Source organism: Pagrus pagrus (assembly GCF_965226575.1).
Source record: "Pagrus pagrus genome assembly, chromosome: 17".
In the NCBI taxonomy this organism is placed as follows: domain Eukaryota; kingdom Metazoa; phylum Chordata; class Actinopteri; order Spariformes; family Sparidae; genus Pagrus; species Pagrus pagrus.
This window is the reverse complement of record NC_140201.1, coordinates 9,168,290-9,456,647: the sequence shown is the minus strand read 5'-3', so window position 1 is coordinate 9,456,647 and position 288,358 is coordinate 9,168,290. Positions and strand designations below refer to the sequence as shown.

Below are 288,358 nucleotides of genomic sequence, written 5' to 3'. Positions count from 1 at the left end.
AAACTTGACAGGTGGCCTGTTCTTGCATATTGCACCTTTAAAAAAAAATGAGCTGCAATTCAACGAACAAAACTGGCAGACAGCAAAAGTGGAAGAAGCAGGCAGGGGCAAATCTGAGAAACTAACAAAGTACCAAAATACATAAACTCAAATAAAGAACAAACCAATGAAGCGCTGGAAACACAGGCGGAAAAACTGACAAAGAGTGAGGGGAAAATACAGCACTATAACAAATTAAACACGGGTGTACACAGAAAAAGGGCAGGAAAAAGACAAACACAGGACGTGGAAAGTCACAACAAAACGCGCAATGCTAACACTACAAAATAAAACAGGAAATAACTAAACCAAAAACCCAAACCATGACAGCAACAGGCTGAGCAAGGTAGTCCAGATGTCCCTCTCCTCAGCAACGTTTTTCCAGCTTCTCCTGGGGCATCCTGAGGCCTTCCTGAGCCAAATGAGATATGTATCTTTACAGCGTGATCTTGGTGCACCCTGGGATGTCAGATTAGTCTAATGATCAGTTAGACATTCAACTGTAAACTGTCATGAGGAGAGGAAGGCAAAAAGACACAAATATTAGGATGAAATCTAACCCGAATAGACAAAACAGTCTAAGCTATTCCAGCGTCTCATGAGTAACACGTGAAGGGTATTTTAGGGTTGTTTTTTATCCCTTGTGTTTTGTTGACATTGGCTTTGCGTCTTCATTGTTTGGGGTTGTATGTGTAAACATGGTAATGATAACCGTAAAATCCTTCTGTTTTTCTTCAAATATATATTGTCTTTTTTTCTGACCTTATTTAAACTCAACATTTAGAATTGAAGTGGTGAGGCTTTTCTTTGCCACAGACTGAGCTTGCACATTTCATGAAGGTAACAAAATATGGAAATTACCATAAAACATTAAGTTGGCAGACATAGTGACTTTACTCATGTTTAAGGTCCCCAAACAGAGCGAAATGCATTTTCTGTAGCGAGTTTAGTTCAGAGTCCTGTTTATATGCAGTTATCAAAAAAGTGGTCCTGAAGTATAAAGCTGAGAAAACAAAGTATGTTTTCTTTTAACTGTTATACCTTTAGTGTGAACCTTTAATTTAAAAAGATTCAAGGTGCACTACGTAGTTTTGGGGAAGAAATTTTAATCAAATTTTTTTTTTTTTTATGCGTAAACAAACTAAATAAATAAACTCTCTTTGTTTTCATGAATGAATAAACTAAATAAGCAAACTGACCTTAAAGGACAACACAATTTCATACTTTGTTTATATTTGGTGGACACTGCCACCTCTCCTAGCTTCAGACAGTTTTCTGGAGACCTTAACAGCTTTTTTATTCAGTTATAGAAGAAAAAAAATATTTCCGAGTTTGTATTATTAACTCATTAATTTTGTGAATATAAAAATTCTGAGTTTGAATTCCTTCTCCACGACTACATAGTGCCCTTTTAAAATACTACTCTCGAACACAACATGAAGAGGAGATGCAGTATCCTAAAGTAGAGTGTGGCGTCGTCAAACCTTGTACTCAACTTGTCTAATAACCTCGGCCAGTAATATGATCCTCAGCTCAGGTGACAGAGACTATTGGACGTTCCACTTAGTCGCCCAGGGGATCACGGTAACATTCGGTGGCTATAAACCCTTCAGCAATGAGATAAAGTAGCCTAGTCGCCGACCACCTCGCTTCTCCACGGCTCATGTCAAACCTTAGCTTCTTGAAATGCATTGAGTTTTCTCTCGCCTCAGCATGCGAGCGTGCTACTTAAGCCAGCCAGCACGGTACAGTGTAGCCTTAATACTAGAGTCCACATTTTTTTTTAAAAGTACAGACAACCTCCTACTTTATACGATGACAAAACTCAATTTGATGTGATAAAACCCGACTTTTCAATTGAGAACGCTATAAGCCACTTCATGAAACTTTTATGTGGTGTTTGAAATACAATATATGTGTTTGCCCTGAACAAGCTACGAGATAAATCCTCAGTGTGTGTGTGTGTGTGTGTGTGTGTGTGTGTGTGTGTGTGTGTGTCTGTTCCAGTGTGGTTTTTCTCTCTCATATAGACAGAGAAACCGTTGTGTATAGACAAAGATTAGTTTTATATTAGAGTAAAAGAATTTCATATTAACATAATGTTCAATAAACCAAATATGAATATGACAAATTAATTCTGCTATGTCCTCTCTTCTTCTGTTCCCTCCTCTCTCCACCATCCTTCCCCTCTTTCTCCCGTCTCAGGTTCTACTCCTCGCCTTACAGCATCGCCACCAACCGCATGATTGCACAGACCTCCATCACGCCCTTCATCGCTGCTTCCCCCGTTTCCACATATCAGGTGGGCCATAATGCACTGCATTATGGGCAGATTGCTGTCTGTGTGTGTGTAATACGAGGGTTTGCTTTGTGTAGCGGGATTGAAGAGAGGGGGCGGGCTGCGAAACAGCGTGAGGTTCTCTCTCCTTCTCTCATCGTTTCTTCGCCGCTCCAGCTGTGCGAGATGACATCTGTTTCGTAGGCGGCAAACACAACAGGCATCAGAAAACAAGCAACGGGCAAAAAAAAGGGATTAAAAAAAGGCTGACAGAGTAGAAAAAATAAAATTACCCATCAAGAATGAAAGTGTCTAGGAAAAACAAACACTTTCCTCCTGCCTAGTTTCCTGACCTCTTTTGTGCTCCCTCAGCTGCTGAAGCAACGATGGCGTGTTTTTATTTGTTTGTTTTATTTATTTTTACTAACTTCGATGCGATCGCTTCCTCTTCCAAAGTGAATTTCCACATTCCTCACGGCTGTGATCTGTGGAGTAATGAAACAGAACAGAACAGTAACGTGAAAATTGGCTGTGTGAGATGTCAAGAGCGTTAACCGCTTCCCGTCACCGCGCATTTCACGCGGCGCCCTTTTGCCGAATCCAAACATCAAGAGGCGCTGCCATCGTGCCCTCTCGCTCAGACACTATCGTTTAACATCGGCTGTGTTTGGTATGCGGAGACAGACAGACGAGGACAGCGAGCAAGAGAAAGGAGATGAAGGATAGATGGGAAAATAGAGGGGACAGATGGAGAGAAAGACAACCAGGGAGAGGAGGAAGGATCGTAGGGGTGGTGGTGATGGCGACGGCTCAGGTGGGGGGATCAGGATAGAGGAGGGGTGTTGCTGAAGGTTGCTGTGCCCGTCTTTGAGGCACGCTTGATTAAAACTCTGGTCCAGTACCTGCGGTGGAGGGGTAGCGGAGAGAGGAGGGGGGAGAAAAGTGGGACAGGGCGCGTCTCTAATCCGCTCTCGGAAGGCTTCCCAAATTGATTTATCAAAAACAATGGCCAGGCTTTTGAGGAATATTAATCCTCACAGTTTCAATATCGGGCAGCTCTGCCACCGCTTCCTGTAATATTGCCCTTCAGCCAGTCACGGCAGGAAGGTGAGTCCTTCATCTTCTGTTCAAGTACAAAGAGACAGAGGGAAAAGAAAAGAGAAGACAAGCCAGGCAGCCACATATGCCGGACGAAAGCAAATCACTTCCTTTTATATTGGAAACTATCGCCTTTGTAATAAAAATCCATACGCCATTCCTTCTTTTATGTTTATGTTAAGTGGATATTTTTGGAGCTACTAGTTCGATTGCATTGATTTATCAAATCTGCAAATGACCCATGCCAACAGCAGTGTTCTGGTATTCTTTTGGGCCTGGCTCCGGTGAGCTTGAACAGTGATTGGCTTTGTTTCCTGGAAAAGAACAGCTTTGATGATTCACATGACAGGAGCCAGTCCAGGCCAGATCACTACCAAGATCTCAGCTGGTGCCGCCAGCCAGCTGCAGCCTGGTTTACATCACTGGCTGTACAGGCCGGCTCACTGGCTGACTAAATATGTGGCTGACTGGTTGATTGTGTGGCTGGCTGGCTCACTAATCAGCTAACTGGCTGGCTGTTTGGCTTTACATGTGATCGGTTGAATATTGGGCCAACTGGCTGACCGAGCAGCTGAATGACCGTCTTTTTGGCTTATTGGCTGGCAGGCTGTTTTAAATGGTAACACAAGCTCTTAGGTTCAGCCAGAGGTAGAGATCTTCTTGTGTCATAAACATTAATAACTGTTGTAATGTCGAATGAGCAAAACCACCTGATGAGAGAACTTAAGTCAGTCGAGACGAGTCCAACTGAAGTCCTCAGGGAAAGTCTTTGGGGTCTCTGAATGCTGAAAGCTGCTCAAAACTGTTTTGATAGTACTTTCTCACATAAATAATGAGTTATCACCTCCGCAAAGGAGGTTATGATTTCATTCGTTTTTTAGTTGGTTTGTCAGCAGGATTACACAAAAACTACTGGACGGATGTCCACAAACATTGGATGGAGGAAGGGTCTCAGCCCAGAAAAGACTCCGTTAACTTTTAGCGTGGACGGATCCAAGGATTTACTCCCACTTTCTTTAACTTTGTGAGGCATTTTTTGCCATTTTTGTTAATTTCTCAGGGAATAATGCATGGATCTTGATGAAAAAAACAGGCGTAATAGGTGGCTGGATCCTATGAGTGAGTACAAAAGGGGTCTATTGGGCCTTGGTGTAGGTATGCACTCCACTGAGTGCCCTTCTAGTGTTTTTCTGTCTTGTATTTGAGAAATTAACCTTGAACCCAAATACACGCCATATATTTTCCACACCACATGTCCAGTTGAATTCTGGCATTGGGTAAGGCAGAGGTAATGACGAAGAAAGCTGAAAATTTGATTAATTCCCAGAGCTCTGTTACTCTACTCTCTAACCCTACTGGGACTCAGGCCTGGCAGGAGACAGGAATACACAGTGCCAGGAAACTGGCATCCTAGCTGGCCGTTTTGTGCTGCCCTCCATTCTAATCAAACAGTCAAACTGATCTGAAGCTGACACATTATCAACTCATATATCTGCGCTGCTCTTATTGTTCGAAAAATAAGCAAAACATTGAACAAGCTTTCCCCATGGACTGCCAATGAACAGTGAAAAAAACTATATAAAATAGTGATTTCTGAACATTTCTTTCATAATCGTGAATTTTCGTCTGGAACAGCCCAGTGACACATATCGTAAAGGGGCCTACTACGACTACAGTCCAAGTCTGAAGGCTACAGCTCTGCTCTCTATTTAATAACTCACACGATGGTCATGCTGTATCTTAGTTAGGAGATGCCGAAGAGAAGTGATTAAAGATAAGCTTTCTGTGTGTCTATCTGCTGTCCCGTTCAGCTGGGCAGAACAAATACGGCCATGTATAAACAAACAGACTTGGCTTCATGTTATAGAATATCAAGCTTGTTTAGGTGTGCATCCAAATCACGCATTTGGGTTGGCTCAGAGGATTGATTGCTCTTATAGCAGATTATTCCATGTTTGTCTTTGTTTAATCTAATCATTTTACCAGGATCAGTGGCCAGCCTGCGTGTTTGTCTGCTACAAGCTGTCTAATTCCTCTCTCCAGCACATCCAAAAGCTGTGTTTGTTCCTCCATTTTCCCAGTCTCTTGATTATTGTCTCTGTCACTGTTTCACCATCTTTTTAACTTTCTCGTCCACGTTTGTAAATATGCATGTCCGTGTATGTTTTCCCCTGGTAACAGGTTGGCATACCTCTGAAATCTGGTCCACGATAAAGAAGAGTTCTGTCTGGCCCATTTTACATTCCTTCTCTTTCTGTTTAATTTTATTTTTACTTTTAAATAATAAGCTGCCTGTCCCTTAATTTCCCCTGATTATAGAGAAGGAACCTAATGTAAGGTCTCCGTGCACAAGTCATACTGTTGGCAATAATGAGAAGGCAGAGGGAGATTTGCTGCCTCCAGACTTTCAGATTCTTCTCGTAATTCTTTGGCACAGCTTAATCTTTGTAAAGTTCAGCCATTTCGGTGCATTAAAACCAGCCCAATCATTTTAAAACCTCCAGACTTTGAGAGTATTTGAACATATTGTGAATATTTGATCAGCGTTTAATGCTTCGTGCGGGATACTACTTGGATCTGACTAAGCTTCATGAAAATGTGTTTTGTCACCATCATTTTAAATTTCATGTGTTTCTCCTCAGGTCCAGAGTACGTCATGGATGCCTCATCAACAATATGTTATGCAACCTACAGTAAGTACTCTACCATTCACCTGCAGTAGCTGCCCAGGAGTCCCCACTGGGGCCCACTGTTAGTTAAAAACCTATGGGTTGTCTCCAGTTTCTCCTGTCTGCACAGTGTTTAACCGGAGTTGTTGAAAGGTTTTAGGAGGAACTCGTTACAAGAAGTTTATTTGAGATGAAAATAGTTCATAACACGGAGGATTTTTGCTACGTTTAGAGCAATACAAATGATCAGGAAAAATAGACTGTTTGGAAAAACGTTTTCCTCCTCCGTCGGAGGTGAAATGTTAAACCAACTTAACTTCATTCGTACCATTACAGTCCCACATAAAAACTTCTGATAGCGAAATGATTGCACCGCTTTTGTCTGCAGTTACTATATGCAGCTCTATAAAGGCATATTACCCCCATTCTGATAGCCACATGTCTCCATCTTTCCTAAGTATACGAACACATTTAGTTATTTTTTTGGTCGGGAGTTTATAGGTGTTGAATGTGCCAGGAAGCAATTCAACATAATTTACCAGACCACAGCAAAAATACAGACAGGCTGTAGTCTGTTGCTCTGGGTTACCAGCCCAGACAGCAGACAGGGAAATATTAATATTAATTACATTTTTTCACAAATAACACAGGCTGCCACAGTGCCACTGACACAGTCACATGGCATCCAATGTTTTTCAGTCGTCCTGGTTGGAGAGTACAGAACATTTGTCTTCTACGACTCCAACATTTTTATTTTATGTCACTCGGTGAAAGAGTATCCACACAATATGTTCTTCACTGGTGAAATCGCAGTTTACTTCTAGGGAAGTTTTCACAAGTCAGACAACAAATGTTAATGTTTCTAGGATGTTTTCAGAGACTTAAATAACCCAGTGTTCCTAATCACTCTTTAGATTTAAGTTTTCTGTAACGTACCATCGGTGTTGTTTTGGAAAACATCCCAGATTTGCCTCCTGAATGTTTTGCCAACATTAGCAGTTCAGTAAATTGTTATAGGGTTCAGCTTTAATTGATCCTAGCACCATGAGCGTTCTCGTTTTGTTGCTTAGAGGTTTTAAAACATTCTGCCAGAGGCTTTTATGTTTGCTTGAGGCTTTTTGTGGCCCCTGAAGCACATTCAGTGTACGTTGTGCTTCATTGTTCTAAACGAGTCTGGGGCACATGTGATAGATTCTTTACAATCATTAAAAGGTTGCTCTGTGCCGTAGACACAAATTAGTCGATGTTTTTACTTAAAATCTGCTATAATACAGTGCCCTGCAGTACAATAGTGCACTTGAGTATTTCACACAGCAGAGTGAAGCATATTATTGTAAAATTGTGCAATATGACTGTGAAATGCTCTTCAGTATAATACGTAACAATTGTATCATGTTTTATGAATTATAATCTCCGGAAAACATTATCATCGCAGTGTGTTTCTTCAGCATTTGGTCAGTTTTGTTGTTGTTTTTAACAGTCAAATTGGAAAATTATGTTTGCCACTGTTCCATGACAGTGTCAATAGCATTGTTAGCCTGAGTCAAAAAAAGACAACTGCTTGCGAGTCTCTGCGTCTGAACAAATTGGGAAACACTGGACTCTCCAGCTGGTGGTCAAGCACTCACTCACTGGAGGGAGTGCTCAACCAGCCGCGTGGCTCCCCGCCGTGGCCATTTACCACTCAGTCCTTCCCATCTCACTTCCACTCCCGCTGTGGGACAGTGAACATGTAATCTGGTCGCAGCAGGCCACCAGCCAGGCAGAGTCACACAAACACACACTACGCCCAGCTGCAGCTGCCCTCCAAGCCACTCAGTTTGCCTTTCAGCCACAGCCACCTCCTGTCTCCCCTATGAGTATCTTCACTCACCCAGCCTTCACTTCCCTGCTGTAGCCTGCTACCTTTCGCAGTCGGGGCTGCACTTTTTGGTGACACCTTCACACAAGATTAAAGCTAGCTCACTAACAAGCTAACTATTTTTGCTGCTGAGTCTGCCTGTTGTGAGAGTGAAGATGTCGTGTGGGTTGCAGACAGTTTTACAAGGTGAATGACAAGAATGAGGTATCTGAAGGTGTAACTGCTCAGCATGTGCCGTGCGGTCTGTTTGTGTGTGGGTGTGTATGCGTCTGCTCCCGCATACACGGCACATGTGTCCGGTCGTCTAAAGTATATCAACCCATGTGTTTATTTGAATGTGCGTGCCATTATTTCTTCATCCTTTGCCAGTTTAATCACATGTTGTTATGGTCTGTCTGTCAGTACGCAGACAGAACATACACAGCTTCATCTGCAGTGTTTGTGTAACTGCTCATGTTTGTATGCACCGTATGTGTTATGTAGTGCCATATGTGTGGTCCATACTGGTGTTTCCTGTCAAGCCTTTGCGGCTGCCTGACGGACCTCCATCTTCCAGCCTTATGTCACGAGGCTTCTTGGAGCCATTGGCAGTAGCCAGTGGCTGCATTGTGCTGTTGGTGTACATCTCATCATGCCTTCATGCCAGCAGTAACCATGTGGCCATATCCGTCCCCGTGGCCCCATCCCCATTGTGTTCCAGTGGCTCTCTGTCACCAAACGGCTGCTAGGTGCTAACCCCAGCTGTCACTCCCGTCAGTGGATAGCTACCAGTCTGTCTCCCTTTATGACCCACGCTCCTATCCGCCAACCAGCTACATACACAGCAGACCGCCCCTCACACACACACAGCCTGCCACCGGCTCAGTAAATCACATCAAATTAGCCAAGCATGCTAGCTTCAAGAGCTCAGGGGCCCACTCAAAGCATTAAAAACCAATTGATTGTGCTGCAATTCGGTGGCTCCCTCCTCGTGTCATGCGTTAAACCAATGGAGCGTTGTGCAACGGCGCTCCTGGTGTCCAGGCAATATGGAGGCGGCCAGGCATGGAAGGGGAAGGGGTCCCAGCTAGCCAGTCAGACTGTGTAGGGTATAGCAGTATAGAGTAGAAACGGCCTACGTGTGTGTATTATAAAAATGTATTGGCACATGGAAAGGAAATGATTCACAGAAGAAATGACAAGCTATCAAATTAGTCTCCAGTTTCCAGTCTCCTGGTGTCACCAGAGACAGGTTTGTATTAAGTCTCCGTAGTACAATATTACTTGTACAACACAGTTAATTAAACTAGAAAACCTATTCCACAAGAGTAATCGTAAAAACAGTTAAACACATAACAATTAGCCCAGCAGTAAATTAACATTTAGGCTAACTGGAGTGTCTCATTAGCAACACAGAGGCGACGTCGGTTCAACTGCATTTGAGCACAATTTTGATGTACTTTTACTTTAATTAAGTACACTCAAAAAATATAAATATCAATGACCAGTCCAAAGCACACCTGTGCACTAACCGTGTTGTTTAATCAGCATCTTGACATGCCGCACCTGTCAAGTGGATGAATTATCTCGGCTAAGGAGAAGTGCCCATTGTTATTTTTTTTCCTAATGTGTTTCCATTTTCTGCTACTCCGCTGCATTTAATTGGGAAATATTGTACTCTTATGTTGCTATTCATATTAATAATACAAAATGTAATCATTTAATGAATAGATCATGATGTAATATTATAGATTATGATAAAACTTTATTGATCCTGAGGGATGAATTCACAATATAATTAGTTAAAATTAGCTCCACTTCTACACGCTGACACATCATTCATTATTACAGTTGCAACACAGCAGCCTCAGTGATATTATCTCATTAATATCTTGCTTGGTTACCAGCAAACATCAGAACAAAACATTTTTCAGGTCCACTTGAAGTGGGACTTTACATTTTGTAAATGACTGTAAATATATATAATAGGTAAGACGTATCTAAAAGTTAAATACAAACTATAAACTGTAAATCTTCTTGTACAGATATAAAATATAACATGACATATGAGCCTAAACCGTTCCAAATGCAAAATTATATAAAGAGCAGGTTACTTCATGATTCTCTGGCGAGATAAATGATTTGTTTTGTTATATATTCCTGTGAAAGCTACGGCATTACTCTCCCACTTGAGCCTTAAAAATATCACTCACCCTGTATTTATGCCTGGCATGAGAGCAATCATGATAAATAATCTGGGTGAGGAGCTTCGACTGAGAAAAAGGAACCTGCTAAGACACTATTTTCTGACCTGAACAGTGTTACGTACAGCAGCTCTCAGTGGGACAAATTCAGCTTGTTTGAAAAATGGTGTCGGCAGAGCTATAGTTAAAAACCTTGTTAATTAGCTGCATTGATTTGTTTACTTATTTTGATGTTTTTTCTTGCCTTTGTAAACAGCGTTAAACAATACCGGTAATTTGTTGGGAATAACAGATGATGTATTGAATGGCAGTAAATTACACTTAGCTGAAGTTGAGAACAAGTTGACCGTGAGTTTGCTCGTTGCGCAGTAAACAGAGAGAGTTGCAGCATGTACCGCTTCGGCAAAGGTGTTTGTTTTTATCAGACTAGATTAAGTTTGACAGGTCCATCCATACGAAACTGGACTTCATCCCGCGGAGGAGCCGGCACTTTGTTAGCAGTAAGAGAGAGAGGGTGAGGAGAGAACGGTTTTCAAAATTTGTTTATCCCCAATTAATGGGCGAGATTCACCCGCTGTGGAACTTGATAGAAAGTGACAGTGTTTTTTAAAGTGGACAGCTAAATGAGTTTGCAGCTTGTTCTTCCAGACGCCGTTCTTCTTTCTGTTTATCATCCGTCTTCCCTTTTTTTTTTTTCTTCTCTCTTCGTCTCTCGTACTGTCTCTCAGATCCTCTAATGCCGTGCTCTGTTTGTCAGTTAGGCGTGGCATGTCAGACCAGCGTGACTGCTTCGCCTTTGGTGCTCTGCTCTTTTGGTCAGCGCTGTACAAGTCAGCAGACCTTGTAGAGAAGGGAGAGAAGAACTGAAGGCCTCAAAAGACAAACAAAGCAAAGCAGCTCACACGCAGATGCACAAACACACATATTGTTTCAGTTCAGACACACTTTCTTAATGGTAAATCTCACTTGCGTACAGATCATCAATCACACACACACCAGACTCTCAAATTCATTTCGCGCCGAGTGTCGGAGTAACTGCAGTGCCAGCCCAAGCGCAGCATTGCTGTCTTTCCCCATGACTTATCCATCCCCTCTTTTTTTTCCTTTCTCCTCACTGTGAACTGTATGTGCTTCGAGTGTGTATTTGCCAGAGTGCATTGGCCCTTACATCCTGGAGGTGAATTATTGAATTCCTCTCCATTGCACCCCAGCCAGTTCTCCCTGGCTTCGGCTTTGAATAGACGCTTGCGGGGCCTTTTAGAATTGAACCATAACTATCTGCCCTCATCGGATGGAGGTGAATCTGTGCACTGTGTGATACCCATCTCCCTCGCTTGACATGAAAAACGCTCGGCGGATTCAGAAGGGGGAACATTATGTCGGCCTCATGGATTTGACTGGCGAGGCAGAATTTGAGACGGGGCCACGGTCGTCCTTGAGTTGCTCTCGCTGCTCTTTCTCCCCCCTTTCGATCTCTTCATCCCTCTCTTTCTATACATCTCCCTCTCATTCCTCCCTGTTTTTGCCTCTAGAGTCTCTCTGTTCTCTGCTGCCCTTTCAGAGTACAACTGCAGCTACTGTGCCGGTGCCAGCAAAAAATCGTCTGTTCAGGGTTAAAGTTTCATTCATATAAGAGAGATATTGTTGCGGTGCCACAGGGTGACTGATAGAGAGATTGAGCTGCTGCATTTTCGCTATAAGCTTTTGGATATTACCTCGGAAAAAATCTTGCGATGGAAGCAAAAATACATTTTGAGACTAAAGCTGATATGCTTTGGTGGACAGGCTGTATTAGCTGGCTCTGTTTTTTTTAATTGGATTTCTGATCTTTTTTTTTCTTTTGGAAATAGAGTAAATATTCTGGAGAGATCCTCGTGTGTGAAATGATCCATTTGTCTACCAAAGGCAGTCAGAGAACGGTTGATCTGAGCGTGGAGAGGAATGGACCTCCCATGAAGACATGACAAATACTGTTACATGCTTCATCTAGCACCCTTATCCTCTCTCAAAGACGCACAATGCACACACACACACGCACACACACACACACACTTCAAAAGTCATCCAGATATCTTGTCCTCTTTAATGAGGACAAGTTAATTGTTTCTTTTTGGTAATAACCTCATTAGTATGAGCATTTTTAATCATGAGCAGCATTAATAGGGATCAAAATAATAGTTTGGATCTCTCTTGTACTCACAGACACATATACATGTTATTCATGCACAACAAAGCAACATGACCAGCAAGCAGGGATGAACAATGGTGACTTTTTTTCAGACAATACTTGGGGCTGGGTGTCATTTAAAAATGTTCAGTGCTGGTACCAGCACCAAGAGACCCTTTTTCACGGCAGCCATATTAACATGAAATAGAAGGTACACACCGGTTTAATTAATGACTTCCGTTCCATTCGGTGTAGTGGAGACTTTCTAGTGAGCCAACATGCACAATAGCAGCACCTTGACTCTGTTTGACCTGAATGGGACAGAATCTTAATTAGTACCACTGGTAACACCTGTGTTTACCCTCCTGTGTAATGTCAAAGTGACTGCTGTGAAAAAAGGCCATACCTTGACTTCGATACCAGTCCCTGAGAGGCTCAAAGCAGTTTCACAACACAAAAAATATACCTGTTTACCGCAGTGTGGTGAGCCCCGTCTCTGAGCGTGGCCGAGTGTTTTTCCTGCAGCCAATCAACAGCCCTATCAGGTCTCAGCCTAACAAGCATGCTGCTTGCTTGTTGGCTCAGTGACGCGGTGAGAATAACTCCCGAGGTATCAAAATTTGGTATTGAATGACAAGATGTTTATTGATACTCGATGGAGTCGAGGCTTTTCAGTTGGTGTCATAAAAGTATCGAAATTCGGTCCCCAGCCCGACCAATATCAATAACCGATAGTTACCTGCTTCTCATGGCCGATACAGATAAGGTAACTGATGTTTTCACATTTTTGTATCTTAAAAAGAAGGTATTTTTTTATTTCTCAGGGAGTAATGCATTGATCTAGGTAAAAGAAAAAAATCAGGCGTAATTAGGTGACTGGTATCTGGGACTTTTGGGTCATTCTAGCTTGATCTATAATTGTAGCCTACAGCACCTCACATTTCAACTGCTTTATTATTTAAGATCCAGGTTTCAGCGCTCAAACATTTTTTGACTGTTGACATAATCTGCATCCTCTGAGATATTGCACCTGATTGACAGACAAATGAATCAATAAGTGGAAGGAGACTGATCAATCATCACTCTTGTTTTCATTTCATTGTGGAGGATAAACAGATAGCATAGATAAACATCTGTGCAGGAGGTGAACAATCTGTCATCGATGTCTGTCTCCACATGTTAATCTGTTAACATACATCCTTGTGGCCCCTCAGCTGCTTCATTTCCACAGTAACAATCCCCTCCCTGTAGATTCTTGTCAAGTTTGCAGTGAAGCTTTTCAAAACCTTTTAAAAAATGAGATTTCTAAATTTAAAAAATGACTGCGAAGGCCACGATAAGCCGCTATCTGCATCAATGTCAACTTATGAAGCTTCATTCATTGCTATTCATCAGTGTGCATTTCTGTGCTTCTTAAAGTTGTGTAAAATGAGCAGTTCTCTTCCCTGGCTTAGTCTATGATACGCTTTGTGTTGTCGACAGTCTGTGTCGGTAAGAGCAGGGCAGCCCTGGTAGTCTCTTAGCCCCGAGGAGGGATTCGTGCTTTGGATTAGCGTGAAAGACCCTGGATGCTGCCTCCCTTTTTTGGGCTTACACGAACAAAAAGGTGCCTGAGGGTATCGGGGAAACTGTGGTCACAGCCGAGGTAGGTGAAGGCAAAGTTATGGGCGGCTTTTGTAACAAACACAGAATAATAATTAAAAGCACACGCATTCAGATCGTGCTGGAACATTTAAATGTAGATGAAAGAAAAAGGCATATACACACACTACGCTGATATTAAAAAATTCCATAATTCCTTGTGTAAGTTTGTGGTTTCTGCGGCCGCGGTTTCATTGCCTACAGTTTATAAGCTTCAGGTGTGCAGGCCTGGAGTATTAGGGGTCCCTGGCATTCTGTACTGTATACGGTTACCAGTCAATCACCAGCAGATGTGCTATAACACCAGGCTTTCCAAACCAATAACGACTGAGTGAATAAGCTCAGTCTGTGTGCGTCTCGCTGGAGATGAAGAAATGTATATGTATTACTCTGCAGTGCGTGTGTCTCATATTTACCTCGACACAAAACACACTAACACATGCACACACACACACACCCAGCATCGGTATCCAAACCACTAAACCTCACATGGAGAAACCGACTGTCAAACACGGCGAGGAATGTGTTGAGTCGAACGCGGGTCCTCTTTCATGTGGACGACACAAGTGATGCTTTGTTTGAGTGGAAGACGGAGGAACACAGCCTCTGTCATTGTTTCACGTTCTCGAGGCTTTTAATGTGCCTCTTTGGTCTTTTTTTCCCTCCAAGTTTTCATACTTCACCTGTCGGGAAAGCTACACTCACTTTGAAAAATGTTGTTCACGCCCCGTTCTTATTTCTTACCAGGCTTTTACTGATTCGGTGGACAATGTCTGAGCAGTACTCTTCGCTAGTTTCAATAATCACATGCCTTCTTGCCAGCAGTGAGATATCAGGGCCTACGAGGTCAGGATCGGTGTGCGAGCTTCTCTTTGTGGCCTCAGGCTGCTTTCAGTTAGAGCGAGGGCATCGCCACCGCCTGAAGGTAGTGATATCTCGGCACCGGTTTGAAGCAACAGTGTAGATAGGCAATAATGTTGGATATTATAACCTGCAGCAGCAATAGAGGTGAGCGAAATGGCTCGCTGTAGGGATGCTTTCATCAGGGGTTTTAGGGCTGATGCTGATCAGTTTTGAAGTCGATATGTTTTACAGGTATTTAATAGGAAGCTTCTTGCTGCCATCCTGTAAAAATGTTTTCCTCATGCTCCTTTCCTCATTAATGATTTTTTCACTCTACATATGATCCAGATTACTGTCTTTTCACTTTGAGCAGAGATGTAAGTGCATATCCTAATACTCTATGGTTGCACGTTCCATATTTAGCAGTTTTGTTTCTTGCCGTGTCTTTCCCCCCTCTTGTGAAAACTGTGTATTTCTTCTCGTTCTTACAGTTGAGCTTAAGCAGAAGGCTGTTTTCACATTCATTGTTGAAAATTTTAAGAGGCAGGCTTTTAATTTTGATGTGTGTACAGTTTTGTGCAGGAATGAGCGAAATATTCACCAGGGAATGTTTAAAAGTTCACAGTATGCAGTTTAAGAATACTTGAAATTTGCAAGATAGAAATCCAAAAAAGGTTACGCTGTTGTAACGTGTGTCTGTCTTTTTCCTGCTCGCCTCGTAGTCAGATGGATGTAAACAGAAAAGCCACATTTTAAATTTGCATTCTGAAAACTGGATAAAATTCTGTGCAGCAAGAAACCAAATACTGAATTCCATAAGCGTGACGCTATCAACTGAACACACTGCCTTTCCCGACTGCATCTTGAGTCTGTGTAGGACTCGACAGGAATGTAAAACACTTCACGTGGTGGAGATCTTTTAGTCGTAATGGATCCGGCAGTAAAAACACTCGCTATCTGTGTGACTTTTATGTATTCTCCTTACACATTTTACAATAGTTACTTCTGATCAGCAACTCGAAAGACAAAGTGATGATTATGAGCTGATACCGATCAGCACTCCATCAGTTAGAGTGTTTCTGTTTACTCGTAATGAGCGGCCATTAAAAAACACGGCTGGTTGTAAGATTTTTTACAAGTTTTCTTATTTACTGTACGTCGTCTGCAGTCGTTGAGTGTATATCAGCCTATTTAACAACCAGGGGGATGATGTCGTCTGTCTCCTGTCTGGACCAGGATCAATACCATCTTAAGCAAGATGGGGTTTTCACACACACACACACACACACACACACCAAAACATATGCATGCATTGAGGAGATCTGTAAACATCATCTCATACATTTGTATCAGATTCGTCTGTAGCATCCATTATCTTGCTCTTTCTCTGTCTCTCTCGGGGGACAAATCAAAAACACATATTGTCTATTTGTGCCAGTCTCTTTCTCATTTTCTGTCCTCTCTAGTCGGACAGACACACGACGCGACAGACACCCACGCACACACACACACACACTAAAACCCCCTCTCTCACAGACACTCAGTCTCACAAACACAGAAAATCGAAATCACAAATCGGCTTAACTCTCCCTGACACGTCTGTGAATTAAGCCTTTCCGTTGCTCTCCCTTTCCCATTATAAAGGCATTGTCAGAGGCTGAATCGGTAACAGGTAGCCCACAGCTCCTGCTACCTCCCTCTCGCTCCTCTCTTTCTCTTTCCTTCTCTCCTCCTTGCCTTCTCTTCTTCTTCTTTGTCATCTCTGCCTTTCTCCCCATGCGTTCCTCAGCCTCCTCTCTCTAATTCTCTCTCCTCCCTCTCCCTGTCCGTCTCCTCTCCCTCCTGTCTTCCTCATGACCTCCATCAGCTCTCTCCTTAATCATCCCTCTCCTGTCCTCACGCAGTCTTTCTGTCCGTCTCCTCGTTTCCCCTCTCCTTTCTTTTCTCGTCCGTCACAGCCGGCGGTGAAACGGAACTAAGCACTAGGCATTTTCATTTTTCGCTACTTTAAACTTCAGCTCCACTACATTTCAGAGAAAAATGTTGTCCTTATTACTCCACTGCATTTACGTGACAGCTATAGATACACATTACTTTGCAGGTTCAGATTTTCCACACAAATTGAATAAGAGATGAGTTTTACATTGGGGTATCGTTAAAGTAATGGATCTGCATTGCTTGAGTAAAGTATGCCATGTCCTTCCTACGTTCTTAGTAATTAGTAGATTTCATTTCATTTTCATTTGTTTATTTCTTAGGGACAGTACATATTAATATAACATATAATATTAGTATGACTGTAAATATGTCAGAATTAGCCAAGAGGCTAGTTTTCATCCGTAGTCCCTGCTCAGATGTATAGTTGGCAACCTAAAATCGAGAAACAAGTTTTAAAACAACAATCATGATGTAAAGTATGTCAAAAAAAACAGTGCAAATGAGAGTGTAACAAAGCAACGACTGTGTGTAGGTCTCTACGGAGCATGTGCAAATGTTCGAAAACACAGTGAGGGCAGATTGACCACTAGTTAGCTGTTTGTGGATGGTGTCATTCTCACTGAAGATAGAAAGAATAAAAGTAAAAGATGCTAAAATGGATCGCCAAATATACTTAGGCTGCTGTTGATAAACCTGGGTGGCCTGCCCAAGTAAAGTCTATGTGTGGGAAACACTACAGTACATTCAGTTGACCAGAAAGCCATTTGATCTTAATATTTTAGTTTATTTGGACATGCAGGAAAGGAGGAAGTCAGGTAACCTTTGTGGCCATGGTAACAGTAATACAGCCATCCATGTTTTGTTGTTGTTGTTTTTGAAACGATGACAATAAAAATCTATTATATAAACTCTTGATTACCTTTGTGAAACAGAAGGAGTTTGACTGGGTTTAGGCAACAAAACTACTTGGATAAGTTAAGGAAAAGATGATGATTTGGGTTCACATAAGCACAGTAGTTAAATTTATTGAAGTGAAGTACATAAGTTGTTGATACCAGAGTGTGGGCCGTTAATAATATGCATCAATTAATCTGATTATGCAATTCTAACAACGTCATATTGTTGTTCAGGCTGATGTTATAAGCATAATTTGTTTGTCAAGTCCAGACTAATTTCAGGCACATTATGTTAAATCTTCCCAGTTTACATTATTTATCGTACAACATTTTGATCGAGTGTCGTGTCAGCCTGAGAGGCAAAAATGGTCTGTGAATGAAAGCCTCAAGTTTGTGTGGTGCAACCTCTTTTAATTTAATGATGCATAAATAATTAAGTCAACTCTAACTATGTTATAACGAGGTTAAGTTTCAACTGCCAAAGATTTGGGTTCACTTGGAGTTCCTCTTCCGACGCCGATCTCGGCTTTCCACTCGGCGCCTTTCTTTTTGTGCTGAGCTGAAACTCAGGGAAGGATCACATGAAGCTTGCACGTCGAGCGAGCGAGTGAGGGAGGAGAGAGGGAGTTAGCTGTGTTGAGAATGCAGGGAGTAGACAAGCAGAGCGATTCTGACAGGCTGTGTCTGCACAGTTTGTTCTCCAATAGGCCCACACAGAGTCACCAGTGGGGTGCGCACATGCACGCGCGCACTCGCAAACACACTTTATTGGAGTCGCACGCTCATACACACACACACAGATGCTGTCAGTCTCTTTCACACTTGTGCACGGATGCTGTTAGACACAGTGTGTTGCAGGCTTACCTACAAACCCACATAAACACTCTTACAACACAAAGTGAAAAGGGAGGCGAGCGGAGGAAAAGGGCTTGGTTTTGAACGCGTTCCTCCCGAGGCTTCAGTGCTGGGGAAATGGAGCTATCATGACAAGGGATGAAAGAGCAACAATGGTTTCATCACTTTCCCTCATGTTCCACTGCACCGTGAAAAAAGAAGCTCCTAGCGTTCTCATCCGCCTGTTAGGGAAAACATGCCGCGCATTATACCAGGAGGGGAGTGAGTGAGGGAGAGAGGGAGAGACGGGGAGGGAGAAAGCATCCTCTCCCATCAATCAATGAACCGCACAAACCCATATTGTTGATACATCAGCAGCCGATATTGATGATTTTGATGGAGCAAAGACAATAGTGTGTATCGATCTTGAAAAAGTCCCTGTGTTTTGTTCCCGTTTATCGACACTGTGCCTCTCCCTTTCTTCTTCTCTGGCTGCATTGTCCCTGTGTCACCCTCGCCTGGGCCCCATGCTTCTGTCTTCCTCTGTTATTATTGCTTTTATGTTTTTGGCGATATGATCTCCTCCCCCAACTCTTCTCCTTCCCGTCCTCCTGCTTACTTTTGTCACATTTCTTCTCCTCTCTAATCCTGACTTCCTGCCTTTCCACCTTTAGCCACCTCAACTCCAAAGTCTCCATCCTCCCTCACACTTTATCCACCTTTATACCTCCTTTCCCTTGCAAAATCAGTCAGCCTACTCTCTCATATTCATGTTTGCTTTGCTGTTTTCTTTGATATGTTTTTAAAATATTTCACATTGACTCATGGAGCACCATCAGCCACTTTGTGCAAGCTAATGGGAATCAGAATAAAGACTAAAAGTCATCAGTCATCTCACCTTCTCCTTGTCTTTTCCTCTCGTTCCACCAGGGTGCAGTGATCACGCCAGCCATGGACCACACTATGTCCATGCAGCCTGCCAGCATGATGGGCCCTATCACCCAGCAGATGAACCATCTGTCCCTGGGCACTACAGGAAGTGTGAGTACTCCCTCGCTGCGCTCCAATGAACCACCCACATTACACAAACACCCAAACACAAGCTTGTCTAGCCGCCATAAACCAGATGAGAGAAGCTCCCAAGTTGATTAAAAAATGATACACTCGTCTAGATGGTCTTGCGACCACGGCAGTAAGCTTTATGAGCAGCAAAGGCGGTGGTGCCTTCAGTAGTCAGGGGGGAAAACAACAAAACAAAAAACATCTTCACCTTACTATGCATGTTTTTTAGGGGTAACTTAAACAAATTCATAAACATGTAAACGATTCAACCTGAACGATAACCGTCTGGCTGCGGCCTCTCTTTGCATTTTCATACTCGTCGTAAATGCACAGTGACGCACGTTTCTCCTCTCCACCACGCCGACCTGGACCTTTGCGGATAGACTGAAGCACTGAAGGCGAATGCATGATGTTTTCATCCCTTTTAAGTGGAAATAACAGAACGTATTAGCGAACAGCTGACCCAAAACAGATGCAAAATGATTTAATCAGAAAAGAAAACAGTGTGCATTTAGCTACAGCTGCACAGTATTTTCCTAAAACAGACTTGTTCTGCCAGCAGCAGTTAGTTTCAGCTGATCGTTCTGTTGACAGTCGTAGTAGCAGTTAAACTTATATTTGTTACAACCACCGTTTTGTCATAACTGTGACCAAGCAAATATTAACAGGCGTTTTTTTTATTAGATACCCTGTCTCATCTATAGCCACTCTCTGATTTGTGATTTGTTAATGCAGTTTTTATGTGATCAGTTAACTGCTAATAACGGGAGCCGTTATACTAGCTGTCCGAGACAGAAGACATTTATGGTACCCGTTAATTTACTGTTGGGCTAACTGTTGTGTACTTTACCCTTTTCACTTTCACTCTGTGTGTTTACTAAATGGATTACAGTGTTGTACTTCCTGTGAGGACATCATGTTGTTTCTTCCTGAAATGAGGGACAGTTACACAGCATATCTGAATCTTTCAGAAAATACCATTAATAAGTAAAGCATTAGTTCGATTAATGAAGGAATATAAATGCAGGATGTAGCATTTCCAGTTTTTTTTGTGGTGGTCAATGAATCCAAAGCTTTATTGTGCTTCCAATGAATGCCCAGGTGCACTTTGAATGTATTTGTGGCTGTTTTGCTGTGACTCCTTTTCATCATACCAGTCCAGCTATGCAAAACATCTAAAAGTCAACATCTGCTCTTAAGAGTTGAGACAGAATATTAAACAAAGAAAACAGTATGTGTCCATTAAGCAGTTGGTACAAGGACTAAGTAGAGGCCTTTTATCTTTCCAGAACATTGTTCATGTAGCTCAAAAACAAAGTGCACATTGTGTAAGAGATGAATTTTACATTTCCTGTCAAGAAAGCCAAACCTTCTTAGGCTGTCGCCACATGTGCTCTGCCATGGAGCTGCCGTATCATTTGTTTGACACTGCATGCATTCGTGGCCAGATATTGAGAGAGCATATTTCCTCCCTGATCTTCCACATTAAACAGATTTCCTGTGAAGCTTAACAGTGTGACAGAGCTCTCTATTCTCCACCTTCCTCACTTTCACCCTCTAATTTCTGTCTCTCTCTTACGCTTTCTGTCTCACTCACTCTCTAAATCAAACATCAAGTCTATCACTCCATCAGTTTACTTTATTCCACGCACACACACTCGCTTGCAGACGCCGGCCCCTACACCAGGAACTCCCCCCTGTTTCAGGATCAAGTCGACTTAGAGGTGTCACACAGCTCTGAAGCCTGACTTCCTGCCCTAACCCTGCTGCCCCGGGGGCAGGCAAGCAGGCAGCTTTGCTGTGGGACTACGTTTGATCTCTCTGTGTGTGTTTGTGTGTGTGTGTATGATTGAAACAGTGCTGTATTGTACAGTTATCCATGTGTTTCCAGGTGAGCTGTCAGCGACTGTGACGCCATGTTGGCTCTGTCAGGAATGCCCCCACCCTAATCTGCCCCAGCTGTGCTAACAGCCAGGATTAGAGACAGGCTAATCTATGATGATGGCTTCTGATGTTTGATGGGTTGAATTATAGTAGAAAGTGGGTTAAGGCACTCTCTCTCCTTTTTTCATTTCTGGTTTACTCTGTCTGCCTCTCCCCTTTCTGCCTGCTTAGCCTTCCTGAGGCGATGTGCTGTGTAGCATAACGTCTCCACGGCTGAGCTGCACACAAGGCATGCCACACTTTATCATCTATCGGAATTGAGACATGTTTCCTTTAACTCTCATTCTTAAGCCAGATGTGGAAGCCCTTTTCTACTGGCCAATTGAGAAAGACTGTTAAAAGAGGGGTTATGAACTGAAATCTGTACCTATCCGTGTAGTAAACTGGACTTGACACCACATACTCTCCGAGCACATTCCTCATGTGTGCACACATGTGGCGAGGTTGTTTTGATTACCCCCGCCGGCCACGTGACTCCGCTTTCACCGCAGAAGAGCACCTGCCATAAGTAACATCTCCAAAGTCAACAACTTATCACGACAGCCTCTGGCCGCTGAAGGAGGAGCCACACCTCAGAATACTCTTGGCTGTTCCAGGGCTCTCTGCGGCTGTTTGTGTATGGCTGTGGCTTTCTTCTTCTCTCCAAGAAAAGAACCAAATGTTCCCGGTCCGCCCAGGCTGTGACACTGGTGTGGTGACCGTAGCTTTCCGAGAAGGCAGTGTTATTTTGCAGCGAGGATCGGCACGGAGGGTTAAAGGAAAACCTCGCCTAGTAATGAGGAAGCATGGAGCGCTGCCTGTGCGTGATGGTCACTGCTTTGGAATTCAGCTGCTTCACCAGAAAAACAACTTCTGTAGTCACCCAGCTGAGTTTGGCGACTGTCTATCTTGAACAACTTGATTACAGAATGCTAAAGAACCTCAGGCCTGCTGTTTATGGATGGCACACATAAACATGCCATCCGTGCCCCCTCGCTGATTAAATTTACCGCGTTTGGTGCCTATCGCCTTGTTACTGATTTATTTACCATCTTCGAGCTCTCGCCACTCAACACGAGTCTATCTGTGACACTTTGTGTTAGTTGCAGTTGGTGTGCATGTGTGGATGTGCACACGCTGTCATTTCTAGTATCTGCGTGTGTGTCGGTGTCTGCGTTTGTGCGCGAGCGACACAGTGTTTGACATGACAAGAGGTGACCTTCCCTCTGTGTTCTCCATCCTACTCCTGTCATTGCATGTAGAACCCAGGTCTCTGTTGTCATGGTGATTGACAGCCTCTCTGTCCCTGGAAGACAGATTTGTGTGAAGCGCTTTCCTCTATTATCTGGGCTGTTTCCCTTGCTTTTCTATGACAAAGTCTAAGTACAGTGAGTTATTCTGCATTTCCATAAACAATGCATGGCTATATTTAACCTTTACTCACCCGGGGTAAGTTAACTGAGCGTGCACGCTCTTCTCGTGTAGCGTAGTAACACATGTTGACATGGTGGGTCCCTCCAACACTGCGCAGTTAGGCCCTTTTATGGCATTGTTTTTGTTTTGTTTTTTTTCCACAATGCATTCTGAATGTGTTTCAGGGCTCTTAGCCAAGAAATGTGAGTGTGGTGCATGAGTTGTGCCACTTTTAAATGAATTTTAATGTTTTGTATTTGAAGTTTGTTCTCTAACTTTTCATGTTCCTTATAAATGTATTCTGAATCTAAATTGTGCTCTGAATATGACCTTTACTCTGAATTTAAATTATATGTTGTCAATTTGTATGCACATTAAATGCATAAACTTACAGTAAGCAACAGACGCCGCAGTGCAGTCAGATTTGGGCCTGATACTCTGAATCTTGATTACAGATAACAGCAGTCATTTTGTGGGACAGAGTTAACTGTTTACTGCATATTTTGGAGTCCGTCTAGCATTTTAACTTAAAGATGTGCCGATCATCTTTGCTCATTGTTTTTACAGCCTTCAGCTGTAGTGTAGTAGAGGGAGAATACAGTGCTGTAGCACTGGACAGCACTAAAGCATGTAAACCTATTCTAGTACTAACCCAAAATAAAATGATGAACCTGAAAATGAGCATAATATGTCTCCTTTAACAGAAGTGCTCCAGAGCGCTACGAGGGTTCAAAAACTCCACAGGGTACCTTTAATGCTGAAATAGTAATATGATATACTGTAAAAGCCTGCTGATAAGAATGTGCTTAAGGAGGTGATTAAAAAGATGACAGTGATTTTGCCAATATACATTACTGCAGGCGGGTGGTTAACAAAGCCTGAGGGCCGAGATATGGAGGGCTTTTCATGGTGAAGTGGTACAGCACTGTGATTCACAGCCGCTGGTGTGCAACTCCAATAGCTTCCATCGTGTTGGAGCCCCACAGCTAAGATCAATAGTCATCAGAGCCCATCCCCTCGCTGCTCTGCCATTAATAACCCAGACTGAGTGGCTGGATGCTCTTGCCTTGACCAACTGTTATCCTCTAGCTTGGACACGATGCAACAGAACAGCATGTCAACACGGAGGGGATGGATGGATGTGGAGTGACAGACATAGAGGCGGATGATTTATTTAAACGTGCTAACGTGCCGCGCTTCATTCCACCAGTGCCAGAACAACACATTTCTGGAGAAATAGAAAACTTAAAGCAGAAAAGTAAACTTTCCTATCATGTACCCGTCAAACAGAAATTGCAGTGCCTTAAAAGATGCAGAGGCCCAAACCACTGTGGTACCAGAGTGGTTCTGTCTATGGTATGGATTTTTGTCCTTGTGTTGCTGCATTGCGGTCTGACTTCACACTGTAGTTCTAGCTGTATGTCATGGAGAGTGATGGTGGAGAAGAGACTTAAGGAGTCCATTCACACCAGCCTCGTTAAGGAACTATTCAGGCCTCCTGTTCATCAAACATACGCACACGCCATCTGTTCCAGGCGCAGGTGTGCGCGTGCATGTGCATAGACACGGTGGCTACGTGTGTGACTGCAAGAGCGAAACACCATTTATTGCCAATTAGGGATGCTTTATATCGCCCAAACCTGTCCCCTGACTATGGACAGGGAAGTATTAAAAGAGTTGAAATTGGACAAAAATCATCTTTATCACCATAGCAACCCAATTCACTGTAGCCAGGCTTGACATCCCCCTGACTTTCCACAGCAGCGACTGCAGAAATATGCCCTGCTCAACCTGCCACATTAAATAGGTTAACTAATGGTTATGGTAGAAGAAGAAATCTTATCTTATTAAATTTTCTTGTTAAATCTAATTTAAATTCCTCTCAGAGTCCTGCAGAGAAATATAACATTTCAAATGGACATTCTCCCTTTGACAGGGAGATTTTGATATTGCTAATTATCTCCCGCTTCCCTTCATTTGCTTTCATGCAGCCCTCACAGGTGAGTAGGCTGAATAAGTTAATGGGAAGGAGAAGGCGAAGGCAAAAAAAAAAAGTCCAGAGGAAAATTGGTATGCATGGTTTGGATTCACCAGGGAGAAGGTCACTTCAACAATCTGATAGGCCCTTTTAGACGATAGCAGGTTGAGAGAGAGCGGGAGGGAGAGAGAGAGCGAGTGACAGGAAGGTGAGAGGGAAGGAGCGATGACACAGAGAGGTAATGTGGTAATGTGTCAGGAAGTCTGGATATGCCACCTCACCCCGTCCTGAGTGTGACAGCCCTGGAGGTGTGATAACCTTAAATTCACATGCACGGACCCACACAGTCATACGAACGCACACTAACATCCATCCCAGGGCATCCTCCTGGCCATGTGCAGCGACGGTGGGGGAGTTAATCACCCATGTCCATGGCCTTTAGCTGCTCTCATTAGCGGTGAGCGGTGGAGCCGTACCCGATCCATTAGCAACGCTGCCGGTAATGACACTTCACCAGCACCGCCGGGCCCACGGCCAAGAAAGGCTCCGCAGCCCGGCACAGCCCCTCCATTACTGCCTCCTACTGCATACTGCCGCCACGCTTTTTAGCACTGGTGAGGGGGACTGAGAGGCGAAGGGGAAAAAATAAGACAGGCAGAAAGGGGATTGTACTTCCCTTTTTTCCTTGGTCCGGAAAAGCAGCAGGAAGGCGAGGAGAGGCAGAGAGGCAGCCTGGTGGCTTTTATCTGGGATCACATCCGCTGGCGCTGTACTGCAGCATTATCGTTCCAAGCCTCTTTGTCTTTGTCTGTCTCTCACAGGCTCACACAGAGATACACACACACACACACACACATGCATGTATGTTCCCGGACACCCAGGAGAGCGCATGCATGCAGTACATCCACATGCACAGCCGGACAGGCAAATACTGATAACTCATCTTTTTATGCACAGGCATGTGTTAATTAAAAAGAAGCCCACACACACACGCACACACTGGTAAATCAGGCTTACACTGGCACGCAAGTTCACTACACACACACACACACACACACATTCACACACACACAACATTCATTCACAGCAAGTCCCAGAGAAAGCCTCACACAAAGTGCTGTGTCCTCATTCATATTGCATGTGAAAGCCCCTCGGCTGTCATGTTACCGAACTTGTGTCACGTCTGTAAAATGGCCATCACGGAGAGAGCGAGCACCCAGTTAAAAGCCAGGGCAGGCATGACTAAAGGAATATAGGCCACAGGCAACATACCTCCTGCTTTCTCCTTCCTCTCTCTCTCCTTCACTTCATTTCTTTCAGCTTTTTATGATTTTCTTTTTTTTTTTCATCTTCTCAGCTGTGGTCTGGTGCATTCGCTTGCCTGTGAAGTTTTGGTGGAACAGCAGGACATCTCCTCTTCCTCCTACTCCTCTGTCTACCTCTCATACATCTCTTCTACTCTCCTCTGCTCGGTTGAGAGCGCACACACATTCTCTTAGCGCCCTCCAAAGGACGCTGAGGGCACTGCAAGCTCTCATTCGGGGGATAATTGCAGTGAATGAAGCTTTCCAGGGAATTGTGAATTTGTCTCCCTCGCCCCATCTTGTTTGGGGATCGCAAATTTTACGAACCTGTGTGTTGCATGTCGTATCTCTGTCACGGGATTTTGATATATGTGTGTGTTTTGTTTGTGTTTCAGTACATGACTGCTGCAGCTGCCGCAGCGCCTATGCAAGGGACCTACATTCCCCAGTACACTCCTGTGCCTCCAACAGCCGTCCCTGTCGAAGTAAGACCCACAAACATGCACGCGTTACCTACCAATAAATAATAATTGGTCTGTGTTTACCCAAAGGAGGACATCATTACTCCTGACAGCCCACTCACTTAAGCCCACAAGCGCTCCCTTCGTCCATTCCCGAACCTGCTCACCACATCAACACATCCAAACAATCATTAAATAGACAGATTACATTTGAAACACGCTGTGAATTGCCCTTATTCTCTCTAAACTAATGGCCTTGCACCGCGAAGCAAACAGCCCCGGATGAAAACTGCAAGCAAAGCAGGATGAGTCAGAAGTTTTATAGTATTTGGGAAAGACATTTGAAGTCAGACTTTGTCACTTCTTCGGCGGCTGTCTGAGCTCCTGGCAGGTTCGTGCAGTCCAGTCTGAGAAATGATGAGCGTGGAAAGCGGGCGGGCCGGCGAGGCGAACGGGCCGGCTGTCTGGCGGCTGACAGTGCAGTCGTATTCAGATGGACTATCAGTCGTGTATCAAATGACAGCAGCTGAAGTGAGACACAGTGCCGGCGGTGCTATCTCTCTCTCTCTCTCTCTCTCTCTTTCCCTCTCCCCTCTCACAGCCGGTCCGGGCTGGTAGGTAGCTGCAACACACACACATCCGTCAGCCACGGAGGTATGGTTAGCCCACCAGCCACGGACAATGACAGCTCCCCCTGACAGAACCATTAGTCGCTCCTCCCCACCTCTTACGTCCCCCTCCTCAGAAAGTTCCTCATGAAGGGAGGAGAGAGATGTAGTTGTAGTGTAGCCCCTGGCGCCTCTTACCTATTTCATCCTCGGCGTCGTCCTCTCAATGCCAGCGTCAGCAGCGGGGTGTACATCACTGTATCAGCCAGTGTCTGGAGGGCTGATGTATGGACAGGACGCAGTATCCTTGAGAGCTTGTTAAAGGTGATTGAGGCGACTCAGTGATGGGGACAATCGGTAACGCCAGACACATAAAAAGGCTCAGAGGTTGTTGTGATGAATTCAATGCACAAGGCCGTCTTTAAAGACTTTTTCAAACACATCTGCAGGCAGTTTGGCACATTTTGTACTTTTTTGTTTTATTATGCGTGTATTTTTGACTCACATGCGCTGATCACTATGCAATGTTCAAATCACAGTAAGGTGATTTCACTTCTGCATTGTTCGTTGTGTATTTTATTTAACCACCTAAGTTTTATTTTTCTTACAGTGCTTTGCTGATGCTGTTCCTGAAAAGTTCAAATGCAAAACATTTATTGTTATATGGCTGCACCCAGTGTTGTTTAAAGTGTCCAAAAGTCATACTTGAGTAAAAAGTAACAATATCAATGTTAAAATGCTACTTTGGACAAAATGAAAGTCACCCATACGAATACAACCTACTCTACCCTAGTCTTAAAGTGTTTGCTCTTATATGTGTAAAAACAATATTTTAGTAAATTGGCTTATAAATGTGTTACTTTGGTTCTGATGTAACATGATATCTGCAAAGTAATAAGTAACTAGAGTTTTCAATAAATGTAGTGGAGTAAAAAGTCATATTTGCCTGTATAAAGTAGCAGAAAATGGAAATACTCAAATAAAGTAAAAAATACCATAGAGTATCGTACTTGAGTAAATGTACTACAAAACGACTTGGCATACTTTTATATCATCTGTTGTAGCCTTATTATTGATATGATATGAATAAAAAAGCTCCTTCATAGGGATAAATATAACAGCATTAGAGGACAACTGTCTCCTCCAGGACAGGAAGGACGTGCACCAGTACAGGTGTATCCACAGTTTTATTCGCCGTCAGTCACATACTTTTGGACAGAAGGTACTAACCGTTGCAGAGAGACGCTTGTTAGAGTTCAGAGCTGACACGTCTCCTCTCCTGTGTGTCCTCAGGGAGTGGTGACGGACGCCTCCCCCCAGACAGTGGCTCCCTCGTCACAGGAGGTGGCTGGCCAGCAGCAACAGATCCAGGTGGACAGCGCTGCCGACCATGTTCCTGCTTACTCATACCAGTCCAAGTAAGTTGGAGCTGCTGTCAGCCATTTTAACATCGTATTCCCACCTTACAGGGCAGTTTTTATTATTATAAATCAATATTTTTTTGATTCATCATTATTTTTTTACTTTTATTTGCTTTTTACTTTATTTATATTTTATTTTATTGCATATATTAAGTGCTTTGATTTTCTTCAGGCACTGTTTACTTATATCAGGTCATTTCGTGTCACATAAATTCACAGACAGGTTTATTACTCACTCAGTAAATCTAACTTGTGCAGACAAGCTTCCAAACTTAGATATTTATACGAGCTTGTTTATCAAACTGGTAGTGATGTTGTGTTTATTTAATACTGTGAATCAGCAGAAAAGAGATTTGTTTTGAACATTTTGAGAGTTCAAAAAAACAAACAAATACTTTGAGTTGATACAAATCACAGAAAGAGAAAGCAGAATATAAGAAAATAAATGTATTTTTGTTATTCCTTTTACTTGGTTGTCCTTTTCAAAAGATTTACTGCCATTTTGATTTACTTAACATTGTTTCTTTACATTCTAGCCTGTCAGGATAACATCTAATGGCAAAGGGAGGTTTAGACAGCTCAGCATCCACCGTTCCTACTCAGGAACCTGCTCAGTAAAATTTAAATAGCAGCCCGGTCTAATATCAAACACATCAGCGGCAAAAACAAAATCAGTCAAATTGCGGGGTATCTCTCTTTGACGAGTACGCTCACTTCAGCAGCACAGTACAAAATACTGATCTGGAAATAAAATGAAATGAGAGGACATAGTGGTGCCATTATAAAATGACTCAAATTATTCCTGACTGCTGTTGTCGTTCTGGCAGCTCCTCTGACCTGATCAGAACGGCGTAACGCGCTTCATTTCGCTTCAGTCTTCTGACTTTGCTGTCAGCTGTCAGCGCTGTTGCTTTCTCTGTGTTTGTAATATTGTGCTTTGATTACAACCGCACCAACCCCCCCTCTCCTCTCTCTTTCTCTCCGTCTTTCTCTCTCTGTTTTCTCCTCTTTCATCAGATAGCAACGGCCTGAGCGAATGTTCCTGTGACAGCGTTGCCTTGAGACAGAAGGTGGCTGCACTGTGAATGTGAGGGAAAGAGAAAAGAAAGAGATTGCTTCCAGATTGCCCAGGCACCAAAAAAGAGACACTTTTTTCATTTCCTACCTGGCCTACGAGAAAAAAAAAAAAAAAAAACTCAAGACGGAGGTAAAGAGTGCTGAGGAAGGGGATGGGGAAATTGCTGGGCACAGTGCAAAGAAGTGAAATTGTTTAGTCTGGGAACCTGCCTGAAGGGCTGGGCTGAAGCTTGAAAAGTTTCTCTAAGAAATATCTCAACCAGTAAAGAAAAAAAAGACAAAAAAAAACAAAGAAGAAAATGACAAAAAAAAAAAAAGGTTGAATGCGCAGGTAGGTGATGAAGTTTATTTTGTAATTAGAAAAGAGGAGTCAAGTTTGAGATACACACAGAGATTGTCTTCCTCAGATATTAAGCTACAATTTCTTTTCACTCTTTTTTATGTTCTAGTGTTAAATTTTAGTTTTCTAGATATATTCGAAAACAAAGTGTTTTTTTCTTTCTTGAATCTTCATGGCCTTAATTTGAAGGGCGCCAGAAACTTTTTACAGAGTTCAAGTCTGACGTCTGGTTAGGAGAAAAAAAAAAAAAAAACAACAAGCAAAACGAAATCAGTCTCTTGGACCACTCGGAGGGTACAAGACACTGGATGAGTTGTTCTAAAGAGGAAAAAAGAATCTATCACATAAGCTGTACAGATTTAATAGAGAAGAGCTTTTTTTCGTTTCTTCGTTAGAAGAAAACTTTGATAATTATTATGTCAGAGGTAACTAAGTGTCAGAAGAAAACAAAATGTCTGTTGGGGAAAAAGACTCGGGGGAGGGCGGTGTCGGGGGGGGAGAAGATGCTTTGAAGAGATTTTTCACAGTGAGGAAAAAATGAAAACATAAGAAAAACATGCTGCATTGTAGATGCAGTCTGTTGCAAAATGCTGAACTTGTTTTTTATTATCATAATTATTATTTTACATGGCAAAAGTTGCTGTCAATGACATTAGTGCTTTTTATCTGCCACATTTTACCTTTTTTATGAGCTTTAAGATGTTTTTAGCCCGCTTTGCTTGTCACACTGCAAAAAGAAAAAAAAAAGAAAAAAACAAACAAAAAAAAAAAAGACGAAGAAAAAAAATTATAAAATGAACCAAAAAAAAAAAATTACGGAAAAAAAAAAAATTCTGGCAGTGAAATAAAAATTCTGTAGATTCAGTAGGAGCTTACGGTTTAAACCAATCAGTGCAAAAGCAATAGAAGAAATTGTTGACAATTTCTGTAGTCTTTCCTAGTTGTGGATCAAATGCAGCCCATGGATGGCCATTTTTATACCAAAGATGAAGAGACACTCTGAACCAGAGTTTTTTTGTTTTGGGTTTTGTTTTTGTTTTCCTTTTCAGTTTTCGGTTTGATTTTGTTGTTGTTGATGTTGTTGTTGTTGATGATGTTAATGTTGATATCGTTGTTGTTGTTGTTGCTGTTGTCGTTGTTTTTTATTTGACCTTGATGGCCGGACCAGTCCTTACTATCCTTCTTGACATCTTCTTTTCACCGGGTTTAAGCTACTTTTCCACGGTTGTCCAAGCTGTTACACATACACACACACACACACACACACACACACGCACACACACACACATCTAAACATACACACACTTACTGTACAACCTCACACACACATCAAACAGTATTTAATGTGTGATGCAACCAGTGGCAGTCCTACCAAAAGTCCTTCTTCTTCTTCTTCTTCTTCTCTTCTTGTCTTTTCATTTCTTTTTACGTCTCGTCACTTTTGCGATGCTTTCACACACCGTGGGTGCATTCCACCTCTCAGATCCTGCAGGGAAAACTTTAGGAAACAGATTCAGTGGTCGTCGACACATTGCCTCCAGCTTTGTCCTCTTAGTGATTTCTGTCCTTTTGTCTCTTTATCTCTTCAATTCAACCATAACTAACTCAAACATTTCTCAGCATACTGAGCTTCAGAGTTGAACTGGGAATCTCCCTGCTGCTGTTTGAACTCATGTTAATCTCTGTCATGTAGAATCACCAAACCCAGGTCACTTTCTTTTGAGTATTTATCTGCCCAGAATACCAGATGAGTGGTGTTTTGCCGCGTATTGTACATCAGGTAAGTGAAGAAAAAGCTCTATAAATCTGACTTTGAAGTCTTTAGCAATGATTGCATAAACTTGAATAGTACTGGCTCAATCTATTTGGCAGCCAACGCATTCTCAAACAGCCGGGGGCTTTCTTCGATTTCGCCCTCTTGTTTTTAGGGTAGATATAAAGCTACTGCCAGCATCTGGTTAGCTTAGCTTAGCACAAAGACTGGAAACAGGGGGAAACAGCTAGCCTGGCTCTGTCCGGTAACAAAATCCGTCCACCAGCACCTCTTAACCTGACTAATTAGCTCGTTATATCTCGTTTGTTTAATCCGTACAAAAACATGAAAGTGTGAATGGGGAAAAAAACCAAAAACGTACTCGTCTTCAGTCAAGTAAGGCTACCAGCAGAGATTTTAGGAAGTTACTGTGAAGAAATGTCACACAGGTCCTTTAAAACACCTGAACAGAAGCTTAATTGACTCTTTTTAAACCAGGGAACTTCGCTTTTGTAAGACCTGTTTACATTGTAAGACTACCATCACTCTGTGACACTAACGAGGCATGGCAGCAGTGTGTTTAAAGGCTAGGAAAGGACCGTCTGTCTTGAACATCCCCCCGATCATTTGCCCAACCCAAGCAGGGGAGGTCAGCACACCTGTGGGAACTAACTACACCCCTCACCAGCCATAACAAGACGTTGATGGCAGCTCCTTCCTCGACCCCGCCGCTGAGTGTCAGTTACACCCCTGTTTGTCCCAATTTGTTGCACAAACAACCCCGTCTCATCCTATCCTGTCTTTCCATCCCAGAGCTGTGTGAGGTTTCCAATGATTTCATCTCCGAGGATTGTCCCCTGAAGAAATTGCCTGTGGGACAGCAGCCATTACAGCAGCCTTTTGTGTGTCAGGAGCGCTGTGTGTCTTCTCTGTTCGCCCATGTCCGCCTGCACTGCCCCACTGTGGTTCTACAGCACTAAAAAAAAAAGATTTTTTTCCCTGCTTCACTGGCACCATTAATGTGCCATGGCCAAGCCGGGCTCCTTTTGCTCTCATTTTCCCTCATTCTCTCCCTCTTCCCCCTCTCTCTCTGAGGTTTCTTCTCTTTATTGGATGGTGCAGAAGCAGAACCACAAACCAATTTCAGTCACTCTCGCAATGAGGCTTGACGGGCCCAATTTGTCTCCCTCCGGGGCAATAGGATCCACTCCAGTGTCCCTCAAAAGACCCCTTTCTTCCAGACAGAGAGGGAGCTTTTTGTTTGGTGACAATTGCAATTGAGCTCTTGCAGTTCATGTGACTCACTCCAAGTCCAGCGCTGCACTTCGGGACGCGATGGCATGTTGTGTGCACATTACAGGCGAGCTATGTCATCACGCGTGGCGATGTTTGTAACGAACAATCAAATTGTACATCGAGTGCCTTTTAAAATGAAGCTTCCAGATGATTCCAAATGTGAAAGCAAAAGCACACGGGAGAGCTTGTTTGATTCAGCTGTGCTAAATAAATGCTACACAATATCGAAGCCACTCTATGGTGCTAAAGAGGAAGCGGTCTCCGGGCTGGTGCCTTCGTTGTGTTCAGACGGCCACTGTTGTTCATTTTGGCCATGAACTCACACTTAACAGGCCACCTGTCCGCTCGACGACACACAAAAAGAAACAGGCACACAGGTTCCCGAAGTGAACTATCGTCAGAGTCATACGTACGTTATCTTTTTCCTCAGTCACAATGTAAATACCTGCTGTGTATTCTTTTCCTCTCCACCAGCGGAGGTCAAAAGCCAAATGCGTCATTCAGACTGTCTCTAAATGACCGTTCAGCTGTTTATTGTCCAATCAAATCAACACCTGCCCTTTTCCTTTCATCCGGTCTGACACTCTACATCTGCTTCCACTTGCCTCGAGGCTGTGATTTGCTCTTATCACCCAACGAACAAGTCTCTGCCACATAACAGTCTTTAACAGCTAATAACTGACAGACGAGCTCCCCGGACTCGCCCTCATCACTCATCTGTTTCGCGTGAACTCATTGTATTCCACTTTTAAGTGTTCCTGATTAAACAACGGAGCTGCTAAACTAAAACGCCACCAGTTTTAAGCTAGTATGTGTGTGTCTGTGAGCGCGTGTGAGGAGCTGCTTTATCCGACAGCTCAACTTTTAGCGAGGTGAAGAATACAGCATAGCTATAACCAAGTTCTCTAGACGTATACAGCTGCTGTTTTATAGAGTACAGAAGACATTTTTGAAGCTTAATAGGACTCATAATGCAGGAGTTGCACATCAGAGAGCAGAGCGTCCTACAAAATGGCCTGAGATTCAATAGTAATGGCATTACGGGAGATAGGATTACAAATAGCCAAGAGATTATGGAAAAACTGCACAACAAAGAATATCAGCTCTATTTTGCTAATGGAGATTCAAGACAGAAAAAGACGTTAAGGCATGTGTTTGCTTTTGGTGTACGCTACCAATATATAACAGATCTGAAAGATTACCCGGCTGAAAAAAAAAAACAGAAATGGCTTTTTCTTAATAGCACAAGGGCATAATGTACCTTTTCAGAATACCAATACCTTTGTGGAAGTGTACAGAAGGCATGCCTGCAATTTTAAGGAGGCTGTAGCAGAAACGCTCTGCTCAGCCCATGTGTCAGCACAAACCAGGAGCCGGCTATACCAAGAGACAAAGTCTATGTGTGTGAGAAAGAAAGAAGTAAGAAAGAAAGCAAGAGAGAGGGATCATTAGCTACTGTTGCCGGGCAGGAGTGGTCATAGCGTGGAGTTTCTTTCAACGTCCCCTGTACAGGACTCCAAGAGAGCTGACAGGGTTGACCTAACTTAATAACAAACCCTCCACCCGTCCGTTAAAGTCAATTCCGTTCCCTTCGTTCCCTTTCTTCAAGTCCACATCAGCATCTTTTTCAGCTTTAGAAAAAAATTTAAAAAGACTCTGCTGCTCTCTAGTCGTCCTATGATCTCACTTACTCTCAGAGAGGATTGTCCAAAAATCCAGGGGCCTGTTTCGCAAAATTCGCAAAGTACGAGCTGCATTTTGCAGCGTGACATCATGACCTCTTGTATGAGCTTCGACACTTTTCACTAATCCAAACAAACGCCACACTCTTCTGCTGCTGCAGTTTCAATCGTTTTTGTGAAACGGGCTCATGGATTGTGGGAAAAGTTGCAGCTATCACGTTCATTATTTTCAGCTAGCAAGACAGCATGTCAGCATGTCATTCATATTTCGGAGTAAAGGTCGCATTGATATTGTTTGCTGCCATAGTGCTAAAAAAGTTTATGCAATCATATAATAAACATTTAAAATGAAGTACATTGGTAACACTTGATAATAACTACCATTAAAGGTGCAGTGTGTGAGAATTTTGGTTGGAAAAGTGTTGACGTATGTCGAAGACATCTGTGTATTGTGTCGCAGAGATATCTATCAAGTGAGCATACTAACAAGCTAGCCCCAGGTCTGTCCTGTCTCGTAATATCCATAGAGCTCCTAGTCCAGACTGCTAGCTGCGAAGCTAACTGAGCTAACTAGCTAACGGCAGCTTCAGTTACTCTGGTGATCTGCTGCCCCCTATTTGTTTGGATGATAAATTTGAGAGGCGGCTACTTCTTACGTACCGCACCTTTAACAAATGATACATTCAAAGCAATTCATAGCAATTGTTTGCTAACAGTGAAATAACTATTAACAAACGGTAAATTAACTATAAATTTACTATTTATTAATAATGGTTATTATAAAGTGTTACCAGTGTATGTTTCCTGAGCTTAACTGTGTATCAATGACAATATTTAAATGACTACAATGCAGTAACTCTCACTCACCTGGTACCCCAAGAAAAAAAAATCTGATGCTCTAAACTGTTTTCCACCCACTGTTTGATGCAGGAATCCGTTATAATACTGTACATCTGGAGCGAATGATTTTCACAGTCCTGTTTGGATAACACACACACTCTCTCAACAAGGAAAATCTTCTCTTCTGTGAGCTTACACTTCTCCCAGATACCTGATAAATACAGATCTTGAGACGTTATCTACATAGTAGCTTTCTCCGAGGCGAGGTACTTCACTGCCTTTTAAATAAACAGTCCTCTCAATCCGTCCCTAACTCACCGACCCTCACAATCACTGCCGCCATCACTAAATGTGGCATGCTCCAGAGAGTCATTAATTCCCCACTGTCGTGGGAGTAAACTCATAAAATGTATCACATGTCATACTCGCGGATTCATCCTTCCGAAACGGAGTCGTAGCCATTCCACATTGATCCTCCCGTGTTAGGAAAACAGTAGTTCAGAGTTACTCTCACAGCCCATCTCCCACAGAGTGTAAAGGAGAACCGTGGCTCAATAACTCATCACAGACCACCACATACACACTCACACACACGCACACACACTCTCTCCACACACATAATGCAGTGGGAAAATTGCTCAAACTACCCCCCACAAGAGCGAGGCCCTGTGCTTTTTAATTGATGCTTCGGTCCACCTTTGATGAGAGCTATCGATTGGCCACACAACCCCAGGAGCTCAGCCAGTCAGCCAGCCAGCAAGCAACCTCCCCATCCCCCCCACCCCCACCCCTCGTGGAGTTCAAACAGCTCCCGGAGAAATACAAAATCCAACAATGACTAGGAAATGGCCGACCAAATTGTTTAGAGATAGCCAGCGCAGAAAGTGCGTCAGGCGTGGGATTCGTTTAAAAAAAAAAAGAGGAACTATTTATTAGGACAGCAGAGCGGTTTTTGATTTTGGCGTTTGTTTTTTTTTTTGTTGGGTTTTTTTTTTGTTAGTTTTTCTCTTTTTGTTTGTTTTTCACTTTTCTTTGTTTCAGCGCCGAGGAGGACATGGTCACGCCTCGCACACGCTGCTCAGTGTGTGTGATCTTTGAGAAAACTATCTGTACATCTGTGGATGTTAGGATTTGACTTGGGTTTTATGAGTTGTTTTTTTCTCTCTGATGAAGCTTTCAATAAAAAAATGTGGAAAAAAGCACCAAGGAGCGCTGTATTTCTTTTCATCTGCTTCGCAAATGATTGTGTTTTTCATCACAGCTGGCTGTTTTTCCTGTCCTCAAGCCATTATTATGGAAACTTCTATTATGCGCCGAGCATCCTCCGAGGAAAAAGCACACACACACACACCGAACACACCATCTTCCACATAGCCTATTATCTATATGACTAAATTGCAGTGGGAAGCAAGAGGAAGCCCTATTATTATTATCATCCAGCCTGATGGCACATGCTGCACATTGACCTTGGTCCCTCACTTCCTCTCATAATTACAGCCTTCGCAAATGGAGCTAATACCTCTCGATGGGATTTCCCCCATCACAGCTCGCACGCACTTGATTGGGCGTAAAGTGGTCATAATCAAAGATGGAGGAGCCTGCTGGAGGAAGAAGTGGATCGATGGCAATCAATCTTCCTCTTCACTCTCATTTAGGCCCAATCAATTGCTGTCCTTGTCACCTCCTAGGGACGCCTGTTCTGTCAATACCGAGGCTGCACAGTAGCCAAGTTTCCACTGCCTGAGACGTCTCGGCGAAGATCAAGGCAACAAGGCCGGCGCTCCAAGACAAAAGACATCTTAATAGAGAACAATTGACCGCTCGGATCAGACCGAGTGTGTGTGCATGTGCGCTCGAATGTGCATGATTGGGTCACAGCTTCCTTTTTTTTTTATGCATCTGAGAATACACAGAAGCCCCTCAGTGCTTGACAGAGATAACTGCCGGTGTAGTACATTTACAGCAATTTAAAACATTTTACTGCTCTGAGAGACTCCTCCAGGGTGCCATGGTTTTCTCCACTGCACACTCACATGGCTGTTAAATCTGGGGAAATGCAGTGGGATCCTTTATCGAGTGAAATGCCACAGATTCAATCTCACTCCCTCGGAGCCAGGCAGCCTCCTTATCTGGACTTATAGAGATGTAGCAGCTGAGCACCACAAGGGTGCAGCATACCAACACAGATGTTATCTGCTGTGTTTATTTCACAGAGGAGTGAGAACCCCTCCACACACACACACACACATATACACAGCACCATCACCACCACTGGATACAGATCAAGGACATCTCCACTGGGTAAAACACGACAGCACCACCAGCCATCCCATCAAGCGTTTGCCATCTGCTGAATACATACGACGATTAAGAAGGAAAAGCCCGGACGAGCATTAAAATATATCTGTCCTACTTGCAATACAAATTGTGTGATTGATGTGTATTTATATAGGATAAGCGTGCTCTTTGAGGGGTCCCTGGAAGCAGCATTTGGTGTTGATAAGGGAGCTGATGGCAAATCCTGGCGGCAGCTTCACTGTGAAAACTGAATTATATGGAAACAGATAAATCCCATGTGCGTTTAAAGGTGCGGACTGAACAGAGATTGTAAATTATGACTTTCTTTAAACTGTGTGTACAGGACAATAAATGTTAAAACGACAGTACAGATTATTCTGATGTTTTAGCAACAATCCTAATGCAAGTTTACTGTATATATATAATAATGTACTTGCAAAATACTTGAATATATTAAATGATATATATTTTCTGCATGCTGAGGAATACACCAATTATTACTGTTTTCATGCGGTGTAAAAAAAATTCCAATATTTTTTTCTGGAAATATATTTTCTAGTAAAACATGCAAGATATGTTTTAAGTAATATATTTTTTAATACATATCATATATCAAAATATTACAAAATGACAATATATTGGCACGTATTGTCAAATATCTGTGGATTCCTGTTATTAGTGGTGTTCGGATCAGTCTGGAGTCTGAGTCCAACAACAACACTTTATTTGGAGGGCTGTGAGGTACTGTGGCGACACCTCAAGTCTTGTTAAGCATCAGAGATTTAATCCCGATCCAGAATATGATGAGGTAATGCAGTGGTGGTCTAAAGAAGAGGAGAAGAAAGGTGCTGACAGACTTCAATCACTGGGTTCTTTGACACTGGCGTGAGAGAGAGAGAGCAGCTACATGCAACTTTTATTGCTATCACTGACCGCGGGAAAGTGAAATCACGTCCATCCAGGCTTCAGTTTGTGTGTTGATGTTCAAACAACAGGAGTTCAGAGCTTTCTAGAAACTACAGAGTGACTTTTTTTTAGGCTTTTGTGCAAATTAGTATCTTGTTGGTATCGGTGATACCAGCCTGGGCTTTACTTGGTATCAGATCGGAAAAGAAATCAGTAGTATCACACTACTACCTTCTATGTATTAAAAACTGTTTCTCATATATATATATTACGTTATAATTTGCAGATTATGTCCATATGATCTTTCTGCTCGAGGAAAATGATGAAAAACTGCTGCATACTTTGATTCATGAGCTTCTTGTTTCTGTTGTCATCAGGGTGTCATCCCTGCAACCCCAGCACTCTCTTACTTGTCCTGATCTAATAAGCGTGACCCATGTGGTACGAAACAAGCTCCAGGATGTCTATTTGCCTCAGACAAATGATCTGTGCAGACCTCTGGGGCGACAAGGCTTCAGGTTCCAGCCAGTTGAACACAATTGATTTTATTCCAGACCAATCTAAACAGAGGATTTAGTGAAATTGGGTTTATTGGGCCGGGGACCTCTAACGACCCAGAGCTTCCAGGTGCAGTCCGAGCTGTTTTTTTGTATCCAATCAAGAATCTGTGATCGTCAGCAACCACAAACACACCTGGTGCTCCCTTATTAGCTTACACTCCACTAAGAGAGACGTAATTAACCAAAGGAGGGATCTGCACTGCTGAGCTAAAATATAAATAATGCCCAAGAGGGGTTCGGTGTGTTTTGAGGGGGAATTCATTATTCGCTTAATCTAGTAATATGTGAATGCAACATTAGGCCAGTAAACCTCATTACAGGAAGCTCAATGTGGATATCTCATTAGTGGGGAAATGCACGATTCATATTTATACATCATCGAGGTCTATTCGATTGAAGAAGAAGTCATGTAGTGACACGTCTGTAATCTCGCCACAAATCTGCATTTGTTTAAGTGTGATTCGAGTTAATTCCAAGTGAGATCTAATTTTTGCCATTATTCCTGTCAGTAGAAATAAGATGTATTATCCTAATGAAATGCTGAGACTGTGGGATTGTAGTGATCACTAATAAATAGTCAAATGGGCCAAGAGGCGCAAGCAGTCAGATCATGATTTAGGTTGAAACCAGCCAAACTTATGTGGAAGAGACGGTTGAAGTTCTGCCCCCACCTGGTCAACTACACTAAATAACTCGGCTTTAAATCTCTCCAGTTATTGGTCCGCCTGCACGAAGAGCTTGATCAGCTGTAGCCCCTTCAGCACGCACCGATAAACAAAGTGCGAACATCTTCACCAGCTGTGCTCCTCAAGCCGACAGGAGAACAGAATGAAAAACACGGATGTCTTGCCCCACATCTACAATAGGATCCCTGTGGCAACACGCTCAGTCAGACAGCAGCTCCATTTCAATATTCCCATGATGAATTACTATCATTGTGTTGCCGGCATCGGGAGCGCAGCCAAAGCCTATTGAAGTTTACAATGACATTAGTGGAACAATTGTATCCCAGGAGATCCTGGGGGCTGCACAGAAGACATTGTTCCCCAGGTGGCACAGCAGTGGGTCTGTGCCAAGGGCCCTGCTCTGTTCACAACATGCCCATGACAATAGGTGTTAATTGAGGATGTGAAGAAAGCCTGTACCACATGACTTTTTACATTAATGCACCACTTCCTGTCAGGAACCCTTATGTAACCAATCAGTTTGACTCACAACAGGTTGTTTCTAATGGGAACAGCCTGATCGCACATCTGCCTGCCTGTTAACCAGATTTAGGTATTGGCTTGGTATTGGCTTGTTTACCGCCTGTCTGATCATATGACCGATTGTGTGTATAACTGGTGCTTCGGTGAGGTACAATGACTGATTGTAATAATGACCAAATGTGTTCCCAGAATTATTCTTAAGGGCAGCTTAAAGGAAAACAGCTGTTTCCTCAGACAGCAATAACCAGCAAAATCAACCATCCAGTGGAAAGGAAGGACTTTTCATTCATTTCTAATGAGCTAATGATTTTTTAAAATCATTTTTCATATGCTACATCCTCTTAAGTGTGGAAACTGATCAAGTAATTTGCCCCCAAAATCTACGATTTATTACAGCCGCACTTATCAGAGCTCCTCAATGTGAAGATTTGATTTTACTAACTGAGCACACTTTGCTGTTCAAAAAGCTATGAGCGGTTCTGCTGCTCCCATTTGTATGATTTGGATCTGGCTTGTTCCAGTAGGAGGACTTGGTGCCAGTATAATCTGGCACTGATACCATTATCAGGCTGGGAGAGCTCAGACCAGAACATCCAGCCAACACATAGACGCAAGAGCGGCAGCACTTAGAGGAACAAAACAACAACAAGAAACTAGTTTCAACCGTGGAAATAATACGAGTTTGAAAACTCAGTCGTGTGTGTGTGCGTGCGTGTGCGTGTGTGTGTGCACATGTTTGGACAGGAGCTTCCCAGCAGGCCGGACACAGAGCTGACCTTTACTCTCTTTCCCACTGATGCTGAACTCGCAACAGAAAACAATAAGAATGGTTTTAACTTTGCATTCGTGTGTCAGTGTGTGAGACACAGAGAGCGAGAGAGAAGAGACTGAAGTGTGCAGAAGCCACAAATAAGTTATATGCGCAGCAGACACAGTGAATAATTAATTCATTGTTAATGTAAAGAGACTAAGAATAACACCACTTCTCCCTGATGTTCTTATGAAACAAGCACACGCTCACTGACTCACACCTGCGAGAGGCCAATATAAATAGATCTGTACATACTGTATGACTCTGTGTCGTATATGATCCAAAACATGGGGGGGAAAATCAGACAGCTGAGATATTTTTGGAGGGAATATTGTAAATAGATCACACTAGAGACCATCTTGTGATGGGATCACACCAGCGATGTTGATGATCTCCAGGACCACATTTTGTCAAGATGTCACAAACACACACTCACAAGCTGAAAACATTAGCAGCTGACAGCTTATCTGATACATTAAATATACTGTATGTTGAGAATATGGATCCAGGAGGACGACTGAGCAAGTAGTGCCAAGTACACGAGTACTAAGTCGGCCATCTTGGAACTCGACCTACATTTTGATTTCCGCTTCACACCTGTAAAGTTTAGTGACTGCGTCGTCTAGCTCGACTGACAGACACTTGAGAACAATACCAGCTCGCGAGAGTGGACGGGAATGATTACCTAAGCGATTACCATGTGTATGTGTGTCGCCGTGGCAAAATGTGGTCCTGGAAACACCTAGAGGGGACAAGCACAGAAGCAATTTTTAGTATTTTGCCAGGTGTTTATATGTCTGTCTGTCTTTCTGTCCACAAGCTTGCCACCTGACAGGTATTTAAGTTGAGATCAAAATAAAGGCCGAGTTGAGCGGCCTCCTCACACTTTGGTTTTGATGCAGTCATGAAACTTCAGTTGTGTGTAGTTGAGATCAACTATGGATTTGTGTTCAAAGATGGGGTGTGATCCGACCCATGAGTATTAAGTACTCATGTAGTAATGACTAAGTGCTCATACTGTAGGTCAGAACATGACCATGTTGACAGGCGCGCCTATCTTAGCACTCGGCCTTTCTCTGGTCTCCTACACCTGACAGGTTTCATGACTGCATCTTGCACGGTTGTGTTGCCATCGTGCCGACAAAAATCTGTCCACAGACAGACGACTGGCAAAGTACTCAAAACTGCTTTTGTGTTAGTTCCCATGACAAAAGTTTTCTCCGGGAACAAATTCTGCCATCACACACACACACACACACACACACACACACACACACACACACACACACACACACACACACACACAAAGACTCTGTGAAAACATTACCAGCTGGCAGGTAATTAACTGTCCAAACAGCCATTTTCAGTCATGAATTTTACCTTGGAGAGAGTATTGCTAATCATCATCATTGTGTGAATGTGCAGTTTTGAGTGTGGTGTGCATTCAATAAATCTGTGTTCATGTGAGCGAAGACGACAAAGGGTTGAGGTGAAGTTGATGAAAACAATGAGAAAGCGACAGAGTAGAGACAGTTTGTGTAAAAACAAATGGGAGAAAAGAAAAGGTGAAGAGTCACAATATAAAAACAAAGATGGAGGATAGAAATGAGCATAAAGAGGCAGTGAAACGCCGTATGAGAAATGGGAAGAGGCAAAGATGATGGGGAGTGACAGTAAAGAGTGAAATGGAGAGAACAAGAAATGGAAGATTCATTGCTCACCACCTCTCCTCCCCGGGCTGCCCATCGGACCTCGAGGGCTGCAGGACGAGTTTCCCTAATAGCTCACTATCACCTCCAGGCCAAGTGATGTGATCTACAGCAACAGTGTGCAGGTGGATAAACAGCCCTCCTGGTAACAAGACGAGGACCACACATGCTCCAGGGGCCGACCCGGGGCCCCGGGGCCGCAGAATTCGTTAGACTGTAATGGGAACACGTGTAAGCTACTGACATGTGGGGCCATAAAAAAAAACCCAGCTCCAGCTCCAAAACGCCTCGGTCCCTCCAGATGTGACCCTGACGTCTTCGCAAATATATGATGGGGAGGGACGTGAGGTTTTTTTTGTTTTTCTCAGCAACACACTGCAAAACATCCCTGTCAGCAAACAAGCTACACGTTAACTGATTAAGTTCATTTTTGACCTTGGAATTAGTCATTTTACCAAAAATAATAAAATCTTGAATATTTTATATGAACTGAAGTCTAAAACTCAGTTAGTGTTGTTTTTCTCCGGCCCAGTTCTACTCTTTTTTTCTCTTCATAGATGTTTTCGCATTTTACCCTTTTCACGGCAGACATTTTGACCTGTTAGAGCAGCAAAAGCACAGGTGTGACCAATAACATTAACAAAAGCTCCGTTCTATTAAGAGTCCCAGTAAGCCATGCCAGTGAGTGAGCGTGCATGAATACCAGAGCCCTGGAACTAGCTCACCGAAATGGAATGCAGCCATCATTTTTTATGCTTGAAATTTCACCTGCTTTGACCCGTCAAAATGTCTGCCGTGAAAAGGGTCTATTGCTGTGACGACCATGCGAAACACTCAGACTGTTTCACACAGTTTCTTGTCATCTGTGACCAAACGGCACCCTCGTAAAAAAGTTAGTAAGATGTGGCCAGAATTTTAATTAAAAACATTCAACAGCTGATACGTAGCTAAAATATTTTGTCTCTATGCGCTCCTGTCCCCACCTGCTGAGTCTGCTCATCCCAGGTGTCATAGATCTGGTCAGAGCTGCTGTAAATCGCCTCCATACTGTATCTCCTGTCTTCAAACTGACCTCTGTCGATCTTGGAGGCTGTGTTCAGTCCCAGTTCACTCTCAGGCTGTTGAGCTGCTACTACATGACTAACTGAGCCAACAGCTGAGCTAACAAGCTAATGGTAGCTAGCTGAAGCCAAGGATAGCAAAGAACAGCAGTTATTGGTTAATCTGCTGATATGCTCAAATTCTCATTATCTTAGCTTCAAATTCTGGTCATATTTTACAAATTACACCCTTAAACTGTTTTTGTGTTGCATTATGGGAATTGTAGGATCATTAAAACTGATCCCTGCTGCTTTAATTTTGATCCATCTCTTCTGCTTCCACTTTATGGAAGCACAATTAATGAAAACTGCTGTTAAGAGGAGTTAAGATTTAATATTTTTCTCATACTAAACTAAGATATTATAACTTTCTTAATGGTCAATTTGTGTCAAAAACACAAGCATCAAAATGTCCAAAATGAATAATTATGGTTTTCTTTTAATCTTGTTCTCTACTTTATGTTTCCTAATACACTTCAAGTCTTCTGGTGACATTGTTCCTCCTCCTGTTTTCAAACCGCTGGGTGTTCGGTTCGTCTGTCAACTGGATAACCCTTTGCCCTCATCAGGCTGCGTGTTGTGAGAGCGTAGTGAAAGAATGGTGCATATACCACAAATGTCATGCCCTCTCCCGAAGGAATAACAATGGAAGGTGGACTTGGTTAAGGGCAACAAGCGGGGGAAATACCACTCTATAAATACGTTGGAAGTGCTGCGTCTGAGCCTGTGAAAGGTCGGCGTTGAGTGACCGCCGTTCTGGATTTAAGACGCTGCAGAGGGGCGTCGACTGTAAGCAGAGGGGAGAAACGAGCGCTGCTTATTCTGGGTCAGTGGCCCAAACACCATGCATCCGTACACCTCACTCAGCTTAAGATGATATACAGCAAAGGCTTACATTTTTTTCTCTCTCGCTTTCACACACGTACTCACTGTTCACCAAGTTCAGTCCTGTGTTTCCTGAGTCCAGCAGAATGTTTTCTAATCTCTGCAGAGTTACGGTACATTACACTTGTTATGGCTGTGGCAGACTAACCCTCTGCTGAACTACAAAGAAATTCAACATACGTAGGTGAGAAGTCAGGAGGGGGGCCCCGAACTTTTAACTACTTCCATATGTGGTGTGCTTTACTCTGTGTGTGTGTGTGTGTCTGTGTGTGTGTGCCAACTATTGTTCACGAATGTGTGTCTACATTTTACGGTGCAATCAATTCTCAGGAATTTAGTCATCGCACCCACGTGGCTGCACGTATAGAATCATTCCTGCATTAGTAGCTGTCTGCTCTGCGTGTCTGTCTAGGTTAATGTGTGAGTCACGGATCAGGCCAGAGGACAAACTACAGCAAAAACAGCCACCAGGAGATTCAATGTCTCAAAATCTTGGCCCCAGAACTGTCTGGTCTGGTTTTCCTTCTTAATAAAAAAATCCAACTGTTCCAAGGCAAACCTGTGAGGCACAGCTCCTAACTTGCTCCCTCTCCTTTTGAGTAGTCTAGTTCAAGTCAGTCTCTTTTTTTTACTGGGAATCAAAAAAGACCATTTTAAAAGTACAGTTTGAAAAGAATATTGAGTTTGAGGTGTAAGTAAAAAATCTGCCAATGGACTAAAAGTCAAGTATATCTCAATGAAATGTGTTTCTAGGTGACTGTGTCTCACATTAGAGCAACATTATGTAACTTAAAAGGCCAGCTTTAAAAGTCTCACTTGTTTCTGCACTATGTAACCTCAGTGAGGGGGTTGGATCACAGTTTTACAGACATGTTACATACAAAAAATGACTTTTAATGGTTAAGTAGCTTTCATATCAAATACTTAAAGAGTTTTACTTTTATCAAGGAATATTTAAGCATGAAAGTTTCACTTTTACTCAAGTATGACTTTTGGGTACTTTTGACAACACTACCAAAAACAGAAAGAAACAACTCTTTGCTAACTCAAGCACCAAAGAAAGCCAACTTTAAAGACAAGAAACTACCACTTTAAGCTGACTTTAAGAATCTAGCACAGTTATTAAAATGTAAAAACAGTTTGTTTGACCTGAAATGACTTTTTTGTTGCTGTAAGATCTACTGGAAGTCTGGGTCATAACTTTCTCAACTTTCGCACTTTGTCATTTTCACTTTCTAACAGTTTAGATAATGTTGTCGAACTGGTGACCTTTTGATGGTTTGTATCATTGTCCCTGGCCCGTTGCAAAGAAAAGTCATTTCCCGAAAGCGTTGCAACAAAACTGAAGTGACGAAGTCCAAAACCTTGGAAATGAGACCCAGATTTTTTCTTTTTCCCGACATTGACATCACACTTCTTCCATTTTATCTGTGATTCAGTAGGACTTGTGAAAAACATATTTTTTTCTTCCATGTGTCCTTGCATTACAAACTAGTCCAGTACAGTGCATGGCTTCACTTTCCATAGGGACAACTTTAAAGGACAAACTCCTGCCTCCACTTTAATAAGAACTGGAGCTTTGCCAAGGGCTTGGCTCCATTCATTTAAAGCAGGAAGAAGCTGCATGTTCTTGAGGTCCTGACGTGTTTGCAGAGGCCAGATAAATAATGAATGAGCTGCATGGGTGTGAAGGTTAAACCTCATCTCACTCTGTCACTGACCACACAATCATCATAGGAATGAGCTTAAAAACAACTGATGGCCTCTCGAAATCAGCTCATCATGAGCAAAAACATGCTGTGTGGTCAGTTTATTCCATGTGTTTGGACATCTGCCTGTCCGTGTTGCTGCGGTTGCACTATATTGCACATATTTCATTATGTAAGCGGGTCCAGGCCCATTTTCTGACATGTGGTACATCCCCTTGTTAAGTTAGTAAATGGCTAATAATGAGAGATGAAGGGCGGCCATCAGAGAAGAAGAACGCTGGCCAACACTAACAGAGCAGAAGTGCCTCACCTTCCCTCCTCCAGTATTTCACTGCTCTGCTGGCATTTTAATACTCACTCTTTATTGCTTTTCCTCCTGTTGGTCCGTCTTTCTGGCCAACTTGTGTGTGCGCGCGTGTGTGTGTGCATGTGCGTCTTTTTAACTCCAGATATCATAGCAGAGGTCCAGCAGAACCGTTGCCATAGCTCCAGCTGGACAACAAGTGTACACAGTCGTGAAGATTGAGACGTGCAGGCCGGAGCTGGAGCTGGCAGCGAGCAGGCGACGGGCTCGGCTGCGGCTAATCATGCTGCATTAGAGAGCCAGGGCATTCCTTGCTGCTTTTCCACGAATGTACAGAAGGATTTCCGGAGGAATTAAAAGACAGAAAAGAGTGAGTGATGGGAAGACTGTGTAAATAATATCCCTGATGGTTGAGCTGTTCCAGTCGGAACATCTGGAGTTAGATGAAAGATGAGTGCTGGATGAGTTTCAGCGTCTATAAAAGTTAAAATATATCGTCTTTCTGGATTTGTGTGCCACTGCTGGAGGAAAAAGACACGGAAAAAACAAGGAGAGATTATAAACATCTGTAACATAATCTAATCTCTGACGGTGATGGTTTATGTATTCCTGAAAAGAACATGTGGAAAAAAGACAGTCGTGTATGAACACATGTCATTCACATTACTGATGGGATTTTTCCTTCATATGTGAAAAAGCCAATCACTTGTGAAAATGTCCCACTCAAATGTAGCATTGTTATATTTTCACATGATCAAACTTTAGTTCATGTGTATAAAAAAAGCCAATTGCGGCGGGAAAATGAGAAGATCGATACCACTCTCATGTCTGCTCGTTAAATATAAAGCTACACTCAACAGTTAGCTTAGCTTCGCATAAAGACTTGAAACAGCGTCTAAAGCTCGCTAATTAAAACTCTATAGCTTGTTCGTTTAATCTTAACAACAAACTGTGGTTTCAACACAGTTATGAGCCAGATTATTATTCCTACAGTATATGCTGTATATGCTATATGCTGTAGTTTCCTATTTAATGATCAGACATGAGAGCTTTAAACAGTTTCTTCTCAAAGGCATTCAAAGTGCTGCACTCGATTTAAGAAATGACAAGTAAATGAGCAAAGATCAAAGAAAATAGTTCCTCGGAGAAAAGGTTCAAATCCCGTCAAGCCTCTTACCTCCACCTGCCTGGCTGATCTTTTTTTCATCAAGTGGACGTGAATGTCAAATTCTGTTTTCCCAAAGTTACAACCATTGTGAGATTGTCAGTTTCCTTATTTTTTTCAACAAGAATTTCTTCTTCTTCTTCTGCACTATTGCACCTCTGATCTTGAGCGGAGGGCGTTTAAGATGACGTCCGACCAAAATGCACCACTACAAATGTTATTTTCTGTCTAAATGTCATCTGAAAGAAGATTCCCTGTTTGAAGTGAATCCCAGCGAGTGGTTTAAAAGGTGAGGCCATGGTAATGTTAAAGCGAGTTTATCATTTATTGATATTTATCTGGAGACCTTGTATGTGGAAGTGTTGGACTCACCCCAGCCATGTCTGTTTATATGTAGCTGTCTGGCTCTAAATCAGGAGATTATGATTTACAGTCATGCAAACTATTCTTTCGAAATATTTTACATACTTTGTCGCTAAACTTTCCTTTTCCAGCACACCACAAATTGTCTCAGACACAATAGGCCCATTGAAAAGTCCGGTCATTGAAACTGAGCTGTAATTTTGTGGCTGATTTCAGGTGACCACACTCTTTCCTCTGTACGGCAACGGCCTACAGTAGCAGCAGCGGTTTTCCTGTGAGCACAATGCAGCAATCCTGCAACACACAGCCACCACTATCATTGTTCTTGTAGTCTGGCCAGTGGTCAGATAAAGCAGACGTGTTCACACACACACACTCTCCCTTTCTCTCTCTCGCCCTTATCAGATTAGAAACGTTTGACCTTTTCACCTCATGTGCCTGTAAATGTGCTGAGGTTACCACCATCCCGCAGCGAGGGGGAAAATTCCCCCTCACCTGGCAGCTGCACTTAAAACAAAGAGCTTAGGCAGCAACTTGAGGTATAAGTTGAGCCATAACGGCAATGCATTTTAATGAGGCTGCGCCGCGGAGGCTGTCCTGGAAATAGACGCAGTGTGGTCCATTTCCGCTGCAGATTTTTAGGACAGGGCCGCCGTGCATGAAAATGGGCTGCTGTGGAGAAAATGGGCTGTGATGTAGAGCACATTATGCCAGAATATATAGTCCTGAATGCATCGCCGTGGACGGCTCTGCCTACTCCCACTCAGGATTTAATCTTAGCACACTGAAAGCACATTTACGGCAACCCTCCTTTGCTAATCTATTATGGCTGAGAGCTGGTCTGCTCTGAGGTCTGACAGAGACATGTAAATGTTGCAACTGCAATGTAATACATGGACAGTTTGAATTCCTCCAATCGAGCCGTGGATTTCTTAATCTTGCGTCTAAAAAGAAAAAAAAAAAAAGAGGTCATGAATACTCTTTCTTGATATCTCAGCACCCATCTGAAAGATTTAAAACACCCCAAGTTCTTATCTTTAAAGGCGATGTGACAGAAAACGGCTTGAGAGAGAGAAGAGACCAGCTCTGTTATCCGCACCAACAAAGGCCAACACATCTCTGACAGTGTTGGTACTGTGCGTTCAGCAGCTGATTATGCTGTAAGACGCGGTTTTTTACAATGTGGTAAACACTCTTGTCTTTTTCTCTCCTCTGTGTTCCTCGTTCACAGATGTGACCAGATGCAAAAGTAAACAGAGAAAGATGGCGTTTTGAAGCTAGAATCTGGTAAGTTTCGTTGATTTCTACTTTGGCTTTGAGCTGGCGTCCGGCCTCTCGAGAAACTGTTGCTCAACGTTGTTCTTGGACGAGTGAGATTTTGATTGGAACAACATAATCACTTGGCCAAATTGCCGGGGAGGAGAAACATATTTCAGTTTGGAAATTCAAATGAATCAGTAAATAAAAACCCTAGCTCTAAAGTCTGATTTCCTGAGACATCTAAATCTTCTCCATGTCAGGGGAGGTGGTGGGAGCGCTCTGTAAGGAAATTCCTCGCAGCGAGAAAGCTGGCAGTCGCTCTGTTTGGATAAGCACACTGGGATCTGGCAAAGAGTAAGAGGTGTTCGGGCTCCAGCAGCCAGAATGAACTTCATTAGATCTGATGAGTACATGTGAAATCGACGCCTTAGTCTAAACGTTACAATCATTTTATCTGGGTGCATTCAACAGACATCAGTATTCAGGCTCGACATCTGTATATCTGCGCGGCTTGTGTTCGCTGGAGAATATTTTATGATATCCCATCAGCAGCCTGTTCTGAGCCTCATTAGCTGCACTGTATGCTGCAGCAATACAGTGGATGTTGTGAAGAAAGCCCGCGATGGCTTCAGTAGAAGAGGGCTGTAATTTTCTTGTCATTTGCATGCTGTGTTGACGCACAGGCTACGAGGCAACATACAGAGATTCAAACTCACTCTGTGTTGTGCACACTTTGCTCAATGGGAGGAAATTGCGAGCAGGTTTTCCATGATCAAAGTCATCCACAAGAGCTGAGCAGAGCCTCGCTTTCCATGGAGGGGCTGAAAATAAAAGCATGTTCACAGTCACGGTAAATGTACAAACCGGCGAGGGAGAAATGAGTGTTTTTGGCCGAGGAAGAGCTCGTGGAACGAGGCGTTAAATTAAATCCATTTGTGTTGACGTCACCGTTATGCATTTCGACTGCATCTGAAAAATGTTTGACATACTTCTCGCCAGGCCAAGAGCATGACTTAGTTAATGTCGGTGATGTTAAACACATGTGGACAAGGGTCTGAATGTATTGTGTGTTAATATTGGGACATGAAGGGTTTCAGTGACACTTTATCGTTACGCCCACTATATTCATACAGCACGTGTTTAATGCTTGACAAACAACAAATGCTTTATAACACACAATAATGTTCTTGTAAGCAGATTAAGTGTATATTAATGTATTTGTCAATAACCAATGCTCTGATATAAAACAGTCGTAATGAATATATTTACTTTTTTAATAAATGCTGCTTCACCCTCTTTGACAAACTATCAGCAGATGAAAGCCACAAGATGGCGCTGAAAGTTCTGAAAAACATCTAATCCATGAAAATGTTTTGTTTAACTGCGAAAGTCAGTAATGAACCTTAAAGATTAAAGGATAACTCCACCAATTTTACACAGTAACGTCTTGGAGAGTACTACTGCATATGTGAAAAAAGTAGTGTAGAGCCTTTTGTGGCTCCAGAGGAAGCTGCAAGTAATCTGATTGAATGCCGCCAAAGATGTCACTTAGTGGCTAAGTTGCATTGTGGGTAACGTAGGCGCTAGTTTTTGAATAAAAAACTGTTGGAAAACCAGTTTTCAAAATCAGTACAGCAGAACCAGACATATCGCCTTTTTATTCCACACATTCCTCTTTCTTTCTTTCCAAAACCTGCCGCCTACATCACCCACAATGCAACTTAGCCACTGAATGACATCAATGGAAGCAATTTAGGCTTCATGCTACTTTTTCACATATGCAGTAAACCTGTAAACACAATTTAACGTGTAAAATAGGTGGAGTTACCCTTTAACATGTCCTCTATGAGTTTTTAAAACACATTTAAAAACTATTTTAAACCTGATTTTGGTTTATTTTGCATACGTTGTGTTAAACATATTGCATATGTATATTGCATCCTGTAATCAACGTCTCCACCTACTACGCAAGCTCAACTCCTTTAGAGTGAGCAAGCATATTATGGAAACAGTTTATAAGAACCTGATAGAGGGCATCTTAACTTTTAACATGGCAATGTGGTACGGTAATCTAAACATAAAAGGAAGAAGCAAGCTTCAGAGAATAGTAAACCTAGCCTCAAAATTATAGGGAAGAGACAGAAACAATTAAGTTGTATGTACTGTATGAGGAAGTGCTTAGGAAAAAAGCTGTCAAAATAGCAAACGATCCCTCTCACCCACTCAATAGGGAGTTTGAACTTCTTCCCTCTGGTAGACGATACAAAGTACCAAGGGCAAATCGTAATATTTTTAAAAATTCCTTCATCCCTAATGCCATTTGAACACCATGTCCCGTTGATGCGTTTCTAATGTAACTGCCACTGTTGTCCTGCTTTTTGCCCTGAAGATGTTTGTGTGTAAGTGTTGTTGTTGTTGTCGTCCTGCTTGTTGTTTTCTTATGAGACCAAAGACAAATTTCCACATTGTGGACAATAAATGAAACTAACTAACTAACATATATGTTGTGATATATTACAATAAAACGGCAAAATATTTAAGGCTAGCTGTTTCCACTTGTTTCCAGTCTTTGTGCTAAGCTAAGCTAACTGCCTGCTCCCTGTACCTTAGGTTAAAAATCCAGCGTGTAGGATTTAGGGACAGATATAGAATATACTATTCATAACTATGTTTTCATTAGCGTATAATCATCTGAAACTATGACTTGTTGTGTTTTCATTACCTTAGATTGAGCCCTTTATATCTACAGAGGGAGCGGGGTCTTCTTCTAAGCAGGCAGCCATGTTGCACCACCATGTTTTTTTACAGTAGCCCTAAACAAACCAAACACCAGAGAGAAAAGGGCTGTGCAGTTGGTTGCAATCTGCAGCCTCACCAGTAGATGTCACTAAATCCTCCACATTGGGCCTTTGGAGTAAAGTGTTACTATATTATAAAAAAAAACAAATCTCCTTTTCTTTATTTTCCCGTTACAACCAATCTCCCTTTCCCATCCTCTCTCCCACACATACATAAACACAGAGTATATGGTTCCTCTATTGTCTGGCATGGTTTACCGCGTGGCCGTGGTTCAGCTCCTTGTCCTTATCAGTGTCGGGTCATGGTGGTATTTCCTGCCTGGAACAAGAGCAGAAGGTGGCACAGGATGAGTGCTGCTTCCTGTGCTGGCACACCCAACATGTACCCACTGGCCTCAACCCACTCTGCACTGCAGTCAGAGGAAGCGTTGAGCTGGGGGCTCGTCGAGTTGCCCCCAATCTACAGCTCATGCTTTCAGCTTATAGCTCACACAGCTGCATGATGCTGACTGGTGGATCGCTCAGAGCAGATCATTTGTAATTCATGTGATCTTTACTGGGTTAATGGGTTATTTTACTGGACAATACGCAGTGGAGTGACCAAAAAGTTCGGGGAGGAGCCTGGAGGTGGACTCAAGCCCACAGCAGTGCTGGGAACTGGTTCTCAGTGAGGCTGCAGGCTGCATCAGTCATTACTGGATTGGTTTTTGGAGGATTTCTGCTGATATTTATCAAGCAAACATACTTAAATCCCTTGGAAGTTACGTTAACGCTGGTAGGGTTAAAAAAAAAAAAAGAGTTACTCAAACAGCATCTGAAACGTTAGATCACAGGATGTTAAAACTTTCCTTCAATCTATAATTATTCAGACGCAGCTGTCATCATTGGATTAAGATTGAGAGAATGAGAAAAATAGTTAAAATATCAGTGTTGAGTGCCTTCAGATGCATTCATTATCTGTGTGATAAACTCCCTAAATAACAGGACATACGTCACATCAAGCTAATTCTTTACTCCAACTTTGCCTTTGATATCTTCTAACTGTTGTTTTAATACTCTCTAATTAAGTCCCTGCTCTTTTAAGAGAATCCCCTTGGCTCCATAGGGGCCCCTGTGGGTACAGGGGGCTCTTTGTGCGACATTAATATATTGTCTGCTACCATTTTTTTTTTTTTTTTTTTTTACTGTGGAATGTTGTTTAATCCCCATCTCCGCGCAGCCTTTCCCATGGGAAGTACAAAGCAGGATCTCTGGTCTCATCAGGGGGAATCTGCAGATGTTTGTAAATACGCATGCGGCTGCTGAGACCAGGGAGGACTTACCCTTCAAACGCTCTGATGTTGAATGTTTATCAGAAGTGGGTTTCTTGGGAAACCATGATCACTGGGCTCGCTCGCTCAGCGTATTTGGAGTGCGGCCTCTTGCATGTCGTTGCGAGTCGAGTTTTCTTTGCATTGCGCCCGTCTCCTCCGTCACCAGGCTGCACCCCCCACAATGAGCCAACTGTAAACGAGTGGATGCTGTTTGCGTATTACAACCTTCAGTGAGCCGCATTTTCACTTCTAAAGCTTGATATTGGCAGCCCCTCGCATTTACCAATTAGAGGGCGGCAGTAGGTAAAGAAGCGTGATATTATTAGAGAGAGATTTAAAAAATTCAACAGTTTTTAATGCGCACGTACAAACATGTTACTCTCTAAACATGTAAACCGTTCTTGGCAGGTGACCTGGGAAAAGGTGAAGGCCCTTTTCCCCAGCAGATATTCTGACTTGTCACAGCAGGAACACGCAGGTGTCGCCAGCAACATTAACAATGTGTTTGTTCTGTTCAAGTGTCCCAGTAAATCATGACGGCGTTACGGTGAGCTAACGTGCACAACAGCAGGGCCCTGAAGCTGAGGAAGCTAAAAGAACAATGTAAACTGTATGTAGTGAGGTAGATCTATAACGTTACATAATAAAGAAAATACCCAAATAAAGGACAGGTACCTCAGATTTGTACTCAAGTAAAGTAGTTAAGTAAATGTACTTGTAATTATAGTCCACTATGCAGCAAGATATGATATAATAAACATTTATGAATCCCCACAAGGGAAATTCAAACTGTAAACCGCAACACTGACACATTATCAAATCAAACAGTTGCTTCTTTACTCGCTCAGCAGTTAGAGTTGTGTTTGTGTCCACCTGATGAACCTCAAGTCCAACATTCAGTCTATTCATGGCTTCGCTTTGGTCTCCACGAAACCCTGAATGAAGTACATATACGACAGAGCTTCCACAACAACCAGAAATCGCACAAATTCAACAGCCTTGTAAAGTTAAAGGGTGAGTTCGCCCCAAAAATGAAAATTCAGTGATCATCTAATCACCACCGTGCTGACGGAGAACATTGCGAAACATTTCCCGGAGCTTCACATTGTTGCACCATTCTTTTAAACAACTGAAGTAGATGGGACAGCCAAAAAAAAGGGGGGGTGTAAACGTCTTTTGAAATTATTTAGGATCTCATGGTGTGGAGCTACAGAGGTCAGCATTCAACAGAATGTAGCCCAATATCCACTGTTCTTACGTAAATATCTGGCTGTTTATATAAATATCTGGCTCTGACAGCTCCACTATGTCCTCCAGCTAGTTCCTAACTTCCTGCTGTTTGGTGCTGCAAAGGCAACATCCACTCTTTTTATCTGAGGTAGAGGGGGGGCTGCGGCCACAAACAATGCTGACGAGAGCCAAGAGAGTAAACCTAAATAGTTAAGTAGCAGCTGTTAAACCTAAACAATGAAAGACTGGTCATGCTCTGTGGGTTTGTCAAGACAAGTTTCACAATATGTAGTGATTGTACTCATTGTTCATATTATAGAAGGACTGATACTGTGAGTGCAGCTTTGGGTATGAAACATAAATGTATTTATTATGCAGAAGGACCCCAATGACAGCAATATATACAGATATATATATTATTTTACCAATAAAACATGTACAGTAAGCAGGACTTCAATGTTACAGTTGGAATGAACTAAAACGCCTTATAATTACGGCTGTCAGCTAAAAGTATGAAAGCATAAAAGTAGATTCCCCCCCGAATATAGTTAGCTACAACAATAAGCATATAAATCAAAACTATTCTGCTCAGATGCATCATGATGAAGTGACTGCTGATTGCACAATGCAATGGCAATCAACATGCAGGCTATAATGACAGCATCGGTGTCTACACACCACGCTCTTACTGTGCAATTTTGTGTGAAATCTCTGTGGAAATTGAAGGCCGACCGGCATCCCGGGAGCGTTTCTATCTGCTTACACGTCTCTATTATCGACCAAATGAAAGAGCGAGCTCGTGTTTTGCCCTGTGTTGTTTCGTGGTTCCTACACTGAGGAAAAAATTAAGCAATCCAGTTGTCTTTGCAACAATAAGACTGCATGGAAACACCAGGGGGGCAGATGATTTCTGTTTCCACTTTAAGTACTTTCCACCACTAGTCATCACTTCATGACTGTCTGACTGTGAGCAGGTCTGAATGCAGTCTCGCAATTCACATGGCTTTCATTAATACACATGTTTCCTTTTTAGTATGCATGAAATTCTTTTGATATTCTCTCAAAAAAACACAGCACACTTTGATTGGGTTTGTGTGTAACTGTATCCTCGGCCACATTAGGGACTCATATTGAAACATTTTATTGGCGGCAGGGCAACTAACTCTTCCCCCCTCTTTGCTTAAATAGTCCGCTCCCTGTAATCTGGGTTTGGTGAATGGCATGACCATCATATCTTCAGCGCGATCCCCCTCGGAGCAATTAGATACTTTGGATGAATCTGTGGTTTGAAGCCACTGAAAATGGTTGTTGTGTGGCATTATGCTCTAAGGAAAGAGATGGTTAACATTAGCAGGAGAGGAAGGAAGATGTGGGTTTTTGTTTTATTCTTTCTTCCTGTTCCATCTGTTTTTGCCCGGTAGTTTTAGTTTTCTGTTAGTTTCCGCTCGTCTTTTTGATGCTTTGTGATCTTTTAAAATTAGCATGAGGGGGTCACTTGTAAGTTCATGATGTAATTCAATTAATAGCACTGCCTTGAAATTGTTTCCCAGGTGATAAGATTGTATAATCGGGCCCACAGAATGATTGAATATTTGTTTTTATGCAAGAGTTTGGCATTTTGTGAGACAGCGTACATAAACACAAGTGTTTCTCATCTGACCTCACTTCTGTCCCTCACATCTCCGCACATGAACCACACCAAGAAACAGGATGTTCCCCGTCACACAGAGATGGGAGTCACATGCTGCAGTGTTTGCTCACATGTTAGCTTCTCTTTTCTAAAACAGACTCTGGCACCGTTTTAGACACCTATCGATGTTCTGCCAGAGAACAATGGCCCTAAAAGCGTGCTGATACCAAAGGTTGTAACCTTTGGCGCTTTAAAGATAAACTCTCCCTTCCTTCACAGCGTCTGAGCAATGCTGCAGGACAAAGCCCGTTCACAGCGGTAGCAGAGGACAGAGAGAGGCTGTTGTTGTCAGAATGGGCCATTTTGACTTCCTTAGGTTTACCAATGGCACCAAGAAAACTGTGCCAATTCATTGTGTGGGAGTGTGGGAGGTTATTGTGTGTGACGCTGTATCTGCACCACTAAGCACCCACATACAAGCCATGTTGAGTCAGATTTCCTCAGTGCTTTGCTTTTTGGCAGAATTTGAGGTAACGTGCGTGCAATGAACTCGAAAACGAGAGGTTGTGTTTGATGGTATCATCCTTTCCCTACGTGGCCTGGACTCCTGCACGTGTCGGTGGGTTTGAAATTATACAGATGTCTTTGTATGCACGCTTCATGAAGTCTTACAAGGTGCGGCTGTGGGATGAATACTCATGGTAACTTTCAGCACACGGCGTTAACTTTTATACGGGCATTCACGGTTCCCAGAGGATGAATCCTAATGACTTTGGTGATCCCCTGACCCACCATGACATTGACGCTCTTAATTAGCGTCTCGCACCATCATCTTCAAATTACACCTTGCACCACCTGAATCTCTTTCATTTACAAACGTAGCATGTTAGCAAATGTTATGCATGTTGGTATGCTTAATGTTAGCATGTTAGCATGCGGGCAAGAGGATGAGAAAGTAAGCCAGGGGGCAAATGCCATTGACGAGGAAAGTCTTGCACCGAGTTGAGTAAAATTTGGAAGAATATTTCTTCTTCTTGGGACCCATTTTATCACTGTTGGAGCTCATTGTGCTGCAAAAGTGCCCTCTTGGACGTCCCTATGGTAGATAAAACACGATAAAGCACCCTCTAGAGTGCAAAACATGAAGTGACCTCACTTTACCATAAATATGTCATGACTTTCTGACAGTTAAAAGCTACACCATACTGTATCTTACTGTAATACTGTGAGGGATGAGGTGAACTCTGGGGTGGAAGTGGTTTCTGAACGATTGAAGAGGCACATCCTGAGGCACTTCCACCTGACAGACTGACATCCAAAACACGTACTGTGATTGAGAAAAAAAAATGCTTCCACAATCTGAAAAAGTGAAACATTTCGTATTCCAGTTGCGTAGGCGGACCTCTTAATCATGTGCGATGTAACTGAACGAGGCGGTGACTTTGAATTACCTGATTGTTTTGTGCCACTATTCTCACAAGCAATTTGCGAGTTGTACTACATCTCTCTCCGCTGTGCACACACACACACCTGAGCTGTGTGTAAAGATGTTTTTCCTTTGGCATGAGATGCATTTGTACATCTTTAAATCCGCTAGATCCAGATTTTTTGTGGATCCGCATCAAATTGTGCTCACTCATAGATAACAGCCACCTAAATATATCATGCAATAATGCATTATTCCCTGAGAAATAAACAAAAATCTCAAAAAAACACCTGGGCTGATATCCATCCTTCATCCAAGTTTGTTAGAAATCCATTCAGTAGTTTTTGTGTAATCCTGCTGACAAACCAACCAACCAACAAATGGACATGGGTGAAAACATCACAGCAACCTCGTTGGCAGAGGTAAAAATACAGTCTGCGATACTATAAATAACATGAAGGAGCCTGTGATAAAATTAGTTTTTTTACCGTGAAAATATTATGCTGAGTTTTTACGGTCTCCTGTAAAAAAGGCGGAAGAGGCATCCCTTGTGTAATGTGCTGCCAGGTATCATTTTAGGTATCAAGAATACGATGTGTAATGCATGAACTGAACAAAACTGAAGAATTGCTGAAGCACCATGCACCTTCAAACTAAAATAATCTTTCTAATCGAGCACCTCGACACAAAAGACTCTCAGAAAGCTGAAATCAAGCCTGGTCAACACATCGTCTGGAGTAAGTTCATTCAGAGCTGAACTGTCAAGTATCACTCTTACAGTAACAGCCAAAAATTCACTGTTTCTAACAGCAATTCAGCATCTTTCTAACTTTTGATACTTCCTGCACCTCAGCTTAGTTTCTGACTGATGATTCAATATCCCTGAGCGCCCTCTCGTTTTGTGGCGCACCTCCAGTTGGCACTCGGTGCGGGGGAGAGATCTTATAAGAAATGTGCATATGATAGGCCCGTATGCATATAATCCAGTGTGTGGGAGAAACACTTCACTTGTGTTACCACTTCTTTTCCTGAAGAGCTGCAGAGAAAGGTGCCTTGACTGACACCTCGGAACGCCTCTGTAATGTGCTGCATCGCGCCGCTTGTTTGCCGTCGTCTGTGTTATCTCAAGGCATCCAGAGATTTGTCATCAGGTTGCACTGTTTACCTTTCCACTCGACCAGAGCCGTTTACAGGAACGGCAGCAAGCACCTGCTACTGAGCATAATACCACTCAGGATGTTTGCCTGCCGCTTGTTTATCTGTGTTTGTGCAATGAAGTGAAAAAACTGTTCAAAGGAACACTGAGGAACTTGTGCAGGAGGAAAGCTAAAAGTAACAGTGAAAGAAGCTCATGAAGCAACGCTAAAATAGATCATGTTTAAATAAGTCTTTCTGGGCTCATAGGAGTGTGTGTTTCCTGTTGAAATGAAGCAGATAAAGTCATAAAAGAGTTTGTTTGGGTGTTGTGGTCAGTGAGCAGGATGTTGTGACCCTCTGGGAGCCCACATGTGCTGAGGTCAGTAGGGGACCGGCCTTTTTGGGCTCACAGCGCTGTCGGATCTCCACCTTGTGGCTTGGACCCCATCTCGCAGTGCTGAACGGCTGCCTGGCGCAAAGGCTTGAACAAACACACGCCCAACCGCCTACGCCCCCACCCAGAGCCAAAAGTAAAACCAGGTCAGTGAAATGTCCGAAACCAGATCGCTCCCAAACATGTAGACTGGTGGTTTTAAAGTCTGAAACTGAGCTTCCTCTGAGACAGAATTGAGACAAGTGAGGCCTGTTTTTAGCCCGTACTTTTGTTTACATTTTGTCTAATTAGCCCCATTAAAAGTATGCTGAATTAGATATTATCATTTCCTGTTTAAAGGGCCAGTTGCCCACAAAATCAAAAGTACTTATTTTTCAGCGACGTTGTCACTTCCGGGTAAAAAACGGGCGGTTGATTTGTATTGCGGAGATATGTGACATCGGCTAACTTGTTTAATTGTGTTGTCATTCTCAGGCGTAACTGTAACATTTACAGATGTTTATTTAAACATGTTGGTCCGACCGCTTATTACGTACTGTGTAGTGTTGCCAGTGTCTTTGAAATCTACACAACAGTGCATCTCAGGCTAACTGCTAGCCTGGGGTAAACACAAGCTGTCATTTCTTTAGTGAAAGTTTTGTTATTAATAAGATATGACAGAATCAAAGATGCATTTTAGATTCATTACATGCGTACACATTGAAATAGCATCTTTAAAAAAAGACAAGTAAGCTTATGTGTGATGCAGTGGTAGAGTTTTACAAATATAAAACCTTAATGAATCAAAAATTCATAACAGAAAGAGTCATAATTGATGTTGTTTGCGGTTCCAGGTGTCTGGTCGATGGTGCAATACCACAAGTGGCCACTGGGCAAAACTGGAAACAAGGCTGAGCAGCACCATCATATCCGGGTCTATAATACAGTCATGGCACTTACTCATGGATGAGAAGCTAGCTAACTAGGCTAGCTGTTAAAACTCAGCCAAGGAGGACTTCATTAATGTTTTCATTCCCTGCTAAGCCTCTTTTCCATGAGTTAGCCTCCGACCGTGCAGCGATGTGGTCGGTGGGTGTAGTTTGGTAGAAAGAAAATACTTCCTTCGTTAAACTGCTCACAACAAGGTTTGTAGATTATCTTAGGACCTGTGTCCACATAGTGTTTTTTTCAATTGTCAATCACTACATGTAAGGAAAAAAAAATATGTATTTTTGGTATTGGGGTGACCCATCCCTTTAAAGCAACATTATGTAGAAATTGGCATTTTGTGCGATTTGGCGCCCCCTACAGTCTCTGAGTGCAACACCGCTGTTGTAAATACAAATCCCAGGTCTGTAACAGTTTGTCAGACGTGATGTAGTTGCGTTAACTACAAACAAAACTCGTCACATCATAACAATGTTGTGTTGAAAACTTGTACGTTGAAGTAAACCTGTGTAACGCTGTGATCCTGCCCTCCCACTGAGGCTACACGGTGCAGAAACAAGCGACAGAGACACCGTTCACCCTGTTACAAGACACTGTACCATCAACATGAGTTTGAATCTGTTATTTTAAAGGTACAAAAGTTACATAATGTACTTTAATACTGCACACAGCTTAAAAACATGATGATATTAAGGCAGGTTCTGAGGTTGTAAGGAGCAGCTCTGCACTGCACTCACAGGCTCAGCGAAGGCAACACAAGAGCTGCTAATAAAGCTCAGTGAAGCGATGGTGTAAGAAGGAGTAGACGTCCTGTGTGGGGAGGTTTTCAGCTCCGGGGTCACAGGGTCAGGACTGAAACCTGACATCACGCCTGGAGTATGCGGAGCGAAAAAAAAACACATGTCGGCGAAGCCCCCGCAATAGTCTGGTAATTTATGGCCGTTAGAGTGGACTTAACCTCGGTGCGTCTTCAATAAAAACCCAACACTGGGAGATATGGAGTAAATGTCATCCCCTTGATTAACTGAGAGCTCAGAAAAACATGAGGCGGACAGAAAATGTAATTTAGTGACTCGGTTTGGACACTAAAATGAGTTTCAGAATCAAAACAGGAGCGGCGTTGACAGCTCTGAATAAGATCTTTAAAGAAGGTGCGACTGCTTTGAAGTGAAATCAGACTGTTTGCATGTAGTACAAAAAAATAATAAGGTGAAGCTTCTGGTTTGAGCTATTTTGGAGACATGTCATTTCAAGTCCTGCTCTGCTGGGTCTCAGCCTCTTTAATGACATGCTTCAAGACCAAGCCACATGAGCACGCCTGAGGAGTAGAAGAAGAAGAAGAAGAAGAAAGAGAAAAAAAAAAGCTGTCCAACCCCTCTGAAGATTTCCTGTTTCATGAAAAGTGCATATAGGGCAAGTCCTGCCTGCTGTGTTTACTCTGCGTCTTCTACCCGGAGCTGTGAAGGCGTTTTTTGGAGAGAGAGAGAGAGACAGAGAGGGGGGGAGCAACAGGCGGACAGAGCGAAGTCCGCGCCGGTGTGTGTGGATACATTAACCCGTTGTCTCGTCGTCGGTAAATTAATGAGAAAGAGAGGAGTTTACAGGCCGTTTCTCAATGGAGCTACTTCGGTTTTCCGCTTTCTGGTGTGGAACGATACTCTTTGGTAGTATCGTGCTCGAGGAGGCGGGTGAGTCTTCAACTTCTAAACTTTATTTAAAAAAAAGTTTGCTACATGACATGAGAGGAGGGTTTGTTAAAAAAAAAAAAAAAAAAGCTGTACCGAGCGCTTTAAAAAATCACATAAACTCCTTCAGGAGCACAGACTGTACTTATATGACGTCGCTTTTAATTAAAACACCAGGAAATGCCCAAGTGCGCACGTTATTCAGCCTCACTCATCTCACGAGCCCTCTTCTCGCCAGCACCATTACTCATCCTGCCTTTTCCCCTCGAAACGTCAATTAATCGCTGTTTACGCTCTCGCAGGAGGGCATCACCTGTTGTAACCCCCCTCTTTAAATGGCTTATCTCCCATCTTTGATGTGAACCTTGAGGAAGACAGGGGTTTTACCTTCATCAAGTCCCAGCGGCACCAAGTGGCTTTGACTGCTCCTAATCCTCTCCCCCCTCCCCTCCCCTCCCCTCCCTCCTCTCTGCAATTATATGTAGCCCTGGGTGACAATTACTACCATTCATCCCTTTCCATGGCCCGCCTCCTGGGTTTAAATGACATGCTCTTTTAGAGGAGCTGCTCTAATGATATAATTACTCTGGCTCAACCACCTTCCTCCCACCACCACCAACACCAGCAGCAGCAGCAGCAGTCAGGCATGGAGTCACTATCCACCCCCCCATCAGTGCTGATTCACTTCAAAACACCTCGTCAGTCTGCCGGGAAGCGCTTCACATTGCTCTGTCGAGTTTAGTTTAGTCTGGAGGATGGTATTTTGTTTGTTTGCATTTGGGACTGTCTCGATTAAAGGATGCGTTCCACTCAAAAAAATTACAACGTCTGCTCACGCCGATGTCGATGGAAAGTCGTGTGAAGTTTCGTAGTCCCGCAAAACATTTTCTGGAGCTTCACACCAAAAACACATAGTCGCATAGAGCCACATAGAGCCATTTTATGTTTTTTTTACGTTTAAAGACAAGTCGCCATCTACTGCAGTTTCTTTTAGGAGAATCCTGCAACAGTGTTTTCCTGCAAAGCCCCAGAAATGTTTCGTGGATGATGAAACTTAACCCGACCTTCCGGTGACTGGACAACGGCTGAGTTTTCATTTCTGGGGGAACGTTTCCTTTAAGACGAGGCCAGGAAGCATTATCTGCCTGCAATATCCTGCCAGCTTCATGTTACAGTATCTCGCTCGGGCTCTCTGGGAGAAGTTGACGTATCGTCCTGTAGATTTGCTGCTCTTTCACGCTTGCAGGATGTACGGTGTTTCTGTTGCTGCAGAACCGCAGGTCCAACCCCACCCTTCAGATTGGCTGAAATGACACAGTAGGCTTTTTGTGGCAGGCTAGGAGCACACAAACACACACACAGCACCTTCTTCTTCTCAAGTCGGTGTGAAGTCAGAGGCAAACACGTCATTGAAGTAACCTCTTTCACCGAAGTCTGCTTTCACTTCCCCGACTCAAACGTAATTTTGAGGTCATGTGATCAGATCTACGGTCAGCCAGTTATTGTTTCAGACATGTCACACGCCTGTTTACGACACTTCCTCGGGGGTGGGGGGGGGGGCTGATCTTTAATCTACAGTAAGTGTGAGAAAAGGAGCCAGTAACTCACTCGGTTTGGTCTCGTGTTGTGAATGCGGCTGCTGGGAACAGGTGCTTCCTGTGCACGTGGAGACAGCATACAGTTGAAGTGTGGCTATGTGGTTTTACTGTAGCAGCCCTGTCACATGTTTTTTTAATTTCCTCTGTATTCGTGATTACACTGAGATCAGTTTATCTGTCGGTTTGTATTATTTCAGAAAGTCTTAAGGAGTCTTTGTCAGGAGGAAATGTCTCTCTCTCCCGCCCTCTGTTTGCTCAGTAGGCTCGGCCTCATGTTATCTTCATTGTACCGCTTGAGTCATCAGTGTGTACACTCGCATCGACTCATCAAGCAGTAGGAAAGTCATGTGGGATTGTCTGTATGACACATTCTTTCCTGAACCGCTGGTCCTGGGAAATTTGAAATCTCCTTTTTTAGGATCGTTTCCAACTCTTAAAGACACAAGATCCACTTTCCACTTGTACGTTTAAGTGGTGGGATGTGCTGCCTTTTAGGGAGAGGAAAAACAGAGAGGAGATGAGAATAGGGTTGTAAATTAAGTTTATTTTTGTTTTCGAGTAATCAATTCATCATTTAGTCCATAAAAAGTCACAGATTATTGAAAAAGTGTCATTTACTGTCATTAATGGCAAAGAAAAGCAACAAATCTTTACATTTCAGAAGCTGGAACAAGCAAATGTTTGACGTTTTTGCTCGAAATATTTGCCTAGATTAATAAATGAATCAACTAATCGTTGCATCTCTAGAGGAGAGATTATTCAGCTTCCTTGTTGCTCCGTCTCTCCTTTCCATGCCAAACAGAGGCACGCTGCCTGTCTGATCTTTATCATTAACAGCCTCAACGCAAGGACAACCTGCAGACAGCAGTCGGAGAATTTCTGCACAAATACTCCAACACGTACACACACGCACACACATTTCTGCCTCTCTCCAAACATTCACAGACACTGAAACATAGCGTCGCCCTCTCTATTTTTTTATATATTTTTTTTGATATTCATGAACCGAGTTGGCACAACACCTCTCTGTATGGGGAGACGACTCATCGGCTTGACAAATTAGAGCCTTCCCAGCGAGGAGATGCATCCGTGTTCTCTTTGTTTGTTGTTCTTGCCTGTCTCGCAGTTGTCTCCTTAGATGATTATCAAACCCACAGGCACTCATCACACAATCCTGTCTGTCTCACTGATATGGGTCTGCCTGCCGGCAAAGTCAAGTCCGAACAAGACCAAAGGAGGGGGATGCCACTGTGTGCTGCTCTTATTGTTCAGACTTCACAGGGAAAAAAAATCTGTCCACCCCTGTAGGACGAAATAGTTTGAATTTTCTTGTGGTTTTGTTGAATATCTGCTCCGACTTATTGGCACATTCCAAAAGACTCCCATCCTTTAATCTGTTTGAAGCTTTTATTGCCTTTCATGCTAATAAATAATCCTGTTAACGATCATCATGGAAGTGTTTTGCATTTCCGACTAGTTTGTCTGTCATTTTAATGTCAAATGCTGCTTATTGAATCCAGTTGTAAACAAGGAAATGGAGTCCGTTTTATGTTTTTATGGACTGCGCTGAACCTATTTTTGTCCCCAAATATCTGTCTTTACCTTTCTCACTTCTCCTCTCTTTTACCAGAGGCCTACATAATGAAGCCAAAGAGACTGTGCAAGTTCTGCGATGTGCGGGAGACCAGCTGCACGGGCAAAGGAAGCTGCAAGGTGGATTGTGAAATTACGTCCATCTGCCCCGATAAACGAGACGTGTGCGTCAGTATCTGGTGAGTGTCCCCTCATCCGAACACAAGCGGCTACACGTTCAGATCATATGTATGTATAAATGAAAGCAAGAGCTATGATGCAAAATGGTTTCAGACATAAATGAGTTATTTAGGTCATAATACTGGGACTTTTCCATCGGCCGCGCCAAGCCAAGTCGTGCCATTCCCCGTTTTTGCCACTCCACAGTAAAAGTTTCTAAATGACTAAATAGCAGGACTTTTATTGTGAAGAATTTATGGGAAATGAAACGTGTTTAAGTCAGATTTAGCAACAGTGCTTTGTTAGCAGCTGTTCTACCATGATACTTCACGGAGGAAGAGTATTTATAGCAGCTGAGTCAAACCAAGTCGAGGCGAGGCAGCACATGTGTATGGAAAAGCCCCCATACATGTACAGACAAATACAGCCGCACTGAATAGTTTGTATCTTTAAACCCTGGATTTCAGCCCAATTCCAGGTAAAGATCAGGCTATAGTATTATATGATTTCTAGAATTCGGGCCCACAAATCCTTTTGTTTTTAAATTGTTTTCAATGAGAAGGGATAGTTTTCTTATTTTCCCCCCCGAGAGCTTCGAGTTGAAAACCTCTTGAACTTTTCAGAAAGGCACTGGTGACGTCACAGTTGCCCTTTTTCTTCTTCTTGGAGTGGGCGATGATATTCACTGTATCATTTTCTCCTACGGATCGCGTCATCCACCCACATCCTGCCCGCTCTGCGGCTGATAGCTGTGACGGTGGGGACGTCACCATTATAAAGCTCATCGTCCAAAGTAAAAGGACAAGCGTCCTCCGTTTGGTGCTCGTGGTAGAAGAGAAAATGAAACGGTTGTCAGCGGTGGTGGCTGTGTGGGATTGTTTTCCACCTGAGAATGAGACACAGAAATCGACTATCTTTCACAAGAATCACTTATTCCACCGTTAACGGGTCGGTCCAGCAGTAATCGAACAGTGCAGTGACTTACATTATAACTACAATAACAATAAATGTATTTCAGCTCTATCAAGTTTACAGTGAAATACTTGAAACTTCCAAAGAAAAAGATAATATCATGTGTCTGCATTCGCTAGGGGCTTGGCGTTCCATTTACTTATTTTGACAAGTCACTTCATTCATTTTCAGGATTTTGTTCAGGGATTTTTTATCAGGGTGATGACATCATAAAATAACAGACAGTGGAAAACCTCAATAGAGGCTTCGAATACAAAAAAAAAAGATATTCAGTACCGCCGAAAGTGAGGACACGAGGGCACAAGATTCTTCTTATTAATCAGATCAGGGATCGTTTCCTCCCAGAAGCCCCGATGTGACCTTTCCTTTGAACACTTTGTCAGTCAGCACTTTGCCGAAGACAGTTGACCGGATTATGACAGCGCGCGGGCGCCTCACCCCCCATCGGCATCAAATCTGACTCTGAATGCGAGAAGCAGCAGGAAGCTGATTTGTGTTGGTGTTAGGAGCTCAAGGCTGTGCTGCTGTTCTCATTATATTAGCAATGTTGCGGGCCTGTTATGAGCTGAGGTCAGCAGAAATGGACAGAGGCGCCTCTCTAAAATGTTTCTCGTAACGCTGCTCGGCGGGGGAGAGAAATTTAAATATGTATATTCGTGCGGGTTCAGGGTTTTCCTTGTTTCCTGTTTGTAATGCCGTTTCAAAATCTCGCTGGTTGTAAGTGTGACTTCTGTATTGCCGTCATTTGCATAATGCTGAGACTGTGGGCTGCTGAAAGAGGCACAGTTACTACTTTATCACTGCACGGCTGGAAATTTGCATTATTTGCAGAGCTGTGCATCTGCCATCACTGCCTTGTTACATGATAACACAAAAACTCTGAAAAGGAGACTTCAATGGCAAAATAGTTCTAAGCAAAGACCACAAATCAAACATAATCCAGTAAACGGCTGTTTTTTTTCTCTGTGCCTGTTTTCTCTTTCCAAGGAGGAAGAAGGATGACAACATCACCTTTGATACAGTCTGCCATAACCCGGCTCAGAAGCTGTACGGCTTGGTCCTGGACGATTACAACAACAGCAAGTGTGAAATGAAAGAGAGAAAGGGCATGGGCTCACAGTTCTTCATCTGCTCCTGCTCGGAGGACGAGTGCAACGAGCAAATCTTCTTCAACACCTGTTAGTCAACACACAAAATATTTCACATACTAACCCTCTATTTTCACCCGCTCTTTTCTACGTTATGAATTTTTAGTGCTTTTAAAATGATACATAGTAGTAATCTGGTAAGATGCAATAATAATAGGTTGTATGTTGCATAACATGCAATGTCAATAAATTCTCTTCCACCTGACACTAATCGATGATTCATTATTTTGAGAAATATGCTACAGCTAGCTGCTGTTTAGCATAGCACAGCATAAAGAAGGGAACATGTAAAACCTAGCTAGCTTTGCTCTATCATTATTATTACTTAAGTTCCTTATTAGTCCATCGTTCTCGCACCTGTACTTTCTTTACAATAGAGCAATAGTGCAATAGCTTTGTTGTATGTAGGGCTGCTACTAACGATTATTTTCATTATTGTTTATTTTCTTGATTAACTGATTTGCTGTCTCACCTATAAAATGGTGAAAAATGTCAGTCAGGGTTCCCAATGCATGAGACGACGTCCTCAAGTGTCTTATTTTGTCAACAACCCAAAGTTATAACTCCAACAGAGGAGTAAAGAAACATTAATTACATATTCGACAACTGCAGCTCTGTTTTCTGCACGTAAAAGTGGGACTCATCTTATATCTGTCAAACAGAACATGGTGACGTCATACTCATGGTCAGCCTAATAATATCACACCAGTAGTTTTTATCAGCTTGTCATGTACGGCGTCATGCGTGGATGCAAACACGTGTGCGCTGTAATGCTCTCCAGATGCGTGATTACAAACAGGTTTGGCTCGTAGACTTCGGTTACAACACTGGCTCTGGAATCAGATGTATTTTGACTACAGCATCCAGGCAGTAACAACACTGAGGTACATTTCCGAGACCTGGCTCTGCACCGAGAGCCAAATCGAAAGCATCTGCACAGCGCAAACCACGTAATGGAAATACATTCTCTTACTCTAGAGAATGTCTGTAACTTCTCAGAGACTAACATGAGAAAGTGTTGTAATGACGGAGCTCCAGCAGAAATGAGAACCACAAGGCAACAATAACAGTGAATTTAGGGGAAACTACCTCTTGGGTTATTAGTTAGTGACGACGGTTCCTTTGTAGAAAGCACTTTCCTGATTGAGCTTTCACTTACCGTATATGTTTTCCCCATAACTGAAAGATCCATTTATGACACTTCAAAAACATCTCAGGGCCATTACTGAAGTTAGAGGAAATACTAAGTTGTTTGTCACATACCAGCTTGAATACCTCAGACTCGCCATGGCAACAGCAAAACCCTTTCCGCACAGTTGTGGTGCTGGTGGCTAATGGTGATTTTAATCATGCTTTCAGAAACACAGCTTCAGAACAACAAGGGTGTGATACTAGACAAATGAGTCATAATAACGAGAAGAAGAAAAAAGTGAATTATTTTTATTTTAACTTTTCGGATCGAGGGACAAGTGAACTGCTTGACATGGTGTAAAACAGGAAATGAAAAGAAGCTCCGTTGCATTGCTGTATTAGATTCAGCGAGTCCTTCATGTCCATGTTTGTCCTTGATCCGTGACTTTGACTCGTGTAAAACCATTCATAACCTCGCGTCCATTGTGTTTGCCTTGGCACAGAAGGGAGAAAAAACAGTTCTCTAAACAAAATAAATATTCAGTAGGGAAATCACTTGAGATTCAAACAAGATTTCCATTTTTTTCCAGAATTTTTCAAACTTTTTACTGGTATGTATCAGAGAGAAGAGTTGTACCAAATCCGAAAGACATTCCCTGAACCATTTATTTTCATTAAGGGATTGCTAGAGACTATTTACTTTACCAGTTATCAACCAAAGTGGTTTAGGTGCTAGTTTGGAGCCAGTGCCTACTCATTTGCAACAGTCATTTGCATTTGGACAGCCAAAGAACTGGCTCCCAGTCAGGAAAACTCACTTTGCTGGTCTAGAACAAACAACCGCTTACATCAGGAGCTGGGGGTGTAGTTATCGTATCAAAGAACCAACTAAAACTGATTATGATCCCCATTTCTAAAAGCCAAAACTAGTGTAGCGTGTTCTGACTTATCCATGTGAGATTAAATAAAAGATTTTCATCACGAGCGCCAAATCGAAGCAACAGTGGGCCGAGGACCAGTCATGTTTGGATGCCAATGTAGGCATGCAAAGCCAGGAGCAACACTTGTAGAGAGTCGATGTAATCTGCCATAGTTCGTAGCAATGCTGGGAAACTAGAGACGTACACTGTGACTGAATTACGTGGCTCTCACGCCCGTGGAAAAGCAGACCGTTTCCTGAAAGGTTCACAGGTTGAACCAACCCGCTCTGAACTGGCGCTAGCACCAGCCCAGAACCAGCACATGATTTGCTTTGGTCATGGAGGTTTAGACATCTTCTGGTTATTGCTTAAAAATAGACAACTTTTCAACTTTTCCCCCCACAAGTGTTTCCGTGTGTGGCAGACAGTGAAAACAAGGCTTGTAGGGAACCAATCTATTGTGTCATATTGTTTTTTACAGCCAGTCGGTGTTTACTTCAGATGATTAAGTTAAAGCAAGAAAGCTGTTTAGTTTAACAAAAACAAACAATTCAATGCACTACAAATCACTGGTTTAAACACTGACCCAGTCTGGGGTTAAAATAGCATCAAAGCAGTCCTGGGTTAATTTTACACAGTACCAAAGGGCTGTTTTTGAACCAATGTTGGTATTATTTTTACATTATAGTCGGGTTACTGGATCAAAACAAGCCATCTGCTGAGTGGTTTCCACCCACAAGTGTTGGGCACAACACCCGAATCCCCGAAATTTAACATTAAGACACACTATAATTCACAATTTTTGACACTCACCAAACCATTTTCTCCTAAACCTTCAATATTTCATATTTTAAATGGGGGTTTTGGCTCAAAGCTGAGCGAGCCAGGGAGGCACAGTGACAGGTTTGTTGTGAGAAATAGCTTCTCAGTCTATGAAAATAAAAACAAACTGGTTGGGGCCATGTTGAGGATTTCAGACATGTGGTTTCCTGTTTAGAAAAAAAATTGGAGGGAACACAGAAGGCTTGACGGGGCAGTCAGTCGTCCTCCTCCCTTTTTTTCAACCCAACTCTGCTCCTCACATCCACACTTGCCTCTAAATTGAGTTTCCTATCAGCAAGTTGTGGATATTTTGAGCATATTTCTGCCTTTTTGCAAAGAAATCGCCAACTCGATGTAAAAGTAGGAACCTGTCGTAGCTGGTAATTTTTAAAATGGAAAAAGTTGAGGAAAGTTTTGTGGCGCTCTCGACTGTATAAATGATTAAATTTAGAACTCATCAAACTGTGGACCAGTTGGGCTTTTCTTCTTCATTATATTGTGTCTGGTGATATAGTTTTTATAGGTCTTCTTTTATGACTGCAGCTTCAAAAACCGGTCCATAAACACAGCACAAGTATAAACTTTCACTGTTTGCCAAAACCGTAGCAGCTCCCAGACACACCACGTCCTAAATTATAAGAATCAGACATACACTATAAAGAGACACAATATGCGGTTGACTGGGTCAGGGTTTGGAGCAGATTGCCTTTGTGGCCCAGACGCTAACTTTAGCTTTCTGATGCTTATAGACATTCCTCAGGGACGGGTCAGGTTCCTCTGCTGTTACTTTACTCTTGAGATGGATGCTGATCTGCTGAGACGGAATTTGAATTTATTTTTATTTTTATTGTTGTATGATTATACCATTAAAAGCAGCAAGTGGAAAAACACAGTGTTTAAAAAAGAAATTATGTGGCGGTCGCGCAGAGAAGAGAATAATATCCAGGAGAGCGATAAAATCTCCCACTTTTTAAACCGACTCGTTGTCGATGTTTTTCGTTTTAAAAATGTTTGTTTATGTAATCGACAGTTTCTTAACATCACTTTTACTTTGTATAGTGCTGTTTACAAGACCAAGAACTAACTTTTAAACCTGCATTACCGGTTTTTGGCTGCAACACTGAAATATTAGTCACTTTCCAAAGTTGAAAATGCAAACATGTGGCATGTTTACACAATCAGCAGACACGGACATCTGGAGTCATGTTTCTTATGATCCGATGAATCTTAAGTTCAATATTTACTCTACTTTTAGGGCTGTTTGGGCTACATCAGCTCCTGGCGCTTAAAAGATAAGTTCATCCAGAGCTACACAGCAAAAAAGCGTTTCAGCATTTTTCTAAACAACTGAAGTAGACAAGGGGACTTGATTTAAAACATAAAAGTGCTTCATATAGCTTGTCAGGTGTAATTCAGGTCTTCGGAAGCTGTAGCTGCTCAGCTAAAAGCATTGTGCACACCCCCATCTGACGCAGGTGCACAAGCTTAAACACTTGTCAAGGGTGTAAAGGTTGTCGATTAAGGATCTCCTCTCTTTTTGGGTTAACTTGTCCTTTAAGCAGCTAAAAGCTCCACTTGGTTCATTGGCAAGTTGTTAACTTCCTCCGTCTGTTGTTTGGTTTTGCAAGAGTAGTGTACAGCTGGTTAATCAGAGCATTTTTGCTGAAAACAACTGCCTGTTGCATTTGGAAACAAGGTTGTTGAGCGCTGTGGATGTGACTCAAACCATAAAGTTGTTGTGAAACCAAAACGACAAGCTGTGAGATGCCAAAACTCTTCTTAGAGCTGAAGAGAGCTCGGGTATTTTGTCAGTTTGTCTATACAACTGACATCACACATTACATAAAAATATTCATTACACTAACACAGCTTTACACTCAGTTATATAAATGTGGGCATCTTCATCCTCATCATCCTGATCCTCTGACCTTTGCTCCCTCAGACATGGACTCCCAGGTGGTGGCGGTCATCTTAGTGAGCCTGGTGCCTCTGCTGGTCATGGCCGTTGTCGTCATCACTTCCTTCTACTGTTATCGGGTCTACCGCCAGCGGCAGGCCAGCTCCAGACGCAAGAGGGGTCCTCCGCTGGACTTCAGCGACGCTCACGCCATCATGATAGACGACGAAGGTTCAGACAGCAGCTCCACGCACGCCAACAACCTCAACCACAACACAGAGCTGCTGCCCATTGAGCTGGATGTTCTGGTCGGAAAAGGACGCTTTGCAGAAGTCTACAAAGCCAAGCTGAAGCAGGGCTCCTCGGTCAGCGAGGAGCAGGGCTTTGAGACAGTGGCCATTAAGATCTTCACATATGAGGAGTACGCCTCCTGGAAGAACGAGAAGGAAATCTTCTCAGACGCAGACTTGAGACATGAAAATGTGCTCCACTTCCTGACAGCAGAGGAGAGGAAGGTGCAAAGACAGTACTGGTTGATCACAGCTTTCCATCCAAGAGGGAACCTCCAAGAGTACTTGATTCACCATATTGTGAGCTGGCATGACCTGTGGATGCTCGGGGGATCGCTATCGCGTGGAGTGGCGCACCTTCACAGCGACCACACCACCTGCGGTCGCTACAAGGTGCCCATCGCGCACAGGGACATTAAGAGCTCCAACATACTGGTGAAAAACGACCTGACCTGCGTCCTGTGTGACTTTGGCCTCGCCCTCCGCCTGGACAACAGTCTGTCTGTGGATGAGCTGGCCAACAGCGGGCAGGTAAAGCCTCATAATCCTAAATTTTATTTGGTTTTATTTGACTTCTGATCCCCTCAAAGATTAAAATATATATATATATATATATCTATATAAATAAAAATCCTCTCCTGCTATAAATTTTGCTGGCACTCCAGACACGGACCATTCCAGGCCCGGCCATATATTTCTTCTGAGATATTTATCAGACCCTGAAAAGATCACTGCCATCAATCAAACTTTTCATTTCTGATCCTCGTCTCTCAGGGACACCATCTCTTAATGTATGACACCCTCTTATTTATTGTCCCCAGATGGCTAATGCTGATAGAAATGGTGTTGTAAGTGTTCTTAGGTTGTCCTTTTATTACACTCACAAGACAAACAGGCCTGATTGATTCTTAATGGACTCATTACACCGATGTAATAGGCCAGAGTCATATTAGACTCTGTTATGAAAATGACTAAGGCTTCACCCTTTGCTGCGCAGCACACCTAATGCATTGTAAATGCCCTCGACGCATTTCCAGGAAGCGCCGGTGATCACATTTTCCGAGGTGGTAATTATGTGAAGACAAGCGATGTGTTGAGCTCAGAGTTACCTTTGTTTTTCCAATTATATTATACATCAAACAAGTTTAAATTCAGATAAATGTGATATGAGTTCTGACTACAGCACAAAATTACCACCTGTCACTTGATTAATGCAGGTAAACAACTCCTACTGCCAAGATTGTCTACTTAGCTGTGCTCTTTTTTAGCTAAACGACTCCCGTTTAGTCGTGAAAAGGTTTTTAAAAAAGTGGCTTAATTGTGCAGGTTGCCTGCTCCCCTTTAATGTAGCACCCAGTTTAAGCAATATAAAACAATATTACACATCATCTGTGGTGTCAAGGACTTTAATTAAATGTTTTTTTCTCAGGTGGGCACAGCCAGGTACATGGCCCCGGAGGTGCTGGAGTCCAGGATCAACCTAGAAAACATTGAGTCCTTCAAACAGGCTGATGTTTACTCCATGGCTCTCGTACTGTGGGAGATCATCTCCAGGTGTGACGCAATCGGAGGTAAGATCAACACACATGGCTGTTGGGTGAGAAGCTGTTTTGATCAGAGGCCTGAAATCACAATTGCATGATTTGGTTTTGCAAAGGAGCTGCTGTGATGCCCCAGTGAGAGAAATGACTCAATGCTAGATCAATACTTGAATGTGAAGGCTGATGCAGCAGCTTTTGATGGAAGCTGCTGTCAGAGTTCTTCAGAAATGTTTGCTTGTTTAAGTTTCACGCCAAAAAATCTCATCACGTTCATCTAAAAGTCAGACCAAGAGAGATCAGAACTCGGGCAAAACATTTTGCCTTTTTAGGTTGAGCAATTTTTAGTAATGTGAAAAATTAGGCTTGAAATGAATAATTGATTAGAAAAAATTAATAAGTAAAATCTCCCCAAAAAACACAGATCTGACACACTGCTGTCGGCTAGTGTTGATGCCAAAGTCGGTTCTTAGCAGCAGAGATGTAAGAAAGAGTTTGTGATATGGACGTAACAAGAAAACAACAGGTCTGTGGTCGGTGTTTTGTCCACACCAGATTCTCTGCATGTAACTTTCATGGATTGTAGATATGTGTATATGAGCCGAAGAGACAACACGAAACAAAAACAAAAAACTGAACAGACACTCTTTTTGTTTTTGACATGGCGGATATCCACGGTGACCATATATCCAAAAAGCATCCATTTTCAGCTGTGGCATTTTCCATAATGATCACCTCATACACCTTTTAGCCGCCACTGTTTTTTGTTTGAGGTTGGAGATTTGGACTTCTTAAAGGAATAGTTTGACATTTTGGAAAACGCACTCTTGCAGGGAGATGATTGAGAAGCTTGATACAACTCTAACAGCTTATCATAGTTTAGCATAAAGACTGGTTACAGAGGGAGACCACTAGTCAGGATCTGACCAAGGGTAACACAATCTGCCCATCATCAACTGGTAAAAACTGACGAAAAGAGATGCATCTTCCTTCCAAGTTTCATGGAAATCTGTTCAGTACTTTTTTGTGTAACACTGCGGACAAACTAACCAACCGACCACGATTTTAGACCGTGAAGGTGTCCACAATCAACTTCTCAGGCAAATGGTGTGTGGGGTGGGGAGGATGTGTCTGTTCCCAAACTTCACATAACCTTATTGACTAGCAGATCTGCACTGATATCTGACATCGATGATTGGATTGATTGACTTATTGTGGCTCTGCCTTGGGTAATATATTATGAATTTTAGCTAGCAGCATGGTGGATGGGGAGCTTGTGCCAAAAAAGAAACTATCTTTAATGCAATATTATGATTTATCGGCCAAATTAAGTCTGGAAATAGTCTACAGTGCATTTCAAATTTGAGAAATAGAGCTCGTCATTTAGATCGTGGATTGTGATACTATTTTTCACCCCCAGTTTATCACGGTCAGTTGTGTTTTATGGATGCCTTGCTTTAAACATGATGCCCGGTGCTCCCACTGTAAACATCACTTGTGACCTTTACAGTCGTTTATAATAGAGGTAACGCATTTTCCTTGTTAAATTAGAGATTAGCCTGGACCTCTGAGTGTAAAGGAAATCAATAGAAGCACTGATTGATGAAATTCCCTCTGCGGTCCGTGTAAATATCCCCAGAAATACTGTAAAAAGAAAAATCGCCTCCACAGCTCGCTTGACCTCTGAGGAATACGCCGTCACATTGACGACTTCACCAATTAGGAGCGCAGTGACCACCTTGGGTCCACTTACTGGACGTGTCACGCCGCGCGACAGGACTTATGTGTGCGCCGTCCACGACCCATTAATCACTGTGGGAACAAAATCTGAACGTGTCAAACGCGCAATTCATCTTGCAGAAGTCTCAAGGATCAGCCTTCACTTTCCTAATGTACCGTTACTTGTGTTTGTCATTCTGCGGCAAAAACAAGGCCAGGATATGTGCAAATAACAGAAATGAGTGATTATCTGAAGGCAAACCACAGAGCCGTATTTCACGTCGACGCTCGGTTGTTTGTTTTCACTTCCCTTTAGTGTCTCTGTGGTGTCGCTTGGTTCTCTGACTGCTCCTGTCTCCATTGTGTCAGACCAGTGATTGAAAGCCAGGTTTGGGCATGAACGCCTCTACTTTAGCGCTTTCCTGTTTTGCCCCCGTGATCCTCCCGGGAGGGCCTCCTTGAAGTGTATCGCGCAGTTACGCTGCCCAAGAGTCCTCTCAAGAAAAAACGTGGCTGAGTGACCCACAATCCCCTTTGCTTTTCCTTCCCAACAGCAAGAATATGTGCGCCCCGCGGGTACACCTTTTGAAAAGAAAATAGACTATTTCCTGTTTTGCAAAGAGCGCAGTCCCCGAGACGTGCTGTTCTCAGAGTGAAGCTGCAAGTATGGATGTCTCCTTTTTTGTATGAGGATGTTTTGCGGCTCATGTCTCATGAGAGGAGCGCCGACAGGATACATGTTGGTAGAGACGGACTAAATGAACACAGGCTCCCTGGATGAAGGTTTCTGTGGCCTCGCTTGGTTTCCTCTTGAGGGATTAGAGGGACAACAGCTTGATTCATCCCACTCATCCTCCTCCATCATTCCGTTCATTTCTGCCTCATTCCTTTACTTTGCATTCATTTAACACTGAACAGGGCAGCAAAACGTTATTTTAGACCCAGTTTAAACACATTTTTCTGACTATCCTTGCACAGAAACTCTGTCATCCTCTTCATCTAAACTTTCAGCTCAGTTCATCTACCCTCTTCTCTCTGTCTGTCTTTTTTCTCCCTACCCTCAGGCAGGTGAGGCAGCAGTTAATTACTCTCCCACTGCACTGTAACTCTGCAGACAGCCATCCAGCTTTACTCTTGCCGGCACAGACAGAAAGGGAGGACAGACTAGCATAGATTTACTGGAGAGAGGGGAAGCAGAGGGCTTCCCAGGACCAGAATAGAGCCTATAGATGGAAGCAGCTGGAATAGTTTTCAAGTTTTTCTCTATATCTCCACATTCTCTAGACTTGGCAACTCTCCGAGACGAGCAGAGGGGTGCAATCTGTAGTTCATTAAGGCCAAGGAGACGTTTTCATGCTGAAAGGTGAAAGCCTTGTACAAACACAGCCAGCCTTCTACCTGCTTAAACCCTGAGGACGGCGGAAAGAATAAGCTGCGTAAATGAGTTGCAGTAATTTGGTTTTGCTTCACTTGTGGCCAAAAAGTCTCCCTCCAGATAGCGTGCTGGCAGAGATCTGCTATTGATTCGGGAATCAGAGCTCCATGAGAGTAAAGCTGATGTGTTTACAGAGTGCACTCAAAGAGTTTCATGCTTTCACGCTGCCAGTCTTCTTGTTTTTCCTGTAGTTGCCAAGCTGTCCCTGGAGGTCGGTGAGTCACTAATGACACCCTGAGTGCTCACCTCACTAGAGACAAAATATGAAACACATGTGCACGCACACAGAAATTCAAAGTGACACATCCCTGGGCATCATTATAATGACTGGGGTGAAGCTCTGGTTTCCTCTTGTCTCTCTTGCCTCTCTTGCCACCTGCCAGTGTGTGTCTGTGGGAGACAGATGTCTGATCAGCGCTCTGCGTCTCAGTGGCAAACAGCCACATAGCTCCTCTGTCACAGTTTCCTGAAGCCCAGGTCTGATCTGAGATCTGCCAGGCGAGGAGAACACAGCCGTCTGTCGACAGCGCCAGTCAGACAGCCATGAGCCATCACTTTGCTTTCTTTATCTTCCAAGACTATTAAGACAGAGGAAGAGTTAAAGTGAGAGGGTAACAGAGAGATCGGCACACCTCTGAGAGACGGAAAAGCGGGATTCAAGGCTCAGACCTCTTTATCTCTGCCTCTATTCCCTGAAATGTCTCTCCTGTATAATTTAGCCGGTCCAGATTTAGGGCTTGGAAAGACTATGAGGGCGTTCCTCAGGCGGGTGGGGCTACGTCGGGGGATAATGGTGGAGTGGTGTTGAATGTGGAGCTGCAGACGGAGAAATGCCTTCGGTCCCTGGAGGGAGAGGTTGGGCTAGACTGGAAAGGAGAAGAGGTTAGGGCAGCTGCTATCCAGATGTCAGACCATCAACTCCTTCAGGCCTGGAGGGCCTGATGGTACAATGTGTGTGTGTGTGTGTGGGGTCCACATTTGGGGACACATTTTAGATTTCAAACCACTTGATTATGGATCAATTGGGGCTAAAATGTGCCCAATTTGGTTTCCCTGAAATAGTTTTTGGTCTCCTTTAATGGGGTTAGGTGAAGGTTAGGGCACGTATCAGCTATAGTTAATGATAGGGTAAACCTCCAGGGTAAGTCAGTGCATGTGTCCAAAATTAAGCTCTGCTAACGTGTAATGCACATGCATACATCTGTACTAAATGACTTTAACAACCTGTGAGGAACACAAACAAATGTCGCAGCCACCGCAGCCTAACAAGAACCAGCAGAGGCGGCTGGGAGTGGATTAGTCAAAGTTTTTGTGCCTGACTCAGACAGATTTTGGGAAACAGACACTGTTATTGTCATCACATAACTAATTTATTTCCCAGTACATGTCGCAACTCTGTGCAGATCTGTTATTCTGAATGATTTATGTGTGTAGGTGACAGGACTTGTGTTCTTTTTCTCCAGTATTTATGCTTTGTTGAGCATAATTAGACAAAAATGTTAACTTGGAAGTGGAGCAGAATAATAGTAGCAAACAAAATATCAAATGCAGCTATGAATTATGCTTGCAATTTAGATTGTGGATAAAATAGCCACATCAGTGGCTTGAAAACGCTGCCTAGCTCAATAACTCACAGTGCTATATTGATTTCTTGATTTGCCACAAGGGGGAGCCAACAGCTCTCCAGTCATTGCAAAATCATTAACCTGTCACCATGGCGAAAGGCTCAACTTGCCTACTGTATCCTCCAAATGAAGTTAAAATGGATGTGTGGAAATACTATGGATTCCACACTAAAGGACAGGAAAATGACCATGGTTTGTTTACTTTATTTATGCAGTGTGGCTTTACCTTATTTAAGATTTGTTTTTGTTTTTCACGAAACATTTTGGGTTTACATGCTTTAATGCTCAAAAAACACATCAGTTTTCTCATACTGTCCAGTGCAATGATTGGTTGCTGATTGGTCAGCTCACACACGCCTGAGCCAGCACTGCTAACAACAACAAAGCAGCTGTGCTAAATCCATTTTTACTTGCCAAACTAGCTGTCAGGCTCCCATTATACAAATGCGTGACATGGTGATGTGTTGTGATGTCACAAAGTCACAGAATTAAAGGCAGGACTACTGACGAGGCGTTTCAGGAGCAGTGTTTTCCATAGGAGCTTCTATTGTTGCGGATGTTGACCTTCTTAACTTTCAAGATCTTTTACATGAACAAGAACGAGCCTAGTGATAGTATATTTTGGACAGTTCACCCACCCATACATATGTGTCCTAATCAAAACAAGTAAAAAGGTTGATGTATGACAGGGCTATATTTAGTTGGGATGGTTGAAGGGCAACACTCGGAGATTCCCTGAAAGAGGCCATCAGTGATTGTAACATGACTGTCATGAATGTACATCACAAAGCTCCTGAAGGCTAATAGAGATTGAGAGGTGTCCTCACTCTGTAGCTAAGTTTAACTCAGAATCCCAAACCTGCCTGACAACTGGCTGGAAAAATAGATATTAAGGATGAAATATGTGCCAGCATTGCAAAACCCACATCACTACTTGTCAGCTGTCGTAGGAGCGGTATAAGTTCCTCATTGTTACTCTGCTGAACTTGCTCGCAGGAATCTTGTCAATATGCAGTCAGTGTGTGACTTTTGCAAACCACAGCATTCCTGCTTCCCCCCGTGTTGTGTTTTCAATAGCTTTTACTAGTTCGGGTTTAATTTAAGGTTTGCCTGGAAAAACCGTCTTTCCTTTTTAGGGCAGGATTGGCCAATCTTTCCATCCTGCAATACACGCTGTTGTTTACACTGCAAAGTGCTCACTAGTATGATTCATACATTTTGGACCCATTGTCTGAACACATAAACATGTTTGTGTAGTGGATTTGCAGTTAGACAATCCCTCGGACCTGTCAAAACAAAAAGAGATCCGTCACCTTTTCTCTTAAATGCTGTGTGGGTGGGGCAGTGGTTAAACTTAAGTACCAAAGCAGAGGGACTTTGCTTGCCAAAAGAAAAAACAGAAAGTTTCTGCCTTTGGAAAGAGTCATCGGTCCCTGTACTCTTACTCCCAGAAGCCTTCAGTTCCCGTCTGTGGGCTTCAAAACTTCCTGTGAGCTTCTTTTTAACGAGTTTTGAAAGAGTGAAATGTGAAATGTCTTCTGGTTCATCCTACAAACTGTATACATTTCAAGTAGTTTACTCCAGTCAACACTTGACCAAACAGCTGTAGACCTTTTGTCATTTGGTATACAGTATAGTAATCGGTGTTGGAGGTAACGTGCTACAGTAATATATTACTTTAAACAGCACCGGATTGATATAACGCGTTTTCTAAAAGAATCTGCAGTGATATTATTCCAGTAACTGTGTCCGGCTGCACTTTACCACCTGAAAATAAGTGTTTATAGATGATTTTCAACCTGGTCAGACCTGTTTAAGTTCGCTCAAAGCTGCTGATAAATGTTAACTTTTGTCAAAGCCCAGGTGAAAACAATAAATGATAAATAATAAAAGATAAAAACAAGCAATAAAAATAAAAAATTACATGTAAAAGCTTGTTCTAAAAAATGTTAATAAAATGACATTATATGATAATTATAATGATAAACAATAAAATATCTATATAAAATAAAGACAAAAGAATAAAGGGTAATGATAAAACATGAATAAATAAGTACAAACATTTAAACAATAACTATAAGCCAGAGTCCTTTTCCTTCTCTTCTGCAGTTATTTTTGTGAAAGTAACGTAAAAGTAGTGTAACTCATTACTCTGCATAAACAGCATGAAGCCGTTTGGAAGTAATCCAACACTGATAGTAATCACATACAAGATGTGGCCGTTCACCTGCAGAGACATGCCGGCCTCGTGACGGGCCGGGGTTACTGCACAGCTCACCGACTCCTGCTGGTTCTGCTTTGTTCCAGTCGCGTAAACACTGTGGGACAGATTTACGGACAGGAAAGAGCAGGACAAGTCGGCACTGTGCCTTTCATTCAATTTATTTTTGAAGTCTGTGTGTATTTGCAACCAAATATACAGTATAATAGCAACAGCTTGTTACGCAGGCAGTGAGGAGGTGGGTTCTTTGTGTGAGTCCAGCTCCAGGTCTGTGTCAGAGCTGCACGCTTAAAATAATAACTGAAGAAACAACAGAAACAGATTTTACAACAAAAGAATGTAAATATAAAACCCAAATAAAGACAAATACCTCTATGCAACAGTAGACTTATCACACGCAGCCTCTTGTAGCGAAAGTGTTTCGCCTGAAACATCACAGTGTTTGTTTTTTTCATTAAGATCCTCATTTTTAGTCGTTAGTCATCGTTCTGACTGTAATTGGTACAATTCCGACTTCTTGAGTAAACACAGTCACTTGACATTATTGTGCAACAACGCAGACTGTGAAATGAGTCGAACATACAGAGCAGTCAAGTTCTGGCTTGTAGTTGAAGCTGAAAATTGCAATAACAATGCAGCGTAAACACGTCTGTCTTTCTGGAGACGGGACGTATAACAGGTAGATGAGAGGGACCATTGTGTTCAATAACAGTCAGCAGTGACAGTTGATTTAAAGTTTTTAAAGCAGCCTAACGGAGGAAATTGTGTCTGTTTTCTGTGTCTGTCTGCTTTTTCTTCTCCTGGTCATCTTTTTAATCATTGAAAATCCTCTGGAGCTAATTATTTACTTCAACATTCCTCACGCAGTCATGTGCTTCTTAATCCCGATGGATTCGCTGAAACTCGACGCTTCAAAGCACACCGGAATGTGATTTGTTGTCTTCGTCTGAGGATACATGAATTCATGTAAGATAAAGTATCCGTGGAAACTCCTGACCCACAGTTTCCACACTATATCCTGCATGCCGACGCTTTGAAATCTGTCCCTAAGTAAACTCAACTGGTAAATTGCCTTTGACAAGCATCCTGGACTTGCTTGTGTAAGAGAGCTGACACAAAGCCAGAGCTGCGTTGGTGAGATGCTTTAAGCTCCTTGGCGCTGAGGGTTAAAATGTGATAATAATAAGTGTTTCTCCTCGGCAAATCTCCCCGCCGGCCCCTCTATCTGCTTGTGCTGCTTCAGTGCTATTTAAAGTTTGCAACCTGCAGTTTTAATTTAGAGCGCACAGTGAATCCTTTGAGAGGTGTTGTTGATGTGAGCGCTGTGGGGCACTGCCATCTGATCTCTCCTATCTGTTCGACGGAGCTTTCAGTAGATGTGAATTCAAACTATATTTCATGTACAAAACAACAAAACCTCAAAAAGTTTAAAGAGGTCACGGCCTAATTTTTCTGTGCCTGTTTCTTGTTTTTGTTGTTGTTGTTCAGAGGTGAAAGAGTACGAGCCACCTTTTGGGAACCTGAGGGAAAATCCGTGCGTGGAGAGCATGAAGGACAGCGTTCTCCGAGACCGAGGAAGACCTGAGATCCCCAACAGCTGGATCAACCACACAGTAAGAGGCAACACATATGCATGCTGCCTGTGACAAGCTGCTGCTGCTGTGTGGAAACCTTGCAGCTGCTGATGTTCAAACCTCATGATCCTTTTTTAGTTTGGTGTTTAAAACCAAACTAGAAACACGGTTAAACTTTTACTCAGATACGCACTCATTAATGCTCTGATGTTTTTATAAATTAACTCTAGTTTGTTATAGTTTTTCAGATTTGTCATATGGTGTTTTTGATTTATGTCCTCCGGCGTCTTTTCTGTCCCGTCCTCGTTGCAGCTTTACAATAAATTAATCAGGACTTTGACTTTGAAACGCACATAAGGCAATCAATAAAGACGAAGGAGTGAGCAGTGAGGGAAGCATGTCATAAATAAAACACAAATTAAATAAAACACACAAATAAATACCCTTCATTAATAAAATACACTAAAGAAACACTATCAAATATTAAACGTATAAATAAAAACTCCATCATTCATGCGGTACTAATGCTTTTTGCTATTTTTCTAGTTGTGTCTACACTGATGTTGATTAATGTGCACTTCCCCTTGAAAGATAAACAAATAAAAAAGTAACAGCATAAGTTTTCCTCCAAACTCTTTCAGGAGTTATAGAACGAGACACTGTGAACCACCCGTCCTCATTGTGCAGTCTCGTTTGCTTTTTCTCCACATCTGGCAAATTAGACGGATGAAGAACAATTAAAATGACAACAGCGATGTTTGAGTCGCAGTTTTTACACGAGGACCGAGTCATCAGAGTCACAGACACAGAGTCATCCTGTTGTTCCTTGCTCAGCACTTTGTATTGTTGCCCCTTCTCGCCACACTGAAACAATCAGAAATTAAAAGTCTGCCTCCTCCTCCTTCTCATCGTCTCATTCAAACATTTTACCTCTCTGTTTTGTAGCTACTGATGGAGACAAACGCTGAATTTGTTACGTACCGGTAACAAGAAGTGTTGATCCCATGGCCTAATATCAAAACTAACATCCTTCAGTAGGTCCTTGTCCTTAAATTGAAGCTGTAAACAAGCAGAAGCATCCCTGCTTCTGTGTTTTACCAGTCTACAAACTTTAAGCTGAACCATCAGAAAATACTACGCTCAGAGTAGGACCTGTATCATAAAGGAGATAAATGTAGTTTCCTAGTTCTGCCGGTCCAAATGCAGAAACACTCCCAGAGTTCCTCTCAAAGTCTTTTGTCCCCTGGGAAAGTTCTTGCAGTGGAAAACAGTCGTCTCCGTGTATTAAGGTGTACTGCTAAATTTAATCTGCCTAAATTTTTGTAGTTTTTTTTACCTATTTATTTATTTCATGATATAACGGCATCGATGAAAGTTGCAAAAATCAGATGGCAATACTCACGTGCACTTGTGCCTCAAGCTCCATCTGCATTAACTGTTTAAAACATACAAGTCTAAGCATTAATGTTGTTGTGAATGGTTTCTGTGGACTGCAGAAAATATTCTAATAGGGATCCAATAAAATAAACAAATAAATGGCTATCATTGCATCTGTAAATTAAGATACAGTAGGTATCTTGATGGATTTGGTAGAGGGGTGCCTTGTGGAGGCTCTGACCTCTAGTAGCCTCTAGTTTGTTTGTTTTTTAAGATTGGAAATCCCTGTTTTGTTTGTCTTAAACGCAAGCATGACAACGCTGCACGCTAGTGACTTGATACACAGTCGTTGAAAGGTAACGCTCAGAGAAAAGAAAAGTCAAACAGTCTGTAGCCTGCTGATAATCCCAACATCAGTAGTAGTAGTAGTTTCAACAATGATTAAACATTATAACCATGAACGCAGAGTTCATTGCAAGACTATTGTATTAGACTGCATTTATTTTAGCTAGCTGTACCTAAGAAACTGTCAGCTCCTTTTTTTGTGTCCACTCACACCTGCACAGGCACAGACTGACATATAACCACACATGAAACTTCATAGTTTCATCTTGAGGTGATGATGTGCTGTCACAGTCAGTCTCACCCCCCCAAGTCAGTATTATTGACTGATTATGTCTGTGCTCTCCCATTACCTCCTGCAGGGCATCCAGCTGGTGTGCGGCTCCATAGACGAGTGCTGGGACCACGACCCGGAGGCCCGCCTGACAGCCCAGTGTGTTGCTGAGCGCTTCGCCGACATGGAGTACCTGGACAAGCTGTCAGAGCGCTCTGACTCAGAGGAGAAGATCCCCGAAGAAATCATTGTGGTGGATGAGAAGTAGAGCTGATCTGAAACACTGCCCCAGCTAGGGCGGCTGAGGAATTACAGCCAAGCAGCTGAAGAAACTCCAAGTGGATGGATTGTTTGCTATTGGATCATCAGAAATGCGTGATGGAGGAGCAAACCAGGAAAGATGAAACAGGACTGATACCAGAGATGGACTCCAGATCAGAATCAACAATATAAACAGCAGCGACTGACTTGATTTGTTTTCTTCTACATGCTTCAAGGACCTGGGCCAAGTCGTGAACAAACAGGGAAAATGCATTGTAAAGCTTTTTAAACACTATTTGCACTTTACCAATAATCTATGCACACCAAATGATATATATTCAGTGCCTTTGTATTTGTTCTGACAGTCGGGACATAACGTATTTGGAAAAGGGTTTTTAAAAGGGAACAATGTAAAAATATTAAGACGGTTAATAACACTAATATCCCCCTTAAATGCATACTTAAATGTTTTCCTTGGTGTCAATGGGACCGGATGACAGTCCAACGCAAGATTAAAGGTGCAAGTATAATTTCTTGTGGCATGAAATGTAAATTGGCAAAAGCAAAGGAAAAAGGAAAAACCCATCCAAGGCTATAATCTGCAGGGAAAGCTGATTTATCTCAAGGACTATGAATTTCAAAATAAAGACGGCAAAATCAGCCTGAAAGGAAAAAGAGAACAGATATATACTGTGTGTGTGTGTGTGTGTGTGTGTGCGTGCGTGCGTGTGCGTGTACGTGTGTGAGAATGTGTGTGTGTATTACTCAGAGGACTATGAAATCCAAAAAGGAAAGTCTGTGTAATCAGACGAAGAGAATAAAAGGAATATAAATATGTATAAAGGACTTTAAACTGGAAGTTCCTGCATGCTGCCTATATGCTATGAACGCTGAGCTTCTTTGTAAACTCTTTGTTACTGAAAAGGGAATTCTGATCCAGTGATCAGAAAAGATCTATATCAAAGTCATTTTTGTATAAAAGTGTAAAGCCATAATTAAAAGTATTACAGTACTCCTTGTCTCAGTTTGGTGTTTTTAATGCTATTATACTGCTTAATACTTTAACCTTTGGTGCCATATATGATTATTTCCCTCAGGGTGCTATGTGAGATGATTGGTAGTGCTGATTTGACATTGTGAACCTCTTTAATAGAAAATCTGAGCTGCTTTACAGCCCTGAACGTATTATTTTCAGCTCCACAGCAACAGTTAGAACATGATGTATGCTCAGCTCTCAGATTTATAAAAAGACCTACAGTGCCATTCATTGTCCTACATAACTGCCATCCTCACAGCTACATTATGCAGTATGCCCGATATTTCTGACGGTAAATCAAACGACTCCCTGTTATTGTTGCTAATCCCACTGCGAATCAACAATGCTGTGCAGCTTTAAGCTCAATGTTTAATCGAGTCCCTCCAGCTCTCTCCCATATGTAAGACTGTGGTTGGATGCTTAGTTTACAGTGGTGGAAGAACTAACCAGATCCTTCAAGTAAAAGTGCTGACACAACAATGTGCAAAGTAAAAAGTCCTGCACTCTAAATCAGTACCGCTGCTCTTCGCTAGCTATTCTTAGCTGTAGCTAGGTACTGATAGCTAGACAGCTCATAGCTCAGTGGGTTTATCAGTTGTCAGTGGCCCTACAGTTTGCCAGGACCAAGACCTCATGTCACCACAGGCAACAGGGTATGGTTATGTTTTCCTGTTTGGTAAGGAAAACAGATGTAAGTATTTCCTATTTTTATTTTTGGGCTCTCACCCCTTACAGTACAAAGTGGTATTACGGGACAGAAAGGGCTGGGGCTAGCTTGTTAGTATGCTAACTTCAGTAGATATGAGTGCAACACAGTACTGTACATAGACGTCTCTGATGTAACATCAACACTGTTGTTTCTTGTTACTCTGTTGATATTAGGTCATTTTTTGAATGTTTTAAACTAAACAAAACTCACTTCTGTTCATACTAATGGACTGACCCAAGGTAAAACGTCAGCGAATATTGTAGTTGATCTTTTGTTGTTGTTGTTGCTGTTGCTGTTGTTTTTCTTTTTCCTTGATGGAGCAACAATGAAATGAGTCTTTTGGTATGTAAAGATATCATCTAAATTATCGCAGAGCTCCAGCTCCTGCAGGATGACAAGCTCAGTAAAAAAAAAACACCATCGTCGACGCCTGTCAGTTATCCTCAGCTTGGAACAGGAAGTTGATGCTCCAGTCCTCGCACACTGTGACACAAACTTAAATCATACCAGCCACCTGCATATTTTATCATACATACTATATGCACAACACGTTTGCATGCGATGTTGGCACACACATTCACTCATTCATGGCATTAAAAAACACCTCATTCATGATTACACCGAGGCCATCGTGATGCTTCAAATTGTGGGTGATATCCAAAATATGACAAATCTGTCAGACTGAGTTGTCACACATTTTAATGGTGGCAGTTCTCTATTGACTGACAGACAGTGACTAATGCTTTTATATTGTGTGTGTGTGTTTGGATATATTACGTTACATTACTCACGTTGTGGGGACCTATTTTGCTTATGGAGACAAAATTGCAAGTCCCCATAACGTACCATATTACATTCAAGGGTGAATACTTGCTTTAAGGTTAGGGTAAGAGTTAGTCTTAGGATGAGTCAAGCAGTGGTTAGGGTTAGGGTGAGTCTACGTCAAGTCCCCATAAGCCAAGGTAAGAGTTTTATCAGGTCCACACAGTCGGGACTTTAAGCCCAACTGCTTCAGGAGACTGTCTGGTTTCCTGTGCCCAGCAGTGTGTCCAGAAAAAAAACCTCTCAGAAGGTAGCTGGAGAAGTAACCGCTGTAAGAGTCCAATGTTGCTTGGTGAGATTCGTTTTCCACTACTTCAGCACCCCGCTGGAATGTTTGCTAGACGCTGTAGCTGTCCCTCTACCCTCGCTGTTTAAAGTCCCTGGTGTTTGGATGTCGACTGTCTGCAATGTGTGATGCTAACAGACCTTCAGACCTTTCATCCTGTGCCAATAATTGACTCACACTGAAACGTGTCTGCTTCTGTCTGTGGCTCTCTGTCTGCTTGTCTATGCTACTATTTGCCTTGTCTCTGTCCATCTGTCTGTCTGTCTGTCTGTGTCCTGCAGGCAGCTGCTTTTATTACATCCACTTGTTCCCAGATTTTGCAATGCTGTAAAACCTGCTGTACTAAAAAGCTGAATACAATGACGAAACTATAAGTCAGTGCTTACAGTGGGATGAGAAGCTACAAGAACAAGCACGTACGTACAGTGGCAGTCTGTGTAATGTGATTTATATCTCTTCTGTCAAGACATTTCCTACGTGAGAATTTCCGCCTCTAACGCTCATTCCTGTACATCGAAACTGCACGTCTGCAGTTGTGAAGCAGCACCAATGAAAATGCATGAAATGTTAAATAAACACTCGGGAGCAGCTGGAAAGTGATTTATCAGCTAATGTGGGCTGAGTTGTCGTCTCATAGGAAGGTTTCTATTGCCCTTCCTACACTTTACATGCTCTATTTACATAAACTATGCCCCAGGCACACTTGGTGTGGGCTGCACTACAGATAAATTGGACACCGCCGTGGGATACACATGCTTATGATAAATGATTTATAATTACATTATGAATGGATTACCACAGGGGTGTCAGAAGGAACAAAAGTAACATTTCTCTTCATTTTTCACAATCAAACAGTGCGATGCCAATTTCTCCTGCAGCAAAGAGTCAAGTTCTCCAAAGGGAGATGCATCTTTTAGCAAAGTGAAAGCCTCTAAATGCCTCCTGAAGCGCTTCTTTTTTTAGCTGACACATTTGTTGGTGACAGTAAAAGAATAACATCTTATTCCAGTCGCAAATTCAAATTAGCTCTTCTCCATTTTTGCAGGAGCACAGTCAGATCCCCTTGAAGAAGTCTACACAGTTTTAGCCGCCCCCACTCTCATTTCACAGCAGACGCCATCATCCCTCGACACCGGAGACCCCGACATGGCGGCCGTTTGATTGACAGCTCGTTTGAGCAGATATGAGCTTATATGCCCTCCCCAGAGCCTGCAACAGCCAACGAGTGATCGCGTAGGCAAGTGACCCACTCTGTCTTCTTTCTCCCCTCTCCCGAGCCACTTACACACCAGCCTCTGAATGATTGATGCACCATGTAGCCAATGTGATTTTAAATCCAGCACTATATAGTTTATATCAGTTTTAAGGCCTTAAACCTGGAAATTATGCAAGTTTATACAGTTTTGTCCTTTGAATTTGCTGTTTTTCCACCTAAGCACTTGTGTTTCATTGTTTTATATGCACAAAGTTAGTGTAAATGAGGAAATGCTGCCTGGATATTTCCTCAGAAGCGTTACAAAAGTGTCCATTTTCAGTGAAATTGTTATTAAATTTGAACTAGCACCATGTAAGACTTTGAGATACGGGTCCATTGTGTTTACCAGCTACTAGGGGCAGTTACAGGTCATCTGCAGGCTCATGTTTGCGCTCAACAAAAGCTTTAAATTTACTTTGGGCTAGACAAGGATAGGCATTTTAGGATCATTTTACATAAATTTCCAGGAACGGTAACAGGTTTTAACGGTGTGCGACAAGTGTAAAGCAATTACACATGAGTCATGTGGCACACATCCTAATCCTGTTATGTCGAGGCTGTTTTTACTGCTGCCTCTTACCAATAAATTCATTCAATTTTCAAACAAACAAATAAGAAAGATAAATAAATTACTATGTATGTTGTGTATTTTGCTTTTTGGTTTGTTTTTTTAAACTCTGCTGTGTGTTCAACATTAAAAATATTCATATCCCCGGTCTGTTGGTTAAAAATCCTCCAGTCTGTGATGCCATTCCAGTTTGTGTTTTAATTAAGGCGACATGGGAGCTTGTGCACACTTATTTACCTCATGCCAGCAACACCACAGCAGAATAATGCCCCGAACACCTGCATTTTGTCCTTTAAACAGCAGAGGGCGTAGTGGCTCTACTGGATGCTGCATACAGAGACATCATCTGCCCTTCTGGAGGCAGCTGGCTTTAAGTGCTAAAGTGCAGGATCCAGTGAGCTTGTGCTTTGAGGGGGAAGGGAAGAAAAAAAATGGGAGCACTGCACTGTGAAAATGAAGGGGCTGAGCTCAAGATGTGACAGGTCTTTCCATTACTAAGAGTCTTACTGAGTCATACTAACCAGTCACTGAACACTGACTGGAGTCATTTTGTATCTTGGTGGGACCTAATTGCATTTAAACAGCTGCTGTTGGCAAGCATAACTTAACAGATTTCTCTCCATCCAACGCTCTCTCCCTCCGTTTCTCACAGCACTTTCCATCACTCGCCTGTCACCACGCATCAGAACGTATAAGCTCAAGACATCAGTGCACACGCCCCTCTAAAAAAACTCCACACCTGCGGCAGTGCATGTTTCCTCATCAGGTGCTCGATCGTGAAACTTTTCTAACCCGATTAACCCTTTGAGTGGGAGGCAGCTGTCAGAGTGTTCAGCCCGAGCCCGAGAACAACTCGTCATTGCGTGCACGTATACGGTGGAAAGAGGCAACAAAAAAAAAAAGCTCACACAACCCTTAGGTGGTCTTAATAATCCAGAAGAAACAGAGATACTCTCCTGCCAAAGTCACTTATCGTTTCCCACATGCCGGTTGCCATGGCGACGCCTCATGCATCAATCAAAGTTGAGCTTAGGAGTGCGTTGGATGGCGAGAGCTATAAACAATATTTTTAAGCTCCAGTAAGGAGATGACAAGGGAGAGACAAATTACTCCTTGCTGCCGTGTCACCTCCTCTCTTGGCTTCTCCGGGTCCAGTTAACGTCAGAGGCCATTTCCTCCGGCATCACACACTATTTTTTTTTTCATCCCAAATACCCATATGATTTAGATGTTCCCTTGACATATAACAAAGCAGCACTCGGGGGTTGTGCGGCTTTGTTATTGTGGCAGCAGCAGGAGTCACGTTCTGGATGAAACCTTAAGGCCCTGAGCTACAATTGCGCACAGCAATTGTCCAGTGGATGATGTGCCTGTTAAGATAAGAGCAGCAGGCAGCCGAGGCTCAGAGATGGAGAGATGAGACTGCTGGTGTATTAGGAGCCATTACCCCTGCTGTCCTCTCAGACATTTCTGTCTAATAGCGGTGGACTCAATAGGTCCGATATAACTTTAATTTCCTTATGCCTGAATGAACTATTGTGTCATTATGTTCTCAGCGAGGGAGCCCTCCATAGAAAAAAAAAAAAAGGCAGCAGCCTATCAAGGACAAACACAGCTGTGTCACAAATGGCATTGTGTTTGATCCGAGGGTGTTTGTCTTGGGAGGATAGACTGAGAGAGTTGTTTGCTTACATTTGACAAGTAAAAGTGCTTGGCAGTTATATTGTGATTTCCCTTCCAGCAAAATAAGCTGGAATGATTCGATCATTTGAGCCAACAAGGAGGATGTCATTCTTCTTAATGCTCTACATCAATCATCCCCTCATTGCACCGAGGATATGATAATGACTTGGGACTAATTCAGCTCAGTATATGCTTTAACCTGTGTTACATATTAATTTGTCTGTTTAGAAATAATTTACATTCATTGACAGCTCATTCTTCAATAGTGCATTTTGTTTTCCTCAAAGGTCGAAGAAAGACGATTTTATACATGTCAGAATATGGAAAAAATAATGATAATCAGAGGTGTGGAGTCAAGTCAAACGTACAAATTTGATGAGGGTAAACAAATGGATGAAAAACTGCAACACCAATGACTCATGACTTCACTTGGACTTCAAACTCTTGGCTGGAAAATACTTCATACCTTCCCCAAAGCCCAAAGAACAAAAGGCAGCTACAGTTCAATTCATTTCCCGAATCAACCAACGTTTACACGACTTATTCCCAAAAAACAAATCGCAGTATGCAAAGCATGCAGAAATAATGCAACAGCTTCCAGTTTTGTTCAACAAGTCGCACAAAGGACTGTCAGGGAAGGCTTATATTAATGTAGCTGAAGGTTAGCTAATGGTAAGATAAGAGGGAGGTAGGGAGAGGGAAACAATCAGTGTGCAAACAATACACTATAAAAAGCAACAGTGATGGGGAGGAGTTGACTAAGACGCATATAAAATAGAATTAATTAAAAATATACTAATAATAATAAATAAATAAAGTATAATAGAAATGAAATGCTCCACTAGATGGATCTGTGTGCACTCTTGACTTGAGTGCAAAGACTTGAGACTTACTTCTGACTTGCAAAAACGATACCTTGGTTTCACTTCTGATAATAAAAATCCATCATCTCCAATAAAATTCCACAACAGTGCTGCAAAATTAATTTAGTATCATACAAGCTCTGCGTCTTAGCATTAAAGCTGCAAAAGAGGCCGACCTCAGAGCCAAACTAATGGACTCCTTTTCCCAGGAGACATCTGACCGGTCGACACTGAAATATTAATGATGGATGCATTCCCTTTAGGTGAGCCCATTCCCGGGCTCTGGTATTGAGCAATTCTCATTCGCCTGATATGGCTTACAGGTACACTTAACGGGATAAACCCATTAATGTCATTATTCACACGTGTGCTGTTGTCTGCTTTGATGTCAATTTGCCTCAGAGGCTAGCTGTTTACCCTGCCACCATTTATTTAACTATCCTGGCTGTGGTTACGCATTTAACGGACAGATATGAGAGTGATATCGATCTTCTCATTTAACTCTTGGCAAGAGAGCGAAAAAGATGATTTCCCAAAATGTCAAACCGCTCCTTTAAAATGCTGCCTGCTATCTCGTCTGAAAATACATCTCTACAGTTCAACAAATATCAGCGAAATGCCCGCTTCACCAGGCCAAATTGAATGTATTGACGGATTCTTTGCACGCTCTTTAAAAGAAAGAGGTTGGTGTGTTTAAGATGTAAAACTAAATGTGTATATTGTGTCCTGATTTACAGTAGAGGCATTGTCTGCCATGACATCACCAGCAGCCTACAGAGGGCTGTCTCTCTCTCTCCTCCTCCCTGTGTCCATTTTGCCCCTCCCCTCTCTCTCCCCCTCACCTCATCTCCCCCATATTCATCGGAGAGTCCAGCTAAATCTAACTTTATTTTGGAGTCGTGAATTGTGTTCTGTCAGATGACCGATCGAGGGCAACCAGGAGGAGAATCGATTGGACACGGGCTGAGCACAGAGATGCATAGTCTCGACCAAGGGGCCACTTGGTATTGAACCGCCTTCACAGAGTGCTCTCTGGTCAGAGAAAAGAGCAGAGTTGGCCTTTATTCTAATGTACTTGTACTTTATACAAACGGATGTTAAAAGAGAAAAGTACAAGCACTAATTTAGTGTTCATGTGCAGCCCAGTCACCCGACTTCAGGTTTCTTTAGGTTCAATTTTCAATGTTATGTTGTGATAACACTGTGCCTGTGCTCCTGTTGAGTAAAGGCACAAAAAACACATGGTTAGGGTTAGGAAAAGATCATGTTCTGGCTGAAAAGTTAACTTTAGGTTAGTTTGGTCACCACAAACGCAGCTGGAGATGTTCCAACTTCCCGTAAAAAAAAAAAAAAATTGTCACCACAAGTGTGGGTGGAGTTCTGACTTCCTGTAAAAAAATTGTTTTTTTGTTGTTGCCACAAATGCAGCTGGGGAAGTCCCAACTTCCCGTACATACATCTGTTTTTTGTCACCTTCAAATCAGCAGGAGATGTCACGGCGTCCCATAGAACATAATTTTTTTATTCTCCACAAACGCGGCCCGGGATGTCCTGGCTTGGAAAAAAACAGTTTATTGTAACCAAAAACGTGGACGTGGTTTAAGAATATAGAAACACCATGGTCCCTCGTCAAAAATATCTGGTATTTTTAAACTTACAAATGGTGAAACACAGTCTCAAACGGCTGTCACTTGCCGGGCAGCCTTCTCGCCTGAATCTCACCACCATCCCTCTGATTCCTGATGTGAAAGTCAGGTCATAAACATGATTTGTTGGCATGTACAAATGCAAACATAGGCTATCAGTGGATTGCAGACACGTTAACAGCCAACGTTGTATCCTGGCGGCTGTCATGTAGCACAATCTCTCACAAAATCTAAATTTGTAGTCTTTATAATAAAGTTGAGAGGGAGGCATTTGCATTTGTTGTTTGTGAGCAACACATATGACATGACTCTTCATTCCTGCATGATCTCTGTATGAACTTTCAACAGGGCACGACAGACGTGCTTTGTCACCACAGCACTTGTTTTGAATGCCGCTGCCGTAATTTTGCCATCGAGATTTCAAGGCTGTCACTGAAGCGATGTCGCATAAATCTGTTGTCTTCTGAATTGAGACGAGCCCATGTTGGCCACTCAGGAAAGTGAAAGGAGGGTCATTTGTCAGGCTGAGGCAGCTGGGAAATTGGGAGACGTACTTCAATTTTCAACATGTGAGTCATATTTTTTCGTCTCCTGCGGGGGATAATGTCACACCAAGTTCAAATGTTTTCTACGCACCACATTACTCATATCTGAATGGCAAGCCCCTTCAAACGACATGACGCAGGGGGCTGTTCGAACCATACCAAAGCAAGGGAAATGTTGATAAGGCAGCTGGTATTCTGAAGACGTAGGTGCATGCCAACTTTTTCTCTGAGTCTGACATTCAGCCTGCAGACAGTTGATATCTCTGTTGAGCTCAGGTTTTGCACCTCGCTCTCCCTCTCTTTGCTCAGGCTCTATCAATTGCAACTTTCTCATAAAGTTTTTATGCGGCATGCCAATAGGATTTGAAGCATCACTGCAGGCGCTCTCAGCTGTGTTGACAGGTCACAATCAATCTTGATGAATGTGGCGAACTGTGAATGTTTGCGGGCAATTTTCTATGCTGATGTTCTTTTGAGAGTTGTTCTCAGTCAGAAAAAAAAAGAGAAGAAGATTAACTTTAAGTTTTCTTTCCTTATTTATGTGAAAGGCCTGCGTTACGCAATCAGACGCAGGGGATCTTTTTTCAGTTCCGTAATTACATAATTATCGTATCATTTCATGGGGTAATTATTGTGATTAAAAGCCTGATTAAAATTTAAAACGATAGATGCCGTGACTGTGTTATTATTTGAAATTATGATTTCGGGTGAAATAAAGACACAAGGATCTGACTTTTATCAAAAAAACTGCGGAGATACATTCTCATTTATTTTTCATTGAAGTTGTCATAAAATCGAGGCTTTCATTGACAAGCCCCTGATTGCTTTGTTCCCTTCTTGGGGTTGATGTGGGAGATCAAAGTATTATTGTAATCACATAAAAAAATCAAAACACATTTTCAATTGAAACTGCCATCGCCTCTGCAGCTCACAGCCCTCTTAGAAAGAAATAACTTTTCATATGCTTTGGAAAATGACAGATGAATGTAATGAATGCAAAAGCTTCCCGGGGCGGATACAGCCTTATAAATTGAGCAAAAGCTCTCTGATCTCTGGGATGATAGATCACGCCTTGAACTTATCGCACCATTTTGTATTTTATCACAACAAGCATAACTGAGCTTTACTGTGCATTGTGCATATGAATAGCGATATAATGCAGTGCCATAGATGATCAGCGGATCACCCAAGACATTACCAAGATTAACAGTCCTATCACGCAAGGTGAAACCCATGGCCGATCCCGCGCCAGCACATCCTCCATCAAAGTCGAGATTAAGATGTTGTGCAGTTGTACGCCATCATCCACAGGAATTTTCTGGGACCGACTGGGTCGTGTTCACATCTAGTAGACTTAACTGCCTCTCTGTGCCCCATTGACTGTTGGAGAAATGAGGCGTGCTCAGTGTGAAATGGCGTGTCACTGATGAGGCCACACAAGTAACCCTGTGCACTGGGCGAGAGGCCCTTGCATCCTCGAGCAGAAGTTACCGTAGGTAAATACTCGTGCTTTTGTTTCGTGTTCATCCTCTGATTCATCCCCAGCGCTTGTGCTCGAGATGCCGGCAAACTCTGTTGTCATAGAAACCTGTTCAAAGTAAATAAGGAACTCCTTCGGCGACACATGAAACTTGACCTTGAGCCAATTATTATGTTGCTTTACAGCTTCATAGAGAGCATTTAACAAGAGTGCGACAGGTAAATAAATAGTTCATAACAGTTGGAGGGTGTTCCTCATTGGGATGCTAAGTGGTTTTCTTTAAGTGCCCTCATTTCTGTTAATGATTGCAATGCAGATCGGCGTGTGCAGTGGCGATCCCCAGGCACTGGCTAATCATCCTGTTACACTGGATCACACAGACAGACTATGGAGTCTTTAAAGCTTGCTACGCTCACAATGAGCAGACATCCTGTTCTGACGTGCTTTTGATCGAATATACAGAATGGATTTCTCCCCTCGTTAGGCCGTACATGCAAATGATGCACGAGGCAATCAGCGGAGAGCAATTCCATCGGATTAAAGGGCAACTTAACAACAAATCAAACACAACAGATCATGGTCTCGGATGTATTTTCTGGGTGTTGTTTGTAAGACAGGAAGCTGGTGAGCAGAAGACTGCATATGTGGCTGTGTGTGCGATTTAAATCAATCGAGTGGTTTCCTGCCTTTTACACACAGCATGCTGGGAAAAGGCTCCAGCCCTTACTATTGACAACCCAATCACAAGAATCAATGTTAGCTTAGTACATTTCCACAAAACCACATATAAGTTAGAGCTTTCTTTATGTTTCCACTGTACAATTGTTTATTTATCTCTTGTCACAACTCTGTGCTTATGCTCCAGTTAGGTTAAGTCACAAAAAACACATGGTTAGGGTCAGAAAAACATCATGGTTGGCTTAAAATACCTGTTTTGGTCGCCACAAATACGGTTGGACATGGCACAACCTCCTGTGAATAATATCTTGCTTTGGTCGCCACAAACACAGCTGGAAATGTCCAGAGGTTATCCTTGAAAAAACATGGTTCTTTCACCAAAGACAGGACTGGAGATAGCCCAACTTCCCATGAAAAATATCCACTTTTGATCGCCGCAAACACAGCTGGAGATGGCCCATGGTCTCCTCACTCGGGTTTACTGCCAACATTATATCCTGGCGACTTGGCTGACTAATGACCCTCAACAAGTCGAAGTCGGTATTGATAAAACATGGATCTATGATTTATTTTTCAGTTTCCTTTACACAGCTTGCTGTGATGTGTGAGGCATCTTCCAATCAGTGCGTTCAAAAACAGAAATTTCAATATCGCATTCCTTCACACTGTGCACTTCACATGCCAGCTCCGCTATTTTGAAAGAATTCCTTTAAAAGTATGCAAGCAACTTCCATCAGAGACGGCACATTCAGAGGATTCACGCTTTGTTCCCCATGCTTACATAACACCATGCACAATTGATTGAGAGATTTGAGATTATTATGCATCCAGAGACAAGTTGCTGCATCCTGTCAACGCTCTGCACCTAGATCATCCGGTAGCGGCTCATAGCTTCTAGGATTTGCTGTTTGCACCATTTTCAATTACATCAGTTTACTTTTAAAAAAAAGTGTAAAAACGGGCATAATGATTATAATCATCTTGACCAGCTGTGACACCTCCCTCTCTCTCTCTCTCTCTCTCTCTCTCTCTCTCTGTGTGTCTCGCTTTCGAGCTCTCTCACACATGCAATCAAAGCGGAGAGAGATGACAGGGAGGAAGGTGCAAGGAGCGATTCATGCCAGGCATCTTAAGCTTTTTTAGCACGAATGGCCTTTGGCAATCGCAAAGAAGTGTAGACACCTAAGAATGCCAAGCGTAGACTCGGCACGTCTGTAATGTTCTTGGGTGAACAAAGAAGCAGAAAGGAAAGACAAAGCAAACACAAACATTCAAGTCTGCCTCTGGAGACGGAGGAAAGCAAAAAGCTGCCCTGCCTGGCAACAGCACTCATTTTGGCTGGTTTTCATCTAGGCTTGGCCTTTTGACAATAGATGCGATTGAGGCGGTCCTCACAGCCTGCATTTTCTATTTGTCTCAAAGGTCATCCATTTAGAATTTGAAGGTGGGGGTGGAAGGGGTGAAGGGTAGGCTGCTCATCGTGGTATAAGCAGGCTGTGATGAATGATCGAAGGGCCGTGTGCACGTGTGTGCATGAACACAGGGTTGATGTATTCATCAGTATGCATTTGATTATGTGTGTGTGTGTGTGGGATTACATGTGTTCGCGCGCGTTCTATCTTTACACAAACTGTGTTTACGTTGTGTGTGTGGGTGTGTATGTACGCGTGCCTGAACTCTTCTTGGCACTGACGTTCGGCTGCAGCATATGCCTGTGATGCTCTCTGTGATACTTAGTTTTGGTCTCAGTGATCTCTTCACGAAACTCAAAACTCTTATCCACGCCTGCCACTCCATCGCCTCTCCATGATGACCCCCATCAATTTTCATAATCATCCTTTTACTCTCCTTTGTTATCGGCCTTCCATCTCCCCGTCTCTCCAACGCCGCATTCTCATCTCCCTCTTATCTCCTCCTCGTCCCTCCAGAAGATATAGCCTCAATCCAAAGCTGTGCTAAGCCGGCTCAAACTTCAGTCCAATTCTTCTGCATGAATATTTCATTTACATTTTTTAAATCATGATCTTATGGGTGACGGGGTAGCTGTAAACACTGTTGATGGAAAGTAAGCATGGGGATCTGGGCCAATTTGTGAAGTTTTGAAACATGCAAATGGACTACTCTCAAATCAAAGGTACGAAAAGTGGATGTAATTAACAACTTGTTTTATGTTGTAAACAAAACAATCATGCAGTCCCTTTAAAACTGATTATGAGTGTGTGTGCTGCATCTGTTTAAAACATTTCCATAGAATACAAGGTACTGGGTATTGCAATTAGAAGCAATACGTAAACACTTTAAATTAATAATTTAAATGTATACCAGTAGTAATGTTTAGTTTTTGAAGGTCAGTGAATCATTAACTGCTCTTTTAGAAACAGGCTCCTCTGATTCTGCGGTGCTACGAGGGTTACTTCAGGACGAGATGAAGCTTCGCTCAGCATTATGTGCAACAAATGTTCGAGGAGATGAGAAAAAGGTTTTTTGTCCATTCTGACTTCAGTGCAAAGTTGTCTCCATCTATGATATTACACAGAGGAGGACTGTCAGACTATTGTTTCTCCCCCCCTCCACCCCTGGGAGTGAGCCACATCTCAGATAAATCAATAACACTTCCTGCCTCCGTCTCGTGGTTATATGAAACAGTGCAAGCACAAAATGAATGTATACAATCAATCAAAAAACTTGAGAATTTATTTGAAATCTTCCCCAAATAAAGGTGTCTTACTCCAATAAAGGCTTTCGGGGGCTTTTGGAGGGGGGGGGGGGGGGGGTTGCCAAAGTACGTCCTGAGTTTAAGAGAATGATGAATGCTGTGTTCTCGTCTTTGCTGGGGGACATAATAATGATGAGACACATCAATCTTTATTACCACTCCACCACGAAGTCCAGAACATCCAAGGGCAACAGAATATTGCACTCAGAGAACATTTATCTTCACACACCTGCCCATGGCTTTTAGCTATGAGGAATCAGTTACCTTCTAGATAATCTTCCCTTTGTTATCTCTATGAAAAATGACTAATTCAACTCTATACGGCCAACTTTAAGCCGGGTAATAAGGATTTTATTTATAGTGAGCAGCAGAATGACTCAATTTTATATATAACAGGGGATAATCCTCATTTCAATCAGTCGCAGGCATAATTTACTGTGATCCCATTGGTGGAATCGCTCGTCCGTCAAGCCAGTGCTGCTGTTTGATTGGCTTTGACTCGCAAGGCCCCGCCCCCGCGTACCTGTCGATCTGTGAGAGGCCGCCGGAGCTCTCTCACGCCCCGCCCACCGCATCCCTCCCGCCCCTTTCCACCGGCGTTCAATCGTGAAGCGAGTTGACTGTTGCAGCTCGGTATGTGGCGCATGAGTGTGCGTTTCGGGATGTAACGGCTGCTTTTCGGTGGTAGCGATACTGAATTTAGAGAGATATATATTTATATATACCCTTTGGACTCATAGGAGAGAATACCTACGGAGAGCGGACACATTGTCAGGGGGGGTTTCACGACAGCACGGAGCGGAGGGAGACACGGGAGCGTGGCAGGAGGGACGCTCGAGCAAATCCAACCGACACCGCACGCAGAAATGGCGGAGCACCACGCAGCCAGCGACGGCAAGCACAAAGCGTCCACCAATGCCGGGGGCTCGGTGCACGGGAACAGCAGACCCGGCGCCGCGGGTGGAGGAGGGGGCAAAGTAGGCCTGTCTGGCGGACTGACACAGCCGGCCGGGTGGCAGTCTTTACTCTCCTTCAGCATTCTGTTCCTGGCCTGCCTGGCGGGATTCAGCTCCAGACTTTTCGCGGTGATCCGGTTCGAGAGCATCATCCACGAGTTTGATCCATGGTAAGCTAGCTAACGTTCACCAGGGCAGCTTGAGTTGCTTCACAGTGGCAGTATATCGAGGTTCAAGTCGCTCGAGTGGGTCATTTTTTTGCATTTTTAAATTGAAGATGACATTTATTGATGTCAGTGTTCAGAAGTGTTTCACTGTTTGTGAACACAGCTTTAACTGCTCCACTGTTAGCTCCTCACATTCAAGATAAAACTGTTTTTCGACAACACTTTGAATACACAGGGGTCAGCGTCCTGATGTGTGTGTAGTCCATCAGAGGGACGTTGACATTTAATCGTGACACGCAGCTACCTGGTCCGCTTTGACCACTACTGTAATGTGGATTTAGTTTGCATTTACCCGACAATAACTCTCAATATTAGCTTTGGTGAGCTGCACGGGGAGGCTTCACTTGCAGGTAAAACTTAGGGAGGGAAACGTGTGAACAACCGTCAGGAAGTGGTGCACGATTTCCCGTGAGCTGAGCGTGTGGTTGTGTTTCATTGAAATCTCAATTCAGCAGAAGCGGATGAAGTTGAGATTGTTTCCTGTACGGGGATGATCGCTGCAGCACTGATCGATATCATTGATTGAGGCTGTAACAGAGTTTACCACAACTTCCTGTTGTTGTTGTTGTTGTTTTTTATAAATGCTTCATGCGTCCTAAATGCATACTGGACCTGGCAGGTGGTCATCAGAAGAGCAGACTGCTTTATAACCCGGAAGCCAACTGATCCTGTGTGGTGTGTCCGTCATCACAATGCAGGATTATTAAGTGTCACATGGGTCCATGGGTGTCCGCCTGGTTGCAATGCACTGTCATTGCCTCACTGCTCTTCTTAACACTCAACGAGACAGCACCACGGATGCACTCATTTATTAATTTTCAAGGACAGGTGCTCCATCTTGTTCAGGGTGACACTCACCTCTTCAATTACGTTGATAACTTGATTGCATTGTACGGCCAAGGGCCAAGGCTTAGGGCAATGGGAAGTTCAACATGGTTCAGAAATGCTTGATCCTGCTCTGACTGGAATTTGCACAAGGGACTGACCTTTAGTAATGAGTAGTACTAGGTGGCACACATGCATTAGAAGCTGCATTCTTTCTATACAGCCTTCATATATCCGATTAACGTCGTGGGTGGTCACACAGTTGCTATAAAAGATTTTATGTGGATTGAGATAAAAAAAACCCTTACAACAAGCTGACCATGGTAAATTTTCATTTTTGGGACAGTTGAGATAATCGTGAATATCTGCACATGAATGACTTGTAAAAGCTGTGTCACTCGCTGACATACAGTCTTATATTGGTGTCCCGATTTATTTTGAATTTCCTAAGCTTGTCACAGTGGCTGAAGCCATTGCCTGCACGTTGTATCCCCCACAAGAACAACTTAAATGTGTGTAAATACTACAGTTTTCAAACTAACGACAAGGAGCTGAAGTTACCATCGTTTCTATAGGCGTCATGGTTCTCCAAATCCACGATGCGATTTTACTTTTGATTTTAAGATCACTATTTGTTATCTGTGCGATTGAAATTTTTTTAGTACTGACAGCTATACTGTGACCTTCATGCCCCGGCGACTGTCATTTGCATTTTTTAGGCGGTGCACTGAACGCACTCGGAAGTCCCTGTTGACACACATATCCTTTGCATTCTCAAAGCATGTAGATTTGAGAATTTAACAAGCGCACCTGGATGCACCATGAAGCGTCTAGATGGCAGAGGAGAGAAGAATAGATACATCTGTGAAGATAAACGTCACCAGAACATGGCAGAGACTCTCATTTTGTTTATTAAATGACTTCGTCGATACTGCATCAGATTTTAATTGCCGAAACTGAAGGCTTGTTTTGATTTGAAATAGAAATCGTGACACCCCTAATCATTTAATTATCCTTTATTTATGCAGTCAGACCTCATGATTCATGATTACTTATTTAAGATGAATGATTGTTTTTCACAAAGCAAAGATGTGTCCTACCAAACTGAAAGGTTAAAGTTCCTCTATGTTTTAGTAAAATTTAAGCTTTAGGAATACTTTGATGATGATCATGATAATATTGTGAATCACAGTTATGTGTTAGCTGGACAGGATAATTGTGAAATGAAATTTTCGTATCCTCCCATGCAAAGTTGACATATTAACTGTGGTTTTCGGTTGCACTTCACGGTGAAAGTGAGAAATAGAATGTAAAGTGGTATCAGTTTCCACCGTTACTGAGTGAAAACTGCAAGCTCTTCTTTTGGCAACATGTCACAGAAAGAAAGCAAAGGCACCCTTTGATATTCAAAAGTTTAAAAGCCCTCGCAGCTAGGAGTAGTCTGCATCTGTTGTTCTCAAAAAAAATTTCTCTTGGACCCCGAAAACAAAGACACGCTTGGATGAAACCTTCTGTTGCAGGCTTGAATGTGCAAATTTGTGAGTTTAGCTACAAAGAAATGCTGTTTTTGTTTTTTTTAGAATGGTCCACTTAATAATTACAGGATAGAGAATGACTGCAGATGATCATCATTTCATACAGAAAATGCCTTTTATCAAAAGAGATTTAACCCAGAAATATATCTGTAGAAGACTATAAATCTTGCAACACCACTCCTTTCTCCAGGCATCTTTTGACCCCATGTGTAATCCTGATCAGCCTGCTGAGAACCATTGCCCTACATATATACAATCGTTAACACTCTTGGGAATTCTTCAGTGTGTACGGCAGCCATAATAACACTAGAGCTATTGTATAGATCAGCACATAAACCTGACCCCAGCAAGTACTGATTTTTATTTTATTTTTTGCCAAGAATATTAAATGTGACATTATTTAAAGATTTATTCTGTTGACCCTTCGAAACGAGATCTGACTGCATCACAAAAGCCTGTTTGTATTTTAATGTTGCATCACGCATTACAACCTCTTCACCTTTTTTGACGGTGAGGAATCAAATTGTGCATTTTTACAACTGCAGGATGGTGATTGTTGCCATCCCTCCCAGACACGCATGATTAGTGCTGTTGTCGTCTGAATGCTTGGATGCTGTTATTGATTTTTTTTTTTTTCTTCCTCTGCAAAGAGCTTCAAATTATCTGCATCTAACCATTACGTTAAACGAGCTGGCAATTTGAAGAATCAAGATTGGATTTACAAGCTCCAAATGTCAGGCTTATTCTGCAGTATGCAAACAGCACATGCTGTACTGATTTGTAGGCGAGTCCCTGATATGACTTGCCTGTAATCTGGCTGTGCTCATTTTGCTCTCCTAATATTTGTTGATTATCCAAAGACCGTGGGGTGCCTTCGTTGGCATTTAAGTGAGATTTTTTTTCTCTTCTCCATTCATGAAAGTAATTAACTTCTTCAGTTGTGTCTCGACTTAAAAATGCATTTTACTGACTTTTACCATCTCCAAATTAATGCTCAATCTTTTTTTAATTGGCAGAGTCGCAGCATAATGTCTGCTGAGAATACTGTTGTGACTGCCTACTAGATTTCACCATGTGGAGGTCTAACTCCTCAACCCTGCTGGTGCAGATATCTCTTTTTCATTTTTTTTTTTTTTTTTTACGCACCAGCACTCGCTAGGCTGCTACTGTTGCTCCTCAGAGGAGAAAGATTTGTTCCTGCTCCCGGAGTTGACTTTCAGACAAAAGCTCTGTCCAGTTTATTGAGTTTGTGGGAGAAAAATGTTGCTAGACTGAAAGGTGTATGGTGTGTGCGGGATGGGGAGCTTTTCCTTGGAAGATTTGCAACCTCGGTTGTGTTAGGAAATAGAGTCCATTCTGACAGTAGAGTGAAGTGAGAGGAACATCTGTGTCAGGCAAATAACAAGGTGGATACTCCTATAGTGTATAGTTAAACACACACACACACACACACACACACACACACACACACACACACACACACACACACACACTAAGACTCTTACTCTCCCTTCAACTGGTATCAGAACTGCTGCTGCTTCGCATGACTGGAGCTTTGTTCAAGGTCTAGATGGATGTTCACAAAGTTCCATAGCCTTCAGCAGCTAAATCCTCTAAAGCTGTGTGAATCAATTTGTCGTTTTGAATTGCACCAAAATGTGCATGCTATGGTTAGTTGAAAGAATTTTAGTTTTTGCTCCTTCGCATAATTTTGAATTGAACACTTTGGGTTTTTAACCGTTGGTCACGTAACTAATGAAAGTTGCACAATGGCTGACCCAAAAGCTTATACTGTCTCCGTGGTAATCAACGTCCAAATCAGTGTTCGAAGGAAAGGGGCGTTGCGGCGGCTGTAGACTGATAAAGAGAGCGGAAAACTACGGTGGCCGACAAGGACAAACGCGCAGCAACTGCCAAACGCTGCAAATACACAAGATGCAGACCCAAAGACACACAAAACACATGCAACAACAAAATGCTGCAACGGAAAAATGCTGCAAACAAAGAAACGATGCAGAACCAAAGACACACAAACACACAAAACAAATGCGATAACAAAATGCTGCAAATACAGAAAAGATGCAAAACCAAAACGACACAAACCCCCAAAACACATGCAATAGAGAAATGCGGCATATTGAGTCAACACAACGGAAGTGTCCACACAACGGAAAAGCGCCAGGCCGCTAGGAGGTCCCGACCTCGCGACCTGGACCTATTACTGTATAGACCAGTCTGTATTGTACCTGACGAGAGTGAGCAAAACTTTTACAGAGGCGACATAAAAAGGTACGTGGTTTAAACATTTGGTTGTAATCTTTTACAATAATATAACAATAACAGTTCAAAAAGATTAACAGATTTACGTAGGCCTAACGCTAGCTGATTGTACGTTTTCTGTTTGTTTTTTTAGCTTAGCTTAGTTTAGCAAAAGATTACAACCAAATGTTTAAACCACGTACCTTTTTATGTCGCCTCTGTAAAAGTTTTGCTCACTCTCGTCAGGTACAATACAGACTGGTCTATACAGTAATAGGTCCAGGTCGCGAGGTCGGGACCTCCTAGCGGCCTGGCGCTTTTCCGTTGTGTGGACACTTCCGTTGTGTTGACTCAATATGCCGCATTTCTCTATTGCATGTGTTTTGGGGGTTTGTGTCGTTTTGGTTTTGCATCTTTTCTGTATTTGCAGCATTTTGTTATCGCATTTGTTTTGTGTGTTTGTGTGTCTTTGGTTCTGCATCGTTTCTTTGTTTGCAGCATTTTTCCGTTGCAGCATTTTGTTGTTGCATGTGTTTTGTGTGTCTTTGGGTCTGCATCTTGTGTATTTGCAGCGTTTGGCCTTTGCTGCGCGTTTGTCCTTGTCGGCCACCGTAGAAAACGGAGCTCCTCTGAGGCATTGAAGTAGTCTCAAAGCGAGATTTCTGCTCTACATGCACAAATGTGGTTCCACGAGCACGGAGCTGTGATAAGCCCGACCCGCTGCGCTTGCACACTCGCTCACTCACCAAGTTCATGTTTGAGACTTTGGATTCCCTTTTCTCTTATTAGACTTATAATTGCCATGTTATGTGAAGTATTTGACTAAGTAATGACCGTAACATTGATAGCTTGTGCTGTTTGCACACACACCCCCTCTCCATCTCGAAGCTTTGAATATTCGCCAGTTATCGTAACTTAAGCTTCAAAGCCCCAAAAATGGTCTTCAACCCTGCGGGCCCTGGTACACCAAGCCAAAGGTTGGCCGTTGGCTAATGTCGGGGCTATCAGTGAGCCGCTATGGCCCTAGTTAGTCCCGCAGCATTTCCACTGGATGCTTAGATTGAGCATGTATAATTGGCGATGATTACCTCAACTAGGGATCAATACCAGTGCTGCTTTATCAGAAATTTTAAAATCTGTCTTGAAGTTTTTTTGGATAGGTTGAAAAGGTAATGTGCAGGTTAAGGTGAGAGTCGTAGGCATTGTCGTATTATTGCCATCTGCTCCTGTAGTGTTTCTTTACCATCTGTGTGCACACTCACTACAGCAGCTTTTCTGGGTTAAGAGAAGATTTTCAGGCCAAGAGTCAATTGGAAAACTGCCCAACGCGCTCTAAAACTATCCGCACCTTATTCCTGCACTGTCTCTCAGTTGATCCTTTTTGCCTGCATGCTCTCTTTCACCATTCTTTCCTCTTGTATTTGGTTGCAGCGGATTAGATTTTTTCTTGGGAAAACACAAAGCTAAAAAACTATAACAAGCACTTTCGACCGCTCTGTCAATATCCTAATTATCTGAGTTGGAAACCTGCAGAACTGGCAGCTCTGCACACCACAATAGATGGAAAGTGATGTGGAGGCTCAGACCTTTTTGGAGAAGTGACATAACGTCTTGCTAGACGCAAAGAAATTATCCAGTGTTATTCACCTGCTTAATTCCAAAACGAGAGAAGTGTGATTTTAACACCTGAAATGTCAGTAGTTTCACAGATTCCTTGTATAATCATCTACTTTCTCAAACAACACTTTGCTATGAGCTAACACCTCAGAAAGTGTTTCCGACCCCTTTTGAAAATAAAGTCGTTGATGCTGAAAGTTAAGTGCTGCGAAAACGAAAACTCCCCACAATTGATGTTACCACCTCAGATTTTTTTTTTTTTTTTTTTAAAGACAGCAAAATTAATGGGTGTAGCAGTATTTGTGTGTGTACTCTCTTCTCCACTTTTTTCTTCCTCTTGTCTTTTTTCACACACACATAAAAAAAGAAAAAACATGACGTCTAGCTCAAAGTAGATTAGGCCATCCCAGGAGCAGCTGCTGGCACAGCAACACGTTAGCTGGTGCAGTAGTGTGGGAAAATGGAGAATAAGTCATGATTGATCTTCCTACCAGACTCTTGGCTGGAGCTGTGATCCCTGGCTAAACCCCCGACTGACTGTCCAACGGCTTATGAAATATTCAGCATTGAGACCGTGCCAGTTACCTGCAGCAGAAAAAGTTTTTGTGATTGCCCATCCTCGGCCATTATAGGTGGGTTTCTGAGATGTGTGTTATTCTGTTTAATAGATTGGAGACTAACTGATTAGCCATTTCACAGCATACCTCAGCTCCTGTCTCCACCCTGGTCTCACAGAACACTTGCAGGACACGAGAAAGCTAACAATCTCCTTGCAGAACTATTTGCTGCTTTCTTCACAGTCAGGAGACTCGATGTCAAGCCCCCGATGATTAAGTGCTATTTCTTAGGCCGAGCCTCCCAGCAGGCTAGTGTCAGGAAAAGCACAGGGGGAAGTCTGTGAATCCGAGGTGTGCTCCATGTGTGTGCAAGATGGGGAGCGACAGATCTGTTCCAAGACACCTGGGGGCAAGTGTAGATGAGCTGTGATGAGAAGGAGCGTCAGGGATGGGGACACCAACAGCTAGCACAATGAAAGGAATACAAACGGCCCAATATCATGCCAGATTTAGTTGTTTGTTTTTTGATTTGCATTAGAGCTGCAACTAATGATTTGGCCTCATAAACCAAAATTAGCAATAACAAGAGGTGTTTGCTTTTAGCCTGTGGCCCACCATTGAGTTTAGGTTTTGGTCCTCTAAAGGGCAGCCCTGGTCTAGACTGATTAATTAATGTCAGTAAATAGTGACAAATCCCAGTTTCTCCAAGTCAAAAGTTGTGTCTTTAAATGTCTTTTGTTCATCCAAAACCCATAGATATTCAGGATAATATGATATAAAACATAAAAAAGCAGGACATCTTTGCACATTACTTTAATGATCAACCGATTATCTGAACAGTTTCTGTTGATAGATTACTTGTTGCAGCTGTAGTTGGCATTAAATTAACGTTAAAGGTCTATTTCTAACAATACTTAAGTTTGGCAATTATACAGCAAGAACGTTTCTATGTCACTTGACTGCGTAGTTGAATCTCCTCTTTCTGTCTACATACCCTCTAAAGGTTACCCTCTTGGCTGTGGATAATGTGCATTCAGCTTTTCTGCAAGCTATTCCAGGATGCTGTTCAGGACACTAACAACAGGGAGGTACATATTATAAAGGTGAAAGGCACCGCTCGTTTCATTCACACTGAATTGTGGTAGCTGATGCCCCAGTTTTTAGCCCACAATTTGCCTGTCAGCCAATTTGGCCGGGCCATTCTGAACGCGTTTGCAAGATTGCCACCTAACAAGAGGTGCTTGTCAGCAGCCCGGAGGCCACACGAGTCGCAGATGTCTTGATGGAGGATAATGGCACTGAGATGTAGCCCAATTTGTTAGCGTGATGAATTGCCTCTGCTGGTGCTATTCAGAGCAATATTTGTGTTTGTGTGCTCACCGGCACCTTATAAGCTTCAGAGTGTTTAGAGCCTGTTTTAGTGTTTTTTTTAATTTTACATTTAATTACGTGGGGGTGGGAGAGGGTCAGCATAGCCCACTGCTTGCATAAGCAAGTACAGTACAATGCAGCCAATTGCCATTATTCATTACAAATTACCTTGAGCGGGTCCTCTGCCCTACCTTTCTGAACCACAGTCTTCCCACTAGTTTTGGCAGTCGTTCACTAATGAGATTTTAAGAGCATTGTTCTCTGACAGCTTCGAGCACTGTGTTCTAACTCTTGGCTCTTTATTGAAGGGTAAACAGTGGGTATCTTGTACTCCTATAACTTTAAGACATGGCAACGATACAAGCAGCTGATTACACCCAAATGTGGTGCTTACATCTTCACATAAAAGACGTAGATGGCAGTGTTTGCTATACTGCAGTGGGTTGCCACAGTTTAAGTTACAGTTAAATTTACATTACTTCAGGACATTGCTCCATAACAAATATTTCTATAAATAGTCTCCTCAGTTAGAAAAATGTAAATGAAAATTCAGCAACTCAAACAGTTGAAATTATACAACAAATTCTTGTAGTTGTTATTATTTGTTTCCAAAATACTGTTTCCTAATAGTTTGAATGCTGTCATAGAAAAGCACAGAATTGAAAATGTGAACCAACATGACCTGGCAATGTTAAAAGGAGTTCTTTGGTTGTGTGGGAACATTTTGACAGGGATGATAATGCAGGTTTCTGTGATTTCTTCACATAACTTCACATTAACGTGTTGTGACAGCTCTGATGTTTGATTGAAGGACAGTTTGCAAGAACCCTTGAAACACATGTAGTGTGGGTAGTCTCCTGCAGCTGCTGGTGGCTGAAATGTAACACTGTTATTTGCACAGGATTGAACTAAAGTATCGACGCTGTGTTTTTATTCATTCAGCAAGTGTTTGGCTTTGGAAATGTTTGAACATGAAGGTTGGACCGACGCTGATGAAAGATGTTATTGTGAGGACAGAAAAGATCTGAAACAGGGATTATGTAAGTCATTTGTTGATCTAGTTGTTAGAGGGTTGTATTTCAAAGTGTTCTTTAGCACGACCATTTCACAAAGATCACATCGGTATTATTGCACTGATCTACTTGTATTGTGCAGACTGAGTATGTCTTCATATAAATGTCCAGATAGCATTGTGCCTAATACTCTATATCCTCTACTGGAACTGATCTTGGAGTGGGCCAACTTGGGTTGCAAAGCTAAATTTATCCACTGTGAGGCTGAAACAAACAATGGTGAAACATGTGACTTGAATTACAGCGTAGTTTGGATAGAGTTGGACTCAGATGTTCTGAATTTGATGTAGGTACTACCGCGACACACGTGTCTGATGTTATGCTGGGACGGACGTGCGTGCGCGTGTGTGTCTTTACTTGGACGTATGCGTGTGTGTACATGTGGGTTAGTAGAGAGAGAGAATCACCTTCTGCTGGTCCTTGATAGAAAGGTAACACTTGGCTCCACAGAGTGGAGAGGCTCAAATCGGCTCGTGGTGAGCACAAAGAAAAGCAAGCAACAAGCACAATGTTTAACAGTGTAAAACTAGCAGCATAAAGGACTTGGCAGCCCACAAACTCACAATGTAGCTTAAAAGCATACAATACACACTAATTTCTATTTTCTAGTATCTGCCCAGACACTAAATAAGCCTCATTTATGATCGCACTGGTGGTGGTTAGCTTGTTTTCGTCCGCCTCTTCAATCCAGCTCATTTCCCTGGCGTAGATGAACGGCGTTCTGTGACTGGGGCTGACTGTGTTTGTTCTCAGCGTTATAGTAGATGGAACAGGGGAGTCGACGTGGCCGAAGAAAACGGGGCAACGCAGGCCGCTTTCTGAGGGGATGTCCTCACTTCTGCAGGGATTAGAGGCTGGGTTGCACAGCTCTCAGCTGGATCCGGAACATGTTGCATGTTAGGCTTTGGTCCACATGCAGGCCGCTCTATTGTCAGAACCATTTTGTTAGGTCCCAACACCACTGTGTTCTCATCTACAGAAAAAGCTAAAGGAAACTCTGGACAAACTTGCATGCACACAAACACACACACACACTCTCATATCAATGTGTGTCACACAGACTGGAGATGCGTGGTTGATGCAGCTTTTGTCAAGCTGTTTGTTCTGCGTTGTCATGTGTGCTTTGACGTGATTGTTCTTCCATGACCACCCAGCATGCAGAGCCCATCCGTCCGGGGTAAAAACAGAAGGAGCGACGTGTCCGCTTAACAAATGAACGGCCGTAATTGACGGCACTCATTTTTTGCAAGGCTTGTGCAATTGCATTCTCTTGTGTGTTTTCCTAAAGCGTTCTGTGCATCAGGAGTAGAAGTGTGTGACTGGTCAGCAGTCTGTCTTCATGCTTTGAGTTCGCCAGCACCACGGCATACAACCGTTCACTCCTCCATCTCACTGACCTCAGACATATTGGACACGTTATATATGGTTCTCCAAGTGTAGTCTTAGATCTTGTAAAAGGCGTTGCAAAGTCATTCTTGGCCCAAGAATAGCTGTCAAGACTAAGTGGTGAAAGACCAACAGGTGTAGAAGGTGCAAGTGCAGCCTCTACCCTAAAGTCGGCTTTATTCTGAGGCGAAGCCATACTTGCACGCGAAAACACAATTTCTGCTTGTTTGGAAGTCTTGTGGCTCTGTGTGGTTACTGTAGATCTTTGTTGGTCAGACAATTCTTGAATATTGGCTCAGCCTTCCTGTTTTGCCTTTCTCTTTGACATCTGCTTTGAAGTGGTCCTTGATGCTTTCTGGATGGTGTGGGGTGGAAGTGGGGCCGAGGGGAACACAGAGAAGATCTGTGCTTATCATACATCCCCATCCTCTTACTGACAGGAGTCAGCATGCAGCTCTGTGGGCGAGCGCACCTGCATACTGAGAGGACAAAGGAGTGAGAGAAACGCTGGTAGGATGGTAGGAGGCGGAGAGGGAGAAATTAATGCCTGCCAGGCATTCAATCTGAGGGAGGTTTTGGTGGTGGAGCCAAAGAGATTTCATTGTTCCAAACACTGCTTCATCAGTTTGTTTGTGAGTGCATGTTCATGTGTAATGTCTTCGCGTTATGCTTTTATGCAGGGAGGATAGGGTTGATTTATTATTTTGTCTGCATCGGCCGCAGGTTAAATTGAAAGTCTTCTGTAGCTGATAGAATACTTACAGCAGAGCCCATTTAATACGATCAGCTGCTTAAAGCATCTCAAAAGCATTACTGAATAGTTAAAATAGCTCAACTCAGCTTATTCTGGAGTAGTTTTTCTCCTTCTGATATAATCCCTCCAGCAGTTTGCAGAAACTCCCCAGGAATTCACTGTTTAGAATCAGCAGGTAGATGGCTAAGAGCTGCTTAATCAAATAAATCCCAAAGAAGAGGTTATTATGAAGGTCAAGTAATAACTGTGGTGCTTGCTATCGCTATTGCTTACTATTGCTTGGTGCAATCATTTAGTCATTTGGGTTCTGTACTTGGCGAGCTGATTATCTGTTATATGAAATTGCCACTGCATGTTTCACATTGAGATCTGCCTGCTTAATTCTGCGTGTGTTGATATGCCCGTTGGCCGGATCCCTGGTTAGATGATTGGCTAGCACTCAGTTTGGCACCTCTTAAATGCCTTGTATTCTCCTGTTATTTAGGCTCTGTTATGTCTTCATTGGGTGTCGTTCCTTGTTTCAAGATAAGATTTCTGGAAGCTTCTAGCATATTTTGGTCTCTGAGTGTGAATCAGTTGTTAATTTTTCAAATTGTTGTTTGATGAGATTATTGCAGTTCAAAACAGCCTGTTTAGTGGTTTTATATCTATGCAAATAAACTAAACCAATAACTATAGATTATCTCAGATATGAGGATGTTGCATTTCTTGGAATGATTACAAAGCTTTTAGGACTTGGATGATTTGCTTATCTCCAGGTTCAATAATATCATGATACTTGGGTGCCAATTCCATTTGTAGTGTGATTCTAATTTTTGGTTGCTTTTAAACTGTCCTTTCAGCCCCAAATAATGAAGTGGTCCATGTAGCTGTTACAGGAATAAGAAGTGTTATAAGAATAATAAATTAAATGGGAAATAAAAAATATACATACTGTATGCATGCTGCCCTCTCCTGGCATGCAATGCCTCCACTGTATTGGCTGTATTTATAAACTCTTTGGGAGTTTTGAGTGATTTTTGACCCTTTTAGGTTTCTGCACCTGGAAGCTGTGGTGATGTGTTGAGGCTGCAGAGTAGCTGGTTGAGCAGAGCAAGTATGAGCACGTTCGATTTTATATCGAGCTTGTGAAGTAAAATTGATTTTTTTGGAAAGACACTGTTATCGCAGTGGCAATGCTAATTTCCGTTAGTGTGTTACTAATAATTTGATTATGTGGTAGCTTGAAGCTAAAGCACGAAGCACTAGTTATATAAAATCGGCTAGGTAATCAAAGAATTGCTTCAGGAACTGTAAAAAGCATCATGACACATTAGTGGATCAGTTTTTTCCCCGCCTCTAATAACTTCTGCATCTTCTCCCACCTCGTTGTAGATGCCACAATAGATCATCCACACTATCTTCTCGTTACAATATTGATAAATGCTAGTGGAACTTTAGTCCCTTCAGTTTGATGTGTACATGTCGTCCTGTGGGATTACATTAGTTTCCTTCTACACCAATAGAGAAGTGTTAGGAATTAAAGATACTCTGCTGCTCTTGCCCTTGACCAGAGCACTGGCCTCAGAACTTTAGTTGGTCCCTGAGGGCCCATGCAGTAGCTTCCCATAGCTCATGAAAATTGGGATGTATCAAAGATGTCTGAAATACTTTTTTAGGAGGAGCAGATTCGATTGGGGCTACAACTGAGAAATATTTTTTATTATTCATTAATCATTAGGTCTATAAAAAAGTCATAAAACTTAAATTGTCCATCACGTTCTCCCAGAACCCAGGATACATGCTGGGATGTCTCTTTTTGTCTGATCAACAGTGAAAAAGTGAAAGCTATTCAGCTGACTATCACATAAGACTAAGAAACCCAGCAAGTATTCCCATTTAAAAGGCTAAAACTTGTCAATTTTTGCTTGAGATGTTAGGCTCCCATGCAATTCAAAGTAATTTGCAACAAGAGGATAATGTTTATTACAGTTTCCAATAACTTTGTCGTCTTGTGGAAGAGACAGATGTTCCTACTGTCATAGAAAGTAAAGACAAAAATGGATGAAAACCTAAAAGAGCTGCTGATTACGTTTGTGTTTTGTATTCTTTTGCTCATTTTTGTGGCAATGTGGTTTTTACATGATTGACACCTGTTTTTGTTATATTCAGAACAAACAATCCTGATTATTTCCTTGATTTCCTAAGTGTTTCTGGTTTTGTTTTGGAAATGATTATTGGTAAGTATAACGTTACTCTGCCCATTGTATGTCTGCCAAGGGGCATCTCTCTATTATGGCAGCACCCGGCCTCTTGTTTTCGCTGTGCAGATGTGTCTATTGTTCAGCTGTTGTTTGTTTTCATTCTCATCGGCCCATTGAGAGCAGATGACTTTATTGTCACAGCCTAGCCTCTGGCAAGCCCACCTGGTGTGACATTACGAAGCATTGTGGTCCGAGGCCACAGCTTTGTTTCAGGTCGCCAGAGCAGCCGAGTGCCAGGCAAGGACACAACTGCTCAGGGTTGCTTTCTTATTATTGTAGGGCACAGATGAATGAGGAGCAGTTGAGGGGAGGAGTAGGTGGAAGAGGGCTCTGGGCAGAGGAAGAGAAATGACAGATGGACGAATGGAGTGGTGTCAAGCGGGACAGAATGACAGCCGGAATAGGTTGTCAATCTTTGACTGGCCGAGAAAGATGAGCCTGTCAGGCGGCTGTCATATCATCTGGGTTATCAAGTAGAGCAGCTAGCAGGTAGTCTGGGTGAGCCACACCAGCTATGAAACAAAGTGAAGTAAAGAGTGAGTTTAACCCCCTGCAAGAGGCTGAAATGGCCTCATGTCTGTATCTTTAAGTAAAGGTAGGTAAAAATGCCACCACATATAGCCAATCATTTTACCACCTTACCTTACCTTGTGATAATACGAGTCTTTTGCAAATCAGCATGTCAGGGATTTGGGGTTGTATTTCTGTCTGAACATCTGTTTTGTTGTCAGAGAACTGAACAAGTAAGAAATTTGATCATAGCTCATAATGTTGAACAGCAGCCAGCAGCTCTGTTGCGATATCAACTTAATTGACATTTAAAAGTGATGATAGAGAAGGTCAGGAGTCTATCAAGTACAGCCACAAAGCATCTTTTACTTGGTCTAGATGAGCTGAAAATGTGTATTTTTGCTTGTAACAAATGCAGAAAGTGGGCAAAATAACTCTAAACTATATTAATGAAGTTGGTGTCACACGGGACCTTGACAATGTATTCAGGAAATGTCAGTAAATACGACTACAACACAGACACCGCTTATCCCAATGCGAACACAACACGAACACAAAATATGGGTGGTTTTAAGTTAAATGAGGTCTACTGGTAATACTAGTACTGTGCAAATGGAGCTTGACACCACAGCAGAGATTTTTAAAACACATTGCATGCAAACTAGTGCAGTAATGCAAACCTTATTGTTTTACTATAATTGTTGACAAAAGTCACTTTTGTGGCATGTAGATTCTTAACACGAACAACTTAAAAGCCATTATTTTACAGATAAATACAACATTTGAACATTTAAATTATCAGCACTTTTTACCCATGTATTTGATTTGGCGAAGCTTTCCATTCCATTCTCCCAGTATACCGATATTAACTGTATTAATGAAAATGTTCTCTCTGTTAGATACCTCTTTTTTTGCTGACCTCTAAAACAGATGACAGTCCTGGATCCCTGCATGGCAAAGGTGAAATTTCTGCTGAACAGGAAAATGGGAGGGATATCGAGACTGAAATTAATCACCTGCAACATATTAATCAAGAAAGTTAAAAGCCCCTAAAAATCCATTATAGATGTTTAATATCCAATGTGGGAGATTTAACCCCTTCAGTGACAGAACGGAGGTGGAGGTGTTTGTGTAAGCTGTAGACTTTTGTCTTGAGCCCGGGGCAGTTATATGGAAAGGAACATTTTGATTTGTCAAATTGTGACAACTTTGACTTTAGACGTCCTCATTCATTCATGAAAAAAACCCACACAGACACCTGTAGGATACTCAGGTTGCTTTTATATCAACCCAGACCTGTGAGGTATGAGTCATTATTTAAACACCTGCCTTCCACTACCATCTCCTTGCCAGCAGTCAGAGTGACAGAAGGCACAATGTACTGTGAGTGCTCGCCGAGAGCACAGGTTTCCCTGGTGGAAACTGTGGGCATTGTTGGCATGCAGCTAACCTGCTGCTATAAAAAGTCTAAGAAGTGCTTTGAGAATAGCATGACTCATTATGGCTCCCGGCAACCTACAGCTGGCACTGATGCACTTGCAGACCATTAGATAAACGTTTGTTTCGGGCTTAAGACATCCCTGATGTAATAAACTCTTTCAAATTCTATTGAAAGATGATGGGCTTATCACAGAGTGTTTTCCAACCCTGTTCTGATTTATGCTAAATATATATCGGCTCTTTATAAACGGTGGTTAAAAAAATTAAATATGAAGGTTTGTGAAACGCCTTCTCTCAAGCCATGTGCAAAAAAAACAAACTCAAAAAGCTATCCTCTTGTATCAGTGGCCACACCTGAAAGCTCTTCAAGAAGTTTCTACAATGCGTTGTCGGCCGCGTCTGAAGACAAAATTGTTTTATAGCTTTTCCGAAGTGGGGTTTAAAAGCCTGCCATTGTAGAGAAGGACGAGCTGAAATAATCGCTCAGAAGTAGATAACTGCCTTCGCTTTTCGACAATCTGTTCTTGCAGACAGTCACGGTGTTCCACAGTTGTTTGTACGTATGGGATGTGAGTAAAGTAGATGGGCGAGGAATTTAAAAAACAAAACAAACAAAAAAAAGACAGCTTGAGAGAGACTTTAAAATTCTGTTTTCGTTCTCTCCTATGCACACCTGGCTAATGAGTGTGTGAAAATTTTCAGATACAGACCTGTCGATTCCAGCTACTGAGGAGTGTCAAGGTGTTGTATCAACAATCACTTGTGCCTCATTTCCAAGAGAACCCTTTTAACCCAGATGTAGGTTGTAATTAATGTACCTAAACTCTTGATTTGTTTTGCATTTCCACTGCTGCACTCTAGTAGTACTATGTTATCGGTCAGGCTTTTGGTGTAACCGCTTTTTCAGCAGTTGGGGAAACAACAGGGGTGACTCGTCTTGACTCTTTAATATCTGCTGCAATTAACTGACCCCCTCTCTCTCTGTTTTTGTCTCTCTCTTTTGCTCAGCAACACATTTTATCATGCAGCGTACACACATTTTGTTTACTTTCTTCTTGGTATGTGGTTGTTTATTACAACAAGCAAACAAGCTTTGCTCGCCAGACAATAGACTGCTGAAACAAACAGGAGTTTGGGCAGTCCTACATCAGAACACAGATGATCAAATGACTGCGGTTGTTCCGATTAACCAATTGGTGGTCTGCAGTGTTTTAACTTTTTTCGCATCGGATCAGTGTGCTCGGTACATAAACAGAAGGGAAAGGAAAAAACGGGGACCATATGGAGTGGTTCTTTTGATACCACCAACATCTTTTGATAATCAAAATGCAAAAATATCCTTTCTATTGTGTTATGAAATAAATTGAACTGAACCAGGCTGCTTGGTGAAAACGCAGCTTTTGTTTGGAGCAGTACTGACCCCTTTACCATATTACATTTACTTCCTGATCAAAGATCACAGAGTTATGGCTGCCAAAGAAAAACAAATACACACAACTTTTCAACAATGTATTGTATGATCTTGTTCTTTTTGAGTGTATACATTTTATATATCAGCCTTAAATGCATGCATTTGTGCATGTGTGATCCTTTCATGGCTAAACTATCATATTTGAAGCAGTATTTTGCTTAATCATAACTTAAATTTCTTAAATACATGCAACAAGATGAGCTCAGTGTATAATGTTCCTCTGATTCGACTTGCAGTCTCATCTTACAGCATTTCTGCCTGCAGAGACACAACTCTGGCTGCTCACTTTGCCTTTTATGATGCTTCTCCTGATCTAGCCAAGTCTTCAGAACAGATTTGCTGAAATTAATAAATAAAATGATTCCCCCCCCCCAGCCAACTCTTCAATTTAATGTGTCCTTGAGACATGTAGCAGCACAGGAGAAGAAGAGCTTTTCCTTCCAAATGCAAATCATTGTCCCGAGTGCCACATTCCCTCTTGTCTGCTGTGGTCCTTCTACATTTCCCAACCACAGGATGGAATAACCCATGTGATTTTGAGGCTTAGTCTTTTCCTTCCACTGAAATCCCTCAAACTTGCTGCCTTCCACTGATATCCCGGAAACTTGCGGTTGTCCTTAGAAGCTCCTAGTAACATTGTTCACAGTTTTGTCAAGCTGATTTTGCTTGGTGGAGGAGATGTAAGGCAACCATTCTTGGAGTCTTGAGTCAAAGCAGCCGTTTGGCAGTCTAATTCAGTACTAGTCGCTGAGTCAGCCTCCATATGGCTGACGTGGTGATGCCAAAATATCTCTCTCATGTTCCTCTGAACTTTCCTATTCTTGTCAGGCGAAAACATAAAGGAGCAGTTTCTCTTTATGTTGTGTATGTCCTACAGTTTGGAGAGGGACAGCAAGCATGCACATGGTTTTGTTCATGGTACAATTGGTGGCTGCCCAGATGGATGTGTTAATGAGTTTATCACCATGCACATCATACGTTTTGTACTGCATGTGGATGGTAAACACAAACATGGGCAAATGACAGAAGTGAGATTCCTTCCCATATTGTCAATTTCAGAGTTTATACGCCCATTGGTCAAGCACAAATTTCGTTGACTTCCTAAGAGACCAAGCAAAAATGTGAATCTTCGTTGTGGATGGAGAAACCATAGCCTGGCTTCAGCTTAGTTGACCACCGTGGATGCAATGACACTACTGCCACATCCTTGTAAAATTGAATGTCTCTATAATCCTATGGTCTGAGGCTGCACTGAACTAGTTTCATGAAGAGCATTTCGACATGTCCAGCTTGGGTGCAGTGTTTTTAGTGGTTCCTCCCTACTATTCCATTCTACCTTGGCTGTGCTTCAGTGAGATAGCTGAAGGGCTCCTGTAGCATGAAATATGAGATGATGGATGCTTTTTCGAGAGTACTCCATTAGAGTGTATATCTTGTAAAGTAACTTCTGGCTTCTTGGAAATTCCCCAGTGTCCATTAAAAAATATAGCCGTAGGTAATTACCTGGAGTGGTCTTGACCCTTGACTAAGCTTCTCAGTCTAATAATGCCACTGCTTGGTATGCCACTGCTTAGTATAATAAATTCTGAACTTTGTGGAAATGTTTTAGTTACAGATCTTCAAATCGGGATGTTATTTATGCAGTTATTTTACTTTTATCCTCCTGTTGATGTTCTTTTTGTGACAAGTACTGCCTTCCCGCTTTCCCCTCCCTGGTCCTTTGCATTTGACACTAAAATCAAAGACTGTGAAGTGAATGTAGGCCTGTGATGGTGTCATCTTCTCTCCCAGAGTTTTTCATCTCAACCTGCGACCTACAAAGCATGTTTTCCTTTTAAGCAGATACCCTAGTTAGTGAGATCAAGGAGGATATTTCCGACACTTAAGGAAAGAATCTACCTCTGATGATGGCACCTCTCCATTAAAAATGCTCCCAAAGCTTCATTGGAATATATGGAGGAGATCATTAGGCACTTGATATGATTTCACTCAGGAGAGATAAGTGACCTCAGACGCTGACATTTCCCTTGCAATATAGCTCCAGCAATTTGGCAATTACCACAGTCATTAGAATTCCATTTACCATGACAGCTCATCTTGACCTTGAAACATACTTTTCCAATCCAAGTGGCAAACTGACAGAGGTACTCTTTTCCTTTCACCCTCAGTTTCTTATTTGCCAGTGTTCTTGGTTTCTTTTATGTGTCTCTGCTCTCTTCCCATGAGCACGTCTCTGGAACTTAGCAAGCAAGCCTTGTTCTCAAACTGTGATCTAACTCCCATCTGCTCCTCCTAACTACCCAGAGTTTCATTTCAAAGCAAGATGAACTTGTAGAGGCACTTGATTGCTCCGTCACCTGTCATCTCAGTTGCTTCAAAAGCCACATAAACCTAGACCCCTGCATCAGTGATAAATTTCACTGTATTAAACCTCTGTGTATTGTAACAATTACGGTTACATTTAGGTTTTAGTGCATTTCTTCCTGAGTTTGATTGCATGCTAACCCCCACAGCCAGTCAGTGTGCCAGTGATATTCTGAGGGAATATTATTTTAGGCAAATTATTTCTTTTGGTAATGCTCTTACTGTTGCCATCTGGCACATCATGTGATGTGAATTCCCGTGGGAAATGGCTGCCAGAATTCATCTATTCTCCTCTTTATTAGTGGGTTTCATACTACTTGACGGAAAACAGGACTGCTTTCAAAAAGCTTTGGCATTTTGTAATGTCGATTTTTGTATTGGAGAGAAATAATTAATCTTGTTTTGGGCTATTTTAGTGGATGCTTTCAAGCATTTTCCACTTTTATGTTGAACTAACATGCTTGGTTCATTAATTGAATAGTAGAAAGCAGAAAATTACAGGTCAGCTAATTTGATTATCAAATAAAAGTGCCAAACATTACCATTTTCCAGCCTCTCAATAATGATAACCTTGCATCTCGCAGAATAAAATATGTTTTATTGTTGACCTAAAGGGGACTGTTGGCCTTTGTTGGGGATATGCGTTCTACTGAATGCCATTTTAGTTTAGGCACATGGACACCTTTATTTCAATTATTTCAATTTTAATTGAATTTAACTAAATGTTTCCAGTCATAGTCCTTGATGTTTGACAATGTAACACATAGCTCACTTTGGTACTGGTGCACAGGGGTGCATTATGGTGAGGTCATGGTTTGGGCCAGTAGGTAGCCATTAGCCAGATGTTCTTCCATTGATTGGCTTCCTCAGAGGGAATGTTTAGGGATGGTTGGTTCAACCCAATTAACATTTTATTCAGGCTGGGACAACTCAGTCTGCTGTAGTCCAGCTGAGGTGTTAATAAGTTCATTTCATCCAGAGTAAGAGTAAATGAGCCTAATCACCAGAGCTGTTCCGGCATGTTGCCGAAGGTAGTGTTTAACTGGGATTTGACCTTTTTACCGTGTTTCAACACATGCTAGGAATATTGATCAAACGCGGACAGTACTTTAACCTTAAAACAAAGATGCGTCTCTCCTTGACTTAATAGGGGACACTTTGAAACTGGCACAAAGCATGTCTCTTCTAGAGGTGCTGGCTATACTGCTGCGACATTAGTCTTGCTGTCTGCATCAGCATCATTCACTTGCAGAGGGAAATCAGAGGGATGATTCTCCCTTCTGCATTTCTGGGCTGCAGTTCAATCAGGAGTCGGGCTGAGAGAGTCATCTGTTTCTTTCCCTTTCTACATCACCCCCTCTCTTCATCACACACGCACACACACACACACACACACACACACACAGACACGGACAGACATACACACACACAAACACACACACACACACACACAGGGACAGACAGACAGACACACACACACACATGCACACACACACCCTCCCTACCTGCAGTCGCTGCAGCTAGAGCTGGCATAATGTCATTATGATACTCCCAGTGAAGGCTGGGCCATATTTGATGGCGCCCGCCAGACAAAAGCCGAATTTAGCTGCGAACGAACAGCAGTCCCATCTCTCAGGCTTCCTGTAATAGGGTGCTGGGTCTGTTTCCCCCTCTGGCTGGGATTTGGAGATTTGCTACTCAGACAAGAGCGCGTGAGGAAGCCCTTGCTCTCATTCACCACTGCAAATCTATCGAGTGCAGAGTTTTCATCCAGGATGAGCTCATGGTTGCCTTTTATGTATTCCCTTTTCCCGGAGCCCCGTTTTCTACCAAGATGCTATCACTGCACATTTCACGCAGATACATTATCTGTGAGTGCTTGTGCTGCTTGATTTTTATCTTTGCTGAAGTTTCAAAGTGGGATTAGGGCAACTGTGTGTTTTCAGTGAGGAATGAGTGATTAGATTTCTGTTGATATGGAGTTTGCAGACACCGTGTTCATATCATCACAGTGCTGACCGCTTGCTCAGCTCAGCTTTGATGTGCTTCTTCAGTAAGTTGTCATTTTTGACCATATTTTCACACTCCTTTGTTGGTTATTTCAGTGATAACCTGAGGCAGTAGGGCAACTGTAGCAGCTTGACAGAAACCAAAAAGGAGTCTGTAATTGTACACTGATGCGAACAAGTTTGAAAAATGAACATATATCTACATTGCAGCAGCTTTGAAAGGTGTTTGGTTGTGTTTGTCATTCATGCAGGTGGATTTGGAACATGTTTCTCTCGTCGTTCTTTCCATGCCATGGCACCAAAATGGGTCACACAGCTGTTTAAGCGGGCACCACATGCAAGAGATGTATGAAATTTGGTTATCTTAGGCCACAGTTTGGACCTCAAAAGCTCTTGCTGCACTGTCTCAGACACTGAACAAAACTCATCCCCATGCTGAGATGCATTTGGGATGCCTTGGCCTGAGTGATGAGCAGCAGCGCATACAGCTATAGTACTCTCCGTTTAGCCAAGAGCAATCCTTCATCCTTGGCACTGGAGCCCTAAAGCGTGGAAGCTTCACCATGTCTGGGGTGACATTTAATTGGAGGAATAACAAAAGTCTCATTGTCTCTCCTCTACTGGAGATTACCACAGCAATTTTGCCCCCCGCCACACAAATCAATGTCCTATTCCTCCAGTGCAATTATGCATGCAGAGTCACAGTTATGACGGAGTAGCTTTTTCTGTGTTTTACAAAGTCGTGAAGCCCCCTGTGGTGATATCTGTATTCGGCGTGGTTGCTCATTAGATTGCGTGGCTCATTAAGGGCCGCTACATCAAACAAGCACTTCTTTGGTTGCATGCACACTGGGCTCATGTTGCCTGCGTTGTCTTCAGCTTCTACAAAGAAGGCCTGATCTGACAATGGGTCGTTTTAGGTTGCCTTTTCATTTAGATATTTTTTTTCTACTGTGGAGTATATTAGCCATTAATCTCATTACTGAGAGTAATATGATGTGCTTTGTTTTGAATGCTTAATATTCCTAACTGTGCTTACAACTGTTTATTAGTCCATCCAAGTAACGGCGTAAAAAGCCATTAATTGCTGAAATTGATGTTTACACTGAGTCACTCAATGAATTACTGAAGATCTGGCGGCATCATTTGTAAGCATCGACTATGTACTCGGTCACATCAGTTCACTTAGGTTAAACGAAAATTAAATTGAAGTTAATGTGGCCCCTTAAATGATCAAACGGGCTCAGTATGCAGAGAACGTTTGTGCAGTCTGTCAACAGAAAGGTTCACTATAAACACTGTCTGTTTCTCCAAACACAATTAAACTGCATACATACATTTCTAGTATCAGAGTCAGTTAGCAGTGCTATTGAGGAAAATGGACCACACATCCTCTGTCTGTACTAAATAGGGGTTGATGACCCACCCTTAAAAATGTTATCATGATCTATGAAATCGCTATCACGATCCACCATCTAAATTACAATGTTTTTTCTCAATTTCGAAATGTCCTATAGACTATGGCCGGACTTGAAAAAGTCTATGAATTTCTCCATTTCTCCATCCACTATTAAAACACAGTATTGCTTTAAAGGTGCTACTAGATATTTCGACCTCATGGCTTGGTTTTTGCTCTTTTATACATTGTCATCTTTGAGACATTTATAGAGACAGGTCATGTCCAATCAATTGAATTTACCACAGGTGGACTCCATATCAAGTGTCATAGCGAAGGGGCTGAATACTTATTTCAATGTAATATATCAGTTTTTCCTTTTTTAATACATTCGCAAGAATCTTGCAATTCTGTGATTGCTTTGTCATTATGGTGTACTGAGTGTAGATTTCCACGGCAGGGACTGGGCGACTGGTCAGGGTTGAGGGAAAGCTGAACAGAGCAAAGTACAGAGAATATCCTTCATGCAAACCTTCATTAAAGCCTGGTCCAGAGCGCTCAGGACCTCAGACTGGGCCGGAGGTTCAACTTCAAACAGGACAATGACCCTAAGCGCACAGCCAAGACAACGCAGGAGAGTGGCTTAGGGACAACTCTGTCATACCCAAGAAGACTCAATGCTGTAATCGCTGCCAAAGGTGCTTCAACTAAGTACTGAGTAAAGAGTCTGGATACTTATCTCAATATGAGTCAGTTTTTTCCTTTTTAATAAATTTGCAAAACTTTTCTTAAATTCTGTTTCCGCTTTGTCATTATGGTGTATTAATTGTAGATTGATGAGGAAAAAATGTATTTAAACGGTTTTAGCATAAGGCTGCAAGTGAAGGGGTCTGAATACTTTCTGAATGCACTGTAACTCACTTTGCATTGCTTACGTCACCCAAGGAAGAGCAAGTAATCCGTCCAGTCAGCATAGCCATCTAGCTGGGTACATCACTCTATTAGCATGTTCACATAGCATTGGCTCTACTAGTCAGTGAGGTCATGTAAAGTTTGTTAACAGTAGAAAGAGTACATTAAATACCACGATATCTACAATTCCACAAGATTGTAGATGCCTTGAAGATAGTACTCTGACTGGGCAAAAGATCTAAGAGCTTTAGTTGCAGGGGCCGCAGGGAGGGAGACTCAAAAATCAACCATCTTTTTCTGAAGGATAAAGACATACACTTGGGCGGCCGTTTATATGATTAGAAGTCTATGTGTGGGACACACCAAATTTGCATGTAGCACTCTGCAGTGCTACAGATGACTAAGCTTTGTGTCTTCCCTAAAGATCTTAAGGAGTTGCTTTTTAAGCTTTTGGACTTTGCAAGCCTGTTCATTAAGCCATGGTGCAGTGCAAAAACCCGCCATGCTTGTGTAGAAGAAAGAGACTAAGATATTGTCGCTATAAATTCTGCACATTCAGTCTATGGCTCCTTTTGTTTATTTGTTGTAGGCAGCTGTCTGGCTGTCAGTCAGTGTCACTGTCATGCTGATGATGGAGGACATCCCATTACTGCTTTATGCAAAGACGGTTTACAATAAAATGTTTATTGACTGCGGGTTCTTCATCGGCATGGAGATGGATAACAATGACATGTTGACTGGTGTATGCACAGACAAGATGTTATTTCTGTTCTTTTGTGACTGATTGTTTTTCATCCTACAAGAAGACGAGGATATACAGAATAGACTTGCTGTGACTAAAAAGAAGAATTAAAATGGCAACCTACATATATGTTGATGTTAATATGGTCTTAGGTGAAATGGAAAAAATCAAAAATTATCATGCCATTATTGATCGAGACCATTCTTGTTCATGTGAATATGCAAATATGCGTATTTTAATGATATTCCAAATATGTACGATGAAATGCTTGCTTTAAAACGAAATCATCAATCATCATAGACACAGTTGTGTCTGAGGACTTTATTGTGTGCAAAAAGAATTCACTTGTTGTTTTTACGCCAAGGCCTGCTTATCAGTAAGGTGCGTTCAAGTCTCAGTGGGCTGACATCTTATTGCTATTCAAAGAGCACAGTGTCTTCCCCTGCAAGGTTAATTCTGAATTAACCAGCTCCTTGCTGCTCTTCATTGTCATCCAAGTATGAAAAGCTCACTACCCAGGCTAGCAAGCTAGTTAGTTGAATAGCTCTAGTAGGAAACACAGAAATCATGTGTCTGTGCTGAAGAGGCTATACGATTTGGGAATTTATACCACCTCAAAGACTCCCTTGTGGAAGAGTGAAACACTGCCACTGTCACCACTGTAGGAAAATGGAGAAAAAGCGAAGCAGGAGAGAGAAGCACTCTCACCCTCTATTCACTTCCATTATCTCATAGCCATAGAATATGAAGCAGCAGCGGCAGCCATGTGTTTGAAAATAATGATGAAGGGACCGCAGTGGTACAGAAGACGGTGTATAATTACTCAGCCCTGGCAGTAAATTTTGACCCCTCAGGATTTTGGAACCACAGTGGCGAGCCCATTCATGTAGATATAGCAGCTTTGGGGCAGCAATAACTTGTGTTATGATGTAGGTGTGCTGTATTAATGATTGTCGATTTGCAGAGAGAGGTTGTGTAAAGTGCTCAGTATCTTCTTGACTGGAGTGTTATTGAGCGCCTTCCACTGCTGTTTAAGCCAATGAGGCGTAACTGTCTTACTGGCTTTCTCTACTGTCTCTTAGTGACTCTACAGCTCATAGCAGAGCCATTATGCTCAAAGACAAAGCAATAACAACTTTTTATCCAGGGGAATCAATTGTATGTAGGCTGTGTAATTGTCCACAGCTGCATTTGAAACATCCAGCTTTATGGTTTCATTTCCGGCCACTGCAGTGTCTTGATAAAGCCTTTTCTTTCAGTTTCCAGTTTTCCCGCAGCAGGTGGATGTTTGGCGAAGAGAAGAGGATTTTTAAGCTGTAGATGGTTGTGGCTAGCTGCCCTCAGTTTACCCTCACTGCAGGATTTTCAGCCTGGAGCCTCACAGTGGGGGATTTAGTATATACTTGTCTGTAGCTGCAAAATATACTGGTACTTTTAACTCAAAGGCTGACATTCTTGGGTTTCATCACAAGAATATTTTTGAGGGCTAATATATGTGCAACGCTTGTTAATTACCTTCCTCATTACACCTTGTTGATTCAAGTTGGGAAAATTAACTTATTAAAATGAGGCCATCTACCTGCCACTGACAGATAAATGTTCAAAATCACCAGCTACTCTGTATTAAATCATTATTTTATGTTTGAAATCTACCACACACATTTATGTTTTGTGATGTGGCTGGTGCTAATTTGCAGCCGTGGTTGGACTAGAAACTTTAGAGTAAACCTGTGCTTTTCTTTGTCCAAATCGTGATGAAGCACTCAAACGTGAGTTCTTTTGAGAATGCCTTCAATAGAGATCTCTGTCTGTGATGATTAGGCCTGTAATTATTGCTGCTGTTTGTCCTCTGTGTTTGTGTTTGTGATATCCAATTGATTAGCCGCCCGTTATGACAGCAAAGCTCTTTGTGTGCCAGTAATTACTCTCTAGCTCTGGGATTCACTGCTGCCTGCTGTTTCTGCCTGGCCCTCCCAGTGCCTTCCCTATTTTTGGTCGATGGTAACAGTGGGTTTTGATAAAAGCGAAGCCTCTGCCCCAGTGGACGCCTTGGCTAAATGTGGAATTGGCATGCCTTTCATCCATTTCCTTTGATTCACATGCCGCAGCTTGAAATTCAGTGACTTGGTGCTTTTGGGAATGTCACGTTTCCTTTCTCCCTCCTTACCTTTTAAATGGACTCAAAGTACAAATCCTTAGCTGCTCTTGAAACTCTTGTTTCAAAGACGTCTAGCACAATTCTAAAGCTAGCATTGTGTATAGCTTGGCTTACTGGTGCTGCAGCATTTAACAAAGAGTTTAGGGTGGCTTGGAAAATGTGGTTAAAGAAAACTGACCGAGACAAGTGTAGGTTGCCTGACTGGCATCACAGTTAGGTGCCCTCAAAGAAAATGATAATGACTATGTATGCCGGTCTTTCACGCACTAATGTGCGAGTATTTGACACAGCCCTTAATGTAAATTCAGTATTTACTCTCTTTGAACTCAATTTTCTGTCTCCACCAACTCCTGAGGTGGTGTATTAGTGGTGTATTAATATTGCTGAAAAATAGTTTTGACACTGTTTCAAATATTCGATATCAATGTATATAGATATATTGATATTTTTGATAACACTACTCTCTGCTGCTTGTTGCTGAGCAACACGTAATGTACAGTGTGAGCTTTAAGGGCTGCGGCTAAAATAGACTAGCTGTAGGTTTATCACATCCCCTTCCCGAGGGTCACATTACTTCAGTAAGCTGAGACAAAAAACATTGACTTCATTTATTGTTTTGCCTTTCGGTTTTTATGTATTTCATATGTTTAATTTTAGCAAAGCATGTGGTTAAACATATTTGATGGGGTCAGGTCTGTGCAACAACATTTTCCATACATGGACATCTGGATACTTTTAAATGCAGAAATTAAATTGTATCCGTTTTTCATAATAAGCTTCAACCATGAATTAATTAAGCAGTGAAATCATTAGGGTACATCTATTTTCAAAGGGTTTAAGCTACTGTAAATATTTATGAATTTAATTTTCAATATTGACTTTTTCTCCCCTGCATGTATGAAATTATGTTAATTTCTTTTCACAGATTTAACACTGACCTGCTTCTATTTGGTCTGTCAATGATAAGCATCTGTATTGACTTAGTATAGTGAACTGCTGATGTGGCTTTTAACCATCAGTCGTTTTTAAGACAGGTTGATTATGGTTTTAATGGCATTTACCGTGCTTGCCCCTCTGGTGTACTTCCTCAAACTGGACGTCATATACGGTTAAATCTATAACTTAGTGATGTGATAATGTTGCCACCGAGTGTGTCCACGTTGCACTTAGTGACACTCATCTTTGTGCATGCTGTTAATGTCCAGTGCTAAGAACCACACTTAACTTTCCATCTGGCGTACATGTAGTGTGTTGATGCTGTCATACAAACATCTGTTACAATCTGTACATCTGTTCAGTAGTTGTCAACTCAGCGTATTCATTACACAGGATTTGTCAGAGCTTTCCTTTGGAAGAATGATCATGCTGATGGATGGCTACATGTCTTGAAACTGTGTTTTGGCTCATTATCGTACATTTACCACAAAAATCTTAGTCCAAGCGTAATGATAATAGGTTTTGCAAATGACATGCACAGGTTTATCAGTTACATCTATTAGCAAAACACTAACCATGTATTTTTTGCTGAAAGCTCAGTCTATGTCTCCGTATGTAGGTGTGTATTTTGGAAAACGGTTATAATGTTAGTAGTTAAATGTTAGCCTAAAGCATCTGTCTGCTGAATCTTTAACTAAGAGGAAGACAAAGATGACCCAAATCTATTAGTAAATTAGAGGAGAATGCATTGCTGTAGTTAAGTTTGTTTCATATAACCATCCATTGGGGAATTCATGTAAGAATGCTTTGCCCACCAGTCTACATTCTTGTGAGATGTGAAGCTAAGCTTTGAGGGGGATTCATAGTATTACAGACCACACTAAGAGGAGCTTAATCTTTTTAAAAGACGATCAGTTCGCTTTGAACTCTGTCAGGTTCAGCTGCATTCCTGCAATCGCACTGTGGAATATTAAAACTATGAAAGGAGCAATTGAAGACTGATCAAGGTAACATCACTCAAACTTTCTCTTTTAGCAAAGTTTTGTAAGCTGGGGTGTAAGAATATGACTCATCTCATTATACTCAAACCTGCATCTTACCTAAGAGTGCATTCTGTGCTTTAATTGCTGTGGTGTAAACTAATACATGTTTTGGCTCAGATTTCTCATCTATCTTCTGTAATTACTAATCAATACTTTCCTAGCCCCAGTTAATTAATTGTATGCCACATGGCCACCTCTGTATAATGTTATTGAACACAAAGCAATGTTGCCTAATGGTTTGTCATTGATGGATCAGCTTACAGTTTTGCATTTGCTGATACTCTGGATCTTTCCTGTAAGAGCTGACTATTAGCTTGCTATTAGAACCGATTTTTAGGGTCCTTTTATTTATTTATATATATCTTTTTTTAACTTTAAAAGATAGACCAAAATGTTGTCTCTCTATTCTCTTGTACATACTGAATGACCAAAAATATCAAAGGAACTCCCTGGACAATGAATGAAAAGCACCTTTGTGAAACTTCAGTGCCTATAAAGTTGAGATTTTGTAGAGATAGAAATGAGTCGTCCGGGAGGAGTGCTGAATTCTCAGGCTGTTTTGCCAGTGAGCGTGTGGTGTATTATGTTTCATCTGTCTCATTTACATATAAGGTGGGGACAGAAAATATAGGCATCAAAATAAGTTTTATTTTGTATTGTACATTGGGACAAAAACACATAAAGAAAGCGGCAGTTGTTTATTTCCTATCTGAGTACACGTCTCCCACTGCTTTACCGACACTAAATTTGATCCATCCAACATTCTTCTCTTGTGTATTACATTTGTGGTTTCACTGTGATATTATTCATAAATTTGTTGTGTCCGTTGTAGGTAAATTAAGGTAGAGACAGTGTGGCGTTTTGCCTCAGGCATGGGTGCACACAACACTGTAAAACAGCATTATTGTTGGTCTTCCTTTGGGGTTCTTTCCTACACATGAAGTAGAAAAGTTCTGGCTGTTTGATTGTTGCGCTTGGCCTCATTGGATTCAGTTGACCAGGCACATTCTTCTCCATGATGCTATCATGGAGAGCAGTTGGATCACACCGAGCAACTGCTTTGTTTGGATCACTAATCTGTTTGTAGTTGTTTATCTCAAAATGCAGGAAGCAATGGAGTGTGAAATGATCCTGTGTACCAGACCCCCTTCTGGAAATGTGTTTAAAGACCTCCACAGCCTTGTGCCCTCCTCTGACAGCAGTAGCAGCAGGACTCCTCCTGATGTCAGAGGGTTAAATGGACACAGTTTTCTTTCTCACGATTTTTGTACACATTTGTTTTAAGTTGTGTCATTTGCTGCAGGGGAACCACTGCTGTGTCAGTATCTGAACTTTTCTCCATTTTCTTTTTTATTGGAGGCGGTATGGTTGTGCTCTGTGTAGATAGAACCATATTTGTAATTCATTCATACAGGATAAATAATCAGTATTATCAAAGGTTGCACTGAGATCATATTCAGGTCATTATTTTTAATCCAATAATGCACTTAATAAACAACAAATGTACACTTTGTAATGCTGAACACATTGTAGTAAATCTTAAATCTATTCTCTCTGTTCTCTTCTCTCTCTCTGTTGTCAGACAACCAAACAAGTAAGAAATTTGATTGTGGCTCATAACGTTAAACAACAGTCGACTGCTGTGCTGTGAGAGCCGCTGACGTATTAAAGTGATGACAGAGAAGATCAGGGACAAGAGCAGCCATAAAGCATCATTTAACTGATCTAAATGAGCTGCAAATGTGTATTTATGCCTAACACATGCAGAAAGTGGGCCAATCATCTCTAAGCTACATTATTAATGCAGCTAATGAAGAGCAGTGAAGAGCAGGCACTTCAATTCTGAACATTGATGTTACATGGAGCCTTGACATCATATCGAGGAGTTAATGTCAGTAAATACGAGTAGTAAGTACTAAAGACTACTTATCTTGACCTAAAGCGCCATACATGAAGTCCTCTGTTAATTAATACTATGTGAATAGGGTCTAAATGTATTTATTTTTTTCTTTTGAAAACCAGCTTTAAGGTAAAATGTTAGTTCCTGGGACTTCTATGAAAGCTCTTATATTATAGATCTTATAGCTCTTATATTTTGTTTGCTCCAGGCCTATAACAAGTGATCAATGAAGGTTTTCAGTTGACCAGCAGCCAATAGGGACCCAAGATTAAACTGTATAATAATGTAAAACAAAAACAAACAGGCACATTTAATAGCCAAAACATGTTTCCAGCTATGTGTGGTCAACTACCTCAATAAATTATACACAAATTTTGCAGTCTTGCTCAAGGCTTGTTCTGTTTTACAACTACTACTGCTGCTGCATGCATGATCACTATGCATTCCCAACCTTGTTTGGGTAGTTTATTATTCAGTGCCTCTCCTCGTCTGCTTATAGCCTGTGTAAGCATCTTGTCTAGCTTGGCTAAGAAAATAGCCTAATTTGAGATCGATCGTTTTATTAGACCCAAAAGGCATTGCAAGTCTGTGTCCCTGTGATTGGTATTGCCAAGCTGTTTTTACGCAGGTGTGAATAAGAGCCTGTACATCTGTGAAAAGATAATTAGGATGTCAATAACCGTGACTCTGCTCTCCTATAAATCTGTGGTCAGGAAAAATGCCCAGCTCATTGGCTAATTGCCTTCAAATAACCTCAACTTAGTGTTACGAACAAGCAGCACGTTCAAGGACTTAACAAATCTCAGGGAGCTACAAACTTCTTTACACATACTGCAGGAGATGCAGCATTGACACATTCGCAAAATAACACCTAGACACAAACAACCCTTTATCAGACTGTGCTCCATTTCAGAATTGAATAACTCTGCTCCCAACAGCCTTTTTTTCTTTTTTTTTTTTTTTTTACAGCCCAAACTGTTTTATGTCTGAATCTTTATCTCAACTGTCAGAATGTGGATGCACTGGAGCAAATAAACAATGCTAGTTTTATAGCTATTCTGTGTCTAATGGGTAGTCCCAGTTAGAGCTGGAGCACAGTAATGTGTGTTGAAGTTATTCCCCTAGGCAAGTCAATATTTATGCCATCATGTCTCCTTACCTCAAGATGCAATGCCATTTTTCAATTTTCATTCATTAGTTTCAACAGGAACTAGTGTGGCTGTTTGCATACCGACACGGAGATCTCGCACCCCACCAGGGCACAGAACAGAAACCATCTGGTTGTTTTAATACTGCCAGCTGGTCCATTTAGAAAAGTTAAGATTAGCGGGGAAAATGTTCTGCCTTTTTTTTTTTTTTTTTTTTTTGTATCAGCCCAATGTTGAGTGCTGCTCCAAATATATATTTAATCAGTCCAGTCCCAATGTTCATTGATTTTTGGCGTTTTCTCGCAAGGATGTCAACATGCACTGCACAGTTCCTTTTTGTGTTATTGCCTCATTTTTGTTCAATTTTCAGTGCCCGGTTGCTGTATGCACTGTTTTTCTTGCTTCTTTAAACACTACTCGCTGGCCAGGAGAGGACATAGAGCTACAACTAACCATCTTTTTCTTTATGGAGTTATCTGCTGATTATTTTAACAATTAGTCACTTCATTGTTTTAGTATATGCTGCTCATAATTTCTTTGAGCCCAAAGAGACATCTTTTAATAGATTATTTTGTCCAATCAACAGTCCAAACCCCAAAGACGCTTCAAATTCTGGAACCAGCAAATGTTTGACATTTTTGGTTGGAAAGATTACAGAAGCAATTTATTAGCGATTAGAATAGTTTGTGATTTATTTTCTTTGTTGACTTATCAATTTATCACCTAATCATTGCAGCGCTAGCATAGATGGCTATATGCAACCTTTTGTAACACATGATGTAGGGCTGAGCAATTTATACGATATATACGGTTATTGTGAAAAGTTAGATTAAAGTTAAATTTCAGTCATTTTCTAAACTTACTAGACTGTTCTACTTGCTTTTAACCACTTAGTCATTGTAACCAGATTACTGGTGATCACTGATCAGAACTCTCACTGTGTTTAGTATTTTGTGAAAGTATATTTATTATATTTAAGGCCATACTGCCTAGCTCTAATATGACTTCACTGTTCACTTCTGTTGAAGTGCTTTTGTCCTTGAAGGCACTGGACAAACTAGAAACACAATAGGCTTCCTACCAGTGAACAGACTTCTTCTCTTCAGGGGTGGTTGAACTTGATGCCAATAATTTTTTGTTAATGTTCTAATTGGGAATCTTTTACCGCTTTGTTTCAATCATGTGGGACTTAATTTTAATATATTAAAATATTAATATTAATAAATTGTTTGGGTGGAGATGAATTTTAATATAATTCCTAATTTCCAAGAACATTTGAAATAAGTTTAAAGGGCTCTTTGTGGACTGTTTTGTTTCTCAAAAGAGAAGCTCTGCACTCGAGATTCAATTGCTCCCTGCCGTGTCAGCAAGTCTTCACACATTGAAATTAGGAGAAATATTTTTTTTTCCCCCCGTTTGTTTTTTTTGGAAATGGTTGACCTGGCAGAATAATTAGCTGGATATTTGGTATTTATCTCCTAATGATACCATAACTGTGTTTTTACTCCTCCGGTCTCAATTAACATCCCTACATCAACTGAGACAGTCTCTCATTGAACCCACTGCATATTCTGTCAGGCTCGTAATTGCAGACAATGTTTAATTTCAGATTTACCAAGTCATGTCTTATGTCAACAATATTGTCATCACACATCCGCAGAATGCAATTACCTTTCAGGGTCATTGAGTACACAGGAATACACACACTTACAGTACACACACACACGCACTACCATTCAAATGAAGTGATACAGCTGTGACTTGATATGCCAGGAAGCCTCATCTTGTTAGCTGATGGCAGCCATGCTGGATACTCAGCACTGTTAAAGCTTTGGCAGCTGTCCAGTGAGCAAGTTAGTTTGACCCTGTCTGCCAGCAGTGAGGACTTAGTTTTGGGGCAGGATGGAAAAGTGTGCAGTGTGAGTGAAATCCATCATGCAATTGTCTAATCCAACCAGAAAATCATATGGACGACAATTAAAAGACAAAAGTGAAGTCAACAGTCTTCATACAGTATAGTTGTAATCCTGTGCAAGTGCTCTTAGAACAGCAAGTAGGGTGGCTGGTCTAGAAACAAAACTAGAGAAACAAATTTGGGTCTCCTGGTTGTCAAGTGTTGATAAAATAGACCCTGAATTTACTAGCTGTTAATTCTCTATTCCACTGCAACATTAACAGAGGCCGTGGGTTGTGGGAATGACATTGAAACAATTGACACTTAAAAACTCAGTTGTAGTTTAGACTCTCTTGGATGACAGCTGACTTTATATTACTTTTACATTTTTTGTAAATTATTATTCACATCCTTCCCATTTTATATAAATGTCGATCCAGTGATATGGATGAATGACGAGCATAACAAATCAGACTTCAACTAAGTGACCTTTGCATCTGTCTTACACCCTTTTCACAATTGACAAAATATCCCACTAACATTTTGTCTTCAGTGTGAAAAGGTACAGTCAGCATTCATTTCCAGGTCAAATGACCCTGCTTTAGTCACAGGTACTTATCTACTCTCGCTCTGATGGGTGGTGATAGAAACATGACACCAGCATGGGCACAAAAATTTTGCCCTCCGCCACTATGCTATGACACTATTGAGGTTTTACATTGTGTCTTGTACCTCCATATTGTGGTATTAACTACTATACTATTGTCAGCATGATATAGTGCAGACCGCTAACACACACCTACATCTATTGAAGAGTCTTTCTTTCCTGGAATCCTTTGATCTGTTGTGTGATGTGCTCTCTTTTTATTATAGCTCTTTGGAGCTGCTGCAGTAAAGCGTTCAATAACATGACACCTTGGAGATGCTCATACTTGCCCATCTGACTGTCTCATTGTGCTCAGCTTCTGTTGCAAGCGCTCACATGCCTTCTAGGTCCCCAAGCAGGCTCTCGTTTACATGTTATTCATTCAGAGTTTGACAGAGGTGGCTAATTAGTCAAGGTGGTGATTGTGCCCCTGGAACCAAAAGTGTATTTAGACATTCACCGTATCGTGAACCAATAGGGAAAAGGCAATAATGCATCTGATTATGAAGTCGATAAATGACTGAATGAAGCATTTGCTGGCTTCTAAACAGCAATGCTGCCCACTTACTCATGCTGCTGATGATGTCCCTGTCTCAACAGGAAACTGGTAATCAGTGAAACGGACCTTGATTAAAATGTATTATGATGCCTGCAGGGCGCCCCGAGTGATCTAAAGTGCACAATATGCCACTGCTAATTTTCATTTCTGCTTTGATATATTATCCAAGGAGTTGAAGTAGGGCTCATTTTCCCTTCAATTCCTAGCTATCAATCCAAGAGTGGTATTTTTTTATTTTTTTTTATGGTGATCAGCTTTAAGCTCACTGGAAGGGAGGTGCATCACTAGCAGTCATGTGCTCTGTGGCCTGAGACCATATTGGCAGCAATGCATTAAATTGCTAATGTGCCTAGCAGAGCTACATTATCTAGCCCATCAAAGTGACAGGGGCAGGGATAAAGCATTGTGCTCGGTTGTCCATGAGATCATTGGAAAATGGGTTTTGTGGAAATGGCTTGGCAGCGTGCAAAGTTGTCTTTCAGAACGCTTTCTTTGAATTTGCTTTGTTTCTGCCTCGCTGATTTGACAGCTGCAGAACAATGAGGCGAAAGTAGCTGGCCAGTTTCCACTGTGGTGAAACTCTCTCACACCTGGTTGCCAATGTGGTTTTGCATTCTGTAACATTGTATTGATTTGCAAAACTCGGTATGTAAGAAAAAATATTGAATTGAAGAACAAAATGATTGTCTTGACCATGATCTAATTTTAAAAGAGCAGTTCAGTTGACGACTGCAGATTATGTGCAGTCAAATGAGCTTTGGATGATGGAAGTACTTAGTTGTGATGGACAAGACTGAATCTCCAATGATTAAAATCTCCCCAGAAAGGAACTGCAGTGTATTATGTTCAGGATTGTACCCTGGCTCAGGCTCTCAGGCCTCAGTTTGTTGAGTACACAATATAATTGCCCATGGAGGAGCCACAAAGATAAACTCTCATGTCAGCTTTTTGATAGCTTTTCAAGATCACTTTCAGAGGCACAATGCTTGCCAGAGTTTTCTATTTTTCTCCTGTGTTTGATATCTGATCATTTTGCTCTCATCGACTCATAAATGTACTGAGTAACAGCTGTCATAGAGAATTTGAAAATTGTGTTCCCTTTCTCGGACAATCTGTGAAAAATCCTTAAAAATTAATCGAAATTTGTTGGTCTTCAGTGCAACCTGTCAAATGTAATAAACTTGCCTGCTTTATATCTGCCTATTAAACACCAATACAACATCTTGCAAACAAATTTGGGTCCTTGAGAAATAGTCTTAAGGTGGAGTATTGCAAAAGTGGGTCTTTTGGAAATTAAACATGGTGTTCAAGATGAATACAAGAGACTGGCTCTGAGCATTGGGGCTGAAATGACTAATGTCTGACCACTGAGTGCTCTCCGGAAACATGAGCCAGGACAGGAGGCCCTGCATGAGTTAGGAGTGCTCTGGCTTCAGGTGCGATGTGGAGGCGGTAGAACACCAGGCACCTTGTGATGATTAATGAGCTGCACCTCATGCCAGCGATTTTAAACACACTGTCCTGATCACGAGTGTACGCGGCACACACAGTCCAGCAGTTTTGTGACAACCATGTCCCCCTCCCACCCCACTTGTATTCTCTCTCACACACACACAAACTTAAACTGTGCTGCTGAATCTCCAGCTGTGAAGTAGATGGAAGCGAGGAAATGCTGTTGATTTAGTTTGAAGCTGTTGACAGGCCTGTGTTACCCAGGCTTTTTTTGGAGCCGTATCTTTTTTTTGGTTGTGTGGTTTGTTGCCATTTATTTTCAGTCCACAATTAACATTGATTTAATTACCACAACTTCACTGGAATTTATTCATTCAAAGCTACCTTGACCAAACGGGACCTTTTTTGTGTTATGTTATTGTTTGCTTGGGTAGTAGGATGTCCGATGGGCTTGTCAAGGAATTTCAGTGAAATTTCAGGTGACCTGATCATTTATAAATCCTTTGTTTTACTGATTTAAAATGTTCTCATGAAGTATTGCTTGTGCATAAATTAGAAAGGTGGCTATTGCATGCTTGTGTGATTGTATAACACTATATTTAGATGAAGATTCCCAGTTAGATGGAGATTTAGATACAAATTAAAAATATTTTGCATTATTGAAATTGCGAACTGAAACTAATGACTTGTATTCTTAAATTGAATGTGTGTGAGTTAGAGGCAGCATTAGCCTCCATACTGTGCTTTTGTAAATGCCACTGTAAGCTTGGGTAGGCGTGTGTGATTTGAAGATGAACATGAATGGAAATAAACAGCAGCAGCGTTTTGAGGCTCCTCGGCCAAGCATCCATGTATAGTATTGGGAAATGCGTTTGGTGTTAAAAAAGTTTGTTAAAAGTAGATCTTGCATAAACAGGGCTTATTATAATATGGCTTATTTTGCAACATTGAAGGCTGCTCGCTGTAACCTCACCTTATTCACTGGCTGTCAATATTTGCATGTTTGATTTTAAATGAGTCAGAGAATCTTTCTAGTTGGGCAGCAACTAACAATTATTTTCATTATTGATTAATGTGCTGAATATTTTCTCAGTTTGAGGTTTTTAGTATCTCAAAGGTCAAAAAACTTCATCTGGGTGTCATGTCTCCAAAGAATCGACTAATCGTCCCATCCTTGCATCTCTACTCTCTAGTGTGTAAAAAGAGCAGGTAATTGTCTTTTCACAAAGGCTGTAGGTGCTCTCTGCATGAAGTGTTTTACATGAGGTATATGGGCCTCTGAACATACCATAAAGCAGCCCACGTTAATGAGCTCTGCAGCGAAGAAGGTGCCTCTGAATGTACTGAACACTTGCTTCATTCTCTTTGGCAGCAGCCTACTCAACAGTGTCAGCTCTTTCATTCTGCTGCTTGACACAGTTCCAACGCCTTCAGCTTACCATTGCACGGTGTGAATAAAGGCCGGTTTGCCGTGATATTCCTTATATTTATTCAGGGTTTCTTTCTTTCTTTGTTTTTATTTATTTTCTTGGTACCTATATCTCTGTTCCAAAACCAGACCCATTTTATGCCTTTGTCACCCCAGCACATTCCAGTGGTTGCAATTGGAATTATCTGTACAATAAGCAGGCTTTGTTCCGAAAAATGTCATACAGTATTTGTGAGAGCCCTTCATCTCTCCATTTTTCAACAGAGGACTGACCTGAGAGTTGTTGGCATCAGCACAAAGGAGCACATAGTGAATGGAGGCTTTATCTTCCTTATTCTAACAAGCTAAAGTCTCTGCAGCTTACTCATTCAGCCTGCTTTCAGAATAAATGGAAATAAAATAACCTTTTTTGGGTTAAGTGTTTTTTGGTCTGTCAAAGGCTTCAACATTTGACAAATAATGGTCTATAAATGGAAGTAAATACTCCTTCTCTTTGTGTGGTTGTTAATTTTGCCTTAAACTCAGCTGACCCTCTTCTTTATTTTCTTCTCTTGCTGCAGGTTCAACTACAGATCAACGCACCACCTCACCACAAATGGCTTCTATGAGTTCCTTAACTGGTTTGATGAAAGGGCCTGGTACCCCTTGGGCAGAATCGTTGGTGGCACAGTAAGTTTGTCCGCGAATCGATGCAGTCAAGCTCCATGTTTTACACATTTTCTCATTGTTCATCAGTTTCAGGCTATTGAATACACATTTACACACACAGAACCTTCTTGTGAAACAGCCTAAAGGAAAATAAATGATTTAGTAATTTACCTAATAATTTACTTAAATCCAGGAGTGCCAGGAGCACACACAGAAATGTGTATCTGAGTGCTCTTCTTGTTAGCCTCCTTGTTCAGGCACCGCACGGGAGCTCCATAGCTCTGCTGGTAGACCTAAACTCTTACAGGGATGATGACATGCCTGTTGAGTGGGAGGCAGCACTTATAAATAAAGGGTAAAGTTGGTGAGGAGGTGCAGCTCCCGTCCTGCTCTTGAAACCTTTCGGATCTCTTTAATATCATAAGAATGCTGGAGGGGTCATGGAGTTTGGCCATTGATTTGTGTTTTTTGGACTTGGAAGTGACTTATGACCATTGCTGAAACATACAGGGCTAGTAATAAAATGCTTGTTTGCCAGAATTAGAGCTGTGTATTTAGCCACAGGGATAAATCAGAGATATTTTCAGAAGACATGCGGGCATGCCAAGGTTTTGCCCTGATTATCTTGATGGCAGAACTTAAAAGTACAGCTGAGGCGTGGAGTTTGTTTATCTACATTTTACTGATGATGTAGCAGTGTTAATCAGACTGTGACCCTCGGTGTGAACTAGCTTGCTTTTCACCAGACTATAAAGAGGTGGGGTTGAGAGTCAGCAACTACTAAGTCTGACGCCGTGCAATTCTACTAGATTGCCTCCCTCAACTTAGAGGCAAGTTGCTGGCTCAGGTGAAGGAGCACAAATAACTTGGGATCTCGTTCATCAGTGAGGGTATGATGGAGTCTGAGATCGACAGACTAACTGGTTGCCAGTTGTACTTGACTGTAGAGGGAGTTAAATTGGAGGAAAAGCAATGGATTTACAGTAGTTGTTGATCTCTCACCTTTAGTCATGAGCTCTGGGTAGTGACTGAAAGAATGGGAGCACAGATTTCTGTGCTCACTCTTGGGGGATTGGGTGAAGAGCTCAGACTCACAGGAGCATCTTGGTGTACAACCACTACTCTTGTATGTTTAATAAGAGCTGGTTGAGGTCGTTTGGGAATCCAGAAGCCTCCTACACACCTCCCTATGGAGATAGTCTACATGGGAAACAATCCCAGGCAGACCTAGAGCATGTTGGAGGGATTACAAATCTCACCTGGCCTGGGAATACTTTGGGATCCCCCTGGAGGCTCTGGCTGAGTAAATTTCTGTCTACCTTACAGTATGTAGCCTGCCTCCATTGTGACACTGACCCAGTTAAGTTTCGATTAAAGGATGGATGAAGTTTTATATTGGCCGTGCCATGAATTTGTGAGTAAATCTGCAGTCTCGGTACCTTTTTATATATTAAAGCATAATCAGAGCAACCTCAGAACCACGATTGAGTACAGTCAGGCATCAAATTATGCTTTAAATCATACTTAATCATAGCCTGACCCAGACCCAGAAAAGCAACCAAAATCAATTACTGTATGTTGGCATTTGAACAGAGATAATGTCTGACTGGAAAATCAGCATGGATTTCTATACCCGCTGTTAATATTCGCTAGCCCATCGAGATCACTCATAGATATTGTTTTGTAGTCAGTTTTTATGTCCTCATCAGTGGTTGAGGTGAAGTAGATCTTCAGTCTGTTCCCATGGGCTTCCTCACTGCTGTGTGTTTGTGTGAGGGGTTATATGGGGTGAGGCCAAGCCAGTGCAGGAATACCATAGAGCCCTATAAGCCCCCGCTGGGCCTGCATGGATTTAAGTCACAATCCAGCAGTAGCAACAGTGAGCTGTTAACTTGACGGATTCCCTTCGGCTGCTGTGGGCTCCCTGTTTACCAGCAACAGCGATTGTCATGAAACATTGACCCTCTTCAATGAAAAATACAACGTACCAATTTCATGCAATTCATCTCCCATTTCCCCCGCCTCCCCTCCTTTGTGCATCTCTTCTCCCAACCTCATCTTCTCAGCCCTGCTTCCTCTGAGCTGTGAGGCCTGTGTGAGTAAAACACCACCGGCCCATCCATCTCCCTCTCCTCTTTAACAAGCCCACCTGGCTTCTTTCTTCATGTACCCACCATGTCTGCACCCTGAGCTGTAATTGCACAGGCTAATGATGCGTCAGAAAAACATAATCCAGGTCCTCTGTGCCAAATAAACGTGGAAATATCTCCCAACATGTTTCCATTATTGGGGCCAGCTGAGAGGCTTGGGCAGAGCCTGTCCCTCGGTGTCTGTGGTGTGACTCTCTTTCCCTTCTCTCTCTCTCTGTCTTTCTTCTTGTCTCTGCGTGGTGTAAACTCAGTCCGGCAGGCTGTTTGGAGAGTTCCTCTGCACAGTTGAGACAGCAAGGCATGTTAATGTTGTGCATTGCTATCAGCAGCCGTTATCATTACAGCACCAAGCAGATGGTGCGGGGCAGGAGCTGCAGCCACGCTACATGCCCATGTTTGAATATACTATTCATTACGGCACAAGAGAGGCAAGGAATTGGAATCCAAAACCCCATCCATCAGCATTCATCTGTCATTGGCAATTACCATCAGCTACTGGTAATTGCATATGGCAGGCGTTGCTTGTAATAATGGATGTGCTGGTTATGTTACAGTACATGGATACTTGGGTTGAGCCTTGAAGCCACGGGGAAGAAGCTGAAACTCATGATTAGACTGGTAATCGGAATTGGAAGGCGTATAGTTTTAAGTTAATTTTCGTGACATTTACAAGATCCCTGAGCTGCACAGCGCATTGTCTTCTGCATACAAATAAGCACACAAAGCACACAGCTCACATCTTTTCCCTGTACACCATGAGTGAAAAAACAACAAATAACTGCAGAACAATTCAAACGCTGTTCATTTGAAGATTTGATTATAGCGAGTTGTGCTCTCTTCTTTTCTCAAATTTAGTTTCACATAAAAAATCTTTTGATTTTTCCAGTTGAACATTACTTCAAATATTTTTGATTTGCTTCATAAGAATCTCAATTTGGCCTAGAAACCCTGATCTCAGTGCTGTGAAAAGGCAGAGTAAAACGCCCGGTTGAATTAATAAGTAGGCAGGTTTTGTTACCCTTTTACTGAGCCAGTTTTGTACTATCTCAAGTCCCAGTGGTAAGGGGAAACCTATGAACAGGGGAACAGACTCTCTCAATCGACTGAATGTCCATCCGTTCACTCTTGTTTTACCCATGTTTAATGCTCTCCTTCACCTTCTTTGCCTCTTTTATAAGCACAGTCTTTTTCTTTGGCAGTGTAGAGTTTCCACAGTCGTTCCTCCGTTACCTGGGGATAGCGACCAGGGAAAACAGTGCCTCTTCCTGTTTTGGTTGCGCAATAATAGACGCGCTTTGCGCTGTAATTTGACCTTCATTGTTCTGGAAAAAATCTAGAAAGAAAGTTAGGCTTATAGAGAACCAATCTATATGTGGATGGTGTCATTTTTTTTAACGGCTGTTCCACTGTGCAATCCGTATTTTCTACAGAATGAAAATTTAAAGTAAAAAAAGTTGTCTATTGCCAGTTTTGGCTGTCCTGAAGAAAGATGGTTGTGGCATCAGAGAGGGAAACTGTTTCATAAAGGATGTTAAAGTCTGGTGATATTTTATATTTCTGTTTTTTGTCAACATATCTCTTGAGAAGCCCTAAATAAAAAACAAACTGATCCTACTAACAAGTATTGTGTGTTCAGCCAACGCTTGATATAGCTTATTTCTCTTTTGCTTTATGAGTTTTCCAACAACTACTAAAAACATGTCAGTGAGCCACATTGAATGAGGGTGTTATGGTTCATTTTGAGCTGATCCCGCATGCACCGTCTTACTGTCGTAATTACTCACTTTTTCACCAATTATGTATTAATGCACAGCTGAAAATAGTCCCAACAAATGCATTATTTACTCCTGTTTGAGTAATGTTTGCAGAGAACCACAGTGCCCAACTGTCTTAGGAAATTACTGTGGCTTTTTAAAGTTAAAACTAAATATTGGGGTCTGTTTTTTCAATATTTACATCTTCACTTGGATCCAGTGGGCTCGAGGCTGAGAGCTACACACAGGATTGTTGGTTTTTCGTCTTTTCATGGAATTTGTTGACGATAGAAAATAATTTTTCCAACCTTGGTCTTTAACATGCTAAGTCTGCTAACAACCCACATTTCACTTGGAGGACATTTACTGCCAGATGGTAAGTTTCATTTTATCTCATAAAGAGTTCACTCGCTTCTTCGATAGCAGGTGGGTGGGTCATTCTTTTGGCCATACTAAATGCAAATGTCTCCCTCAAACATGCAAATCTATGCAAAGTGCAACAAGATCTAGGAGTTGATGCAAAGAGGAGAACTGCAGAGCTGGCTCAGATAGATCCACGTCCATTTTCACTTTAACTTGCTAAATCTTTATATGAGAGGCTGAGGCGCGATTGTCAGATGAGCTGGTGCCTTCCTCAAGGACGCCATGATGTTAGTTTCTTGGGTAACGGAATGACTTTCACTCATTTGCTGTGCAGGCTAATTGTCAAAATCCTACTTGTTTGCATGACTGAGATAGACCATTTTCTGAACATAGACGTCGGGCTTCAGGGAAGAGGGGCATCTGGTTTACTCCCACACTGCATTCAAAATCATAAAATGAATGTGTGAGAGCTCTTATTTGCATCGAGCCTGTGCTTTTAAAACATGCAGGGGTGTGGACAAGTGCTCAGTTCATCTCAGATTGGTACAGTCTGCTCCATAGCCCACAATGAAATAATTGCCTTTGTTTAGAAAACTTAAAATAGTTTGAGTCACAAAGCTGCATTCCCTCCTCGTTTTCAGAAACCTGTCTTGACATTTCAACAATGTCGGCCTGCTTTCTCATGCGGAGTGGTGGTCTGCGACCCTTCTAGCTCCAGGTGGGATTTATAAAACCACCTTTGCTCTATCTGACGGCGGTGACCGAGACTCTTGTCTGTTGCATTCAACCTTTTCCCTCGGCTGCACTCTGTTTAACACACCCTTTCAGCCACTAAAGTTCACTTTTCTTCCTCTGTCTCTCCAACTTCTTTATCTTTCATCATCTCTCCTCTGCTGTCTGCCTCTGCCTTTCTCTAATGTGTCTCTGTCTTTTCTCACCTCCTCTATGCCTCCATTATTTGCTCTCATCCTTATCATTACCCCCTTTTTTATTCAAAATCAGACGGATGATCCTGACAGTCCTCATTAATTGTGTATGATAGCGTTAAGTCTCTAAGCACTCAGATGGGTCACACCGTTTGGAAGACAGACGAGCCGATATCAGTTAATGTGACACTTTAGTGCCTTTCTGCATTAGACCAGTCCAGCTGCCCTCTCCATTTTTATTTCCCTTTTTACTCCCACCCTCCCTCCATTCCCTCCCTCCATTCCCTCCCTACCCTCTTTCCCCAGAGGACGACTGTCAGTTGCTCTTTCTCCTGAGCCATAGATAAGGAAAGGAAGGCTTCTCTAATGTGACAGTCCATAACAACAGTGGGCTGTCAAGCCAATAAACCACTCTTTGTTGCCATAAGGACAATGACTCAAGTGCATTTTGGGTAACCGCTTTTGTCAGGTCCAGTTGATTATATTTTCATAATGAACAAGCTATGTAATGCATTCTTGAGTGCCTATTTAGAGAAAAGTGTTGATAAGTTATGCATCGATTTTTATCCATCAAGTCTAAACTCAATGTAAAATGTATTCTTCTATGATGAGCAATCTCTATCGTTTTGAGGACCTGGGCCCTACCGCGGAGTTCAAAATGGCTAATAATTACAAGAGTAGTTTTGTAAATGGCAGGATACCACCCCATTAGACATAGTCCAATCCTCAGAGCCAAGAGGCAAGACAAGGTTGATTTTCATTGAAATGGATTGGTTGATGAAGCTTAGATCTCCTAGGCACTGGCTAATTAGAGATGCAAAGACCTGAGTTTATTAGCAGTATGGCAAAGTGCTTGCACTGCGGCTACAGTGAACACACCTCAGGGATATCAGTCACGTTAAACACATCCTCGCTTCTTTTACATCAGACAGCCAGTATACTGCACAGGGCTCTAATTGGATCTGCTCTCACGTATAGACGAGACAAGGCCATGATGCCTCGCCTACTCACGCCTTCGACTGAGAGCGGGCTTTATTCCATTATAACTCTATGTTGAATAATATCACGGCAACCATTTCTGATAAGGCTAAATGTAATTTATTAACCCTCTGAACCCCACGGCAATTTTTTTCTCCCTTCAGTTTTCCTCACTGTAGGCCCTCACTTCTATGGATATCTAGACGTAAAGTGAACTCAACTGTCTTTTGTGCAGTGTGACACATTAATAATGCCAACCCTTAGTAAATAATACAACAAAGTTGAATTTCTTTGATAATTTATTTTACAACAAAAGAACAAATGAAGAAAAGTGTTTAAAGAACATTTTTCTGAGTTCCCACAGTATAACCAATAGAGGAATAAAGGGGGCTCTACATGCTCCACAGGCATTAACAGCCTGCAGTTCAGTTAGAATTTCACTGGTGGTAATTGATGGCTTCCCTGTTGTGCTGAGGAGTGCAGAATTGAATGTTTTATTTGAAAGAGACGTGTAGAATGAAGTACTTCTTCTTCTTTTTTTTTTTAAGTACTTTTTGGGCCTTTTTATGGCTTTATTGATAGGAGAGCTTAGAGATGACAGGATGAGAGAGAGGGGGGGTGACATGCAGCAAAGGGCCACAGGTCCGAATCAAACCCCAGGCCGCCGCCGCCGCAAGGGCAAGGCCTCTGCACATGGGACACCCGCTCTACCAACTGAGCTAATGGGCGCCCCAGAATAAAATACCTTTGTTAAATATCAGTGTATTTTTTTTTTTATTTAAATTTTTCTTTTCTCCAATTTGGAGAATAACGGCCATATTGAAAAGCTACCGGATATATGTTTTAAATAGCCACATGCAGGTATAGCCTACATTTAAAATGTCAATAAAACAAAAAAAAATCCAAATGCTATGATCTGCTTTTCAGTCCTCACGTCGAAGTACCTTTGGGCAAGATACTGGACCCCAGTTTGCTCACGGTGGCTCTCCCCATCTGTGTGTGAGTGCCTATGCATGGTTAACGCTCCTGATGAGCAGGTGGCACCTTTGCCACCAGTGTCTGAATGTGTGTGTGAATGCGTGAATGCTGACTAGTGTTGTGAAGCGCTTTGAGTGGTCACTCAGGCTAGAAAAGCACAATATAAATACGATCCATTTATGATGTAGTATCAAACTATTTTGCTGTCATTCGGTTAGTCAATTATTGTTACACATATCCCTGACACCGTTATTGTTAATCTTTGATCTGACGCCCAATGTCTCTTCCTCTCTGCCTCCTCTTTCAGGTGTACCCGGGGTTAATGGTGACTGCCGGCCTTATCCACTATGTCCTCAACCTGCTCCACATCACAGTCCACATCCGAGATGTGTGTGTCTTTCTGGCCCCGGTGTTCAGCGGTCTGACCGCTATCTCCACCTTTCTACTGACACGGGAGCTGTGGAACCAGGGTGCAGGGCTGCTGGCGGCCTGCTTCATTGCCATCGTCCCTGGATACATCTCCCGCTCCGTCGCTGGCTCCTTCGATAACGAGGGCATCGCCATCTTCGCCCTTCAATTCACCTACTACCTCTGGGTATGTACACGGAAGACATAAACCTATAATACTGTGTTTGTTGTTCATAATAAGGCAGTGACAGTTTATATTTTTCCTTTTGTGAGGAATTGGAATATAACCCAGAAGTTTGTCAGCTTTTAAAGCAGTTTAAGTTCAAACAAATATGTCAAAGCTTCTAACCCAGTATAGAGAGCTCCGTGTGTTGTTCATTTTTTAATGGACAGGCTTTATGTTGCCAGAAAAGTAGCGCTATTTTCAATCTTACTTGGCCTCAGATGTTGAATTATTTATCCACAGCCTTGAAACTTGAAGCACATCTTTGCAGAAGATTTGGAGCCCAGGAAGCAGCCTTCTGCAATGTTAAGCCTTCACAATACTTTTTTTTTTTTTTTTCCAAGAGTAGAAAAAAATCTCCAGTCAAAGACTGAATTCCCCTCCAATTAAGTCAGGGAACACATCAGGTTATGTTTACCCTACAGGGCAGTTGACCTTGCACCATCTAATGTGTTCAGATTTATTTCTTTATTTATCTTTAACAAAACATGTATTCCAATATGAATCAAGATTCAATGTTTGAGGGAGTGCAAATCATTTTTTAAAGTGCTCTTCAACAGGCAGGTGAAGGAAGGAGCATTTCAATTGCAAGATGTCTGAAACACACTTCTCACTGAACCTCAGTGTGGCCACTCTTTTCAGTTGCATCAGCAGCCACCTTACTGCCCGCAGCTATCTTACTTTGACTGCAGCGCGTTTGTGTGTGTGTGTGTGTGTGTGTCTGTGTGTGTCTGTGTCTGTGTGGCTGTGTCTGTGTGTGTCTGCTCCGCTTTGCAAATAATTTTATCAGCTTCCCTTTCGTTCTTGTTATTGGAGTTGACCTTGACAAATATTGAGGTGTTTTTCTGTCTGTGTTGAGCTGCATCCGTGCTTTATTTTATTCATTTTTTTTTACTTTTAAGGCTCGGAACAGGATTTATGTGAAAATGAAAATGCGGTACAGAAACTGAAGATGGAGAATAACACAATATTTACAGAAAAACAGCTTAATGGAAATGGAAGTAATCAGCTTCTTCATCCGTTTAAGCAAAGATGTGGGTTAAGTGCCATGCTAGTGGACACTGTAGGCAAGCATCAGGTACTGGAGTGACCATGAGCCAGTAGAGTATCCAAAAAAAAATTTAACCATTTGCAGAAGTTGTAGTGTGTATGCCGGCTTCTCTGCACTGGAAAGACATGCAACATTTCCCTTTTCTGTCAATAAAATTGTGTTTAAATGAATAGATGCAGACAGTACAGGATGTAACTGTTGAAGGTAATGTTGTTTGTGCTGCTGAGGCTAGAGAGGATTGTTTGAGAAAAACTGCAGATACTTTAATGACAGGAAGTAATAGTTATGTATTTAGATTACAGTGGGAATACTTCTTATTCATTTATTATCATCTCATCGAGTCTATAAAAATGTCGATGGACAAAATTGCCTCATGTTCCTCCAGACTGCTAGACTGTAATGTAAAAGGTGCCAGGTTACAGTGAAGCAATTACAGTCAACGATGCACTGTGAAAGACATTCACACCTGCAGTGTTAACCTGCTCAGGAGCAGGTGTCAAATGAATATAGTTTTCAGTTAGTCCAAATTTGATATTGTAGATTTCATCAGTGTGAAAGACTAAATTGATTGAATGGAAGTGATATGCAAGGAGCAGCTTTCACTGCTTTCATTTTATTAAAACCGAGCCTGCAAGGAAGGAAACTCTCTCACTTATAGGGCCTTCCCCCATAACAAGCATGTAACAGAGAGACAATGGCTGGTATTTAAATGTTTTTTGATGTTATACTGTACAATCACCTATTGTTTACATTGGTTCACTCCTTGCAAAAGCATATATGTGTCTTATTTGCATAGATCCTGCTGCTCAGTTTGCTTTGCCAAAGGACATACTGTTTTTTTTCTCCCCCAGCTCAGAGGCTTTAGCAGTATCTAGAAAAGATTATTACATGATTGGATGCCGCAATCCTATTGGAGCCAAAGAGGGCTCATACAAATAAGCCACATGTCCGTTATTGACCAGCTGTAGCTGTGTGGTTCTAGGGAGACTTATCATTCATGGCTGGTTGGAGTCACAGAAAAATAAAAACCACAGTTCTGTTTAAACTTACATTGATTATTTTTTCATCAAACCTGCAGAGCTCAAACATGACTGCCTGTAGCACTTAAAAAAATCCCCTTCCTGCTAAAAGCAGCTCAAGACCCACAGGAGTCCCACTCCTGTGTATTTGGAGGCCATATAATGTTGCTCATCAACATTCAGGATTAATGTTCCCTCTCAGCTCATACTTTGGAGAGTTAATTGCTGCACAGCACACAGTAACAGATTCTGGCTTCAGTTAAGTCGAAACTATCCATGAAACAAATGCAAAGACATGATCATCACAGATGTTTACATATTCAAATTGAGTTTGTCTCTTGATGTTATTCACATCGCCTGTGAATGCTTAAAGACATCTCGTCATGAGGGGCTTCAAATGAAACATATTTGTTGTAGATGCTGCAAAACTCTTGATCTACATACTGTTAGGCAATTAACAAATGTAAATGGAGGTTGTTAAAACACAGTTGGAAGTGAGAGGCACTTTTGGTTTTCCATTTTTACTTTAAATTTGCAATTCAGAGTTTTCTGTTTCCGGGCAGCTATAGATATATATGTTTGTATAATTTTGCAATTTGCATATCTCATTTAACTGTCATTTGAATTCTCAATGGAAGAGTCCTCCAGAGGCAGAAATTTGCTGAAAGTAGCGGTGCCCCATGTTAGAGAGGCCAGTGAGCAGGAAAACTGGCACTCTACCCATTCTCATCGAAGGGTGTTTCAGTAAGTGAACAGAAAAGAGCTTTCATTATGCACGCCACAGGCGAGTGGATATAGTAGCTCATAGGCTATTTGTCCAATTTTTATTTTACCTTCAAGGCGTTGATCTCCCTTTATGCTCCAGCGTAAAGACATGCTGCGCGGTAGAGACTTTCATCCAGGTAAAAGTAGTGATGCAGGTATTTCGTCATGCCATGCCTCACTGCTGTTTGTCACAGTGGAACAGGCTTGGCAGTATGGTAGCCGCCGGGTTGAAATGGACCTTTTTATCTGTCCAAGGATTCAGCCATCCCAGGTTATGTCAGTTTGTCAAATTGTGCATGGATATATCAGTACATGCAGTTTCAAGGTAGTGTGTGTCACTAGGCTGAAATGTGCTTGCCGACAGCTCTGTGGCCCTTATTTGAACTCGTTCACTGTCACTGATCTGGCAATGACCGACAGTTTAGTGTCCAGGTGGCTGGCTGAGCATGCCTGTTGTGTCTACAATTTAAGTCCTGATACAACATTAAACTGCCTCCGTGTCTGTGTACCGGCTCAGCGGAGTGAAACCAAAAGCGCTTATGGTGTCACTCGCGGGGACAGTTGACATCCTTAAACATACAGTGCATATCGGGGAGCAAAACATATTTAGGGAAATGTATTGTACATGTTTATAAAGGCTTCTATATCTACAGATAATTACAAACCACAAAGAAATTGAATTGCTTTCAAGAGACGCTATGTCACCAGCGTTGCAGAGAATTTAGGAATAGATTTCAAGATTAGTAGAAGTAGTTAAGGCTAACAACCCACACATAGCGGCCATTTACACCAACATGCACAGATGTTAGCCTCAGAAAAGGAGCTAATATTGAACAAAGTCAATACAACTCTAATGTTACCATACCAACACTGAACGAGACAGTTGGCTCTGCTAATTTATGTTAGAATTGGCAAATAAAAAGTAAGGAAACAAGAGAGAGTGAGAAAACTTTGTTGAGATGTGGCATATTGAGAGAGCTCAGTAGCATGGACTGCAAACCTTGCACAGAGATGCAGATAAGTTATCTGAGTATAGGGTGAACTTGAGGTGAACTGTGTCTCTGCCATGAAATCTGGATGAACTGTATTATAGAAATAATACTCTTGTCTTTGTGCTGTTATCGGTGAGATTATGAGTGAGCGTGATCTTTTTACAATCGAACTACAGAGCAAGTAATCACTGCCTGCGTGGATGCAAATCTTGAGAACTGTTCATCCAATCTATTCCATTTGGCAGATTTGTTGTTGTGGACCCAAGGAAGTACAGTGTCAAATTTGGTGCAATTTGTGCAACACATTTATTATTAATGAAGCTTGAATAAACATCGAACATCCCTCTGCACCAGTGGGGGCTCCGCTTCAGCACTCTGGCTTTATGGCTCTGCAGACTGAAGCTGGGCTTACACCTGATCTCATGGGGAAGCAGACGTAAACAAATCGGAGATTAGCGTGATACAACAACTTGCACGAGTAATGCGTTGCAATGAGAAAAATAAAAAAGCTAAAGTTTAAACAAGTCTAGATGAGTAGAGTGAGATTTTTTAAGTTTCTGTCAACAGTAGCATGCTAGCTAACGTCGTTGGGGTTCAGCTCGGACACTGCTGATGTAATCATCCAGATTTTAAGTCGTAAATATCAAAAATGTTTGATATGATCGGGGCGTGCCCAATGAGTCTGTGAGCAGCTAATGTGTGCCGAACAGCATGTTTTGAATGGGCACTGCACTACACCTTTGATATAATATAGACAACACCAATGGGAACATCGTGGCAGCCTCTGGATGTAGATCAGTTTCTTGTTTTCACAGCAGGTATCGCATTACAAAACCTTTTATTGGACATCTTGGTTTCTCAAAGGTTGACAGGAGAGCCATTATCCTTTCAGACTGCTCCCATCCAATCATTTTTTTTCCCTTAATACATCTCAGGTGTTTTCCTTCTGCGTCCATCTGAAATCACTTTTTAATTCTGCCGGACTCATCGGAAACTGCCGCCATAACCATTTATCCCAGCAGGAAATGTGTATTAGGGACCTCTTTGTCTCTGCACCATTAAGATTGCCTCTTGTCATCTCGTGCGTGTGATCAATACATCTCCATGTGAGGCAGGTGTTCCTCGCAGCAGCCATCACTGCCTCTCAAGGTGATGTGTCATCAGTGAAGCAGTGCCATCGAAAAACTCCTCATCCACTCACCTAGCACCTCTCACGTCCTCTGTTCTATTTGCCAAGGGCCCTGAAAAACAATCATCCAAGCCATGCTCCACTGCTTCCCATTATCAGTCTCATTTACCCACATTTGTCTTTGCGTTTTCCTTTCCTCCTCTCCATCTTTCTTCCATCTCGTCTCCCGCTTAATTGTCTTTGTCTTCTTTTGTCCCTGCCATTGTTTTGCTCTCACCACGTTCTGCTTTCTGTCTCTTCGTTCTTGTTCCCCCTGCCTTGCTTTCTCTTCCTATATCTCATTATTGCTCATTCCTGTCTTCCTGTCTCTTCACCCGCGTCCTCTCCACCACGCGGCAAAAATGCACAAAGCCATTCTCTCAAGTCTCAACCCAATCTTCATTATCCGACTCCTTCATTTTATCCGCTAATAACCCATTCAACTCCGCTCGCTTAATCTCAGTGTTTACCCCCCCTCCCAACACACACACACACCCTCCCATAATCTATAATTGAATCCTCTCACACCCAGGAGAGCTGCTCTTTTTAACACCATAGCTCTACGCAACATGAATGTGTGCACACACACACACACACACACACACACACACACTTGTACTGCCTCCCTCCCTTGCTCGAACCCCAAGCACCATGCCTACATTGTTGTAACAGTAATTCCACTCTTTCTCTTGGCTCACATTTAATTAGCTGGACTGGTATCGCACTGTGTGACTTGTGCGTCTTCACAAAGAGAGTTTCGGCTGGGAGGGCAGTTGGAGGGGGCGGGTTGAGGCACCAGTTGAACACGGTTTGCACATGCTTCTGAAAAGACAACACAAGGCTGCGGGCTAGCTTTGGGCCAGCTTGAGTGGAAATATTGTCTGAGGAGAGGAGGCAGCAGCTTGTACAGTATCTGTTGTCATCCTAATCTGTCACTGTGCTTGTTTTCACTTGTAAACAAAGGAAGCAACATGGAGCCATTTATGAGGAAAGTGTTTTTGTGGCTGTGCCTTTTGGCAGTATACACTCAGTTGCCAGTTTACACCTAGCTAATACTGATGCAGTTTATTAAACAGCCCTGCATTGAATTTTACCTTATTGGCATTCAAAAAGTAAAGTTTTAGAGGTTTTAGAGAAGGTGTTTATTTAACTTCATGGTCATATTGAGGCTGCAGTGTGTGGAGCTGTTTAAATAGTCAACATCTTAATGTTTGTGTGCGCAATAGTTACGCTGGAAGATGAACGATGTAAAGTAAGGCAAATCAGTTCAAACACACCATGCTTTAACAATTTTGTTGCTTGATGCAAAAGGAAAACTCGCACAGTTCTCATTTTCCATGACTAATCTACAAGAGAGGTCTGTCTGATATTACATAATTTAATCTGATTTAAGGGTTCCTGGATACATGGGAATTTGTTGCTTGTGAGTGACACGATGGCTCTGCATGCACAGCGAACAATCAATCACAATCATTATTGATCTATTTATCAACAAAAGCAGACAACAAAAATTGAACCTTTCAACCTTTTATGAAAGGAGTATTTATTACAGACTGTTGTATTGAACTGCATTAGATTGAGCTAGATGTACCTAATAAACTGGCTACTAAGTGATAAAATAACTAAATAACAACTTGAAATTTTTCTTTATTTTTACAGAAGTAGGTCAATACTGTATATTTTCTTTCAACCCGTTGCTCCAGAAGACCTTTGAGCGACTGACAAAAGTATAGGAGCTGATTCTGTCAGTCAATCCTTCATTGTATGAGTTGACTCATGTAAACGAGTGATCTGTCAGATCTAATCTACTTCTGCAGTTGTCACACTGTGCACTCAGCTGATGAAACTCAGTGACAGAAAATGTAGTTCTTCGTATAAAAACTCAGTTACACTTTCAAAAGAGCAAAGTGTGTCTTCACACTGGACTTAAACACACAGTGTAATTTCTGCCAATATGGGGTCTCTCAATCAAAACAATGAAAACAAAAGACACTTTTGTGAGATTGTCAGAGTTGTTGTCCCCACTGTCAAACAGCCACCATTGCTGTTTAAAATCAGACCTGACTAAAGCGAAATGTAAAATGTTCACACATTGGGTAATAACGTTTTCTTCATATTATGTTTCATCACATTCCCTGACTTCCTTCCTCACTATCTGATGTATTGTGTAATGTTTCCCTGGAAGCTGTAGCAACAGTAAGTAATGCAAGTACATAACCAAACTAAATATACAACAATGGTGTTGTTAAGTACAAAACCAGGAGTAATTTGGGCTATAATTGATGTTGGGGTCTGGGTGAACAAGTAGACAGACAGTATGTACTTCAGACAAAATTGAAAACAATCACCAAGCACCCCATCTACCCTAGAGAAACACATCTCATCTGACTGGGGCTGCAGTCCTGTGAGGCCGACCTAAAGAGAGCAGCAAGCCCCTAAAATGTGGCCATTTCCCCATTCCACAAACAAATATTCCACCTTCTTATAGGACAGAAATATATAATTAGGTCACTGCATACCTACTTACTGTGGCCCACCTCAACAGAGTACTGCATGAAGACAGGTTATTCTTGTCTCAGGTATTTCTGCATGCGCCTATAGTATGAAGCTGTGTCAGTGTGCAAGTGTCTATCTGTGCAGTTGATTGATTGGTGGTGAATCCAGGGGTCTGTCTGTGACGCTCTGCTGGGTATGTGGGCGAACCCACCTTGGTCCAGCGATCATCGATTCTCCCTCATCAGCAAATCTCAACCATTGCTGGATGCAAACGAGCTGCTTGACAACCCCCCCTGTCCTCCCTTGTCACTGACTCTCGTAGAGTTTGATGATTTGAAAGGTCACTGTTTAATGCAGCTTTTATTGTGTTTATAAATGTTAATGCATACACTTGCCAACTTTATCAGCCTGTGGTGAGGAATGAGAGCTTGTTTACAAGATGTTTTCGTTGGTCTTGTCTGAACCGCTCTCCTCTCATCCTCTCAGCACAGCTGTGCTTCCTTATCGACTGTGATCGTAAAAGCTCTGATCATTAAACGACTTTCAAAGATACACAAAATGTGCATTTTTGTCTCTTTTTAACCCATGTAAGGAGTAAATACAAGGTGTTACACATTTGTAGTTTCGACTATATTTCTTAACTTGCTCTAAAGTCTTATGATTCACAATGTAAAGACCACTTTTAATGAGGATCTAGTGTTGAAGTGTGGAGCCATAAAAACAATAGAATGAATCTTTAGTACACAGGACAGCCTGCACCCACGCCAGACGGTAATTGACGGAGAGCACCTCGTCATTATCACAGAAAATGTGCAGTCTTTACTTTCTAGTGTCCCTGAAACAGAAACCAGTGGTCTCATGTCTTCTTTGATGTGAGCTAACACACTGCTGTGACTCCTGTATCATTTTGTGCTTCTTTTTCTTTCTCTCTCGTAGGTGAAATCGGTGAAGACAGGCTCTGTATTCTGGACCATTGGCTGCTGTCTCTCTTATTTCTACATGGTAAGACTATTCTTAATACTGTGGAGCACAACAGAAAATATTAGGCTCTTTGAGTACCACCATTATGACCAATATTAAAATACAGTAGTGTAGAACTAGTCTATTTGGCTTACTGTGCTGCTTGCCCATCCTCAGTTCACTGTCATCACGTTCAGTTTCAACAGGGCTGCTCAAAATACATAATGGATATTTCATGTTTAGAGCCAAGTTTGTAGTGTTTTTCATTGTACCTCCACCAACCATCTTGTAGCCTGTACTCTAGTGACTACAGTACAAACCAACCTTGGCTGGATTAGACTGATGTGACTTACGCATCTCTTCTTTAGCTGAAAATTGTAAGTCAAGAACAAAATATTCTGCTCTGCAGTCTCCTCAAACAAAGTAAAATGTTAATTGAGCTCATATATCCATTTAGGACCTGACATTTGTCTTTTTTTATATGCTTATTCATGATTTGATTTATTTAAAAAAAATGTATGTGTACTTTTGGCACATTTCTCTTTTTATTATATGTAAATATGTGATGCATTTATGCACTTTGCTGCTACGCAAGTTTTTGAGACAAAAACCGTGATTAAGTTAATTGTGTAGGGTCCGTTTAATTTAGGTCATCATCAATTCTGTGTCTAATTCTGATAATTGGTTCCAGTTCTTATCGAGTCTTTTCCATTTCTTGTCCCATGGATCAAATCACAGTGACGTTATGCTAACAGTAACACTTATGGGAAAACAGCTGGCGGTTGATTTGCAATGCAGAAATATGTGAAATTGGCAAACTTATTCATTTAAGTTGTCATTTTCAGCCATAACCGTAATGCAAAGTTTAAAGATACATCGTTTAACATGGTGATCTGACCTATCTAACATTTCTACTGTGCTTATTTTATGTGCTATACTAGTTTGCTGGCATCAATTACTACCCAAAACAGACGTCTCGTACTAACTACTAGTTTTGAGTAAACTCGAGCTGTCATTCCTTTTGTCTCCAACGTAATGTTAGTTTTGTTAGTAATAAGAAATTAAAGCATCGAACATGCATGTTTAGATGAATGAGATGTATTCACTTTGAAATAACATGAAAAAGGTAATCAAATTGTACTTAAGGGTTTTTGTAAACAAACATTATGACTGGTTCATTATTTCAGCCAAGTATATGACAAGCAAAGTCTCAACATGTTTGTGCTGCTATAAACAATCATTCATCCTAAGCTGCAAGGCTGAATCTTTAAAGTTAAAATGTGAAATAAATTATGCATGCATGAAGAACCTTCATTTTTTAAATTGACTATACTCGAGTTGAAGACCTTCGCACCAGCCGACTCTACAGTACTTTAATTACAAGAGTGGGCATCAAAAACATTCTCACACAGCGCTGCAGGAAAGGCTGTGTCATGTTAGTTGGACTTCCTCCCTACAGTGAAATTGTTGTGAGTACTTGCAACTGTCTTTTGTAAAGCACTAGCTCTGGCTCTGTTTTGCCGTTTTGTTTTCCTGTTTTTAAACAATATAGCACTAAATCTAAACACTGCACAAGCTAACCAAAACACAGAAGTTTCCCCGCCAAATCTCACTTTATATTTGGAGCTAGTAACCAATTCAGAACTAATTCTCGATAATTAACTTTGCTCCTGAGATGATGCCATTGGGGCATTTGTCCTCTGCCCAGCTTAAACATGGCAGTGCATGGAAAGGGGTGGAAGTCATTGAGCCAGTGTTTTCTGCATTATTTATGAATTTGGGCAAAAGCCCATCAGGGGCTCCATGAGAGAGATGAGATATAAAAGACGATCCAGGCAAACTGCCTCAGCGACAGATTGTTTGTATGTGTGTGAGGGAGCATGATCGCCTATGAAAATCTCCAGCTTCTTGCTCATTTCAGGCTTAATCTCTGGTGGCCGGCAGTGAGACAGATATCAAATGAAACAGATTACCATATCCAGCTTCATCGATCACACTGGGCCACAGCATCCGGAGAGGAGGAGGAGGAGGAGGAGGATGGTAGAGAGGATTCGAGAGAGGATAGAGGGCAGCTATGGAAAGATGAATAGAATAGGAGACAAAACAGAGGCCGGAGATAGGCCGAGACAAAGGAATGGAGAGAGGTGTGGAAAGATAAGGATAGAGGGAACAGAGAGATGGAGAGAAAGACAGAACGATAAGACAGGAAAGAGAATGTGATGTGTAACTTCCGCACTGTTCTAGTCGGCAGCAGTGGGAACATTGAGTCTTCTTCTTCCTCATTACTGCTATCTTTCCTTCACACCGTTTCTTCCCCTCTCCTCAGTGATGTGATATTCCTCTGTACTGTGTCTGCAGCCCACCCACTGGTGCAGATGAGACCACTGGCAGTGAGCAGCAAGCTAGGCTTGTATGTGTCCATGAACACAACCAACCTCCTGACCGCCCACACGGTCTCCTGTTGGTCCTGCACACAAGTATCACATGCACTCATTGACCCTTCCCTACTGTGGTCTTTTTTTTACCGCCCTATCACCTTACACCATCAGTTTTATCAGGATATAGCCAAGGCCACATTTTTCCATAGTGCTTAATCGAATGTGACACTCGTAAAGGAGATAGGGAGACAGAGAGGGAGGTCCCCTGCCTGGATATTGGCATAATCAGAGAAGAGAGGACAGAGAAGGATGAGATTAAGAAGAGGATCAGAGCATCAGGACCCCAGTGATGGACATGAACCACAGGAACCATTCTGCTTTGCAGCACATCATACCCCTTTCATCCCTCCAGGGGTGAGGGTTGCGTGGGATGAGGGTGGAGTGAAGGGGAAAACCGGAAGGATGGCTAAATCAGAGGCATGAATCAACTGCTATTAATTCCCAAAGCTTTGGGTGACTAAACCCACATCGGTCTCCCAAGCAGAACTACCTGTAACATAATTTCATGCCAAAAGCTCTAAAATAACATGTCGAACATTGTAAACATTATCCACCTTATTCCAAATTCACGATACCTTGGTGAATTATGGGCTCGACTTGTCACTCAGCCAAAACAGCAGGTCTCTAATCCTCTTTCTTAGAGTGACTGCTTTCATTTATTAATGAGACCAAGGTTATTGACTTTATCAAGTGAATAGTTTCCCTAGTAACCTCCCTAGGAAACATGTTGGATACCTGCCTAATATCAGCATGTTAACATTGTCATTGTTGGCATGTGGTTAGCATTTAGTTTGTGGCTGTAGAACTTTAGACTTGTTTAATTAAAAGATAAAACTGCAGCTCTCATTGTGGTTAGAGTGAAATGCAAGCAGTAGTCTGGCCTGTGTCCAAGGTATAGCTGTGGGGCAATCACCATCTGACATCTGTGTAGACGTGCTACCTAACAATGGAAACTTCTGCAGAATCACAGAGCAGTCTGATGTAACTGCAACCTTTCTTATGACCCTTGATCATTAAGTGTCTTAGTTTTCATCTTAAAGCCTTCTTAATGAACTAGAAAATCACTGCTGGTATCAGAGAGGGCACAGCGAGTGAATAAACACAGAGAAACAGAACAAAATTCATAGTCTTTTGCCCAAACAAACAGACTGAAGCCCAACAAGAGCGCATGGACAGGCTGCAAACACTTGTGCACACACATACAAATGTTCGCACACACAGTATAAACCCCTTCTCCCTGCTGTGTTCTCTATATCCTCTTCGGAGTGCCCCGGAGGTCACCAGATAAGCCCCGTATGAAATGCAGAGAGCGATAACGGCTAAAAGACTTTGCTCCAAACATTTTCTGATTCCTGCCCTCAGCTGTTAGCTCGTGGCTTGGGCAGAGGGCTTGCTGTTAGAACCGTTATTTCAAATAGAGCTTGTTTTTGTGCACGTACAGACACACACAGCTTTGGTTTTTGTCATGGGCATTCATCTTTGTATTGTCCTCTAATGTTACCAGATGGCTGATTTCTCCCATTCGTTTTTTTCCACCAGTTAATTGTGCGCTCTGCTGGCACGACCATCTATTCTGTTAACTCCAAAAGTAAATCTGCTGTGTTCTACTTTAGAGTTTGCTGAAAAACAGATGCTAATACCACCTTCACATCATGTCGTAGTTTCCTTACTTACCATCTCACCTCGTCACATCAATTGTTAATATAATGACATTTCCATTAGCCTCACCTGTACTAAACCTGTGTTTAGAGCTAATTTGGAAATGTCCGCATGCTGACATGTATATATAAGATGGTGAAAATGATACCTGCTAAAAATCAACATGTTAGCATTGTCATTACAAGCAAGTTAGCACACTAATGTTTAGCTCAAGGCACTGATGAACAGCCTCAGAGAGCTGCTAGCATGGCTGTAGACTCTTAGGCTATTTTCAGACCGCCAGCCAAGATCCGTTTTTTGGCATATCCAGATTGTTTCCAGATTGATTTTTAGGAAGTCTGGACAGCAAAAAATACAAACCACAGTTGAAGGGGGATGGAAATGCCATTCATATTTTGAGGTGTATTTGTGTTAGGGTTAGTCACTTGCAGCGCAACACACCACAATAATGTAAAATCCAGTGACGGAAGTGCATCAGAGCGTGATTGTTTGATGATGGATCTATATTTCTCATGCCTTTTGTGTTGGAAAGCCGTTGTTACCAGCATACGTAGTAACTGACACTAACTTCACTACTACAACAACCCATGCTGATATGCTGGTGGTGTGTGAACGCACAAATCCGAGCAGATCAGAGCGGTTGCAAATAACAGTGCGGACACTCCGTCTTGCATATCTGATTTGAGAAACGTTTTGGATTTTCCTGCGGTCTGAACATAGTTTCTGTCTTGTTAAGAAATGGATCAATTCAACTTGTTAAATAACACCAAATAGCAAACAAACATGGATGCTTTATGCAAGCTGAAGCCCATTACTGACTCAGTGTTACTTAACCCTGCTTTAATGCCAATTTTGTAAGTGGACTCTATTTTTAAGCACACATGGCACACTGGAAATTATATAACCGTAACACAAGGGTAAATGACTATTTGAGTGTATAAATTACACCAGTAATCAGAACTGCCGGTGTCTCCATTTTGAGTTTAACTGAACACTTTCAAATAGTGACCAGTGGACCATTTCCAGTCACCACCTTCCATCTTTCTGATGAGCCTCCTACTCTTTTAGCCAGTTAACCATCCAAAGGGGAAAACAAGCCTCCAAATAATGTTGACTTTAACTCTCTGAGTCAGTAATGCACCTCACGAATACCAGGGAGTCTAGAGGGATCAATATTTTAAAGAGGCTTTTTTTATAAAGCCTGAGACACAGTGGTGCTGTTGGCATGGTTTTTGTGAATCAACACATGCCATGATTTCAGAAACGTGCCTATTCACAGAACTTCACAATGCAGAGACTGAGTGACTTATTCATCTTGTCTTTGTGGACAAGTGTCCCATTGTATTGTGTGTTTCTGACTGAGTTTAACAGCTCAGTGGCAGTGTGAAAGAGCTGGTTTTACTTTGTCTCTTATTCAGACACAGCATGTTCGGTCTCTTCAGTGGGTTGTAGCCACTTTTAGCCAAACGCGGAGGCGGTATTTGAATTGGATTTTCTCAATGTACTCTTTGTTTTCCTGACCATATCATACATACTCACTAAATATTTATAAACCTACCTTGCAGATGTTTCATAGTTTTATAGTCACGAGGCCATGAGCTTTGAGCACTGTTTGCTATCCAGCTCCTCAGCCATTCAGCAACAGAGACGCAATCACCTGCCCCCGTGTCAACGCTGAAAATGAGTCTTAAATTGAAGTCATCTCTGGTATTCATTGAAGTTACGGTTCACGTGTTACTAATTGGCTGTCACCATCTGAGAGAACAGATGCAAAGCGGCTGCCAAAAGATGATTGCACCTAACCATTCAGCAAGGAGCCCATTTAGGTGTTTTTCTTTCCGTCTCTGTCTCCCTTAATGTCCCACATTAATACTTTTATCAATTAGACATGATGTGCTCCTTTTTCCTGTGATTGCACGAGTGTAATGAATGCTCTTTTTATCAAACTCAGCAGGTGCAATGGGGCTCTTTCTGACAAGCTTCTTCGCAAAGGAGAACACAATTTGCATATACGCAAACCCCTTATCCCGTTTAATTCCACCTCAATCTATTCTGTTGCTTTGTTTCACTTTCCAGCACGTTTTTTTTCCTTTCTCCTCTGTCTTGCTCTCTTTCTCTGAACACTCCTTTTTTTGTATTCTTTCATTCTTTTGCTTTGCTCTCCTCTTTGCCTGTCTAGTGCTCTTACCGTTTCCATCTGCCCTTTGCAGTAGTCAAGTAGAGGCAATTGAAAACTTGTCAGGGATGTTTTTGTAGAGTAGTTTTTATTGCCCCCACATCCAGCGTTGTGAATACTTAGCGGACCTCAGTAACGGGTGAGGTATAATTTTAGTGGAGCTTTTTAAAGTTATTGGTGCGTCTCACAATTTTACGTCTAACATGTAAAGTATGATTGCATAGTTTTTATAGTTTCTATATAAGTCTGTTTTTTTATAGCTTTGTGCTTGTGTCTAATGGTGAAACAGCAGCAGCAGCAGGATGTTTTTACAACCGTTCTTGAACGATTATACTGGAGGTGTGAGAGGTGATCTTTGTGCAGGGGTGTATGCATGTAAGAAGGGCTGCTTGTATGTATCTACTACTATCTTGATTATTGACTTTTTAGACATTTTTAACTGAAAGTTACAATCATTTGATGGGTGAACGTTCGAAAATGTTAGGGTCGAGACATTTAGAAGACATAATCTAAGACCTAAATTGACAAAGTAACACCAAGTACAGCTCAGTGATCTAAAATGAAAATAATCATTAGTGGCAGCCCGAGAGTAAATTAATTCTGTTCTTTGAGGGCAGTGGTACAATCTGAATTTACGCTTAAATTAGAAACCTGATTCCAGTAAACCCCTTGAGTGTTGCCAGAGGTTAAACATTGATTGTGGTGGTCGACCTTTTGGGAGATTGAGGACTACAAATGGCACTGAATTCACAAGCTACAGTTACTTACAATTGCACATGAATGCACCATGAAGCAAAAAAAAAAAAAAAAAACACAACAAAGACTCGTGTGCATGGGGGACCCATTTGGGGTTTGCTGCCTCAACTAATTTGACATATTGCTGCTGTTAGAAAAAAGGCATCTTGCACACTGCAGGGCTTCAATATTCCAAATTATTTAGTACACCAAAGTAGTGACGCTTCAAGCAAACATGCTCTTCATCAGAGCGTGCACGGCACCATCTTACATACACGTGAGGAAAGTGATCACGTGAACAGAAATAAACAACAATGTGCATATACAAACATACAAATGATACAAATATGCAAATGATGTTGCAAATAGTCCCTGATAGTGACATGATATACATAAGTGTTGCCTTCTAAGACAAATAAGTTCACGATTCTATACGCATTGATCCGAACAAGGCTATCCTAAAAGAACAGTGCATGAATATCTACAAGGCATCCCACACTAGAGGAAATAGGCATGATACAGCAAAAAATATACAGTACTATATAATGAAATGTATCATCATCTGTGAAGACCATGTGTCTCCAAAACATCCAGAAGGTTTTTAAATGTTTATTTAGCTGACGAAGCCAGAGGAAAGAACCGCTAATCCCCCAGTTTATTTAAAAAATAAATAAATAAACAGATAATCAGGGCTGCACAGTTAATTGAAATATTATCAAAAGCTAATATGTCCAAGTGTAATATCCAAATCGCAGAAGCTGCAATTTTTTGATAAAGCCAAAATGCGTAACAAAACAGTATTATAATGAAGCACTGTAGCGCCGAAGAGATGTTCTGACCTACAAATCTTGTTCTCCAGATGTGAGAAAACAAGTTTGTTCGGCACAAACCCCAACAAATGTCACATCATCAGGATTTTAATTGTTTTTCTCAGTGTAAATTATTAAAACATTAGCCCCATTCAAACTGCCCTTTCAGTGCGTGAATCACGCGCCAATACTCCGCCTCGCCGTCTGTGTGAAAGTTACAGATACGGAGAGGAGGGGGGCAGTTTCGCTGCAGCTCTGATCCACCTCCGGAGGTAGTATCAGAGCAGCAGCAGAGGCGAGACGGCGTCTGCGTGAATGGAAAAGCCGTAGGCGCGGATCAGGGGTGTGACGATGGTGTTCACGGTCTGACAGCTAAACAGATCCTTCACTCATCAAATAAAAGAGAAATGTCCCACACTTCAACCCACAAAGAAAAGTTACAGGACCAAACAACAGTAATGTGGTAACTGGTAGAGTCTCTGGCAACTTAAAATACCGCAGTTATACGTGGAAACGTGTCTGTCATCCTGTATGAAACGACACACTGGAGTGGCTTTAAGACTGCGCTGATTGGTTCAGCCTTCGTTGCAGCGGTAATGCGTCTCTGTGAAAAGGGATTGTGATGCAAAAATTATCACCACCACTAATTGTGAATCATATCACAATCTCAATATCTGTTTAAAAACAATCACAATAAGATAATTTTTTACCACATCAATGCAGCCCTCATTAAAATAGAGACATGTTTTTTATTGGACAGCGACATAATGAGAAACCTATGGTGTCTCAGCTGGAGTTGGTTTCGAGCGGCTCCCGTCACTGAGGCAAACCTGACATCTTTCCTGGAAAGCTAATTTGTATAATTTTAACAGGAAAGCCTTCAATCAGCAAGATCACCGCCTTCGAGGCAGTCAGACAAAATGTAGAATAATTGATCATATGAGCCAGTAGTTTTTAAATGAAGAGTGTTTTAGATAAAAGGATTTCATCAGTCCTTATCGGCTGACTGACATGTTCTGTGTCTGTGTGTGTTTCAGGTATCCGCATGGGGAGGATATGTGTTTATTATCAACCTGATTCCTCTGCATGTGTTTGTGCTGCTGCTGATGCAACGCTACAGCAGAAGAGTCTACATCGGTAAGCTACACACACACACACACACACACACACACAAACAGAAGCACAAGCAATTAAACCAGACAATAACTTTTAGTGTGTGACTGGATGTTAAAAACTCCCCCACAAAATGTACAGTAGCTGAGATGGAAACTGACTGCACCTCCAGTCGGCTCCCGTTAGAATAGAAATGTACGCTATAAACAGACAAACCACCACTCCTTCACATGTGTCTCCCAACATCGTTGCCCAGGAATTTAACCCTGAAACGAGCTCAAATGCCCAGTCACGCCTGTGCTCATCTCTTGCAATCGTAAGCATTCCATCATCAGCAGTGCAGACATCCAAACCACCCACACACCACTTAACAGTAAATGCAGCCACCTGCTACCTGATCCTCTTTTATATTTTTTTTTTTCCAAACACCAGAGGCAGAGCACTGGGGAAGAGGATAGCCTTGTTACTCCACAGAACATCCCAGTTTCATGGAGCACGTGGCAGCTCAGGCACATTATCCGTTGGCTCAGTCAGTCAGACCCTCTGCCATCCACACACCCTCTGTCAGCTTAGTCGTGAGCTCGCGTCAGGCACTTCTGTTGCGGTTGAGAAAAATGATACCATGTCAAGTATCATTTATACATGATTATATGTTCTACTCATCGTAACTGCAAAGCACAGTCTTTGAGAGTGCTGAGAATAAATGATGACCTCCTCACGGTGAGAGGGATTTGACCTACGTCTGCTCCGATTCTTCAACGATGAAATTGAAATGAAATTGTACTTGAGATGCCGTCTGATGAAGTGTAAAAATTTCAACTTGTCTTCATTGTTCTTCAAGAAATATGCAGCCAGAGCTCGATCCGGCGACCTCATGCACCTTTTGGTGGCAAAAGAGTTCGGATAAATTCAATCGTAGACATATTCTGTTGAAAATGTTCGGTCTCCTCACATTCTCTCCTCATTACATCCTTGAGCTCCTCGTTCCAGAGCCAGGTCTCTCAGTCATAACGAAGGAACGCGCGAAAAGGAAAGAAAAAAGAAAGAGAAAAATCCGGGTTTAATAAAATGCCTCGCAGTCTATGTTCCCTCACAATTCATCTCCCTCTGTCTTGAGTCAATAGCAGATGTGTGAGAAAGAGATTGCTGAGGGCGGTCACAACTACTTCAAAAATGAGGCACACTCTTCAGGAAGAGTATGAAATCTTAATTAAGCTGGTGCGTCTGCGAATCGGTTCCCCCCAGCTACAAAGGTGGGAGTCGCACTGTTCTCAGCACCGTCGTCTCACTCCAGGCCTCACCGCCACACTGCGTCGAGCCAGCTCCCATTTTCTCAGTAAATGACATTAGATTAAGTATTTTGTATTTACTCCCTCTGAGGTGCGACAGTGAAAATCAATAGGCTTTAAATACCTCTATTGAGGTTGATTTCCCTTAGTGAGACCCATGCTGGAGTGATGGAACAGAATACAAGATTTTTTGGGAGTTGCAATAGTTTATTTGAATTGGTTGATGTCTTATCTGCTCTCTCTCTCTCTCTCTGTCTCCCTCTTTACAGCTTACAGCACTTTCTTCATCGTGGGTCTGGTTTTGTCAATGCAGATCCCTTTTGTCGGCTTCCAGCCAATCAGGACAAGCGAGCACATGGCTGCTGCCGGTAAGTCCCACCCTCTCTACATCGGGAGTGTCTGATCCTGCATTCCTCTACAAAGTTTCAGCATGAAATCCGCCTAGAAAGCCAGTGGTAGTCGATCTTTTTGGTGTAACCTGGTTTAGCAAATGCACCTGGCTGGCAGTGTTGTCACGATACTGATACTGAAATTTCAATACCTTGAAAAATATCTATTCTACACCGATTTTGATTTTATCGGGGACATTTGACACAACATTGAGAGAGAGAGAGTGGAAATTTAAGATTCATTATAAGATAAACATAACAAGGCATGACGAAGAGATACAAGTTTTCGTTGTAAGTATCAGAGAACATCAGAAAGACTTTAGTAACCATCAAATCTTTTCTCTTTCGATTCAGCCTTTTAAAATAATCTGTGTCATCTTGCTGTTGGAGAAGAGAGAGTGAGAAAGTGCGGCTGGTACTGCTGTATCAATACTTCAGAAAATGAGTACTGAATTTGTTTCAAATATTCAGTATCAATATGTATAGATATTTTTGCATTTAGTTTGTTTTTTAAACACTCGTAGGTGGCAATATTTTGGATTTAATCCCAATGCCAATAGGGAACTTGATAATGTTAATGAGGAAAAATAAGTTGGTTACCTTGCTCAGAAGTTGGAGGTGTGCAGCCTGTCACCTGCAGCTTACTGTGGCTGCGCCTTCTTGTTTCATTCCTGCCTGTATTACATCAAACTGATGTAATTTTAATAGTGGTACAATAACAACAGTGCTAAGTGCTAACCTCACTGACAAACATTGCATATCCTGGGCCTACTTTAATAATACAAATCAACTTGTCTTTCACCAGTCAAATGTTTTTATTGTGAAGCTGCAACAGCTGGAAACCTTTCCAACGTAATCTGTAACACTTGTGCTGCCACAAGTTTATTAACCGCTGGAAACATTTCCTCACTGTGGCAACTCTGTGTTCAGAGTGGGATGATGAATTTTCCTCCTAAATGTATGACTCTGTCATACCTTTCTCACAAAATGTCAGAGTCTCTACAACATGGCATAGCCCTCAAATTTACTGTTTCCTTTCACTCTCACCAGCCTCCCTTCACTGTGCACTACCTGGCACTAACAAAGTGGTCCACTAGCTGGTAACATAATGATAGGTTTAGCGGTTAAAAGGCCACATTTTTCCTTGATGACTTGAAGGGTGATTATTGGACTTATTCATCAGGGGGCAAAGAAACACAACTCCAAACGAATGCTAATGATGCTTTGTGTCAGCTCAGTGTCTAGATACCGACTGTGCAAGTAAATGCAGGTTTAATGCTACATTTACTTTTGTTGAATTACAGAGGAATTGTTTGCATTTTAACACTTAATCGAACATTCCTGTGTAAAGTTTCTGAGCTGAATGTCTGTCCGGGTTTTGTACGAGGACACATTGATTCGGTTCGTATTTCACAGCTTCCAAGTCAACTTCTAACCTTCCCTGACCCCGACAACAAATTTGTGCTGCAAAACACAGGGGAAGGTTCAGGCTGACTGCTGTAATTCGCGTATTAAAGGGGTCACTTTACATAAGCCACTAGCTTGTTTTCAAAGCACCGTGGATGCACACAGTTTAAGATAGGTTGGCTACGGCGGGAATCGAATCCCCTCTGACAGAGTTAGTCATGCTCTGTGTGTAGAACAACACGGGACCCTCTCAGAATACATTTGCAAAATAAAAAAATAAGTAAACAGCTTCACATGCCACCCATATGGGTTTAGCACTTTAAGTACTTTTCATTTTTGGCTCGTGGGTGGTTTATTAAAGCTTGTTCAGTTTCGCCTCTCAAGAGTGGGCCCATCTGCTGCCCGACAGCGCGGATGGGTGCGTATGTATGTGTGTGATTCTTGTGTTCATTTACATCCAGATCGGGAGAGGACTGTCGTAGGCAGCTTTATGAAGACTGAGCAGCACCTTTTTTTTTTTTTTTTTTATTCTCTCAACACTGCAGCAGGCGTACATTGAAGTGTCCCTGTTTTCCTGGGTGTCTACAACACAAACGGCATTATGAGTGGCTTTGAAGAATGCACCACCAAAAAAAAATCCGCTCTGCCTCTCTCTCTGTTCTTGGCTCCCCCCTCCTTCTATCTCTCAAAGAGCGAGTGTGTTTTCATGTCGCCGAGGTAGCAGCTGCTCAGAACATCTGGTGGTAGCATTCGGGGAGCACAGTGGGAGACAGGAAGAGAGTGACAGAGCCACGGTCGGTACCCTTGAGATGTCAGCCCCTCAGGCAGGCAGGCAGGGTGGCATAGAGTGACAAGCGTGTTAGCACCACGGCGGCTCACCAGGAGGCAGGCAGGGGCTTAACCTTGGAAATGGGTGAGACCTGCCGTGGGCCGGAGGAGTGGGGCGAACACACACAAGTTTTGTCAAAGGGATAGTAGGTGACGAAAGAGAGGGAAACCAGGCCTCTATTCAATTTTTTATGTCAAATTCACCATACAAACAAAATACACAGCGGAGAAAACAGCACTGAGAAAGTGTCAGAGCAAAGAAATGGTGGAAAGAAGTGTGACCAAAGTGGGGCTGCAAGAAGAAAGACAAGGCGAGGGAAAGAGAAGGGCTTATTCACACAAATCTGTCTCATGCATTTGAGATATGTTGTCCTGCAGTATTTGTCTTTCACATCTGCAACCAAAGGGGGCTATCCCAAACTGCTTTGTCGTGATTTGTGCCTAACTGACGATGGCACTTCTTAACCACGTGAACCTGCTTTGTACCCTGCAGGCGGCAGCATGAATCGGGGCCTCCTCAAATATTCAGCGCGAGTTTCCTTTTGTATGTTTGCTCATGCTTTGGTGTTTCTGTCTGTGGCTTTTTCTCAGGTGTGTTTGCACTTCTACAAGCCTACGCCTTCCTGCAGTACCTGAAGGACAGGCTGACCAGACAGGAGTTCCAGACGCTGTTCTTCCTCGGTGTCTCACTCGCTGCCGGCATAGTCTTCCTCACCGTGATCTATCTCACATACACAGGTCTGTATTTGCGTCTGCTCACATGGTTTCATAGTAGTGATTAGTCAAGATATGACTGGAAACAAACTCTAATTGTATTTCTTTTTTGTCCTTGTAAGTAGAGCTGAAACTGTTGTGTTATTAAGAGCATAATAATCATTTCAGTGAATTTTTTAAAGGTTAAGTTCACCCAGAAACTATAATTCGGTCATTCGCGCTGAAGTAGGTGGATGTTTCGTTGTCCACAAAACATTTCTGGAGCTTCACAGCAAAACATCATTCCAGCATTCCCCTAAATAACTGAAGTAGACGGGGACAGCAACCAAAAAAAACATAAAATGGCCCCATACAGCTCATTGGGCATAATGCGAGTCTCTAGAAACCCTGAGATTTCAAATTGATTTTGAAAAGATGTTATTTAAAGCTGAAATCTTCACTGTAGCTGCTAAGCTACACCACACCCCGTCTAAAGTGGTTACTTGAGGGTGTAAAATAACGTCTTTCGAAATCAATTTGGGATCTCGGGTAATCTTGGCTGTGAAGCTCCAGAAATATTTTATGGACTACGAAACTTCACCCGACTTTTTGCTGGCATGGGGGTGAGTAGATAATGAATGCATTTACATTTTTGGGTGAACTTATCATTAAAGCAAAAATGGCTTCAGTTTTTGGGTTTCAGCTTCACAGTGTTGTCCATTTTTTTGCCATTGCAAATCACATGTTTTTGGGTTTTAGATCGTTAGTCAGGCAAAACGAACAAACTGAAGACATCACCTCCAACATTTTTCACAATTTACTGACATTTAATGGGCTATATGATTGAATAAATAATCAACAGTCTCATGTTTTTGACACAAAACATAATCATTGGTCGTAGCTCCCCTTTCTAAACAATTTTCGTCATTTGCAACCAATGTCATGGCTCTGCAAATTGGATGACCTCTCATTAGTCACGATGCATATTATTCAACATCAACAAACAACAACATTTTAAATTGGAAATAAATTGCAGTCCTGTTTTAATGAATGCTCTACTACTGAATATCTTGCAGTTAATATGTTTACACTGACAGGCTGTTACAGATCTCATTATAGTTAACCTGGCTGTGCATTATTCTCTTATCAAAACACACAACTACGTACATAATAATAATCAGCTTTCGGTGAGTATTTCCATGTAAGCTAACCCTACTAATGAATTTTTATTAAATTAATTTGTCTTGGAAATATGCCCACACAATCCAGAAATATATACATCTTTAAATGCAGCAAATTAATGTAAACACATTTAATTAAAACCTCCTTCATGTTGTTTTAGTTGCACTTTGAAATCAGTCAGAGCAAGTATGGGAAATGATTAAGACGCTGTTATGTTGGCTTTTCATCTTTTAATAACGTGCGGATGTTTAAACCAAGCTACCGTCAACAAAAACCTACGTCTAATGTCCCCTAGTGTCACTGCCGACATCACTCATCAATCACAATGCAACTTATATCACTTTCAGTAAAATAGTTTGATAGTACACAGCTGATGATTAATGTTTTCACCCCCATCTGTTTGTGTGCCTTTTTAGAACAGTATGTTATGAATTTGGCGGAGATTTGTCCACAAATTGCCTTTTGTGCAGGGATCAGTTGATTAGTTTTTGATGGCGATCCAGATCCGGGATTCGAGCCATTTTAGATTTTGTTTTCCGTTTTTTTTAGCCAAAAGTTTACATGTTCGTACACTATCCCCCGATGATCTGACCCCCAGGCCTCCCCACTGGGTCGCTAATCAGCATTTGGTTTAAACCTGGAAGCCAAATGATAAACAAATATAAACTGCTATGGATACTGCAGCTTGTTGGAGAAGTTTGAGAAACACTAAGGATTGTGCTCTCCCCGAGAGCCTTTATGTGAACTTGTATTCGGTTTCTTTCTTTCTTTTTCTTTTTTTGGCCCGGCTGAACCCTGAAGTGCACAGCCAGCTGGTTGAACTTTGTCCTTGTTAATGTTTTTCTCCATTATTTTCTGCTCCGCCTGGGTTTTTGGGGCCTCAGCGGAGGCCTCAAGGTTTCAGACCTTTCAGTGTTGCCTCCTTGCAATTTATTGATTTGCGTCTCCTGCTGAAGTGTTCAGATTTAAGATGACATACTCACAATCTTGACCTATTCATAAGATGCAAATGGCTGCTTGTCGTATTTCAAAAGCAATAATAGATGGAGAATTTGGTGCAAGCCATTTTTACACACCTTTTTATAGCAGCACACTGGCTTAGCTTCTCTTTTTCTAGTGGTTCATTACCTCGGAGTGCTCCCAAGAAAGCTAAAGTAGTTTACTATGTACGAAGAGTGCTCCCTTATCCCCTAAGGCTGTGTATACACACATCTTCTGTAGTGAGTAATGAGCCTTAACAAAGAATGTGACTGTTTTTTTTACCTGACATCATACATCAGTTTTCTCACCTTGAGTAAGGCAGCAGATAATTTACTCGCCCTAACCAACAATCTGACATTCTGTCACTGCAGATTATGTAAACACTGCAGCCAGGCCTTTCGCCTAGTGCAGAGGGATGGTGGCACTTCACATCCACAGTAATATTACAGTCCTTAGATCGGTTGCCTGCCTGTTTTTAGAACTGATTGGCTCTCATGTGAATACAGTCTGGTGAGGTTTCTGCCTCCATCAGACGTCTGGTAAACGTTGTGATCCATCAGCCATCTGAATTGAGCAGTGGGAGCCGGTGACTATTTGGTAATGTGCCAGTTTTGCAGTGAAACTGCGCATGTCCTTCTCCGGCTGTCAGACTTTTTCATCTCATAAGAATCTCTTAGAGTAGACGGGTGGGCTTCCTCAGTATCTTAAACATGGAGCCAAGTATTGATTGGTTAAATCAGTGTCATCCTTTAAATCACCTCTAAAAAATAAAAATATCTCCTTCATTCCTCTTATACTGCTTTTTTCACATCTTTTTCTTGCCGGCTTTGGTTCAGAGGTTTGTAGCATCTTATTTTAAACGTGTTCTGTTTGTACGATGGCAGGGGTGATTATGTTATTATACACATTAAGGCATCAAAGGACATGGTGCAGCTATGTCACTGCAAACGTCATAACATTTAAAATATGGGGCTAAAGCTCGTGTTGTCTGTGCACATGTGAGTGTGTGAGTGGCTGCGTGAGCCCCCAGGCAACAGTTCAGAGCTGAAATGTATTCGAGATCAAAGCTTCACTAAAATAAGACATTTGCATGCGCACATGAAATACCCAGTATGGTCTAATTTGCAGCTTAAATGGTTTCAGTTACATTTGTAAACAAGTCAATTTCTGTAATTAAGAACCATCAATAGAATACATTTCAGCACTGACACATTTTCTCTGAGGTTTTTCTTGGTTTTGGGCTACAGCTGAGGCAGAAAGTTCTGCTTTTATTTTTTTAGATGCTGGACTTCATGTGCTATTCAAGGCCCTGAAAACCTGAAGTATTTTCTCAGTAAGCTTCCGAATACATTATAAAGGAGAGGGTTAGGGTTATCTGATTTTTTTTTTTAACAGTCATTTCTGTATTTCACATTTTTCTGTGCTCGATGGTTTAAAGTGGGCTCAGCTCAGTTAGTAGGAAGTGATGTTCAGCAGCAGCATTTGAATCAACTTGCAGTCGTTTATAAATGATGGCCAACCGTCAGTCATATCTGATCAAACACAACTGTACAGTCCTAATGGACCGGTTTCTCTGAGGTTTTGAGTCTTAAAGTTGGTCTGTGGAGTTTTCTCGCAAAACAAACATGTTTACATTTAGGGTTTTAATCAAAATATGGGTCCTTGATGCCCGAACATGTACTGAAGGCATTTCCCTCCTTATAAAACATTTGCAGAGCAGATTTATTTTATATTTAAAATGTAATTTCCTTACATCCATGTTTGCTAGTTAGCTCTCTTCTTCTTCCCCACTGTTGTTATTGTTTTTGGCACATTACGGCTCCCACCTGTTCACGTTGATCTGCATAAATGTGTCTTTTCATGCACAAAAGAAACAAAACAAAGACTAAAACATGATCTCATTGGGCTCCCAGTGGGCTCCACAGGGTCCCTTTAAACTCTTAAAATATAAAGACAAAAAAATTCTGTTTATTTTCTGAACTCTACCTTGATTGCTGCTTTTTTAGTCATGAATATTTATTGTTTTAGAGAAATAAGTAACATCAAACATCGAGTATCCAGGGGCTCTGAATAAGCAGCTGCACATTACCACATTATTCAGTATTTTTTGGTTTAGTCCATTGCAATGTCCTCAGGCAATCTTTGCTACACATTTCTGAAGGCCTGTAGGTCAGATGGTGCTAACCAATTTATTTTTTATTCAAAGCTGCACAATTGGGTTGAGTTTGCCTTGTAAATAATTGCACTTTGCTGTGACAAAGTGCAATCTAATGGAAAGATTTCCAAGCTGTATTAATATATTTTCCCATGATTTACGACCTTCGCCTGGCTTTAATGCAGTTCAACAAACTTCCTACATGTCTACCAACAGTTCTCGTAGCAAGCAGTAAAAGGAAAAGCGTTATTCTTTTTCCTTATTGATTGTGTTTCCTCTCTTTCTTCAGGATACATCGCTCCGTGGAGTGGTCGTTTCTACTCTCTCTGGGACACCGGGTAAGCTCTGCTGACCTTCACACTCTCACTGTCGATGGAGCACTTGTTCAATCGAGTGCATGTGTGTGTTTTCTATGGCAGCTATAAACCCCCTCCGCACCATCCCAGAGGGGGGAAACAGCACAGCACAGCACAGCATAGACGTTGTGTTGAACCATTGTCTTGCTTCCAAATAGCACCAGGCACCCTGTGTTCTCCAAATGCACTGCAACGTGTTTGATATTTCAGCACACCCAATCAATTCTTCCCCTCCCCACCCGCCCCCCTCGTCTGCTGACTGAAGCAGTACGGGATAGTTTTTTCTTTCCTCTGGAGGCTGATACTAATTTCTTAATGTGCTGTGTGTTTTCTCTTTCCCAGCTGTGATCACAAAACACTTTAGAGAGAAATATTTAAAATCGTGTAGAAACTGCTGTGTAAAAGAACGTAATGAATTCAGGGAACAACCGCATCTGACAAACTAACAGCAGACGAAGAGCATCTCTCGTCTTTAATGCTAAATGTGTTCATGTTTTAGCATAAGCATGCTGGGGAGGTAAATTATCTTTTTTTTTTCCCCTTCATAATTCTCGAGTTAATCAGGAGGATCTATTGTATAATTTGTCTCGACATTCCCATTGCGCTCAACCCAACATGAATTACATCCTGTCTGTCTCCCCCTCCCCCTCTATCTGTCCTCCCTCCCTCCCTCCTTCTCTCTCCAGCTATGCTAAGATCCATATCCCCATCATAGCATCGGTTTCGGAGCACCAGCCGACGACGTGGGTGTCTTTCTTCTTCGACCTCCACATCCTGGTCTGCACGTTCCCCGCAGGCCTCTGGTTCTGTATCAAGAACGTCAATGATGAACGAGTGTTTGGTAGGAATTTATTTTGTTGTTCACAGCTCTGCAGCTTCTGAAAATATGTTTTCAAACCTTAATTTCCACTGTGGCAGGGAGATGCTGTTTCTGGAGGTGTTTAGACCTTGTCCTAATTCCCATCTGTATTTTTTCATTTAATGGTATCCTCTATCTTAATTAATATGTTAACGCAAGACCCAAGTGTTTGTTTTCATCACCAATTTGGTCGACTGGACCCATTTGGATCCCCTGATTTTTCATTTCGGGCAACCATGACGTTGAAATTTTGTGTTTTCAGTGAACTATCTCAACAAATGTTCGAATAATTGCCATTAAATTTGACACACACCGTCATGTTCCCCTCAGGATGAATTGTATTAAGTTTGATGAGCCCGTGACTTTTCCTCAAGCTCCATCATCATCATCATTATTCTCTTTACAAGCCGAAATCTTCACTTGTAACTGCTAAGCTAAAGGCATTAGCACACACCCCGTCCGAAGTGGCTGCACAAGCTCGACTACACCTTTTCAAATCAGTTTGGGATCTTGAGGCTTCTGAGACTCACGATTACACCAGATGAGCTTCATGGATCCATTTCATGCTTTCAGTTGTTTAGTACAATGCTGCAACACTGTTTTGCTGTGAAGCTCCAGAAATGTTTCGTGAACTACAAAACTTCACCTGACTTTCCATCGGCGTATGGTTGAGTAGATAATGGCTGAATTTTCATTTTTGGGTCAACTCATCCTTAAAGTGCAGCCTCATAGAGCTGCAAGGGTGGCTAGAGGCGCTTCTTGATTCAGTTAGTTTGGCACTAGGGCAGCCTCCAAATACTACAAAACCTGTGAGCCTTGGACTCTGTTGAAACCAGTCTTTAAGTAAATTAATTTAAGCTGCAGATTTTATTATCAGTATTCTCAACAGCATGCTTTTTAGCTTCTGCCCACTGTTAGCGTCAGATGTAATCGCTTTTCAACTCTGTGTTTTGATTTTGTTTACTAAAATGCACCAAGGGAGACGTTGTTCACTTCCCACCTGTACACAAGCTTGTCCCTTTTGACTTTTTATCAGAGAATTAGATATTTTCTAACACAGTTTATCGTTTATGATGCCGATGAGTCAACCTGGAGAGTTGAATATTTCCAACCAAGCTTTTGAAGTGCTCCGACTGTCAGTCTTCAGATATGGTCTATGGAGAAAATTAGCTTGTCATATGACTCAATTTTTTCATCACCTATTCGTCAGCATGAGTATTATAGTTCTTTAGTCACTAACATCTTCTGTTTCAGTCATTTATCTGCTTAATTAACAGCTTGCTATGATTAACATGCGTTTTTTGTAAATGGTATATCATGAGACAAACGAACCAGCACAGTGCTGCCTCGCTCTGTCTGCAGTATTGTGATGTGCTCTGAACTTCCATCCGCCTGACAGAAAAAAACATCGAGGGGACTGAACTTCTTTTTAAGAAAAAGGAAGAAAAAACAACTCAAAACTTTTATGTTTTCAGAGTAAGACAGCCACGATCAAGGGCACAGAACCTTTGAGCGCTAGAAACAGTCCTTCAACAGTCTGTTTCTCCCTCAGACTTAATCAGCCTATTACAGCTATTGATTAGACATGCACCTGTTGAGCCGGGTCGGCTCTTTTCAAGGACGGAAAGCAGCCAGCGCTGTTTCCATTTAGGGTTTGAGCTGTGCCGAGCCAACATAGACTGATTATGCTGCGTTACTCTAACAACTCAATTTCTCTCCGCCATGTCTTTATCTCCGTCTCACACTCTCTGCCCCATTTCCCTGTCCCTCCTTTACATTCATGCCGTCTTTCTCCTGTCTGACCCTTCTCTGTACTTTGTTTTCCCTCTCTCCCCACACCCCTCGCCTCTCACTCACCTCCTCCTCCTTTTTCTATTTCCTTCCAGTGGCCTTGTACGCCATCAGTGCGGTCTATTTTGCCGGTGTGATGGTGCGCCTGATGCTGACACTGACTCCGGTGGTGTGCATGCTGTCAGCGGTGGCTTTCTCCAGCGTCTTTGAGCATTACATGGGAGATGACACGAAGAGGGAGAAGCCCCCAGCCGAAGACAGCAGCGACGAGGACGACAAGAGGAATTCTGGGAATCTTTATGACAAGGTCAACCGAGACAGAATAATTGTCGAAATTCACATGAACATCTATAGAAATGTCATTCTTTGCACTCAAAGCTCTGCAGCAGATGTTATTAAAATGCTGACGGTCAAATGCCTGAAGTTTAATGCTGGAATACCACAGCAGACAAAAAGGGACAAAACAAGTCACTGAGATATTTTGTAAAGTTTGTCATTGACCTTGCATCGTCTTTTGAGGAGAAGTTTTGCACTTGTCCGTTGCATGTGTGTCAGCTTCCCTCTTGAGTTACGCGTGCCAGTTTGTGTCAACTGTGATTTAACTGTGATTCAGCTGCAACTGCTTGATATTGTTGCCATAATTTTAGTTGTTGGACTGCTCCCAGTCCACCACGTAATCACATCATTTTTATGTGGCACCCACAAATATCCCTCCTTTTGGAAGGTGATGCTGAAGCAACAATTTATGGTGCGTAACAATTTTGTGAAGTTTAAAGCCAATTTTTGAACATCAGGACATCAATTTTGAAAGTCTGCTCGTGGGGCGTATATAGTGCCTGTAACACATCCCTGCTTTGAAGCTTTGGGGTCACGCGGATGTACACTATTGCACACAATGTGATACAAATTCTGATGCACATTTTTGCTGATAGTTGTTGGTACTAACATGTTTAAAAAGGTCAAATGTGCTAATCATAGCTCAAAAGGGGCCAGCTACTAGCCAAAGTGATAGTGAGTGAAAATCTATGAGTGGGAGGCAACATTTTAGCATTCTCTCGCCATTTGCCAGTGGGGAAAAAAGTTAATTTTGCACCCTGCTGTCAATAATGGCAAAGCTTCTCATAAGAGCCAGCTGCCAGTCAAACTGTCGGCTACTTTACTATATTAATTTTTGACTCTAATCAAATAGTTTTAATTGCCAAGTTGCGATCTGCTGTGTGAATGGGAGGTTGTGTCCTGCTGAGTAGATAATGGAGAGTCGTCGTCAGTGCTTGACAAATGTTAGCAAAATAATTGGTGACAAAACACATTAAGAAGGGCATTGATTGCGCAGACTGGGCACATCCTCATTAGACGAGCTGCTTCAGAAAAAAACTGGTGGCAGCGACTAGACAATTGTGCAGTAAGTATTAAGAAGTCCACTGAAAGTGCTGCATTTCCCACATATGCCACACTGACGTTTATTGGCTCAGTGAGTGAAAGTATGATTGAATTATCTTTATTTACTTTCCACAGCAGAGCCATCACTAAGGCAGCTCAAACACCATTTAAACAGACGATGTTGTCGGAGTAGTAGGCCCATGTCTTATGAACTGTAATTTTTACAGTTCAAAATGTCCTCGGATGCTTTTGTACTTTTTGTCAAGGACTAGTTATGCAAACTAATGTCAGATGCCCCAAATAATATTAGCTATTTATAGACTGTGTGGGCTAAAACACACAAGCTGCCTCATTCTTCCTTACAATGATTCACATCATGTTTGGATTAAACAGACTCTTTAAAATATGCAACATCAAGATCAGGGCCACCGAATTTGGGCTTGTATGGACAACATTTTTCTCCCCTCCGACCTCCTACCTGGCTACTTTCTCCCCCCTGGCTGGCAACTTACATATCCTTATGAAAAGCCTTGTAATGGAGAAGTCTGCGAGTAGCAATGCAGGTTTTTTAGGTCAGAAATACTTTCAGTCAAGTCGTGGGAGTAACAACAATGACAACTCTTCAGGGTGCCTTTACACGTCTTGGCATGTACTCCTTTTTTACCAATGTCATTCCTACAATATTGTTGCAATATCGATATCAAGTTATAACCGATTTGGTCAGATATATTGTGATATTTGATTTAGTCGTCTAGACCAAACATGTATGGAGCACTGTTGAGAAGATTTCAAAACATGAGGTATATATTGTATATCGCAATATGGCCTAAAAATACCATGAAATTATTATATTTTAAGGCCAAACCGACGAGCCGTACAAGCAATATATCCAATGTCGTCAACATATCATGTTTAGTGTTAAAAGGTTTGTTAGCGAACTGATTTTGTCTTCTAAAATAGTGATAGTGAGTCAGTTAATTAGTTGGACTTTATTTATTCACTAGGTTCATTAAGAAACATCTCCTTTACAAGAGGGATCTGAGAGAAAAAGTACATATATATCTTCACACACTAATTAAAACAGTCACAAATTTTATTAAAGATATGAGGAAGTACCATTTTACAGTCCCGCGCTTTCGAATTAGTGTCTGTGACTTCAGTTTAATGTCTCTTTGTCATCTTTTTTTGCACAAAGTTCAAATTATTTCCTCTTGTCTACATCTGTCTCGGCTCATCATTAGCCACAGTCAGCGAGTAATTGGAGGTGCTGGTAAAGAAAAATGTTCATACTGTGCAGATTTCTTCCTCCCTGGAGATTTCACGGCTCTAACAATCCTCTGCTGCTTGTATAAAATAATATTAACTCATCACACAGCATGGAAAACTTGAGGATGCTCGAAGATACTTTGCTCAATTAGTTCATTCAATAATTTATTGCACTCAATAATTCATCCCCCTGAAACGCTGCAGACTTTGCCGCCCATCGTAATAGAGTTTGTCTCCCCCTGCAGGCTGGCAAGGTGCGCAAGCATGTGTCGGAGCAGGAGAAGGCTGAAGAGGGTTTGGGTCCGAACATCAAGTCCATCGTCACCATGCTCATGTTGATGCTGCTGATGATGTTCGCGGTCCACTGCACCTGGGTCACCAGCAACGCCTACTCCAGTCCCAGCGTGGTGCTCGCCTCGTACAACCACGACGGGTACTGATTACACATGCACGCACGCTCTTCAGTTGTAACGCCGTAATGGATGTTAAATAACCAGGAGGAGCGGAGTGTGTAGTAGTTTGTAATGCGAACGGACGGCTTTGCTCCACCTTGCATGCAAATGTGCACGTGTGTGAGTGTGAAGGAACACACAGAGCAGCAGGCGGCAGGGAACAAATGTATATTTCATAAGATTTGTGGAAATATTGATATGTGCACCTTTTGAGCATTAATATGATTGCTTAACTTAGTGTTTCTAGGTCACAGGAAGCATCTGTGGACCATCTCTGAATTCACAAAAAGCTGCTACATTATTCTCTCAGAGTCTTTACAGGCATAATTATTCTCTTTAAGCATTATGGAGGAAAAATTGAAGGCCAAGACTAAATGCTCGACGCAAGTTCTCATACATATATTAATGAAACCATGGCACTTCTCAGACAATGCTTTAGCCATGCTACAGGGAGCAGCGTGGATGTCACTTTGCCGTTTTCTCTCTCACCCAAACACTCATAATATGATTACCATACCTTCTGTTAATTGGTTGCCTGGCTTTATGTCTGCGCCCGCTCCTTGAGGAGAATTTAGGCCGTGAAACGTTCAAAGTGTGAGGTGTTTTTTAACCCTCGGTTTATTATGCATGGATGCTCTATTTTGATTCAAAGTCTGAGCTGAAATATTAATAGCCTCCGCAGCCATATGCCTGTCAACGCTGTTACCTGTCAACCTTTGTTTTCTCGTTAGGACGCGTAACATCCTGGATGACTTCAGGGAGGCCTACTACTGGCTGAGACAGAATACAGACGAGCATGCGCGCGTCATGTCGTGGTGGGACTACGGCTACCAAATAGCCGGCATGGCCAACAGGACCACACTGGTGGATAATAACACTTGGAACAACAGTCACATCGCGCTGGTGAGCCCTTTTATCTGTTTCGTCTTCATCTCTTTGCTTTTTTTTTTTTTTCAGAGGAACAAATAATTTCTTCCAGCAGCAACTGGGTGATTAGCATCCTCTTCAGTGAATTTTTTATGTAATTGCCACATTGTATAAACCCTCTGCTTCCAACAAGCCTCACATTCTTGTTTGCTTAAACTTTTTCCATTGACTTTTCACTGTAGGGGGATTTCAGTTAATTGCTGTCAGGTTCTGTGGCTTTGATTTATTTTTTCCTATCTTCTGCTGAATGTAGGGGAATGTTTTTGTCTTGTAGTTAAGTCTGTTGAAGCCCTACAGCTTTCGTCTCTCTTACTTTTTACCTGCTGATTGTTGTCTCTTCAGCATCTGTCCACTAGAAATGCAATTACAGAGACTGCAAGACGGATCTGTTTAGTAATCCCATCGCCGTATTGAAGCGTCATGTCTGTGAAACACCAATTAAAGCACCACTTGTCTTTCTGTTTCTAGGTGGGGAAAGCCATGTCGTCCAACGAGAGCGCAGCCTACCAAATCATGAGGTCGCTGGACGTGGACTACGTTCTGATTATCTTCGGAGGTGTAATCGGCTACTCGGGAGACGATATAAACAAGTTCCTGTGGATGGTGAGGATAGCGGAGGGAGAGCACCCCAAAGACATCAGGGTGAGTGAGAGACACCTTCCCTCCACTGCAGAGATTCTCCAGGAGATCATGTACCGAGCACTTACACAGCAGAGAAATCAATGTTTGCTTTTCGTTCTAACACACTGAGACTTTATATTGAAGCTCAAGGACAGACTGTGTCTATCCTGCTGTGCTGCATCCAAGACACATTATGCGCGAGTCGGAGGCACATTCTGAGCAGCAACCTCTTTTTCAATAGAGATAATGTCAAATTCACATTTTTCAAGTTCCAGATGTTCCCGTTTTCTTTTTTTGTCTGAATTCTCAACATATGAATGCCACAGCTGACACTTCTCCAGCACACAACTGCGAGTTAGAGCCACAAAAACATGCATTCAAGGAATCAGGCTTCACAGAGAAAGCTGCGTGCACATGCAGCAAGTCAGTAATCAGATAGCTCCCCAGCCTTATCTCGGAGGCAATACACAGCTCTCAAGGCTGCTTTGTGTTAGTTTCATTTTTACCTGCATCACTGTGCGTATAACGATTTTTCCTATCATGACACTTCAGCTGTCACCACCTTACTTTGCCTGTGTGAAGCCTTAAGACGCTGCTTAGAGTATAGATGGCCAAGGAAACGTCTCTCCAGGAGAGATGTAGCTGAAGAGACCGTGTTCTCCAGTCTCCCACAACTGTGATTATTAGATAGCAGTAGTGGCAGGGTGTTATTTTTGGTAGTTGTTCCACATCCATCCCTGTCGGTCTTAGTCTTGAATGAATGTAGAGGAAACACTTCCTACAATGATCTGACATTAAAGGAATCAGTTTACTGGACCAAATCAAGTGCAAAAGACGGTAGATACCACTCACATTTCTGTATGGCTGCTATGATGTCACCAGATGGTTAGCCTAGCTTAGCATAAAGACTACAAAGCCTACCGATGTCCAAATGCAACAAAATCCGCCTAACAGAACCTCTAAAGATGAAGACAACTGCAAAGTTATATCTGATTAATGTAATCTGTACAAAAAATGCTATGAAATTACTTCAGCATCTACATTACTAATGTTCTCGACGTCTTCCTTCTTGTCTTCTTCAGGAGAGTGACTACTTCACTCCTCAGGGAGAGTTCAGAGTGGACAAGGCCGGTTCACCAACTCTGCTCAACTGCCTCATGTACAAGATGTCCTACTATCGATTTGGCGAAATGCAGGTGAGGAGAGGAGCTCTGTCGAAAAGGCCTGATGTTCCTTTCTGGCCGAGTTAACATCCTGCATATCTTCGATCGATTTTTTTTTTTCATCTGCAGGTGTGAGGGCACGGCTAGAGACAAAGGTTTTTTTCAGGGTTATGATCCCCTTCACAGGTACAAATAATGAGTTGCAGCTCTGCGCCAAGATCAGAAAATAACAAGCAGCTGCTGTAGCCAGAGAGGTAAAAAAATAAAATGGAGCTACTGTATTATGCAGCTTCAGCTGAGAATAACAACCAGCTGCCATCACCAAAGGTGTAAAAGTTGTTGCTACTGTATCCTAAAAGCAGAGATGGCTGACACACAGGTGGAAGAGGATTTAAGGGGATGCCTTTGGGAGCTCCTGAGGTTCGGAAAGGGAGCGGGTGGGGGTGTTGGGTTGGAAAGAAGGAACGGATGAAGGAGAAGGAATGTGACGGATTGGCGTAAGCTTTGAAATGTGCCACGGCTACTTCTGGCAGGTAGCAGAGAAGAGATGAGAGGAATCCTTCTTGCTAGGTGCTTACATCCCCGCTGTAGATGCAGCCCGGACAACAGCTCAGCTCGACAGACAGCTAATGCTCCGTTGTAGCTCTGTGTTTCGGGGGGAAAGCGATGGAAGAGAGTAAGGCGCAGATGGAAGCGGAGGACAGGAGGGAGTGAGCCCAGCGAGAGAAGAAAGAAAGTCAGAGTAAGAGAGGGGGTGGATTAGCTTCACGGAAACAGGATGTGACAAGGTGAAACGCAGGCTTAGAGGACATCATGAAAAAGACAATGAGTAGAGTGGGGAGAATCACGCAGGATAGTTGAGGATGGAGTTTGCAGCAGTGAGATTAAAGGATAATACTGACGATGCATAATACATGCAGAATACAAAGTATGTAATAATAGAAGCAAAAATCTACTCCATTATTTCTCTTTCCTAACGTTTACACAAGTTGGACAGCGCTAATAAATACAAATCGAGAGACTAAACTATTGTGACTAAAAATAATTTAATGTCTCACACGCTGTCCTCGGGAAGCAGCCTGAAGGCATGAACGAGATGCTAATGTACTGTAGAAGTGGTACCTGAAGGGAGAGGGAGAGTGGACTCTGAAGAGAGGAGAGAGAAAAAGGGAGGAAGGGGAAGGTCGATGGCGACTGTAGCTTTTAGAATAGAGGTGACAAGGGCGAACCGAGTGTGAGGAGGACACAGTCAGAGCAGCACAGTAAGAAGTTGCAAGTGGCTCATACAGCGAGTAAATGTAACAGTCGCCAAAGGGCAGACGCTGCTCGGTAATTAAAAGTGCTATTAAACTTTTTGTTTTTCTTTTATAATCGTGTTTGTTCTCGTCTTTATCTCTTCGGCAGTAATGTTTGAAATGGCAACACTGCAGTGGGCTGAGATGAAATAAAAAGAGGAGACTTTTTCAGACACGATGTTATAATCGTCTTTACAAAGAGAAGTTAAATGCGACTTCATTTTAATCTGAAGGAAGGAGTAGTTCACATTTGATGAACATTTTAAACACGCAGCTAGCTAATTAGTCTAATGACGTCATTTTTCCGTCACCCAGCTGGACTTCAGGACGCCTCCGGGCTTCGACCGAACACGCAACGCCGAGATCGGCAACAAGGACATCAAGTTCAAGCACCTGGAAGAGGCGTTCACCTCGGAGCACTGGCTGGTCAGGATCTACAAGGTCAAGAAGCTGGACAACCGAGAGCCGCTGGACCACAAGCTGCGCAGTGTGGTGCCCAAGCAGAAGTACACCTCCAAAAAGGTAGCACTCATGTTTTGATGCTCAGTGGTTAATTTGCCCTCCAGGTTTGGAGAGATTCATTTAGGGTTTGTTAGTAAATAACGATCCTGCCTGTGTTGACAATCTAAATGCAAATTGTGAGTACCATTGAAGAGCAGCTTCACACGTTGGTGTAGTTTGGAAACAAACTTGACAAAAAGCGTATTTTTCCCACTGGTTGTGAGTCCACCTTCACTGACATCCACGTGGTGATTCAGAGCTGGTTGAACTGCTGCTAACTTAACTTACAGAGGCAGAACAGGAGCAATGAATGAGGGAGGATATACATTTATCTGAAACACTGTCTCCGTCTCCCTTCTGATCATGAGGACAGAATCACCTGGTTTTTACGCCTCCGTGCCAGCGACAGCCGTGACTGAAGGCATTATGTTTTCGGGTTGTCCATCCCATTCTTATCTGTAGAGCATTTTTTGGTGGTCAAAGGTCACTGTGACCTCAAAAAACACACGTATGGACATAAATCAACAGTTTATATGATGAGTGCAGCAAAGTTTTACACAAATGTCTTCATCTTTTATCATTTTTTATCCCAAAGGTCAACTTCACTGTGACATCGTAATGTTCTGCAAAATATGTTCCGGCCATTATTCAACGGCGTAGCTCAGGAACGGTAACTCGACTGGTGTGCGGAGGCATACAACCGCAAAACAGTCATTCTAGTTCAGATTTAATTTTATCTTATTAATTTAATTTCATATTGAGGACAGAATCAACGGATGTTTTTCTGGGAAAAAGACCTAAAGCTTGTACATTTTCTAGCAAAGTCACTTTAATTTACGAACTTAAATAAGGTTCTCTTGAATTATTATTCACGGTAATAAAGTCTCCATCATTTCTGTCACCGCAGTCGTAAAATGATACGAGTAGATTCTGTTTGACGAGTCAGAAGTTTAATCAAAGTCATATAAATAAATCACATCGCATAAATTCTCAATGAAACTCCTTTTTACCTTCATTGTTTGCCGTTTGATTTATTGTTTTTTCTGTCCCTCCGTCCAGACGGCCAAGAGGAAGCGAGGACACATCAAGAACAAGCTCGCCCTGAGGAAAGGCAAGAAATTACAAAAGAAATAATGATGATGAAACTCTTCTGGGAAAACAAAAACGAAATGCGAAGAAAACCTCGAACAACCAATGAAGAAGAACACAGGGGCCGTTTATCTGGCACTTGGTCTCAAGCGCTTCCCATTAGAGCGCCCCCGTGTGTTGAGGAAGTTGAAGTGTCATATCTGGCTAGCTCCAGAACTGTTGTCTGTTTTATCCTAAGGATCTTTGTCTGGCTTTTTTTCTCCTGTTTTTGTTTTTTCTGTTTTTGTTTTTTTTTACTTTGTACTTGAATGTGTGGCAAGGCATAGGGCTGCTCTACTTGGTTCGGCGTCGATTAATTTTTTTTTGTGGTACGTTTAATAAACTGCTTATCAGTACGGGGGTGAGAGGAGGCAGAGGGGGAAACGAGAGAAGACTAGGAACATTTGCACCAAAGACCCATCGACCTTGCTCCATGGCACATGTGAACTCATTACTGAGAGTGAGGAAGCGCAGGGGGTGAAAAGCTGAGGACTTGTTCCTGACACGTGTACAGAGGACAGTATGCGGTATGGAGGAACGTCACTGTCTTTCTAGACACAGTCCATCTGTAATATTAACCTTTTTATCATCATCATCATCTCCTTTAATGTCTGCCTGGCTCCCCCGACCTTCTTTTTCAACAAATTCTTTAGACAAAAAAAAATTGGCCTAATATGTAAATATGTGATGTAAAGAAAATGTCTAAAAGGATGATAATATATTGGATTGTTGTGGTGATTTTTAAATATGCAGTTTTTTTTTTGTTTTTCCTCTTAATTTCTCTATGTGATTGTTTCGGGTTTTTTTTGTACGGCAGCAAATCGAACAGTGAATGCAATAATTCTTGTACAGAGGGGCTTGAGATTTTGTTGAAAGAATGAATGTGAATTTTTACGATGTTCCCCCCCACCCCCAGCCCCCTCTTTTTCATAAATTGCATAGATTGTACATTTCTGCTGCTAGGGTTTTAAAGACAGAAGCAAGCAACTGTGTGTAAAAAGTAGTGATAATAAATTAGGCCTCCCTTCCTGCAGAGGGAGCTCTTCTAGTTCAAGCGTGCAAAGCCTAGTGCCTCATCACTGGTCATCGTCGCCTCATGATTTTGTGACTGTCTCTGATTTGTTAGCGTTTCTGTTTTTTGTATCATAGCAGCGGGTCGGGTGCTTCAAACCAGAATGAGGCATTGGAAACCGGACGTTTTCTTAAGATTGTCTGGAAAAAGACTGGTGAACTGTGAAGGGGGTGTAGTTAGTACACAGGCACTGAAAGTGAAACTAGGAAAGACGAGAGCTTCCATCTTTGTCTGTGACGACGGTGGACTAACAACCATCTTTAGAGCTGTGTCCTAATCCCATACTGCATACGAGTCTTAAAAGCTATCTGCTAAATTGTTTGTTCACACTGTAGAAATAACCGCTGTTCTCAGATATGTTAGTAAACATATTAGGGCTGCAACTAAGTCTTATTAAGCAATTATTTGTTTGTCAATAAAATGTCAGAAAATCAGTTTCCCGGAGCTCAAAGTGATGTTAAATATCATGTTTTGTCCAACTCAAAGTCCAAAACCCCAAAATATTCTCTGTAGTTTATTTTATAAAAGAGACGTGAGCAGTAAATCCTCACTGGAGAAGCTGCAACGAGCAGATGTTCAAAATAATTCACTAATTGTCTCACCTCTAATGCAAGTTGTTCACATTATAGATAAAGTTATTCTTGACAATATACCGGTAAGAAGTAGGGCTGCACCTAACAATTATTTTCATCATTTTATTTGACTCTAAAAAGTTGGAAATGAAACTTTGTGGAGTTTCTGTGTCGTGCTTGAAGCCGGTGGTTAGTTTCTGTTAGCAGTTTCTAAACTAATGTTAGCTACTGTTGCTCTCTGTTAGCAGAGCGGAGAGTGGACACACGCTTGTTTAGGCAACTGAGAGAGACGGCGAAGGTCTCATTTTTCACGGCACATTACAATCTGCTCACATACGGCCAATAAAAATGTTGCTACAAACTAGTTTTTAGTCTGACCAACCGTCAAAAACTAAGTATCCAATTTACACTGAAAAAAATCCTCCTACATTTCCCATGATGCACCTCTATAGCATTTTACATTATCCCTCCCCAAAGGTTCGAATGGCCCTTTAATTTTCTAGCGTGCAAACTAGATTTGATCGATTTTGAGAACGTTTCATGGACACAGTCGACAAACAATACTCAGTCTTTACAATATTAGTATAAAGTAGCACTGCTAATGATTCATTTCTTTATTGATTGATCAGTTGATTATCATCTATCCATAAAATATTACAAAACAGGAAAATTGTGACTAGGAATTTTCGTCCAAGCTGATATTTAATAAAAAAGACGAAGAAAAACAACCAACCACTTAACCGGTTAATAAAAAAATAGTTTATTCTGTCACTTGATTTATCGATGAGTCGCCCGATTGTTCCAGCTCCGGCGTGCGAGGTGGTATAACGTTAGGACACAGCTTTAACGAGCTGTAACCTTTGACTCGTTACTCTGCGGGCACTGCACTGTTCTTTGTGTCTGGGGTTTCTTCAGATGTCTGAACACTAAAGGAGTTTCTGTGTGTGCACGCTTCAGCAAATTTGTTATCAAATAAGTGACACATCAAAAGACTAACACATCATACAGCTGTACTTGTTTTGTCACATCTCACAGAAAGTGACTTTTATTAGTATCACCTGCTTGTTTTTTCCTCCGTGTATTTTATTATTTTAAATTGTGTCTGAAATGCTTTGTTCTTTCTTCACTTTGATCTCGTGTCACCGTTTCAGGCTTTCAGACCTTCGACACAACGCCACATTGTGATTCACACAACGCCTAAAACTGTGTCGCGTCCTTTTTGATTTCTCATTTGTCGAGAGAAGAGAGTTCAGACTAAGCCTTAATGTGATGTGCAGTTTGTTTTTGCCCTCTTATGTTTTCATCCTTTCTTACATTTTGTGTCACTTAAGAGCGGCGGAAAAGTTCTTCCTCTACTAAGTTTAACTCATCTCTTAGTAGCTCAGTGCCGTCTGACCCCGACACCGTTTTATGTTTGATGAAATCCCTCCCTCACCTTCAAAGTTTACATTTTTACATTGTTGTTCTGTTCAGCCATCTTTAAATATACACTTTAATGAAAACCTGTGTGTATGTTGTTGTTATTGATGCATCCTCCTCCTGAAACCAAAGCATTATAAAGGGTAATTAATGGACAGCACATTCGGTATATTCACATTTTGCAAACCGAGGTGAACAGGAAGCCAACCACTTGATGGCAGCATTAGCCTCTGGATGAAGACATTACCTTCTGAGTCTACAACAGCATGTGTAAAGCCTGATGTAACTCTCACACTGGTGGGGATGGTTGGCGTTGGGTTAAAGAGGCATGTGACTGTGCGATCACGAGCTGGAGTCCTTTGGTATGTGGGTAAATAACGGTGGGATTATGTGAAGTCCAGCTCTTATCTTGACTTGAGTGAGGCACTGAAACCCAGTTTTTCCAGAGCTGAACTATGGTGCGTAGGTATACTTATGAAGCAGCATGCTAGCCCTGAGTTGAATCTGTAAAAGCTGAGGGTGTAATGTTGTGAATAACTGCATCCAAACAAGCGTTAAATAAGATATCTCTAACGAGGTTGGTGCTGCAGGGGGTCGTTATAAAGAGTTGCATGAATCAAAACTGAAGAGACAAACTCAAGTATCCTCACGTCCTTAATAGGCAATTACTGCCGAATTTAATTAATGTTTATGCCGGTTTGATTCATTGTAATAAGTTAATAATGCTCTTTGAATGTGTCATAAATAATTAATTTCCATAATCTGAGCACAGTGGATAGTGTGTGACAGTTGTGTAGGAAGTCAGTCAGTTAAGGGAACTTGGGATCCATTTTTGTATCTTACCAATACAACAGGTGCTTTCCTTTGGCCCGGGGTCCACTATTACGTTTCCATTCTTGACCCTGCAAGGGGAAAAGTTTGGGCACACCTGGTGTAACCTGTATTTACTAATCAGCAGCCTAAATGTGCCATAAACATACAGATCACATGTTTGATCTCAGTGTGTGCCATGTGTGCATGTTAATGTCATGGTACCATGTTGATACTCAGTGTGACACGATTAGCCTCTTAGCCCACGTACAGTAAGCATGCCAAATCAAGCTTCTTCTTTTTTTATTGTGCTTATGTAACCGTGCAATCATTAGCATATTTTCTATGTTTGCATTAATCACCAGGTTGAGGGGAACTTGGTCATTAGATTTAAAGTGTCCTTTTGAGAGAGGATTCTTGGATATCGCTGGCTGGAGTGTGATTAAAGGTTAGGGGACCACCAAAGTTGCTACAGTTCGTCCTCCAGGTACTGTACAGTGACTATTTGTACTAAATTCATCTTCCATCCTCTTCTTCAGGATTAGACAGGCTAGTCCATGTTGCACCACTAATGGGGGTAAATAGTGCGACTGTGCTTTGTCCTGCGATGTGAAAGATAAAATGCTGCACAGGTCCTCGGGCTGTGTGGTGAGTGAGCAGTAGCAGTGTTCAGCTGAATGCAGGACATTATAAATTCAGGACATCACGAGAAGACATGTTTAATTAACAAAAAGATAGAAGGTCTTTATTATTAATGAACAATCCCTCCTTTATCCACAATCACTATCTACTTCAGTGAGTCTGAATCCTTTTGGATATAAAAACAAAACATCTTGTCAGTTTCATGTAAGGCGAGTGTCATAAAACAGTAATGAACAGTGGTTTGCTGATGGTTTGTTCTCTCTACTGTCATGGCATAAGCTACAAATAGGCATACGGTAAATTCATCTGGTTTAAAATATGGATACTATTTGAAAATTAAAGGGAAATTCCAGTATTTTTAAAACTTGGGCCTTATATTTACATGTTTAAGTGTGTAAATGACAGCAGCGGTGTAATCCGACCATCAAACTCATGTCCATTAAAAGTGCCTGTTTTTTGCCACTGACATTACGGTAACGTTTCTACAAAGATGGACCTTTTTGTCATTATAATGTCCTTTTTATAACCAGAAACACAAGTCTAATGAAATCACATGAGAGGTGAGTTGTTGCAACAAGAAGATGGTGAAAAACGGTTGAAGAGAGGCATCTGGGAGTTCACTCAGAGCAGCAATAATTTATGTCCTCAGTCATCGCTGCAGCTCTAACAACTCACCACTCGCGAGACTTCTCCTTGAGCAAGACTTGTGGTTGTTTCTGGTTACAAAAGGATCTCAGTATTTAACAAAAAGGTCCGTCTGTGTAGGAAAAACAACCTCATTCTCTCAGTGGCAAAAACCAGACAGACTTTTGGTGGACGAAACTTTGACGGTCGCAGTTGCCCCGGAGGATTACACTGCAGCCGTGTCGCGGCCGCCAGCTGAGATGATCTACCGGACCGATCACAAAGCATTTGGTAAATGTGAACTATTGGCTATTTAGATACAGACGATATTCCTGTTTCTGCCCTGAAAAAGACAATATTCCACTAATATTCCCGTTTACATGCAGCCGTGCACACTCTGAATTACTGCACATAGGCGCATATTCCCAATGCATAAACAGTGCTCCTAAAACAAGAACAATACCGGCACATTGATCAGAAAATGCTACATTCGGAATAAGACCTGATTATTATCCAAACTGAATATGCTGTTTACATGACCTGTATTCGGAATAATAGTGGAAAATTTGTAAACGTAGCCTTTTACACACCAAAACATGTAAACATAAGGCCCAGAGTTTAAAAATACACCGAATACCCCCTTTAAAGTGAAGGAACAACTGAAAGAGCAGGCAGTGCAGAGTTTGTGAACTTCCTTTCATGAAAAAAATAATAATTTAAGGCCATAAGAAATCAAATTTCAGTGAAGAACAACATCAAACTGTTACTCGCTATTCCACTTTTTTCTGTATAGGGAAGCCATGAGGTTTGAACACTGGCCACACGGATGTGTCCATGTCAGATGTGGACTGTGAAGACGTCAGTGCCACAGGAGTGATGATGCATTTCCTTTTTATTTTTTATCCAACAGGCTGATTACCCCAGTTCCCAGTGATTTGTTATTCCGGTGGATTATCCTCTTCACAGAGGCAACCTTCCAGCGACCCCCAGATGTGAAAACATGGTTGTGTGTTTCCTCCTCATCCATATTCATCACCACGGGCAACCTAAGGAGGAGTATTAACTTCGGGGGGGGGGTGCGAGGCCGGGTGAGCAGCGGCAGCCTAATTACACGAGTGGCATCTTCGGGGGCGCAGATACAGAAAGGATTTAGAAAAGACCCGGGAGTGTTTTTTGTTTTGGAGTGGAAAAAAAGTGACTAATGGCTGGAATAGCTGCATAAGAGAGGCAGTAATGGAAATGTGAAAGGTCTGTTATGTGGAGGCGTCGATACTGTGAATGGAGCGGCGCGGTGAAGTAAAACACAAAGAGCACGTGTAGCCAACAGTACAAGATGAGAAAAGTAGCATACTATTAAAAATGTGCCCGAGTACATTCATAGTGCAGACGAAAACAATCAGGACTTTCTAGTAGCTCGCTGTATAATAATATATACTAACACATAAACTAATGTCGTACATTTGTTCCTTTTACCTCTGGATTCATATGTTCAGGTGTTTCCCCGTAAAGCTCTTAGAGACCACCCTGATTGGTAAAAGCCATAGATACAAAATATTAAATTTATTTCTATGGTAAAAGTGCTTTTATAAACAACTCTTTTACAGCTACAGTATTACGTGTTACAGGGTATCGATTCATTCTAACGCTGCTTTACAAACTAAAAGCCCGGAAACCAAATATCGACAATGTCTGAGGAAACATATTGATCGTAAAAACAAAACGACAAAGCAAAACACCAGTGGCAAACTTCATACTGTGCGTGTGCAAAAAAGGCCTTTGCAAGGTGAAAAATAGAAATACTCTACTTTGAATAGTAATACTATTAACTGTATATAAAAATGTACTTTGTCCCCAAGAGCTGCGACCACCATCTTGGTTCTAACAGTGGAGATCCCTTTGGCACCTTGCTTGTTTCCTGTTTGTGTGTCACTCTGGGAGTCTTTAGCTCGGGTCCGCGTGTCTCCGGAGGTCACCGCTCCCTTTGCTTGACTTCCCGCCCTCGGCGCCGAGAGGCGGGAGCTCAGTTATTGTCCGTGAGAAGAGAGAGTCGCTCTGCTGTCAGGTCGACTTCCACAGGGGTTTGTTGTAGATCCAGCCTTCTCCCTGCAGGAGCGAAGGAGAGAAGTGAGAAGAGGAAAAATACTTTGAAGAAAGTTACAGCTTAAAGCTTTGAGCGTCAGATATAAAGGGGCAGTTCACCCAAATTACCGAAAGTAGCACGACGAAAAACGACTTAAACACTTTATAGTAACCATCATTAAAGGGTAACTGCACCCATTTACTCCATAAAACTCTCAGACAGAAATTTCAGAAACCAGAACTGCCCAGTTAGCACCACAGGTAAGTGAAAAATGTTTTGTTTTGTTTTATTTCTCAGCCGTGTCCTCTATCACTGCCTCGTTCTCCGCTCTGTAGTGAGCAGTTATCTCAAAACTGTAGATATTTTGCTTTCGAGGGCTGTTTGAGGATTAGGCTCCTGATCGTCTATCACAGTCACAACCTTCATCTCCCTCCTCTGTACCTCTTTAGTGAAGTATTTGGGCGTCCATGGTTTGTTATCAGCCGCTCTCTGCTTCTCCTCCCCTCTCTGTCGCTCCTCCAGCCGGTGTTTGTGCTCCGTGGCCTCGTCCATGTTTCCTTCCTTCAGCGACTTGGTGACATGTTGCCATAACCGCCTGTAAAACACATTAGATACTCAACACCTGGCACTATTCTACCTTTTCAGAGACTTGCTGAGTGCCGAGCTTGTTTACCTGGACTCTGTCCTCCCCTGTCTCTCCACAGGCCGCAGCTTCTTCCTGGTGATGGGCAGCTTGGCCGTGTCGATCACTTTGGTTTCCCCGCTGCTGTAGGTGAACTCCAGCGTGCCGTTCCACTCGCCCTGCGCTTTGCACACGATGGTGTTGGTCTGGTTGTGTTTGACCTCCGCCGTCACTCTGATCACCAAACACACAGATTGTTGTTGGGAACGTTTATATGTAAGATGTTATTTTACATTTCAGGAACAAGATACTTATCATCTTAAAGTGACTGTGTGAGGATTTTCTTTTTTTTTTTTGTGGTTTGCTTTCAGGTGTAAGAAGATGCTCTCACAGCCGAGATGCATTTTACTCAATGACTGACTATTTTTCAGTCGTAGCGCTTCGTGGTACATTGTTGTTGTTGTTTGCTTTGTTATTAATCATGTTATAAGTGTAACATTGCTCTTAGAAATATAAAAATTGTATTAAATATATTAAAAAATGATGATTTTTACAGTTCATATATAGATGGAACACAAAGAACAAATAAAAGAAACCAACACACATTATTTTAAACTGTATGTAGTATTTTTCTTTGTTCTGTGATATGTGTCCTGATTTTTGTCATGTGTAGCTTCATCTCGACAGTTTCCACATTATTGTGTTGTGAAACATGATTTCTAGGAGAATGAATGTCATTTTAATTGTAGTTTTAACCCCAGTGGAAACTTGCACCATCTGTACATTGATGTCAGCCACATTTTTACATCGAGTGGCTTTTATGTGATTAATATTTTACCTCTCGTCCCATTATGTCCCCACACTGAACTGTAGCCTTGTAATGGCCACCAGTTTCACTGCATTTACACTGTACTGTGCCAAATTTGTGCCGTTTTATGGCGAAATCTGTTGTTTTGCTTTTTTTAGGGCGCAAGTCAGGAAGAGTCCTGCTGCTCTGTCATCACACTCAAGAGGCTGATGGAGTATTTGTGAACATGTGTGTGTTTCAATGTGTTCATCGTTTGTGATGAAATAAAATCATTGAAAATGTTTTCTTGTTTGATCTTTTCTGATAAAGTAGAAGAAGAAATCATGAGACACAGACTTTGCTTTAAATATACAGTATCTATATATATTTTTAATAACACTACTGTGGTATAATTTGATACCATATATAAGCTAAAGTACACAGTATGATAACATCAGGTTTCACACCTTGAAACCAGTATATCGCTGCAACCCTGAACAGGAAGTGACTTTTTTAACAGCATGTGACACATCCCTCATATGTATTGTAATTTTAGATTTTAAGATTTTAATTAAACGGCATTTTAATTTGCAAAAACTGCTGAATTTACAGACTGTATGGATGCAGCTGTTGTTGGAGGAACCTTCAATACAAACATTTGCTGCCAAAGTCAGATAAAAGCGTGCAGGTGGAAGGAGGACGGAGAACAACTCACCTGTGCACCTTCCCTCCGTAGAAAGGCTTGGTGTGGAAGGTGACGGTGGCAGAGTAGCCGCTCTTCACACAGTTGATGGAGACTTTGCCCCCCAGCTCCACCCAGGGCACGGTGAGGATGGAGCGGGCGTAGGCACAGGGCAGCGTGAAGACGTACTCCTCGTCGTGCTCCAGGAGACAGAGGACGCCTGAGGAGGAGATGAACGATGAGAACAAACAAACGCACAGAAAGAGACGATAAAAACAGAAAAAAAAACTCTTAAATCAGCCGAGGCGAGTCGAGCCGGCTGACCTCGCTGCACACTGCTGCTCTTTGTCTGCGTGAATCATCAGATGTTGAACAACAGGTGCAGAAAAACTAAATATCATATATATATATGCACATTCAATTAAATGTGTGGTGCTGTCATTTAATATCCTGTAAAGAATTGAATCGCTGCCCATTAGAGCAGCTTTACATCTTTAAGTGATGTTCAAATGTCCTGTGTGCATAGGCCTTAAAAAACAGTTGCATTATTTAACCTGACTGCAGGCGGCCATGATTGTTTCTATTACATATAATGCACCCACTGTGGCGAGCGTGATACACACCAGCTGATATCTCCTGTAGGCAGCTTGTGTCAGCAGGGAGACCCATAAGAGAGGCTATTATAACTTTAAGCTCATGATCGACTCTCAAGCGTCTGCAGCTCATCACCGTCATCATCCTCTGCGTCATTCAGTCGGTGCATAGAGGATTTATTATGTGGTAAACGACAACACCTCTGCCTCTCACATGTCTGTGAATAGCACCACGATCACATGTTTACACGGGATCGATTGTGCAGCTGTACACAAAAAAGGGGGGAGAAAGGCCCCAGTGTGGTGAGATGGTGACACAGAGGGTTGACATGGTGAGAGATAAACATCAATAATGTCCTGTAGCCATTATGTGACTCTTAATAGAAAAATCTGTGCATTATCCGTCCTTTTATCCAGATTGACGCCAAAAGTGAGTGGGGTCTATTCTGGGCTGAGACGCAGCCTCCATCCAAGTTTCGTGGAAATCCGTTGAGTAGTTTTTGTGCAATGCTGGTGACAAACCAACCAACACACGGAGGAGATGAGTAAAAACATTACATCGTTGGCGGAGGTAATAAATGACTGATCACTCCGTAAACCCCTGGAAAACCAGTGGTGGATAAAGTATTCAGACATTTACTTATATCTGAAAGTAGCCTTCTACCAATAAGTCGTGTATTTATAATCCTACTAGAGCAAAAAGTTCATGTTTTATAAGTAAAATGCATTTTAAGCACCAGAAGTCATAAATATATTTTATGCATGACTTTCACACGTGTTTTTCTCCTGAAAAATGGGAAAAAACGTGGTTACACACTGGGTTTTTTTCTGATTTTTTTTTTCACTTTTCAAACATTTTTTTGGGGGGGGGATTCTCAAGGAAAAAAAACCTTCATTCAACGAAAACATTTTTCACATGTTTTTATAAAAAAAATTTCCTCCTGAAAATAAAATTTCACTTGATTTCAAGCATGAAATTGTGCTTTAACTTCACATTTCTAATAACCTGGTTTCACACATTTTTTTCTAGTGAAAAATACTTTTTTTTTTTTCTTGTCAAGAATTTTCACTCGGCCTGACACTTTTTTCTTTTTTTTAAAAAAATATTCCACTTGAAAAAACTTTTTTTTTAATTCTAGAAAAAATGTTCCTCACTCGTTTTCACGTTTTTTTGTTGTTGTTTTTTCTCCTGAAAATAAAATTTCACTTGTTTTCACACATGAAATTTGTGCTATTGTGCTATATGTTCTTTTTTCTTGAAGAAATCTTTTTCTTGAAGAAATTTTTTTTCCCCTTTAAAATAATGTTTTTTCTTTACATTTTTTTTCTTAAAAAAAAATAAATTCTTTAAATTTTTCTTTAAAAAATTGTTTTCTTCTTGAAAAAATTTTTTGGGACATTTTTTTTGCCTAAAATATTCTTTTTTTCACAGATGTAATTAATAATAAGGAACTTATGAAGATTATCCCGGCAACATTTTTTTCCCCCCCCAAGTCATAAACGCAGGCGATACCTTAGTAAAGTGCACAGTAAGCCTGTGAGAGTCAAAGGTCCATCATTCCAGCTCCAGCTGACCCGAACAACTCAACACAATGTCATACAGTCAGAACAAAATCCGGCTGGTCATGAACCTAAAAACTGTCCGTCTGCATCATCGGCAGCTGAATGTGCTGTTCTTTATCTGGTGCTGACTCACTGCCAATCAGTCCAGTCTGAGCCATTCATAGAAAAATCAGCCAGCAATAAATCCTCGCTGGGGTTCAGGTCACCATGTTCCCTGACGGCAGCATCAGCCTCCGCACGCCACGATGATGAAGTGCAGCGTCATCACCTGCCGACAGGTAGTCAGAGGTACTGAGGAGGCTGATGTCTGACTGAATCAGGTCATGTATCCAGATTCAGTCGATCGGGCTCAAGGACTTCCTGTGTCTCCACTCAAAGTGACTCATCTCACACAGTCTACTGTACATCGTGTTGTGGTGCTGACGGAGAGGACGGGCTTATTGATCGCCACGGGAGAGGTCTCATACTCTTTCACACAGGACGGGTGAAACAAAGATGTGTTCGGGGATTTATTTACACTGTTCCTCCTGATAGCCTTAAAAACAACTCATGTTACAAAAAGTGAGCTACAGTGTCAATTCAGTTGAGTAAAAGAGCGAGTAAGCTCGGCCGATCTGCCCTGTGTAGATCAAATTTGATTACCATATTTATGAAGAAGCATACGAGAGCTTTAAGGTGCACAGAAAGGTTTTATAGTCACTTTAATTGCTTGATGTAAACTCTGATTGACCTGCAGTGTGTTCAAATTGTTGTGTAAATCAAAGAGAAAACAACAGTCCCAGAAGGAGCTGGTTCAAAAGAGAATATCCCTAAATGTTGTAAAATTAGAGATATCACGAGTATCCTGAGTTGACTCAGTGTTTTAGAAAATGAATCATGCCAAGTAGGAAAGCAAAAGATGCAAAGTTCTCCCAGCTCCTCCTAATTTATACACCTTTAAGTATTTTTTATGAATATTGTTATATTTATATTCCATTATTTACTTGCACCAAGGATATTTGACTCATTTTGCATATTTCAATGTATGTGATTATATATTTAAATCTTCTCCTGTTTGATTAATACATTTCTTTGTCATTATCGCTTTCATCACCATTTTTATTATCATTTTATTTTATTCTGTACTCGTAAATGACGTCTTGATCTCAGTGTGACTTCCTGAATAAATAAAAGAAAGCGTTTCTGTTTCATCCACCCTCTCTGGATTATAATGTCAGTACAGCTCATATATGTTATGTCAGCACCTTGTCAACACAAAGACAGTTTGAATTGCAGGAAGCTTTTATTCACTGTAAATTGAAGTCGGTTCAGAAAAACCCATTTTCAGTCAATTATTATTCGTTAATGCAGTTTTGCATTTCTACTCCAAACATAGCACTACAGCTATCTGACAGTTATAGTATGTAATTGAGTTTAAGTAGATTTCAGCATTAATACTTCTGTTGTTTTTCTTCAGTAAAGGTCCTGAGTACTCACTGAGACGACTCTCCGCCCTGCGTATGTTTTATTTATGAACGCACTGTTATTTTTATGCTGCCCTCTTTTGTCAGCTCTGCGTCGATCAAAGAAATCTTAAACACAAAGAGAATTTCAGATGGTTCAGATGTTCGTTTCCTCTGTCGTGCTTCAGCTCACTCACCTTCTCCCACCATGGACACTCCTATCGACATTCCCATGAACTTGCTCTTGGTCCACACGTGAGCGTTGACGCACATGCTCCTCTCCCGGCACTCGCAGTAGAAACCCGACACCGGCGGATGATGAGACACCTGCTCGGCCACGAACCGGACTCTGTAGCAGCCTCCCGGTGAGTCGTCGCCCTGCTGCGTGTTGTTGGGGCCCCTGCTCGGCTCCCTCGAGGACCCCTGGTTCGATCTGACCAACGGTTTGACTTTTTCCCGAGGCACTTCCCAGGAACAGTGGAAGGTCTCCCCCAGCACGGGGTTGTAGGGCTTCTTGGCCACGGCGCCTTTCCTCCCCTCGTGGAAGGCGGTCAGGTAGTACTCGACAAAACGGACTATGCGGTCCTCGGCGGTGGCCCCGGCCGTGATCGACAGGAACATGTCGGGGTGGGCCATGAAGTTGGCGTACATCTCCAGGAGGGATCGCTTTTCCAGAATGAAAGTTGGCAACACCACCTAGGAAAGCCAAAGTGTTAAAACGTGACCCGAAAGCACCACATTTGTGACAATAAACGAGTCCGCAGTGTTTCAGCGTGTTACCCGAGTGAGGTCCATGCCCAGTTTGAGCTGGGAGAGCAGGTGGAGGATGATGCTCCGCTGGTCGTCCAGGACACCCAGGTCCTCCTCTTCGTTATCCTCCGTATCCGTCACCTCATCACTGGGGCTGATGTCTTCAAGCCCGGTGGGGTGCTACACAAACAAAAAAGACATTTTCAGATTTTGGATCTTAATGAAAAGGTTGAATGGAGCATTAGCGGAGCTAGTGCTGCAAAAACAACCCCTAAATGTGAGTCTGCTATTATAATCTAATATCACTCGGGTTAGGGTTGTGAGAATACAGCATAATGTCAATAATTCCCCTGAAAAGACCAAACCAACAATGTAGTCATTTTGACCCAAATCACAATGTTCTCCTAAACCTAACCACGTGATTTTGGTATCTACATCTAACCAAACAGCAACTGGACTTCACAGCAAAGGTCCGGTACGTGTGTCGCTGTTAAGCTGCAACGGTCATGTTGTTTTGGGAACCGGGAAATGTTTTATTTCTCGTGCAGCCGCTCCGGGCGCTTGGAGTTGGAAATCTCTCAGCTTTTCAGCAAAAGGCGTCGCTTTTCCTTTTTCCTGGCACAGCTGATAATATTCACTGTATTTTTTGTCTCCTATGGATCGCGTCATGCACCCAGTAAAAAATAAAAAACAAGCGTTGATCAAACAGCAGCTGTTGTCAAGATGTTGTTGTCAAAGAGACGAGACAGGGCGCTCCTGAGCTCACCACCAGCACTCTGCCTGAAAAACAACAAACACTATGTGGACACGAGCCCAAACATAACTTTGTTTACAAGGAAATTCCACAAGGCGCCTTCAACCTGAAGGAAAATTAGATAATCTTCTTATTTTGTATCTGAAATCAGAGATATTTTTACATCTTCAGCCACTTTGAAAAGATTCATAAGAAACAAATCCACAAAATAAATTTGACTCTTGACTCACGACTCTGACACACAATATGTTCCTGTAACAATCGGTCCCAAACCGCCGACGTAACTGCAAAAAATACCCTACATTTTATTTGAAGTGTGTCTTTGCTCACTGATACTGAACTACACCTGCCACTTGGAAAAGGCAGAGAGGAGGAAGATGAAGCCATCCTCTTCTGTCAATACCAACAATAAGGTCACACAACTCATTCAGGCCTATAAATACACAACCTCGTTTTCAGCCCGTTCACAGTCCATTCAGCCGTGTCATCTCGCCTTTCACGCCACTTTTCAGCGGTTCGTATGGCGGTGGGAGCACTATATTTTCTTTAAGTACCCTCAGTGCATCCAATCCAATACGACGCCTTCATGGCTGTGGGACAATCGGCACTGGTCAAAAAGCAGTCGTGTCCTTTCATTTGTGTTTGAAGCATTCAACTGGAAAGGGATCGAGTCAAGGTTAAAGAAGAGCTGATGCCTTTGATATTTCCTGCAGTAACTTGGGGCAGGACGGAAGAAAAAAAAAAAAACAAGGAAGAGGCTGATGTATAATGCAGAAAGTGCTCTGGAGCCTGTGGGCAACAACAACTCTCTGCACACCCCCTCCGCCATCCTGCTCTTTATCCTCCATTTCTATCTGTAACAACATTCAATGCATGCGTGTCCTTCTTCCAGCTCGCAGACAACTCGTTTCAGTGAAAGCGAGCGAGAACACAGAAGGAATCTGAACTCCTGGCAGCATGATTGCACGCTGCTGCAGAAAGGGGGAGGAACACGCTGAAGAAATAGAGATTTCTAGGACCAGAGTGGCTGCCTGTCACCTGAATATTTCATCGCATGCATGCCATCCACTCACACTTTAATTCCACATCGAGCGCACACACTCTCATTTCTCTGCACCACAAAAAAAAAAAACATTTCACACAAAAGATGAACACACACGCGAGGAGCATGCTTGAACACACGAGTACAGGAGTCCCTGGAGCTGCTCGGTTCTCGGAGCAGAGTGATAAATATAGAAGTGAAAGGGAAGAGAGAGGAGGTACTGTAGGGGGAGGAGGTCTGTTGTGATTCCAGCGGTTCTGACTAATTAAAGAAGCGCGTGACAGCAACAGGAAATTACTGCTGAAGACGTCTGAGCGCTTCAGCGGAAGCCCTCCAGTGGATGTGCTGGGTGGACTGAGTGGTTTGTCATTAGCTCAGACTTTTTAATGCAGCTTTAACTTGTCGAGAGGGAGGAAACAACGTGCGTCGATGACAAATAAGTACAAAGAAGAACAGAGAGTGTTTGGATTTGTGACTTAACAGTGTGAAGAGGAGAAGAGGGATACAAATACTGGTCAGAACAACATGAAATACTTTTATTCTGACATTTTGTTGTGTTAATATCGCTTATAAATGTAAATATTATCATATCACATTATTTTACCATCCACTGTTGCTGGCAAGCTAACACAATGTTCAACATTAAAAGAGAGTTTGTGCTAAGTATGAACAAATGTCTTGAAAGAGAAAAATAGCTACAACCTTAAAAATATTGGCGTTAAAGGGTTAGCTTACAGCTAAATTCGATGCATACAACATTATTTTCACGGTTAATTGTTCAGTCTAAATATCAAAAAGTCGTTTTTTTAAAAATGCTCACAATTGTTTCTTTTGTCCAACCAATCATATGATATATCATCAGTCACCATTCTCCCTGCTGCTTGTTAGCACAGTATGCTAGCACTATGTTTACATTAAAATAAAAGTTACAAGATTATGACGTTTTGGTTTTGAGGTCATTGTAATTATTTTCAAAAAGAACATGACATTAAAATAAAAGTGTAAACGGCTACAACTTTTAAAAATTATTGGCGCTTAAGGGCGCTAAGAGCACTAAGGGCGCTAAGAGCTAAATTAGCTAATCCTTATGTTCGGTTATGCTTACGATTCATTGTTTATCTAAATGTAAAAAACATTTCCCAGAGCCCACAGCGACAATGTTTAATCAATCATATCATATATTTTAGGTTTTATTACCATCCACTGTTCTCTCTGCTGTTGCTAGCACAGGATGCTAGTTAGCATGACTGCTCGTACTATAAAAAGTATGTTCAAAGTAACAGTTCAGGGATCATTGCTTTCATTTTCAAGAAGAAAGTCTTGACATTAAAATAATAATGTAACCAACTAGGTACAACTTTAAAATATATAGCTAATAGCTAATTAAGCTAATCCTTACATTCGGTGCATACAACTAACGACTAACAATTAAACAACAAATAAACTGTACATCAAATCAAATCAAATCAAATCAAATTTTATTTGTATAGCCCAAATTCACAAATCACAGTTTGCCTCAGAGGGCTTTACAATCTGTACAGAGACGACACCCTCTGTCCTTCGACCCTCGATTCGAGTGAGGAAAAACTTGCCCCAAAAAAAAAGGCCCTTTTAACAGGGAAAAAAAATGCGGAAGAAACCTCAGGGAGAGCCACAGAGGAGGGATCCCTCTCCCAGGACGGACAGACGTGCAATAGATGTCGCATGTACAGAGCAGATCAACGAGATCACAATGTATTCAATTATAAGCGATGGTTGACAGGAGTGAAAGTACACAAAGATGTATTACAGCAATAATGATGAAATGCACATGGAAATGTGATTACTAGTGATAACAGTAGTAATGATCAATGGTAAGGATGGTATGTAGCAATGCAGTACGATAATAGTAGTGGAACGTATGTAACAGAGATGTGACTAATATAATAGAATCAAAAGACTAATGGTACTACGAAAAGTTACAAGAATATGAGTATATATTTCACATAATAATAAATGGTTATTACATCAGTGCAGGTGAATTAAAGGGTAACTCCACCAATTTTATACTTTAAAGTGTGTTTAAAGATCTTAGGAAGTACTACAGCATATGTGGGAGAGAAGGTAGTTTAAAGCCCTTTGTGGCTCCAGAGAAAGCTGTTGCATTGTGGGTAATGTAGGCGCCAGGTTGGATCATTTGTTTTTAAACTGTTCGTAATGAGTACAATGCTAGATCAGTGGACTGCTTTTCAAACCTGCCGCCTACATTACCCACAATGCAACTTTATACTTCATAAAACTTTTTTCATGTATGCAGCAGTGCTCACCCAGACCTGTAAACACACTTTAATGTGTACATTTGGTGGAGTTACCCTTTAATACAGAATAGAGATGATAAACAACAGCCAGGGAGATATTTAGAAACCTGGCAACCCAGAAGGATTTCTGTTAGCTGCTTATAAGTGATCTATAAAGAATGACTAAATATCAATTAACCAATATAATTAGTTACACCTATTTATAAATGGTGCCTTTTTAATGAAACCCTCTCATATAGACATCCATGAGGAGGAGGAGGAGAAGAAGAAGAAGAAGAAGAAGAAAAGGTTCGGTGTTCCACCTTTTTCTGTAACTTTTAAAGATGCTGTTCACGTTGAAATGTTTTTCCACAGGAACGAGCAGCTGCTGGCTATTTTCTTCTATAATTCATGAAGTCAACAACGACTCTCGGTGTGTTGGAGGAAAACGATGCTTTCCATTCCAGATAAATGATGTTTACTGCTAAAATGCCCCTCAGGCTGCGAGTTCACTATTCACCCCTGATGCAAAGACAGATAGCACACCATGCACAAACAGCTCGTAAACACTCACGCTGCATTGCTGTGTAGCTACAGGCTTCACCTGCATGAAACTGGATCTCATCTCCAAAAAGGAAGAAAGTGGGGATGACCTCAGGTGAACACGAGCAACATAAAATCCAGCGAAAAAAGTCAGAAAAGTTAAAGCTCCTTCGATCGCCCCCTCACAAGGCTTTAAAATCCAATTAAAACAGCTGTACTCTCAATGGAAAACCTGTCAGAAATATTTTCTTGAAGGGTTGTGAAGCTCTGATGGGAGACGCCGAACGAAAACAAACTCCCTTCTTCCGCAACTGAGTTTGCTGACTGAGTGAGCAGCCTTTCTGAAAGGAGTCCTGGGTCTTGTTAGAGAGTTAAGGTGGTGGTGGTGGTGGAGGTGGTGGAGCTGCCGTGCTGTGCGTGACTTGCAGAGAGAGTCTCTCTCCTCTCTGCCCACCACCGCTCTGGAAAAAGAAAAAAAAAAAAAACAGGGAGGAGGAGGAGGAAGAGGAGGAGGAGGAGGGGGGAGATACAGCTCAGGGAAAGTCCCAGTGACGTTTCCCTCCGCATCCTCCCATCATCCCTGTGGCGTGTTTCCCTGCATCTCTTTCCATTTTTACATCCTCCTCCCTCCTCCCGTCCCCCCTCAGACATGCCTTCATCCCTCCTTCTACACCTCCACCTTTCCCCTGCTTGTATCTGGAACATGTTCAGTATCTGAGCTCCTTCAGGAACTCACGGGCTGAACTCCTCAATCTCATCTCCTCTCTGTCTCCTTCCCCCTCTCCTCTGAATCCGTTCCAGCCCTTCACCATCTTCCCTTTAATTGACTCCAGTCTCATGTTTGATTCATTCTCCGCTCTCTCTTCCTCCGCCCTCGCGCTGTCATCTCCTTCATTGTTTCTTCCATTCAGCCCTCCCTCCCTCCCCCCCCTCGGCTCCTTGCGCAACGCCATCCGCTATTCTGTTTCATCACCATCACCATCACCATCTTTCATCCTTAACTGTCTTCCTCATCCATCCTGTTCTTGTTTGTTACTCTTTTGTCTTTCTCTGTCTCTCACAAGTCATGAGGGGGGAATCGTGGGCATCTGCAGAAAAGGCGAGTCTGCTCCTTCTCCCACTTCAAAGCCTCCTCTTCCTTTTTTGAATGGGTTAAACTTTGAGGGCTCGTCCTCCTTCACTGTCCATCACCCATCATCATCATCATCACCGTCCCTCACACCCCTCTGAGAACCTGGAGGTACAGCGTAGCGGGGAAGAGAATCAACTCTTGAACCTTTTTGCTATGAAATCATTCCCCGACAGAGGTGTCCTCTTTCTCACTCTATCTTTGAAGTGTGAGAGTAAAGTGGATTCCTCCTCCTCCTCCTCCTCCTCCTCCTCCTTTGGGTGCAGTCAACAGAGAAGACGTAGAGCGGTAACCCACAGTATTAGTCATCACAGTATCCGTCCAGCTCACACCAGATTTTAAGTAGTTGCACGTGTTTCCTGCTGTGACCCCTTAACACTTCAGGTTCAGGGTCAAGTCAAGCTGGACGCTTGACTTGACCCTGAACCTGAAGTGTTAAGGGGTCAGTATGCTACACAGAACTGCTCGTCAAAAGGTTGATTAGCTCCAGAAACCACCTCCTCCCCCCCCCAAAAAACAAAAACCGAGTCGAGTAAAGTCGAGTAAAGTTTCATAGCCCACAAAACATTTTCTGCAGCTTCACAGCAAAACGTTGCCGCTCCGCTGTGGAAAATGATGTCCCTCTGGTGCTCATCAGTTTTGGGATCTTGCTCCTTCTGAATCGTAGAAAAACTGCCTCAGATTTTTTTTTATACAATTCTGCAAAAAAAAACATAAAATGGCTCCACACAGTGTGATCCAAGTCCAACGCAGCAAAGAGATCCAAGTCTATTTTTTCTCTTTTTTCTGGCCTTCATGGCTGTTTTGTCAGCTTGAGAGACGACAGGAACTGTGATGAGAGAGACGGGATGACATGCAGCAAAGTGCCACAGGTCGGACTCGAACTCTGGGCCGCTGCAGCGAGGATACAGCCTCTGTAATGGGACGCGCACTCAACCAACTGAGCTACCGAGTCCAAGTTGCAGACGTCATCCAAGTTGATTTGAGGACGTTAATTTAGGCCGTAATCTTCACTGGAGCTACTAAGCTAAAAGCGTTAGCACACACCCTGTCTGAAGGGGATGCACGAGCTCGATAGTACATCAAGGGTGTAACGTCTTTTCAAGTAACATTAATTAGAAATACATAAGTTAAATTAAAGTACTGTAAAAAGTACTAGAGCACAAAAACCCAATCCTAACATGTCAGGACCTGACGGGACTCGACAGGCTGGGACAGGGTCGGACAAAAATGTAGAAATGATGTCAGGGTACAGGTGTGTTCGGTCATGTCAATTGTCACGGTGCTTTCAGGTTCTTTGAGGGAAGATGTGGTGTGAAAATAAATGAATACAGCGTAAAAATAAGTGGTAAGTAACATGGCATCAGTAACTGATCGATTAATCCCGAATGAACACTTGATTTCTAACACGGTCGGCCAACACATCACGAGAACCGGTTCTGACCTTCTTCTGTTGCATGTTAGGGTTTTAAATTTGATCAGCGTCTGATCCGAGAAGTGTTCAGAGGGCGGATATTTAGGCATCGAGCTCCAGCAGACAGAGATTTAAAAGAGCTGATGTTTAATACTCAAAATCACTGCAATTTTAAATCCAGCTTGCTTAGTGAACGAGCTGGAAGTTACTTACTCTTTATAGGTAAATCATTGCAGAGTACCTGCATGATGTGAAACAGGATGTCTTAACAGTGGAGATCCAGCAATACAGCATATATAGCAATGATTGAAATGTACGCAGCTCTAACGACGTCTCTGACTGCCTGAAATGTTGATTTTTTTTCCTTCCCACCACTGAAGTCCGACTGCGACTGAAGGATTTATGTCCTGCCTGTTAGCCTCTGACCTCTCTCTTATCAACGAGCCGTTTTCCCTGTCAGGCCTGCAGCCGACTACAAGTGTTTTGTTTCACATCGTTCTCAGTAAACCCCTCGGGCAGCCACGTCTGTGCATGTAACGCTAACAATCACAACACATTCAGAATCACTAAGAAACACCTCCTGCCCAATTTTGACATTTATTCGCTTCACAGTCACTTCCAGACACTATCTGTGTGCTTTATACTGATCCTTTATTTGAATAAGAATCGCCGCCTGCAGGAGGAAGATTTAATAAAGCGATGGTTTCTGTGTTTATGGAGCCGCGCTTCCTCGGCTAAATGTCAGGTATGTGTTGAATGTCAGCTTCCAGAGAGATACTGAAAAGCTTCTAAGGGCTTCCAGCGTGGCATTTATCTCAAAGCTACAGGATATTTTTACCTTACTTCTGCCAGTTTATATGAAGTGTAGCTGTTTAATTATAACAATGTGAACGCTCTGGGGATGGGGCCTCACTTCACTTTTCAGGTAAGCTAAGCTGAGGGCAAGATTTCGTTACCGCGCTCAGTTAAATCAAACCAGTCGTCAGGATGAAATGTTGGCAGGAAACGTTTCTGCAAACCACCAATACGGTTACATTTGTATGTGTCATAGACCTACATACCGTATTGATATTTCAACAATACATTTAAATTCACATCACATTCTCATTATATCTTAATGATGTGACCGTCATAATCAGAGGTGGAGGGATGATGGTGGAGCTACAGGTCAGAAGGCTGCCCAGGTGTAAGCATGACATCGCTGGATAATTTTATGGAGACATCTGAACATCTCCTGCTGTGTTTGAGGCCACCAAAACTGGATATTTTTGAGGAGAGGTCGGGCAAACTTTAGCCGTGTTTGTGGTGACCAAAACCATGAATGTTTGAAGAGAAGTCGCAAGTGGATTTTTTGTTTGCATAAACATAATCAGAGCATCACCTAAAGAAATGTAAAGTTTCAACATATCTGTGGTTTCATGAAATGTAGATTGCCAACATTTATTCTGGCTGCTGGGTTGGTTAAACAGCAACTCTTCAGTTTTACAATGTAAAGGATGGATGGCTTCATTACCAAATATGAGGTCGAGCAGGGTTCCTGTTTTATTTGGGTCAGTTTTGGGCCTGAAATTCTCATGGAAACGTAAGTATTTGACGACATGGGTTGACTTAACAATCGACTGTCTTTCTCCAGAATCACCAATGTGCAGTATGTCTGCCCAGAGACATCCAGACAAAAACTACACAAGGGTGCCACAATTTTCACTTAAAATGACAAATTCCACTTGAAGGCGATGAGTTTGCAGCTGTGTAATAAGACCTGTAGTAATTTAATGTTAATTGGCAGCTTTAGAGGTATTTAAATGGTAACAGATGTCTGAACAGACTGCACTGCATTTACTGCTTAGTCTCAATTTAGGACATAAATGTCTAAAACTATTTTGTGCACAGGACTACGGCACAGACTCAACACTGGGCGGATGATTAACAGCAGGTTGTAAGGCTATTTTAGCATTTTTGGCTCGGGGGGGTGTGTATTGCAAATCACCTCAGGGTTTTCTGTCTATACTGTAACTGCAAAATCACAACAAATCTCTGAGTTAGAGCAAAATGTTACTGAAGCAGAGGTGTAATCTACCAGACTGAAGCAAAAAAGCAATATAGTGACTGCATGGAAGCTGACAGGAGAGAGCAGTGAAGTGACAAAGTCTTTTCTCAGGTATGAAAAACAGAAGAAAACTGTGATCAGAAGTGTCCCCAGTGCAACGAGCGACGCAGAGCCGCCACAAATAAAGAACAGGCTGAGAAACGCGCCGCCTGACTGGTTATGAATGAGAAAGCAAATCAACACTGAGCCAGAATCAGACCCCCCAAATCTCTCCCACTTCTTCTTCTTCAAAAAAAAAAAAATGAGGCAAGTGGGGCTGAGACGTCGAGTTTCAGTGCCTCATGTATAAATCATAATGAGCCGTTACATCAGAAGAACGGCATCTAATGAGAGGATATAAAATACAGCTGGTGCAGACACAGCGCTTAGATACTCGCTGACACACACAGATGAAAGAAACTGCACACCATTACAGATGGAGGTGAGTCATCCGGAGACCAGTGCGACTTAAAGGTGGAGACTTAACAGTGAAACAACACACAGATGCAACATGAGACACCAAACACAAAACCAAACAATATTCCTGTTGTTCGTTACAGTGATCTGAAGTCAAATCTTCACTGAAGATTGTAAAATATGTTCAGCAATCAAAGGTAGCTCAAAAAATATAGGAGGCAGCATTTCACCAGAGTAACCGACAACTGCTGCTCTTCGCCAGCTATCCTTGGCTGTAGCTAGCCACCGTTAGCTCATTGCTCAGTTAGCCTTGGAGCTAGTGGGGTGTAGCAGCCTGAGAGTGAAAATGGCTGGACACAGAAGTGGGTCTGAACACAGCCTCTGAGACCGATGGAGATCCGGTCGAAGACTGAGGGTACAGTATGGAGGCGATTTACAGCGAGAGAGAATCGGGCCTCAGCTGCGTTAAAAAACAACATGTAGAGCTGGAAAATTTTCACACCTTACTCTGTGAATACAGGATTTATTTTGACCAGTTTCTTATCACTCTGATGATAATTTGAATTCATTTTGTTATCAGCTTAATTTCTTACAAATTGTCCCTTTAAAGCCTCTTTCAGCTTCGTCTGAGGCTCCAGAGGGAGCTGTACAAAATCTGTTACCTCAAGTGATGTCATTTAAGTCAGTCGGAGCTGAAGATTTGTAGCGTTACAGCAAAATCTGTCTGTGATAACAACACTTTGCCTTTCTTGTGTTTTGATGAGTCTGCGATGTTACAGGATTGACCATATGTCGTACACAGACACCAGTTTATATCACAGTAGCAAGCGAAATACAATAGAAAACCAGTTTTTCTTACAGCTGCTTTAAAGCATTTGCTGTGGCAACAAACAGCAGTTGAACTTCCCATCTGGGTCACAGAAGAAGTACCAGCAGCCGAGTGGGAAAACAGTTCAGGTCAGCCACCGACTTTTATTTCTGAACTGAGATAACGGTGATGTCCGACTCTGACAAGATCTCCAACTGTCCGTCATGACTCCTCTTGTAAATGCTATATTAACATTTTGAGTTGAACTAACATAAGAAACCGAACACAAGGCCGCACGACATTACTTCTGATCTCATGTTGTACTGTAGCTCTGTGTTTTTCTCCAGCTTCTGTTCGTTATCATTCAGCGAAGCATCAAGTAACGTCAAACCACAGCAAAATGTGAGGCTAAAGGATAAAACTGTACAGTATATAGAAGCCTACACCCGATAATCCCATACATTTACATTTTAGCACTTAAAGTCTTTAATCAGAGGATAATGGAAAACTCTGCAGAACCTTTCTTTTCTCTGCTGGAGGTCTTCAGAAACTGAGAAACTTTCCGCAACAGACGTCTTCGTCTCAGCGCTTTGAGAAAGATTAAAAGCAAAACAAAACTTCCTTGCAAACTCCACCTCACTTCTCCCCAAACACACACACAACCACACTAACCTCAAGGACTTCAGAAGATTGCAGTGTAGTTCTGTAGACGAAAAAACTTAATAATTAATCAAGAAACTAACGGCCCGATTAATTGATAGTTAAAATAAACTGCAGCTCTCGTACAAACATTACAAATTAAAGTATGTTTCTGTGGCGTTTCCTGACTATTGTGGTGAAAAATAGCGGGAAGTTTTCATTTAAAAGACAAAGATGTTTCTCGTGTCTCTGATAGAAGTGCCGTAAGAGACAAAGGAGGAAGTGTTTTCTGACAGGCAGACATTGTTTCCAGTTTCCTGAAGTAAATCTAGACTTCAATAATAAAGAGAGAGTGGATAACCGAGCGGAGAATGAGTCATGGGTTGATATTTTCCACGCTGAGCTCAGACCGGAGAACACGCAGCTCATTATTGAATGTTTTCACTCAGAGATTGACAAGACCTTTATACCTGCTAATAAGCCTGAGGTAAAATACAGTCAAAACAGAGTTTGGCTGAAAGTATAGACGCATAAAACTCGTATTAATTTAGCTCAAATAAACATTTAAGTTCGTTATTTCATTGGACGTTGCACGTTGACCACGTTGACTACCAACAAATACAGATTTAGATTAGACAGTGGTGTCGTTCCCATTGTTAGAGTATTAAAATGACTCTCGTGTTCACATGTTAAACGCCCTGTGACAGTTACTGATGTACTGAATCTTACAGAAGAAGAGCTGCACATCAGAGGACTTTGCTGCCATCTGGTGGAATAAAGAGCAAAGAATAAGTCTGAGATTTAGAGAGATTTTAGCTTAAAATGCAGCAAAGAAGATAAGAGAAAGGAAATAAAACCATCATATTACTATTTTATCTTAGTTTTTTTTGCTTTTGTAGCCTTTTTCTATAGAAGAAAGTGTGAAAAAATCAACCCAATCTAAAAAAAATGAGTAAAAAAGTGCAAAAATCTAATAAAATCTGTCTTTAACAGATAAATATGGATGTCAGGCAGAAGGAGGAGAGAAAACTGCAGGTCTGTCATTAACTTCCTGCTCTCCAGCAGCGGCTTATATCTGTGGTAACACAGTGGACAAGTCTGATATGTGCAGAGGAAGTGCACTGGTGCTGCTGCAAATGCATTAACCCACCTGATTTCTGCAAGAACCAGCAATTTTTCCTCCATTTTCACCCACAGTCACGCTCCGGCCTCGTGCTTCACCCCGTGTTGGCTGCGTACTAGGACCGAATATCAAACGCCACTGAGGTGCTAAATAATTCAAAAAGCAAACCTATATTATTCTGTGGGTAATGTATTTTCTCGCTCGCGCCCAAGACGACTCGTGACATCACAGGGAAAAATGGCAACCTGAGATCAGAAATTGAAGATTAGACCAAGAACAGACCCTGAGCACCCTGAGGTGAGGTGACATCTGACCAACAATTACTGACATTTTATGTAAATCATTAATTATGCAGGTACAATCTCGTTTCCGGCATCAAATAGCAAACCTCCTGATTCAGTGACCCACAGATCTCTGCAGTTTAACTCCGTCTGTACTTTGTTTCCCGACCACCAGGTGGCAAAACAACCATCTCAGCACATCCAACTTCACCCTGTCCAACAACACACATCTGATGAATCATTACTGCTCCAGTCTCCGCTCTTCATTATCATGAAACATCACCTCCAGTGTGTCGAGGTTTAAGACAGGTAAAAATCTCTCGACCCCTCCTCAACCTTCCCGTCTCCTTCACGCCGAGACAAAACTTTCAATCACTCCGACCGGACGAGGGGTAATCAGATGGATGACGGTGCTGCTGAATCTCATTAAAAGATGAATAAACGTCAGTGTCAAGCTGGACTAATGCGCCTTGGCAATCTGCACTGCATCTCCTCCATCTCCCTGCTCTCCTTCTCCTTCTTCTTCTTCAAACGTCGGCCAGAGCATCTTTGAAGGCTCAAATGAAATCTGGCTGGAGCTGCGGGGCAGAGGCGAGAAGCAGGCGGGTGGAAAGTGCAAAATCTTACAGGCCAGTGATGGGAAAAAGTCGAAATTCAAATGAGTTACTGCAAAATTAGATGTCCGCTTTAAAAAAAAAAAGACACCTGCACAGATTTCCTTGTGCTGAAGGTGACGTCCGCCACTGCTCATACATCCTGCAGCTACAACAAACACTGAAACATTTAATTTGAGTGTTTCTGGCAGCTTGAAGTCAAATATTTACACTCTTGTGGGAAATATCTGCCTCCTTAGCTGCTAAATGCTCCACTACTGTATGTTCACAAGCTAGTTGCTAACCTTAGTTTAGTGTACAGAGAGTTTATCAGAGCTTTTTTGAAGAAATTAGTCTGATGTCAGCAGTTAGAGTTTACTAAAGCGGTAGAGTAATGTGCCCTAAAACCAAAACAATTAGCCGAAAGACGCTAAAATGCTACACAAATGTGAGTCTTTAACCACAAACAACAAGTTTCACATTAAACATAGTCCTTATTTCCACTGTTAATATAATATTTTATATATATAGCATTTAAAATGTGTTCCTGTATGTCCCTTATGGGCCTCTGTAGAAATGTTTGTATCATCTAACCCCTGACAGTCTTCTTTATATTTTCCTCAGTGTCTGCATCCTATTTTACGACAGTCCTGACTTTACATCACTAATTATTGGAGCACAGTGTCCTAATAGCACACCGAGTTGGGCAGGAATGTCAGTGCAGACAGTTGGCGGAGGCCCCCTGAATCATAACCGCCATAATACTGTCAGAAATATCTATAAAGGTGCCAAATCACCATTATGAGCTGCCTTCCCTTCTCTGCTCTTAATTGTGCGCCGTGAAGTATGTTGAACAGCTTGACAATTAGCAGTAAATGGGTTGACACTGCCACGCCGTAATACCCATTTTACACTCGTATGTCAATAGAAAATGATCATTAACGTGACAGATTACATCTCTGTGCCTCCGGATTAGTCCGCTGCCGGCACAGCGAAGTCCCTCGCGGCGGTTAGGAAGGGTGCCGACTCAGTGCTCCCCATCATCTGCACCACACTTTTTCGTGTGTTGGATTTAAACAAGCCTCAACGAAAAGTGTGTAACAGGCTGTTTCCTCAGACAAGTATAACATTTGACGAAGAAGCAATTATGAGAAGGTGAGAGATGAAACCTGCCCCATTAATCCTCACCTGGTTATTCACAGCCGAGTCCATTATTCTGTGAGATGTTTGAATAATAGGATGACAGAAGCAAAGATCAATGTGATACATGTGACAGAGCTGTTACAGAGAGACGACGTGTGTTTACATGGAGCTCAGATGAAAAACCTTTGCGCTGCTGCAGTCGGATTTTAATTGAATATCCTGTTGCTATAGCAACCCCTACTGGTGGAGCTCCTCGGCAGTACGACCGACATTGTTACGTCGACCATTGTGTGTGATCTGTGGACCCCATGGGACGTTATCTCCAAAAAACTTTGCTTGATAGTGAAAAAAGGTACTAAAAAAGACTAAAACTGTCCATATTGACACCTGCAGTTACGTGAAAGGAGAGTTTGTTAGTATCTGCGAGTTGTCCTTTAAAGACAGAGCATGAATAGAGGTGCTGCAGCAACAGACTGTATGAAAAAGCGTGTAAAAATCTTCCAGTATGAACCTGAAAATGAGTATAATACGGCACCTTTAAGACAAAGCCAGTCTTGCCCTCTTAGCTTCACACTTTCAGCCTCCCTCCCTCCCTCCCTCCCTCTCTACCGAGACACATTTACGTCAGTGTCAGCTGACCTCCATTTCCTGTCGCTGACGCAGGGTGGCCCAGACAGTCAGACAGCCCCTCTCTGCAGCGAGGCGGGCATGAGAATTCACCAAGCGCCTCCTGGGATCCACTCGGTTCCAGCTTTATACTGTGTGACCCACTTATTTGACAGCAGCTCTGTCAAAACTTTCACAAACTGAGTGCTTCCCTCGCTGGGCAACCAGGGCAAACATAAGAGAATGAAAAGAGAGTGAAGCACGTCGTCGCCTTCACATCATCACCGGCATGGATTTATTTCAGTCCACTGGCAAACAGAGGAAGTTTGAGTATTAAGAATGAATGAATGGTTTATTTCATTCAGATTTTTCATACCATTTCCTATCTTGCAAGCAGCCTGTCAGTTTTAATCACTTCACTCCAGCGAGAAAATCAACTTACAGAGCTTTAAAAAAGATAAAGGTAATCCATCACAGTAAATATTTAGTCAGTTTCATTCGTTTTAAGATCTGTTTTCGAGCATTTCAAAGCAAGCACCGCTTTGAAATCGTCTTTGTTGGTGTCTTCAAGGGCGTTTTGAAAAGTTTGACATCAAATATCTGTAAGCGTTCAGAAAACATGCAGAAACACAGACGAAATCATGAAGCCTCCGTCTGAATCCGCATCTAACGTGGGGCATAAATAAGCCAGGAGAGCGAAATAAAGCCGTGCAGGGAGGAGGTCAGGGATGGAGGGTCGGGGTAAACAAGCACGGGACTTTCATCCACGACACGTTGACATACGTAACAAAGTTCTGTTCATAACTGATATTAAAGAAATAAAGTAGCTATTTGAACCTAAACTAGTAGTTTTAGTGCCTGAACACAACCAAATAGCGACGATATGATGAATGTCCAGTTCGCCAAGAATATTTCAGGTAAACAATGTGGTTTTAAATGGTTTAAATATAAAATATGTAGCAATTCTGAATGAAAATGTCTAAAATCAATGTTTCCACCATGTAAAGGTGAGTTTCATGTGGTCGCCTGTCGCTACTTCCTGGATACGACAGTCGGTGACCGAGACTAGACTCAACGCGATAACATTACCTCATCTGTGAACGTTTGTGCCTGAGTCGCATCGCATTTTCATCAGCAGGGTTGGTTGTTAAATGGTGTTTACAGCAACAGTGAAGCGAGATTGACAGCAGGAACATTCATGTTTATTTGTATTATTCATGCAGTGTTTATCTAACATTAGCCGAGGGTGTGTGTGTTTATTCTGTCCTCGTCTAATGTTTCATGTCAGATTAACAGATAGCGAACAAAGTGGATCCGATAATGACGTGAGGCTTGAATAAAGTTCAGTTCTTTACTCAGTGTCCTTGTTCTTCCAGCTTTCTTTTAAGAGTCATTGAATCTTTTCTTTGTAAAACTGAAACTAAACGATATCAATTCGATTTAAAGTGAACCTGACCAGCCAAGGCACTGAACAAGAACAAGTAATATACTAGCTGCTCCAAAACACATTCAAATCTTTGCAGAAACAACTCAACAGGGATATATTACATATATATATATATATATATACATCCGCCTATCATTTATATAAAATAAATCAAGTTATGTAACACTCACAGGCATATTTTCCAAAACTTCGCTTAGGGAAAATGCTAAAATTCACACTAGCTCAGCCATGCAGCAACTAAAATGGAGACTGGTGTAATGGACTTTATGTAATATTGACGACTAGAAGGAGCTCAACGTCATGAAATTATAAACCTGCCTGGATTTGGATGAATCATATGAACTACCAGCACAGTGTGTCAATGTGGTTTAGTTCAGGACAACTCTCTGTGAATTCATTCCTCACAGGAGTCTCTGGATCGCTGCCGCAGTCAGGTTGATAAACAGGAGTGAAGATAAATCCACTTTTTTTAATCCCAAAAGTTTAATAGTAATTTCTGAGCTCTCCTCCCGTCGGTTAACGGTTTCGGATCGGAGCAGAATCCAACGAGACTCCAGGTGTTAATTCCTCCAGAGGGTCCGGCTCTAATCGAGACTCTCTAGCCGGCTCTAAGCAGCTAGCCCACTGCACCGCCCGTCCCTTTTTACTGCCAGTAAGCTCACTAATGTACTTAAGAAATTTGATCAATTGCGACCTTGAAAACAGGAAATCAATCTTAAAATGTACATTGAAAAACATTAGCAGTTAGTAAAACATGCATAATATTCATCACTTTATTGGATCCAGCAAAAACATCATGATGAAATGCTCTCAGGGGCGTCTGGGAGACTAATACTTAACACTCATATAAATGCAATTTCCACATTTCGATCCCAGCCACTGACCTTTGCTGCATGTCATATTTCTCTCTATCTCCCAGAGTTTCCTGTCTAACTACGTTCTCTGTCCAATAAAGGCAAAACACAGCAACCGTGGCTTACACAATGCCATCTAGCTGCATGCACCTGCAACCTGGCAAGTGCCAACAAAAACAGCCGGAAACTCTCTCTCCCAGTTAGAAATCACAGCAGACATTAGACAGTATATCAGTTTCAATATCTCCTGGATTAACTGTGCAGCCCTACATCTGAGACACAATAAACTCAGATCGCTAACGGGCCGAGACAACGGGAGGAAGGAGAAAGAGCAAGTAGGTGATAATTGAATATATGACGTAAATGTTTCTCACCTCAGCACCATGGGACGAACTCCTTTTCCTGAGGGCCGGGGAGGGCTCGGCTGATCGTAGAGGAGTCAGACCCCCGTTCTTCAACAGTTCCCCTGAGGGCGACTTTGGTACAGTCCACACAGGAACACCATCTGAAAGATGACAAGGCAGCGTCAGAGCCGACTGCCGGCTAGTTTACCACAGTGAGGAGGAGATACTTGGGATTTACTACTATGTATTTTGTTGATTTTAGTGTATTAATGCTCAGTTTGGGGATTTTTTGGTTAAAATTGTTTGATAAGTGGAATCACAGAGGGACTGGGGGAGAAAACCAGTATCACACTCTACATCCTTTTCATTTCTGACGTTTAATATTAAGGTTCTCATGAACAGTCCTGAAATAAGGGTGCGTGATTGACAGAGACTAGACAGGAAATTGTGTGTGAGCGTCTGTTTGAATTTAATATTTGTTCATGTGTGATATCCTGGCCTGTTTTACTCTCTCGTCTCAGGTCAGACACACAGAAATGATTAGAGCGATGATTCATTTCGACTCAGGCCCACAAACAATGACGTGTTCTGCAGAAATATTATAAATCTTCATCCTGCACCTTCGACTACTTCGCGTCTAGTTGTTGCAGGCTTTTAAAAAATGGATGGACTGTCAGAGGCAATGATTCAACTTGATGGTCTGTTTCGTTTGCTGTTAGCAAAATCCCTTTAAACTACTCTTCAGTCAGTGTTGTAGGCGGGTTCATTAACTGCTTCTTCTTGCTTGTGCTGTTTCCTCAACTTCATGAGGAATATAACAAACCATCATTTTCTTTAAAATTGCTTAAAAAAAGTTGTCATGATGGCGCATATGGGACAATATTTACACCAGTATCAATGTATCTGTGATCGGTCTATCAATTGGTTTGCACTAATGCAACCTCGTGGGGGCGCTGGCAGAAAAGTGAGGAGATTAATAAAGTTAATCGGACGTCTGGACCAAAGTTTTTGCCAATCAATCAAGTAGATGTTGAGAAAAGTCCAGGGGAGGTCGGTTTCATCCTCTGGGAACCATGAACGCACGTGCAAAATTCATACCAACCCATCCAATAGTGTTTGAGATGTTTTTAGTTTTGGACCAACCGACTGACAAACCAGCGTTGCTCTCTGTAGCCACATGCTGCTAGCATGGCTACAATTGTTTGGAAGCTACGACTATAAATCAAAAGTTCAGTTATGAAGTACTGCATTGAGAAATGTGCCATCTAAATGTATGAAACTGATTTTAATCATCTGCCTCAGCCCTACATCAAGCAATCATTCATTTTAAAAGTGTTGCAGCCTGAACTAAAGGTCCAGAAGTCACAACCTTATGTAATGTGGTCGGGTAAAACACAGGCTCCTCACCACCAGACCCCAGATTCAGTCACCACCTCTGACAGCCCTCTAACGTTGTGCTTCACTAACTCTGTATTTAATGCAGGGCGATTGCATTTTGTGTTTCTTGTATGAACAGATCCATCAAAAAAAGAAAAAAAAAAAGTTTCCTCACTTAAAAGCTTCTCATAAAGATCACAGTAGTAGATCCCATTTCAAATCACTGTAAATGGAGCCTTTCTCATCTCCCGTCCTGACACACAAATTGGGTTAAAAGTCTAATGCACCAAGAGGCCTGTTCTTTGATATCCATTAGTGTGAGGCAAGCTGTGCTGACAGAAGTCGACATGCTGGTGAGCCTGAGGCGAGGCGGTCTCGACAAAGTGTGGCTGAAGCAGCCCTCGGGCCGGGCCGCGGCTCTGGTCAACTGACAGTTTGACTGACAGGAACCTGAAACGTGGACCTCCTCCTACGATACTGGACTCCTACACAGTGGAGAGCAAGAGGGTGGCTCTGCCCGAAGGCGAGTCAGCTGTGATAGAGCTACGACTACAGTGAAGATTGAATTTTTTGAAAAGGTTATTTCTCGAGATGTTTGGAGGTCAAGAGGTTACCGAGAGCTTATTTCAAGATAGAGTTGTGGGGGGGAGGACATTACTGGAAGTAGTTCATGCTGGTAACTATGATTTCTCACATGTTCTTAACACAAATTAAGACAGATATTTCTTTTGATTCTTTCTCTGAGATGTCACAGTGAAGCACCAGAAGTAGAAACACTCAGTGAGCGGGGGGGATGTTCGGACCATTGGATAAAAGGCATGCAGGTGAATCAAAAGGCTGTCGCAAGATCAAACAGTGGAGAGACAAACATTCATGCAGTCGATGTTTCCAATGGCTTTACCTTCCATTTCTGGGCTGTGACATTGATTCAGATTCAGAGAACTGTTCCTCTTGTCCCTTTTTGTTTTCTTACATTTTCTTTCTACGTCTACATGTTAAGCTGCAGGGGGACTAGTTTGCAAAGTAAATTTCCTTTATGGATTTTTGTTTCCTTAAAGGAAAAGGTTCTGCGTGATAGGGACAGAGGGTTGGGCTTCAAGCTCTTTATGGCGGTGCCGGTGGAGGGGAAGGGGGATCCAAAAAGAGCTAGAGCGAGCAGCAGAGATCCTCCGTGACATCAGCTGATAATATGCTGTCTGGTGTGTGACTGGCAGGTTTTTGGTGGGAGTTTACAAAGATCCTTCAAGTTCCTTGTCTGTGTAGTACGAGGAGCCTGGAGGGACTAACGTGCCAGCCAAACTCAGTCCAACCTCATGCTTTGCTCCTGCCAAAGAGTTACTTCCCTGTGTGGACGTAACAAAACCATTCAACCAGCCAACCGACCAGCCAGCCACTCCTTTTATCAGCTGCATCAAATCTGGATGCTGCCCATGCCGGTGAGCCACACTACCCATCACTCGGCGAAACCGAGCATCCTAACAAAAAACTCCTCACTGAGTTGTGGGGGGTACATGCCGGAAGCGGGGAGCAGCTGATCCCCCACAGGACTTATCAGCCAGGCAGCGGAAGGAAAGAGGTTTGTACTTGCGGCCCGGTGGTCCCACTCCACACCACCCCCTGTCTGATGAACAGGTACAGGGTAGGGTGACTGTTGGCGCAAAGAGAAGACCAACAAACTGTGAGGACTGGCAGATTGGCGGGGATCCGGCACCCACACAAAACCCAGACCCCAAAAGACCTTCCCAAAGATGAGGTGGACCACAACTTCTCTTACATACTCCACCAAAAAGATGCACCTGTAGGGCTTAAAAGACGGCGGCAGTCTTCAGTTCGGATTCACAGCAGTTACATTCGATTCGAATCGAGGACGGAGAAGTTAAACAAAAACATGCATCAGAACCATCCATCCGTTTCCCCCTTCGGGTTTGAGACATGGTGGGAGAAGGTTAAGCGAGGTAGCCCTTCTCCCTAGCCTTGTCTTCGAGCACTTCCTGGAGGATCCCGAGGAGTTCCCTAGCTTTATCGGACATACCTTCCCTTCGGTATCACCTGTACAGTCAGTACATCGGCTGTCATCAAATCGCCTCGCTATCGGTGTGAACACACCTTTAGGGTGAGCCGAGGCACCTCGCACCTTTCTACTGCTTATATCTGTAATTCAGTTATTAAGGTCATTACCCTGAAAGAACAAAAAAACATCCACAGAAACTTTCCAAACAACTACTGCAGCATAATCCACTTCTTTAGTCAACTTCAAACATTTCTTGTTTTGCCGGCGAGTCGAAGTAGCACATTTTAGTGCTTTATTAGCCATTTAGCACGATAACAGGTCAAGCACAGCGACGAGTAGATTGTGCTTCAAGAGTTTGAGAAAAATCTCTCCAGGCACATTTTCTGAGTTGCCACTGGGATCAAGTGTAACCGCTGTGAATCCAAACCGACTTAATCTGCCATCTTTCGCACCTTTCAAGCCTACAGGCAGCGAGTGTTTGGTACTTTTCATTGTATCAAAGCATTACTTTAAATCATCTCCCCCTTTTCTGGAGAGATTTTTTGCTGTTGTTCCTGGGAAAAAAAGGATTAGACGATTACATTATCTTAACATCTATCTCTGTCCTGTGTTTGGGGTCTACCTTCCACCTTTAGGAACCGATCCCTGATCCTTCTCCTTGGTGTTAAGCCAATAGAACCACCCTCAGGCTGCAAATGGTTTAAATTGAAACAACTTTATTGGATCCATAGCGACTTGGCACAGAGAGGGTTAAACATGGCAGAGGTCTGACATTTTTAGGCACCAGTGTGGATTCCTTTGGCAAAGACTTAAACCCTTTGAGGAGATTTATAAATGCATAGTATATTTAGGTTTACTCATTCACACATAAACCCTGATTTCTTTTTTTTTTTTTCCTCACACATGCATGTTGGAAGACAATCTGCAATGCTTTCTAGGGACTCTGTAAACAAGACTGACAATACATTCATGTTCATACACACTTCACATTCAAGCTTGTACTTGGCGCCACCATTTTGTGGGACTATTGGCATTTCAATGCAGTCGACGACATTGAAGAGACACAATAATGAATGAAGAACAACACAGAACGCTAACAACTACTATGGAACAAAAAATTAAACAATTGAACAAACAAATGCAACATTCAACAGCATTTACTACAAACATTGAAGTTCATGGTGGCCATCAGGCACGGACAGGAGCCGCAGTCCAGCTGCCCCAGCTGGACCTTGCCGCTGGTGCTGGGCTCTGGAGGAGGGGACTGGAAAGACAAGAGGGGTGGGGGAGATGGAGGGGTCGGGGGCTCCAGTAGCAGCACTGGAATGGGGCCCAGGGCAGACTCACCGGAGGGGGCTCTGTGAGCAGAGTGATTGTGCTCAGAGGCCTGGGTCTGAGGCGGCGCCTGGCCGTGGCTCTGGGTCTGTTGGAGGATGTTCAGGCACTCTCCCAGGCAGCTGAGTGTGGCGGCCGACGTGGCTTTGAGCAGCAGCAGGTCCTGGTCCAGACAGGAGAGAGGGCCTCTGGTGGGGAGAGAGTCGATGGACTGGACCAGGTTCTTCTGTTGGCCCTCTGCTTGGGACATCACCTGTGGGAAAGAAGTGATGTAAAGACTTTAAAATAAAAAGGTCAACAGAGAACAGATTTTTTCAATATCTGAGCTCACAATGCAACATTAAAAACGATCTTACAGTCCTTTTACATTCAAATGTGCTGGATTTAATACCTTGAATCCTCCAATTACTCTTTCCTGAGGTTTGCGATCTTATCTCCATGTCTGATTTTAGTTATGCACCATAAGGAACAAAGCTTTAGTGGGTATTTACATGTATTTGCCTTTGAAGGCTGGTGGCATGTTATATTTTTCTCATTCCCTTTTTCTTAATCCAAGGAAAAGATTATTAAAAGTTACTCCTCTCTACACCACAGGCCTGTAAATGTTCCTTTATCACGACAAACATGTGAACCCTCATCATAAATGTGTATTAATCCGCAAATAAAAATAGTCCCCAACAACTGCAACCATTTACTCCTCTTAAGAGATAAGTTTGCTAAAAAACTACTGCCCAGCTAATCACAGTATTTGGGCCTCTTTCGATAACGATGCTACAGATCTGAGGCTGCTTTTAAATATTTATGATCTCAGTAGGAAAGATTGTGCCTGGAGCTGAGAGCCACAGATGGGGCAGTAAAGTCAGGGAGCAGAAAATAACTCCAGCTTCATCCCTAAATGTCTGTTTTCTCTCCTGACTCATGAACTGCAGACCTCATTAGTGATAAAATGTGTCATCAAATCCAGAGAAAACTTGAAATCGCTGAGGAAGAAACTCTCATAATTGTCATTACTGGGCATTTTAAGGCTGGTTGTTGATAATAACACCTCAATCTAAATGTTGAATGTGAGGAAATCAGATTTAGAGGTTGTACTGATCGATGACGTCCATCAACGCCAACCAAGACCGTGATGCTCACATGGTGGAAACAAATGAGACACCGTATCTTCCACTGACTCATACATCTCTACTTTCTTACCAGCGCGTAGGAGGTGATACACCTCGACATTAATTCTGGAGGTGTCACCTCCGTCTCGACTATAAGCAGCGACTGATCCACACGACTATCTGCTCCGAGCCGAAACAGAAACTCTTCAAACAAGAAAACTTCTCCCCTGTGCTCCTACAACATTTCTTACTGAGACTTATTTCTGTGTGAGTCACCTATCAAGAGTCTAAATGTATCACAAAAGGAAGAAGTCGCTGCTAGCCGGCGGGTAATAAACCCCTCTCGGGGCTAATGAATCTGGGTTGTTTATCAGCCTGGAAATGTTGTATTCATTAATATTGTATGGCTTCACACACTCGTCCTCTGCACGCACTTCAATAGCACATCTGTCTCCCTGCGTCGCTGCACAGAGCTCACCGAGAGCTGTTGCGGCAGGTTATGTGTAGCATAGATGTTCACGTAAAGGACTGGGGTTTTTTTAAAGCACAGCGCTCGTCCAATTATTCAGCTATTTACTTGGGTCGGTGGTGAATTCCTCAGGCAGATGCAGCTCAAATTTTTGTCTCCTGTGCTCGTTATAAATAGATTCTCAGTGTTCAGCATGCTGATACCGGATCATTTTTCACTGCGCCCTTCAAAAAAAAAAATCACGACTTGCTGTTTCATTCAGTTTTACAGTTAAAGCCCTCGAGAAAGATGTGTCCCACTTTATAATGAACATAGAGGTCATGAACAGCTGGATATTATCATTTACTGTCTGTCTATATTATGCATCATATCAAGATATCATAATTAACAGATGTAACTGATGTAACCATCAGACTTAACGACTTTGTAATGACGACTGAGCATGAACAAATTCATTGTACGCTGCAGAAGTTTCCAGAGATGTTTTGACAGTTTTCTTCTCATGAAAACTTATAAATAAACAAACTTACAGTACAGCGTGACCAATACTGGACTTTTGAGACAATTAAAGGCTATTTGAGAGTTTCAAACAATCAAACAATGATGTGATTTGCGACCCAGATACGTACTGAACACGACGCTTGACAGTTAAAAAATAATGCCAATGTTAGCTGATAGCGCTGCGCAACATGCTAAAAATTATAATATTATAAAATATGTGAATAGTTATTGTAGAATATTGAGATTATTTTGACAGATTAATGAAAATGATCCTTTTTGCATCAAGATTTTTAGTCAAAAACGATTAAAATCATTGTGATGTGACTAGAACCAAACACAGTTTTGGTAAAGTACCTTTTAAAACCACCTGTTGAGTCTACAGGAAGAACGTTTTATGCTAAATGAACACATTTTGGTTGGGGTGTTGCTTTACAGTACAGAAGGTCACATACTGCCAACATCATTCATCTTTATGAACAGTAAATATCCTGCAACATGAAACTGTAATAAGAATTATGACTGCGTCTGTAGCGCACTAGTAATCAGTCGGTAATTTGTTTATTTTTAAAAACGGGCAACGGCCTCAATCCTAACCCAACTTAACACTAACCCTCACCCTGTGGTGGGAGTCTGAGATGTAACTATCATGAGATCATGGGAGATAAGCACAGCAAAATGATGATTTTGCATGTCTCTGTCCTGCAGATCAACCACGAGCGCAACATCACAGTAATTTGGTCATCACCATGTTCAAAAACAACACTCAGAGACAAATAACACAAGACAAAGACATTCATTCGTAATTTAAAGGGGAAAAAAGGAGAAAACCAAGCACGAGGTCAGTAGCATCCAACAGCCAACTATAAAAAGGTATTATCTCCAAGAACGTCTGACTGAATAAGGACATAAACACACACTACACACATACACACAACCTCATAAAGGGTCCGTGTTATAAAACTGTCAGCAGGTGAACGTAAATACAACCTGACCTCATGTGGGCGACAGGGGTCACCAACAAGGTCCCAGAGCCATCATTCATCATATACACACACTTAAACCCACAGAAAGCCACATTCAAACACTCTTCTTCCTTATATTCCAACACAAACTAGCTAATAAAAGGTTTTTGTATACACACATGCAGTATATAAGCTGTTGCTCTCTGTATGTGAACACAGCTCATGTTTCTTTGTTTGGTTTATAAGCAGATTACGCTGTTAGACACGAGCGTAAAGGGAACACAGAATAGCAGCAGACCTCTACAAAGCTAAGTCAGTGGGCTTACAGTAATGGCAGCTCCCCCCCGCCGCCACACACACACACACACACACACACACACACACACACAGCTCTCTGGAGCCAACAGACCAGCGATGCTTCCAGAAATAGCCTAACCCCGGCGATCCAGCCCTGCTGCAGCAGTCTAAGTGCCCAGTGGTGCTGCTGCACTGCGAGTCGAGGCGTTTGATGAGTTCACATCAGCCGTGACAAGCTGGCTGAGGACAGACGGTAATGTGGTCTGACTCCCAGTGTCACACGTTCAGAGGAAAGACAGATGTGCATGCATGGATGGACAGATGGATGGGAGGTGACAGCGTGACGACGGCCAGAACATTCAGCCCCAGACCTCCTCGATATACCGGCGCTTAAAACGCTAACTGCTCAGAGATGTCAGAGTTCGATTGGTTACCTTGTAAAGATGTTTTGTTGCAGAGTGAAGCCTCCTTCATGAGACGTGGACGTTACTGTAATAACCAGGATCAAACATTTAGTTTATCGAGTGTTTTTCTAGTCTCTTAGAGATTTACAACACCACAGCATTCACCCCTTCACACACACACTTATACACTAGTGGCAGAGGTGAAGGTGCCACCTGCTCATCAGGAGTCCTAACTATTAATACTCTGATTGAAGAGCTACCAGGAGCAATTTGGGGTTCAGTATCTTGCCCGAGGACACTTCAACGTGTAGACATTCATGTCAACATCCAGGTTGTAATGACCAGTGAGGAATCTTTGTTAAAATTAAGACGTATCTGACTTAAACTGAACAAAAATGGACTAAAATCGACTTCATTCAAGGTACTTAAACCCAAATTCAAAGGATAAGTTCACCCAAAAATGAAAATTCAGTCTTCGTCTGTTCCATGAATCAAAAGTCAGGTGAAGTCGTGTCATCAAAACATTTCTGGAGCTTCACAGTGTTGCAGCCTTCTGCTTAACGACTGAAGTAGACGGGGATTTGGGGTAGAAAAAGTAATCCAAGTCTCTGGAAGCCCCGAGATCCCAAATTGATTTGAAAAGCTTGTGCACCCACTTCAGCCGCTAATACTTTTAGCTCAGCAGCTACAGTTGTTCTGGATTAAAAAGGGGAACTGTGGAGTTTAAAGAGAAAACTCAAACTCAGAATTTGAATATTTGCAATATTAATTAGAAATGTTGATCTTTTCCATAACTTAATAAACGAGCTGCTCTCAGAGGAAAATAAGGTCCCAGAACCCTGTTTGAAGGTAGAAAGGTGGCAGGGTCCGCCACATGTAAACCAAGTATGACATTGTGTATTTTTTGGATGAACTTATCCTTTCATAATAATTAGAAGAAAATCTAATACAGTCCATCTCATATGAGAAGCATTACATTAATGATGATACGGTAATCGGCTGTGTGATCCTTTCAAAGAGGCGACATCAGGGTCCTTCTGCTGTTTTCACCCCATTGTCATGGAGACGGAGGATAAAATTGTCGCTATCGTAATTTTCCAGCGCATAATACATGTCAGGCTGTTATAATCCGTCACATGTTGTGCATGTAAAGTCAGCGATGTGCTGCTCAAACTGGCCACCGGGTGCAGCTGCTTGTGTTATAGTCCAAAAGGTGCACCACACCTGGCTCGGAGACACAGTTTGTCTGTGTTATAAACTTTTGGCGTGAAGTTTTTGAGTTTAATCGGCTGCTGGGCTCACACAACGGTCCAGTCCTCCTGCCTGGTGTGGGCGATGGTTCAGTGAGTGCTGGCGAGACGTGGATCAACAGAGCAGAGCCGAGGAGGCAGATCATGTGGAGAGTCACCGAGCTGCAAAGACCACTTTCCCTCCACGAGTGTTTGGAAAAAAGTCGTACACATCTGTAGCTGGGTGTGGGGAGCGTGCCGTGTGATGTTTACTAATATCATCAGCACTCGTGACCAGAGAGTGTACGAGACGTACAACGCGACACCCCTCGACGCTGCTGCTTCGCCGTAAATCCTCCGATAATCAGCAGGAGGCAGCTCTCTGCTCTCCACTGTGGTGCGTAAATCACAGCGCAGGAAGACTCCTTTACAGTCGACTCCAGCGTCCTCCAACCTGTCAGACAAGTTTATGAGCCTGTGATGAAGGAAGGAGGGAGAACAACGAGGAGGGAAGGAAGGTGGACGGAGGCTGAGGGAGTACAGTGATGGTGAAGAGAGGGATGGAGATAGAAGCTACATGACCGCAGTGTGGCTGGAGTAAAGAGAGAGCCAGACGTCACCGCTGCATCGCGCCACTAAATCAGGGCGACACGTCCGACCTGAGGAGACACCTGGTCAAACATCAGACATATCTCAAAGATAAAGAGCGTCTTCAGCCGGGGAACCGAGCCGTCCCACGTGAACGACGAGGCATCGACATCTTCATCCACATTTTTATGTTATTAATCAGCCGGTCGGAGAAGTTGTTGTTTTTCACTGTCTTGGTTGACGTTATCTTAGCTTTTTTACTAGCGTTAGCCAAAACTCCGCCGCTGGCTGCATCCAAAATTTCTTATCGACATGCTGTAGTGACAACAACACCGTAAAAGATGATGTTTAGATGATATATGGTATGACGTGGACAGCGCTCCTACTTTCACTTGTTTTCTGCCAAAACCAGTCTGAACGTCGACAGATCTGCACGTCACGATGATAAAAACAAAAACAAACAAAAAGCAGCAAATCCTCACATTTGAGAAGCAGGAACGAGGGAATATTTGGCATTCTTGCTGGATAAATGACATTTTGTGTCTCTTGATAAACTGCTTCAGCACTAATTACCCAGAAGCCTCTACTTTTCTCGTGTAGCTGTTCGACCTTGCTGCTCTTCTGAAGGTTGCGGCGATGAGTTGACGGTCTTTCACCTGTCGACTATCTGATCCTCGCTCTGGAACGACAAAGACGACTGTTTTCGTCTTGAACCGGGACAAAGCTGCTTCGTATGAAGTCTGCCAAAAAAAACACGCCGCTCGCCTAATAATCTGTGGTGTAACTGAAACCTCACAGCAGGTCGTGAGCACCTTTAATCGCCGTGTGTCGAATCATTAGCTCAACTACAAACCCGTCGTTCACCTCCATCGTTCCTCTGCTCGTCATTCTGACGCCACTTTTACAATTTCATGCAGAAATCTCTCTTTTCATTGCGTCTCGCTCGTTGGAGACCTGGCTGGCTTCGAGTTGTTAAATTCCCCGTTCAGACGCGCCCCGCTGTGCGTCTGAGAATATCTTCTCGGCCTAAGTGATTCACTCTGTGACAGAAAGAGAGCAGCGAGCGACGGGTGTGAGTGGAGGATGATTTCTCACCTCTCAGGAGCAGAGTCTGTCTCCTCCAGTGATCCGGGGACAGTCTGGGTAAATACCGAGCAGATGGTTGTGATCGTTAGGCAAAACAAACACGCCTCTGTGGCTTGTGTTTCTCTCTGCAGACGGGAGGAAACAAGGCCCTCTGTGATGTGCGATTCGTTTTCCTCTTTAGCTTCGGAGGAATCTGGTTTCTGCTTCCCGTCACCTGATGTGACATCAGAACCTGAACTTTACTCCCTCCTTGGCGGTGGTGTTTCCTGTCTGCGGGAGGCTAACGTGCGTTTGTCTCGTTCGTGACGTTGTTTGCGTCTTAGCCGGCCTTTAGTCAGACAAAAAGACAGTCGTTTGAATGTTTTTGGACCTGTGCACTTCTTGGTTGCGAGCCTTCGTAGACCCAAACAGTCAGCGATTCAGATGAGGAATTACATTTTGTTTTGTTTGTGGTAATCTCTGTATAGATCTGGTGATGTCCGTCTGATTCTCTGTGAGTACGTCAGTACGAGGGCCATTGTTTCTGAGCAGGACGTGATCAATATTTGACAGCACTGTTGTTGTAAAAAGTCCAAACAATCCTGAGAGTCTGCTGGGAGGATTACGCTTTGGTCTTCTCTCCCTGCCGCATGTTATTTAAGAGATCTGACTCATCACACCGAGCCTGTGACTCTTCAGAGGATCAACAACTCTTTAAACTTCAAGAAGGAGGATTCCCCTTTACTCTTCCTCACTAAACGACATTTTCCACAATGGCCGACTTCCCCTCTTCCCCTGTCATCCTCTATTTCCCTCCTCTGTCCGAACAGGTCACGAGCGTTTTATATTTAGAAAGCCTCTCGTCTCTCCTCGTCCGTGTTTCCCTCCTCCCTCCCAATCTGCTAAGTCATCTTATCTACATAATTCAGACGCGCAGCTGCCTGGCAACAATCCCAATAGTACATTTCATCTGTAAAAGAAAAAAAAAATGCTGCAGCTAACGCTCCTGTAAGTCACGTCTTCATCACGTCTTCATCATTTTCACCAGCTTCAGGCCTCCTGCAATTAATCACTTACAAAATCAACTTGCAGACGGGCTGTTAAGAAGAAGAAGACGGGGGACGAACGCCGTCTTCTCCTCCATCGCCGGCCGTGTTAATCAGTATTGATATATACCGTGAAAATGCCAACGAAGCTGAACTTACAGGGAAAAGACTGAGCACGCTGCAGTCGAGTGTCAAGCCTGAAATATCTGCTGAACTCACTGCACCAGCATCCCACCTGAGATCAGCGAGGAGACAGAGGCCACGTATAATATGCACTGCAGCTGCCGACATCTGAGAGGGCAACGTTTCTCGATTGGACTTCATCCAAAGACTTTCTGAAAGAGATAAACCAACTTAGTGTCGGTCTTATTTTGTCCATTGATCCGAGTTTAATTGCTTTGGGATCCGGGAAATGCGGCGACATCCAACAAGCACACAGTCAGAGAGGTTTTAAACAAACCTCCTCGCTGTTTAGGAAGTGAAGCTGAGAAGAACATCTGATAATGAAGACTAAAAAAGCTAAACGCTGATGTGAAATGATGCATTTTGTTAAAATACCAATTGGTATTTAACCTAAAGAAATGCATGAAACAACAAAACAGACCAAAGCTATGAAAACTGGACCAAAAGTGCAACAACATACATCCAACTCGTCTGCTTTGAGCTTCACGTCTCCGGGTGAAGCTGTCATAACGTGGCCGCAGCCGTGACACCCACCTCTTTGACCTCCAGCAGCCGTCCCGGGTACTGACTCCTGGCCCGCCGAGCCGCAGCCGGAGATTTGTGGTGGGTGATGGTGACGATGTTGCTGGGCGAGGCCGCGTGGCTCAGGTGCCTCTGAGAGCCCGGGGATGAAGATGGGGTTAGGTGAGGGAGGAGGGAGAAGCTACGGGTCCGACCAGAGGATGAGGAGCCCTGAGGGGGGGAGGAGGAGGAAGGAGGGGATGACACAGAAAGGGAGAGAGAGAGAGTTGTGTGTGGGAATTTAAAATGTGATGTGATAATGTGAGGGAAGGGCGTGCACTCCTTTTTATTTAGGTTTCCTGCATACTAGAATAATGTCAGTTGAGGCTAACTGTTAGCAAGAACATTTTTAAACTTAGTTTCACTAGTTAATCACGCTACTATAATGTTAAATTAATGTAAATAAACCAGTAAGATATGGCAGATAATGTAGAAAGCTTCAGAGAGTGTGGCTTCTCTCAGGTTTCGCTTTCGGCTAATGATAATGCTAGCTGACATTAGCCAAACCTGAAAGCCAGTAAAGCTGAGGCTATTTGTTTTTTCTGCTACCAAGGCTAATGTAGGCTAAGTCTACAATAGCCTAACCACATTTTGGCTAACCCAAGATGTTAGCGCTCTAATAAGACAAAGTAGTAATGTGGTCCAACAAGCATACGGCAGATAATGTAGTTCAGTCTTTCGAAAACCTTTTCTTATTTTCAAGTCGATAATAGTGCTAGCTAACATTAGCCAAACTTGTAAGCCAGTAAAGCCTAGTGTTTTTGCGTAAACAAAAAAAAATTGCTATTAGTTAGTCAGAGGTTAGCATATCTGCAATTTTTTCGAGTTAGCCAAAATAGACGAGGCTCAGTTTTAGCCTCCATTCATTGACTTCATTGTGTCTCAGACATTAAGAGGATATTACCAAACAGACACACACAAATATCTCAATCACAGCAACACAATAAAATTACAGAAACAGAGAGCAGCCTCTTTTTTTTCTGTCTGCATGAGCTCATCAACACCAACAATCATTTCTCACGGCAGGAGAGTCGTTCATGAAACAGTGAGAAAAAGCCACAATTACTACAAATTTTAATGGATTATCATTTAATTAAGTTATTAATATTAATTTACCTGATCTGTAGCTTTATGGATGAGTGTGTCATTATGTTTTTGTGGAACTTCAGATAAGATAAGATAAAACTATACCTACAAATGTCTAGAGGATTATTTTCTGTCCATCCTGACAGTTTTAACCGACCGACACAGACAGCAGGTGCCACCACCAGGCTTGTGAACTGAAAAGAGAAGTTCGACTGGGTCTAATAAAAAGCCCGTCGTCCCTTTTGTTGTTGTGTTTTTCACTTCTCTGCAGCCGAAGCTAAAGTCACATCGCGTTCTTCATTTTGATGCCTCCTCCGCTTCCCCTCTGTGACTCTCGTCTCTTCAGTTCGCCGACCTCTGCGCTCACACGGGCAGCGATGTCAGAACGGTATCTCTCACTTCTGCCTTTACTCTGCACTAGTTTACGGCGACGCGGGGCGACAAGGCACCAGAGATTCATCCACCAGAAGAGCACAGCGGTCTGGTAACTGCAGCAGTGAAAATAAAATAGATCAAACAGACAACGCCGCTTACCGAGAGGGGAAACAACCAGCCTTTCTCTATGTGGTAACGCCAGGAAATCAGACCTACGATGGGAATAATTGCGTGATTAGGAGATAATTGCTATTGCTGTTATTATTTGGCTCCGTTTGGACGTTTTTCAAGGTCAAAACTGCACGAAAAACACAACATTTGTACAAAAGGGAACTTTTTCCTCATGATTAGATGCATCCAAACCCTAAATAGAGGGAGTAATAGTGGGTAGGGTTCTTGTGTAATCATTTTAGCAGAACATAATCAGCTTACAGGAGAGAGAACACTGTTGTATTGTGTGCAAAAAGCTAAGCCACAAGCTGTGAGTAAGCAGAAAAAGGAACAGCATTTCAGGAGTGGGAACACAGAGGAGACACGCTGAGGTTTTGTTTGCTTGGAAAAAAACTGGCACAAAAAGCCCCCGAGCGTTTCGATGAAGCGGAACGGAAAGAAGATGTCAGATCGAGATGATTCGAGAGGGGGAGGAGGGGGTGATGCAGGAAAGTATCGACTATCACAGGTGTGAGGAGCATCGGGGTCGCGATGCCTCGGATCTTACGTGAACAAACCCTTTTCTGATGTAGCAAAAGGGTCAATACGCGCCACACGGGGAAGAGTTTCTCGTTATTTTTCGTGCTAACCCCCTTGAAATGAATCGATATCTAGTTGTGACTGCAGGATATGAGCTGTGTGCAGTTTTCTTTCTCATGTTGTTTTATTTAAATGATTTTTTAAGGCCTTAACATGCAGATATTGACAAATCTGAAAATGACAAAAGCAAGCATGATTTAGCATTTGAAATCTTCCTCTTATCAAGTAATTTCTTGTTTTTTACACTGTTTAACACTTTAAGGACTCAAGTTCCAGGAAAAATTACTTGCTATGAAGGTTTCTGCATCTTGTGACCCTCAGCTTTACATTGGGGTCACCATCAGCCTCCACACTAACACATAGAAAAGTACAAGTAAAGGTTTAACTTTTAAGAAATGGCCAGAATTCAAAGATAGCTCCAAAACTGCAAGTAGCTCAGGTACTCAGGGGGCGGGACTCTCTGCAGGTGAAGGGTATCAGCTCCATCAGTCTCCCAGTGAACACAGCTGGACACCAGCCTCTAAGATCGACACAAGCCAGTTTTAAGACTGGGCATACGGTATGGAGGCGATTTACAGTAGGGACGGTTAATTGATGATTCATTTCAACCAAACTTAGTGATTGTGGAAAGACAAACCAGGATAGTTTGACAAGTGTAAATGAAGTGTGTTTTACTATAAGTTAACAAAGCAATTCATCTTGTCTATTCAGCAAAAAGAGAGAAACAGTTGTATTTTTCTGCTTAGTAAGGAGAATAGGTCCTTTCTTGACATGTCGTGAGTGTATTTGGTTCACGTAAAGTCATTTCTGTCGAAGATTAAATCCTAAAAACCTATTTAGCCAGTGAAAAACATTTCAGTTTCCAACAGAAATTAACTTGTTCTGAGTGTTTGTTTGTTGTTTTTTTAGAAACGAGGCGATCTTACTACGGGGGGCTATCAGACCAACGCCTTTAGTGGTTTCATGATATTATAACATGTTTTTTTTTTAATTGCTCCTTTTAAGATGTCAAAAACCACATTAAAAATACTGTAGCAATCTTTTTTCTTGTACAATATTCCCACTTTGATAAAGTAAGAAAGCGATACAGACACCAGAGGAGACACACACTGCAGCTGTGATACTTTTCTGCAGAATCCAAATAAAAAACTCTAATTAAATCTCACATAAAAGGCAGGATGTGCCTGGCAGACTCAGCTCAGGGGGTTAAAAAGGAAAAAAGTCCTGACGCCTGCTGCTTCGCAGGTGCTCAGCTGTCGACCGTGGGCGGATTTGGCCTCCGTGTGAGGCAGCGTGGGTAGACGGTCCAACGGTCAGCTGCTGACCTGTCATTCTCCACAGTACAGGGAACCACGCTAATTACACGCAATTAGCTATTCAGTAATAACCTTAGTTAGAGGGATTGAAAATAGCTTTTAAATACTGAAACACAGGAACTTTTAGCATGAAATTACAAACTACACAAATTACAGACACAAGCAGCAGCAGACAGGACACACACACACACACACACACACACACACACTGTCTATCTTCAGTCAAGCACTAAGTAAACAACATTACCAACTCAAAGTCCACAGTTTGACTCTTAGTAACCTTCCTGTGTGTGTGTGTGTGTGTGTGTGTTTGTGTGTGTGTGTGTGTGTGTGTGTGTGTGGATTCAGCTTCCCTCCTTCACTAGCTTCAATCTTAAATTTGAGTTTGTAGTGTCAGAGGTGTTAATTCAAATAAATGGTTTAACTGGTAAACGGCTGGGTGGAAACAAATAAAGGATATGGAACAAAATGTAAATTAGGAAAGAACCATTTTAGGCCAAAAACTTACTGAAACTGAAAACTCTGAAAACAGGACGACTAAAGTTAGACTCTGAAAGCGGCGACCGGAGTATCGACTGTTGGGATCACCTACAGAGAGCCGGAGAGATCAGAACATTGACTCGTTCCTTCATTGAACGTGGAGCTGTCTGACGCTCTTAATGTGGCAGCAGATAAACTACCTCCCCATAAAGTGGATAAAATTATTCTCTCCCTCGACTCTTCACCTTTGAAGGGATTATGTTCTTCTTAGTTCCGGCAAATTATCAACAAGGCAGGTGGTGGAAATGAAAACCACTCTGGAGTTAAAATAAAATGTGTCAAAGAAAATGAACCCATGCCTTTTTTTTATTTGTTGCAATAAATCAATCCTGCTTCACCGTTTCTGCTAAAGAGGTCCGTTATCAGAGACGTGGCCGAGCCTCCACCGCTGGTTGCCTCGGCGGCGGCAGAGCGGCTGCGATAACGATCTGAGAGGCAGACAGTGCAGCTCAGGGAAGGATTAGACCTCAGCAGTGGGTACAGTAATAACAGCTGCTGCCCGGCAGCCAACCAACGGGAACAAAACGCCCGCTCAGCTCCGCAGGGCAGGATGGAAAAAAAAAAAAAAAAGAGAGAGAGAGAGATAGACCCATCTTCTTCTTCTCATCCACTTTTCCCTCATCTTTTGATTGCTTCTCTCATCACGGCTGAGCAGAGTAATTGGACTTTCCCCCCCTCGCTCCAGCTGTGCAGCCGTTTGAAGAGCTGAGGAGCAACGTGTTGATAAAAGCGAGTCGGCGGTATAATGAGGCCGCAGTGTTTAGTCGTTTAAAAAGACACATGACGGAGGAGCATTCAGAGCAACAAAGAGTTGTACTTTCTGATGTTTGGAGGTGAAACTTTTCTGATGTTTGGAGGTGAAACTTTGTGGAGGTGTATCTCAGGCCCTGTTGACGCATAACAAAGCTTTTTCGGCACGTAAACAGCGTTTAAGGCTAATGAAAACGGACCTTTACACCCTGGCAAAGTTAAAACACCCATGTGCTGTATGGACTCGACCTCAGAAGCTCTGGGATGTGTGTGTTTGTGTTTGTGTTATAACTCACCAGCACCTCCTGGCCTCCTCCTGCTCTTTCCACACTCAAGTGTTCATCGGAGCCTTTCAACTTCCTCACCTGAAACCAAAACAGACGCACTAATGAAACACAGCCGGATTAAATTGGAAGAAGAAGCGTGACGACGGCGTGTGTTCCTGTGCAACGCCACCAGGGACGGCACTGAACGGTCTGATGAGTGAACATGACGAGCATCAAACACTACGTATGAATATGGCAAGCCAGTGACCAGAGTTCAAGACTGCGTATCTTGATGATTGTGGCGATCGAACCAGGTAATTTAAACCAAAACGTGATCTTTTCTGAACCTTTACAGAGCGAGGTTTGTGCTAAAAACATATAAACAGCATCCAAACTGCAGCCTGGTTCATTCAGAGGAAACTCCTTCACGACTTCAACGTAGTTTGACCAAAAGTTTGCCGAGTACATAATAAAGTTTGGATTATTTCTCTCCTTCATGCGCTGCTGATTTCCACACAGTCACAACCCGCAGTGTCGCTCCAGAAGGAGCTTCTATAACGAGCCTCATTCTCCGCTGGTATCAGGCTGGATGTGGATGCTCCCCCGCCGAGGTACATGCAGCGCACTCAAACACACCGGCTGATCCCTTGAAGCCGACGCTTAACACCCCCTCCCCCCGAAATGCACATGCACAAATATTAATCCGTGACGCCCACATTAAAAAAAAGATTGGTTTGTGGGGAACGTGATTTACTACACTCGACACAGTAATCTTTCAGAAACGAGCCCACAGAGATGTGGAGGAGCGACGACATTTACATAAATCGCTTCTATAAATAAAAATATTCTCGAGTTAGACGAATAAGACGGCTACACATGACACGTGGAAGTCATATTTTACATTTTGTGCCTTATATTTCTATTTTAAATGCACTTGTCCCCTCTTTCTCATCTTTTAAATTGTTGCTCAATGTCATTTAGTTCCTCGTCGAACTGTTTCATCTTGTTTAAAGTGCCAATCTCAAAGACTACAGTCGTGACGCCAGAGGAGAAAATTATTCTATATTCTTTACTGAGGATTAAAAAGTAAAATCAGAAGTATCTAACATTAAAAAATGCAGTTTGTTTTGTTACTTTCACTCTTTTAAAGTCAACAAAGTCTTTGAAAGTCTTTGAAAGTTTTCAGGCGAAAAGACCACCAGGCAAACAAAATCCTGCCCATCTTTCAGATCTCCATGTTCGCAAGTGTGCCTGTAGCAGCAAAACAAACATTTTATCATTTTTATGAAGAAGTCAGACCATAATTGGCCTTTTGTCGATCATCCTGTGAGCTTCTGTTATCTGGTTTCATGTTGCAGACGACGCACAGAGTCTCGATCAGCAGGGCACAGAGGGAAGAGTTAGTTACCTCACTGAGAAGTTGAAGGTGTGCAGCCTGTCGCCCTGCAGTTCACTGTGGCAGGTCTATCTTCGTTCATCGCTCACACAGACTGAATGAAACTGCCCTTTCCTCATCTAATAATGTATCCACTCACTTATCTATCTAATGTATGCACTTGTAACATACACAGATACACAGATTTAATTGATTAGGAAGCACGACTGTCGAAACACGCTCTTATTTGACATTTGAGGTCTGTAACTGTGGACCGGCTCACTCTGTGCTAATGAGGAGGGAGTCAGAAAATGAAAGAAACCTCACACATGAAAGAAATGTTGATGCGTTTGGTGAATCGAGACCAAAAAAATCACCCAAGTGAGGTGACTCAGCGCCGCCGCTGCCTCTCTGACCATCTGTTTCAGTTTGTTTCGCCTTCGTTAAAGTTCGTTCATCTGACCCAAAATACAAGAAGAGTAACTGGAACATCCACAGTCTGACATCAGATACAGCAACTGTTATTTCCTTTTGCGTATTCGTCGTTTGAGGGGTCTTCAGCTGCTCTTGTGCACAACACTGGCAACCTATCGAACTCAGGAGCCTGACCGGAGTTTACTGAGACGAGAAACTGTCACATCTATAACCGGAGACGGGAATCTCAGGGGAAATGTCGAGGCTTTTTCCGCTCACTTCTCTTCCCGCAGGAACATATGCCAATAGCTTGGACTAGAGTCATGTTTACAACTCTGTTACCCTGTGTGTGTCTATGTGTGTGTGTGTGTTACCTTGGCACTGCTGTCGGAGTGGCGTCTGGCACACGCTTGGAGCTGACTGATCCAAAACTGCTGCTCCTTGGCGTCGGAGGCTACAAAGACACAAAGATAAGTTAATAAAATTACAAGCCTTCACTTTCCTTTTACACACAAGACACCAATAAATCCTCACAGGAGTTCACAGGCGGGTCAATACGCAGTTATAAGAAAAGCCATCTGCCCTTAAAGTGTCTTCACATCCGCTAATGTTCGACATTTAATTCTTATTATTCGACTACAGCTTCTGTTTCCATGGATGAACTCTTAAATTATTAGAGAATTAAACATCAGCTGGAGGAACAAGACACCAGTAGTGACAGGAGGATTTTTTAAAGTCTGAGTCTCTTTGTGAGAAGATTATTTAATAAATCATCGCTGTTGTAGTGTTTCAGGACTGTTCCCACAACACAAGGGATGAAGTTAGAAGAGCAAAACGCTGAATTACCATAATTACTAAGGACACTGAGGACAATTCAGGAGTTTTAGCAACATGAGAGGAGTTAAACTGGTAATACATATATTTAAAAAGTGGGTATTTTATTGGCTGATCCGAGTTTTTGACTAAAGATTTAGTAAATTTGACTATTCCTGGAAATGCAGGGAAGGTTTCAGAAGACAATTCAGGCCTTAAAAGGTGCAATACACAAGAATTAAAGTTCGAAAAACTTTTAAAAATTACCTAAAGTTATTAAAAAATGTGAAGAAATCATGTCACTAAAGCCTTTGTATTGTGTTGCAGAGATATCTACTGAAGTTAGCATGCTAACCGCTAGCACCGACCCATCCTTTCTCATAATACCACTCAGAGCTCCCCGTCCAGACCGCTAGCTGCAGGGCTAACTGAGCTAACTGTTAGTAGCAGTTAGCAGTTGCTCTGGTAATACGGTGCCTCCTATTTATTTGGAGTATGGAGGAGCAAGTCTTAGACTCGTTTAAGGCTGTTTATACCTTTTACATATACACTTTTTTTTAAATATTCACCAATTAATCCTCAAGCTGATGACAAAAACAAGCGACTAACAGCCGTTCTTGAGTGATAAATAAACAATTAGATGACTAATCCACCACTTGTCGCAGCTCTGGGCTCACGACCTTCATCTGAACAAAACAAGAACTACAGGTCGGTGTTAATACAAATATTTTTAGCGGCAACATCATAAGATCAGGTTCAACCAGTCTGAACCGACAGTGAAGGAGGCAGACACACAAACCCACACATACGTGCAGCGTTCAGGGCCGGTGGTGGGTGTTCGAGTGATGCTTTACTTTTTATTTAGCTGCTGCCGCTCCAGAGACCAGCTCTTGTAGTTTCAAGGTTTTAAAGTGGAGTTTAACAAAAAATTCAAAAGGCAGACATGAGTCAAAAAGGCACAAAGACAAACTGGCAACAACAGATAGACGCACGTTAAAAACATTAAAAGGAGCAGTTCCACATTTTGCGCTTTGTGCTAATCTTAGCTAAGATAAGTGGTTGCTAATTGTAGCTTCATTTTTACTGTACACACAAGACCGGTATCGTTCTTTTCTTCTAACCCTCAGTGAAAAGGTGTGAGTGTTTAATATTTCATATAACACTTGATCACGGACGATGGGAGGACGATTATTTAACTACCCGCTCGTTTGATCCTGTCACCTTCTGAAAGACGTCCTCGGGGCTGGTTTCACTTTCTCCCCTCTGCTAAACTAAAACATTCAGTATTCTGGAAACAGCAGCGGTTCATTTGGCCAATTTGCGAGCAGCACAGAAAGCAGCTTGATACTCCCCGCATGCTTGTGGTTTTCCCCTTGGCACGGAGACAATACACCCCGTTATCTCAACACAAATAGCCGGTTGAAGCCCAGACTTGCTGACTAACGCAGCGAGCTGCAGCGCTCCAGCTGAAGGAGACGCTGACTCTCTGCTTGTGCTGACCCGCTCCAGGTCAGACGGGAAAAGAATATCCATCTGATCCCATTTCACTGACTAATTATTACAGAACAATGTCTTTGATAACGCCGAGTTTAGGCTGGAGGTCGATCCCAGCTGGAGCACAGACAGAAGAAAAGAGGAAGAAGAAGATTTAAAGATGGCTGATGATTGAAAATTAGTGCATCTGGTGATTCTGGACTTCTTTCTACTCGAGTATTTCCACCCAAATTAACAAATCACTTCCAAAACCAGGATGTAAAAGCTGTTTTCTATGTGTTTTGGCCTTTCATACACAAATAAAAGGCGTCTCGTGCCAATGGGAGCAGGAGCTTTTGGGAAACTCCTTCCGAGGTGAAGATGATCAGAAATTTTTTTTATGGAGCACACCTGATTACAAACACTGTCATATTGTGTACTCGCAGTTCAAATTCCACCTTTCACCTTCATACAGTTTAATATTTAATTCTGTCAGCTGTCAATGAACGATCGCTGTCATGGTTTTCAAAAGAAAAGGAGAAAGACTCAACAACACTGAGTGTCGGGTGGAAACAGGAAATCAACTTCTGACATTTTGTCAGTAAAACATGAGGAACAAGAGGAAGAGCTACCAAGGGGAGAGAGTCTGTGCAGATGCAGACTTCACCATGAGGTCCATCAAGAGATCATGACAGCACGTACAAGTAAGTAAAAAAACAAGACAGGGACACCTCAAGCCTTTACGGACCCTGAACGAGGACCGAGGCAGGAGAGTAAGTACATCACTTATTTATAGCTCGAGACTCAAATAATGCTTCAGGTCTGCCAAAGACATCCGGCTTCATTCAGATACAAACGAGGGTGTAATTACCAATTATCACGGCAATTAAGCTTCAGAGCGGTCGGGAGTGATTTGCAGGATTTTTTTTTTCAGGCAACATACGGGCTGTCCTGTTACCTTATTGTGGAGGTTGCTGTATGATCCCTGAAGACACTACCCAGGGCTCAAAAACATCTTAAAAAGACATCAGAGCTGACCATCAATCAAAGATAATGTAGTAAGGGGGAGATGGAGATGTATTCATTACTTTACAGTCAGTCTCTCGCAACTCTCACCTCTAAATCACGCAACACGGTTGTAACAAAACAGCTCGTCATACACTGTTTCCATCGCCCGGAGCAGCAGGCTGGATCGTCGAAACCTTTTGTGGAAGACGAGGGAACAAAAGACGAGTGAAGCCTGAGTGCGCTTCAAAGACGTGATTGTCTCCCAGCATCTGAAACCTCCTCGCTGACAGCGGACTGAAGACGGCATCTGAAAGATTTTCTTACAAACCCGCCTGTTTTCTAGTGTGCGGAGGAGTTCACTTGTTGCACGTGCAACCGAGTGCAACGCCGTTAATGCTTTTTAAGACGAGGCCGCGTCCGTGTTCCCATCGTTTCCATCACTTTGAAGGAGAGAAAGGACGATGGAGACAGCAACATTTTTAAAAAATAACAACTGTGCGACATCTTTACGCTCACTTAAGCTCATTTTTTGCCTTTATTGTGCTGAATGGTAGACGGAGACATCTTTTCCGAATAAGTTCTGATGAAGCAAACACTTCATTCACGTCTGATCAGCATTTATTCATATATAGCTTTCTCCAAGGTCGAATGATGAGGTCGTATGATACAGCTGCACGGTATTAATACCGTGCAGCTGTATCGTACGACCTCTGTTAGCGTTGTCGTCATTTTTAGCTAACGTCCTGTCAGCAATCCCCTCCCTCCGTCACCACGTGAATGCTCAGCGGTCATCGCCAGACGCGGCAGCAAACAGGAGGATCCTGCTCTCTGAGACAGGCCCGCCTCTTTATGGGAGCCGTCTGTCCTGATTGGATAAAGCGGGCAGGGATACCAGAACATTTATTTTCTCCTTTACTGCACGAGCAGGCCGACCAAACACTCTACAGAGAGCTATTTTAACACTCATTTCAATAGCAGATATAACTTACAGCAGCTTTAATAGAAGCCTAAAATAAATCTTCACATTTTCAGCTTTTAAAAGTAGAAATTAAAGCAGAACTCTCCCCGTCGGTGACTTCATAATGTGGATGCGTCACCAGGGAACATTAACCTTTAAAAATCTTCTGCTGAGTGTTATTTTGACACGCTGGTGGATTTCATTTCAGCGTACGCAGGATTCAATTTGCACTTGTCACTCTCACCGTCCGACCTCTGCCACAGTCACGAGAACGCCCTTAAGTGAAGAGTCGACTCTGAGAAAATGAGACGTTTCGCGGGAACTCGTGTTCAAGACGAGCTTCTCCCGCTGAGAGTGTCTGCTCGCCTCTCCCGTGGGGAGATCAGAGTATTCATATAGAAACACCTGCTCGAGGCTGTCTTGGTTTTTTTGTCATCATCGTCCACAGAAATCACTCACTCTGAAGGGGCCACTTAGCCCCGGAGAGTGAGCAGCCGTCTAAATCAGATTTTTTTTTCCTCAGATGTGCACAAGCCTCGCTGTGATTAAAGATAATTACTTGTCTGCATTGAGCCGAGCAGCCTCCGTGCGTGGCTATGCTAATATGCACCTGCTCGTACGGTGACGCAAGAGATGCTCGCACTGCTTAGCCGAGAGAGGACGTGCTGTTCTCGATTCAGGGAGCGTGCTATGATATTGATGAAAATTTCAGAGCTGATTTTGTGAGGTGACACGCTGACAGCTCTATTCACTGGATGAATGCGTGACGTTTGAGCGGGAAGCCAACAGGGACTAAAAATGAGAAGCCGGTCCGTCCGCCTGGTTTACAATGAGCAGAAATAGACACCCGTCATGGCCTCTGTGTCCAATTTAAATATCAATATCCGTCCCAGAGTGACGGCTGAACGATTCCCGACGACCACCGAGTCAGAAGAGAGAAAAATACTCATTTCCAGTCAATCACAGCGCCACCGCCGTGCTCTAATTACACCCGTTTTAATTACAGCGTTGTGAAAGATTTTATTGGTTAAGGTAATGATAAGTCTGAGGATTAATGCTCGGGCCAGCAGTTAGATTTGATTAAAGCGCTGGGAGATGTTGCGAGCGAGCCACTTTAAACGTACACACTCGAAGAAAATGACAGCGACCAGAAAGGTGAGACGAGCGCGCCGGCAATTACAGCATCCGGGATTTCCCCCGTTAAAATGACACGATGACCCGTAATTATAGGGAGAAAATGTGTTGTGATTTCAGGTTTTACTGGATTTTCAATTGGCTTTTATTAGCTTTAATTCACTCATGATTCAGACTGCTGCAACTGCTGCAACAAATGTTTCGTGGACGACGAAACTTCACTTGACTTTCAATCAGAAGTAGATAATGACTGGATCTGAGAATCGGATGAGACGACGGATACTAATCGATACTAGCTTAGCACGTGGACTGAAAACACAACTATATATTTGTGTTTTTGAATTGATTATACAAAAGAAACATCTAAAGGTGGTAGTAGACGAGCCCTTGTGCTAATCAGAGCTAACTGGCTGTAGCTCCATCATTAGCGTGCAGACATAACAACGGTGTCCATCTTCTTTCTTCTCAACAAGAAAGATTAAACTTTTAATCACGAGGATGCTTTTATGTTTGCTCTCCTTTATGTGGGTTGTTGAGAAAACTGTGCCGCTCGCTGACTAAAAGTCACTCCGGCTAATCACATCAGCCCCAAATGTCGAGCACCAGCAGCTACCAGGGGTCATCACGGGGATATAAATAGTTTTCAGCTGCAGGAACCAGAGATATTTTGTCAGATTTGCAGTGACGTATGGTCTTCTGGCAGTTGTTTTAATTATTTTGATGCACAATAAAAGATCACGTCAGGAATCCTAATCAGCCGGTCTGAAAGCCGCGGCGAACAAAACTTGACCCTTTCATTGGCCGACTGTGTCCGTGTGACATCGTGTGATAAACAGCTTAATTTGCCGTTTGTGCGTTCAGACATGATTAAATTCCCACAGCTCTTCACCTTTGCTCGGCAGCGCAACGCGAGGCGCTACTGACTTCCCTCAGTCCAATAATGAGATCCTCCCTTTCCATCGCTCCGTGTTGTGATCGTCTGTTGCAAAACAGCTAAATGGTCTTTTTTTAATGCAGTGGAGCTGTGGGACTTTTTCCAGCCAACAAGAAGGTACATCGGTCAGCCTGTATGGTGCCTGAGAGGCTAAATCCAGGGCATAACAAGACAGATTGTGAGTGCACAGGACAACTAAAGGCCACTCTGATGGGCTTCTTGATCCACTCTGATCTTTCTCCATCTGGGAAAAGAGTAAAACGTTTTGGGATTCAGTCGATCTTCATCTGAATGATCTGATATCAATACTGCCGCTGGCCCGGTGTCAGATTATCGCGGCGAAAAGAAATAGAAATGATGTATTATTTACACAATATCATCATATGTGCATTATTACATAATAATAATATATAACACAATATCCGTATTTCATTTTAAAATGTCATTGTGACAGCGCTGATCCATTCATAAAATCCTGAGATCAATCTTTTAATAAAGCGTTTTTTGGGCCCCCCTGCTCCGTCACACCTGACACCTGACTGAACGGGTCGTTATCAGACTTCACCAATAGAAAAACACTGTATATGTCTTTTACCGTGGATGCGTGTCAGGGTCTGAAATTAACAGCCGCAAAGCTGCAGACGCATGTAGACTTTCAGTCTGGTGAGTAAATCTCTGAAGGCCACACTGACTGGTAAATGTTTGTGCCAAACCAGATTAAAAACTATGGCTTTCGGTGCTGCTCACTGTCTGTTTGTGAATGCACCTCGTCTGCTAAGGTGCATTCAAGTGTTTTTACTTTCAGGACAAGAAAAGGCGAAATCAAAATCTAGATCAATGGTCACCAGGACATAAGAACTGCATGCATAGACTCAACCATCAAATCTGATGAAAACGCCTAAAAAGTTTGGTGACTTTACCCCAAAAACAGGTTTTAAATCATCCCCTGTGGGAGTTTACGCCCTTCCCTCTGCAGCAGCTACAGATCCTGTGTGTCCGGTATCTTCTTACGCCGGGTTGGCGACAGGGAAATATGTTGAAAGCTCCTCCTGTGAAAACGTATCAACCTGAGAATAAAGGTGCCATTCAAAGCTTTTGGACGCAGAGTTGATGCACAGTTGATATATGACTCCCGACTGAAGCTTGAAGTTTCCCTTTTCTTCAACCCCCAGGTTAGACTTTCAGGGATCACCATGGTAACCAGAACCAGATCTGAAGCGTGATCTTAATCACAGACTGTTTGTACCCTGCTGTTTGAGCCAATTAAAGAACAAATGCTGCCATTCGACTGCAGTAAATATATGTATGAAGTCGTTTTTTTGATGTGGAAGATGGGTCCAAACTAAAAACAGCTTTCGTGTTTGTTTGGTGTTGGATTTTCTCTCTGAGGGACTTTCCTGATCATTCTCGACCCGCACCGCGGCTTCAGAAATGAAAAAAAAAAAAGCCTCTTCCCAACTTCTACTTCTCTGCGGAAAGATCGTTTCCTCTTAGCTCAACACGCACGGATCAGTGAGTTATTCGGGGAATATAGGCCAAGTAATTCTGATATCCTCCCCCTCGAGAGCGTAAAGGGACATTCCAGCGGCTCAAGTGGAGCAACAGTAGAAAGGAGACTCTCTCGCTTCAGTGGATGCAGGTCACTGAAGGCAAAGGCCTGCAACACAGTGACCAGCTACAGGCTCTGGCTCTTAAAGGGATATTAACACTTTTAATGCTTTGGACAAAAAGTCTCCAGAGCTCAATTTCCCACACTGTGCCTTGATGTTCGAGCCGTTTTTCAAACTCCTCGGATAATAACACGCAGAACACATCATAACAACTTCTACATTAGATACTAACAGTATCTTGTCACCTTGTTCGCCAAATTAGCACGACGATGTCGATAGTGAAGCATCGCAATGGACGACGTCATCACTCCACGTCACCGCTGTTTCTGACTGTCGCTCTCCTGGCGACCTCCAGCCGTCTCACCCGGCTGAGAAAACCGTCTCCCATCACCAGAGACAGGAGTCAGATCCACTCTCACGTCACTGCATGGCGAGCTTCATACCGGCCAACTCCCATTTTTCAAAAGTATAATATGACCTCTTTAAGACACAACTCTCCCTTTTTTCTGGCGATTTATGACCATTTTTCACGCTTTTTCCCATTTCAGTTATCGCAACCTGTTTCTGCCGCTGTTCAGCAGGTAGACTGCTGAGCTGTCACGCCTCATCCTCTTAAGTGAGTGAGAGACGGACAGAGAAACTGAGAGGAGAAAGAATATTTAAACACATTTCAGATGCTTCGGCGAGAAGAGTTACCGGCTCTTGCCTAAAGTTTTAAAAGGAGAGGGGATATGAAATCTGCCACCTCCATTTTTCTGCCAATCACAGGGTTTGCACAGACGCAGGGGACAGACTCTTTAGGGACTTTTTATGAGAATTAAAAGTACATTTTAAACTATTTGACATAAAAACGATGTTGCTGTTTTCATTCTTTAAATGCCAACACGATGCAGGAATCTCACCTGGGTTTTCGAAATCCTTTTTCACGTTTTAGACCTTCTACATGCACAAAATGCTAGAATGATAGACAATAAAGGAAAAGGGAAACAAAAAGTATAATATGACCTCTTTAAGATTGAAGTGCTGTAGCTTTAATTCTGTAAAGACTTTTCCGTAACCAGCTGCATTCAGAAACGCAGGGTGGAAAAAGTTTCATTCATAACAGCCCAGTATGTATTCAGCACTGCCTCCAGCATTAAACACACACACACCACTCAGTGTTTGTACTTTGCCATAAACGGGCAGCCCGAGGCCGGCATGAGGTCATACCTCTGAGTTTGTACAGCTCTCCATTGACAGAGTTTACAATGAACATGTGCGGGGCCTCGTCGCTCGGGGTTACCGAGGCGCCGATCAGGGGCAGCGACCCGCGGGGCTTCTGGCTCTTCCCCTGCTCGTTGACGAAGTAGTGCAGCTGTCCCAGCTCCGGATCCAACACGAAGTACCTGCGAGGGGAGGCAAACAAAGAGAGAGAGGGAGGGGTGTTATGAAAGTAATGGTCCAGAGAGAAAGACGGGAGGCTCCGTTAACGTTATCGTCATTTTGTTTTATGCTCTCATTACCGCTGCTTGTTTACTGGTGAAACTTTATTTCATGTTCCTGCTGCACAAACTTCTTCAGGATGTGGGAGCGGGGAAAGATTTCTCACCTCCCATGCAACGACGCCTGCAGGAGATTATTTACCACGGCTCTCTTCACGCAAGATTCGTTAGAAAATACCCCTCCGCGCACATTAAGGCCCAACATCGAGCCGGCAGCTCAACTCCAAATTACTCTAGGTGGCGATTAGCGCGGTCATCTTGAGCAGAACCCACAGCTCGAGGCGTGGAAATTACACCCCACATTTCCCTCTTTGTGATTAATGAATCACATTCAATCACTGCGTAATTGAATCTCTGCCTTGCTCATCGCTGGCAAACGCAGCCAGACATACAACCGAAGGCACGGAGAGGCAGACGCTTTTCATTTCCTGTGGCCAGAAAGGATTGGGTATGATATTGAAGAGAACGACCTGTCTGCTCCTCTTTGTTCTGGTTCTGCAGATCATCAGTGGTACTGGGTGCCACTGGCCGACCTTTTACATATTGTGTACCGCAGCCTGAGGTAGCAGCAGCCGTCTTTGTTGTCCTCTTTTCCCAGAGATCGCCCCGTGTTTCACGATCAATGCTCTCTTTCCACCAGCGATTACAGAAGCCGCAGTATCGATCAGGACTTCGCCGGGCAGAACGCTCGCAGCACAAACACGGCTTCTGCTTCTTCCTGGTGCCACATCACGGTTGTACGTGAACGAGTGAAGAGTGGTCACCTGTCCACTCCGGTATGTCACAGGTGTTTATCTGTAAGAGGTGTCTCACAGATTTCAAAGAGCAGCGACAGTCTCACACACCACCACTGCCTCTTATTCCTTTTCATCCGTGATGCCACGTAGCATTTTCCAAATGGCATTTTAAGCTTTCTAGTGCCTTGCAGCTGAGGTAAATTACATATTTATACACAGTATGTAAATACAATTAATGCAGTTACAATTTCAAGCAGTTTCATGCACTAAAATGTAAGTGTTTCCAAGAGTTTACAGCACCCATACATACCCTGTGTAAGAAAGAAAGATGCTGTATAAATAAATATTATTATATATTATATTACTGCATAAAGCCCAAGGTGGCGTCTTCAAGTTGCCTGTCCATCCAACAGCCTAACCTCAAAGATTTTATTAAGTTTATAATATTTGACAAAGAAAAGCATCAAATCTTCACCTGATGTAGGGTAACGTTTGGGTTTTAACCAGTGCATCCTTAATTTTCAGCCATGCCACCAGCATGACCAGGACCAAGTACCTTCTCATCAGCAGAGCTGTAAAAAGTACCTTAAAATTTATACTTGAGTAAAAGTAAAGATATTGTGTTAATATCTTACTTTGGCTATGATGCAGCACACAATCTCTAAAGTTAATTTGCCTCCAAAATGTAGCGGAGTGGAAGCAAAACGTAGCAGAAAATGAAATTACTCGGGTGAAATCAAGATGGTGACGATGGTAAAGATTATACCTGACTAATGTTAACTTTGTCATTGTGAGCATGTTAGCATGCAGCTCAAAGCACCACTGTGCCCGATAAAGCCGCTAGCATCGCTATAGTGCTATAGCTTTGTTAAAAGTTCCCAGAGTACACCGTTACATCTTACAAATGTTTGTTTTGTCCAACCAACATCGCAAAACACAAATATTTTCAGTTTTAAATCATATGAAAACAGACAAAAGCAGCAAATTCTTACATCAAATTATTCAAAACTCTTACTTTTTCATTTACTGGCCAAATTGCTCAATCAGCTAATTGTTTCAGCACTAGAAATCTTTTGTTTTGTTGTATGGAGAAAAGAAAATAACACCATGAATGGCCTCAGTCTTCAAACATGCCAACGATCAGAGAACAAAGAAGTGTTTCTGCATTTTCCCATGAACCCTGTCGAGTCCCCCGGGGAGGATGCAGTGAATACTGCTCTCTGAAAATTGATCCTCGCTCACGGTCTTGCCCCCTTCCAACAGGGAAGCTGGTGATTTATGTCGACCACAGCCGACCGGGGAACAATCTGCCTGCGTCAGTTTCTATCCGGCCGTCTCTTTTTCTCCCTCGCACACATACTGTACTGTGTATGAAGTCTTATCGCCTGTTCAGTCAGCAGAGTGGAGGCTTTTACCGTTGACCCCTCCAGGCAAAGTCCTGCCTTCGCAGCCAAACCACAATGCAGACCTTTAACATGATGGATGGTGCTGGATAATAAAACCTTGGGCTTTACATTCAGCCTCTCGTGTCACAGCAGTGCTGATAGCGGCTGACCTGCAAAGCTCCAGACTCTCTGTGCGACCGCTGAACTGCTCACCTTTGGCAGCACGAGGCTGCAACAAACTGAGCGATAACAACAGAACAACACTGAGTGGACATGTTCTTAAACTGCTTAAAATCAATCAATGTCACTGAACAAATTCATGCCTACAACAGCTTTTCAAAACTCGAAATTCACGTGAATGCCCCGTCAAGTCAAAATTGTGGTCCACAAGGTAGGAAACTATTACCAAAGTCATGTATTATATAGTCATTGTATCGTTCCCTTTGCTCTTCCTTGTCACTCAAATACTGGAAACAGCTGTCAACGTTTTGTTTAAATGCTCTAAGCAATAAAATGCAAGACAACTTCTTTTTGGCGTCCATGTTGCTGAACCAAAGCATATATTTCACCTCATATAGTAGCGTTAAAGATCTCTAATATTGTTTAACCTCTTAACTTTGCTCTCAAAGCGCACCAGATTGATGCAATTCAACTTTGAAATGTGCAAAATTATCTTGCGGGGGAGCATGCCCAGCAAAACCCTCCATAGTCTCACAAAATCCAGTGGGAAACACTGAATCCCACTCAAGTTCTCATGAGACCCGCCCTACTCCGCCTCTGATTGGTCAGCTTTGTTGGTTGCATCATCTATTCTTGACTCAAACCGTTAGTTCACACAGCAGCTCTGGTAGTGTCTGGTTTCAGCGGTTTACAAGCTGTAGTCTTGCAGGTAAACACACCGACCTCTTCGGCCTCTCTCCCGGTCTTTTGCAGGTGTAATGTTTACCATATCCACCACGTCAGGTGAGATGGTTAGCATGTTAGCAGTGTGCAAATTGTGTGGATCACCCCTCTGTACAGTATAAAGTTTACTTTAGTGGCTTTTCTGACTTTCCATCAGAAACAATCCGGGGCTTACAGCTCTGAAATGTAATCACTCAACCACTCAATAACAGACATCTGTACTGTAACAACAAAGAGCTTTCAGATACTCATCCATTTTTTTTTTTTGCTGATATCATTCAAATAAATCACTACCATAACAATAATAACACTGTTAAAAGAGCTTAGTCGAGCACATTTGTCCACATCAACAGCACGGCTGCCATTTCCTAATGACATTAACATTGATGCTGCAGGAAATAGCTTGTCAGCAGAATTTGCATCTCCTCCCTGCTCTATTGGCAGTTAATTCTCAAAAAGAAATGTCAGACCAGCAGGAAGGCACTAAATCAGCCTGGTTATTGGCAGGAAATGTTGCTTTATACTTGTTAAGTGATAAAATTGTTGTGTCAAAGGGGGTCACGTAAAGCCGACATCTTATTATCACACACCATCACCACAGGATCTTAAAGCTGCGTCAAATGATTTTTCACACTTTTAACTTTTCACCCTGCTGCAGAGATGTACGAGGACGACAACCACGTGTGAATGGCATTAAGTACTTCAACAGCAATTCCATGTCTAATGAGAATGGCACTCAGTAGAGCGCATACCTCTGCACAGTCCCCCTTTAATTCAGTCAAACCTAATCCAAAATCAAATAAAACATATTTGTTTGTATCTGCATCAAATTGTACTCACTCATAGATACCAGCCACCAACATACACCTTATTTTTTTCACCAAGATCCATGAATTGTTCCCTGGGAAAGTAATGAAAATGTGGAAAAAGACTCCCTGTCTCACAATGTTTAAGAAAGTGGGAGAAAAATCCTGAATGTGTCCCTTTTTCAGATCCTTACCAAAAGTTAATGGGGTCTATTCTGGGCTGAGACCCATCCTCCATCCAAGTTTGGTGGTAATCCATTCAGTACTTTTTGTGTAATCCTGCTCACAAACCAACAAACACAGTCTTACAGACTTGTGAGAGCACTGACGGTAAACCAGGAAGCTCAACCTAAAGCTAAAAGCCGGTAAAAGCTGGCAGGCATTTCTCAGCAGCACTGAGAACTTCACACACTACACTTCACTCACTGTAGAAAGTAATTCGTTACACTACGCGTTACATTACTTTTGCGTTACTCCGCAACATCGCTCGTCACACAACTGCCAGTCATTATTGCCGATTAACAATATCACGTTACAGCCTCACATGCCTAAATATCAGCATATATATATATATATATATTTATATATATTTTAAAAGGAAAATAACGTGTAAACAGTAATCGTAACAATAAACTTGATTATTTAAACATGTTTTCTTAATTTTAAGTCCGTCATCATCTCATGTCATTAGAAAAGTTAGTCTCTTATATTATTAAATAGCATATAAACTGCATTTAAAGGGTCAAAAACTCTCAAACAAAGGCAAGTTCCACTGACTTGGCCTGTTTATCACTAAAGACTGTCCAGGCTGAAGATATATGTAGTCTTTATTGTAGAGAAACAGTTCACGATCTCCTCATATCTTAACCCGGCCTTAAATACTCAATGACTTTAGTGTCATAGCTGAAAGAAGATGTACATCGTCATCGAAAGCAAACAAGTACGAGTAAGTGGACCTTGAGTTGAGACAGTTATGTTGTCAAAACCTTTATTTAGTAGCTTCCAGCAAACCAGCCGACTGCAGTAAAAACAGTGTGAATACAAAATAATAATTTCCTCTCAACAGAAGAATAACCAGGCGTTGTTTTAATCAACAACATCTTTAGTTTTCTTTCTCCTCTGTGCCACAGAGACACCCACCGGAGCTGCATTACCCCGACTCACAGCTCTGATCAAAGCAGCGCAGCAGCGCTCCTTTTCCAGCTAGCACATCTGCAAAGAAATGATTCATCCCTCACAATGTACTCCCCACCCCGCTGACCGCTTAGGAAGACATAAATTTAGACTCCAGACATGCACCTTCGCACATCCAGCCTCGCATTGTACAACGAGCTATCTGAGAAAAAGGAGACGGTGAGCTCTGAATGTACTCTGTGATCTGCATGCCAATGTTGGAATACCTGCAAACTCTCAGCACGCTGAGCAGATGGAAAACCAGAGCATGAACCAACAACAGAGCAATATCTCTCTGGCTGAACATCACAGAAGCCTGCACCAACATTATATATCACATAACTCTTTACATGAATCTTGTCTGACACACGAACTCACACGAAATCAGGAGTATCGTCCAATCGCTGCACGTTCACATGTGTTTTGTGTGTTTTGAGTGTGAGTGAGTGAGTTTGTTTGTAAAAAATTCACTAAGGCAACCTGATTGTTTGGTCTGGGAGCCTCGAGGGCCTGTAATGTAGAGTATTAATCCTGAAATAGACTCTCAAGTGAGTATCTTCTAGTGCAGCACTAAGCTGATGATTACTCACACATCACAATATGTGTGCGTGTCCACTGTGTTTCTGATGCTGCGAGGACACATCTGAGTTTGAGACCTTGAGCTGTAAAGAAAAACTCCCCTCAGTACTATCGAAGAATTGCCGCTATCAAAATGTGTTTCCTAAAACTACTTCACAATAAAAGCCCCCCGTTATTTAGTCATTTAAAAGCTTTTATTATGAAGCAGCATTACAGGAAACGTGTTTTCAACAGCTGTAACTAAACTATGACTCCCGAAACAGCTGCAAGCGAGCACGACAAACAGTAAAACACAGCAGATGTTTGAAAGTAGAGGCAAACCGGACAAACATCTCTGGTCCTGTATCGCCTGTTGTCCCACAAAACTCTGATTTAGTCACGTTTAAGAGAAAAGAAAAGAATTAAACTACACTTCAAGTCACACTGCTGTCACCATGTTTCTGCATTCAATCAATTAAGTCAGTGTCACCAACAAATAATACACAAAAAACAACAAAAATAAGACCAAACTTGAAATAAACTCAAATTAGCCTCAAGGTTCGGGTAAAGAGGAGAGGAACTGCTTCACCAGTATGCCAGTGAGGGCTCCTATAACACTATAGGGTGTGGTACAGACTGTATAGACGCAAAAAATGGCCACCCAGCACATTTTCTCCAACACACGCACACATGCACAGCTCCTACACAACATAACAGCCCTTCACACTGACACATGGCCACCCACACGGTGGCAGAATTAGCTCCACTCAGGTCTGTTGCCCACCACGACGCCGCCTGCCAAGCACACACAATGTGTTTCTCCACATGATCAATATTAGAACGTGACTGACGACTGTAATTACTCCAATATCTCCTACTCCTAATTGTTTCTATATATAAAATCTGTGGGCACTTAGGTCCGTCCACGTTCTTCTCGTCTTTCTCTAATGGCTTTACACAAAAAACCTGATATCACATTGTGAGCCGACCTTTTTCTTAATTGGTGTTTTCAAAATTTCAGTTCAAGATTTCTTTTTCTTTTTCACATTTCTGTGCCCACCTCTTATAAAAGCCTAATATGTCTTTATTAAAATACCTGGCACGTGGCAGAAAAAGCACTCGTGAGCTCAGGGAATAATGGAAAACTGATCGCAGGCACAATCTATGAACAAACTCTTACTGTGATTAGTAACTAGTGATAGCAGAACGAAGTAGTGTCAGTGGCAGCAGGTCAGTGCTGTAATAAATCCAGGTTTGCGATCTCACAAGAAACATTTTATCTCATCTAAAAAGAGGCTTTTTTTCGATTTCAGGCTACATTTCCAGGATGTTTTAGTCTCGGTCGGCTGCAGGCCGCGGCGCTCACTCAGGGTCAGCGAGCTGAAAGGAATCTCTCCTGGAAAGCGAGACCTTCGCCTTCGCTTTGAAATTGAAACGGGACAGGTACGAGCGCTCCGAAGAACAAACCGATCCTCTGACACTCAACACACTTCCTGCTAACAACTCAAATCAGCACAATCCTGAACACAACACCTCACACGTTATATACAGTGAGATTTACTTGTGTGTTCAAGCAGAGGTGACTGACAACAAATCCCACATGACCACCGTCATCAACACCACCTCTCTTTTTACCTCTTTGAAACGAGCGTGCGTCTTATCTGTGAGTCACACACCCAGGTATTCCTCTGGGTTCGTATCTAGATGCAGCTCTGTGCATCGGCGGCCTGTCAGTTTAATGGGAGAGCAAGGGAGCAGCCATTCTTCCTCTCCACCTCCGCCTCCCTGGCCCACTCTCACATGCACTGGCTCACAGCCCAGATCATACACACTACAGCCTCAGCTCCTCTGCAGCACCGCTACAGCGACAATGGGACGTTGTGACTCAGTTATTTTGGTTTAAAAAAAGCATTTCAATCCCAAATGACGCCACAGCTGCAGGACAGAAATCCTGCATAATTCGAGGGAACTGTGAAAGAGTTCGGCTGCAAACAGGAAATTAGCGAGAAAAAGGCTTCAAACCAAGACCAGATGTTTCACAACAACAAGTGCGGGCTTGAGTAATACGTTTAAAGTTAAAACTCGCAGCGCAGCCGCAGGATTCGGCAGTGTCTGAGTTGAGTGAACCGGACAAGGCGGGGAGTGAATCCATGAATGCTGCATGAAGCACAACGATGCACCGCTGTGATCTCTACAGTTGTTGCCGAGACGTTCTTCATTATGAGAGCGGCTGCAGGATATCAGACAACCACAGGATACGAGCGCAAAAAGTAATAAAACAGATAAAAAAATGTTGTATCATTAATAACAGCAGCCACCTGTAACAGGCACGCAAACACAGGAATGTATTTATGGACATTTCAGGCTAAATGTCAAACACACCAAGGTACCTGTTGTATCGGACTACACAGTCCGATACAACAGCCCCACAGTGAATTTTATCTTCAGGAATCTTATAACCAGAGCTGCAACGATTAGTTTGATCATTGATGAATCGTTTTCAGTAGTTTTTGTGTAGTTCAGCTTCTCATCTGTGGGTGTTTGCTCCTTTTCTCAGCCTCATGGGATGCTAAACTAAATAAATAATCGTCAAACTACATCAATACAATCTATTTTACTGAGCTTTCTGGGCTTCATCAATTGTTTTAATGACTACATACATGGTACAACAACGGGAGCTCCTCTCTCCAACAGAAAACACTGCTCCTCAAACGCCTCGTCAGTAGCCCCGCCTCCAATTCCGTGGCTTCATGACATCACTACGTCACCGTGTCACACAGTCGTATAACTTGTGCCTGTATTCAAGCTAACTGGAAGCTGCAAACACAGCAGAGCCGACCGGAGACACGGTGAGCGGTGCTGGCTCAGGCATGTGTGAGCTGACCAATCAGAGGAGACTTTCTGAGCAATGAAAATGAGCACAATGTGTCTCTTCTCTCTGTGTCAGCACAGACGATCTACGAGTCTACCTCTTGCTGTGATCAAGTAGAGCTGGAACCATTAGTTGAATAATTGATTAGTCGATTGACAGAAAACTGTAATAAAAAAAAAACGAATTAATTAATCAAGAAAATAAACAGGCTAATTAATAACTTAAGCAATCGTTGCAGTCATATACTGATTGACGCCTCTGTTGCAGTACTACAGGACTGCAACTATAAATCATTTTCATCACTGATCTGTTGATGATTATCTACATTTGATGCCAAATAGTTTCCCGAAGCCCGAGTTGGACGTCTCCAGAGAAAATACCGACACGGAAATATATTGTATAGCTCCCTCTTGAGATATGATTATCGACACGCTGACGCTAACTTTTTTATAAAGCATGCAGGCGCTCTAAACAGACTCCCCTGACAGTTTGACTCAACAGATTCACGACTTCCTGACTTTAAACTACACAGATTGAAAAGAATTGAGTGAGGCAGAGTTGTATCCTTCCTTTAAGGCTAATTCACATTGAATTAACAGCACAAATGGACACGAACAGTCAGTTTTGTGGACCTTGTTTCAGCTCAGTTCATGTCAACCTGACACCACGATGCAGTGAATGCATTCTGCAGCATCCTCTCGCACAACGTCCCGCCCACGACAATGTCTGATTGGTAACATGTCACAATAAATACAATAGTTACAATATCTAGGTGCTGTATCGTAGGCAACTGGACTTGTTTCAGCTTCTTGAAGAAACTGAAACAAATCCAGTTGCCTACGATACAGCACCTAAGATTTACCATGATGACCTGGATGACTGAGAACCTTCATCAGCAATAGTTTATCATAAACTATACTGCCTCTGCTACATATCTTTGCCACAAGAGTTTGATAACCCTGCAAAAAAATGTGTGTATATCATCCAAATATATTGATATTTGAACTCTCTAACATCGAGCCCTACAGAGGAGGAAGAAAACCCTCAACTATTCACATATTCAAGTCAAAACCAGCTGATTTCTGTCTCCTCTTCATAAGAAACCACTTTAAAAAGGGGCACTTTGTAGTTTAGGAGAAGAAATCAAAACTTAAACTGCATAAACAACCAAAATAAGGTCCCCAGAACACTGTTTGGAGCTAGAACAGGTGGCAGGGTCCGCCAAAGGTCAGTTTGTTTATTCAGTCATGAAAATAAAGAGATTAAAACGTCTTCCCCAAAACTACATGTTGCACCTTTAATGACTGACAACTCTAAACACAACAACACCACTAAATCTAGAGTTGGGTCAGAACATTTCTGCTCTCCAGCAGGCCTTAAAGCATGTGTGTGCAGCAGGGTTTGGATTTAAACCCCCTCACCTCCTCACCCTCCTCCTCTTCCTCCTCCTCCTCCTCCTCCTCCTCACAGTGACGTGGTGGTAAAAGTGCAACGTGGACGGGGCAAATAACAACACGAAGCCATGACACGAGTCCACCTCCATGTGCTTACCTGTTCTGCCAGCCCTGGATCAGGTTGGTGTATTTGCTCAGCACTCCTTCCAGCTGCCTCCTGCGCGCCTGCTGCTGCAGATTCATGCTGTTCCCCAGCACAGCTCCCCGGCTGCCCCCCGATCCGAGGGAGCCGGAGCCGGGGCTGTGCGACCCGGTCCTCCCGGGCTTCCTCGACGATGAGCCCCCGCGGTCCGACGAGGAAGAGTTGGGTTTGTTGGACCCGAGGTGCGGACTGCAGAGCGTCTTGTCCATCCTGGCGACGGGACGAGTGCAGGAGGAGGAGGAGGAGGAGGAGGAAGAGAGGAGGGGGAGGAGGAGGAGGAGGAGGAGGGGACGGGGATGGACCACAAGCAGCAGCAGCAGCAGCAGGGAAGATCTCAGCAGCGCATAAGTGGTAAACAGGCTGATATGTGTCTGCTGGACTAAAGCAGGGGCGCTGCATGTGGTGCCACTGCGCTGTTGCGGTGCGTCACGCGTCCCTCGGTGCGGGAGAAAGCGGACATATTCCTCAGTGGCGGTGTCGTTGCGTGCTGCTCTCTCCTCTGCAGTGCGCGTCTGTGGCACTGTGGGTCTCCTCCAGCGTTTTCCTGGTAGGGGAAGGCAGGAGCAGCGCGCAGACACGCCCCCCGCATCCCTGGACACGCCCCCCGGATATTACAACGCACACATCATCACACCAAACAGAAGAAGAAGAAGAAGAAGAAGAAGAGTAAACCCCCCCAATCCAGAAAAAATAGAAAAACACTGCACACATCAGCAGGAAAAGCCTGGGATGACTCATGTGTGAGGCTGGGAGAGGACTATTTTTAGGATGCTTGCAAAGGTTTGGTTTCACAATCAGCAGAGGTGCACGACGAATGTGTGCTGCTGATGTTGTGTAACACATTTCTTGTCTTGTGACTCATCAGGTTAATCATGTGACCCCCTGCGGCGGACTCTGACCCCTGGGTTGGGAACATGATAGACAATCCTGCAACATTACGAGGCTGTAACGTGGTGTGATAATACAGAGAGATACTGACTGTAAAATATACAGCGTGTGTGTGTCTTCTGGCCCGAGTGTGTTACAGGGTACATTTAAAGGAACGGGTCGCCCAGAAATATAAAAATCAGTCTTTATCTTCTTGACATGCTGGTGGAAAGTCAGGTCCACGAAACATTTCTGGAGCTTCACGGCAAAACAGCGATGCAGCATTCGCCAAAATAACTGAGGTGGATGGGGACTTGTTCCTAAAACTAAATAAACAACCGACCAAAAAGAAAACAAATTGCTCCTTACAGCTCGACCGACGTAATAAAGAGCCAAACGTTGGCAAATTTTAGCACGCTACTCAGGCTAAACTAAGATGTGAGCATTCTGACTCTGGTGTTTCATCATCTCAGAGTCCACCAGCTTTTATAAAAAGATGAACAGATAATAAAAAAATATTATCCTTAAATGTTTACAACTAGTAAATCATTCAAGCAAACAACACAAACATTTCTTTTTCCAAGAAGCAAACAAATAAGAAGGTATCCAAGACACCCAAATGATTACATAACAAAGATACAATGGTTATTTCTAAGAGATAATGAACATTTTGATAAAATACTGTATTTATCTTAATATTATCTATTTGGCCAAATACAGAGATGAGAGATCATAGATAAATTATTGAGAGGATTTCAAAACTGAATGTACTTTTCACATCTTTTCTAGTTTATTTGTGTATTTTCATACATTTTGAAGGGTTTTCTGACGGTTATATGCCCTTGAGGTTTTTTTTAAATCAAAGTATTACATAACCCCATCGCCCACGCACCCACTTACACACGACCGTGACGGCCGTGTTGTAAAGGACATGTTAATGGAGACCAGCCTGAGGAGCACCGCAGGCTATTAAAGAAGAGGCTGATATTGCGCTGAGCGACTGGAGGCACGGCTCGCTGAGTCTCCATAGGACACTTAACGGAGCGCGGATGGATTCCTGCTGCTTGTCAGCCGAGGCAGCCACAAAGCAAAGATCAATACAAGAGAGAGGAAGAAAAAAAATCCCCGTGACACAGAGAGTCAATGGTTTTGTTAAACGCCCGTGCTGAGAGTCAAGCTCGGGTCAGCTGCATTTCATAATGAGAATGAGAGGTCGTGAGACTCGGGTCTTTGTTATTACCTGTCAATTTAGCATGCACACCTTGTTTAGCTTCACATGTTGGAGTCAAGTGCCTGAATAAAAGTGGAAGGATTGGAAATTGTGTTTATCTGCTCAAATGTCGGCTGCAACCTGTTGCAAGTTCAGCTAACTAGGTTGCTTCAGTTACCTGCAATAGTGTTGTTTCATCCAAAAGGCAGGAGGCATGATGTTAGCTAACTATATTAGACTGTACTGTTGGGTCGAAAGGTTAGAAATAATACCTGTTCAGGATTGAAACATCCACTGTGTAGGTGTCAAGATGCTGTGAGATTGACGTTAGCATCACCTTATCTCTTGTAAAGGTGAGGCTTCCTTCTGTGTTTCTTTCCTACAGAAAGCTGTCACATCATCCTCGGTTATGTTTTGAATTAATAACATTTAAATCACATCCAGACTTCGGTGTTTTATCAAGTCAAACACGCAGACTCCTGTGTTCTGCAGGCTGAAATCTGTGTTTTTGTTAAAGGAGTCTGGTGGCTTTGGAGAAAAAGCATTTTAACAGCTTCACTCCCGCCGTCAAACAAGTGCTGTCTGAAAAAGGTCGATCTCTGTAGGGATTCCTTCCATAATGTTGTCAGACATTTCGAAATAACAATCTGAGCCTGTCAGCGGCAAAAAAAACAAGCAACTTTGACAGGCGCGTTCTCCCCGAGGATTAATTTGTAACCATTGCAGCACATTTCCCAACTGCCAGCTGAGGCGATGCACTGGACCGTTTCCAAAAGCTTTTGTTCCGTTTACAAACCCAAATATGTAAACACGGGGTCCACATTTTGAGATACCAGAGAGAGCTGTGGCGAATTTATCGGTTCTGAAAGAGGCCAAGTAGCCGACACGTGACGAGCTGCAAACTGAACCAAACTGATTTGAAAATGCTGTTAAATACAGCTTTTTTTGAGCAGATATCTTCACTGTAGCTGCTGAGCTGAAAGCGTTAGCACTCCCGAAGAAGGTGCAAGAGCTCGATTATCCGTCGAAGGTATAAATAACATCATCTCATGTAAAGAAACCTTTTCAAATGTGGGATTTCGGGGCTTCTGGATTAAGCCGCACATCTGTAGGGAGACATTTTATGAGGTGAACTTTTCCTTTATTTATTTATTTTTTCAGATGAGAGTGTCTCTGTATTGTATTGTCGTCTGCAAACTCTGCAACATCATGACATTTAAAATCATCATCTACTTCTTCACCCCTCTCCTCCACCTCATCATCTTCATCCCTCGCTCAGTCATCACCATCACTCTGCTGAGACAGAACAAGCTTCTGCAGGAGCCGCCTCTGTTTCCTCCCCTCGGCGCTGTAAAACAGGAGCGAACTCATCCCCCCAGAGCTGCGAGTTGATGCGTTTCTTTTTCCCCGGCTACACACCGACATCGCAGCAATCTCCTCCATTACAGTCCTGCGTCAGCGCAGGCAGATTTATGGCAGCTGTGACCGCCCGAGCCGGGGCCTCATCATCTTCCACTACCAGCCTGCTCCTGGCACCAGAGCCATTACAGCCGGGGAGATACTTTAAAACCCAACGGCACCGAAATGTCAGCTTTTTCAGGAAGTAACAACAGCAGCCTCGTTTGTGGCAGGATAGCATCACACTTCTTAGTTTATGTGTTAGCTAAAGAAAGTTTTAAACTTTAAGTGTTAAGTTATAAACTCAGATGTCACTCTGTAGAGGAGCCTCATGGTAATGTCGTCCTTTCCTGTGCTATTCTGCGTCGGCTTGTTCCCGATTTCTTCATTGAAGTTATATTATGTTGACACCCGCTGAATTGTTCAGTCCCGAGACTCCGTGTTTTTTTATGGCTGCACCACTTCAAAAGGAAACGTTCTCGGTCTCTTGTGCATCAGTTTGCAGACACTTCCCCCCCAAAATCTGCACAGTACACTTTGTATTTTGTGAAAAAGTTAGGGATCTCTGCTTGATTTTGAAAATGTAAAAAAAGAGGCGAGGTTGAACAGTGTTTGGATGCTACAGCATGAGATTGTTATGTAACTGGTCCACTCACAGGTTAGTCTGCTGCACTTGGGGCTATTTTATGGATGGATGGATGGATGGATGGATGGATAGGTAGGTAGGTAGATAGATAGATAGATAGATAGATAGATAGATAGATAGATAGATGTGTCCAGATTTACATGACTTTTTCGTTTCCAAAAAAAAACACGGTGATTTTACACTGTGCTTGTGTTCTCGTTAGGGTCAGGAAAAGATCATGAACTGGCTTAAAATGCCTGATTTTGTCACCACAAACAGCTGATACCTGTCCAGCGATCTCCTTAAAAATATCTAGTGGTTTCACAAACAGACTTCTCGCCTGTAACTCCACCATCACTCCCGACACGTTGTGATGTGACAGTCAGGTGATAAACATTTATTGTGATTTTGATATGGCACCTTTTGTAGAATTGTCAACATGTTACATAGCATATGACACGAACAAATGTTAGCGTGACATTGTTTTTTGCAGTAACGGGACCCTGTTAGTGTTTCTTTCGCAAGGATCACATCCAAATCTTGACTAATGTGGGAACCAGCCTCAAGCTGGCATCAGTGCCAAGGCTGGAGATAAGGTCAGCGATGTCACTCTGACCTTCCATAAAACTGTAATGACTGCAGTGCGGTGCGTACTAAGTCAGAACACTCCATCCTTTCCTGCCAGACTGCTCCTTTTAAATTTAACTGTTGAGTGTTATATTTTTACACTTATGGACAATAAATAAATCTGATTAAATCATTATCTCAGAGGTAATGTGCGCCATTAGGCAGCCCTACGATGCTTGTCATGCCATTAAAATGCTTAGCTGATGCGTGTTTATACTCAAAGGTGCTTTTTGTAAAGTTGATTTTTGAGTCTCGCTCCCAACTCGTCAGTTTTTGTTGGGAATGAGACTCAAAAATCAACTTTTCTTACAAATAGGACCCTTGAGAGATTAAGGCCTTGAGCACATGAAGTGTACAAGTGTTTTTCTTGTACACTTCATGGGGAATCTGACAAAATATTAACTGAGAGGACAATATATGGTGAAAAAATATATCTGAAGGGACATCGGGCCATACTTCATGGTAAAACAACATATTTGATAATGCCTTAGCTACCAGTAGACAGCTAACATTAGCATTCCTCCACTTCCTAGCTAACCTTTGTCAGAGTTACAGGATTAAGTTATCCTTAATTATCAAACACATCTTGGACACATTTATTTAAGCCTGGAAGTGAAATGCACTAGACATAATCAAATGGTTACGTTAGCGAAGAAGTGGTTGAATGCTATCGTTAGCTAATGGTTATCAAAAATGTTGTTTTTACCTTGAAATATGGCCTGATACCCCTCCAGATTTTCACTATCCATCATCATTTAAGTTCGAGAAGGTGTGAAACGATCACATTGTGTCAGATTCCCTATGTTTTTTTATGACATAACATTAATCCCAGCATTTGATAACATGATAATACACCTCACTGATGTTCTTGTGGCTGAAAGAGGAAATCTCCACAGTCGGGTACAAAATCTTGTTGAAAAACTGGTGCGTTATGAGATGTTCAACACATTTATTGGTGAAACGTTCAAGTGTCCACACGCTCTAGGGCCGTTAAGTGTAGGAAGAAGTGGTTTCACTTAGGATATTTCACTACATTGCAGCAGCAAAAGACTTTGCTTGATCAAAGTGTGCCGCTGTCCAGCACATTCTGCATTTAATGTCTGACAGCCTCTCGGAAAATAATTGATGATTGATCGCGAGGCTCAGCGAAGGAAAAGCCCAGGACTCAGCTTTAAAGATAAAGTAGCGTTAGGAAGTCCTTCATCAGCATACGTTCTCATCTCCTGGATGTGCAACAACGTAATATTTCATGGCTTTAAAATGGATCCTGGCATCTCAAAGGGCGATTACACTGAGTTCATACAGTGTGTCAGAATAAACGATCATTGCTGTGTCAGTGCACAGTTGGAGAGATTTCAATGAGGACGGCTGTATTTCATCATCGATCTCATCAGAGTTGGTTTTGTGAGCTCGTCTGTCCTCGTCCCTGAAAGATATCCGCACACTGCCCGTCACTTTGTGTACAAATACAGACACACACACATAAATCCTCATATCCCTCCACCAGTCCAAACCAAAACCCGACGATAGTGTACAGAGAGACACCGCTGACCTTGGCTCTGTCTCTATTCTGCTGACGCCTGCATTTACAAAGGAACAGCTGGATCAGATTAGCGTTTCACCTGGTTGTCTGATTGTTCCTGGCAACCGCAGGAGGTGAGATTATCTCGAGTCTGTTTGTTTTGGGAACATTTTATCTGCTTTTTTCAAACTCTGCCGCCAACACGCCTCCATAAAATGCCTCCCTGCCTCGGCTCTTTGGCAAAGAAGCTTGTTTGACGCGCGGAAGATTAATTTCCTCTCTTTGGTTTTACTCTAATAAAACTGTAACGTAGAGCCGTGTAGTTGTATTTCAGTAAACGTTTTGAACGACACGAGGCGGAGATGCTCGACTTGCGTATGTTTGCACAACCGCCTGCATTATTCACAAACACCAGCAACCACGCCGATAACTACTTAATGGACTGGAAGGCGGCTATTGACCCTGCACACTGACAAGGTCGACAGACTGTGTGTGTAGGACTGTAAACTGAGAGAGAGGGATTTATAGTTCAAGTGTGTGTGTGTGTGTGTGTGTGTGTGTGTGTGTGAATATCTGACTCTCTGCTTGCTGCCGCTCTCCATGCTGGGCTGCAAGATGAAGGCATGCATATTCATCACGGCAGCTAAAGAAAGAGGTAGAGGTGAATATGGAAGCAGGATGCTACGATCAGCCGCTACGCTGAAGGTCAGGACACCTCTACACCTCTGCGAGACAGAGGACAGGTGATAAAGGCCAGTATATTAACTCAAAAGCACTTAGCATCTGAGCACGTAGACTGCTGCAGTGACATAGAGTGTGTTTACGTTATTTTGTAGCACGGTAGCAATATAAATAACAGGAAGTCACGTTTAACTACTCTAACTCCATCCGAACAAAACAGAAGATGTTTGCAGAGTGTTGTGTGGAGGGTCGGGGCGGATCAAGAGGCAACAGCTCAGCTGCTCTGACCCAGCTAGAGTTTCTGGATCAGAGCCAGACCCGCTGGAGGAATAAACTCCTGGAGTCACTATGGATTCTGCTCTGATCCCAAACCGACGGGAGGAGAGCCACCTTAAATTTAGTCTTTTTCGCCAACTTGCCTAGAAGTAGCAGCATCGACCGAATGAAGGCATCACTGTTCAACGGCAGTTATTTCCTTACAACAGTATTTGAATGCATCACTGTTCAAAGGCAGCCGACTTAAGTGGGTCTTAAAGGGACAACATACAACAGTAAGCGAACGCATCGCCATTCCAAGGCACTTCAGCACATATAGCAGTAAGTGAACGCATCGCCATTCAAAGGTACTTCAGTACATACAGCAGTAAGTGAACGCATCACAAGTCATAGGCATTTCAGTACATACAACAGTAAGTGAACGCATCGCTATTCAAAGGCACTTCAGCACTTATAGCAGTAAGTGAACGCATCGCCATTCATAGGCACTTCAGTACATACAACAGCAAGTGAACGCATCACATTCAAAGGCACTTCAGTACATACAACAGCAAGTGAACGCATCACATTCAAAGGCACTTCTGTACATTCAGCAGTAAGTGAACGTATCGCCATTCAAAGGCACTTCAGTACATACAACAGCAAGTGAACGCATCACATTCAAAGGCACTTCAGTACATACAACAGCAAGTGAACGCATCACATTCAAAGGCACCTCAGTACATACAACAACAAGTGAACGCATCACAATTCAAAGGCACCTCAGTACATACAACAACAAGTGAACGCATCACAATTCAAAGGCACTTCAGTACATACAACAGTAAGTGAACGCATCACAATTCAGATACACTACAGACACTAAAGACACTACAATTAACGGCATTTCAGTAGGTAAGACAGCAAGTGAATGCATCGCCGTTCAAAGGCACTAAAATACGTACAACAGTAAGTGAACGCATCACAATTAAACCTCACAAACAATGAGATCTACAGTATATAAAATATTTTGTTGTGTACTTACATTATCCCAAATTATTCCAACAGTGTTGAAACCACATAAATCCATAATTTCATTCACTATAACTTTGCATTTTATTTGGCCAGTGGTGTGTCAACACAACTTCCAGCAAAACCTGACTGATAATATTCAGGTGTAATTATGAAAATACATGTAAAGGCATAACAGAAAGGGAAAAGTGTGACAAAATGGAAGAATATCCATTTGGATCCACTGTTTTAATGGTTTCGTCTTTCTTTTTAATCTTCACAATCTATTTCTGTCCACAAGTATCTGACAGCTGAGTTAAAGGTCACAGTGAAAGTTGTTACACTCATTAAGCCGGCACTTTGAGGACTTTCTTCCTTATTATATCACCTTCCAGGACCGAAAGCACAAAAGGTGGACAGAGATACAGGACGGCTGTGACAGACCTTCAATAAAGGTGGCGATGTGGCTCTCTGTGGGCTCAATTATGGCTCAGATGAACAGGACCAAACGGACCCTGGATTCACGCTCTCACTTGACACTTTTCTGTGTTTGTCAGAGGAGCAGAGAGAAGAACAGCTAATGGCTCCACTTGGTTTTTAGACTTTATCTGTTAAGCAGACAGTCAAGAAAAGATACCCGTGTCAAAAATGAGACAGTGTGACGACGGTCGTCTCCCTGAAGCTTGCTGCAGCGAGATGAGAGCAGAGGAAGCTGTGACAGAAACACCACCTTACTTTCTTTTCCTCTGCGCTGTCATTGCTCGCCACTTTAATATCCTTTTCCACAGACAACAGGAAAACACACACACACCAGCCCTGCGTTGTTGTGTGCCTGTTTTATTACCCTCCTTCTCCGTTTTTTGTGCACCTAATTTCCTTTAAGGACTCAACCTTATCACCTCCTGAGTCAAAACCACTTTTACAACTTAACTTGACATTTCCAGAAGCATTCAAAGCACCAATAATGCCATGATGGCTTCTTTACTGGCTAATTAAGATTTTTATTATCTCGCAAATGTCAAGAAGAAGAGGTAATACAGAGCTGTGGCTGCAAGTCGTCAAAACATCAACAGGCAAAACGTGCTGTATTTCAAACTAATTGTTGCCTCAACCTGCTACATGAGCTGCAGAAATAAATGTACGCAGGCTGTAAGTCAGTGATTTACATCCACGGCAGGCGGTGGTGGTGGATGTGTTTCTCTGAAGCACATTGGAGACATCTACTGGCCAGAAAACTAGGCTTACACTTGGCCTAGTTGAGAAAATGATGAGATCACCTCCACGATGTGATGTAATTGTCTCTGGAGGATTTGGGAATGCTGCCAGTAAACGCAGAAACAGTACGGACATATTTGATCAAGACTGAGTAAGACAAGACACACAGTGTGATGTGCATAGCTAGTAAAAACAATGGTAGCAACAACAATGACAATGAATTCAGCTCTTCAGTGTCATGGTCCTGATATTTTGTATTATGGGCTCACTGTCGAGACTTACTGGGACAATTACGGAGCCACCTTACAGAGTCAGATGTTATCAGTATGTGCTTTTCCCGAATATGAGAAGTCAAAATATCCACTTATTGGACTTGCATTTATCAGGTAGCCATGTTTGCTAACAGGTTTGGCATATATCAACTTAAAAGAACAGTTGTGTTTGCAGCTTGTCTGCTGATCCAAAATGTCCAAAAAATCAGATATTCCAGGTTTAAATGAAGCTAAAAACTGTGTCAGTCAGCTCCAGTAGCATTACCTAAGGCTAGTTAATTAATCTAAAATAATTTAAACTAGCTTGTGCTGTTAAAACTAGCCTAGCTTCAACTAGCTAAGTTTGATTATAATGGAAGCTAGTAAGTCAAGTAATTGCGAGTTAGCTTTCAACGGGCAGTTATTTACTGTGGAAACGTATCAAAAGTTCAGCTAGCTCCAGCTAGCCTTAGCTAAACCTACATTAACTGACATTTCCAGCCTTGTCATTTCCTGTAGATAAGTTAAAAATGCTAATTTAGATAATCTTTGTAACTGTTATCACATACAAATGAGGCAGTAGCTATAGTGCTAAGAATTAAAGTAATTCAAGCTAGCTAGTCCTGTTTGAACTAGCCTAACAAGCCTACAGCCTAGCTTCTGCTAGCCTAGCTTGGTGGAGCATAAGGATAACTGATGTAAGTGGATTATCTGCAGTTCTTTGTGAAGATATGTATGGTTTAATGATAAAAATAAATAAAATAAGTAGGCTAGAATCATCTTTTCTATGGAAGCAGGGTCTTTAAGTCCATTTCAACACTGACATCATTCTGTCTTCATCGTCGCTCCATCTCTGACCAAAGTGTGATGAATAGACAGACTAGTCCGTCTCCGATGCCTCTTGTCTTTATTAGAGAACGCTCAGATTAATAGTCATTACAGGCCCATACATTCATGAGGACTCCACTATCTGCTCCTGATTAGGAGAATAATGTGGTCTGGTTCTGGGACCACCTCTCTGACGGGCCCGTCTCTCTATAAAGGAGAGGAAACGAGGATAATGTGAATATATGTGTGACTGCCTCCACACAGACGCACACTCCTCCCATCCATTCCACTTATACGCCGCGGTGTTTTTAGTGTAATGAGCCTTTATAACGCGGCTCATCAGTATGCTGGAGGTAGTCTGGATCAACCGGAGTCATACTTTTACTCAAGGACATTACATTAGCATCGATCGTCCTCCAGAAGAAATAAGGAGGAGTCGTCAATTCGCTGTCGATTAATGATCAAGACTCCCCTTTAATCAAAATATGTGATTAAATTACTAAAAAAAATGTCATTTGTGGTGACTTGGCGGCAGCTTCAAAGTCATCAATCATCCAGGTAGAGGTTATGAGATGATGGGACTACACTTCCCAGAATGCCACAGGCTGCTGCTGCTGCTTCATTTTTATTAGTCCAACCAACCACAGCTCTGCTCGGGGGTTGACCATGTGTTGTGTGACTGCCACCGGACGGCTGTCTCGAGACAGTGCAGGGGGAAACGTGCCGCAACAGTGACACACACACATATACACGCACGCACGCGCACACACATATACAAGCATGCAGGCGGCAGCTACATCAGCAGCAGTAGCAGCAGCAGGGACGTTAAAGATGGAGTAGGGAGTTATGTGCCTCTTCCGTCTTCGTCAACATGTTCCCGGGAGTTGTCTACGCGCTGCTGGCGGGTTTCCTCGGGGCCGTGGCGTCGTCGTCGGCCAAGCTGTCCCTCGGAGCCGACTACCTGAAGGGAGTGTGTGAAACCGGACTCCGGACGTGGGGAGAGCAGCGCAAATTCAGACAGGCGGACGAAACTACCGCGTGCGACCGGGTGAGGCACCGCCGCGGTTTCAAAGTTGCGTGAATTATTAACGCAGTGTGAATAATGTAGCGTTCAATTTGCCCCGCGAGCGGGGTGGTTTCTTCTCCTCGCGGAGGGAAGTTGGGGGGTTTTCTCCCCTCAGCATCAGCACCAGCTCGCGCTGGGGTGTGTGGGGGGGGGGGGGGAGCCCGTATGCAGCAGTAGCAGCAGCAGCTGTGCTCTCGTGCCGTGTCCGCGTGCTGCTCAATGACATTGCAGCTCGTGTGTGTGTGTGTGTGTGTGTGTGTGTGTTTGTGTGTTATCGCGTTGTTTTGTTCAAACTTGTCTCAGCGTGTTGATGGAAAACGGGGTCAGGTTTTCTCGTGTGACCTTCACGCTCAACGCACACGTCACGCGGTGATGTCATACACATCTGCAGGCAGCTGTCGGAGACGTCAAGCTGTGACCTTTCAAAATAAAAGATAAGGTGCAGGTGGATGTAAATGCTGTTAATATTCAGCACCAGGTGTGAATGCGTCATGAGACGTCAGACACACACACAGGGGATAGACTCCATCACCACGTAATGTCCTGGTTGAGTTATCACTGTGTTTAATGTAATCGAGTACATTTACTCAAGTACAACTTTGAGGTACTTGTACTTTAATGGAGTATTTTCATTTTATGTCACTTTAAACTTCAAATACTGTATGTTTTATGTCATTAGATTGTTGTGTTGTACACTGAACTACCTTAAAGGACTTTATTTGTTGGAAAAGTTGATTTTTGAGTCAAAAACTGATGCTTTGGGATCGTAGGACGGCCGGCTGCCTTTTTTTTCTACATACAGGACCTTTAAAATGTATAAAATAGGTGATAGTAGCTTCATCTCCAGCAACTTAACATGAAAATGCAACATAAACATTAATGCACCTATTAAATAAATCCTATAAGACGATAAATAATAATGTCACACCGGGATCCCTCTCATTCTTTCACATTAAGAGCGTTTTTACTTCGGATAGTTCGAGTACATTTTGCATGCAGAACTTTGAACTTAAAGTATTTTTAATTTGTGGTAGTTCTACTTTTCTTCAGTTAAAGTACTGAACAGCATACTTTACTTCCACTACTGGATATTCGAGGCCTTAGCTCCAGGTGACATGTTATTGTCTGTGTTTCTCAGCTCCATATTCCTCTGAGGCTGCTGTGTGGCGGCCTGCTCTTCACCTGCAATGCTGTGATGTGGACCTTCCTCGCCAAAGCACTCAGGTACTCCTCTTCCTCCACCCGAACCACTGTGACCACCACCGCCTCCAACTTCATATCCTCCGTAAGTAAACAGCCTCTCTCACACACTTTTCTGCAGACTGTAGCGGAGAGTAAATTAATTTCAGAGTGACCTCACATCCTTTTCGTTCTTACATAAGCGGCTTTATTTTAGAAAATAGGCTGGACTACATTCAGAAATAACTTGTCGCAGTGATTTAGGCTTCTTCCTTGTCAAAGTTCAAGTCCTTATCCCATCGAGGCTTCCTTATTGGCTGTTTGATGACCAAGGAAAAACCCTGATGCTTTCCTCCCTGCAGGCTTTCCTGGGGCAGCTGATCTTTGGTGAAGCCCAGATAACGTTGTGGTGGGTCGGGATCTCCCTGACCTTCTCCGGTCTGTTAGTGCTGCAGAGGGTTTCACCACAGGATGGACATCAGAACGCCGTCGCCAAGGACGAATAATACATCTTGTCTCCTCTAGTTCAGTGCAGTCCGGCTCCAGCTGACTGTATGTAGCGTGTTTTACTCTCCGTCTCCTCTGATTTTAACACCAAAGAATAGTGAAGTTCTGTAAGTGGATTTGGTCGATTCTGTTTTTCATTGAAGGCTTTCTCTTCCTGCACTACAGTGAACGAACTTCCAGCTAAGTAACTTCGTCGCCATGTCGGCTGAGACATCCTGCTGGCTCAGCTGCAGCCTTCTTTAGGCTTTTTTTCTAAAATCAGAGGAGATGTTGGCCTTCAGCCAGTCTGATCGTGGCACAGCTACAGTCTGGCTAGAGGAGACAAGCTAATGGATGCCTGTGCCCAGTTTCCCAGAAGCTCTAAAAAAAAAAAATCATCTTTGTCCACAGGCTTACAACGAAGCAAAAATTATATTAGCTTTAGTCAATGACAGCACAACAAGGCATGAGCTAACACAACAGGGAGGAAAGGAAGGGAAGAGATTAGAAGGAATAATCTGACATTTTTGGGGAAATGCACTAATTTGTTTTATGAGATGATTGATACCACTTTCACGTCTGTCTGGTAAATATTAAGCTGATGCTTGTGGCGGGTTAGCTTAGCTTAGCATTATGAGTGGAAGAGGGGAAACAGCAGCCGGGCTCTGTCTGAAGGGAACAACATCAGAACCTCTAAAGCTCAATGAAACAATTTTGCACTTGTTTTTTGTGCAGATTAAACAAAAAAAGAGGCAGATTTTCTTACCTTAGGACGGAGTCATGCTAGCTGTTCCCCTCTGTTTCCAGTCTGTATGCTAAGCTAAGCTAAGCTAACCACATTTAATGGACGTACTTAATGGACGGAGTGGGATCAATCTTTCCGTCTAACTCTCAGGGCTCTGGGTTGCGACCATAGCGGTTGCACATGCGCCCAAAAATCGTCAATCAATCACTTAAATAATTTGTTAAAAAATTTTAAAAACATTTATTTGGTGCATCTAAACGAAGGCCAGCACTGCCACCAATGTAAAAAAAGTGAGTCTGGAGCCCTGACTCTCGGTAAAAGACAGGACGTTGGAGCATTTCTCAAAATATTACTATTCCTTTAAAGGACGAGGGAGAAAATACAATAAACTTTATGTAGTACATGATTTGAGAACCTGTGCGCTAAACTGACCGACTGACCTGAAGTCAGTCGTTTGGGTCCATGAGCATTGGACAACGAGCATCATCAGCTACGCGCACGATGTCACCATTAATTAATCAGCCTGTGCGTTACGTATTTCAGCCCTCGGATCACCAAAGCTTTCTTAATTCTCATATTTCCTTAAGTTACGACGACACTCACTGTAAACATCCTACACCGACGTTGCATTCTTATGCATGCTCGAGGCGATGTTGTGAATGAAGCACTTAGCGAACGAGGTGCGCCTGTATTATCACGAGTAATAACACTAATGTAGCGCTGAAAGGCTCATCCCCGGTGAGAACTCGCTGTCTGCCCGGGTCTTTCTTTTCACTTTTCATTTGCCTTTTCCTGACGGCTTGAACCTTAACCCTTAAGATACGAGCATGACACATGTTTTCAGAGGCAGCTGGTCTTCCATTTCACGATATATAGACGTGTGCATGTTCCACATATAGCTCACACCAAAGCATCCTGGAGGGTCGGGCCACATCAGAGTGACGTCCCCTGTGAGCTGCTTCGTTTTATTAAAACTGACTGAAGTGGCCCAACTGTCTCTCCAGCAAAAGAGACATCACATGGCCTTTTTGATTGCCGTTTGAGCTTTACGTGCCCTGCGTTTGCAATCTCATATTATTCTGTTGCACATCACAAATATATCCGTCCATCACTCCCTCATCTCTAGACACCTGGCCCCCCTTGACGTCTCCGGAGCTGAGTGCAATAACATTATACTTCCTTTAAATCTCATAACACTGTGATGTGTGTAACGGCGAGGGAGCTTTGAGGATTAATAATTGAGCAGAAATGGCAATACACGCTACTCGAGGGACGTTTCTGTCAACATAAATCAGCTAAGAAAGCAGACTATAAGTACACAGGGACTTGCCTGGATGTGATATCAAAAGGTCGCTTGATTGAACGGTATTTTAAGATCACACTTTGCTGTTTGGATACATATCATGAGTGCATAATGGTAGCTATAATACCTGTGTGTAATGTCCCACAGCAGCAATGCACAAATATATCAGATGTCCTTCCAACTGCTGCTGTGCAGGTTTTGTATCGTGTTATTTACATGCATCCCTATTAATGTGACTGCAGTGACAATGTGATTATACAGCTCTTATATTAAAAGCCGGCTGAGTGACGTTTCATCCCAGGGCTGTACTTCGCCACACAGGATCTTTCAGCAGGTGTAGATCACTCACGGCCACACATAACAGGCAGCGATATCAGAGGTGAATTTGTTTGTGCCTCCACGTTTTGGGATCCTGGATATGTTTGCATTAGTTAAAGGAATAGCTAAAAAAATATGGGGATGTTATGCTTATTAGCTTTTTTTCTGCAGAGAGTTAGATGAGAAGATTGACGCCACTCTCGTGCGTGTATGGTAAATATGAAGCAGGAGGCTAGGAGCTAGTTAGCTTAGGTTAGCATACAGGCTAGAAACAGGGGGACACTGCTAGCTTAGCTCTCTAAAACTCAATATTTACCTGGTAATATGTCATCATCATATGTTGAATCTGTATAAATAATGCAAAAGTGCAGAAAATACTAGATTAATGCAGGATTTTGGAGGCCTTTTATTCAATTATTCAACAGACAGGTTTTGGGGGGGGGGGGAATCGTACTAGCTGATTAATATGAAGCTGAAGCAAGTAGCCAGTTAGCTTAGCATACAGGCTAGAAACGGGGAAACAGCTAGCCTAGCTCTCTCAAAAGCTAACAAACTCCACGTACTAGCATCTCTAAAGATTGCTAATAAGGCTAACAAATATCTCGTTTATTTAAACTGTACAAAAATTGAGGTATATAACTAAAAAATTATGGTTTAACAGAAGGTTAAGTGTTAAGTTTAGTAACATTTATTGAAATATCGAGCCACTAAATTTAAAATTCGCCAGGCTAGCTGTTTCCCCCATTTCCAGGTGCAGTGCTAAGCTAAGCTAACTGTATGCTTTAACGCACCAACATGAGAGTCGTATCGAACTTCTCGTCTAACTGTCAGTAATAAAAAGCAGATCAGCATATTCCCCCGAACTATTCCTTTAAACATGTATATCTTTAATCCTTGCTTTTGAACCTGAAGATGTTTTGGTGCCTGGCTTTTTCTCCAGTTAACCGCATGACATGAGGGTAAACCATCTACCTGTGAACCCACTCTCACTGTAATATAACCAGCCAGAGCTTTGCAGTAGCCACATATCTTAGCTCTGTGACAGCGGCATGGCCCTGAGTGTGATGTATTTATATCCGTGTGCACATAAACGTTAGATGTGGTTGTACACAGAGGTTAGGAAAACCACCGAAATGTGATCAAGATGTGTGACATTGACGAGTTAATGGTACAGTAAATTTATCAGGAACTCTTGTGAATCAATAAAGTTTTGACCGTTGATACCAGAGCTTCTCAGAGGTCAACAACCTTTGTTCAGTCTCAGCAGAAGATTAGAAAAAGAGACTGATTTTGCTTTGATTTTGCTTTGTTGGTTACCATTCAATCTAAAGTACGTGCAGCTCGGTCGCCGCTTTAACCCGAGGCCGCGGCTGCATAAACAAATTTAAACACGTTGACCTTTTTAGCGCGAATCAAGAGTGCGTGTGATTAGAGGGAGCGACTCTGTGAGCTCTGATATAAACCCTTCATAATGTGTCTTATGTGAAACAAACATTTGTACAAGTGTAAATATATTCTGTTAATAGGAAAAACACTCAAGAGGGTGTGTAAAATGTAAAATGTCATCTCCGCTGAGAGAAGAATCACTGAATTATGGAATAAACATCTCATCTGACAAACAAGACTCTCGTCTGCATCACTCAGATACTGTCGGATGTTCGTGACGGCTTTGCTCCACGAACAGAAAAGCTTTTATTCTACATGCAGATGAATTGAGTTTGAGGTGAATTACAGTTTGAATTACACTTGTATTTGACTGGATGTGCAGGTTTGTCTTCCTGCAGCAAACAGGGGGCTTCTCATTTCTCGTTTAGCTCGGCGGCATCTCTCTTTGCATTCACTGAAGTTAATGAGGCCGGACGTGATGTTAGCCTTGAGCTAGCCTGCATCTTCCCGCGCAGTGAGCTTTATGCTCCATTTGTCCGGTTCCCGTCCTTTAAATACCTTTTGTAAAAATAGAAGACAGACAATAATCAGTTTGAAGCCCTCAGATGCCTCACTGCAACAGAGACACACATTTTTCTCAAAGAAAGACCCTTTTTGTTATTATTTATGTCATGTTGTACATAATATGCTTTATAATATGTATATTAATGTACTTTGTTACACAGGCTTCACAAATATAATAAAATAAAGGTGCAAAGGTTGTGAATCGTTGAGAAATAAAACAAAAATAAAATGGGGGGTATGGTAACTGTTTTTATATTTATATATTTTCATACTTTTACAGTGAATTTTTACAGTTTTATTGATTTTACACTGTATACGTAAAGTGTTCACGATGCCTTCCCCGTCTGTACTTTGACAGACGCGTGTTAAAGATAGATAACAAAAGTAAACATTTAAATCATTTTAAAGACAACAGTCATGTTAACGTACTACAAGGACATTTTGTTATGAAACAGTCGATTTAATACCTCTAAATGATCTACATGAGCAAACCGTCAGTGAGAAAATTGGCTATTTCTGTGACGTTATTCTTGATTCCTGACGCCGAGTTGGATTCTGAAATTAAAAACATTTCTCATGGCGGATTCCTGAGGATGAGTTGACGACTCTCGCGGTCTGTGTAGTCTGGTGGTCCGCTGTGTTGCCAGACAGCAGCAGAACATCTGGATGTAATTTAACTTTTCATGTTTGCCTCGCTACTGAGCTATATCTCTGTCGGATGATTACTATGAGAGGCTCTTATCTGCCAAAATATAAAGCAAAATAGATAAACTTAACCGAAAGCTGTGTCACATACATAGTTTTATTTCATTCCCCTTGAAACAAATACCACAATCAAAAAGAAAAAAGAAACATGGTGGTCCACAGTACATATTCATACCTGACCACAAAGAACATGTTGAACAACTCAAGAAAAAACAGAAGAAAGCTGGTGTACTGTATGTGTAAACTGGAAAGCATCTGTTGCATCCCAACATGTTGGTAATGTTTTTACATTTTTAAAAACTCCTAAGCCTAAGAGAAAATGTCCTTCTCGACCCATGCTCCACTCTTTAAACGGTAACTTCAGCGGCTCTCTTCGTGAAGAATTTGGCATTGTGTTTGTTCAAATGTGTCTTTCATCATCCTCATGTTTTTTTAATTACAATAAGGCTTTCGAACGCACTCGGGCGAAGGCATTTTTAGTCTTAAATGCTTTGAAGTGGCCTAAATTCTCTTCTCTTCACACCGGAGGCCACACATTTATTCTTTAAGGCTTCTTTTCCCCCCAAATTCCCACCTAATCCCATCAATTGTGAGCGAGTGAATTACACTTTGTGTATTGCTTTATTCCCTGACAGTCCATCTGAGCTGGTGACTGTGATGGAAATGTTGTTTTTTTTCATGCAAAGAGATCGGCTCGATTCACCACGAAGATGTCAAATAATGAAAAATAAAAGGACACTGATAAAAACTACATGATGGAACGACCTCAACTAAACTGAAGTGCAGCTTTCATTATTGTACAAGCTCAGAAACAAGACTGTGTGTGATGTTTACATTATAATCCTTACAATTTCCCCATTTTTTAAATACTATTTATGGTCAGCATTTTTTCAGCAGCAGTCCATCAACCTAGATAAAGTCAGGTTTTTCTTCTCTATGTAGTGGTTTTCTTGGTTAGTGGTGGAGTCGGCAGGAGAGGAGATAAGAATGTGATACAGCATTACTTCTCATTGGTATCGGCCTCACTGAGGCATGTCCGGCCTGTTTTTGTGCAGTTTTCCATTGAAAATCTGTCTTCCCGTCATCTCGTTGGACCGTCTTCTTCTGGAAGAATTAACTGTTCATCTCAACGCGCCCAACTCCTAAAATTCACAGCAGCCGATGGAAACGTGATGGAAAAATGGCCAATTATCGACTTCTATAATAAAACTTGTGCTCGTTTGGCTGCACCAGTGACTGTAATAAAGATGGATGACATGACAGCCGGCCCGAAGTGAAGCCAAAACACCTCAATCGCCCCCTGGTGGCCGGCTGCAGTAGCCTGCTGTCATGTCAAAAATTGCACTTGCTGTTACCACGGCGACCACGGGTGATGCCAAATCAACCAAGCCTTGAAATCTTAAGGATTATAACTTCAGCTATCGCTGCTCTCTGTCCAACAACCTCTGAATGTCCCTTCACAGTGATCTGGCATCAAAGGATACAACTAACTCATTTAAAACAGGATGAACCGATGTGATGCTGCCCGACCCGACTGACACATTAAGGCAAAAATAATAGAAATGTCTTTTAAAAATAGCAGATGCCACCATTCACTAAGGCAAAAAATCATCCACAAGCGTTCAGCAGAAGACTATTGCGACAACACAAGTACAGCGATGAAGAAGTGACGGGATCACAGCAAATGTTTACAGGAAGACAAAAACCCGGTGTCGGTCTTGGCACCGGGACCGCGCTGCTCCGAACGACGACATTCTGGACTTCAGTTACAAATTCACATTGTTTAGTCTTGAAAGCAGGAAATGATCAGACGTACTGCAGGAAACATTACTCCGGCGAAGGCAGATTTCAGTCTTTTGGTGGCTTTTCGCCAAATCTCATCAAGTGCTTCTTGTCAAGTTGTCGCCGCTTATTTGTTTTCTTGTCCAGCTTTTTTTTTTTCTTTCTTTTTTACAGCTACACCTCATTTATTTCGGTCAGCACCCAGAGAGAAGTAACACAAAAAAAAGAAGGTGACTTGTTAAAAAATAAACATACTTTGACGAGCTTGGAGCAGAACACCCTGACACATCAATAAAAGAAGATCCATGAATGAAAGAAAAACGTAGAAGTGGTTAAGAGGAGTTCATGCTCGTTGAGGTCCGGACCAGGATTGATCAGTCAAGAGTCCAGCAAGAGCAAAGCAACGGCGTCCAGCTTTCACACAATGTACTGGTACACGTCTGCCTTGCCGTGGTCGGGCGCTGCGAAGGGGCTCAGCCAGGCCATAGAGAACGGATGTCCAAACACCACCTTCATGTTCATCCATTTGGACTTCTTGGCCCATCTTCTCTCCTCCTTCTTCAGCTGTTCGATGCCCTGCAGGGACGAGACGGACAAACGGGAGAAGATGTGAGTCTCCAGTCAAAGCTGCCACTGAACGTACAGTCAAGGCGTGTGTTTAAATTTTAATGTACCAGCAGAAAATAACCACAGCAAAGGGATTAAAAATTAAGCACGTCTTGCATTCGTTTTGTCTCTTGGAGGTCTTTCTCGGGGTGAGGTGACTCACTCCTCAGCATTTCCTGATGTCTGTGAACATCACACACACACACAGATGGAGAACTGGAGGCCGTATTAGACTGAAATTGACTGAAATAGATGATCTTTGTAGTGAATATTATAGCACAGTGAGTCATCGTCGTGGGTGGTTTGAGCGGATACATTATGAGAAAATGCACTAATCTCAACCTACCTGGAGGCAATAAGTCAATTACCTGCTCCTACTCACATCTGTGCTCTGATTTAGCCAACGACAGACGGTATGAACACAGGATTTATTCTGGAAGTGAACACGGATGTATAAACATGCGCTTATCTATCACTCACTGTATTTGTTCTGACTGACTCTCTTTAGGCATTTTATGGTTTTGTTAGAGAGTCAACACTCTCGATTTTCATAAATGTTCAGCAATTATTACTTTGTTTGTTTCAATACCGATACCAGCATCAGAAATGCCTTCGATACAGCCTAAGATGCTGGATCGAGTATCAGCGAGAACATGAGTCTGTGCACCAGACAGCGTTGGAGTTTATTTTCTTTTTCAGAGATCCTTTATTGACTTGTTTAAGAAGAGGGTTTACTCGTGGGGAAATAACTAAGCTGAAGAGGACTGATAGCACACCAGAGATCCTTGAATTGATTTCTTTGGGACAGAGGGTTTACTCGGGACAAATTAGAGAAACCAAACTTTGTAACAATCTTTTTTTTAACCACATTTTTTGTTCTTCTACATCTGAGCAGCTTCCCGTCCAAGAGTTTAACAGAGTTTTTACTGCACACAAATTATGTAAACAGCAGGCAACTTGTGTAAGTTCAACCACATGTTAGCAAACTTTTTGTCCTGCGTATCTGTTGGGTGACAGGGGAAATATGATTCACAGGAAACAAAGCCGGCGTTCCTGTTTGTGGTTTTATCTTTGATATCAGCCTCACTGTTTACTGTTCATGCCGTTTAAGTAACTGCAAATGCAAAAGCCCAACATTTGCCACTGCTTCATGTGAAAAAACACGACGTTGGTTACAATTTTAAAGCCTTTGGTCATCACAACAACCCTGAATTTGTTTTCTGGAAAGCAGTTATGGTTTTTTGTTTGAGTGTAAACAACTGGAGGCCAGAACGTTTCCCATAATACCCAATAACCTTTCTGTCATTTCTAAAATTATGATACAGAGCAGCAACTCACATAGGAAAAATATATCTAATATTATCTCAGCCTTTGGGATCCATCTTTCACAGTGAATGTAATAAGCTTGGGACAAATGGTTGTTTTGTAATTATATTATATCAAATTGCAAAAATGTTCTCTGATCATGAATATGCTTGGAAGTGATGCAAGAGCTCAGTCTGCAAATCTCTGTCCACAATCCTCATTTAGATAAAATATTAAAAACTTTGCAAAACGCTTTTGATGCAACAATTACTTCTGACTCACTTTGTGCTGAAAATGAATAAATACAATTTATAGAAATGCAAATGAGTCTGACTGCTGTCTCAGTGAGGACACGTCCTCTGTAAGTTTGAGTGAACACTGCAGCACCCTGCAGGGAAGGTCACAGCCAGTGTAGCTCATTTTCCACAGAGCTGGTCGGATCTGATTCTCCAGCAAAAAGACAATTTAACCATCCCTCACTCGTGGTGACACGATGCCTGCTTTGACTCACCGTCTCATCGGTACAGATGGAGTGGACCTGGGTCCCAAACATGACTGCGGTGAAGATCAGAAAGAGGAGGCCCTCGAAGGAGAGGAGGATGAGGAGGATGACCGTTGATGGTGGGGAGAAGTTACTGCACTCTGGAGAGGGAGGGAGAGCAGAGAGAGAACGATCTGTCACGTATATGAACTATGAAGCGTAAAAACCTTCAGGTGTGTTAATACATTAATAATGAAGGGAAATCCTGAGATATAAGGGCGTAACTTTTAAGAATATCTCCCCAAGCTAGTCTCTTTCTAAGGAAATAATCAGCTACACTTGCACATGAAGTTGGATGGCAGTAAAACAGTTAAGTGTAGACTTACTTGTCCAGTCTTGTTCAAAGCAGAAAACAAAATGGAAAGCCACCATCATTAACGCATGGAAGGATATTAGTGCAATATACATCTGGGGGGGAGAAAAGAGTAAAACAAAGCACTGATTTAGTGTTTGGATAAGAAACTCAGAAACAATCACAACAAAATTTGAAAAACAAATGAGGGCTCTGGACAACTGACTGTGTTTCATGCTGAATATATACAAATCAAGGCCGTGTATGTGCTAAAGTAGAGTGTGAGGTACAGAACTGTAGTTAATGTGAGAGTGAGTATGTTGATATGAATGCTTGACCCATTTTACAGGCGTTGTTAATATGTGTTTATTTCCTGTTAACCTACAAATGTATTTAACTCTCTTCTGATTTTCCACTCGAGCACTCTTCGCTGTGTTTTTAAGGGTTCATTGTGTTCTGTGTTTTCTTGCACTTGCTTATTTTAAACTGGCAAATGACGTGAACAAGTAAAAGAGCTTCGAGGTAAATGATTACAACGTGTGTTTTTGGGCTCTGGTGTTTTTCGAGACTCACCGTGAAGAGAACAAAGTATTTCTGGTTGCTCTCTCCGACGCAGTTGTTCACCCAGGGACAGTGGTGGTCCATCTTTTTGATGCAGCGCTTACACACACTGCGGACACACAGATACATTATATAGATGAAGGATACTGCAGGGATCCCAAACAGAGGTAGCTACCTCCAGCATAGGTAAGTCGTTGGACAATACTAAACTTAACATGAATAAAACGTGTATAAGGGCTTCTGATGGATGTGAGAGACCAGAACAGACGGCTCTCTATCATGTTGTCTAGACTCTTTGTGTGTGTGAGGTTATTTATCTCGCAGAATTGCAGGTGGTTGACGTCTCCAGTCAGGTCTGATGACTCCCCATCTATCACCTGACACAGCAGAAAGTCAAACTCAACCCGTCTGCTTTGTTTTCCAACGTTGTGATCTATATTTAAAAAGCTGCCACCCTGTGTGCAACACATCACTCTTACAGACGAGTGTATCATCGCAGTCCATCATTTGAAACACCCACAAGGATGACTCATAATATTCTGCAGGAAAAAAAAATCAGTTTCATTCAAACTGACACCCATTGTTGCCTCTGAGACAGAATGACTCACTGGCTTTACAATTCAATTACTCTGCAGTGTTTTTGTGCTTTTCACGCCTCGAGATCCCAGGGAAACCACTGAGCCGCCGCAGAGGGAACTCCTTATTACCAAGCTGCAGAGTCTGCAGGGAAAAGCTACACAGCTACTCTAAATAAAGAGAAGAAAAAAAACATGCACAGGTGGAGGCAGGAGTCCCCAGTGAGAGAGAGAGGCATCGAGACTGTAAGGTGCAGACTTAAGCAGATCTTTGAAGTCGCAGAGTTTGCAGGGGGATCTCTTAATATTTTCTAACATTTACACACTGACACAGAAAGCTGTACCTGCAGTGGTGAGCTCGGTCGGGCTTGATGCTGCAGCACTTGGGACACTTGTACACCACCTGTCCTGGTTTGAGCTGCAGGCTCTCGATGAATTCTTTGGTAGCGTTCCCTTTAGGCACAGCTCCCTGAGAGAGAGGGGAGAAGAAAAAAAAAGATTCATTGACAAGAAATTCAGTCATTCATTTAGCTGGACAAGCTCTTTAAAGATGGAAATTCCTGCTCACAGCGAAGAAATTGATGAAAATGTATGATTTGGCTTCATTAGTTAGCTCAACAACAGGGCCAAACACACTGAAAGCGTCTGACACTCGTGATTTGAAGCCCACCTATTGTTTTCAACCACCAAACGCACATCAAAAGCATAATGAGACTGTCAGAGCGATGCAAAGACAGACGCAGAGTTTTTGTTTTGGGTTTGACAAGCTGCATGTGTCTTTGTATGTGTTGGGCACAACTGAGGTCACTTTAGAGGGATACGAGTACGACATATTAATGCCGATCCTGTGGTGTTGACATTTCAAATCTGATGCCTGCAATGCGCCATGGGAGCATGAAATGACGGGCTTCAACTGAGGGGCGTCGATTGTCGCTTTCAGTGCGTGCGGGCCTCATCACTCCTTGTCTCCTCTCTGCTCCGTCCTCCTGCCTGTGACTTGGAAATTGCTCTAATGGACGCCCTTGAAGGTAGTCTCAATTCCTACAATGCATCTCGAGGAGAGAGGAGGCTTGCCGGAGGAGCTGTTGGCCATTACAACACAACAGACAGATGCAGCCTGCTGGACGTCATATTTAATTGACGTCTTTTTGGAATAAAACTCTGAAGCATGGACATCTCATTTAGTTTAAAAGCCTGTTGCCTCGACTCAAGGATGTACAAACTGAGAAATAAGGAAAGGGGAAGATGACACTGGTTACTTTTATAAATCTTTTAGTTCAGGCTCTCTTTTAAACTCGACTGAACCGTGTTCAAAGGCTGCTTGAACAAAGACGAACGGAAGATTATTTCTACGGCAACTTGGGTGTGGGTGTTTTTGTCGAGTGTGAAGGAGATATCAGACTCTGATAATCTGATTTAACATACAGATTCACATACGGGCGATGTAACTGAAATACTACAGGCATTAAAACCAGATTTTTGAGCTACAAAAATCAACAATATTCTCCAGTTTATCTTAGATGGCATGTTTAGTTGCAGTATTTTGAGGCAGCTTATCAGAAGATGTATTACAGCCTATATGATTCAGTTGTTTCCTGACTGACCGGGTCTGTGCACATCGCCTTGAAGTGAGAGGCGAGGGCGAGGAAAGCGAGGCCGTTGAAGATCACCCCGTTGAAGAGGCTGTAGAACACGTTCTTGGCGGGCAGCAGCATGACGAACACCACCACGAACTCGGCGTAGAAGACCAGCATCCAGGTGATGACGCCGCACACGATGCCGCAGCCGTCGCGGATGAACCACATGGTGCCGGAGCCGGAGCGGGGCGGGGGAGGGGCGCAGTGCTCGGGCTTCAGGTAGCCAGCTTGCCGCTCGATGTCCCTGGTGCGGTGCCCCGGGCTCTTCATCCTACAACACCCGTGTCTCCAACCACATACTGCGAGGAGGAAGGAGAGGCAGATGGAGAGGAAGAGGGGGAGCGGAGAGATGGGAAGAAAATGAAAGAAGAAGGGAATTAGAGAATTAGCTGAGGGATTTGGAGCGAGTACATGTTGATGAGGGAAGGTTTTGGTGTACGTCTGCAATTATTCTCACTATCAGTTATTCTGAAGATTATTTTCTTGATTGTTTTGTCTATAAAACGCCAGAAAATAGTGAAAAATGCCAACAAACAACCTTAACTGTAACAAGAAAACACTTGATTGGAAAAATAAATTAAATGCTTGATGGATTCTCAAAATAATTGCGTGTCAGTCATCTAATCCTTTCAGCTGGATAGTCGTTTCCTGTCCTGAGCGCTTTACCTCCCACAACAATTAAGAGTCGGTGTAAAGCATCTAATAAGTGCTCTGCATCCTCGAGGAACATTAAGAGAGATACTAATACAACACGGTAAATCAGCAAATGAGCTTCAGGAACAATACTCAGGAGGAGGAATTAACAAACACTGGCTGGTCCGATCCCAACAGGCCGAAGAAATCCAGCCAGACTCACCCTGCAGCAAAAGAAGAGGCCGGAGAAACCATTTAGTGGAAACAATGCGTCAACAAAACAGCTTATACATTCATACTGAGCTTCGCTGTGTGTGTCCAGCTGTGAGAGGTCGACTTATGAAGCAGGTCTGACAAAGATGATGTGACTTCAAAGGGGATAAAACATCTGAAAAAAACAAAAACAGGCTCTGAGGAAGACGGGAACTCCTCACCGAGTGAAATCAACCTGCTGGGTCGTTCCTGAGGATTTAATATAGCCATTAACTGAGTAGTGATAGTCTAATCTCACTTTAATGTCCGCATTAATTAGGGCTCCACCAACGATCCAGGTAGTTAAACATGCTTCCCCCAGAGACGGGAATTTAATCAGAAAGAAAATGATGTGGTGTTCCTACAGGAGGTTTGGGATGAATTTCATCTGTCATTTCTGGATTAAACTAAAACATCTCACGGCCCATTACAGCACGAGTCCAGATCACTCCTGCAAGACTCTTTCTGCACACAGCACCAACATACCAGCATCACACCACACTGAAAGAGCAACCTGCTGAAGACATCCACAACGATAGGAAAAACAAATATGGAAATAATAGCATTGATAAAACACAAATCCTGCCAAGAGTTACACAATGAGCACCACACAAAAGGTCTTAAAATGAGCAGGAGTTTGTGGTATATTGCTTGAATTAGTCATCGTCAGGCAGCACTCCCAGTCTGAGAGTGAAGCCAAACAGCTCTACGATGATTCCTGTAAGTTTCAACAGGGATTAGTTCTCAAAAAAAAGTGTGTACCCATCAGTACGGCTGATTGCAACCTTTCAACTCCAACTCTGAAAACAGAGAGGAGGGCGACGTCTTGATTAACAATGCACTTCCTGGTTGGAACGACCTTTTCAAAATACACTACGGCCGACTCGAGCCCTGCTGCGTAGCCTCTTAACCCTCTTCACCACACTTGTCATCACACGGCAGGAGTCAGGCGCTGTGGGAGGTCATGTCGGAGGTCTGCTGTGTCTGCTGCTGCTATCGCTTTCACTAGAAGGCGAGGGATTATTGTACCATCTGTCTTGGCTCCAGTGGCAGCGAGCAGTGAATGTAAAGATATTTACACACATACTGTAGTACAATTCTGAGGTGCTTGTACTTTAGTATTTCCATGTAATGCTTCTTTATACTTTACCCACTGGTGCCAGTTACTATATAAATCCTCTGTGCCTGTCAGGTCAGCTTTAAATCCAGGTTTTCATTCAATATTCCTCCTTCTAATTTCTTTACAGTGCTTTCTAATGTTTTAATGGGCATCACAATGTTTAAATGTACAATGTAAAGCACTTTAAATTGGCTATGTGTATTAAAACATGCCCTACAAAAATATATTTGACAACTGACAGCTATCATACTGTACCCATGTGCTTTTCTAAGGTATTGAATTACACCAAACAAGTTTCATCACTGTCAGGACATAACATTTTGTGAAATTATAATAAAGAGTTTGTTCAACGATAAAAGCCCTCCTGTTTTCGTTCCTTTAAGGGTCCTTCCAACTGATATGAACAATAATAGATAATATATGACAAAAAAGCAGCAAACCCACACATTTAAGAAGCTGAAACCAGCAATTTTGATATTTTTGCTTTAAAAATGATCGACCGATCGATTATTTGACCATTCGTTCCAGCTGTATCCTCAGATCAAACAAAATGTCAGCACAGGAAATCACATGAAGGCTGTTTGCTTCTCTGTTAAATGTAATTTCATATCAAGGGCTTGCAAAAAAAACAGAAAAACTTGCTAAACAGGTTTTTGTTTTATCAGTCTAAGCTAACAGTTGGTACTTCATGTGACTGTTTACCAGTATAGATCTGATTCAGCTGGTGGCAGCAGGCCAGTTCGAGAGAAGCTGGTTCCAGCGAGGGGGGCAAACAGGACGCTTGACAACATAATTGTTGTGTAGACTTTAAATGTTTCACTCCATTATCAAACCAACAAAGCTTCCATGACCCTGAATCTGTGGAGATAAAGACAGGACTTCCTATAATCAACCACTCAGAAGTCTTGGAGTGAGATTGACTGTAAAACCAGAGTTGATTAACAACTACAGAGCAAGTCAACGGTTTCTTTTCTTGCAGACTGAAGAATGAGTCTATAGATTTCTCTCCGTGAATGGCTGGTGTTAGCATGAAAACAACTAACTGACAGTGACTCGATTGTAACAGAAGCTATTCACGTTACTGCAGCTCCAGGACAGTGAAAGTGTTGCTGTGTTATTCTTTGCCAATGTGAAACACCACAACCACGATGCCTCTGCAGTACTGTAATATTAGATGTAGTATGTGAAAGTGACAGATTTATGCAGCAGCAGTGACTCAAATATTCAATTAATGATTTAACCCAGCATGACAGCACTGACTGATGACATTTAATAAGCTTTAACAAGTGAATGTTGCCCAAAAAAATGTTATATCTATTCACAGTTTGTGTGAGGCGGCGACCGCTCGTTGTCATAGTGATTATCATGGCATCAAAGGAGGAATTCAGGTAAAGTAGAAGGGAATAAACGGGCGGATGGACGAGATAAACAAGCACAGGACTTTCACCCAGCAGACTACAGTTAAAAACGTTACGTACGTAAAGTCTGTGAGTTCATAACTGAGGTACATTAGTGGTGATCCCTCCTCAGACAGCTTAACGCCCATTCACACCTGTACTCACCTAACCTTAACGATAAGAGGCCCCAACGACTCTGAAACTAAATGGATGGTCTTTGCCTTTTTGGGGGAGGGGTTGTATTCCTCGGTTAGACAGATATCGTGATATATTGTTAGATTATGACCTTGCAATATACTGATTATCGCAGAATCGCTGTATTATAATACTATAATTATCGTGGGCAACGTATCATGAATCATATTGTGAGCTACTCTGAGTTTCCACCCGTCTGACTGTGAAGGTAAAGAGAACAAGTAGGACTGGACCGGTCTGGAGAGTTGTGAAAAAAATGACATCACTTTACTGTAACGCAGCTTTTAAAATCAGGAAAAGACAACACCTGTATGAAGATATAACCATAATCAAAGTCTCAGGCGATATTTTAGGATGTGATATATTGATGAGGTTTTGTCCAGCCGTGGTTTCTGGCCCACACAAGACATTTCAAGACCAGAATTCATTTCCTTCCATCTTGATTCTTGCATTTCAAATAGGTTCACCTGTAAAGTATTACTCTAATGAATGCATAGGTAGAAACACACTATTTTCCAGCTTTGATTGAATCGTGTTAGTGACCTTAAACATGTCTGAAGTGCCCCTGAGTCTGATCCTGGGAGGGTGTTTCCTGGCTAATTGACTTCTGACCTCCCTGAACATGAGTTCAAGAAAAAGGGGAACTATAAATGACCTTATTATACAGTCATTATGGCCTTTTTAGGGCTATAAATAAGTGGACTTCCAGAAAGTAGCCGAGCAGGAAGTAACTCTGGCAGCTGCAGCAGGATATCTGGATGTAGTTGATGTAACAGTCCGTGAACGTCACATTGAACTATTTCAACAGTTAACACTGAAGCAGGTTTAATAAAAACATACCTCGCAGTCTCCTGGCTTGTGGACTACAGTTTCTTGAGGTCCTGTCTCAGTTTCCAGCCTTTTTTTGAGGTCAAAACACCTCCAGAATGAGAGCGTCTCCTCCGCCGCTCCCTCTGTTAGCGCAATCCCAGCTAACCTCACCGATGTGCGGGCAGCTCCGCTCAGCAGCTCCCGCTCTCACCACCGCCGCCTCGGTTTCGACGAGGAGCTAATTAACCTGCTCGTATGCTAACACACCCGGGGACCGAGCCTTAAAAACAGGCCGGGTGTCTTACTTATCGTTATAAAAGGGCTTTTTGGAGCAGTAGGACAACACAACACAACCGAGAGCGAACCAGGAAGTCCGACACTGTCTCCTGCTCTCATTGGGCGTTGCTGCCCCGAGCTGAGGCTATCAGGCGGCTCGTCCTCCTGACGGTGCACCGCCCTCAACGAAGGATGGATCAATCACACCACCGATGTGAGGCACACACCGCCTACATTTTTGGGGATAGCTTGTTTCATTTGTCCTTTCCAAAGTATCCGTGAGTCTAATATGAGTTTTGGAAAACCTACAAAGTGATTTACGTTGCCTTGACCACCACGGCCGGATGAAGCTGTTGGGAGGCCACTGGGCAAAAACAAATGCTGCTGGGCCCCCTCGTTTCTTACGCTCTGCAGCTTTTCTATAGTAGACTGAGTGATTGATGTCTTTGTGGCGAGCTGATTTAGAAACAAGTTAATCATAAAATTGTAATAATAGACTGTTTTAAAGGTCTAGTGTGTCGTTAGGGGCATCTAGGGGTCACACCAGATACTGACTGACCCCCCCAATAAAGCAAAACTGCACATTTCAGAGTGGCCTTTTATTGTGGCCAGCCTAAGGCACACCTGTGCAATATTCATGCTGTCTAATCAGCATCTTGATATGCCACACCTGTGAGGTGGGATGGATTATCTCGGCAAAGGAGCAAAGTGCTCACTAACACAGATTTAGACAGATTTGTGATCAATATGATGAAAAATGGGAGCAAAAACAAAAGTGTTGCGTTTAAATTTTTGTTCAGTGTAAGAATTGTTGTGTTTTGAGGCTGTTATGTTGACAGAAGGGAGCCGTCCTCGTCATGAAGGTATAACTTGACCTGGGTCAGTAGCCACTCGTGTTATTTTCTCCACAGAGCACCATTATAAAAGAGTAGGGTGAGAAATCTGGTCGATATCCACAATCCCGAAATCTTGTCCTAACTTTCCCAAAAACTAGACTAAACCAGAGTTTTGATTAGTTACGGGCTCGTTAAGAACTGATCGTTGTGAAGCACTTTTTGTTGTCACCCTGCAGCCGGCTCTGCCCTGGCTACAGCAGTTTGTATCCTACATGATTTAGGGCTGTTGTTGTTTTTTGGGCTGCATACAGTTGTGCCGCAAATTAATAAACTGCTACAGCAAGGGTGGCGTTACGACGTCTTAGAATTTAAAAGTATTTACGGAAATTAAACCATCAATCGCTGACATTGAGGGGTGTTATGGATAATGATTTAAACACTGTGTGGCCTCCATACAACACTGTCAGGTAACCCACCTGTTACGTGCAGCCTGTAGCTCTGGGGCTCCTGGACAGTTTCCTACTTTGCCTGCAGTAAACCAGCTTTGTGTGTTCCTAAAATAAAGTTACTCATTGTCAAATAAATTAAAAATTCATTGTCACATTGTGCACCTGGTGCGTTAACAATAGATACATGATAGACAGATGTGGTTATTAACCTGTTTTCCATTTTACTTTCCCTGAACCAGGTGTTCATTAATTATGACAAAGATTTGTTCCACTTGCCCAGAAGGTCCCAGGATGGAGCCACAACTGCACGAAAGTCCAGAAAGTACAGCATTTAAATATACCATCAGACAGTCTCTATTTTGACTGCAGAGGAAAATATGAGAAGTATTAAGTCTATTGTCTATTGTAAACATCAAACCAAATATTTTCACTTTAGTAAAGGTTACATACATGAAGATAAAGCAATAAAAACGCCTTTGACATGTCAGGCTTTAAGAAAAAAATACTAAATATGAGAGATGTTTTAAAGAGTTTGACAAAATATGCTGTACACGCTCATAAATTATCTTAAAATATTGTCTTAAAGTCGTTTTTTTTCAGCATCCTGGTGAAATTCCTCCACTTTTTAAAGCTCACAGTCTGTTTTTATCAAACTAGCTGCACCGGTTGGGCGGGGTCTTCCATCTCTATAGGAATCATATGTCTTCATAACTACCGGGACATCCGGGTGAGCAAAGCAGGCGAACCGTCTTTTTTTCCCCTCCTAATCCGTCGTCGTCGTTTGATGACGTAGAAGACAAGCGACACACACACACACACACATGCGACTAGTGTTTTCTACATTATGGCAACAGTACAAGTTAGCGAGGCGGAAAAAGTGTACATCTTACACGGTATACGGGTGAGTTTTTAACAGCTTCACATCAGACTAATACCGCTGTACGTTAAGAAATCAGGATAACCGCCATGACAGTTATTCGTGCACTCTAACGGCAGAAATCTAGCTAGCTGTGTTAGCATTAGCTATATCTGAGACTGCAGTGTTGTTGACATGTTGGTTCTTGTCATCAGGATGACTTACGGGTGGACGGGAGAGGCTGTGAGGACTACAGACACATGGAAATAGAGACTGATGTGGTGTCCAACACAGACGGCTCGGCCAAAGTCACACTGGTAATGTGCAGAGGTCCTACATGTTGGCTCCATTAAAACAAGAAGATGCTCTTTTTTTAAATGTGTGCACCCTCAGTCAACCTGACCACTCCTACTCAGTAGTTACATCAGAGCCTAGCTAATGTGTACTGTCTTATTTATTGTATATACTTATTATTTTCTGTTTTGTCTCTGTTTCAGGG

The 288,358-nt window shown here is 42.4% G+C and overlaps 7 protein-coding genes across 18 annotated transcripts in view; 5 read left to right on the top strand and 2 right to left on the bottom strand.

Moving 5' to 3' along the window:
* Positions 1-36,807, top strand: part of LOC311272635 (RNA-binding motif, single-stranded-interacting protein 3) — a gene marked incomplete at its 3' end in the record, with an annotated part of 290,445 nt that extends 253,638 nt beyond the window's left edge. For 5 of the 7 annotated variants that reach the window (XM_084379187.1, XM_084379188.1, XM_084379186.1 and 2 more), the window contains 6 exons: positions 2,245-2,341; positions 6,058-6,108; positions 19,378-19,488; positions 26,523-26,612; positions 28,490-28,614; positions 29,635-36,807. In XM_084379187.1, coding sequence (XP_084235313.1) covers positions 2,245-2,341; positions 6,058-6,108; positions 19,378-19,488; positions 26,523-26,612; positions 28,490-28,614; positions 29,635-29,638 — 478 coding nt within the window. Of the gene's footprint in view, positions 1-2,244; positions 2,342-6,057; positions 6,109-19,377; positions 19,489-26,522; positions 26,613-28,489; positions 28,619-29,634 lie in introns of those variants that run through there. The other 2 variants (XM_084379192.1, XM_084379190.1) reach the window with 2 other exon arrangements.
* A 10,643-nt stretch (positions 36,808-47,450) lies between these two features.
* LOC311272757 (TGF-beta receptor type-2-like) lies at positions 47,451-86,331 on the top strand. 4 transcript variants are annotated; one of them, XM_084379403.1, is made up of 8 exons: positions 47,451-47,465; positions 49,855-49,910; positions 65,652-65,793; positions 67,733-67,923; positions 72,709-73,484; positions 74,383-74,524; positions 82,980-83,104; positions 85,147-86,331. In XM_084379403.1, exons 3-8 carry the CDS (start codon positions 65,663-65,665, stop codon positions 85,324-85,326), a joined length of 1,545 nt encoding a protein of 514 aa, XP_084235529.1. In that variant the 5' UTR covers positions 47,451-47,465; positions 49,855-49,910; positions 65,652-65,662; the 3' UTR covers positions 85,327-86,331. The 4 variants fall into 4 exon arrangements, with proteins under 4 accessions (XP_084235529.1, XP_084235528.1, XP_084235526.1 ...); XM_084379402.1 differs by lacking the exon at positions 47,451-47,465 and having other exon boundaries at positions 49,827-49,910; XM_084379400.1 differs by lacking the exons at positions 47,451-47,465; positions 49,855-49,910 and adding an exon at positions 62,089-62,426.
* A 13,886-nt stretch (positions 86,332-100,217) lies between these two features.
* LOC311273352 (dolichyl-diphosphooligosaccharide--protein glycosyltransferase subunit STT3B) lies at positions 100,218-188,040 on the top strand. The gene is made up of 16 exons (XM_084380361.1): positions 100,218-100,732; positions 138,979-139,087; positions 146,523-146,810; positions 155,274-155,339; positions 164,152-164,251; positions 165,786-165,884; positions 168,732-168,878; positions 173,441-173,489; positions 174,194-174,348; positions 176,253-176,464; positions 179,049-179,236; positions 179,987-180,158; positions 180,651-180,824; positions 181,886-181,999; positions 183,577-183,783; positions 184,822-188,040. The coding sequence occupies exons 1-16, from the start codon at positions 100,473-100,475 to the stop codon at positions 184,894-184,896; spliced, it is 2,415 nt and encodes an 804-aa protein (XP_084236487.1). The 5' UTR covers positions 100,218-100,472; the 3' UTR covers positions 184,897-188,040.
* Positions 188,041-189,466: 1,426 nt separating this feature from the next.
* On the bottom strand, positions 189,467-256,029 carry osbpl10a (oxysterol binding protein-like 10a). Of its 2 annotated transcripts, XM_084379214.1 has the most exons (13): positions 255,450-256,019; positions 245,193-245,368; positions 236,428-236,507; positions 234,295-234,363; positions 229,155-229,352; positions 220,783-221,023; positions 216,078-216,208; positions 198,579-198,728; positions 197,996-198,494; positions 194,234-194,420; positions 192,783-192,965; positions 192,551-192,704; positions 189,467-192,132 (listed from the first exon to the last, which is right to left on the bottom strand). In XM_084379214.1, exons 1-13 carry the CDS (start codon positions 255,701-255,703, stop codon positions 192,088-192,090), a joined length of 2,367 nt encoding a protein of 788 aa, XP_084235340.1. In that variant the 5' UTR covers positions 255,704-256,019; the 3' UTR covers positions 189,467-192,087. The 2 variants fall into 2 exon arrangements, with proteins under 2 accessions (XP_084235340.1, XP_084235341.1); XM_084379215.1 differs by lacking the exon at positions 229,155-229,352 and having other exon boundaries at positions 255,450-256,029.
* Positions 256,030-266,681: 10,652 nt separating this feature from the next.
* tmem42b (transmembrane protein 42b) lies at positions 266,682-272,697 on the top strand. The gene is made up of 3 exons (XM_084380399.1): positions 266,682-267,032; positions 268,189-268,335; positions 268,592-272,697. Exons 1-3 carry the CDS (start codon positions 266,856-266,858, stop codon positions 268,733-268,735), a joined length of 468 nt encoding a protein of 155 aa, XP_084236525.1. The 5' UTR covers positions 266,682-266,855; the 3' UTR covers positions 268,736-272,697.
* Positions 272,698-273,814: 1,117 nt separating this feature from the next.
* Positions 273,815-285,603, bottom strand: zdhhc3b (zDHHC palmitoyltransferase 3b). Its single transcript, XM_084380007.1, has 7 exons — positions 285,473-285,603; positions 281,003-281,334; positions 279,743-279,867; positions 278,836-278,932; positions 278,297-278,378; positions 277,941-278,071; positions 273,815-276,094 (listed from the first exon to the last, which is right to left on the bottom strand). Exons 2-7 carry the CDS (start codon positions 281,303-281,305, stop codon positions 275,936-275,938), a joined length of 897 nt encoding a protein of 298 aa, XP_084236133.1. The 5' UTR covers positions 281,306-281,334; positions 285,473-285,603; the 3' UTR covers positions 273,815-275,935.
* A 248-nt stretch (positions 285,604-285,851) lies between these two features.
* exosc7 (exosome component 7) overlaps positions 285,852-288,358 on the top strand; it is a 4,264-nt gene continuing 1,757 nt past the window's right edge. The window contains exons 1-3 of one of the 2 annotated variants that reach the window (XM_084380009.1): positions 285,852-285,932; positions 288,075-288,176; positions 288,357-288,358. The exon at positions 288,357-288,358 is cut by the window's right edge and continues 93 nt beyond it. In XM_084380009.1, coding sequence (XP_084236135.1) covers positions 288,120-288,176; positions 288,357-288,358 — 59 coding nt within the window. In that variant the 5' untranslated portion in view covers positions 285,852-285,932; positions 288,075-288,119. Of the gene's footprint in view, positions 285,933-287,792; positions 287,905-288,074; positions 288,177-288,356 lie in introns of those variants that run through there. The other variant, XM_084380008.1, reaches the window with a different exon arrangement.

Bases quoted from the DNA above. Each gene is read 5' to 3' on its own strand.
- LOC311272757 (XM_084379400.1), top strand. From the start codon at position 62,354: ATGGAGCTACTTCGGTTTTCCGCTTTCTGGTGTGGAACGATACTCTTT. The intron at 67,924-72,708 runs GTTAGTCAACAC...TTGCTCCCTCAG, and splicing joins GCAAATCTTCTTCAACACCT to ACATGGACTCCCAGGTGGTG. The intron at 74,525-82,979 runs GTAAGATCAACA...GTTGTTGTTCAG, and splicing joins CAGGTGTGACGCAATCGGAG to AGGTGAAAGAGTACGAGCCA.
- LOC311273352 (XM_084380361.1), top strand. From the start codon at position 100,473: ATGGCGGAGCACCACGCAGCCAGCGACGGCAAGCACAAAGCGTCCACC. The intron at 139,088-146,522 runs GTAAGTTTGTCC...CTCCTCTTTCAG, and splicing joins GCAGAATCGTTGGTGGCACA to GTGTACCCGGGGTTAATGGT. The intron at 180,159-180,650 runs GTGAGCCCTTTT...TTCTGTTTCTAG, and splicing joins ACAACAGTCACATCGCGCTG to GTGGGGAAAGCCATGTCGTC.
- osbpl10a (XM_084379214.1), bottom strand. From the start codon at position 255,703: ATGGACAAGACGCTCTGCAGTCCGCACCTCGGGTCCAACAAACCCAAC. The intron at 192,705-192,782 runs GTAAACAAGCTC...TGTGTTTTACAG, and splicing joins CAGGGGAGGACAGAGTCCAG to GCGGTTATGGCAACATGTCA. The intron at 192,133-192,550 runs GTACAGAGGAGG...TCGCTCCTGCAG, and splicing joins CCAAATACTTCACTAAAGAG to GGAGAAGGCTGGATCTACAA.
- tmem42b (XM_084380399.1), top strand. From the start codon at position 266,856: ATGTTCCCGGGAGTTGTCTACGCGCTGCTGGCGGGTTTCCTCGGGGCC. The intron at 267,033-268,188 runs GTGAGGCACCGC...TGTGTTTCTCAG, and splicing joins AAACTACCGCGTGCGACCGG to CTCCATATTCCTCTGAGGCT. The intron at 268,336-268,591 runs GTAAGTAAACAG...TCCTCCCTGCAG, and splicing joins CCTCCAACTTCATATCCTCC to GCTTTCCTGGGGCAGCTGAT.
- zdhhc3b (XM_084380007.1), bottom strand. From the start codon at position 281,305: ATGAAGAGCCCGGGGCACCGCACCAGGGACATCGAGCGGCAAGCTGGC. The intron at 278,072-278,296 runs GTAAGTCTACAC...CTCCCTCTCCAG, and splicing joins CTTTGAACAAGACTGGACAA to AGTGCAGTAACTTCTCCCCA. The intron at 276,095-277,940 runs GTGAGTCAAAGC...TCGTCCCTGCAG, and splicing joins CCATCTGTACCGATGAGACG to GGCATCGAACAGCTGAAGAA.